Source organism: Acinonyx jubatus, chromosome B1, assembly GCF_027475565.1.
Source record: "Acinonyx jubatus isolate Ajub_Pintada_27869175 chromosome B1, VMU_Ajub_asm_v1.0, whole genome shotgun sequence".
Lineage (NCBI taxonomy): Eukaryota > Metazoa > Chordata > Mammalia > Carnivora > Felidae > Acinonyx > Acinonyx jubatus.
Window position 1 is genome coordinate 27,880,344 of NC_069382.1, and position 288,358 is coordinate 28,168,701.

General features: G+C 37.5%; 2 protein-coding genes and 4 pseudogenes across 8 annotated transcripts; 3 read left to right on the forward strand and 3 right to left on the reverse strand.

Annotated features, from left to right (window-relative positions):
- Positions 1 to 44,588: 44,588 nt before the first annotated feature.
- On the reverse strand, positions 44,589 to 80,922 carry PURG (purine rich element binding protein G). Of its 3 annotated transcripts, XM_027077329.2 has the most exons (4): positions 80,427 to 80,922; positions 79,253 to 80,122; positions 67,470 to 67,471; positions 44,589 to 45,490 (listed from the first exon to the last, which is right to left on the reverse strand). In XM_027077329.2, the coding sequence occupies exons 2-4, from the start codon at positions 80,114 to 80,116 to the stop codon at positions 45,388 to 45,390; spliced, it is 969 nt and encodes a 322-aa protein (XP_026933130.1). In that variant the 5' UTR covers positions 80,117 to 80,122; positions 80,427 to 80,922; the 3' UTR covers positions 44,589 to 45,387. The 3 variants fall into 3 exon arrangements, with proteins under 3 accessions (XP_026933130.1, XP_026933129.1, XP_026933128.1); XM_027077328.2 differs by lacking the exon at positions 67,470 to 67,471 and having other exon boundaries at positions 80,427 to 80,920; XM_027077327.2 differs by lacking the exons at positions 44,589 to 45,490; positions 67,470 to 67,471 and having other exon boundaries at positions 73,108 to 80,122; positions 80,427 to 80,920.
- Positions 80,923 to 81,035: 113 nt separating this feature from the next.
- Positions 81,036 to 227,176, forward strand: WRN (WRN RecQ like helicase). Of its 5 annotated transcripts, none has more exons than XM_015062676.3 (34): positions 81,036 to 81,271; positions 119,082 to 119,266; positions 120,116 to 120,228; positions 124,568 to 124,713; positions 125,924 to 126,072; positions 127,028 to 127,177; positions 129,168 to 129,237; positions 136,105 to 136,219; positions 140,078 to 140,501; positions 143,129 to 143,209; positions 146,066 to 146,201; positions 147,761 to 147,836; positions 149,293 to 149,360; positions 149,649 to 149,757; positions 150,309 to 150,377; positions 154,828 to 154,910; positions 158,524 to 158,630; positions 169,663 to 169,850; positions 175,403 to 175,577; positions 180,053 to 180,234; positions 185,986 to 186,087; positions 186,372 to 186,464; positions 191,567 to 191,708; positions 199,171 to 199,341; positions 199,419 to 199,516; positions 200,373 to 200,445; positions 201,625 to 201,701; positions 206,416 to 206,491; positions 206,729 to 206,841; positions 209,204 to 209,318; positions 212,816 to 212,947; positions 215,536 to 215,698; positions 223,735 to 223,931; positions 226,916 to 227,176. In XM_015062676.3, exons 2-34 carry the CDS (start codon positions 119,171 to 119,173, stop codon positions 227,033 to 227,035), a joined length of 4,209 nt encoding a protein of 1,402 aa, XP_014918162.3. In that variant the 5' UTR covers positions 81,036 to 81,271; positions 119,082 to 119,170; the 3' UTR covers positions 227,036 to 227,176. The 5 variants fall into 5 exon arrangements, with proteins under 5 accessions (XP_014918162.3, XP_026933127.2, XP_026933126.2 ...); XM_027077326.2 differs by having other exon boundaries at positions 201,628 to 201,701; XM_027077325.2 differs by having other exon boundaries at positions 119,130 to 119,266.
- Positions 85,293 to 86,715, reverse strand: LOC113604671 (nuclear receptor subfamily 5 group A member 2-like; annotated as a pseudogene).
- On the forward strand, positions 93,535 to 93,674 carry LOC113604724 (uncharacterized; annotated as a pseudogene).
- Positions 211,690 to 211,819, reverse strand: LOC113604725 (uncharacterized; annotated as a pseudogene).
- Positions 227,177 to 285,178: 58,002 nt separating the features above from the next.
- On the forward strand, positions 285,179 to 286,401 carry LOC106966578 (calcyclin-binding protein-like; annotated as a pseudogene).
- Positions 286,402 to 288,358: the final 1,957 nt, after the last annotated feature.

Here is a 288,358-nt window from a genome sequence, read left to right on the forward strand (position 1 = left end):
TGAACCCTGAGATCACAACCTGAGTGGAAGTGGACACTTAACCGACTGAGCCACCCAGGCACCCCTTAAGTGGGTTTTATGATTCTGTGAAGAGTTGGGAGGAAAAAGATTATATGTATATCCTTTACTTTAAGCAAAGGAATGGAAGAATCAACTATTAACTCCAGATAAGGCCAGAAATCGGGCACCTGGGTGGCTCAGTGGGTTAAGAATCTGACTCTTGATTTCCACTTGGGTTGTGATCTCATGGTCGTGGGATTGAGCACCATGTGGGGCTCTGTGCTGACAGTGTGGAGCCTGCTTGGAATTCTCTCTCTCCCTCTCTTTCTGTCCCTCCCCTGCTCATGGGCACTCTCTCTCCCTCTCTCAAAACAAATAAACTTAAAAAGAAAATAAAATGTAATCAAATTATACTTTGGGTTTAGTAGTGAACAATAATTATGTAGTCACAGTGAAGAAATCACAATATTTGTTTTTTAAGTTGTGATATATCTAAATTGCTGGTATTATCAGAGGAGAACTGTTAGGAATGATGGCTTATGAATGCTAAATCCTTATTTTCCATGAGGAAATTCCGTTGAGGAATACATTCCATGAGGAATTCACAGATAATATCTGAAATCAATAAATCAAGAACAGAACATTGTGATAATAATATCTGCAAATACCACAAAAAATAAAACACTCGAAAGAGCTATAGGTGGGGTAGGACTATGAGTCGAGTAACTTGGGAACTGTTGTTTAATGTTTTGAAAATGTATAGTGCTACTTGGCTTAAAATAAAACTGTTTTTACTGAGATATAATTGACATATGACATTGTATTTGTTTTAGGTGTACAACAATGATTTTATGTATGCATATATTGTGAAATAATTATATAAGTTCAGTTAACACCCATCATCATGTATAGTTACACTTTCTGTATGTGTGATGAGAACTTTTAAGATTTACTCTCTCAGCGACTTTCAAATGTACAATACAGTATTGTTAACTATGTCACCATGCTGTACCTTACATCCCCAGGACTTATTTGTCTTATAACTGGAATTTTGATCACCTTTTGATCACCTTCCCCCTTTTTGCCCACCCTCTGCACTTTAAAAAAAGACTATAGTGGTGCCTGGGTGGCTGAGTCAGTTGAGCGTCCTACTTTGGTTCAGGTCATGATCTCACAGTTTGTGGGTTTGAGCCCCCACGTCAGAGTCTGTGCTGACAGCTCAGAGCCTGGAGCCTACTTCCGATTCTGTGTCTCCCCCTGTCTCTGCCCCTCCCCTGCTCACACTCTGTCTCTCTGTCTCTCAAAAATAAATAAACATCAAAAAAAATTTAAGAAATAAAAAAAGACTATAAATCCTTGTTTTTATTAGGCAACAAAAACTAGATATTAAAATTTCAAAGTGACTGGAGCATTGAGAATAAGGATAAGAGACACTTGAGATAAAGCTGGAGCGTTGGGAGGAATTAGGGAAGAACATGTGTGACAGTGTAGAGATGAAACACACACCCACACAAGATATAGCTAGGTAACAATATTAGTACCTTTCATTTGTATAATATGTTGCGATGGTTAATTTTATCTGTCAACTTGACTTGGCTAAGAAATCCCCAAATACCTAATAAAATCTTATTCATGTGTCTGTGAGGGTGCCTTCCAAAAGAGATTGGCATTTGAGTTGGTAAACTGAGTAAAGAAGATGCCCCTCACCAATGTGGGTGGGTCTCACCCAACCTGTTGAGGGTTGAAATAGAACAAAAAGGCAGCAGAACAGCAAATTCCTGCTCTCTCTTCTTGAGCTGGGAGGTCCATCTTCTCGTCCTCGGACATTGGAGTTCCTGATTCTCACACCTTTGGACTGCAGGACTTACACCAGCGGTCTTCCCAGTTCTGAGGCCTGCAGTGTCGGAATGAATTCTACCACCAGCTTTCCTGGCTCTTCAGCTTGCAGACAGCAGATCGTTGGACTTGCATTTACACTTTTTGTACCTTTGAATTTTGTACCACGTGTATACATGTTGATAAAAAAAATGTAAGCTGAAAAGGAATTTATGCAAGATCACACAGGTAGTAAGGGCCCAAACAGGATTAAATCCAGGTGTTCTGAGCTGTAAGGTAGATAAGAGAAGGGTGTTCTTTTTGTGCAGGATAATAGTGACAGAGAGGGATGAAAGAGCCTTTTGGTCGAATTAGGAACGGACGAGGCAGAGTGCCAGACTGAGGAGTGTGGACGTCATCCTGCAGGTCATGGAAAGTTGCCCAAGTGTTATGCAGGAGGATAATATGATCAACGGAATACTAAAGACTTTACTCCTCTCCTCTTTGACCACTGCCCAGAATCTACTGAGTCAGGCTTCAAAGGTGAATTAGGAGAAAGAAGGATTCTGTAAGAATTCAAAAAGTAAGATATAGGATGATTTTCTTTTAATAGAAGCAGACAGTTCATTTAAATAAGCCACAAAGGGTTCCAGGAGTGATGGGAACACCTGGTCACACAGCAGGTGACAGAGGGATGATCCCTGCACGGTAGCTGAGGAGACAGTAGACACACAATCACTGAGCAATTAGCAGACAGGGAGAGGGTCTGGGAAAAAGTATGAGGAGCAACTCTATCATCCCTGGCTACCCTTCACACTGATTGCTTTTTCTCTTGGACAAAACAAAATTGAGAAAGCTGTGTTCAGAGGAGAATTATTTCTCAGTGTTATGAAAGAAGCTAGGATCTAAAACTTATTGCATTAGCACATGTAAGCCTAGCTGTAATGCAATAATTTGCATTTATATAGCAACATTCGTCTAAGGCAGAAACGTGCTTCCTGGCATTAACTCATTAATCCTCACAGTGTCCTTGTGAAGGAGCTGGTGAGCATGATTATCTCCATTCCACAAATAAGAAAAATGGAGCTGCTGAGAGGGTAAGTAATTTGGGTAAGAATAAGTTGGGTCTACGTAGGGAATTAATACTAGAATTAATACAAGTCTCTTGGAAATGGATTATAAATGATTGGTTCAACAGTTTGGTATTCAGACTTCTCAAAAATGTTTGATAAATGAATATTTTGCTTTGGCTTTATAACCAACAGAATCTGATTATTATTCAATCTTTATTCACTCTGATGAATAACAAAAGTTGTCTCATGGGATTCAAAGCCACATTTCTCCCTGACTAATAACTTTAGAGCCCAGAGGTCACAGACTCTGTAAAAGGAATTACAAGGTCAGGGGCATAATAAGAGAAAGTCCCTTGGCTTACTAGATTATTAGTAATTTGTTTTTTTAGTTTTTGAACCATCCAAAAGGCAATTTTAAGACAATGATTTGAGTGCAAGTAGTTTATTCAGAGGGTATCCCAGGAAGCATATTAAAAAGGTTGGAGAAGTAAGACAAAGAGAGGAAAGTCAATAAATGTTCCTCAGTGAGCAGGTTACATTGGTGGCAATGGTCTGCCCATGAGGGACCCACTGGGAGACCCTGCAGACCATACCCAGAGCAAGAGATTTTTTTTAATTCACCAACTACTGCCTCTCTTTAGTTGAGGATCATTCCTGTGGCACTTGTGGTCTACTCTGTGTCCAGGCTGAACAGCTCCTGCAGGCAAGAAATGCTGGGAAGCTGTGGTGGATGTGCCTGACATTAAGTTTTTAATTGCCAAGGTATCCATTTCAAAGACACTCATCCCCATAAACACACTGTCAGCTGTAGGATACAGCTACTAGCAAACCAACCAGTCAAGAATCCAGGCCACCCCCACCCATCAGGTTCCCCTTTTAGGAATGCCCTGGGTCACCTGGATAACTGACCACCTGGGTGGCCCCCGCTTCTCCCTCCCTGCATCCTGAGTCCCATTCTTACATTTTACATTTGCCAATAAAGAGAACCTGAGCAACCCTAGGTAGATCCTAACAAAGGCCGAGCCCAGCACCATCCTGCTGCTCTTTTTTGGTGCAGTCATAATGAGAACCACAAGGGCCAGTCCAGCCACAACGTTGACTCTGGTCAGAAATTCCCAGAGGGTGGGGGTTGGGGGGAAGCGCCTGGGTGGCTCAGTCAGTTAAGCTTCCCACTTCGGCCCAGGTCATGATCTCATGGTTTGTGAGTTTGAGCCCCGTGTCACGCTCTATGCTGACAGCTCAGAGCCTGGAGCCTGCCTGAGGTCCTGTGTCTCCCTCTCTCTCTGCCCTCCCCTGCTTGTGCTCTGTCTCTCTCTCTCTCTCTCATAAATAAAAATAAACATTAAAAAAATTCCCATGGGGACTGCCACAGGTAGGATGGGCCCAGGTGAGCACCTCGGGCATTTCTAGCCCAATGCATTACTACCGATAGACCAAGACCCACACAACAGAAGCCATGAGTAAGTACGAGATTTCATAACCAAGATTTCTGGTGACCTCAGGCTGGGCCAAGAGGACAAGATCAAGGCTGTGGCTGCATCTGCTACAACACTCAACTATTCAACATTTATTGAATACATACTATGTGCCTGCCATTTTCTAGGTGTAGGGCTGCAGGATAACGAAGATATGGTGATCTCTCTGAAACGTAAATTCTGATCATGACATTCTCTAGAACCAACATGCAGTAGTTCAGATCTGCTTCCAGCTGCTACAATACTACAAGAGACACAGAGGAATTTGTAAGTTTGAGATGGAAAAACAAAGAACAGTCTTAATGGATTCTATGCATTAGACTGAGGGAGTGATTCCCCAGTCTGCTTCTCTCTTCCCCTCCCGATGTCTAAGTGACAGGGCTTTGACTTCATGCTGGAGCATGGCAGAATCCTCTTGTTTTCTGAACCCCCTTTCACCATGTCTCAATTACTTCTTCCCCAATAGACATGATATCTATTTGGCTTCAAGTTTTTCTTTTTTAATTTTTTTTTAATGTTTATTTATTGTTGAGAGACAGAGAGAATCCAAGTGGGAGAGGAGAAGAGACAGAGGGAGACACAGGATCTGAAGCAAGATGGAAGCTCTGAGCTGTTAGCACAGGGCCCGACATGGGGCTTGAACCCATGAACCATGATACGATGACCTGGGCCAAAGTCAGAGGCCTAACCAACTGAGCTACCCAGGCATCCCTTGACTTTGGTTTTTTGTTTTTTGTTTTTTGTTTAATCTCTCCTGGATTGAATGACAAATATACCTGCTTGTCTACTATTAACTTCTTTGACTAATTTTTTTCTCTTTTCTATCTGATTCTCCCTTTTAAAATTCTTTCCAATGACTGTGAGTTCATTTGGGACATTTCCTCTTCCAAGGCCTGCATAATGACCTCACCTCCCTGGCAATTTCTGGTCTCCAAATTTACCGGTATTTTAATGGAATGCTGAAATTCTCTGCTCTTCTCTGGTTTCCAAGGTGAAGCTAAGTGAATTTTTCCTTTGGTTAGTAGGTTGTTAGTGAGAAAAGACCATCCCTCTCTGTTCTGCCTCACAAACATATCCCAGATAGCATTTACAGGTTTTAAATGCGGCTTTAAGTGTCAGCCTTCCTTTTCCTGACATTGTTTGGCTTAATGGAATGATGGTGACAAGATCCTCTATTGAATATGGGGGCAAAGGCAATATGTTATCTCGACAAAGTGATATTTCTGCTCAGTACTTAAATCACGTGGTTCTATTTCCAGTTAGTTTTGTGAAGAAGGAAAATAAAGGAATTTGGGGGTGGGGGGAAGGATTCAAGTTCTATTTCTGTTAATCACGTGACTGTGCTCAGTGACGATGATTGCCATTGTGAATCTATCTTCTTGGTCATCTGTGTGCTTTCTGGTCAAGGTGAGACATTAAGAAGTGTGTGTGCTTTCTACATTTTTTTTAATGTCTTTATTTATCTTTGAGACAGAGAGACAGAGCATGAGCAGGGGAGGGGCGGAGAGAGAGGGAGACACAGAATCTGAAGCAGGCTCCAGGCTCTGAGCTGTCACCACAGAGCCCAACGCGGGGCTTGAACTCATAGACTGTGAGATCATGACCTGAACTGAAGTCAGATGCTCAACCAACTGAGCCACCCAGGCTCCCCAAGAAGTGTGTGTGTGCTTTCAATGATAATGCAAGGGCAAAGTCAAATGAGCTTGGAGGGGGCTAGCCATTGTGCATTATTAGCACCACATGGAGGAACTCCGAGAGCTGAGAGTTTAATATTATCTCTATTTGATTTGGTAGCTCTCTTCTAAGGTGGCCATGAACACCAAGAAAAAACACAGAAGGTATATTTATGTAACTCCAGCCAGCAAAAGTCAGCTTGTTCTCCCATAGAAACAGTCTGAGGAGGTGATGTAGTATGAGGCCAAAGACACAGATTCAATCTACAACTCACACACTGAATGTTCTCATTTTGGTAGCATTTGGAGTCCATTATGTTAACTTTTGTGGGTGTGGAAAGGACAAGAGGAGTGGAGATGCAATTTATCATTTCAGAAAACATTCTTTTTAAAATTTTTATTTACTTTTGAAAAATTATTTTAGACAGAACTGTGGGGAACAGGGGCAGAGGGAGAGAAAGAGAGAGAGAGAGGGAGAGAGAGAGAGAGAGAGAGAGAGAGGGAATCTTAAGTAGGCTCCACACTTGGAGTGGAGCCCAAGATGGGTCTCCATCTCAGGAACTGTGAGGTCATGACCTGAGCCAAAACCAAGAGCTGGATGCTTAACTGACTGAGTTCCCCAGGCATCCCCAGAAAACAATTCTAAATGGGAATATCAAAGTCTTTCAAGAATCTTGGCCAAAACGGAGAGGGGAAACAGAGAGAGTGGTAGCTGTAGAGAGATGTAAGATCAAAAACTAGGAAGCAAACACCCATCCAACTGGGATATTATCAAATAAAGTTAGAAAATTTTGTCTCTGTCTTTAGTCTGTAAATGATTCTATTGATTTTATTTTTGGGGCAAACATGTCCCAGTGTCTATTTTGTACCCTTTCTGGACATCTGTGGTTTTTGCCTGCCCAATGTCTCTCCTCCCATTTGGTAACAGGACTTAATTTTCTTAGGGAGTTGCCTCTCCCCCACTCTCAGTTCAGTTGGTTTAGGTTGGGCTGATTTTATCTCCTTGCTCTAAAGGTGATAACCCATCCCAGGCTTAAGTAATTAGAGCATTGCATCCCCCTAGACAAGGTAACTGGCTCAGGAAATGGTTCTGATCCAAGCCAGGCCATTTTAGCTCCAGAATTTTTATTGGAACTTTTGGGAGAGATCACTCTCCTTTTCCGGTGTTTGCTAAGTGCTAGGATATAAGCCTGGAGCCTTGGGTAGTCACTTTCACCATTATCTAGGGAGAACCTGCATAAGAATGAACCTAGCATAGGGGAAAACACAGCCATTAGATGCAGACAGAAGTCAGGATGACAATGAATATTTCAATCTAGCAATGACTGAAATAAAAAAAAAATTATTCCAGGGGCACCTGGGTGGCTCAGTTGGTTGAGCATCTGACTTTGGCTCATGTTATGATCTCATGGTTCATGAGTTTGAGCCTGGCATCACGCTCTGTGTTGACAGCTCAGAGCTTGGAGCCTGCTTCAGGTTTTGTGTCTTCCTCTCTCTCTGCCCCTCTCCCACTTGCACTGTCTTTCAAAAATGAATAAACGTTGATAGAAAATTATTCCTTGGCTTTTCAGTTACATGAGCCAATGTTTTTTTGTTTGTTTGTTTGTTTGCATAAGCCAATTTGAGTTGCCTTTCTTGTGCTTGAGAACCAAAGAATTCTGGCTAATATAACTGTTTATTGATCAGTGGTTTTTCCTTTCCATTGCTCTCTCTGATTTGCCTATTTTTAATATAAGCTTAGCCTTTTTTCATTGTGGTAAAATACATATAATATAAAAATTTCCCATTTTAAAGTGTACAGTTCAGTGGTATTAAACACAGTCATAATATTGTACAACCATTACCATATCCATTTAAAGAAGATAATATTTCAGGTAAATTTTCTTTTTTTATAATCTGTTTCCTAAGAGATCAAGTCAATTACAGCAATGCTGAATTAAAACCATTACATGAAATTAACTTACACTGGAAATACTGTGGGGGCCAGGAAATAAGCCATGCACAAGTCACAAAGTGGCTGTTTCTCCCAATTTCATACTGAGTGGACATAATTTTGTTGCTCCCCGAGTACCTTTTACTCTAATTATCTTAGTTTGAGCTGCTATAACAAAATACCATAGACTAAGTGGCTGAAACAACAAACATTTATTTCTCACAGTTCTGGAGACTGGGAGGTCCAAGATCAAGGAGCCAGCTGATTCATTTTTCTGGTGAGATCCCTCTTCCTGGCTTACAGATGGCCAACTTCTCTCTGTATCCTCACATGGCAGAGAGAGAGAGACAGAGATTGTCCCTCTTGTGTCTCTTCTTATAAGGCACTAATCCCATTCATGAGGGTTCCACTCTTCTTACCTAATTACCTCCCAAAAGGCCTCATCTCCAAAGACCATCACATTGGAGAGTAGAGATTTAACCTATGAATTTTGTCAGGACACGTCTGTCCATAGGTTATAGTATTACAACATTATAATACTAATGTTAGTATTATAGAAAGGTCCAGTACAAGGAAAGTCTTATTAAGTAAGAAAGTAGACTAGGACTCAAAATCGGAGACACTGATGGACATATAAATACTATGGGATTCCCATTGGCAAGTCAAAAGCCTCCAAGTCCTTGATACTGTGATTTGCAGTATTGTCACTTTTCTGAGTGTTTTTTTAAAAAAGTTTATATATTTGTTTATTTTTTTATTAAAATTTTTTAATGTTTACTTATTTTTGAGAAAGAGGGAGACAGAGTGTGAGTAGGGGAGGGGCAGAGAGAGAGGGAGACACAGAATATGAAGCTGGCTCCAGGCTCTGAGCTCTCAGCACAGAGCTGGACGTGGGGTTTGGAACTCATGAACCGTGAGATCACGACCTGAGCCGAAGTCGGATGCTTAACTGACTGAGCCACCAAAGCACCCCTTATTTATTTTTGAGAGAGAGGGGGAGGGGGGTGAGAGATAGAGGGAATGAGAGGGAGGGGGGAAGGGGCAGAGAACGAAGGAGAGAGAGAATCTAAAGGAGGCTCTAAGGTCTGATGCAGGGCTTGAACCCACGATCTTGTGAGCCAAGAGCAAGAGTTGAATGCTTAACCAACTGAGCCATCCAGGCGCTTCTCTGAGTCTTTAAAAAATAATTTTGGAGGCATTTTAAAACTTGTAAAAAAAATTAGAACAAAGAGAGTACAAAGCACTGAAGCGAATTGGTGTTGGGAAATGCATATTAGAATATAGTAAGGTGGTGAGAGTGTGTGTGTGTGTGTGTGTGTGTGTGCCCACAGTGAGGTTGGAGGAGGGTGAAGAATATAGAGAAAGCTGAGAAAAACATCATCTCAGGCTCAACTGGGATGGCCTTCCAGTGGTGGCCTTCACTTAGAATCCTAAGGGGATGTTGTAGGTAATCTTTCACTTCCCATCCTTCAAAAATTCCTGTTTCCTTTGTTCTCTCTATTGTCCCTCTCCTCTTCTCTCCTGACAAACTTTCTCGGCCACATGTGCCCTTTGCCTTTTCTTCCTTTTCCTGTGCCGTGGTCCTGCACTCAATACCAGAAGTGACAGCAGATAATACTTAAGCAAGTCCCCAAAGCCCCATAGAAATTCAAAATGAGTCCATTGAGGGCAAGAATCTCCTTGATTTCCCAAAGGATTTGCTTTGTTCTCCTGGCTAGTTGCATGGGAGTTCAGAAATTCTATTCACAGGTACATGGGCATGAAATTTCCTTGTAGATTTTGGATTATTGTGATTTTAGGAGTTCTGATATTTCAAGCCCACGGGCACCTTTCAGTGAAAGATTCAGGAGAAGTGATAATGTTCCCTGTCAAGAATTCGTATTAAAAGTGAGAGTAAGGGGCTCCTGGGTGGCTCAGTCAGTTAAGTGTCCAACTTCGACTCAGGTCATGATCTTATGATTTGTGGGTTCAAGCCCCATGTCTCACTCTGTGCTGACTGCTTGCTCAGAGCCTGGAGGTTGCTTCAGATTCTGTTTCCTCTCTCTCTGCCCCTCCCCCTGCTCATGCTCTGTTTCTCAAAAATAAATTAATGTAAAAACATAATGTTTTTTAAAAAGTGAGAATAATATATTTTTCCCCAAGTCTTAAGTACAATATAGGAAACTAATGATAAAGGCAACTAAGAGTAATTCACAATGATCAAAATACATGCCTTGCCTGTTGCTCTACATATAATTCTTTTGTGATGTTGGGGTTATGGTATTGAATCCAGATTTGGTTAATGTGTTGCAGATGTTAGAGAATAACACACTCTTATGAAGAGAGTGAGGGTTTTATTTGAAGGAATCCATTTTTCCTGGTGTCATTTATCCAATTGACCTTAACTCAATGAACCAGAAGTTAGAATATGTAGCAGGGAAGATGTGTCCCATTTGAGGTCTTGTTCTTGTTAAAGATAGATTTTAAAGAAGGTTTTCAGGGAAGTGTCCAGGTGTGGGCTTCTGGATAAGAGATGAAAAGATGGTGTCTATAGTAAATTTTGCAACCATTGCTTTCCTATCCAGTATTGTGGATATTTTTGTTTGTTTGTTTTCTGTTTTATTTAGATATTATTCTGCCCATGGCCCCTGGAAAACACCATTATCACCTTCCCCTAGCACAGCTCATAGGACAAGTTGTAGACCCAATACTAGATGGGTCAATTAGGTTTTTGCTTTTGAGAAGCTGGCATTGTGACAATGAGAGTCTGAGTCAGTTAGAGGAGTATGGATACTTGAACTGCAAGGTCATATATAATCAGGGCTGGAGTTGACTTCATGAGAGCGCCATGTTCCAGCCAAAATTATAGGGAACCCAGAGAGCTGGTCTTCAGAGAAGCAGGAGACTGGTAGAACAATGCAGCCAAAAAGAAACTAGAGATCATACAGCATCCCTGATTAGTTAGGGTAAGTAATCCTAGCTGCTCTAATAGATAAAATCCAGTGGTTGAACAGATGCCTTTCAGTGGTTTAACACAATGACCATTTATTTCTAGTTACATAAGACCAATTGGGTGCTCTGGGTTGGTTGGTAGTCTTCTACTTAATCATTTAGAGACCTGTGGTCCTTCCTTCTTGAGGCTATGGTCTCCTTTAATGGCTCATAACTTATATTTTTTGGTGCCAATTACTATATCACAGTAAATAATGTTCTGTAATATAAATCCTCAAACCTCAGTAGCTGAACTAAATAGTAATTTCCTTCTTGTTCATATAAAGCTCTGTTAGGGATTTCTGAAAAGAAAAGCCAACCTTGGTCACGCTGGGACCCAGAATCCTATCTTGTGGCTCCATCCCCTTCATAAGTTCCCAGAGCGCTCTCCATTCAGTGATCAGATGAGCTAAGAGAAGAGGATTGTGTATAAGTGGTTTTATGTGTTAGGCCTTCAGAAGGTGAATATCATGTCTACTCATGTTCCATTGAGTGGAGCTGAGTCACCTGACAACAGCTAACTACAAAATGAGGTTGAGAAATGTAATTCACCTATGTTCCCAGGAGGAAGAGAAAAGCAGATTTGAGTGGCAGCTAACAAATCTTTATCACAAACAACCATTCTAACATTTTCTACTTCCATTTTCTTTCTTTTTTCTCCATAACATTTTAAGACCTTGTGATATGCTATATGTTTCACTTATTTTGTTTATTGTCTGTCTCCACTACTACAATGTAAACTTTATGATTAAGAAAGTTTGTTCAGGGAGATTTTTTTTTTTTTTTTTTTTACTGTTGTGTCTACATCACTTAAAACAGTGCCTGGCAGCTCATAATAGATGCTTGATAAATATTTGTTGAATGAATGAATAATATCCAGAACTTTCTTTTGCCAGTTCTTTCCTAAGTATTTTAAGAATTCTACTTTATTTCCTATGTGAGAATATCTTTTAGATTGCCCACGTGTCCTTTCCAAAAGATATCTTTTCACTTGAGCTAAATTTGACTGTAGTTCTTTTCTCCTCTGGCTCCTATAAAGAGCCTGGATTGAGATAATACCTACCTCATGAAATAGACTAGGAGGTGGGAAAAGACTTCAGCAAGCAAATTGCTGAATATCTTTTAGCGCACATTATTTTGTGGTATGCTGTGCACTATTTCCTCTTCCTCTACTATTCCCAAAAGTATAATCTTACTAACATTCCAGCTTTGTCTTAGGTGTGTCTAGGGAAATTAAGAATGATACATGTAGGGACACCTGGGTAGCTCAGTCAGTTGAGCATCTGACTCTTGACTTTGGCTCAGGTCATGATCTTCTGGTTTGTGGGCTCAAGCCCCGCATTGGGCTCTGCACTGGCAGTGCAGAGCCTGCTTGGGATTCTCTCTCTCTCTGCCCCTCCCCAACGTGCACACACTCTCTCTCTCTCTCAAAATAAATAAATAAATAAATAAATAAATAAATACTTTAGAAAAAGAATGATTTGTCTAGAGTAATATGGCAGAGATTGTTAACTGTCCAAGCAAAATCCATTCTCTGCTTCTTTCATAATAAAAGGCTAATGCTATACCATAGCTGCATATTTAGTGACTACATTTCCCACTTCCCTTGCAGCTAGGTATGCCCTTTGCTTAAAGTGTCCCAGTGGGATGAGCAGAAGTGGTCTATACAACTTCTCACTTGCTTATGAGAAAATCCCTAACTTTGAGTAACCATTTTTTTCTCTTTCCTGTTGCTTGGAAAGATGAAGACCAGCATGACCTTAGAAACCCCACATTGAGACGGCAAGCAGCTATCAGCCTGGATCCCTGAAGGATCATGCAGACAAATTTGCCTACCAATCTGAACCATCACTCGGACTGTTGTGAGAGATAGAAATGTCATATTATTTTTCAGTGTCTTGTAACAGCAGACTAATGAGAATTCCCCCCCAAAAAATGAGTTTTGAGGTCAAAGCTAAGGTTGTGGTGTCCAACAGGCTCTTCTCCAACATAGCATGATGATAAAATCATAGACTATGGGATCAAGTTGCCTGGGTTTCATACTGCCTTCTCCACTTACTAGGTCCACCTTACAAGTAAACTGAGAAGATTAGTCAACCTCTCTGGGCCTATGTTTTCTCTTATCTGAGGATAAAAGCAATGCTACCTCAGAGGGATTAAATGAGATAATGTATGTGAAGAGCATGGTAAGAGTTCCAGAAACAGTAGTGATTATGATTTTCATTCTAGGAATTCTTCCTCTGTTGCTAGCTTCAGGGTACAAAAGTTGGAGTTTATTAGAGACATGGTGCATTTCCTTATAGGGCACAGAATGAGCTTTGGTTCCTCTAAGTCAGTTATAGGTGGATACTGAAACCTATTACTCTTCCAAATCAGAGACATTCTTACTTTTCAAAACTGAGGTAAAATTTGCACCCAATAAAATGCACAAACCTTAAGCGTATAGATCAATGGGCTCTGAAAAACACATATATCAGTGTGAGTACCACCTGAATGAAAATATAGAACATTTCCATCATTCCAAAAAGATCCCTCTGGTCTTTTCCAGTCAGTTCCACTCCCAGTGACAACCTCTATCCCGATTTCTATCATCACAGCTCAGTTTTGCCTGCTCCAGAATTTTATATAAATAGAATCATACAGTGTCTGGCTTCTTTCACTCAATTTCATGTTTTTGAGATTCATCCATGTTCTTGTGTCTATCACGTCAAAGATAAAACCAAGTCTGAGACAGAATTAACAAAAACTGTTTATTCATTTACTCTTGGCAAGGGAACCCATCTGTCATCACTTTTGTTTCAGCAGGGGCTCAGATGCGTTGGAAGGGAAAATAAGTTTTATGGAGCAAAAAGAGGAAATACTGAGACAGCCCCTGATTGGCAAGTATTCTATTAATGTGGGATTTGGGGAAGCAGGGAGACTTTCTCATTGGTTTTTAGCTATTTGGCAGTCCTTGATTACTTGCAAGAGGGCAAGTGAGAAGTTTGGGGACATTTCAAAAGATGAAGGAGGGTTCAGTGTTAGGTGGAGGGTTTTCTGTGGTAAGCCATTTCCCAGAACAAGTTGGGATCTATGGGTGTTTGTGTGTGGGTTTTTTGTGGTCACACATTGGCGATGGGCACACAAAGATAATGGTCTTTTGAGGGACAGCTGCCATGGCAGGCAGTTTCTCAGTCAGTCGTTTGGTCCATTTCATTGCTGAATAGTATTTCATTCAGCATACTAGACCATTGCATAGTGAACCACAATTCACTTATCCATTGATGAATTCTCTAGTAATAAAATTCAGTATACATCCAAGTTGTTCAGTTAAGGAGATTCATATCACAAAAAGATTCTTTGATTAAAATTTTTTTCCCACAGGGACCCTTTAACTAGGAATGACCCTAGCAACATGGAAAGTAAATCTATTTACATAAAGTCAATTTACATATAATATAAAGATTTTATTTATATATTGGAGTTCTATTCCAGAAGATCTTCGGTAAAATTGCTTCTAATAGTCCTGAGCTTATTGATACTCATTATACATTCATTTCCCCTCCTCTTTTGAGAAAAAAAAAAATTGAAATACAAAACTATGATTGTTAGCTAGCTTTCTTAAGCAAGTCTCATCAAGATCTGTGTGTATTCTTTTTGGAAAAACAAGTTTGCGTTATCACCACAAATGGAATGTGTGACATTTGCAAAGCTCCTATGGGAAATTACTCATATTTGTACCAATATTAGTATAAATTGCACTATATTAATATTGTGCTAATATTTGAAATAATAGAAATACTAATATTTGTACTAAAGAATAGAGACAGACCCATCTACCAAACCCTTCTTAATAAGGTAATAGAACCACAATCAGATGTTATTGTGGCCCATTTTTTCTGCATCAGAAATTTTTTTTTAAGATTTTATTTTTAAGTAACCTCTACACCCTATGTGGGATTCAAACGCACCATCCCACAATCAAGAGTCACATGCTTCATCGGCTGAGCCAGCCTCGTGCTCCTGCATCAGAAGTTTTAAAAAGGGCCAGAGGCTTTCTTCCCTTGAAGCGGGGGTAAAAATAACTGCAGGTAAGAAATACTGTGTTTAGGGGCGCCTGGGTGGCTCAGTCGGTTAAGCGTCCGACTTCGGCTCAGGTCATGATCTCGCGGTCCGTGAGTTCGAGCCCCGTGTCGGGCTCTGGGCTGACAGCTCAGAGCCTGGAGCCTGTTTCCGATTCTGTGTCTCCCTCTCTCTCTGACCCTCCCCCGTTCATGTTCTGTCTCTCCCTGTCTCAAAAATAAATAAACATTAAAAAAAAAATTAAAAAAAAAAAAAGAAATACTGTGTTTAGGGCAATTGGGTGGCTCAGTTGGTTAAATGTCCAAGTCTTGGTTTTGGTTCAGGCCATGATTTCACAGTTTTGTGAATTCGAGCTACGCATCTAGCTCTGTGCTGGTAGCTTGGAGCTAGGAGCCTCCTTCAGATTCTGTGTCTCCCTGTCTCTGTGCCCCATCCTCCACTCACTCTCTCTCTCTCTCTCTGTCTCTCAAAAATAGATAAACATTAAATTTTTTTTAATTTAAAAGTTTCTTTTTACTGGTTTCTGAGTCTTTTTGGCATTTTAAAACTTTCTCCTATAATTTATTTAAAAGAACCAAATTTAGGCCCAGTCCAAAAAAGGGTATCTTCTCTGATCTTACCAAGTGCTTAGCATAGGTACTAATTGATTTTTTACACTTATTTTTAATAAATCACCACTTTTCCTGAGCAAGTAGAACAGTAATTTGCAAGATCGCATTGTCTACTTACAAGTCCTCAAGTGGGGTGATTTTTCTCAGAATTCTTTTTGATTAAATGCCTACATTGTATATATCTCTCTTTAAAAAAAAATAAGAAATCAAGATAAAATGCTTCTGCACAGTGAAGGAAATAATCAACAAAACTAAAATGCAACCTTTGGAATGGCAGAAGGTATTTGCAAGTGACATATCAGATAAAGGGTTAGTGTCTAAAATACGTAAAAAATTTATAAAACCCAACACTCAGGAGCACCTGGGTAGCTCAGCTGGTTAAGTGTCAGAGTCTTGATCTCAGCTCAGTTCTTGATGGCATGATCTTGAGTTCAAGCCCGGAGTTGGGCTCCACACTGGGTGTAGAGCCTACTGAAAGAAACAAGCACACCAAAAAACACTCCTCCAAAACCTCAACACCCGAAAAACAAATGATCTAGTTAAGAAATGAGCAGAAGACACGAATAGACATTTTTCCAGAGAAGATATGCTGGTGGCTAACAGACACATGAAAAGATGCTCAACATCACTGATCATCAGGGAAATACAAATTAAAACTACAATGGGATATCACCTCACACCCGTCAGAATGGCTAACATCAACAACATAGGAAACAACAGGTATTGTCAAGGATGTGGAGAAAGGGGAACCCTCTTACACTGTGGATAGGAATGCAAACTGTAGCAGCCACTGTGGAAAACAGGGTGGAGAGTCCTCAGAAAGTTAAAAATAGAACTACTCTACAACCCTGCAGTCCACTACTAGGTATTTATCCAAAGGATACACAAATACTGATACAAAGTGATACATGGACACCAATGTTTATAGCAGCAGTATCGACAAGAGCCAAATTATGGAAAGAGCCCAAATGTCCATGGACTGATGAATGGATAAAGAGGTGGCATATATATACAATGGACTATTACTCGGCAAACAAAAAGAATGAAATCTTGCCATTTGCAACTACATAAATGGAGCTAAAGAGTATTATGCTAAGCAAAATAAATCAGTCAAAGAAAGATAAATATTGTATTATTTCACTCATATGTGGAATTTAAGAAACAAAACAGATGAACACAGAAGGGAAAAAAAAGAGAGAGGCAAACATAACTCTTAACTGTAGAGAACAAATGAGGGTTGCTGAAAAGGGAGGGAGATGGAGGGATAGGTTAAACGGTTGATGGGTTAAGGAGGGCACTTGTGATGAGCCCTTGGTGTTGTATGTAAGTGATGCATCACTAAATTCTACATCGGAAACTAATATTACACTGTATATTAACTAACTGCAATTTAAATAAAAAGTTGGAAGAAAAAAACAGTAAAAGAAAAATAGAGCCAAGTATTTTTAAAAAGAAAAAGAAAAAGAAATCCGGTCCCCTGGGTGGCTCAGTCAGTTAAACCTCTGACTTCAGCTCAGGTCATGATCTCAGGGTTTTGAGTTCAAGCCCCGCGTTGGGCTCTGTGCTTGTTGGGCTCTGTGCTGATGGCTCAGAGCCTGGAGCCTGCTTTGGAATTCTGTCTCCCTCCCTCTTTGCCCCTCCCCCACTCGCACTCTGTCTTTCTCTCTCTCAAAAATAAAATAAACATTAAAAAAAAAAAAGAAATCATTCAGCATTATTATTTTATTGTAATGGATACTTATGTGCTAGATGCCAGGGATACAATAGTGAGAAGTCAACATTTAACCTGAACACAAGTTGAAAATACTGTGAATGAATAGTTTCCAAGTGAGAAGTTTATCAACCTGAGATTTTACTTCTGGGGAAAAGATACAGAGAAGTGAGGAATAAAGACCTAAGGTGATACTTCTTAAAGTATTTTAATGTTTTTTTGTCCAGAAGCTGATGTTTGGGATTAAAACCATCTTTATTCACAATGGTTTCTATTTCCTCTGCCCACCGTGGAACATTGTTTACAAGATGAATGGCATTCTTTAGACTTAAAAGAGCGTTGGAAGATATAGGTTGAATTTTGTGTAAGAAATCAATAGAACATACAGGGCAAAGGGCAAAACAAATTTGCTTTATTTATCTTTGTAGAGAAAGTGAATTTGGTTTGAAATCATCCTTTTAAGGTAAAAATGGGCAGAAATTCAAGCTTGATTTTTTTTTTTTTTGCAGTGAATGAATTTGCTTTGCTCCAACAACTTTCTGCAGTTTAGTGATGAGAGTGAGAGAGAAAGCCTCATATACAAACGTTAAGCACTAGCGCTGACCTGTCTCCAGTGCTACCTAATCAGCAGGCCGATACTGTCCAGAACAAGAAGGGATTGCCCTGAAAGAGAAGAGTCATCCCTTGCTGTTAAAGTGACTATTTCTGTTGGCGGCAACTTTCACAAAGAGAGAAAACACTTGCTAGGTGGAAAGAGAAGTTTCTTTCCATTGTCTGTTCGTTTGTAACGCCAAAAATAATCTGCTGAAAGGTACTGGGGGAAAAAATCTAATGGACAACTGGTGTTTTGTCTGTACTAGGGCCTGATATTTTTGATGAATTGACTGCAATGAGTGGTTGTTTTTGCATAGGGTGGAAACAATTTAAGATTTTAAAGATTTACCAACTAACAGACCCTGTATGTAGCCTGATGATGATGATGGCAGTGGTGATGGTAAAAAATACTATTTACTGAGGGTTTCCCACGTACCAAGCATTATTCTGCAGGTCATCTAATCCCCAGTAATCTAATGAAGGAGGCACATTTACTGTCTTCATTATACACCGAGGAAACGTCCAAGATCACACAGCTAATTTACAGCAGAGCCAGAACATGAACCCGGGCTGATGAGCTTGAAAGATGTGTAAAACATGCCAGAAAAGAGCTCAACCTTGTGAAAATTTCACTTGCAAATGCCTACAAAATTACGTGACTTGATACTAAAAGCCTAATAATAACAGGACAAAAATGCGTTAGATCTAAAGAACTCTTTTTTCCTGGATCATCATCTTTCAAAAACTTTTATGCCACAAAAACAGCTCATTTTGAAGAGACTACAAAAGGCACTTTTTACGTCTGAAAGTTCTTAAAAGTTGAAAGTGGTGTCCATCCATTCACGTAAGCTTTCCCTGCACGTGTAACATAATTTTGGATGATAAGATTGATGTGGTTGGGCAGGGGGATGAAAAGAAAATAAATGTTTGGAATGAGAGTAAGAAATAATGTGTCATATGAATGTGAGGTAGGCAACCCATTGCTTAGGGGTTTTACATACGTGTAGGCAGAGGTGTTTTATATGTGTATATGTAGACGTATGTATACATAATATAGTAGCAGAGGTTCTTGCGTTACCTAACATGGGTACATGAAGAAAAAGGATATGAAGCATATCAGTATCAGAAGCATTTACGATGCCAAATACACAGTTACTATGTGGCTGCATTTCACATATATGACACATAAAACTGCACTATATTTGTAAAGATATATTATCTCTTTTTTGGAAGGGATTCACCTTTAGACAACTGGGCACTCTTTTTTCTCTTGTATCTTGCATACATTATTCAAACCCTGTCGGCTCTATCTTTAAGACATACTTCTAGTCTTTCCACGGTTCATCGTCCCCACTGTTACCCTGGTTCAAGCCACTGTCATCTCTTGCCTGGGTTACTCCAAAAGCCTCTTAACAGTTTTCTTTGCTTCCACCTTGCCCTCTTGTGGCTTATTTGATTCTATTAAAATGTATGACACTCTAGTAAAATCATGACATTCACATGCTTAAAATAATGCTTTTCATCTCAGAGTGAAAGTCCTTATCGTGGCCTCCCCCACTGCTGCATGATCTTGTCCCTTTTACTCCCTCAATGCTCAGATCTCATCTACTTTCTTTCATTAACTCTGTTCCAGCTGCACTGACTTCCCTCTTGTTCCTTCAACATGCCAGGAACAATCCTGCTAGGAGGTCTTTGCTCTTGATCCCCCAGTAACGCTCTTCTCTCTGATATCCATAGGGCTCATTGCCTCACTTCCTTCAGGCTTTTCCATAAATTCAACAGATCAGAGAGACCTTCCCTAAGGGTTAGGACTTAGTCCTTCTCTCCACACTCCCTATTTCTTCCGTTCTTAGCACCTCTGATAACTGGACATATTCTTGTTTATTGTTTGTCTCTCTGCCCTATAATATAAGCTCCTGAGGCAAAACCTCTGTTCAATTCACTGCTATATCCCCAGAACATAATAAACACTCAGTAAATAATGTTTTTAAAAAATGAATGGGTGAGTTAGTCCTCATGGTAATTCAGGATTGAGAATAGGACAGGAAAGGATCTACCCTTTAGTTAAAAATTTTTTTTCTTATGTTTATTTATCTTTGAAGGAGAGAGAGACAGAGCGTGAGCAGGAGAGGGGCAGAGAGAGAGGGAGACACAGAATCTGAAGCAGGCCCCAGGCTCCAAACTGTCAACACAGAGCCCAACACAGGGCTCGAACTCACAAGCTATGTATGAGATCATGACCTAAGCCAAAGTCAGATGCTTAACCAACTGAGCCACCCAAGCACCTGGGATCTACCCTTTAAAAAACTGGCTTGAAACCAGACTTCCATAACACAAATTTTGTTTGCATATCACTTACAAAATTTAACATGATTTAAGAAAAGTGATTCGAAGTTTCCAACAGTTTTGTCTTTTTTTTTTTTTTTTAATGAGTTGGTGATAACCAAACTGATACCAGAACAGGAGAGAAACGCATTAAACAATTTGATTATGTAAGCTCCACAAAAGCAGAAACTTTACTGTTTTGTTCATTGACACTTCCCCAGCACTTTGAACAGTGCCTAATATATAGTAGGCACTCAATAAACGTTTGTTGAACAGTTGTACACATTTTGTATATGTTCCCACGAAAATTAGTCTTATGGAAGCACATTCCATGCTCATGGATTGGAAGAACAAATATTGTTAAAGTGTCTATACAATCCAAAGCAATCTATACATTATCAAAACACCAGGGGCGCCTGGGTGGCACAGTCGGTTAAGCATCCGACTTCAGCCAGGTCACGATCTCGCAGTCCGGGAGTTCAAGCCCCGCATCAGGCTCTGGGCTGATGGCTCAGAGCCTGGAGCCTGTTTCCGATTCTGTGTCTCCCTCTCTCTCTGCCCCTCCCCCCGTTCATGCTCTGTCTCTCTCTGTCCCAAAAATAAATAAACGTTGGAAAAAAAAAAAAAAACACCAAAAGAATTTTTCGCAGAACTAGAAAAAACAACGCTAAAATTTGTATGGAACCACAAAAGACCCTGAATAGCAGGGCACCTGGTGGGTTCAGTCAGTAGAACATGTGATTTTTGATCTCAAGGTCATGAGTTCAAGTACCACATCAGTCCTAGAGCTTACTTAAAAAAAAAAAAAAGAAGAAGAAGAAGAAGAAGACTCCAAATAGACAAAGTCATCTTGAAAAAGAAAAGCAAAGCTGGAGGCATTACAATTCCAGACTTCAAGTTATATTGCAAAGCTGTAGTAAATCAAAACAGTAGGGTACTGACATAAAAATAGACACATAGATTAATAGAATGTAATAGAAAACCCAGAAATGAACCCACATTTATATGGTCAATTAATCTTCAGCAAAGAATATCCAATGTGAAAAAGACAGTCTCTTCACCAAATGGTGCTGGGAAAACTGGACAGCACATGCAGAAGAATGAAACTGGGCCACTTTCTTACACCATATACAAAAATAAATTCAAAATGGGTTAAAGACCTACATGTGAGACCTGAAATCATAAAAGTCCTAGAAGAGTCTGGGGTCCTAGGTGGCTCAGTCGGTTAAGTGTCCAACTTTGGCTCAGGTCATGATCTCATAGCTCATGAGTTCGAGCTCCATGTCGGGCTCTGTACTGACAGCTCAGAGCCTGGAGACTACTTTGGATTCTGTGTCTCCATCTCTCTCTCTGCCCCTCCCCAGCTCATACTCTGTTTCTCTCTCTGAAAATAAATAAGCATTTAAAAAAATTTTTTTTTAATTTTTAAAAATCCTAGAAGAAAACATAGGAAGTAACCTCTTTGATATCAGATGAAGCAACTTCTTTCTAGATAGGTTTCCTGAGGCAAGGGAAACAAAAGCAAAGAAAAAGTATTGGGGCTACATCAATATAAAAACCTCTTTCACAGTAAAGGAAGCAGTCAACAAAACTAAAAGTCAACCTATGGAACAGGAGAAGATATTTGCGAATGACATATCTGAAAAAGAGTTAGTGTCCAAAATATATAAAGAACTTATAAAACTCAGCAACCCAAAAACAAACAATCCAATTAAAAAACGGGCAGAAGACATGAATAGACATTTTTTTCAAAGAAGACATACACATGACCAACAGACATATGAAAAGCTGCTCAACATTGCTTATTGGGGAAATGCAAATCAAAACTACAATGAGATACCACCTCACGTCTGTCAGAATGGCTAAAATCAACAACACAAGAACCAAGAGGTATTGGCAAGGATGTGGAGAAGGGGAAAACTTTTGCACTATTGGTGGGAATGCAAACTGATGCAGTTGCTCTGAAAAACAGTACAGAGGTTCCCCCCAAAATTAAAAATAGAACTAACCTACAATCCGGCAATTGCACCAGTAGATATTTACCCAAAGGATACAAAAAGGCTAATTCAAAGGGATACATGCACCCGGATGTTTATGGCAGCATTACCTACGATAGCCAAATTATGGAAACAGCCCAAACGTCCGTCAATAGATGAATGGATAAAGAAGTGGTATATATATGTTATATATGTCATGAAATATTACTCAGTCACAAATGAATGAAATCTTGCCATTTGCAATGATATGGATGGAGCTAGAGACTATTATGCGAGGCAAAATAAATCAGAGAAAGATATATATACTATATACCATATGATTTCACTCATATGTGGAATTTAAGAAACAAAACAAATGAGCAAAGAAGAAAGAGAGAGGGAGAGGGAGAGGGAGAAAGAGGGAAACCAAGAAATAGACTCTTAACTATTGAGAGCAAAATGATGGTTACCAGAGGGTGCGTGGAGGGATGGGTGAAAAAGGTGATGGGGATTAAGGAGGACACTTGTGATGAGCACTGGGTGATGTATGAAAGTGTTGAATCACTATATTGTACACCTGAAACTCACATCGTACCATATGTTAACTAACCTGAATTTAAGTAAAGACTTAGAAAAAGTATTCTTATGGAAGCAAATAGCAACCTAACTCTCTCCTACTACTAATGCCATTAGACAGTTTTCCTACATGGGTATTTGGATTGTTATGTAACAAGTCTAATTTATCAATTGAAATCTTCATGGCTGTGTCTTAAATATACGGAAGGACATATTGGCAACCAGTTGCTCCAGCTTTGTTTGTTATGTATTTTCTGATTTTGACTCCATTTTTTAGCTCACTTGATTTGCTCCCTGAAGTATTTGTTGAGTACTCACTTTGAGCAAGTTAAATGCAGTTACTGAGCATTTGCAGAGCCCCTGAGTGGCAATGGCCCAAACTAGATTACTGGCCATGAGACTATATGGAAGGAGCAGACATGAACTTAATTATGACAAGAGTGTGGCCAGGATTTGACAATTGATTGAATGTGAGGGCCAAGAAGAAGGAAGATTGACTTTCCTTGATCTTGTTGCCATAAGAAACAAGGAAGGTGTGAGGAAGCCGGCAAACAAGATTCAGATGGGGACTTGAGAAAACAGGGACAGAAAAGTTTCTGGTGCAATTCTCATGTTAGGATGTTTGTAATCTGTTTTAAAACAATTCTGTATAGGGGCACCTGGGTGGCTCAGTTGGTTAAGCGTCTGACTTCAGGCTCAGGTCATGATCTTGCAGTCCATAAGTTCAGGCCCTGTGTCAGGGTTCTGTGCTGATGGCTCAGAGCCTGGAGCCTGCTTCAGATTCTGTCTCCCTCTCTCTCTGCCCCTCCCCCACTTGCACTCTGTCTGTCTCTCTCTCTAGAATAAATAAAAACATTTAAAAAAATTCACCATAAAAAAATAAAACAATTCAGCATAGACTATCACTGTGCTTGTTACTTAGATTAAGCTACAACTAAGTGCAGCTGGCATTCTAACCAGGATTGCCAGAGATGGCTATCCTACATGGATGGTGTTTCTGTGATTGTCCATGGCTTGACCCACTCATAGTAACTCTACTTACCAGGGTAAATGTCAAAAATGGTCATTTAATGGTAAACTTAGTGACTTACAAACTAGCATGAAGAAAGTTACAAATGGGTAATTTCAGTGTCTTGATTGGTGAAATGTTTTAGAGACACCCTAGCACTTGCATGAACAGGATATAAAAAGTAACAGATTCCTGTAGTACGTATTTCTTACGTATGTAACTTAGGCTCAGAGGATTCTTGTGTTATGTTCTGGAATATCTGCCTAGAGTCATTAGGGCATCTGGATAAAAGAAAAAAAGAGAGAGGAAGGAAAGAAGAAAGAAAGGAAGAAAGGAAGGAAAGAAAAGAAAAGCAAGTGAGCAGGAATTTCTTTTGAGCTCAGAATAGGTTGTATAGGCTTTTGTGTTTGCCTGCTTCGTGAATCGTTAGATGGTGAATGTGTGTGTGTTGGCAGAATGTGGTCTGAGGGCTTCTTTCTTCACAGCCAGGCACCAAGGTTATGGGGGAGTGCTAATCTTTATTCCAAGCAAACTTCTTAGGTGGCTACTGTCATCTTTCTGAAAGAACTTAAGTGTTGTGCATACTAAAGTGGCTGAAATCAGTTTGCAACACCTCACCATTGTGTGGTACAAAATAAAAGCAATACTAATCTATAAAATAAGCATAAGTGCAACTATTTTAAAATGTACACCATGATAGCTATCAGATGATTTTTGAAAATATTTAACATATGATTATTTCATTTTTTCTTCTTGATTGGCATCCCTGATTTGTTGGAGCCTTAAGCAAGGCTTAGTTTGCCTAGTACACAGCCTAGGCAAGCCCACAATGTTGAGGCTGTCACTTCAGGTTTCTGGAGAAAAAAAGGTCACTTGGTCATTTTTGTGCCTGGTTACTTGTGTTATCTTTCTCCACGCAAGATGCATCTGATGATAGGGAAGCAGATCAAGAGTAGGGAAAGAAGGTAACTGAAAGTCAAAAGAAGGTTAGATCAAAGAACCGTGAAAAGATCTATGAAAAACTGAGAAGAGTTAGGGGTGAATTGCTGAAAGATATTATTGCTGCCTGGTGCCCTAAGGGCAGCTGACAATAGGCATGATATTTTTCATGTTCCCTTTACACAATGGAAAACCCATGACCTTGCTTTATTTATGAGGCAACTGAATATTCTTACTCTAAAATGAGTTTTCAGACCTCTGTTTGGTATTTGATTAAAGAAAAGCAATTTCTTCATCAGTTTTCAGGCACCCATTTTCTTCAGCACTCCAAATTTTTTTCTTTGTGAATGCATTAAACTATTATCTTTCCATAATATCTCTGAATTTTCAGGAATGGAGAAATATATCACCAAATTTAATGTACAAAACATGTCTTATTTTAGTCTTTCTCTTTAATTATCATTTTCTGAACTTACACAGCTGTCTATCAAAATGTGCAAATTAAAAATCCTGACCTTGACACAGTCAAAACAAGATATTTGGTACATAACTAAATTACGTGTTTATCTTCCATACACCTTATTCATTATCTCACAAAGAATTTATTTGATTTTTGGATATTAAAAAAGCCTTCTTTATAAATGAAGTACTGATTCATGCTACAACATGGATGAGCCTTGATTCCATTTATAGGAAATGTCCAGAATAGGGCAATCTGTAGAGACAGAAAGTAAGTTAGCAGTTACCTAGAGCCAGGAAGTGAAGAGGGTGGTGGAGGGGGGAGAATGGGGGTTGAGGGCGAATGGGTATGGGGTTTCTTTTTTTAAGGGAGGGGAAACGTCCTAAAATTAGATTGTAGGGATGTTTGTGAGCCACCCTCTTTTATTTCCTTTTTAAGCCTCGAAATTTGCATGAAGGCGTATATATCACTTTAAGTATTGACATAACAAAATCACATAGTTGCATTTAGAGTCACTTGGTGGTGAGACATACTTCTGTTTATAACGTATCTTTCATAAAGTTGGAAGATGGCCAGTGATTTCAAATCCATACACAGGGTGCAATGTTTTCTCATATAATTAACAAGTGAGAGTTAAATGACTGGTGCTGTGTATCTAGTTTTAGCTCAACCATCTTTAAAACCAGGAACTACAGCATAAAGAAATTATGTTTAAATAACAATGCCCCATCTGTAGAAAATCAAAGCCAATTACACTAACCTTTCATTTTCTTTATCCTCATGGTTGAGGACCCCTACAAGTCAAGAGGGATAAATCCCTGTTGGATTTTTTTCTCCTTCTACCAGTTGTGTAATGAATGAATAAATGCTCACACACAAAAAGAGTTACATTAAAGGAAGTCACTTATGTGAAAGAAAATAACATAGTGTCTAGCATATGGCGGGTATGTGATAAATAAATGATACAGTAGTTTCTGAATAAGTAGGAGAGGGTGTTTTCTGCTAAACAGAAAGCAGGCTTCATCCTGAAGCTCTTCACTAATACATAATTGCTGCTGCTATATTAGGGATTCAGAATATAATTAGTGATTTTCAGTATTTAGACTTTTGTTTATTGGGCAGGGGCGAAAGGCCAGAATAGAGAAAGCAGATGATCTATTTTTTTGTTAGTGCTTCCACTTTGTTAGCATGGAGGAAAGAATATCCAATCTGCTCGGTAGGTATTGGTGTTTTCAATCTTTGACTCTGGTCTCCTGTGATAACTGTGAGGAAATTTAAAAATGTTCACTCCTCTGCTTTGAGACCTACAAATCAAGAAGTTATAGAAGCAGTGTCCTGAGAGACAAGGACATTTTCCAATTTAGCAGTCCTAGCCTTCAAGCTGATTTGAGAGAGGCGTTGAGTGCACAGACACCAAGCTAAAATGCTTTTAACTGCAACAGTAATGGGAGACAGAGAGATTAGAGAATTCGGAGAAATCACGAAGCACAGCAGGCCATCTCTGCAATTTCATTAAATATCACCATGGTGTTGGTCTTTGTCTGTCCCATTCCCGGCTCCTAAGAGCTCCTAAAAACCCTTGAAATTTCCTAAGTGAAAAGAGGTAATATGAGTGGTAAAGGTGTCTTTGGTTATTCATAACAAGTTCCTTTTAACTACACCTAAGTTTATGTTAATGACCTGACTTTTGGAAAGCCCCTTTGGAAGGGGGCTGGTTGCCAGGGGAAACCAGCCTTGCCTGGAAGGGCTAGAAATGGAGTTCAATCAACAGCGGCTAACGCCTTAATCAATTGTGCCCATGTGATGAAGTTTCCATAAAAACCCAAAAGAATGGGGTTTGGAGGGCTTCTGGGTTGATGGACACGTGGAGGTTCTGCACGAGTGGGGCACCTAGAAATGGAGACGGACGGATAGAGAGGGCGTGAAAGGTCTCCGCCACCCTGCCCCGGCCCCCATCCCCGTGACTTGCCCTGTGTACCTCCTCCATCTAGTTTTTCCTAAGTTATATTCTTTTATAATAAATTGATGATCTGGTAAAACAAAAACAGAACAAACAAAAATATCCACATAGTGGGAAGCATCTAACAACATATTTCTCCAGCCAGGAGTGGGGTATCTCCAAATCATCTTTAGGGGACCTCTGCGGACAGACACTGGTGCTATATAGACTTCCTAGAATCTGGGAGTGGCAACATTTGTTTTAAGGTTGCATGGGAAAAAAACGAACTGACCTCCGAACATTGTTTATTCACTCATTGCATTCTTTCATTTAGCTCAATACATTATAAGCGTTAACCACGTGCTCGGCTCTGTCTTAGGTACTGCAGATACTCTATTAAATCAAGACATTAAAGCTGATAGTGACGCTAAGAAGGAGATGCAATAAAGAGGAAGTAAAATATATTAGATTATAGTTGTTTCTAATCTCTTCCCTCACCGCTCTGGAGGAAGAGGCTTAGGTTATTACCGGTCTAAGTTCATGGAGGTAAAGGTCAAAGTGAGAAAAACAAATAAAGAGACTGGAGAGCACTGGGAGATTAGTGAGATTTCATCAGGAGAAACAAGGCTTTACTAGAAGATGACAAAGAATAGATATGGAAAAGGGAAGTGGAGTTGTCTGAAACTAATTTTGAAGATCTTGAAGATGGATGGATAAGGGCTTTTGTCGCAATCTCAGTGACTATGGAATTACAGATGAGAAAAAAGGACAAAGAAATTTTGTCTGAATAAATGACTCACTCTTTTGGAATTTTCTTTATTGGTCAAATCTATTTCTTCTAACTTATTTTTTTAACTCATACTGCATGGTTTCAGAAAAGGTAAGAGTATGTATGGTAAAAATATCTCATTCTTAACCTATCACCTAGTTCTGTTTCCCTAAGGCACCAGTTATTCAGTGTTTCTGGTATACTTGCCAGGAATATTTTCTGTATATGAAAGCAAATATGAGTGTACATTTTCCCTCTTTTCATGCAAATGGTACAATACTATACACAGAGGAAAAATATGGACACTCTTCTGATACCAAAATTATAATTTTGGGAGAAAATGCACTTTTTGGTACTGAATATAACCAGGTAAAGAACCAAAGACTTTGCCATAGATAAGTTCCTTTGGGAAAAAGACTCTGAGATTTGTGTGTGGATTGTTCGAGCTACTTGGTTTCTTAGTGTCTCTCCCTTGATTAATATTCTCTGGTGGAAATTAGTAAACAACACAAAGATCTCCACACTTCTTGCCTCTTCCCATATGTCCATCCACAAGCTTCTTCCCCAGACCTCCCTATCCTCGCTGGTCCAATCCTTCTCATTTTTAAAAAAATTTATTTATTTATTTTTAAAGTTTATTTATTTATTTTCAGAGGTGGGGGCGGGGGAGAGCAGAGAGCCGGGGAAGGGGGGGGAGAGAGAGAGAGAGAGAGAGAGAGAGAGAGGGAATCCCAAGCAAGCCCTGCAGAGAACCTAACATGGGGCTCGAACACATGAACTGTGAGATCATGGCCTGAGCCAAAATCAAGACTCGGATGCTTAACTGACTGAGCCACATAGGCACCCCCCAATCCTTCTCATTTTAAGCTCTTGACCAAACAGTCAAACCACGTGCCAATGGCCATGAGTCTGTATAGTCTTTCCTTGGGCCACTTTCCCTTCACACAAAGTGAATGATGTGCACCAACAAAAGCTATGCCCATGGGGAAGACTTCCCTTCACCCTTGGTCTTCAGAGCCATCCCTGGGTGGATATGTAGTAGAGCAGCAGTCTGATTTTGACTTATACACACAAACTGAGCTGAATCATCAGTGAACTACGCCTTGTCTTTCTCCTTCTCTGTGAGCTGTCCACAGAGACCCCCTATGTAGCCATAGGTGTCAGCTGCAGGAGAGAGGGTGGGGCAATAGGAGTGAATTACATGGAGCCTGGGTCACCTGCTTGTGCTGCTTACTTTTGCCCTTTGTTCTTGCTTGTGCTCAATCCCAAATGCATCATTTCCATTTTAGAGTGGAATGCTGCTGAACATACTTGACCTTATAACTTTGTGGGTCTGACAGAGCCCATTTCATGATAGGCATTTCTGGATATAGAGTTACTTGATGTCCTATTGTCAAGCACTCTTGTCTTTTCCATGGAAGCTAACAACACACTAGGATCTGTTTTTCAAATGGTGCTCAAACTCCTGACCCAAAGATAAAGAGTCACATGCTCTACCAACTGAGTTAGCCAGGTGCCCCTCAAATGGGTTATAATGCCTGCTGCAGATGGTATGATCATACTCCAGAACCCCAGGGGTCTGCATTGTGATTCTTATTTTGGGACTCGTCATAAAGTCCATATGGCATACCATAGAGTGTGCTGGGTCAGATGGCAAAATGCCAGAGCTGCTTGCAGCCTGGACTTGCTTTGGTGTCCTTTCCTACTCTGATCCTTACTCAAACTGGGAAACTTCCTTGTTATTTGGTAAAATGAGCCAAACCATATTTCTAAGTGTAGAATATGGTGCTTCCAAGAACCGGAGATCCCTTCTGGATGTTATGGTTCCATGTTACTTGTGAGAAGTGCAAGGCACATTAAATTGCTTTTCACTTTGGAGGGGATATCCTAACATGCCTCAGACCACTGGTCCTGAATTCTTGCTGATATGGTGCGTCCTTGAATCTCTGCTGGGTTTATTTCCCACTACTTGGAATATGTGTCTTAATAAGGCCTCCAATATATTTGCCACTTCTTGTTCATATGATCATCATTGATGAAAAATCATCAATTAATGTGATGTCTTCCATATAATGGACCAAGGTAATATTTTGCAGAATGTCCAGGGAATTCAATTCCCTCTGGGCTGTATTTTGACAGAGTGAAATCACTAACAGTCCTGTGATAGGACAGTAAACGCATACTGTTGTCTGGCCTAAGTCAATGTGAACTTCCTGATAGTGATGACAAAGAATGCATTGAACAGCTCAGTGGTCACATGCCATGTACCAGAGGCAGTGTGAATATGCTCCAACAGAGATACCACATCTGACACTGTACGTGCAATTTGGCCTACTATTAGGTTGAGTTTGAGGTAGTTCACTGCCATCTTCCATGATTCAATTTCAGTAGAAGCCAGATCAGAGAATTAAATAGATGTATGATGTGGACCACTAATACTTGCATCATTTAGGTCTTTAAGGGTGGAATTAATCTCTGCCACTGCTGCCACATAATACATATGCATACACATACACAGAGACAGATGTTGGCAGGGTATAAAATATAGAAAGTCAGTTGTACACAAAATATGCAAATATCAGTTGTATTTTTATAGACTAGGGATGAACAATAAGCAACTTAAATTACAAAAATAGCATGATTTGAGATGCCTGGGAGGCTCAGTTGGTTAAGCATCCGACTTTGGCTCAGGTTATGATCTCACAGTTCGTGAGTTCAAGTCCCGCGTCAGGCTCTGTGCTGACAGCTCAGAGCCTGGAGCCTGCTCTGGATTCTGTGTTTCCCTCTCTCTCTGCCCCTCCCCCACTTGCACTCTGTCTTTCTCTCAGAAATAAATAAACATGAAAATATTTTTTAATAACATGATTTATAATAATATAAAATTGGGAAATACTTAAATTTGAAAAATATGTACAAGACTCGTACATTTAAAACTATAAGTCATGTCCTCTTGCACTGTTGGTGGGAATGCAAACTGGTGCAGCCACTCTGGAAAACTGTGGAGGTTCCTCAGAAAATTAAAAATAGACGTACCCTATGACCCAGCAATAGCACTGCTAGGAATTTACCCAAGGGATACAGGAGTACTGATGCATAGGGGCACTTGTACCCCAATGTTTATAGCAGCACTCTCAACAATAGCCAAATTATGGAAAGAGCCTAAATGTCCATCCACTGATGAATGGATAAAGAAATTGTGGTTTATATACACAATGGAGTACTACATGGCAATGAGAAAGAACGAAATATGGCCCTTTGTAGCAATGTGGATGGAACTGGAGAGTGTGATGCTAAGTGAAATAAGCCAAACAGAGAAAGACAGAAAGCATATGTTTTCACTCTTATGTGGATCCTGAGAAACTTAACAGAAACCCATGGGGGAGGGGTAGGAAAAAAAAAAAAAGAGGTTAGAGTGGGAGAGAGCCAAAGCATAAGAGACTCTTAAAAACTGAGAACAAACTGAGGGTTGATGGGGGGTGGGAGGAAGGGGAGGGTGGGTGATGGGTATTGAGGAAGGCACATTTTGGGATGAGCACTGGGTGTTGTATGGAAACCAATTTGACAATAAATTTCATATATTGAAAAAAAAATAAAACTGTAAGTCATGAGAGATATTAAAGAACAATTTGATAATGGGTGGAAGACTCAAGATTGTTAAGGCATCATTTCTCCCCAAACCGGTGTATTGACTGAATGCAATCCCATCAAAATCCCAGTAGGCTTTATTGCGGAAATTGAGAAGCTGAATCTCAAATTCATTGGGAAATGCAGAGAACCTAGAATAGCCAAAATCACTTTATAAAGAATATGAAAGTTGGGAAACTAACACTTCCTGATTTCAAGACGTATTAATTAAGATAGTGTGGTATTGGCACCAAGAGGGACACATATAACAATGGAAAAGGATAGAGTTCAGAAATAGACTGACACATAAATGGGCAACCGATTTTTCAACGATGACGTGATGGTAAATCAGTAGCAAAGAATAGTCTTTGGAAAAAATGGTGATAGAGCAACCGGATATTCCACTGCAACACAATGAAATTAGATCCCTTCTTATAGCATGTACTTTTGTACTCTAAATGGATTATAGACCTAAATATAATACATAAAATTATACAACTTATGAAAGAAAACATTGAAGAGAATCTTTGTGACCTTAAGTTAGGCATAGAATTTTTTGAAATGGTACCAAAAAAACAATTTATAAGAAAAAAAAAATGATACATTGAACTTCATCAAAATTAAAAGCTTCTGTTTGAAAGACACTGCTATGAAAATGAAAGGACTAGCCACAGAATGGGAGAAAATGTTTGCAAGTCATAAAGCTGATAATGGACTTGTATAAAGAACTCTTAAAGTTATAACGAAGCAGTAAAAAAAATTGGTAAATCAAAAATAGGCAAAGATTTGTAACTTCACCAAAGAAGATATAGAGATATTACATAAGCATATGAAAAAATACACAACATCACTAGGCATTAGGGAAGTGCAAATTAAAACCATATGAGACACCTTTACATACCTATTCAAATGACAAAAATTAGAAACACTGACCATACCAAGGATTGACAAGGATGTGGAGGAATGCGAAATGGAACAAGCCCTTTGGAGAACAGTTTGGCAGTTTCTTAAAAAGTTAAACTTATACTCACCATGTGATCTAGTCATTCCATTCCATTACTAAAGAGAAATGAAAGCAAACGTGTATAACAATACTTGAACACAACTTTTCATAGCGGCTTTATTTTTTAAAAAATTTTTAAGGTTTATTTTTTAGAGAGAGAGAGAGAGAGAGAGAGAGACAGAGTGTGAGTGGGCGAGGGGTAGAGAGAGAGGAAGACACAGAATCCTAGGCAGGCTCCAGACTCTGAGCTGTCAGCACAGGGAGATCGTGACCTGAGCCAAAGTTGGCTCCTACTGAGCCATCCAGGCTCCCTGCAGCTTTATTTTTAGTACCCAAATGCTAAGAACAACTCAAATGTCCATCAGGAGATTAATAAATTTAAAAATCTATTACATCCATACAATGGAACACTATTCAGCAATAAAAAGGAATTAACTATTGATGCACATAATTTGGATTACTTGCAAAATAATTATGCTGAGTCAGAGAACCAAAAAAAAAAAAAATGAGTACATACGTCATGACTCAATTATATAAAATTCTAGAAAATGCAAACTTACCTACATTGATGGAAAGTAGGTCAGTTGTTGCCTGCAGATGGGGTAAAGGTGAGGATGGGGGTGGGAGAGGGAAGGAAACTTTGCAGGTGATGGATATGTTTATTATTTTGATTGTAGTGAGGGTTTCATGGTTGCATACATAATCAGAACCTATTCAATTGTACACTTGGAATATGTACAGTGTATAGTAGGTCACTTATGCCTCTATCAAAGAATTAAAACAAGTATCTCTTTTGACCAAGTAACATTACTTGTTAAGATATGTGTAAACTATAATACAGGACCAATTGAAACCGTAAAAAACTGCGAACAATACAAAGTCTATTATCAGGAGATAAATAAGTTTTGATGGCCTCATGCAGTGAAATACTAGTTATCAAAATAACTATTAATCTCTATACACAGAAAGATGTCTAAGATATTTGAAGTATAAAAAGTAATTTGCTTGCTGGTGGGAAGGTAGAGCCATTATGGGCAACAGTCCTTAAAAAATTAAACACAGAATTACCATATGATCCAAATACTTTATTCCTAAGTGTATGTACCCAAAAGAATTGGGAACATATGTTCATTTAAAAACTTGTACACAAATGTTCATAGCAGCATTATACACAATAGCTAAAAAAGTGGATATAACTCAAATGTCCATCAGCTGATAAATGGATAAACAAAACATGGTACATCCATACAATGGACTAGTACTCAGGCATAAAAGGAATGAAGCCAAGGTACATGCTACAACATGAGTTAACCTGGAAAACATTATGCTAAGAAAAAGAAGCCAGACATACAAGGCCACATATCATATGATTCCATGTGTGTGAAATGTCTGGAATAGGCAAATCCATAGACACTGGAAGTAGATGAGTGGCCAACGGGGCCTGTAAGGAAAGGAAATTGGGATTAACTGCTATTAGGTCCAGGGTTTCTTTTAGAGGGGGTGAAAATATTCTGGAATTATATTGTGGTGATGGTTGTGCAACATAGTGAATGTCCTAAAAGAGCAGAAGTGTAAACTTTAAGACAGTGAAGTTCATGTTGTGTGACTAAAACCTCAATTTTAAAAAATCTTATTTTAAAAAACTCATAAAAGGGGTGCCTGGGTGACTCAGCCAGTTAAACGTCTGACTTTGGCTCAGGTCATGATTTCACAGTTCCTGAGTTTGAGCCCTGCATCAGGCTCTGTGCTGACAGCTCAGAGACTGGAGCCTGCTTCTGATTCTCTGTCTTCACAGCTCTCTGCCCCTCCCCCGTTCATGCTCTGTCTCTTTCTCTCTCTCAAAAATAAATAAACCTTAAAAATATTTTTTTTAAAACTTAAAAGAAATAAAAGATGCAATGTTAAAAAAAAGTAATTTGGATATTGAGTGAAATTGAGTATAGTGAAATATTATTTTTGTTTAAAGCATTATATGCATATGTTAAGATATGCATATAAATAAATTTGGGAGACTACTCACTGACCTGTTAATAGTTATCTCTGACGAGTGAAGTTATGGAGGGTGTTTACCTTCTAAATAATTTAGATTATTTAGTGATTTACTGATTAGTACCTAATCATTTAGGTACTATTTGATTAAAAATTATGTAATGTGTATATAACTTGTAATTGTGTAAAATCAAATACTTTTTTAAAAAGTTTATTTATTTTTGAGAGAGAGAAAGTATGAGGAGGGGAGGGGCAGAGAGAGAGGATTCCAAGCAGGTTTCGCACTGTCAGTGCAGAATGGTTGCGGGGCTCGAACTCACCAACCATGAGATCATGACCTGAGCCGAAATCAAGTGTCCGTTGCTTAACTGACTGTGCCTACCAGGTGTGCTCAAATCAGATCTTTTAAATGGTTAAAGAAATATGCTAGCAGAGTCTGCTAATAAATACATCAAATAGGAAATCTGTTTGGTTTTTTTTTTTAAGTAGGCTTTGTGCCCAGTTTGGAGCCCAACATGGGGCTCTAACTCACAACCTTGAGATCACAACCAGAGCCGAGATCAAGAGTCAGATGCTTAATTGACTGAGCCACCCAGATGCCCCAGGAAATCTTTTAAAAACAATATTTTGTTACACAAAAATCACTGTATTATTTACTTTTTGTATATTTAGCTTTTTTGTATTGAAAGATTTTTTTCTTTCCTTCCTTCCTCCCTCCCTCCCTCCCTCTCTTTCTTTCTTTCTTTCTTTCTTTCTTTCTTTCTTTCTTTCTTTCTTTCTTTCTTTCTTTCTTTCATGTTTATTTACTTTTGAGACTAGGAGAGAGAGAGAGAGAGAGAGACAGAGGTGTGAACATGGGAGGGGCCGAGAGAGGGAGACACAATCTGAAGCAGGATCCAGGCTCTGAGCTGTCAGCACAGAGCCCGACACAGAGCTCAAACTCATGGATGACAAGATCATGACCTGAGCTGAAGTCACACGCTCAACTGACTGAGCCACCTGGGCATCCCGAAAGATTTTTCTTTCAATATATAAGATGTGTATAAATATATATGAGATATTTGTATGTTGAAATATTTAAAAAACTTAAAAAATGTTTATTTGTTTTTGAGAGAGAGAGAGAGAGGAGCACAAGTGGGGGAGGAGCAGAGAGAGAAGGGGACAGAAGATCCCAAGGGGGCTCTGTGCCAATAGATAGGCCCCAACTTACAAAACACGAGACCATGACCCAAGCCAAAGTCAGACGCTCAACCATCTGAGCCACCCACACGCCCCTATTTTAAAAACTTTTCAAGTAATTTTTTTGGGATATAAATTTGACTATTGAGCTTGAGTATTCATAAATATTTTAATACTACTTTTAAATTTATTACTCATTGTCAGTTCAGACTCCAATTAGGTTAATCTTTTCTACAGTTTGCAGGATAAGGATCAAAATGATTCCTCTCTCAAACTGAGCCAGAAAAGCATCAGCATTTCAACAAGGGCCGAGATGGACTCTTTGTGATTGCAAATGCCTCCACCTCCATGCGGTGGCAGGGGTGGAAGGACGCGCGGAACATGACAGCCGTGAGAACATGCCCCCCAGATCCCCTATTGTGGGGAGGATACTTACCTGAAGGCATCAGCTACTGTGCTCTGACTTTTTATCATTGTGTCCATGCCAAGGCCGTATTCTCCTGAGATGTTCCTAATGACTGCTCATGGCAGGGTTCCAAAGGCAGGTCCATTTCTCAAAGACACAGGACTTTTCTGAAGGACACTGTTGGCTTGAGGATTCCTGTTGGCCTTGCCAAAACTTTCTTAGAGCAGTGTTGCAGTCTGAGATCTTTCTTTCCTGCATAGGGGCAGGACCAGCATTGGTCTGAAGGATCTCCCAACTTCCTCCAGCTCCCCATTTTCCCTCACCAGCTTTTGCCCCAATAAATCTCTTAAATTTATCTAATTCTATCTTAGCTTCTGCTTTTCAGATGAGCTGGACTAACACAATAAGTACCAAGAATGATCCAAGAAAAGACTGCAGTTTGGGACCAACCCACTAATCACCCAGTCGGCAAAGAGGATGTTAACCTGACTGATAGGTGGAGCAAGGACAGTCCTAGCATAAAGTGATGACTCAAATGCTAAGTACTTCATTGACAGTGACCTAGGGAAATGTCCTGGCTGAGAGGAATGCTGTGGCAGATGTGATGATTCAGGCATTTGAAAGCTATGGTAAGAACAATGTCCTCAAAGATAGCAGAGTTGGCTGATTACTGCTAAGTTGTATTGATGCCAGCCGAGGGTAATGAGAGGCTCAGAGCCATTAATAAATAGTTAATGGCTAAGTGTGAGAGCCAGAGGGTCTCTTTGGTAGATTACAAAGAGGCCCTTGCCTGCTCCAGTGTGGGAGACAGACACAGTTGAACAGACTGAAAATCAAAGAGAATTGCAAAGACCCCCAGATGTTTGAATGTTCAGCCAAGACAGATCTGTTATATGAAGGTCAAGGTGCTGGTTGGGGAAACATGGGACCCTGAAGGACATGTAGATGGATGCTCCTCAGTATATTGTCTCTGCAGGGTTCCCCTCCCCACCCCTACACCACTAAATCCTTTAGACTTGCAGAAGTGTCCCAGCTTTCCCTGTTAAGAGCCAGTACTTCAGACACACTAGAAGATGCTGCAGAGACATTTCCCTCACAAGGAACACAGGCTTCCCTCCGTAGCTGCCCTCACCTCTCCCTGTCTGATAACTGAAGATCGCTCCCAGCATAGTCTAGATAGGTACATGCTAGGAATGATGAAGGAGGAAAGAGACTCTACACTAGAAGAGCTGCAAGAATTATCTAGCACATACAAGCTGGAGCCAGAGGCATATACTTTGGACTGTGTTTTCAGAGTGCTTGATAAGGGGCCTGGAATTTAACTCCATCGGGATCTAAGGTTTTATACCTTGGCAAGAACCTTAGGGAATGGGGCAAAATCACTGCTGTGGTAGTTCTTAGAAGTCTTGAAAAAACAATGACAGCACTCAGCGCAGTGGAAATTTCTGAGTTGCCCTCAGGAAAGGATTCTGAAACAGGACCAGGCTGCAGTGCAAGTCACATTGCTCATTGGTCCCTATGATCAGCAGAAGGAATAAGGAGGCTGAGGAAAGTGGGAACTCTATTAGGTACCCTATGAATAATCAGGCTCCTGCCACTTCAGTGGTTTTTAGGGGGTCCAGTGGTTGAAAACATGCCAGGATATCTTTTCCAAAGTAAAAGACGTTGGTGCACCTTTTGTCCATAAAATATAGAGGAAGCTTAGCACCTGGTTAGCTTTTTTGAGCTTGGGAGACAACACATTCCACAGATAAGAATATTGTCCTTGCCCATATACTGTGTGACATGGAAAACTGTCAGCTTTGAGTAGGGCTCAGAGCAGGAAATGCTCTGTAAGAAGTATAGCAGCCCTGTTATTTGGTTCATACGAATGGGCAGATCCTATGGCTTTGGAAGTGTTAGTATTGAGAAGGGTGCAGTGGGAAAAAAGAGAGCTTTTGGCAAACCCCAGTGGGAGAGTCCCAGTGCAGAATCCTGGGATTCTGGAATAAGGCCAAGTCAACTAGTAGAAAATTTGACACTTTTTGAGAAACAGACATTGGAGGGCTAGGGTACTGGTGGAGATGATGGTTGTGGACTATGGGTACAGAACTGCCCTTCATTATTTGGGTTCTGTTGAACCCTCCAAATCATGAAGTTGGATGGGCCCAAAGGTAGTTCACCAAGACATGGAAATGATATAGGAATGATCAAGCTTGAACAGAACCAGAGATCATGAGAATATTGTATGAACAGGCAGCCCAAGGCCCTTATCTTTAACACCCTCAAACAGGAGCTAAAGCACCAGCATCCCTCTCCCATCTCACATGTATGCACATATGGGGGTTCTCATAAAACCAGCTGAAGGAGGACGAAAAAGCTTGAGCATAGCTTAGGATGAAATGGCTAGATATATGGGTACAAGCTGAAAATGGGTGGGGTGGCCTTGAAAGGACCAGTGGAGGGGGAAAATCTTGCCAGCAGGTGAAGTTGTAAGCAGTGCACCTTGTCATCCCCTTTGTATGGAAGAAGTGGCCTGAGGTGAAAATATTTACACTTCCTGGACAGTGGTCATCAGCTTGGCCCTCTGGTCAGAGGCCTAAAAGGAAAAGAACTGGAAGATTGGAGCACAAAAGTCTGGGGTAGATGCATGTGGATGGACACATGGGAGTGGACATGAATTGTGAAGAGATTCGTTTTACATGTCAATATCCATCAGAAGGCATCCTGAACAACCAAGAAGACAAAATGACTCAGTCAACTGACATGAGTCAGACTGCCACTGGCCGCTTGACAACGAGCACAATGAGCACATGAACAAAGTAGCCATGGGAGCAGAGACAGAAGCATCCAACCAGGGGACCCATTTCCCAGTGGAGGTGGACGGAGTGGGCCTATGATCCAACTATGACTAGCACACTATCCAGAGAGAGCCAGCTCCAAGGAATGCAGAAATAGCTTTCTAAAGGCACAGCAAAAGGGCCAATGTGAGGCAATACTCTGAAAGCATGGGATGCCATCCTTTAAGATGCAGTATGTGCATTAAACCAGGGACCTCTATATAGTGCTGTGCACTCAGTAGGAAGAATACATAAACCTGGGAATCAAGGGTGTGGAAGAAGCAGGTGTGGCTTTACTTACCATCACTACTAATGACCCACTGGGTGTTTGTGCCTCCTATCCCTGCAGCTCTGGGCTTTGCAGTTTGGAGGTTCTAGTCCCCAAATGGGGTGTATTCTTGGCAAAGGACACTGCTAGTATCCATTGAACTTCGAGTTATAGCTGCTGCCAGGACACTGTAGACTCCCTATGCCTAGAAATCAGCAGGTTAGGAGAGGAGTCACCAGCTGGACAGGGTTAATTAACCCTGATCATTAGGAGGAGATAACGATGCTTTACACAATGGAGGTAGGGAGGAAGGAATGTGTGCGTGATCCACTCAGGCAGCCTCCTGGTACTTCCTAGCCCACTGTAACTGCTGATGGATCTGTGCGGCAACCGTAGCCCAATCTGAATAAGCCGGATTCCTCAGGAATGAAGGTCTCAGTCATACCACCAGGCAAGTCATTGAGTCGTACCAAGGTAAGGGGTAATTTAGAAAGGATGGTGGAGGAGGAAGACAAGTTCCATTTGCGACCCTGAGATCCAATGCAACATCAGGGGTTGTACTTTATTCCCTAACTTCTCTTTCCTGAGTTTTTCCTTTAGGAAGAGAGAGGCCTGTGAGGACCACGGAGAGAGTGCTCCTCTAACTTAGGTGGACACGTAAGTCTGTGCAGTGCAGACAGGAGCCTGTGGGGGCCCTGAAAATGCATCTTTCAGATTTCCTACTTCAGGGAGCATAATTGGCCCACAGACCAGCTGCTATGCTCTGACGTCCATTACCATGTTTGTACTGAGGTTGTGCTTTGCCTAGGCGGCTCCCAGCTGATGACTGAGCATGGCAAGGATACTAAGCAGGCCCATACCTGTAAGACGCTGGCCTCCTCTGAAGGGTGACTTTGGCTCGAGGACTGCCCATTGTTTGGCTGAAATTTTCTTAAAACTGTGCTGAAGTCTAAGAAGTACCTTCTGTACTCCCTTCTTCCCTCCTCCTTAGTTTCTTCTGTCTTCTCCATCACTGGTACAGACCTGCATCACAGTCTGATGGCTCCACCAACTCCTTCTCCATTTTCCCCCAATGGCATTTCCTCTAATAAATCTATTGTTACAACCAGTCTCATCTTTAAAAAATGTTTTATTTATCTATGTGTTTATTTGTTGCTGGGGGGCCTGTGAGCATGAGTGGAGAGGGGCAGAGAGAGAGTCCCAAGCAGGCTCTGCTCCATCACTGTCAGCACAGAGCCCACCGTGGGGCTCAAACTCATGAACTGTGGGATCATGACCTGAGCCAAAATCAAGAGTCGGATGGATGCCCAACTGACTGAGTCACCCTTGTGCCCCACATGTAACCCTATCTTGAAATCTGCTTCTTGGAGGACCCAGACAAATACAGATGGCTTCTTTATGTCCGTGAGGCATCAGAGGCAGAGTGGCAAATATGCCAACCTTGTATACTAGGTCTAGTCAACTGGTAGTGGCTGCCGGGAGTGCTGAGTTGAAAAAGATTCCAGAGATGTATGTGGTCCACTGGAAAGAATGCCATGATCTATTGACATGTTCTGTCATGAGGGCAAGGGAAGAGGGTTTTGACCTTTCATTCATTGCTACTGATGATTTGGGATATTCCCAAAGTCTCTATCAAGAAAGGTCAAAGTCAGAGGGGTATCTGTTGTATAGGAAACTTTCATTAATGATGAATGACATTACGATAGTGAATGAATAATGCCAAATATAGCTAATTATTACTAATAATGATGACTACATTAGTAATAATGATATTCTTATTATATGAAATGATGATGTAGTACATAATGACTATACAAGATATGAATAACGATAATCCTTAATGATGAATGATAATGATAACATGATATTATATCATTAAGGAGCCTAAAGTGATGCAAATATACTATGTGGTTTGATTATATTGATAAGCAATAACATTTTCACACTGAAAGATGGTGTCATATGGAATTGAAAAAAAAAGATACAAAACATAAGGATGTGTTAGTAATCTCAGTCTCTGACTTGGGGTGACTGTTCTGATGAGCTAGTGTGACTATTTCTGTTTTTTTAATGGAGCCCCATCATAACATGATTAATATTCATTAATATTTCCTTTTACCTGATCTTATACTTGTGAAGTGATGTTCTGACATTAATTAGATTCTATAAGCAGATTTTCCTACTAGAAAGAGAATATGCAACCAGTTGATGTAGGTATTCTAATTTGTTGAGCATTTATTTCCTTCCTCTAAGAATAACTTTTAGTTTTATTTTATTATTATTATTATTATTATTATTATTATTATTATTATTTTGTCTGTTTTTAGAGAGAGAGTGAGCACACAAGCAGGGGAGAGGGACAGAGGGGGAGAGAGGAGAGAGAGAATCTTAAGCAGGCTCCACACTCAGCACAAGGCCTGATCCCACAACCTTGGGATCATGACCTGAACCAAAATCAAGAGTCGGATACACAACAGACTGAGCCACCCAGGTACCCCTTAAAAAAATCATTAAAATTTTTTTTTAACATTCATTTTTGAGAGGCAGAGAGAGACAGAGCATGAGTTAGGGAGGGCAAAGAGAGAGGAAGACACAGAATCTGAAGCGGATTCCAGGCTCTGAGCTGTCAGTACAAAGCCCGACGCAGGGATCCAACTCACGAACCATGAGATCATGACCTGAGTTGAAGTCAGACACCTAACCAACTGAGCCACCAGGCACCCCAAAAAATAATTTTTAAAAAGATAAAGTAATACATGCTTATCATTAAATAACATAAAGAATATAAGGTAAAAATAAACATTACTTCTTATACAGTTTCCTTTCAGTCCTACTCAATGGGAATAACACTTTATTTTTTGTTGTAAATTAATTTTCTTCACAGGATATCTCATGCTCAACATGTTTTCTTTATGACCTTGTTTAAAAGGGATCTCTTGTGTATTTACTCAAAATGAACTAACAAAACTGAGTTTCTTCATACCCCAAATGGAGGGCCAATCCTTTCATTCAGAGTCCTTTTTATTTTCAAGGTCTGGTATGCTCTGCAGAAAGTGTAAGCTTTAGCTACCATTCACAGTATTGAGACCAATTTGGGGAGAATATGTATAATGTTTGCTCACTGCATTATATGGTTAATTCAGTCTTATGAAGTACCACTCATTTGTTTTTATGTGAATTGTCTTACTTAGTTTTTAGTTATTTTCTAGGAGTCTTTTTACTGCCCCACGGATAAAGTGGAGAGTAAGAAAAGTGACGTTAGTCTTAATGAGAACTTAGTATGCACCTACTTCAATGGTTTTAAAAAAAATGAAGAAGACAAATCTGAAATGATATAGGTTATAGATTGGCTTAAAAATTTTTTTTACTGTTTATTTTTTGAGAGAGAGAGAGAGAGAGAGAGAGAGAGAGAGCAGGGGAGGGGCAGACAGAGAGGGAGATACAGAATCTAAGACAGGCTCCCGGCTCTGAGCTGTCAGCCCAGAGCCCAATGCAAGGCTTGAACCCACAAGCTGTGAGATCATGACCTGAGCCAAAGTCAGATACTTAACCAACTGAGCCACCTAGGTGCCCCTACTGGCTTTTAAAAAAATAAGGGCGAGATTATTATTATTGGTCATTTTCAAACTCAACACAATTTCTGATGAGAAAAATTAGTTCCCTAAGATGAGTAGGTTAGGTTTTTAATGTACATGAAATTTATTTCAAAAGATGTTTCTCAATGGAGAATATCTGGATCTTTATTGAAAGTGCTTTCATTCATGGATTTACAGATGACACCTTGAGGTTATGATTTCCAAGGGAAATTATTATTTTAGGAACAGAAAACACAACTTGCCAAAATAATGTTGATAAAACTAAAGACAAACATAATTTTGTAACTTTAAAAAAGCTTAAATAATAAAGAGGGAGAGACTACATTATTTTCATAAATGAACCAAACTTACAAAGTGTATTCATTTTATTTAAGGCTGAGTTTTAAAAATAATTTCATACAAAAAAAACCTGATAAATTTTGTGAGAATAATTTTTTAGGTGGGACAAACATGATGGTGAACAATAATACACAAATCTGGTGGCTGTAGGGAAAAAATGAGAGATTTTTCATGTAGATTAAAAAGCAGAGATTTTCCAAAAGCAATTTATCCTTTTATCCTTTCATAAAATTATAATTAAATTTTCTTTCAATTAACAGGCAAAATATTACCGCAGAAGTAAAGATACTCTAAAACATTCATAGATCTACCTACCCTCTCTCTCTTTTTTTGATTAAAGAAGACCTGGAATTATTGCCACACATTTATTATTTGCCAGTTTTCATAAAATGGCATGCTGTAAAGGTAGTTACAAAAATACACAGTAGAAATATCTTTGGAGAGGCTGTGATTTAGTAAATATTGCATTTGTTCAAGACAGTCATGGGGATGTAAGCCCAGTGCTCATACTGGCTCTATTTTTGTCAACTTTATTTTCTGATATTAGAAGTTAGACATGATTTAATAACTATTTGAGGCAGAATTACTGAATATATGCTCTTGATAAAATAAAGAACCCCAGCAACATGGGAATGTAACCTCAGTCATCAGGCCTACTAGGACAGATAGACAGGTTTGCTCATCTCTTATTTGACATCAATGGTTGTTGCTTGAGGAGTTTTAATAGATTTATTTTGATCTTTTCTTTTTAAATTTAAGGTTACCCATGGGTTAGGCAAAATACCGAGATTAGAATGCAAATTTGCACACTGCCTTAATACTGACTTTATCTCTAGCTTGGGAGAAACAGCCTTCTGCCCTCTCGAGGAGCAGCTTCACTCGTCCTAATGCTGTGATTCTTAGTGCAGATGCTAAAATTAAAAATCCAATAAGACTAGGCATGGGTTTATCTATTATGCCATTCTGGCATAGGTTATCAGTTTGTCCTGGAAAGTTCCGATTTTATTATATATTTTTTTGTCTGTATTTTCATATATGTAAAGTGGAGCTTTTACTTTGAATATCAGCATAGAGGGATGGCCTTTTCAATGTCATCTGAGCAATAATAAAGGTTCTGAAGGCATACTAGTTTCCATGCAAATGCTATCTCATGGTACATAGATAATAAAACTTTATTAATAAAGTACTAAAATACACAAAGGCACTCTCATGGTACATTTTTGGTTTTCTCAACTTACTAATTTCCAGGTCTGATAGGTCTAGTTTTTGTAGATCCGACATAAACTTGATTATAGAAGCCAGGCCACCTGGATTTAAATTCCCAAAGGTACCACAACTTTGGGGGCACAAAATGAAATAACACAATAAACACATAGTAAAATCAATTTCTGTTTGATAGAAGGAAGGGCCCAGTAGAGCTAATCTGCTTTCTGAAAAATAATTAAGAATCCAAACTAATCACACATATAAACCAGTTTATTAGATTGTCAGTGATACTTTGAGACAAATTCAAGTTATTTTATTTTACTTTATATAAACAGAGGAAGGGAGGAAAGTTTTAAACTTCAAGCTTTGTTCAGCATGTGTGCAGTTAGCATCCACAAAAGCACCATTGGATATGGAAGAATTAGCACCACAGAATTTTAGGACCTAACTGTTAACATGCATCACTGGAAAACTTGGAACATAAAAACTGAAGTGGTACGTGGTATGGTCTATTATAAACAATACAAGGCAATTTATGATTTGTTTCCATACAGTACAATACAATCACCAATCAATGAGAACTTTTTAAGTACAATACAGGACAAAAAACACTTTGTACCCTGTTAACACTAAAACAGTTACAGATTTAAAAACATGTTTCTTGTGAGAGGCAGTGGGTTGAACCTATCCCTCCTCCTCTTTTTAAATTGAGTTAAATAGTTACATGATCTCTTAAGAAAGTATTTTCAAATCTATGTCCCTCTACCTCAGTGCTGACAAATGGTTTTTTGAAAACTGAAAGGCTTGATGAATTAAAACAAAACAAAACAAAACAAAGCCAAAACCCGGTAAGAGTCAATAAGTACTCCAGTGTGGTGGAAGATATTCCACATAAGATGAGTTTGAAAATGATGCCAGTGGTGTTGACACTTGTCTTCCCTTCGGTGGAGGGATGTCAAGTACAGAAGCCTTGCATTCACGGTGAACTTCGGTTCATTTCTTTCACACAATGCCTTTATTCTGGAGTGTAACATAAGAGACTTATTCCTTATTCCTCAACTGTTTTTGTAGTGTCATAGGGCTGTTCCTTATGCTGGATTTGACAACAGTGAAAAGGGTTGGTATTCTCCCTGGATTTAGGGAAATTTGAGCTAAAGAAAAAATATTAATTTAAATTTAGCATATATGAAATTTTAAAGGGAGTTTCACTATTTTCACAGTACAAACCCATAATGAATATCATTGAAAACCTTTCTGTTAGAAAGCATGTAACAAACCCTCAATTTTAAGTTATGTCTAGGCCAATTTTGGCATATTAGAAGATACTGTATAAGAAATGTGCAATAAGAATGGATAGATACAGGTATATTCAGATCTCAATGCACTGATGCCAAGGAAAATATATTTTTACTCACCAAGAGAAGAATATACCTTGAAGCATCTATGCAGACACATGAATCAATCATGTATCTGCCCAACTTCTAATTCTGGAATAGTGATAACAGGGTCATTTAAGAAAAAGTATTCAATTACAGTATGGCAGCAATTTTATGTTGTATATATTTAACAGCAAAACATTTTTGAAAATAGAATCATTATTATACGGTAAGTTTACAATTCACCATTTCTATACTTGTAATACATGCGTTTATTTATTTTCCCAGTTTTAAAAAAATCCCACTAAGACCAACATCTTTCAGAACAACAATCTAACATTAAACAAAACCTCCTAAGGAAAATATTTAGCATCACAGAGATTTGAGAAAAGTCTGTTTACTCAGCATCACAAAATACTCAATAGATCTACATTTAAGATTGTTCATGCCATGACAATTAACACACCTTTGGGTTAATATACCTTATTTAAAAAAAAGATACCAAGATACAAACCAAAGAATTGACATGGAACTTATTTTTAGTTTCTCCTTGATAAGAGTAGACTGCTAATAAACTTGACTCCTGTCTGTACCATGTAATGAAAACTGCATCTATGAAGCAGCATTCACATTTAGCAAAACATTTAAAACTAGTGATAGAAAAATGGCCACCACAGAGAAAGAATTAAAGATAAGTACAATTATAGACAAATGTTTTCTTCTTAAGTGAACTGCCCCCAAATGAAAAGGAAAGCAAAGTTTGTTTGCTTGAAATATTCTTGTGTTAAAAAAATTTCTTGGATAAAAGAAAGCTAGCCTATGTTTTATAAATGTCAGAAAGATTCAGAGCTTCAGAAAAAATTTAACTTTTGAAAAAAATTATCCTAGGCTTTTTCTGCTGAATCACCTCCCTTGTATAAATCAACTATTAATTTTCTGAAGAGGGTACAGCTATACAGAGCAGCACACCCATAATACTGATTTAAATTTGATAATTTACCAGGCGGGGCTGACTTGAACATAGAAGAAACAAAACTAATTTTCAATGTTTTAGTTTAAAAAAACTCAACTAAACAAAACTGAGTTACGACAGGCTGGCATAATAATATTGATTGCCCTTATATTTGACCAACACTTAAACACAAGGTAGTGCCAGTTAAAAATAAGATTTAAAAAACAAAAAGCTGACTAAAGATTGTTCAAGGAAAAAGCCTTCAAATTTTACATTTTTACCCCAAATGACTGTAGACTAACTTAGACTAACAGTTTTGCTATTATCACACATACTTTTGTTACTCTAGAGTTTTATTTCTGAATTGTTCATTGGTTCTACCATGTAACACAATTTTCTGTTAAGGTAAAATACTTTGAATTATTATATTATAAGAAACTTTAGAAAAACACATAAGCAGGATAAATTTATAAAAGGATAAAGAATATTTTATGGGGTTTAGACAAATTCTATACAGACAAATAGCTAGTTTAAGGTAATAAAGTGCCTTCATTTCTAGGTAATTAATTTTTCATTAAAATATTTTAAGGCTTTATAAGAAACTTAACATTATTAGAAGTTTGATAATATACAGGGTTAGGCTATTAATTAGCATTCTTTCATAGGTCTTATTTCATTTAGTCTTTTAATCCATATTAGGTGCTTTTCAATAAACAGCAGCTTAAAATTATAAATTTGGATTATAAAGTCTGAATTCTTTTTGTGAGAAAAAAGAAAGATGTATAATTTCTAAATCCTCTGATTTGTACATAAGACTCACATGTGGCTTATAACAACCTAGCTTATGTTATAATATGCAACAGCCAATGCCCCTCAACAAGTTCAACAGAATATTTATCCTATGGCAAACAGGGCCATCATTTCACTCATTTATATATTCTGTCGTCTTTACATTTAAAACGATTGTACAGCTTTAAATGGAAAAGGCCAGAGGAAATCTCAGATAAATTCTTCAAATACAGGCACAATGAGTATTTTTTATTGCAGTAGCTTATGCATAATCTGTACAATGTTAAAGCATTTATATTTGTTTTTATTTTACTTGTACCCATGGGTGTATCACAGTAAAATACTGGGAACCTAACAGAAGTGTCTGCAATAGCCATAATCATACAGAATTCTATTTTTTCTTGTCATTTCTCTTTGGAATGAATATACGAGGGTATTTTAAGTGATGCTGTGTAGTTAGTTATGTTGGCAGCCCCAGATTTTAAGATAAATTATGACTCTATGGATGTCAAGTTACTCAATTGGTTATAGTCAATAAAAACTAATTAAAATGATTGAATATTGTTTTTCAGGAGTTTAGCTATTTTTATGAGATTACTAAAGTCAGGTGCCAGATCAAATGGCCATGATACCCAAAATGCTTATCTAACTACCACTGGATTAATTTTAAATTAAAGGTTTTTGAGGTTAGGATGGAGGAGGAAAGTTAAACCTCATTGCAAAGAATGGTTTAAATTAAATGTTCCACATAATTAGAGAAACGGGAAGTACCAGGAGGAAAAAGTGCCAGTATTAAAACTGAGTTTGGTTTTCAGTCTAAAGCCTAGTAAGAGTAACTCCTGGCAATTAAAAAAAATTAAAACAGCATAAATCTCTATAATTGCACATTCCTTTACCAAAGTGCCACAAGTTACCAAAAATTTTTTTAAATGCATCCGATGCTACTTTTCAAAATCAAAGTACATATAAACTTTTACCTTTTTCATAACAGCATAGTAGTTTTACAAATTTATCATAAATATAAGCAGGAAGTAATTATAACCTTCTAAAAACAGTATAGTGTGTTTTTAAAAAATAACTGTTAGAACCTTTGTCATTATGAAGATTCAAATCCAGGTATAGCCAAAGCATTCCCATAATATCCCAAAACATCATGAGAATTTATTTAGGCAAATTTTATTAGTACTCTGCCATGCAGTGCACAGACACCATATTTTTTTTTTTTTAATATTGGTTTAGTTATCTTGTTTGAATCTGACTACATATTATACTTACTCTCTTTAATCACTGAAGTGACAATATATGTGTAATAACTGAGTTCTGAAAACAGTATTAAACACTGAGGTTTCTAGCCTTAATTGCTCATTCCTATTAAACACGGCAAAAATGTCTGATGCATGGGTTATTAATCTGCATGCTTCTTTCTCTTCATCTAAATGGAAATGTATAGCGATAATCTAATAAGGACAACAGGACATTAGAGACCAAAACACCCAATATATGGAATGAATAAAATAAGCAACTGTATAGAAATTCTCCATATCATTAAATTTGTTAAATCAGGGAAAGACAATAAAAAATAAGATCTCTTTACCAAGTAATAATTATATTAATATATATTTTTAAAAATAAGTGGCATGCATATAATGAGGTTAAATTTTTAATGTTTTTATTGTTTGAATGTGATGAAGTTAAGCTACAGAGGTATGTCATTATAAACTGAGACCAAAAAAACAAACAAAACAAAACTATATTCTTCAGAAGAAAAAGAGTGTGTAAGATCACGATTCTCAATGACAGGACATCTGCCTTCTGTTATGCCACAGGCTAAACATAGCGCTGTAGTGCCTCATTTAATTAGGATGAAAATGCTGGTAAAATGTAAAAATGCTAATAATAAAGTAAGATTACTTTGTAGTCATGGAACATTAAATGACTATTGAAAAAGAACTCCTTCCTTTTCCTACAGTTTGATAATCTTAATCTTGGGTGTAAGAATGTCACCATATAAAAGGATATGAATGAAATGCCCAATTCTATAAATTCTTCACCTTCTGAGGATATAGAATAGGATGTAAATTGGTATCTTAGTCCTCTAGGAGAATTCACAAACTTTAAAAACATAAGTAAAAGCAGAAAGAATCAGGCATGATAAATCACTGATAACAACTCCCCCAAACCCAATATACTGATAGGTTAATCACAGAAAGGTAGACATTCATTCTACATAATTTAATGAACGTTCTTTTAGTTTCTCAATATGAAAATATAATTGCTTGTTGGTAGATAACAGTCTTGGATAGTGGCAGCATTTAAAAATTGTTAAAGAAACACTTCAAATAAACACTGAAATGCAGAAGATTCTTAATAGAAGGTGAAGAATGGGGAAACCCCATGCTATATTTAATTCTTGCATTACCCAAAGTAAGATTGCACAATCTCTCTTGTCAATACACACAGATATTTTCTTGGCTTTGTAAAATCTACCTAGGAAATTGTATTTACCTAATTTAGCTTTTCCCTGGTAGTAGTCCTTTAGCGCTGACATAAATATTGAAGATACCTATAAGAACCATTCCTACCATATAATTTAATCTTGTTTTCTATTACTCGGCTATTTTATAGCACTTGTCATTTCCAAAACGCTGCACAACTAATTATGATAGTTACTTCTCATTCTACAAGATGAGCCAAGTTAATAAATTGCTTGTGCTGTGGCAGAGATCCTATGTATCTTCTCTGTTAGATAGGCAGTTATCTGCATTGCCCTCTGCTATGTATCTTGAGGCTATGCTCCTTGAGGCCAAAGACTAGATCTCCTAGTCTGCTGTATACCCATACCTATCAGAATGTTTAGCTCGTGTTGTATGCAAAATAAATGTCTGTTGATTTAATGACTGAGAAACAGGACTGAGAAAATAAAACAAAGAACCTCAGCATACTGCCCCTCTCACCTTCAACCTCCAAGTGAAGAGCCATGTTTACCTCACTCTTGCTTCTCCACTACAATAGGCTAAGAGGTATTACTTGTCTTACACAATAGGGTTGTATTACTCACTTTTAAATCTCCCTGGAGAAGACCTTACAGTATGTGTCCTCCAGAGTAGCAATAACTCGACTCTTTCTACAACTACTCCTAAAACTAAATTATTCACCTTTTTTTTGGTCAACTATTTATTTAAAAAAATTTTTTTAATGTTTATTTATTTTTGAGAGAGAGAGCATGCAAGTAGGGGAGGGGCAGAGAGAGAGGGAGACACAGAATCTGAAGCAGGCTCTAGGCTCTGAGCTGTCAGCATAGAGCTAGACTCGGGGCTTGAACTCACAAACTGCAAGATCATGACCTGAGCTGAAGTTGGGCACTTAACCGACTGAGCCACCCAGGAGCCCCTTTGAACAACTATTTAAATTAAAAATTATGTTTCTGCACACAATAGACTATTCTTAAGCTAATTCAGGCATAAGGAATAGAGAAAATCCTCACTGTTGTAATCATTGGCATGAATATGGAGTCTATCAGAAGGTGCAAAAAGACAGACATACAGCAAAAGGGATTAGGGACTAGAGGTCCTTTAATTTTCTGGAAATTAGCGCAGAGAAGCTGAGATCCTTGAGAAAATAGTGATTTTAATGAACTAGGTTAATGTCACATTTAAACTAGATGATATTGAAAGTCTTTCCAGCTCTAAAATTCTACGTTGTGCTAACTGGTTCCTCTTCTGGTAAGATGAGAATCTACTCAGTATTCAGAGTATATTTTAAAGTAAAAATGATAAACTTGAAAAATTTGATGTTTTGGAATGATTGAACAACTGTGAATATTAAGTTTTTTTAAACCACCTTTACTCCTTTTCTTCCCCCAACAATACCATGTAAAGCCTTTTAAATCCTGAATAAATATAATTAAATTATATCAATATAGTCTGGATATTACTTTGCTGACAATACTTTATATTGTTAGCAAAATTAGTAGTGAGGAGTTTGCTCCTACTCCTACTACTTTACATGAACATGTCCCCTAAAGAATAAGTCTTAAGTACAATTCATGATCTCATTTCCAACTTCAAAGAGAGGAGGTGAAATTATTTCTTGTAAAAATTAGAATTATTGTTTTAAATCACAGTAGTGGAAAAAAACCAATGGCTATGACATTAAGTTTGAATTTCTAAATTACTGTATATGTTTATAAAAACAGCACTATTAATTAGAGCACTTTGAGAAGCAACAAAAACAGTACTAGTTTCCAAAACTAGGAAGCAAAACCTACTTTTCATTAGCCAGAACCTTAAAAATGTGGTAGGAGGAAAGATGATTCACTATCAGTGTTAATTTCTGTTAAGCTAGGACTTCTCAACACCCTCCAAGCAGAGTGTATGCCCTGGGAAATCAGGTTTATAATTCTTTATTTCACAACCTAAAACCTCTTTACCCTTCTAACATTAAATTGATATCATTACTCATACTCAAATGGGAAGAAGGGCCATATTCTCATTTTTCCACATGGCAACAAACAGCATTGGCAGTTAATTAAAATTAATTACTACAACTAAAATGATGATGAACTACTGAGAGGATTCATGCACACTGCTCAAAAGTAGTTAATCATCTTTACAGTTTAGAACATAGATCCTTGAGGTTTGGTATGACAGCATTGTAAGTCCTCCATACAGGTTAAATTATACTAATGAGATACGCTTTTTTTTTTTTTTAAGAATCTGTCTTTTTTTAAAAACATATTTATTTATTTTGAGAGAGAGAGAGAAAAACAGAGCATGTACATAGGTGGCAGAGGGGCACAGAGAGAGGGAGAGAGAAATCCCAAGCAGGCTCTACACTGTTAGCTCAGAGCCTGACACAGGGCTTGATTTCACAAACCGTGAGCTCATGACTTGAACCAAAATCAAGGAGTGGAGAATTAACCTGCTGAGCCACCCAGGTGCCCCACTAATGAGATACTCTTGATAATTTAAATGTAACTGCTTTTTTATGTAAAATAAGACGAATGAGAAGTAACACTTAAGCCAAATTGTATACTAAAGTAGGTTGTGTTAAAGGGAAGTGTCACTTCAACATTTTTGGAATTATTAGAATGAAATATGAATGTGGTAACAGAATTTAGGAACCATATGAGAAAAGTAAGTATGAGAGGAGAGAAGGAATGTGTATTTAGTGGAGGGCAGAAAGAAATGAGAAAATCAGTGGATGTGAGGGATTTGCAGAATGGACATAATCTGAAATTTTATTCTCTCAGTAATCTGGCACAACTTCTTATTCGTTTGAGTGCCTTTTTCCATAGAACCGACGCAAGCACTATAGTACTTTATCGTCATTTCTCCCCTTACTGAATAGTTGTATAAACACTGAAAATGACATGATAACATTCCATAAAGTTAAGAAGGTGCTTGTTGTGTGTGTTGTTGATGTGTGCATTAGTGTTCTGGGACCTCTTTGTGGTTCTTCTTATTTAAGAATCTTAAAAGTGGAGATGGTTTGGGATGGACTAGCCGAGGGCCAGCTCAATCCTTGCCATTATGTAGTTAGGTCAAAATTCAGACTTCTTTTTGGTCAGAATAAAATTCTCTTGAATCTCAACAGCAGATAGCGACAATTCATCCTTTAGGATCTGTTGGTATGCAATTTACTATGACTTCCTAGAATCACAGTATAATCTTCACTTAAACTTATTACTGCTCCCAAATTTTAAAGAATCTTTGCTTAAAATGGCAATTTTTTGGTAAATCCAGTTAGAACTTAAAAAAAATGCGAATGCAATCTGGATGTTGCTTTCATTGTATCTACTTTCCTTCCATTTGTATAAATTATGGAACATAGTGAGTTTGTAATAATAAAACTGAGCTCATAAGGTCTACGTTATTATACAATTTTAAGAGCACATAAAAGCTACCAAGGCATCACCATATTGATGAACAGTGAAAGCATTCCTTCCAGCATGTTTTGATCATGGACCTATCATCAGAAGCATCTTCTCACCTGGAATTATTTTTCACATTTGCTTTCTGAGGTCAAAGAAGAAATACAAAGGTAAAGAAACGACAGATCCGCGGCCATTGCAATTGTTGAAGTGCAGTTGCCCAGTGTCTTTGTTGTTAATAGAACAGTTTAGAATCTCCCAGAAGAGTACCTCTTGATGCACATAACAGTAATTAAGGTGGGAGAGCCATTTGAATGTTAGGAGTACTGTCACTTAATATTAATATTGGAGGGTATTTTGTCCTCTTCATTCTTACTGTGGTTTTGCTGCCCCGATTTCAAAGGTAGTCATGTATCAATTAAGATACTTGGTTAAAAAAAAAAAAAAGATACTTGGTGAAGATCTAATTTTTTTTGCCTGTTTTTTTTTACAAAAATATTATCCGTAATAAAAAGAAACTATTTAACTGGTAAACTCAACGACATGGATGATTTCAAAAATATTAGGCTAAGTCAAAGAAGCCAAGTACAAAAAACACATGTTCATTTATATACAATTCCAGAATAGACAAAACTAGCCTGTGGTGATACAAATCAGATCAGTGATTGATTTTGGAAGATGGGATTGGGGGAGGGTGGGGCTGTTGACTGGAAAGGGATACACAGAAATTTTCTGGTGTGAGAAAAATGTTTTATGTCTTGATATCCGTCAAAATGGATTAAATGATATATTAAGATTTGAGCATTTTACTCTATGTAAATTATAGCTTAATATAAAATGTGAAGGAGCATTGCCACTAAACACAATGTTCTTGCTGATGCATCAGAGATTAGGCGGCATTTTTCTTTTTTTCATTTTAAGACTTCTGCCTTGCAACTGTCCTATAAAGAGTAACATATCCTAGAATGGGATCCACGACTAATACTCTACAGAGAACATGGATTTTATATCAGGGCACTGAACTAAACCAGATTTTTTATTGCTGGAGAAAAAAGAAGACAAATTCTTACATGGACCATACTGAATGTATTGGCTCTAAGAAAAGGATATAAAACCTCTCATGCTTAAAACATAGCCTAGAACAGAAAAAAGTTTTTAAGTTAAATTTATCACCATGAAAATATTAATTTATAAAGCTATAAAAAATCAATAAAAAACATGGCTCAAATACTACTTAGAAGTGATCATGGCAGTATGGCCTTCAGTCTTATTTCCCCAAGGATGAGTGAACACAGTAGCTCAGTAGTATTCCACTGGTATACTGAGGGACTTAAAACATGGGAAGGAAACAAGATTTTACTTTTGCCACTTTGGTGCATAATCAAGTGTATTTATTGAGTATCACATTTTAAAACCATTTTGAATGCCAATGTTTGGGGCTTAATTTATGATCACCTTGCCACTTCAAATCTAAGGGGCCACGTGTTCATCAACTTTAAAGAGGTTACATTATCCAATGAATATTCCAATTCCCTAAAGAAATAACCTTATTACCCTATCTGACAATTCAAAATAAATAAGCAAAACAATTCTATTAGTTCTGAGAAGAAAGTAGTCATGCCTTGAAAAGAATTTACCTACATGTGATGCCAAGTATTCATGAGAAAATTTAAAACTAAGATCAGGGGCACCTGGGTGGCTCAGTTGGTTAAGCACCAGACTTTAGCTCAGGTCATGATCTCGCGGCTCATGGGTTCCAGACCCATATTGGGCTTTGTGCTGGCAGCTCAGAGCCTGGAGCCTACTTTGGATTATGTGTCTCCCTCTGTCTCTGTCCCTTCCCCACTCTTGCTCTGTTTCTCTCTCTCTCTCTCAAACATTAAAAAAAACAACCCTAAAATCAAAAGCCAGATAATAATTTCTCCATTTCATTTCTTTCTTTTCCAATTCAAACCCACCAAATGTTTATATTTTAAACCCACATGTCATACAGCAAATCTAAAATACATAATTTTACTACTCATCAATATCTCCACCTGAGATTAGACAGAAAAAAATGAAAAAAAAAAAAAAAAAAAGCAATTTCCCTAGCATAATGCCTGGCCTATGGGAGCAACTCAGTATTTGTTGAATAAATGAATGAATGCTTTTGTTTCCCTTGATTACCATTTCTTACCTCACACAGGGGCTTCTTACTGCACATTAAAAATTCAGTATGATTGAAAAGGAAAAGCATAGACATTTACTTAGTAAAAGACAGCAAGCAATGCTCTGAAACCCCTAAACCACATGTCATTATTGCTTCTACTGCTTTTGTTCACGTAAAAATCACATAAAGTCAACACAATTGTGAAATAATAACAAATTGATAGAATATAACCTAGATTTTTGGCTATAGAATTTTCCTTAAAAACTCAGTTAATGACGCTAAAGGACATGGTTTGCTTCTCTATACTGAACAATAAAAACTTTTGTAATTAATAGAATGGATAGTTGTGAGACATTTTACATAAACATATCTGAGATAGAGATTTAGAGTTTCATTAAGTACCAAAGACAAACAAAATACCAAGTGCTAGAAGATAGAAAGAATATAGCTCAAGATTATATGAAATGAGAAAAGCTCAGTATCAAGATGATGGTCTGTAGAAGCCTCTTTATGACAGTAACTGAGGCCAGTAACTATAATGGTTCCTTTACTATCCTGAAACCAAGGGTTAAACTATGTATTAACTATTGAAAAGCTATTTTTTTTTCAGTCAGAAATGACCCACAACCATAATCCTGCAGTGTTTTCAACTTTAAAGTAAACAAGTGTGAAAACACTTCCAGCTGACAGAAGAAAATAAATATTCTGAATAAAGTCCACATACTATCTCCTACTGATTTGCAAGCAAAATAATAGAGAAGTAGACTCTGAGTAGTGTAAGGACAACTTACTAAAACCTAGTTCTGGTTCTGAAATGACTGGTTAGATAATTACGAAAAAACCACACACTGTTAAAAATCAGGGTGTGGCATGATTCCAAAGACTCTTTCTGGTAGAAAAAAAAAAATTAAAGTTAAAGGCAGATTTAGACAAGAAAATCTTAAATTGTCAAGTCACTAAATAAACAGGTGAATATAATCCTTTCAGAAGTGGGGTCATTGATCCCCAAATCATGCAAACTAATGACCATCTTTTAAAAAAATATTTTATTTTTAAGCAATCTCTACACCCAACGTGGGGCTCAAACTTACAACCCTGAGATCAAGAGTTGTATGCTCTCCAACTGAGCCAGCCAGGCACCGCATGATCATCCTATTAAAAAATGAAACAAAGCTGTATTGATTCTCACCAGCAATACAATTATGCTTTGATATTTCCCAGCCAGTGGATAGTTTATTCAGTTTCTTAATGGTCTTTTGATAAACAGAAATTTTTAATTTTGGTGAAGCATTAATTCTTAATTTTTTTTTATAAAAGTCAGTGCCTTTTGTTTCCTGTCAAAGAAATTTCTGCCTACATAGTTGTGCACTTTTATATTTGACTGGCAATAGCTTCAAGAGATTATAACTAGCTTCAAGAGATTATGACTACTGCTATAACCGAGAGTTTTTGTGGTAAAAGGAGGCTCCCTTCTAATTTTTTTTAATGTTCACTCATTTTTGAGAGAGAGAGAGAGAGAGAGAGACAGAGTGCCAGCAGGGGAGGGACAGAGAGAGGGAGACACAATCTGAAGCAGGTTCCAGGCTCTGAGTTGTCCGCACAGAGCCTGATGGGGGGCTCGAACTCACGAACTGTGAGATCATGACCTGAGCCAAAGTCAGATGCTTAACCAAATGAGCCACCCAGGCGCCCCAAATTTTACATAATTTTGTTATACTTTCTGGGGAACTGTCCATGTTATGGGTTGGGAAGAATTAATAATGATGTTATTAGTATTTATTAAATGCTTATTATGTGATAGAAACTTTGCTAACCGCTTCAATTTTTTTAAAGAGAATTCTGGTTGGCTATAGTTTCTGTGAGGACAATAAATCTTACCTATTTTGTTATTGGTACATCCTCTGGACCAAGAAGATTTGCCCCAGAACAGTTTATAATAAGTATAAGCTGAATGCTGATTGAATGAATTTTCACAATAGCTCTACAAAGTTAATATAATTTTCCCCAAATTACACAACATTGACAGAATCTGGACTTGAACCCAGGACTGGCTGACGTCAAAGTCTGTACAGTCAAAGTCTGCACTGGGGCCACAAAGACTGCCCGATGACTCTGGGGGAATCCACAGCCTAGAGATACAGCTAAAATTACTGCCATTACTTATAGGGACAAAGGGAATGGTTTAAAGTTATTGTTGTTTTATTCCTCTCCTAACAAAAAGCAGAAGTGGAACTTCTATTAAGCTCCTTCTTGATAATCTTAAGCATATTGATCTTTTTATATGAAGAACTATGTGATAATTTGTGCAGATTGAGCTAATATGAAACTATTACAGGGACAGAAAAATACAATCTGCATGCAAAATTTAGAACTCAAGTCTCCTAACTCCTCAGTGATGCTGCAAAACCATGGTTAATTGAGAATGCCAGGAGCAAGGTCATTTATTTAATGGAATTTCCTAGTCAACAGACCTTTAACTACAATACTTTTTAATCCTATTGAAATTGAATCCTATTGAATACTGAATGAATACAATATAGTGAGCATAATTAAATTTTGTATGAATGAGGATACTTCAGTGCTCTAGAATCTATTGTTAACAACTATAATCACCGCAGGGACACCAAACAATAACAACAAAACAAAACTATAATCACCAGATAATGATGTAAATGAAGAATATGTAGGTTCCTGAGTTAATTTCATATAAACTTAGAATATCCTTTTCAAATTATTATGGGGTCATTTATCTTTGCTCCTAAGAGTTTATGAAAAAAATTCTCTAGTTGCTTTTTAATTGTTTACTGAACTGACTGTGAAAAAGAAGTATTTTTATTTCTTAAATTCTGTAAATTACACTTTTTGAAGGCGACACTGCAATCAATGCAGGTGCCATGACAAGATTTGTGATGACAAGACAGCTAGGGATCTGTATTCTAGTCATTAGGATCAAGTTCTGGAAGGTTCACTAAGGTGGGAGCTCAGGAAATAGATTAAAGAATAGTGATGGTCAAAAGAGGAAAAAAGGCTGAATCTAGGCAAATGACTTGTGTATACTGATTACCAAAATATGATTTGATATGCCTTCTGCCAGGGCCAAAACTCAGAATACTGAGTGCAGAATTGAGCCTAAAGATGTGATGAAAACAGAAAAATGTGTAGAATGCATCTCAAAAAACTATTTAAATTAGTTATAAAAGCATCTGCTTCTGTTGGTGGGAATGCAAACTGGTGCAGCCACTCTGGAAAACAGTATGGAGGTTCCTCAGGAAACTAAAAACAGAACTACCCTACGATCCAGCAATTGCACTACTGGGTATTTACCCAAAGGATACAAAAATACTGATTCGAAAGGACACATGCACCTCGATGTTTATAGCAGCATTATCAACAAGAGCCAAACTATGGAGAGAACCCAAATGTCCATCAACTGATGAATGGTAAAGAAGATGTGGTATATATATACAATAGAATATTACTCAGCCATCAAAAGAATGAGATCTTGCCATTTGCAATGATGTGGATGGAGCAAGAATGTATTATGATAAGTGAAATAAGTCAGTCAGAGAAAGACAAATACCATATGATTTCACTCACATGTGGAATTTAACAAACAAAACAGATGAACATATGGGAAGGGGGAAAAAGAGAAGAGAGGGAAACAAACCACAAGAGACTCTTAATGGTAGAGAATAAACTATGAGTTGACAGAGAGTAGGAGATGGGCTAGATGGGTGATGGGTACTAAGGAGGGCACTTGTTGTGATGAGCACTGGGTGTCATATGTAAGTGATGAATCACTGAATTCTACTCCTGAAACCAATATTTCAGGAGTATGTTAACTAACTAAAATTTAAATTTAAAAAAATGTGCCTAATTCACAGAACCAGAACAAATAATACTGAAATTTGCATGGAACCCCAAAAGACTCTGAATAGCCAAAGTAATCTTGAGAAACAAGAACAAAGCTGGAGGTATTACAATCCTAGATTTCAAGATATACTACAGAGCTATAGTAATCAAAACAGGATGTTACTGGCACAAAAACAGACAAACAAAACAGAGAACTCAGAAATAAACCTGTGGTCAATGGTCAATTATCTATGACAAAGGAAACAGAATATACAATGAGGGAAAGACAGTCTTTTCAATAAATAGTGTTGGGAAAACTGGACAGATACATACATAGGAATGAAACTGGACCACATTTTTACACCATATACAAAATAAACTCAAAATGAATTACAGATTTAAATACAAGACCTGAAATCGTAAAACTTCTAGAAGAAAACATGCAATGAGCTCTTTGACATTTGTCTAAGCAATATTTTTTTGGATATGTCTTCTTAGGCAAGAGCAACAAAAGCAAAGACAAATAATTTGAGCTACATCAAACTAAAAAAACTTTTGCACAGTGAAGGAAACCACCAACAAAATGAAAAGGCCTACTACTGAATGGGAGAAGATACTTGCAAATTATGTATCTGTTAAGGGGTTGACAACTAAAACATATAAAGAACTCATACAACTCAATAACAACAACACAAAAGAAACAATCTGATTAAAAGATGGGTGAGGACCTGAACAGACATTTTTCCAAACAAGACATGCAGATGACCAACATACACACGAAAAAATGCTCAACATCACTAATGATCAGGGAAATGCAAATCAAAATCACAATGAGATCTCACCTCACACCTGTCAGAATGGCCATTATCAAAAAGACAAGAAGTAACAAGTATTGGTGAGGACATGGAGAAAAGGCAACTCTTGTGCACAGTGGTGGGAATATAAATTGGTGCAACGCCTATGGAAAACTATATGGAGGTGCCTCAAAAAATTAAAAATAGAAATACCACATGATCCAGCAATTCTACATCAGGATATTTATCTGAAGAAAACAAAAATATTTAAAAAGATATGTTTCCCTTATATTCACTGCAGCATTATTTACAGTAGCCAAGGTATGGAAGCAACCTAAGTGTTCATCGATAGATAAATGGACAAAGAAGATGTGATATGTATATAATGGAATATTACTCAGCCATAAAATAGAATGAAATATTGCCATTTGTGATAACATGGATGGACCTGGAGGGTATTATGCTAAATGAAATATGTCACAGAAAGACAAATACCATATGATTTCACTTATATGTGGAATCTAAAAAACAAATGAACAAAACAGAAACAGACACATAGATACAGAGAATAAACTGGTGGTTGCCAAAGGGTAAGGGGGAAGGCAGATGGGTGAAACAGGTGAAGGGAATTAACTTCCAGTTATAAAATAAATACATTTTGGGGATGTGATGTACAGCAGAGGGGATATAGTCAGTAGTATTGTAATAACTTTGTATTGTGACAGATGGTAACTAGACCTACTGTAGTGATCATTTTGTAATGTATAAAAATACTGAATTACTCTCTTGTACCCTTGAAACCAATGTAATATTGTATGTCAATTATAATAAAAAAAACTATTTAAATTATCTGTAAAAACATGTGCTTAATTTTACCAAATTGTGATTTCAAGTTTACCATTTAAAATTTCTATAATGTTTCTTAAGAAGGCTGCAGTGAGAAGTGGGCTCTTTATAAACCTTGGAATTTTATTAGATTGCTAAGTGACATAGTAAATCATTTAAACCTGCCAGGTCCTGTTTTCTTCATCTGTTAACTGAGGTTAGAGATAATGAACAAAACAAATCTAAATCAGTATTCTCATCAGGATGAAATGAGATACAATATGTGAAGGATCTTTTAAAAATATGTGAAATTATATGCAAATTATTGTCATTGAAATTCCATATTCTTTTTACATTTAATTTAATTAGAAATTCCAGTTATGGAAAAACTTTGAGGACGAATGAATCTTTTGTATCAGTAGCTAATTGAATTTATCCATTAGTGACTCTTCTTTGCAATGTATCTACTGAAAATGATTATAGTTTCTGATTTACCAACACAGTAACAGTAGAATCAGGCTTATTTCACTTGGCTAAGATATTGGTGAGATTCGTAGCTGGGAACACTGATGGGTTTTTGTAAATCCAGACATATGGAGAGAAAAGGAGTTTGTGAAGATATTGTATGTGCAAAGAGAGTGAAATAAAATTAAAGTGAGGTTAAATACTAAAGCCTAGAGCAGGGAGGGCAAATATAGGATATGATGTTTACTACTTCTTGTCTTCCTCCACCTCTCCCCACCTCAGTCCCCCATGCACACACAGAAACCACAGCAGTCTTTTATGATGAACCTGCATGGGGCTTCACATTCATCTCCAACCTAGAATTTAGGAAATCATTACCTTGAATACAGTAGTCACATGAGATGAAACACAATCATTATTTTCATCCTTGGACATCAAAAGAGATTTGGAATGGATAAGACAAAATTATTATTTAAAACAGTGCTATTCTCTAAATCTGCATCAGTGAAATATATTTTGAGCATTATAACAGGATGTAGATAATTAAATCATATTTAAAGGATAAATTGTTAAAGGGAAAATAATATTTGGCATTTTATAATGCTTCAAACACACTTCTCATACATACCAACACACTGCTTAGCACATGGCAGATAATCAGATGAATATCCGTTGAATGAAAAATATGAAAGTTCAATTGGCTTCCAAAAGCTGCTCTGAATCAAACAATTTTGGACATGGCACACTTAAAGCTAATAGCAGTGGCTTATTTTTCTTTTGTAAATTCTTGGATCTTTAGCCCCTAGCATAGCGCCTGGAACAAGGTAGCCACTCAACATCCATGAGTGAAAAGAACAGGATCATTTATCTATTGAACAAGGGAAAGAATATTTCTGAAGTAAAATTTAGGAGGTGCAGGAAACAAAAGGTCCCATATTCTACTGTATCTTAACCTGTGAATCAGTCCTTGACATAGTATTTATCAGGTTTTAAAGTTATTGCTTTCATTCATACTTGTCGCCATTTTGATTTGTCTGTGAAGTACTGTGATCTTGAAGCAAGGAGATTTCAAAGGCAAAGCAGGAACAGGATCAGTGGTGATTAAGTGAAGAGAGATGATTTAAGCAATCAGCACAGTGCTAGGTATGGAGGGGAAAAGAAAAGAGGAAGAAACAGTCTCTGGTCTTAAACTTAATAAAAAAGGGGGATTGGGCAAATCAGACAGAGGAACAGTGCACTGAAATACTTCACTGAAGCAACCATATCTAAATGTGAAGGATGCCAAGGAGAAATGGATGTTCAATAAATGCCAGATGAAACAAAGACGATGCGGAGAAAAATACACCAAAGAAAGAAATTGAAGATAACTGTAATCGGAGTTTTTATGACTGCAGGGATATAGAAATTGAAAGGTTCTTAGGAATCACCTGTTATGAGCCAATCCCCACAAGTGAGGAGTAAACAAGCTGGGGCCCACAGAGGTTAAATGCCTCCCCCTGGGCCAGCTACAAGGCCCAGAGTCAGGGCTTCTAACACAGAGCCCTGACCTCTATACCACACTGCTGCACAACGGGAGGGAAAAGGTGAGACCTTAGGATTCTTAAAATTCCATGAATGCTTGAAATAATAGTCTGAGTAATACGAATAAATTGGGGGAGGGGGACTTTATTAATTATAGCACAGATGTAGTGAGTAATTTGGCAATGACATTCATTTTATAGTCATTTTGTGACAGAAGTTTTAAAACTAATCATTTAGAATTAAATTATTGAAAATCTAATGTAGGAATCAAATTCTGGGTTTAACTAAGATTGATTTTTTTCCATATAAACTATAAAAAATTTCCATCAAATAAAATGTAGATGTTATGTAGTATAATCTGAAGACAGAAGCAAATCACTTTAACAGAAGGTACTGCTTGAATCCCAGCTTGATATGTCATTAAATGTAATATTTGGGTCTTTTAAAAAAATAAGTCAAACAGTAAATGGTGATTAACAAACCAAATTGCACATAATAAGTTAATGACCTGAAGGATTCCTTAAATAGGAGTAGAGTTTAATAATGCTTGGAGAACAATAATGCAAATTAGCTTCAGTTATTATAAATCCAATAGGCATTCTTTATTCAAAGTAAATTTAATATTATAATTGATAAAGTATGTAAATAATTGTCAAAAAATGCTCAGAACTTGGGGAATTTTCAGGCTGAAGGTTTTACTATATTAGATACAGAGTCTTACTGACAAAATATTAGTGCCTAGCTTATGTTAGAGACGTTAGAGGAGAGGTTAAGTTCTAGGTTGTTGGCAGTGTGTGCCTTTGAGAATTGCGTGGCATGAAACGAATTTCTGTGATATTGGGGTGGTCATGGTGAGCAACGAAGAAAGATCTTAAATAGTGATGGGGCACTGGAAAGGAAAAAGAGTAATTGCTTACTATGTTACTGAACCAGATGCATTACAACTCTTTCACTAAATATTTTCAACTCAAAAATTTTTCCTCGTATTGAGAAAACATTTCTAAAAAAAAAAAAAAACAGAAACAAAAACAAAAGAAAACATTTCTAATTTTATAGTGGAGCTCAAGGAAATAATGAGATTCAATTTTAAAGAATTTTCTTTGAAGTAAATATCATCAGTATGTTGCAATAGATCATTAAAGAAATATCTGGGTGTACAAAAGTTATGAAATTATTTAAAATAGCTGTAAATAAATAGCATTTGTCTGAAAAAATCATATACACTCATATTATGAATTGTTAAATTCATAAAACGAAGAACGATTCGGTTATCATTATCCAAGAATCATTATCAACTGGTTTTTGTGTTAGTTCCAAGATAATTTAGGCCAAGAACAGGCACATTTTTTCCACGTTAAAATCCAGCATAATACGCATCATTATAGTATTTGTTTATTTAGATGGAGATTGCTTATAGGATTTAAAACTTTATTCATTTCTTTAGAAAATTTTAATAACAGAGGAAGAAGAATTTTAAAAAACTTAAAAAATAAGAATTTTAAGAATGTTTCTTGGGTTTGGGTTTTTCTTATTGCCAATGATTCCTGAACTAGCATTTGAAACATCCATTTGCAGAAATGCATTTTTATATATGCCTATTTCTCCCAGATTATATTTCTAATGAAGCTGCTTAGAGGTAAAGTTTCATATTGTACTCAGCAAAGATTTTGAAAGCATTTGGTGAACATTAATTCTGCCAAATTCCAGAAAAATTTCTAATCAACTTTGTAAGTAATGAGAAAATCCTAGAATGTACATAGGAAAAATCTACAGAAATTCCATGATTTAATTTCCTTGGTAATTCTAACCTCACACCTTCAACAAACAAACAAACAAACAAACAAATATACAAAAACTGTCCCTCTGGAATCCCCTAGGTCTCATGAGCAATAAAGATTACTCTTCCTTGTAACTCAGAGGAAAGTTTCCAGGACCAAATATACTTCATTTGCAGCCACCCAAAGATTCTAAGGATTGCTTAATAAATATAAGCACAATTGCTTTGCAATTGTAAACCTTTTTATATGTGAGAATTATAACAACACAGGATATATGTATCATACCTGGAGAGCTAAGTAGCAATAATCAATAGCCATAAACCAATCCACTATGGATGGGCAAAGGTTTAAGCAAATATCTTGCTTATTTTAAAAAAGAGAAAAAAGTACACTGGTGGTTGCCAGGGGATGGGGTGGAGGAATTAGACAGTTTTTCAATGGGCTTAGAGTTTCAGTTTTGCAAGACAAAAAAGTTCTGGACATTGGTGGTACAACAAGGTGAATGTACTTAACACTAATGAACTGCATATTAGAAATGGTTAAGATGGTAAATTTTATGTTATGTGCTTTTTAAGCCACAATAAAAAAAAATTGAACTAGACCAGAAAAGTGAGGTATTCAGACTGATTAAGGATATTTTTTTGTACTCCTAATAAATTGTAAGTTTATATTTAAAAAAGAAAATTGGGAAAGGTCATTTTTGAGACTTAGAGGGTCATCTTATGAAAAGGTGAAAGACAAATCACCTATGTACTTAACTCAGGCTGGAAAGACAGAATATTTTGGTTTTGACATCTGGGGAATATGTAACTAGTGGTTACATGTCAAGTAGTTTGAATTTGAACATTGGAGGTGGGGGAGAAACTAGCATTCCCAGCGATCATTGCCCAGAAAGCTAGACAATATGATAGTACAACATCTTAAATATTTGGGTTTATGTATTTAGCCTCTCTGTGTTTAAAGTGGGCCCTAGATATTAGTTGTTAATAGGATAACCAAAAAATCGTTTTGGCTGACAGTATTAAAACCTAAACAATTCCAGCTGGAAAGATGATGTGGAAGAAAGAATGCAAGTCTAAGGCCATGACAAAGAATGGCCCCCACACCATTCAGAAAGAGCAAGATTAAAAAGCCAATTTCTGAACCCCACTCTGGATCAACCAAATCATAATCTCTGGGGGCAGGGACCAGAACCTACATTTTAAATATGCTGTGTACACTGGGGCGCCTGGGTGGCTCAGTTGGTTGAGCTTCCGACTTTGGCTCAGGTCATGATCTCACAGTCGGTGAGTTTGAGCCCTGCATCAGGCTCTGTACTGACAGCTCAGAGCCTGGAGCCTGCTTCAGATTCTGGGTCTCCCTCTCTCTCTGACCCTCCCCTGTTCATGCTCTGTTTCTCTCTGTCTCAAAAATAAACAAACATTAAAAAAAATTTTAAATTATTTGTCCACTGAAATTTGGAAATGTTACAGTGTCATGAGAAAGCATAAGATGCCTGGAAGGAGTGACAAGAAAAAATGGACCCTGCAAGTGAGAATCGAGTTTCATATTGATTCATGCCAGATCCCTGAATTTAGATATTATTGCCACAGCTAACCTTTTGCCCTATGCAAAGCCTTGAAAATCTCCAGGAGAAAATCACATATATTATTTGCAGCAATAATGAACTTACTTAGAATCTTGTTCTTTAATACAGAAAACTTAAGAGGAAATAGAGAATTTTGTTGTTTCTTTTCATCTTAAATTAGAAATGCAAGAAAAAATAGAGAATGGAAATATTTTATTGCTTCAATCTTTAAAGAGAATTTAATCTAGACTTTTATGAAGAAAAACCTCATAATATGCAATAATTTGGTTATCCAATTTACTGTACCATCACTTATGTCTTCCCAAATAAACCTGTAACAGGTACTTTTGAAATAGCCACATAAGTACCAAGTACATTCCTTCATATGGCTGTTTCTGGGGAAAAAAAAAGACTAAAAGTAAAAAGTTTCTTATGAAAATCATAAAAGCTAGACTTAATTTTGAGGGGCAAATCTCATGAAACCTATCTTAACTAATTCATTTAATTAGTACAGCTCATGAAAATTTGAAAATGTCTTTTATGTTGTTTTGCAATAACAAGGGGTAGGAGGAAGTCATTTTTTTTCTTAACATGTTTTCAGAATAATACTAGAAAAATTGAAATCACGCTTCTTTATCCAATGTGATAAATTAATAAAAGACCTGAAAACAAAAGTTCCCAGTATTCCCAAGAAATTCTCTCAGAGTTGAAAAGAATCTTCAAGGTAATAACAATCCATTTTTTTCTTGATTTATTAATTCCCTTTATGCATCCTAAACTAAGTGCATGTCTATTCTCTGCCTTAAATAATTTCAGCAACAGGGAAGGAACACTACTTCTTAAAGGTGGCCCTCATGTCGAGCTGAAATTTCCTATAAATCTATTCTGTCTGAAGCTGACTCAAATAATAAGACATAAATTTTTTAACCTAAAATTTAAATTGTAGCTATAATACAACAGGACACAGAATTTTAAAAATACATTATACAGCCTATAATAATCCTTTTGACTTGGTGACTATCTCTGTTATGTTCATCTTTTTCACAATTAGGAATTCATTCATTGTTCTGGAGTACTAATCATCGAAGGGGTAGTAGTTGGAAACAGAAGTTAATGAACTTGCAGAACTGCCAAATGTCTATATATGAATGATTTGGTATTTCTGATAAAGCATGATCCATTAGAATGACAGCTAGTAAGGTTATATCATAGATATTAATTATATAGACTTATATAAAATATTGTTTTATTAATTTTGATCAATACATTAATTATAGAATGTCCACAGGTTAGCAAGCACAATATATATTATTTTTAAGTATGTTGGTTATGTTTTCAAATATGCTCAATGAGCATCCAGAAGTTTCTCTAAATTTAAATCAATGGGTACCACTAAAAGTACCATAAATACATTACAGTATATATCTATAGCTCCTCTATCCTACACACATAGATAAGACATAGGAAGATGATAAAAATATATGCATTTAAAAGAAATTAGTATATTTCTTATCGCTTATATATCTTAAGAGACAATTGGCATTTTAACCTTTAGCCTTTATTTTCTGTTTACTTACTTGGCTTATTTTACTAATTATGAACCATTTGAGCTACATGATACATGTCACAAAATGTAAAATTGAGGGACTAAACTAAGGTCCCTTCAAGTCCTAATGTTTAATATTTCCTAACAGTTGTATTAGTAACCGTTGAGTATAGAAATTATTTACTTTCCATTACTAAGATTTATATACCAGCTATTTGATAAATTAAAAAACATGTTTCAGTCTCCATAAATTTGAATGCTAGGCTTTTCATATAAGAATTCCTAATTATTAGTTCCTATCAGAGTTATCTCAAGATAGTTGTCAAAAAATCAGAAGAAAAGTTATTAAATGTCATGAAAGGATAAAGAGAGAAGAAAATGATTTTTACTCAAAGTCTAGTCAATTGATAAAAAATATTATTTTAGATTTGTAAATTTCTCAAGGCTGAATGAATAGCACTGAGACTTCTTTTTACCAAGATCTTACAGTTGTTATGACCACATTTCTCCTTCCCTGTCTTTTGTAGCTAAGGTAAGATCACATCAACCTGCAGCTATGGTTCTTAAAATGTGGTCCCCACGGCAGCAGCATCAGCTTACCTGGGAATGTGTCAGAAATGCAAATGTTTGGTCCCCTCCTCACCACACCAGGCCAACAGACTCAACCCAGGAAGCGGGGCCAGCAATCTGTTTTAACAAGCCCTCTGGTTGATTCTCAATCAAACCAAAATTTGAAAACCACTGGCCTGGAGCAACAGAGGAAAATATGTGTCTGTAAATAGGGTCAGTTCAGTTTACTCTGCTGGGGATATGGAAAAGAAGGGGAGACTTGGTAACGAAATACGAAAATCAGTGGAGTGATATAGGAAGAGTAAGTTGGTAAAAAGAGTTTCAAAAAACAATAAACTTTTCACTGATATTGACACGACTTGTTTCCAGATCAATTCAACATGACCAGTTGATTTTGGGTCATGAAAATGAAATAGTAGATCCACAGTAAATAGTAATTTGTCTTCTCTCTGCACTTAAGGGTTAAATTGGGATGATCCATCTATATTGTCATGTGATCTCTTTCCAAAATAGACATTTATTTAAAACGGTTGAGACTAGAGGTTCAATCCATAAAGATCATATAAGTTGTATTTAATAGCACTGAACTTTAACAAACTAGATGAACACTTATATAAGGAGTGTCTCTTGGTGGTACTAGCCCCATATATGGGGATTAGTTTGGGATAAAATAATTCCTCGTAATCTGAGGCAGATTTACCAGTAATACATGGGGGTAGACTGTGCTATATTAGTCAGGGGGTTAGATTTTGGAGTAAGTCTTAAAGATAGTTCGGCCTAATTCAATGAACACAGTCTTTGGCTTGGTGTCAATTTGGGTTCAAATACATTAGTTCTGAAATACTGAACCAGTTTTGAAAATCTCTGGAAAATCATATTAAAATGGTGATGATTAAAAAAAAATGGTGACAATAGGGTTGTTATAAGTAGAATAGTTACAGGGGTTCAGCAATGTTTAATATATGGTAGGTATTCAATAAGTAATGGTTGTTAATACTAATAAGATTGCCTCTTTCTTTTGTTACCACCTTCTCTTTAAAAATGGTCATGGTGCAATTTTCCTAGAGGCTACATTCGTTTCTGAAATTACTTGTCAATCGTGCTAGTCAAAGTATTTCCTGAAGATACAGTGTATACTGAAAAGTTGGAATAACTGACCTTTCAGTCCATATCTTCCCAAGTGAAATGTTTCTATTCATACTAAATTCCTGTACAGAAATACGGTAACAGTACTGATATTAGTTAAGTAGCAGTCCTTTCTGAGTCTATAGATCTAGTTCATAGGGCAATTTTTTCAGTCTTTATTGTGTTTCAGTTGTCATCTAAACAAATAAATAGGATGGAGAGGAGCTGTGGTGGTATTGGGAGAAATTAGTGTTCTTACTATGACAGGGGGGTAAAAGAAGGGAGGACATTTTAAAATTCTATTTTTTAAAATGATTATAGCATGGTTTAACCTTTAAGGAGAACAGCAATAGATAAAATTCCATAATAAATTCACCTGAACTTTCAAATTATTTTGTTCTATTAAAATTCTAGACTGTCAACCATTGGTATAAACCACATTGCTAGTCTGAAACACCTAGAAATAAAATACAGCAGTTTCTGAAGCAAATTAGCAAATGATAAGGAATTTTTTTATATCTAGGTGTCTTGTACATATCCTTATCCTTATTCCTAAATTATCTTAAAAAATTTTTTTAACGTTTATTTTTGAGAGAGCGAGAGAGAGCACAAGCAGGGGAGGCGCAGACGGGGGTGTGTGTGTGTGGGGGGGGGGACACATAGAATCTGAAACAGGCTCCAGGCTCTGAGCTGTCAGCACAGAGCCCGATGTGGGGCTCAAACTCACCAACTGTGAAATCATGACCTGAGCCAAAGTTGGACGCTTAACTGACTGAGTCACCCAGGCATCCCCTAAATTATTATCTTCATGGTTCTGTTGTTTTATTTTATGGGTAGTTTTGGCACTTATGTATGATCTTTTGGTATTGGTGCTCAGAATGTTTGAATGGGAAGATAGGGACAATTTCTATAAAACGGCAAGGGCAAATAACTGCCAACTAAACCGTTCTCTCATATCCCACTTAGCTTTCAAACAGCATTGAAGAAGAAACAGTGAAGAACCTAAAATGTACCTGCTATATTGAGAAGAGGGAGGAGAAAAAAAATTTCTAACAACAGGCAATCCACTCTCAACAGAATTTGTTGCGAACTGACCAACAAGATTGCTATTGCAAAGCACCACCAGGCTTAAAGGCTGCTTTATCATATGGACTATTTCTGCAATGGAATTTTATGTGCACAGAGATTTTTGAAATTAATGAAATACACATGTGTATACACACTTCAAAATACACTTTGGTAACTCTTAAGCACGGTCTCTGATAAACCAATGGGCACCAGAAGGAGAGGTCTAGGGAGAAAGGTGTCACTCTTTTCCATTTGATCTATTGACAGTGGTGGCACTGTATACTGGAGGATTCGGGCGCCTAAGTAAAGCATCTGGGACAAAAACCCTTATGTGTTCTTCTCTTCTCCTTCAATCACCAACCTTGGTGGTTTCTCAAGGCTAAAAACAAAACAAACAAACTCATTATGATGTTTTATCTTTGCACACTCTAGTAGTTACGGGTCCTCTAAAGTAGAACCATATCGTTCACAGTTCAGTGCCCTTCCTGATTTCCTTTGTTAAATATCATTATTTGTAACGTAATACGTTCAGTAGACCAAGGAAATAGAGGTCAAAGGTAGTATTTGATTCTCAGGGGCCCCTGAAATGATAGCAGTGGTGTATTACTTAGCAACGTAATTTAAGGTTCTTTCAGGTACAATGCCATTTCAGGGTGTGATGTTAATTTTTAAAATTCTTTTGTCATGCAGAATGTAAGAAATGATTACAGAATGTGTAGAAACAAGTAATGCTTCCAAAGAATAAGACCTCATACAGATAATAAAAGTATTTCCATAAAAAATTAAAGCATAGGATGATTGTACAGTTAGTGTAAACGTTTGATCTTAAGAAGGGCCAGGAACAAAATTTCATTTTGTGTGGCTGAAGAGATACATACATGTGATAAAACTGCCACTTCTTCCTGTTCTTTTGGGTATAAGCACAGATTGCTGCATTATTTTGTTTTTAATACAGATTGTCTTATACTTTCCAATTCTGGTATTCTGTTTTTTTCTTTCACACTTCATTGATACAGAATATTATTAGAAGTTTAGAGTAGGAGGGAACCTTAGCTTCTAGCACAATCTTGTTCATTTTTCATAAAAGGAGCCATCCTACTGAAGTTAAATGGTTTACTGAGAGTCAGGCCTTACACTGGAAGAATTAGGTCTTATTATTCTTTCTCAAATGATCTTTTAAAGGTTAAATAAATAGGGATTTGGTCTTGAGAAGTCTTATTTCTTCCATTTTGTTATATTGATTTCTTTTGCTATAGGCAAACAAAATAGTAAACCACTACCTTTCTCTTCTCTCTTCCTTGTGTATTTGTTAGCTCTAGGCAACAGCCTCATCAAATCCACAACAAATAATAAATAAAATCTTGAAGAGCATGTATTATACTACTCCAAGAAAAATAAGACACTAAGGATTTCTGAATATAGGTATCTCACAAGAAATTCTGTCTTTAATCAGATCAAATAAACAGATTTATATCACCATTTTGATAAAGACAAAAGCCCACAAAAGCATTTTTTCCCCTAATCTTACACTTGGGAGCAAGTCTAACTTTTAACTAATATGAACATTTTTCTTAGGGATTACTTTTCCTTTTATTTACGCCTATTATTTCCTGGAAACCAATCAACACTTTGAATAGAATAACACAGAAACTATATAAGGGGGGAAATGAGAGGGCAGACAACTCCTATACAATCTTAGAAAAAAGCCAACAACAGAAAGGAAGAAAATGTATATTTCATTAATAAGTATTTCCTTTACATTCACATCACAAATTCACTTCACTGTAGCAGCACTAATTTCATTATGAATAAGTTTTTATTTACTGGTAGATGTCACTGGCCTTAGTAAGACATTTCTCACAAAGAATATTTGAAAGAAGGTAAAGTTTGGAAAACACAATTTACCTGAAAGCACCAACATGAGAAACTCCTTGATTAAGGATGAGAAATTCCTAATTTTTTAAGCAAAACTCGTTCCTGCAGGAGAATTTACCTTCTTTTTGACCCCATTCCTTAAATAAGAAGCAATACCTATAAACCATTTTAAGCTTGAACAAGTAAATACTGGAGAGTTTTACCAATGTTATAGATTCTGTAAAGGATGATGGGTTATTCATCATTAAAATAAACACTTTTTTATGCTTTAAAAATATATATTTAAGAGGGTCCTGTCTTCTAACAACTCTCTCATTTACAGACAGGAAATTATGCCACCAATTATGGAGATATATTTTTAATGTTTAAACCAGTGCTTGAATTTTTAAAACTTTTTAATATTTTCATAAAATTTACAGGTATCAATTTATTAAAAAATTCCTCCTCAACCCTCATATTCTTTAAGGTACTTCTAATAGTACTAGATCTTTTCCTCTGGTTGATTTAATTTATAACTAGATAATATCCTTTAAGGTTCCAGCATGTGACTTTCAATTTTTCAGATAATTTTTTCTTGGTGGTTATTAGAAAAATGACTTTAAATATACATGTTTGATATGAATGAGAAGAGAATTTGATTTTGATTTTGGGGGGGGAGGGGTTTTAAAAACTATTAAAGCATTATGCTAACTTTATTTTCAAACAATTTACTGTTTAATACTCTTCCAGCAGAGAATGGAGATGGTTTAGTTGTACTTGTAACCTTATAGCCCCAAAGTTTTTACTCTCTCCGCAAATCATCATAGTACCCCTTCTGGTCCCAAAGACATCTGATGGACTCTGAGTCCTTCAGTGGGGAATCCATGCCTTAAACAATCAGGACTAGTGTTACCCCTTTGTTTAGTACTGGATTTGACTAGGTTGCTAAATGAATTATTCATTAATAACCTCATCATAATAAAGATAAAAGCTCATGTTAACAAATCAAAAGATTTCAACAGTCATAGCACAACCTTTCACTATAGTTCCATTACTTATTTGCTCTCATAATGGCAAGGTCTTTGGATAACAATAAGATAGTAAAAGAATTAGTAAAACTTAAGTAATAATTTATTAAAGCTTTAAATATCAGTGTTTTTCATTAGAGAACATAGTTAACCTAACACTTGGTAAAATAGTTTAATATCCTGCCAGTCCTCAACTGTATTACTTTAGGAAAAAGACCAATAGTCTTTTGAGAGAAGGAACAGGGAAAGACAGGAAGGGCAAGGTGGTTAGGGACAGAGAAGGGAAATTAAATATTTATACACTTTAAATTAATATATACACATATTTGCATCTTAAGTTAATATTAATGGGATTCATTCAAAATTTCCTTGAGGTTCCCTTGGTGTAATAATATAATTCAAATTAAGTGCTATGTTAACTAGTACAAGTATGGTATCTAAGTAAAAGGGGAAAAATTCATTTAAAATGACAGATCTAAAACTGATACTACCAGGACATATACACAGGACAGTGTATATATTTTCCTTTGTATGTTTATAAAGAATATATGTATAGACACATATGCTTGTATATTCAGAGTAACTCTAGAAGGATACGCAAGAAATCAGTAACACCGGTTACTTTTCACTGTCTACCTAACCGTAGCGTTTAAATTTTGTACCATACATGTTTTCCCTATTCAAAAATATTGATTAAAAACTACCAAAATAAATTTAATTTTAAAAAACAAGTCAAATTAAGAAAAAAACCTTTTTTTAACGTTATAGAAGAAAATATACTAATACATATATTGTTTTTCCAAGATCCACCTACATAAGTTTTGGTATCTTTACTTTGTGACAGTAAGCGTGAGTTAAAAACTCAACTTTCACATGACCTTAAATTGGGAAAAACACATTTTCCCTGTACCTCATCGCTACAGCACTGTGGACTATGGTCTGTCTCAACAGCATACTAATATCCTTATTTTCTTCCTGTGATGGGTTAGCCGTTAGCCATGTTACTTGTGAAATTCAAAAAATCTTTAAGGAAACTTCAGAAGGACTATAAGAATCTTACTTGGCAGTGGTAAGTATTACACCTCTGTTATTCTGTTGGCATAGGGTCAATTTTAACTTCTCTTTGTGGTTTACTTTAGATTTTTATCCTGCCAAAGATGTTTGGTGTTTTAGTAAACACAGACTTCAAACTATGTGGTGACTAAGCAAAGCCCTTACATAAAGCTTGGAATAGGATTTTATAAATAGTTCCAATGAAAGACATTTTGAAATAAGCAGGGAAAAAAATCTCACGGTTATAAAAATTATTTTCAGAACGCCACTTAAAAATTCAAATTAAGTCCTAATCACTTAGATATTAAAATAAACCATAAAACAAAATCTAAAGGAGTGATAGTACATACACCAGCTTTCAATGGTAGCTGCTTAGTAAAAATGAGTGTCTGAGGGTGTATTCCAATTTCATCCTCTTCAAATTGTGCAGCTCAGATAAATGTTTATTTTACTGAAAATATTTGCAAAATTACAATATAAATACATGAATATATTAAGATAGGATGATTATATATAATGTATTCTTATCCATATATATAAAATGAATGCAGTAAATATAGCATATTCTCGATGAATTGTTAGTACACAGTGTTTCTTAGTAAAGCACATACAACCTATTATTAAGCAACAATTATCTAGTTTTCAAATGTACATCTCAGGAAGTTTTTAGGATGAAAGGATACACTAAATCTCCCAATACCCTTTTTGGTTGGTGAAAGTTAGTTCTGCAAATTTTGAAATAATACTGTATTGATTTTAGCAATGGTTCTGAGGCTCTTCGCATTTTCTTAATTTGAAACTTTATTTCTTTAGTCTGGGTGTTTTCTTAATGACACTGTATCAGCCAACCATGCCTTTAATTCTTACACAGTATCATGTACTGTCTTTTCATTAGTTGTTTTAACACACATCAACAATGAAACAGAATTACTAAAAAATTTTTTTTCTGCACAAATTCCCAAAATTAACTTTCAGGGTATTATGGGGAGTCTCAACTAGATATAGTCTCAACTGTAATACTAATCTGGGCTAGAAGTAGTTTTTTATTGATTTTAGTTCTTAAGAATACAAATATGAACTCTACTTTAAGTGTTCATTAAATGTATTGGGAGTTGTTTCAAAAGCATCTTCTACCCTTCTCCGTTACACTGATTTAATGGAAACTTGTTATTATAGCAGTTCCAACACAAACATCTGCATGCAAGAGATCACCCTACAGATTCTAACTACATAGTTATCGAAACACATCCCACCTTTCAAGTGGCATAAATGTACATCTTCTATATACAAAAGGTAAAGTGCATTATTAAATTAGTGAACTGACAGATTGTCTGCCTGGACCATATAGCTTTCAAATAGACAAATGTGAAATTCTCCCATTAGAACCAATTATTTCAAGAGGTTCCAACTAGCTTTTCCACCCTGTCGTTTACTTTTTGGCCATGCTCTTTAGTGCAAATAAGCTTGTGTTTGACTCAAGTTTAAGGGACATGGCAGTTTGGGGTTTTAACAAGGAAAATTATAAAATGTGGCAGAACTTTTAATACTTTTATAATACATTGCATCTTTTGCATATTAAGCAACAGATTAGTGTTGCTTTCAATTGCTAGGAGCACACTGCCAACTATTATGAGGAACCCGTTTCCAAATTTCATACTATTAGCTTATATTATTACAGTTTTGAGTCTATACCACATTATGCTTGGGTTATGTGCAAACATCATCAGTGTTTTAGAATTATACAATGAACTAGTAATTTTGGTTACTAACTTGAATGTTCATTTTTTGACTTCTAACATCCAGTTGCCTTAAGAGTTTAATGTCTTCAAGGCAGGGATCCTATTATTTTGAAGAATACCATGTACACTTGCAGCTCCATTTATGTTACAAATGACAATAAATAAAATGTATATTGCACAGATAAAAATAGTAGCTTATTTTATAAGATACATGGCAATACATGTCCTAATACCAGAGTTTTGAACTGGATCTTATTTGATTATGGCTAATGAATAATTGGGAATTTTAAGTATCAAAAAATTGTAACATCATTTCATTTTTCAATGAATACATATAAAAAAGTGAAACAAAAGGACTGGCAGAAGGCTTAGTGATTCTAAAGTATATTCAATTGCCGGTATATATGCATCTACCAATCTATAGCTTTGAGATGGTAATAACTTTGGAGTATACATACAATGTAGAAGATTTGGCTACTTAACTAATTCTTTAGTTAAACAATTAATGCAAAATTAATATTTATATACAATGAATTAAAGATAGTTAAGTCTGACATGTATTGTGTATATGTATATATACACACGTATGTATGTATATAGACACACACTCTCAAATCTTATCAGACTAAAAACCAAGAAAGAAATCATTTAGACTTAATGGATATAAGTATTTTACGAGGGAAGGTTTTTAAGAGAGAGTATACAGTCATAGCAATAGTGATAGGAACACTCGAATACTGGAACATGCGCAGCTCCAGTTTGCCAAAATCTGACAGGTTGATAATTATTAATAGGCACTATGATGGGCAGGAATAACAATCAGTAGTACAGTAATTCAAGTGCACATCACTCCTTCATATACCAAAAGCTACTTTTTATCAAGTCTACAATAGTTATTTTACAGTTAGGACTGTTTAAAGATCCTTGCTACTTTTAGAGTCTCAACACCCACCATGTGCTATTAACTCTAGTATTTCCAACTATCTTCCAACCTTCGGTTGTTCCATAGTAATCCAGATGGTCCACATTTATGATGAACTAATGAGATTCCTTCATACTACTTGGGGAAACGTGAAATACAATCTGAAAACCAATACCAGCATATATGTCTGGGTTACTGATTGCTTGTTTTTAAATAAGAGAGGCCAGTAATATTATTTTCTTAACTCATAACGTTTTCTTAGTGACCTTACTTAAATGTACTTGGGGACAAACTTCTGAAGGAAAAAAATTATTAAAATTATTTTGAACTACTTATGGTATATAAAAGGAGAGCTACATTCTGATCTCAATCCATGCAGCCGGCTCTCATAAATGAGAGCTATATTTGGGGGTTGAAATCAGTGTCTGGCTCTTAAACATGATTATATGGACTTATTGTGTGGGAGGTGAATAAAGCCAAGAAAAAAGACAATAGTTTCAATCAGAATAAAATGCAGCTCAACAGATAAAATTCTAGTCAGTTAATACAGGGTGGGTTGGTACACATATACAATATATCCACTTGTTTAAAAATTGCTTAGGTGTTGAAAAATTGCTGTGGCACTTCCTGGAAAGCAATTTTTAATACAGGTAACTGGGTGAGTCTTGTGTAAAGTAAACCTTTTTAAGTATCATAAAGAGCACCTTGGAAAATGCTTGAATTTTCCTTTCAAATATGTTTATAACCAATCTAAAATATTTTCCCAGGCTGAAAATTTATATTCTAAATGCTTTTTAGAAAAAGAGTTGTTTGTTTGTTTGTTTGTTTGTTTTTCTGGAATTAAAATACCTGTAAAAGCCAGGTTTATATTGGAAGTGTTGACACGGTTTTAAGGGTAGCAATTGCAAAAGTGCTACTAAAATGTATTATTACAGATGTATTTTTGTATCAGTGAACTGGTGCACCAACCCCTCTGAAAGAGTGCTAAAGAAGAAGCATAAAATAGAACACCTTGAGTCCACGATATATTCTGGGGGAAAAAAAAAAAAAAACCTCTCACAACCTTCAAATTAGCATGAAAGGCTAAAACACCAAGATTTCCATAGCAAAGCCATAGGATGAAGCCTCCCACTCAACAGTGACATAATAGTAATTCCTAAAACTTCGGAAAGTCAATAAAAATATATGGTACAGTAAGTAGAGGTAAAGATAGGGTTATAACTAGTTTAGAACAACCAATTAAAACTCTCCCACGGCTTTGATATGGCAACTATAAACTCCAGGGTTACCACAAAATTTGAAATTATAGAATACTGTAGTAGCTGTAAGATTTGACTCTTTAATGGTATGGTTTAATACTGTTATCCAATGAACAACTGATATATTTCTACATGTACTTTTATAAATAAATATATTTGTATTATACTTGAGGTCAATTTCTGTTTCTGTGGTAACTGCCCTACAGGTAAGCTTAGCAGCTTTTAACGAAGTAGGGATGGAATATTTTGGGGAACTTGTTAAATAGAAATTCACACTTCCATATTAAGTATATGTATCTTTTTCAGGATTATGTCATAGTGCAATGTAAATCTTAGTTATGGTATTTAGAAGGTCAGAATGTCACATTTTGTGCTGATTTGCATACTTCAATGGTCTGGAGCAGGTGAAGCAGCTAAACTATTTAGCTCTGGGAAGATCAGAATTCCCATAAGAATTATAATGTTCTACGTATAACATGAGAATCAGACTCCTTGAAGTATAAACTACCAGAGGTATTACTAATAACAAAGGGCCAAAAAAGAGGAAAAACTTCTTCAAATGATTATGGATCAGTACTTTTAGCCAATTTTATGATTTAAAATTTTGCCTGATGGAGTTCAAATTCACTCTAGTCGAGGCATTCTTGTTCTTCACCACTGGCCCTTCTGCCATCCATTCTCTTTTCTTTATGGCTGTTGCAAATTTTCCTCATCTCTTCTTCATACTTGATAAAATTCTCCCCAAACCTTGTCCAAGCTTTGAATGGAACAGTAATAGTATTACGGTAAGGTGGCCTCACCTCACTTACCTTCAGGAAAATTCCATATTTATTAGAGCCCACATCAAAGTAGAACCTTTTATTGTCCACTCTGAAAGAAGTCCCCTCTGGGAGTTCAAGTGGGTCATCATCTCCACCTCTTCGTTCTTCTATGTCCCCTTCGCCATAGTCTTCAATTAGCTGAACCAAGGCATCACGAAACTCGATCATTCCTTGTGCTGGGAGCACAATAGTCTGTTCTTGGCCCAAACTGTGACCAAAATAACCTATCATGCCAGTCCCCCGCATCATGGTTTGTCTAATTCTTAGGAAGCGACCCCGCTGATTTTCCTTTAGGTCTAGATAGTATTTCCTATTGTCCCTCTCTATGTAGTCTGTTTTGAGGACACTATGAGGGTGCTCTTCGGACCCTACAGAGACTGGTGGGGAGGGTGCCGAGTGCTTCTGTCTCCTCCTGGACGCTTGCTCTTTGCCGTGGCCATGCTCCTGTCGGTGGCCTTTCAGGCCCAGGTGGGCGTAATGCTCGATGAAGTCCCCTAGACAGTCCTTCAGCTCCGCTGCCACAGACAGGGACAGAGTCAGTTTACTCTTTCTGATATTGTCCTGCCGGCCTCTCCCTATCCAGACTTCAGCTATCTTTAGGAACCGGCCCCGGGAGCTTTGCTTCACGTCTAGGTAAAACCTCTTTTTCTGGATGTCCACTCGTTTGGAGGCCAGCTCCTGGATTTCGGCTGCACCCCCAGCCTGATTAGGGGTGGCTGAGGCCGCGTAGTGGGGGTAGTGGGAGTGCTGGGCCTGGGGATAGAGTCTACTCTTGCTTAGGCCAGAGCCCCCTACATTCTTGCCGCCGCGGCCGCGGCCGCCGCCGCCTCCCCTTCGCCTGGCTCTTTCCATCTTCAGCTGCAAGTGACAAACAGACACACGGGGTGGGGTGGGGGAGGGGTGTTGAGAACAATCGCAGACGCCCCTCGGCCTGCGCTGCCCCCGCCTCCGCCCGGGACCCCCACACCGGGCCGCGGTGCACGGCGCCCGCCGCCGCAGCGCCCGGCTCCCGCCTCTGCCCGACCGTCGGCGGCGACAGGCGGCGTCTCCCGGCTCCGCACCGCGCACACAGCATCCCTCCGCCGCCCCGGCCTCCCGCTCGCCGCCGGGCCGCCGGCCTCAGGCTCGGCAGCCCCGGGGTCCCCAGCCAGTAAACACTCACATCGACACTGCCATCACCGCCGCTACCGATGCCCTTCACGACCGCCGCCGCCGCCAGCTCTCGGCCCCTCTGCTGCAGCCGCCGCAGCCGCTGCCCCCCGCCAACTCCCCCGCCGCCGCCGCCGCTCGCACCGTCCCCCGCCGGAGCAGCCGGGCAGGGGCATCGCCTGCGGCGCCCGCCGCCGCCGCCGCCCCTCCTGCGGCCGCTGCGGGGGCCGCCGCCTCTCTTCGGGCACCGGCCCGATACCCGCCGGGAGGGGAGGGGGGGGTGGCGGCGGGGGGCGGGCCGTGGACCCCGCCTCCTCCAGCACAGCCCGCTGAAGGGAAGAGAAGGTCTCGCGCTCTTCCTCGGGGCGCGCCCTGACCGAAGCCCGGCGCGCGGAGATGGACTATGAGTGCGAGGTGACTGGACAGGTGTGAAGATGGTAACGAGGACGGAGGTGGCGAGACTGTTGTGACTTCTCCACGTTCCTCCGGGATGCAGGACTCTGGCGGCCCAGCGGCATCCGCACAGGGACTACATTTCCCGGAATGCTCAGCGGTAGCGAGAGTCCTTGCGCATGCGCGCCGCCTGGCCCGCTGGGCTTGATGGGAGGGCTGCAGCGCACCACGAATGGAGGACGGGGGCGGGGCGGACCTCGGAGGGAGGGGTGGAGAAGATAGGTCTACCCCAGCTGATACTGTGCCGTGGGCGCCGTGACGCCAAGGCGTGCGCTCTGCAGCGCGGGAATAAGGTCTGTTGAGTTGGTGTCCGGCCTGGATGCCTGGCTTCCAGGCCCTGCTGTTGTGGCGCTTCACAATTCGTCCAGCTGAAGGAGGAGACCCGTTGAACTGGCTCTTCTCAGGGTAACGTGACTTCCCTACCCCTGTTTCAGCCAGCCCCAGACCCTGGGGTATCATTCTAGCCTTCCCAGACATTGGGGGTGCGTGCTCAGTCCCGAAGAGCAGGCCGCTGGGCAGTGTGTAGGAGGTGCGTTAAAACCCGCGACCTCCTGCCCCTTCCCACCTCTGGAGCATGCCGGAAAAGGGCCCCCACATGCCGCAGGCCTTCCCAGGGCTTCTGTCAGCCAAAAAGTGAGCTTTCCCATTCCCTCCCACCTTCAGCTTGTGCCACCGGTTGCCTGTCTTGGGCCCTTGGGATTGTACCCTTCGGATCCAGCCTTTACTGCTGCAGAAATGGAGCCACTCCATATTTTCATAACAAAGTCGAGGGGAATAACCTATTACGTGTAATTTAGCAAATTAAGTTGGATTTCTTGAGTTTAAATCCTTTAACAGTAAGTTTTGAATAAAGAGCTGAAGGAAAGCTAGTTCTGTGGCTGGGGTGGGGCGGGAAGTGCAAAGGCCCTGAGAAAGCCTGTTTGGCGTGTTCAAAGAGCAGTCTAGGAGGCCAGTAAGTTAAAGCACAATGAGATGGTAAGGGAGAAGTTGGAGGAGGTGAAGTCAGACGGGAAAGAGCTGAGGACAGATAGTGTAGGACCTCATAGGGTATTTTGAAAATTTGGGTTTTCATTCTGAGGGAAGTGGGAAGCTATTGGAGAGTTTTGTCAGGGAAACATCATCATCTGAATGATCTTTAAAAAAAAAAAAAACAAAAAAACTGGTAAGGGGCACCTGCCTGGCTCAGTCAGTTGAGCCTCCGACTTTGGCTCAGGTCATGATCTCACAGTTTATGGGTTCGAACCCCGACAGCCTGTCAGCGCAGAGCCTACTTTGGATCCTCTGTCCCCCCTCTCTCTCTGCCTCTCCCCTGCTTGTGCTCTCTATCAAAAAATAAATAAACATTAAAAAAAATAGAAAACACTGGTAAAATATATGTAACAAAATGTGCCACTGTAACAGTTTTTAAGTGGACAGCTCATTGACATTAATTACACTCATTATGTTGCACAGCCATCACCACTATTTAAAAAAAATTTTTTTTAATGTTTACTCATTTTTTTGAAAGGAGAGAGAGCACAAGTTGGGGAGGGGCTGAGGAAGAGGGAGACACTGAATCTGAAGCAAGCCTCCAGGCTCTGAGCAGAGCCTGGCACAGGGCTCGAATGCACAAACCCAGAGATCATGACCTGAGCTGAGGTCTGGTGCTTAACTAACTGAGCCACCCAGGTGCCCCCATCACCACTATTTTTAAAATTTTTTCACCCCAAGTTCTAACTGGTTAATTATTCAATAATTCCCCATTGCCCCTTCTGCCTAGCCCCTGGTAACCTCTAATATCTCTCCCTATGAATTTGCTCATTCTGGAATCATATAATATTTGAGTTCTTAAACACTTTTTAATTTTAATTTTTTAAAAAAATATTTGTGCTTTTGCATCTGGCTTATTTCATTCAGCATAATGTTTTCAGGGTTCATTCATGTTGTACCGTGTATCAGAACTTAATTTCTTTTGGCACACCTGGGTGGCTTAGTCAGTTAAGCGTCCAACTTCAGTTCAAGTCACTCTCCTATGGTTCGTGAGTTTGAGCCCCGTGTTGGGCTCTGTGCTGACAGCTCAGAGCCTGGAGCCTGCTTTGGATTCTGTCTCCCTCTCTCTACCCCTTCTCCGCTCACATTCTGTTTCTCTCAAAAATAAATGTTAGGGGCGCCTGGATGGCTCAGTTGGTTAAGCGTCCGACTTTGGCTCAGGTCATGATCTCACGGTTCATGGGTTCGAGCCCCGTGTTGGACTCTGTGCTGGCAGTTCAGAGCCTGGAGTCTGCTTTAGATTCTGCGCCTCCTTTTCTCTCTGCCCCTCCCCAACTCATGCTCTGTTTCTCTCTGTCTCAAAAATAAACAAACATAAAAAAAAAAAAAAAAGTTAAAAAAATAAAAAAGAACTTATGGCGGAGTAATATTTCATTGTGTGTTTATATTCCGTTTTATGTTCATCTGTTGATGGACACTTGGTTTTTTTTTTTTTACCACTTTTGGCTATTGTGAATAATGCTGCAGTGAACACTGGCTTACAAATATCTGCTCGAGTTCCTGTTTCCAATTCTTTTGGGTATATTTCTAGGAGTGGACTTGCTGGATCATGTGATAATTCTGTTTCAGTTGTTGAGGAGCTAACTGCCCAATCACATTGGCAGCACTGTTTTACATTTAACCAGCGATGTGGTAAGACTTCTAGTTTCTCCCTATCTTCTCCAAATAATTTTCTTCCTCTTTCATATAATTCTTATTCCTAGGTGATGAAGTGAAGTGATATCTTATTGTGGTTTTGATTTGCATTTCCTTAGTGACTAATGATGTTGAGCATTTTTTTCATGTGCTCATTGGCTATTTAGTATATCTTCTTTGGAGCAATGTCTGTTCAAGTTTTTGCCCATTTTTATTTTTTTTAAAGTTTATTTATTTACTGAAAAAATTTTTAATGTTTATTTATTTTTGAGAGAGAGACAGAGTGTAAGTTGGGGAGGGGCAGAGAGGGAGGGAGGGAGAGAGAGAGAATCCCAAGCAGGCTCCTCACTGTCAGCGTGGAGCCTGATATAGAGCTTGAACTCATGAACTGTGAGGTCATGATCTGAGCTGAAATCAAGAGGTAACTGACTGAGCCACCCAGGTGCCCCTATTTGTTTTTGTTTTTAGTGGAAAACACTTTATCACAAAGTGATTGCATACTCAGGAAATATCTGGCCTCACTGTGCTAAATCAATGCATTCGGCTTGTCCTCTGCAGCCTAGTATCTATTTCCACCTTCAGCCATCTTTAAATGGGACGATAAAGGACAAGAGAGTAAAGAGCTGGATATGTTAATAGTCTTAACAGCATGGTGGTTGTATTCTATCAACTTAGTTGGATCCGTTCAGGTAACTTTTTTGTTTCCCTGTACAAGTCACAGTGCTTAATGAAGACTGCTGTGAAAAGCACTATTTTCCATTTGCACACAGCTTCCATATTCCCTGATCCCTCTGCACGGTTTTTAACAGTCACCCTTTATATTCAAAGTCTGCTTTGTATTGTCTTTCTCTCAAAGAGTTTTAAATTTCCTCCAAAAGTCCTAGGTGATCAGAAGCTACAGTATTTTGTAGCCACATCTACCCCTATGACTGGAAAAGGGAGAAATTGATTTTGTAACAGATACACTGAGAAATCAAATCCAGGATTCACTTTGTTCTTAAAACAGAGAATGAAACCACTGACTACCAAATGTGCTTTGATAGCGACTTTCAGTTTCCAAACTTCTGTTTCACTTTCCCAGATTAATTCAGTATTAAGTTTCAGGAAATAAAATAATTATGTAGTTAAACAGAGATACTTATACAAACAAGAACTGTGTTTACAATGTACCAATCTATTAAAATCAACAATAGACATAGATATTTAGAACTAAACCCCCAGCCAAGTAGACTAGCACTCACCATTTGTCTAAGCCCCATCCAATGACCGTAAACATCCTGTTGGAATCTGCTCCAAAAACAAAAGCTTTACCAACCAAATGTCAAAGTAAACAGGTAGTAAAGACCTATTTGATACTAGTAACCAGTGGTATCATTTTCACTCTTCAGGGTTTAAATACAAGTAAATGTTGGTATTTTTTCTTTTAAGTTGGCACTATTATAACTTTTTATTTGGTAGTTTTTAAGAAGTTCCCTAGGTTGCTGGTTCTCATAGACTTAAATTTTCTAGCCATAAGCCATCTGAATTAAAGGAAATAAGTAAAGACATTCTACTATTCAGAAAAAAAAAAAACAGCCAAATTTACTATAGTTTACCTGAAATGCTATTCCCCTCTCCTCCAAACTATGAATCCATATAATAAAAGCTGTGATAGTCCTGATGTCAAGGTTATAAGATTTTTCTAACTCTGTAAATCATGTAAAGAAGAAAAGTTAAGGAAAGTGTATTTTCAGCACTAAGAATGTTTTAATTAGGAACAGAGTTAGGTCTCTCTTGAAAGGGAGAGTTGTAAAAGCTGGTCACATATCTTAAGTTCGCTGAAGAAGTTACTACTTCTGGCCCACTCAACAGTGGAGAAGAGGGTTTGATCAGCTATTTTGCACATAAACCCAAACGTGCTCAGCTTTTTGTGCTTGCTTTAGTTAGCTTGCTCTTGCTGCAAATAGGCCATGACTTTGGCCTGGACTTGAGGCTCATCTGGTTCACACTTCACGAGTTGCAGTATCAGATGTGGGATGCTTGCTGGGGAGCTTGTCTGGTAACTGTCCATGGAGGAATATAACCCGTTATTGACTCCCGTGAGCTGGTGTCAGGGTCTGGGTACTCAGACTTGATGGCCTGGCTAGGGGACTGAAGTATGTTTGGTAACCTTGCGGGCTGCAATGAGGTAGCGTTGTCATGCTAATGGAGGATGTTACAAAGGGACTTCTGTCATAGTCTGTAGGAGGCAAGGCCTTTGGAGGCCTTTGGAGGTAAAATGCACGTTCTGGATTGCAGAAGAGATTCTGAGCTCAGAGGGCATTGCTTGGATCACGGGAGACATGGCTTCTAGCTTAAGTCCACTGGCTCCGATGAAGGCTTTTTTCTGTTTTAGAGACCCATCTGTCTTGTACATTGGCCCAGATTTATTCCTTCCCTTGTGCATTTGGTTGGCCCTTTACTGCTTCTAGCTTCATTCCAACACAGAGACGTTTTTTAAATTGACAGTAAGAACAACGCTTTCTCTTTCTCTGTTTTATCAATTTGGCAGTTCTGGTGTTCTATACATGTGTACCTTTTATTATTTTGGACTGTGCTTGAAAAACCCTTTGCAGCTTTCACAGGTGAGGAGTCCATAACGGTTCCCAAACACTTTATTGCCACACACTGGACAGAGCTCTTCTTGATCTTCATCATAGGAGTAATTCAGCATTTTAAACTGAGACACTTGCATGTTTTCCGGCATCTGCCCCTGTTCCCCATGCGACTGAGCCAGTCTCAGGGCTTCAGTCCCCACTTCGGGCAGCATGATAAGGTGGCTCTGGGTGGAGATAGGGAGTCCTTGTCTGTCCAGAAGCCCAGCACCTCCCTCTCCTGCCTCATTTACACCTCTCGTGTGTCCAAGAGCAGTCCTTCCAGCCCCAAGGGTGAGGGTGCTGGGAAGAAAGGGGAAAGATGAGGAGAAAAGGGGAGGTGAGTAGGACAGAGGAAGGCTGGGATGAGGGGTGATGACAGTCCCTTTGCCCATTTTTAAATTGAGTTGTTTATCTTTTTGTTATTGCATTGTATGAAATCTTCATAGTATATTCTCTTTATTAAACACTTACCAGAAATATGATTTGCAGATATTTTCTCCCATTCTGTGGATTGTCTTTACATTTTTGGATAATGTTCTTTTATTCATAAAAGTTTTAAATTTTGATAAAGTTCAGTATATCTATTTTTTCTTTTGTTGCTTGTGCTCTTGTTGTCATGTTTAAGAATTTGTTCCCAAGTTCAAAGTCATGAAGATTCACTTCTATGTTTTCTTCTAAGAGTTTTTTATAGTCTTAGTAGCTCTTATATTTGAATCAATATATTTTGAGTTAATTTTTGTATATGGTGTGAGATAGAGGTCCAAGTTCATTGTTTTTGCAGGTGGAAATCCAACTGTCTCAATATCATCTGTTGAAGAACTTCTTTTTTCACTGAATGGACTTGGCATCCTTGTCAAAAATCAGTTGGCCATAAATGTAAGAATTAATTTCTGGAAGCTCAATTCTGTTCCACTGATCTATATGTTTATTCTTATGCCAGTACAACACTGTTTTGGTCACTGTAGTTTTGTAGTATGTTTTGAAACTGGAAAGTGTGAGTCTCCAACTTTATTCTTTTTGAAGACTGTTATGGCTATTCAAGGCCCTTGGAATTCCATAAGAATTTGAGGATTGGCTTTTTCATTTCTGGAAAAAAGGCTGTAGGAGTCTTGATAGATATTACATTGAAGCTGTAGTTAGCTTTGGGTAGCATTGGCACCTTATCAATCAATGTTAAGCATTTCTGTCCATGAACATGGATGTCTTTCCATTAATTGGTATCTTTAAAATCTTTTTCAGCAGTGTTTTGGAAGTATTCAAGTTTTTCACCTTCTTGGATAAATTTACTATTAGGTATTTTATTTTATTCTTTTAGATGCTATTATAAATGAAATTACTTTCATAATTTTTTTTCAGATTGTTCATTGCTAGTGTGTAAAACACAGCCGACTTTTTGTGTATTGATCTTGTATCCTACAACTTTGCTGACTTTTCTTATTAGATCTAGTGGATTTCTTGTAGATTCTTTGGGATTTTTGTATGTAGGATCATGTCATCTGTGAATAGAGATAGTTTTAATTTTTCATTTCCAATTTGAATGTTTATCATTATTATTTCTTTATGTGTAATTTCTCTGGCCAGAATTTCCCAAACAGTGTTGAATAGTAGTGGTGAAAGTGAATATCCCTGCCTTGTCCTTTTTTTTTTTTTAAATTTTTTAAAGTTTATTTATTTTGAGAGAGATTGAGTGGGGGAGGGGCAGAGAGAGAGGGAAAGAGAGAATTCCAGGTAAGCTCCACACTGTCAATCTTTTCACCACTGAATATATTAGCTATGAATTTTTTTAAGTGTATTTATTTATTTCGGGGGGTGGAGCAGAGGGAGAGGGAGAGAAAGAATACCAAGCAGGCTCAAACTCACGAACCCTGAGATCATGCCCTTAGCCAAAACCAAGAGTTGGACACTTAACTGACTGAGCCACCCAGGTGCCCTGCTTTGGATTTTTGATAAATGCCTTTTAACATATTGAGGAAGTTCCTTTCATTATTAGTTTTTTGAGTCTTTTTCTATCATGAAAGAGTGGTGGATTTTTCAGATGTTACGTGTGTGTGTGTGTGTGTGTGTGTGTGTCAACTGAGATGATTATGTGGTATTTTTCTTTCATTCTATTGAAGTGATACATTTGCACTGATTCATTTTCTTATGTTGAACCACCCTTGCATTCCTGTGATAAATCTCACTTGGTTATGGTGTATTATTCTTTAAATTGAATTATCTTTTAACAGAATCACTTTGGCCACTGTTTTGGGAATAGATTGTAGAGACAAGGAGATAAGAGGTAATGTGGCTTGAACCAGGATTTTAGCTATGAAGGTGGTGAGAGAAGGTGGATTTCAGCTTTATTTTGAAGGTAAAATTTTTGCTGCTAGATTGGATGTGAAGTGTGAAAGGAGAAGAGTCAAGGATAACTAAGGTTTTTGGCCTGAGCAATCAGAAGAAGGATGGAGGTGCATTTACTGAGAACTGTAATTTACAGAAGGAGTAGTTTGGGGAGACTTTTATACATACCCACTGTGATTTGCCCATTAGACACTCAAGTGTTTAGTAAATAATTGGACATACAAGATTGAAGTTCATAGGAGTGGTCTAGGTGGTTTATATAAGTTTGGAAGTTGTTAGTGTGCTATAGATAATTTTAAAGCCATCAGACTGTTATCTTCAAGGGAGTGAATGTAGAGAAGAGAATGAAAAGGTCTGTGACCTGAATCTAGAATGCTATGAGGTTTAGAGATTGGGGCGTTAAGGAAGGACTAGCAAAGGTACTGAGAAGGATTCTTACTGATACAGGTGGAGAATAATTGTCACAGATGCTTAATAAAGTGTTTGAAGAAGGATGATGTGGGGGGTGCCTGGGAGGCTCAGTAGGTTAAGTGTCCAACTGTTGATTTCTGCTCAGGTCATTATCTCATGGTTTATGAGCTCGAGCCCCGCATTGGGCTCTGTGCTAATGCTGTGGAGCCTGCTTGGATTTCTCTCTTTCTCCCTCTCTCTCTCTGCCCTTACCCTGCTTGTACTCCATCTCACTCTCAAAATACACAAGCAAGCAAGCAAACAAACTTCTCAAAAAAAAAAAAAAAAAAAAAAGAAGGTGGATATGACTAATTGTGTTATATGTGGCTGGTGTATTGAGCCAGATGAGGACTGAGAATTGACTGTAGGATTTGGCAACATGAAAGTCTTTGGTAAACTTAATATGAGCCCTTTTGGTGGGGTGGAGTGATACAGTGAGTTTAAGAGACAATGGAAGGAATAGAAATTGAGACACTAGTGTAGATGACTCTTTTGAGTAGTTTTTCTATAAAGGGGAGAAAAAGAATGGAGCAGTTAGCCCAGAGTCAAGTTTGTGTTTTTAAGATGGAAGAAATTGCAGTTATGTGTATATACTGATAGGACTTTGGGACTTTTCTGGTAGACTAGTAGAGAGAGCAAAATTGGTAATTTGAGAGAGAGGTGAAAAGTGCCCGTGAGTAGATGAGAGAGTATGGAATCTAGTACACATATGGAGGGGCTGGATTTAGGCACACAGATAGCTCACAGGAGATATATAAATGTATATGTATCTATCTATACATATATATATATTCTGTTTCTATATACATATATATGTATGTATGTGCATATATGTGTGTCTATCCTGGTACCTATGTCAATATTGATGTCAATGTGTATATGTAGATTTCTCTGCCTCCTTAGTAGCATGGGCAAGTTCCCAATTCCTTATCGTGAGAGATGTATACTATAATATATATACATATATATATGATTGCATACATTATATGTTATTATAGATTTTATTATATGCATATATATACAGATACTATATATATACACCACCTATATACATGTATGCATCTACATCTATATGTAATCTGCAGTTGGCAAGCTGGAGACATAGGAGAGCTGAAGGTACAGTTCTAGTCCAAGTCTGAAGGTCTGAGAACCAGGAGAGCTGATGGTATATGTTTCATTCCAAGTCTGAGTTTAAAGGCAGGAGAAGACTAATGACCTAGCTTGACTGCAGTCAAGCAGAGAGAGTGAATTTTTTCATACTCAACCTTTTTGTTCCATTTAGGCCTTCAGCAGATTTGAAGCTCACCCACATCAGGGAGAGCAATCTGTTGTATTCCATCTACTGATTGAAATGTTGGGGCGCCTGGGTGGCTCAATCAGTTAGCATCAGACTTCAGCTCAGGTCATGATCTCACGGTCAGTGGGCTCGAGCCTCATGTGGGGCTCTGTGCTGACGGCTCAGAGCCTGGAGCCTGCTTTGTATTGTGTGTGTCTCTCTCTCTCTCTCTGCCCCTCCCCCACTGGTGCTTTGTCTCTGTCTCTCAAAAATGAATAAACATTAAAAAAAAAAAAAAGCAAATGTTAACTTCATCTAGAAACACCCTGACAGACATGCCTAGAATAATTTTAACTAAATATCTTGGCTCAGTGTGGCCCATTCAAGTTGACACAATAAAACTAGCCATCATGGTAGAGTATATGGGCATAGATACAATTATGTGAATACATTTCAGGGTAAGGCCATATGGAAGTTCTTTTTTAATTGCTTTTAATTTCAGTGAAATCTGAAGTAAGGTGGTCAGCTGAAAGTGAGGATGGGGGAGGAGATATGATAGGTTTAAGCAGAGAGGAAATGATATGAAATAGTTATTTAAAAAATTTTTTTTGAATATTTATTTATTTTTGAGAGAGAGAGAAAGAGAGACAGCGTGAGGTGAGAAGGGGCAGAGAGAGACGGAGGCAGAATCTGAAGCAGGCTCCAGGCTCCAAGCTGTCAGCACAGAGCCTGACACAGGGCTTGAACCCTTGAACCATGAGATCATGACCTGAGCCAATGTTAGACACTCAACCAGCTGAGCCACCCAGGTGCCCCTGAAATAGTTATCTTACAAGGAGAGGATAGGAAATAGATAGTGAAAAGTTGTAGAATTGCTAGGAAGACATTTGGTGGTCATAAATTTAAGGTGAGACCAGTCAGCATGGTTGGGTTTTTCACCTGCTGCATTCAGTTAGCTGCATAGGTACAGGCATAGAGTAGGCAGAGAATTTGTTTTCTTCAGGCAGGGTGAGAGTTTTAACAGGAGAGAATAATGAAGCCAAAGATGCACAATGAAATTAAGGGAGTATGAAAGTAAGTGGTTATAATTTTGCAATTTAAACTGCTCAAGGAGGAAGTAAGGACTACCTGGTGGTGAGGAGAGTGGAAAAGTAGGACCATTGGATTATAGGTCCTACTTGGATCAAAGGATTTTTTGAATTGAATTTCTAAAGGGAATGAACTTGGAAAATAGGAGATGTTGATTAGAGAATGAGATGCTTAGAATTGAGATTATGGAAGGATTTAGTCATTGGTAATGACATGGCATCCCTATGGGAACAAATGAACAGAGCAGGGTGTAGACAAGACAATTGGAGACCTACTCAGAAAACTGAGAGGCACTGTCTTTGGAAATTTTGCATCAAACGTTGTAAGCCCTTGGACAAGTAGAGAGGAAAAGAGGTAGGATGTAGATATAAATGATTATAATACTGATGGTGATGGGTGATGGTCCATTAACATGCAACTCAAATATCACCAACTTGTTCTATACCCAACACTGAAAAGTTAGATATTGAGTTACATATGGATATATTGCAACTCATAGTCAACCCACAACGCCTTCATGGACTTCTGTTCTTTGACCAAAGTGTTCTTATAAGAGTGGCAGGTGATGGATGGCATCTTTTCTTAGTTGTTAATTTGAAGTCTTTCACCAAAGGCTTCTGTAGGAATTTTTCCTGGCTTTCTGTGTAGTCTTCTTTGCCTTGTCTTCTCTCTCAGGGTTGTGAATAATTTATTGGTGGAAAGCAGGCAGAGAGGTAGGAGTATTCCATGACTTAGCAATTTCATGTCTAGGAATCCATCCTATAGAAGTAATAATATGAATGCCTAAAGATACACATAAGGGTGTTCACTGACCATTATTTTGTGATAAAACTTGTAAGTAAACTGTCATCAATAGGGAATAGTTAAACAAATTATGATAAAGAAAATGGAATTCTGTATAGTCTTTAAAAAATCAGTTCAAGAAGTAGTATTAGATTTTATTTATTCCATCCCATCAACAGGGATGTTATCATTGCAACTAATGAAAAACCCAAGTCAAACTAGCTGGAGCAAAAGCATCCCATCTTATACATTGTAAAGAGAATCCTGAGGACCATTTTGCATTTGACAGTTATGGACAAAGGATGGAGACCAGAGAACTGAGACCTAGGCTTTAGTTCCTGCCCCTGAATTGGTTATATGGTAGGGGGAATAGAATTTCCCCACCGATCTTAAAACAATTGGGTTTCATTCCTGGTACTGGTGATGAGGTTATTCTCATTGAAAAAACTTTGCTGTTAACGTTGGAGGGGGGGGAGGGGAGGGCGAAATGGGTTTGTTACTTCCTTCTTTCTAGTGTTAAGGTAATCAGCCTGTTTTTGCTCCTCTCATTCATGATTCTATTAAAACCATGAGAATTTGTTTATCCTCAGCATCCCAAGTTGGAAAAATAGAAGTCACTATTGATTTCATTATTTACAGAGGCTCTTATTACTCTCAGATTGAAAGAAGGAGGTAGATAAGAGGGAGGGTGGGAGAGAGAAATATGGTTGCTGAGAAACAAATTATAGAATCTTAAAAATCTCCCTTCACATACCTGACCTCAATTCCATTTTTTTCCCTATAGGGATCCCTATTAACTGATACATATCCTTCTGGATTGTTCTTTGCATTTACATTTTGTATTTTAAATTTTAAATAGAATTTCATTTTTATTTTTATAAGTTTTTTTAATGTTTGTTTATTTTTGAGAGGGGAGGTGGGGAAGGGGTAGAGAGAGTGAGGGAGACACAGAATCCAAAGCAGGTTCCAGTCTCTGAGCTGTCAGCACAGAACCTGATGCAGGGCTCAAACTCATGAACTGTGAGATCATGTCCTGAGCCAAAGTCTGACACCTAACCGACTGAGCCACCCAGGCACCCCTCATTTTGTATTTTAAAATTTAAATGGTAACTACTACTTATACTTAGTTTTTCCTGTTTGACTTTACGTATGTTAATAGAATTTGTCAGTAGTTCTATTGTATTTTTTTATGAACTTCTTATTCTGTATTATGGATGTGTCATTGTTTATTTACTTTTTAAAATTTAGATTCAAGTTAGTATACGTTAACATATAACGTATTGGTTTCAGGAGTAGAATCCAGTGATTCATCACTTACATTTAACACCCAGTGCTCATCTCAACAAAGTTCCCTCCTTAATGCCCATCACCCATTTAGCCCATCCCCCCAACCAACCACCCCTCCAGCAACCCTTAGTTTGTTCTCTGTATTTAAGAATCTCTTATGGTTTATTGCTTCTCGGCCTTTTGGCTGAGATCAAGTGAAGAATCTCATGGTTTGCCTCCCTCTATGTTTTTATCTTATTTTCCCTTCCCTTCCCCTGTGTTCATCTGTTGTGTTTCTTTAATTCCACATATGGGTGAAATCATATATTTGTCTTTCTCTGATTGACTTATTTCGTTTAGCATAATACATTCTAGTTCCATCCACATTGTTGCAAGTGGCAAGATTTCATTCTTTTTGATTGCTGAGTAATATTCCATTTGTGTGTGTGTGTGTGTGTGTGTGTGTGTGTGTGTGTGTGTGTGTACACCACATCTTCTTTATCCATTCATCAGTCAGTGGACATTTGGGCTCTTTCCATAATTTCGCTATTGTTGATAGTGCTGCTATAAACATTGGGGTGCATATGCCCCTTCGAATTAGCATTTCTATATCCTTTGGATAAATTCCTAGTAGTGCAATTGCTGGGGCATAGGGTAGGTCTATTTTTTGTTGTTGTTGTTGTTAATTATTTTTTTTTCAATATATGAAATTTATTGTCAGATTGGTTTCCATACAACACCCAGTGCTCATCCCAAAAGGTGCCCTCCTCAATACCCTCACCCACCCTCCCCGCCCTCCCACCCCCCATCAACCCTCAGTTTGTTCTCAGTTTTTTTTTTTTTAATTTTTTTTGTAACGTTTATTTATTTTTGAGACAGAGAGAGACAGAGCATGAACAGGGGAGGGGCAGAGAGAGAGGGAGACACAGAATCTGAAACGGGCTCCAGGCTCTGAGCTGTCAGCACAGAGCCCGACGCGGGGCTCAAACTCACGGGCTGTGAGATCATGACCTGAGCCGAAGTCGGCCGCTTAACCGACTGAGCCACCCAGGCGCCCCTGTTCTCAGTTTTTAAGAGTCTCTTATTCTTTGGCTCTCTCCCACTGTAACCTCTTTTTTTTTTTTTTCCTTCCCCTCCCCCATGGGTTTCTGTTAAATTTCTCAGGATCCACATAAGAGTGAAAACATATGGTATCTGTCTTTCTCTGTATGGCTTATTTCACTTAGCATCACACTCTCCAGTTCCATCCATGTTGCTACAAAGGGCCGTGTTTCATTCTTTCTCATTGCCACGTAGTACTCCATTGTGTATATAAACCACAATTTCTTTATCCATTCATCAGTTGATGGACATTTAGGCTCTTTCCATAATTTGGCTATTGTTGAGAGTGCTGCTATAAACATTGGGGTACAAGTGCCCCTATGCATCAGTACTCCTGTATCCCTTGGGTAAATTCCTAGCAGTGCTACTGGTGGGTCATAGGGTAGGTCTATTTTTAATTTTTGGAGGAACCTCCACATTTTTTTCCACAGTGGCTGCACCAGTTTGCATTCCTACCAGCAGTGCATTTTCCGCATCCTTGGCAACATCTGTTGTTTCCTGAGTTGTTAATTTTAGCCAATCTGATGGGTGTGAGGTGGTACCTCAGTGTGGTTTTGATTTGTATTTGCCTGATGATGAGTGATGTTGATGATGTTTCATCATTTTGCCTGATGAAAAGTGATGTGAAAACACATGATCTTTTCATGTGTCTGTTAGCCATCTGGATGTCTCCTTTGGAAAAGTGTCTAGTCATGTCCTCTGCCCATTTCTTCACTGGATTTTTTTGTTTTTGGGTGTGGAGTTTGAGTTCTTTTTTGGATATGTCATTTATTTAAGTGTTAATTTACCCTACTAATTACTTCTAGTATTTTTGTTATTACAGACTGATATAATGTATACATCTTTGTGCATATATGCATGTATTTCCATAGGATAGATATCATTGCAGGCTTAAAGGGTTTGCAGTTTAAATTTTTTTTTTTTCCAACGTTTATTTATTTTTGGGACAGAGAGAGACAGAGCATGAACGGGGGAGGGGCAGAGAGAGAGGGAGACACAGAATCGAAAACAGGCTCCGGGCTCTGAGCCATCAGCCCAGAGCCCGACGCGGGGCTCGAACTCACGGACCGCGAGATCGTGACCTGGCTGAAGTCGGACGCTTAACCGACTGTGCCACCCAGGCGCCCCAAAGGGTATGCAGTTTAAAATGTTGATAATGTCTACAAAATGTCTTTGAAAATGATAAGGCTGGTTCCTGTTCTCTTGCAAATATATTGTATATGATTAACCTTTAAAATTTTTGCTGACAGTGGTATATCAGAATTACAGACAGTTTTGTTGGCCTCATTCATTGAGTACTTTGTTCTTTCTTGAAGATGAGAAATCTCCTTTGTGGTATGTCAGATTTCTATATTTGCATGGATCTGTTTCAGAACTGGTATATTTTATTCTGTTGATTTGTATCTTTTTTTATACCAATTCCACATAATTTGAATTACTGTTGTTTTGTACCATTTCATATTCAGATTGAGCTTCCCCTTATTGGTCTTATTTTTCAAAAAAATATTTACTACTTTTGAGCATTTTCTTTTCCTAGAGAACTTTAATATAAACTTGTGTGATTTGATGAAAACTCCTGCTGACATTTTTTCTCGGTATTACTTCTTGAGTGTACTGATTTGATTAATGTGGTTACAATTTTGAGACTAACCATCCAGAAACTAAGTGTGTCAAATAGCCCTTTTTGGACGTCCTAGTAAACTTTTCTAGTTGTCTTTAAAATGGGTCTCTATGTTTTATGTTAGGTTTATTTCTTGGTAGGTTGTCGTTTTGCTTTTATTGATTTCAGATATAAATTATATTTTCAAATTGATTCTTGCTCATATATAGAGAAGTACTTACTTTGGGTAGGCTTATCATGAATCTGGTCATTCAGAATATTTGTTCCTTTTAATCAAATAAGATACCCTCATGATACTATGGAAAAATTACTTATTTTAGGAGACTTTAGCTTTTTGATAAGAGTTAAGCTTGTCTCTTGTAAAAGCTGGTTAGTAGTAGCAGTCAACCTCTTTTAAAGTTGATCTTTTTTTTTGATAAAATGCTTAAAAATGGGAGAATTAAGAAAGAGGATGGTTGTTGAATAATTTCTTCATGGGAAAATAAGTAATTAGTATAATTTCACATTTTCCCAAAAATATGTGAAACCAGTGACCTTCTCTCCTAAGCCTGCTTTAAATTTTTGTTACTTTCTGACTTCCATTTTCTTATCTCTACATTTTTATGATCTTTTCTTCCATCTTTAGTCTGATATGCTAGGGGAGGGCAGAGATTCACCCCCTTTCTAGGCTCGTTGAAGCCCAGAGGATAGAGGGATGGGAGATATTCGTAGTCTGTGGTAGCATTGATAGACGCCATTGGAAAAAATACCAAAGCTTTGTTTCTTCTAGAAATTTTGACATGCAGCATGAGGCATTGCCTACTGGCACCTGATCTGCTTTTGCTGTTCATTCATAAAATGAAGGCACTGAAGTACAATAGAAAGACAATTGGACTAGACAATAACTTTTGCCTTCTAGGAGGTGTATAATCACAAAATTGCTGATTTTTCCTTTTATTCATTTAAAAGTTTTTTTAAGTTTATTTATTTATTTTGAGAGGGACAGAGACAGCATGAGTGGGGAGAGGGACAGAGAGAGAGAGGGAGAGAGAGAATCCCAAGCAGGCTTTGTGCTGCCTGTGCAGAGCCAGAAGTGGGGCTCAAACTCATGAAACCACGAGATCATAACCTGAGCCGAAACCAAGAATCGGATGCTTAACTGACTGAGCCACCCAGGTGCCCCTCTTTTATTCATTTTATATAAATTCATCCTGTTTTAAGAGGTTCTTATGAAAGATTTGCATTGGATAAACTTATGGTTGCTTTCAGAATTATGTATTAGTTTCCCAACGTCTTTTTTACCCAGTCTACATTTTTATTTTTCACCCTTCCTCCCACACTTACTGGTCTTGTGGTAAAATTTATGCATTTTTCTTTCTTTCTTTTTTTTTTTTTTTAAAGTCTTTAATGTTTATTTAGAGAGAGAGAGAACGACCAGTGGGGCAAGAAAGAGGGAGGTGGGGCGAGAGAGAGGGAGACAGAGGATCCGATGTGGGCCCCTCGCTGAGAGTGGAGAGCCCGATGTGGAGCTCAAACCCACGAACCGCGAGATCATGACCTGAGCCAAAGTTGGACGCTTAACCCACAGCCACCCAGGTGCCCCAATGCATTTTTCTTTCTGCTGTGTGGCATTGCTGAATTTCAACACAGTGGATTGCAGAGCTTTGCATCCTGAAGTTAAATATTACTCCCACTTAGTTGCTATAAGTTTCTGTTAAATTGCTATTTACTGTTATTTTGATTCTTATTGTTATTTTAAAAGTTTTCGAAACTCTACATATGAAGTTATGAAACTTTTGTTGTATACTTTGGCTATTTTATCTTTATAATTCATTTTTATTTAAGATAAGGAATTAAAGAAAAGGATTAACCACACAATTTTATTTTCAGTTATATTTGTGTGTTACTAGAATGTAGGCACAGGAAACTTCTTTCAACAGGCTAAAAAAATAAGGAAATATATTATTAAAATGTAACGTGAAGGCTAAGGCAGGGCTGATTAGTTAATCTGCCTTTGTCCATTGACTGTGACCCCACTCTCGTCTTTGCTTTTTTCTGTGTTTTGGATTTCTATTTAAGATGGCTTTCTCCTCCAGCTGACTTCCATTGTAGTAGCAGAATGGCTGTAGATGGCCCAGACTTCACATTCTCAAATAGAGGGCATCTCTTCAAATCACTTTCTTACCAGTGCAAGACAGTATTATCTTCAGGAACCTTCTTCTTGTGTCTCATTGGCCTAAATTAGGTTGTATATTTTATTCTTAAGCCAAATTTGGGGGAATGCCTTGAGTTTAACACGAGTTTCTGAATCATCATTGTCCCAAAGGGCATGAGGTTACCTTTAGATCACTTGGGTTTCTCATGGGAGCTGGGAGTGAGGGCAGTTTTCCTGAAGCATACTGGCTTTGTGGGTAAATAACTAGTCTTTTCTAAATTAAATTTATGGTACTGTAAAAAGGGTGCAGGATGGAATGGATGGTGGGCAGGCAACCATCAATGTACACTTGATAATGAGTCCGATGAAATTTCATCTCAGGCCATGTGAAGTAACAGGAATAAATGTAAAAGGAAAAATGGGCAGCCTAAGCAAGTTTTAAATTGACTTACTTGAAAACTTTCTCTGCAGTTTCTCCCATTTTATAATGGTTGATTTCAGCTGACTGGCTGTAGCTACTTACAGAACAGAGGAAATTCATTAAAAATAATGAATTATTCAGTTGGATAGTGAAATTCAGTTATAAAGCACTTCATGAGCTATGGACTCAGTTCAGGTCAAGTCGTGTTCCTGGTTTATGGGCAGTGCGGCTTCTCACAGTGACACAGCATAGAGTGAGGCTTTATCCTTTCCCCTGTTGCTAGCGTTTTAATGGCATTTTATTATATTTGATTGGTTTCATTTACATTTTATTTCAGTTGACTTTATTAATACAAATTTTTATTTATACCTTATTAATATGAATCATATTATATAATATTTGATAATTATGAAAATTTGGTAGGTATCTATAATAAAGGAATGAGTCTGTCAAAAAAACATTCTATTACTTTTTAAAATTTCAGTAACTTACTATAGCCAAACCAAATGCTAATAGGTGGTTTTATTTAGCTTTTCTAGTTTGTTTGCCTGGGTTATTTGGGAGGAAATGACGATTAGCAGAAGTCTAGCAATGGATTAATGAAAGTCTTGAAAGCCTCTTTAATTAGGGATTTAATGAGGGCTTTGTCATGGATTGTTTGGTTTCTCTTGTTTTCCTCTACCCCCTCCTATTCCTAGTAGTACATTGAAAAGTAGAAAGAATTCTCGAAAACAGTACAGAAGAATACCTTATAAATTATATCTTCTAAAATGAATTCTGTAAGTACCACATGCTAACCGATTGTACCACTGGAACTCCTAAAGTGAATTATAGATTGGGTATATGTGCGTGTGTGTGTGTGTGTGTGTGTGTATGCACACATAAACTAGTTGCTAGTATATTACTAAGTATAGATACACTCAAAGGGCGAGGTTACAATTTTTAGAAAATATGTAACATAATAAATAAAAAGAAATCAAGCCCAGAATCTTTTAATGTTTGTTTGTTTATTTTTGAGAGAGAGAGTGCACAGGTGCTTTTGCTTGCAAGTGCGAGCTGTGCGAGGGGCAGACAGAGAGGGAGAATCCCAAGCAGGCTCTGTCCTGTCAGTGTAGAGCCCCGGGGTGGGGGTAGGGAGCTTGATCTCATGACCCGTGAGATCATGACGTAAACCAAAATCAAGAGTCAGATGCTTAACCGACTGAGCCACCCAGGCACCCCTAAATCTAGATTTTTTTTAATTGAAGTACGGTTGACATATAATATTATTAGTTTCAGGTGTATGACATAGTGATTCAACATTTACCATTGGCCCTTGAGCAATATGGTTTTGAATGGAGTGCGTCCACTTGTACATGAATACTTTTAATAAATATAGCACAATACCATAAATGTATTTCCCTTATGATTTGTGTCTTTTTTCTTTCCTTTTTTTTTTGAGAGAGACAGAGAGTGGACAAGAGCAAGTTGGGAGGGGTAGAGGGAGAGGGAGAGAGAGAATCTCAAGCAGGGAGCCCAAAGCAGGGCTTGATCTCATAACTGTGAGAACTCATAACTGTGAGAACTGTGACCGAAATCAAGAGTTGGATGCTCAACCAAATGTGCCACCTGGGGGCTCCACCTTACGATTTTCTTAATTTCTTTTCTAGCTTACTTTATACTTATGCAAAATATTTGTTAATTGTTTATAGTATTGGTAAGGCTTCCTGTCAACAGTAGGCTATTAGTAGTTAAGTTTTGGGGGAGTAAAAAATTATATGTGGATTTTTGACTGTGTGGTGGGTTGGTGCCCATAACCCTCATATTGTTCAAGGGTCAGCTGTACACACATTACAAAATGTTCACCAGAGCAGGTGTAGTTACCATCTGTCACCATACAAAGTCATTCTAATATTATTAACTATATTCCTTATGTTGTACTTTTCATGCTCGTGACTTATTTATTTTATAATTGGAAGTTTGTACCTCTTAATCCCCTTTATCCATTTTGTCTGTTCCTCAGCACCCCTCCCCTCTGGCAACCACCACTTTGCTTTTTGTATTTATGAGTCTTGTTTCTGGTGTTTTGGTATGGGATTTGTCTTTCTTTGAATTATTTCATTTAGCAAAATACCCTCCAGGGCCATCCATGGTGTCTCAAATGGCAAGATTTCATTCCTTTTTATGGCTGAGTAGTATTCCATTGCACACCTTTTTCATTCTTTTTTCATTCATCCTTAGATGGACACTTAGGTTTCTTCCCTATCTTGGATATTGTATATAATGCTGTGATAAAAATCGGGATGTATCCTTTTGAATTAGTGTTTTTTATCTTCTTTGGATAAATACCCAGTCGTGAAATTCCTGGATTGTAGGGTATTGCTATTTTTAATTTTTTGAGGTACCTCTATACTGTTTTCTGTAGTGGCTAAATGTACAATTTACATTCCCACCAACAGTGCACAAGGGTTCCCTTTTCTCCACATTCTTACCAACACGTGTTATTTCTTGTCTTTTTGATACTAGCCATTCTGACATATGTGAGGTGATATCTCATTGTGGTTTTGATTTGCATTTCCCTGATGATTAGCGATGTTGAGAATCTTTCATGTGTCTGTTGGCCATCTGGATGTCTTCTTTGGAAAGATGTCTGTTTAGATCCTCTGCCCCCTTTTTTTTTTTTTAAATCACATTTTTTTTTTTTTTTGGTGTTGAGTTGTATGATTTCTTTGTATATTGTGGATATAAACCTTTTATTGGATATATCATTTGTTCTATTCAATGGATTGCTTTTTTGTTTTGTTGGTGGTTTCTTTTACTGTGCAAAAGCTTTTTAATTTGATGTAGTCCCAATTGTTTTTTGGTTTTGTTTTTTGCTTTTGTTGCCCTTGCTTGAGAAGTCAGATCCCCAAAATATTGCTTAGATTGATGTCCAAGAGTTAACCACCTGTTTTCTTTTAGGATTTTTATGTAAACCCAGAATGTTTAAAGTTCATTGCATTGTTGATTAAATTTGAAAGACGTTTTGACTAGAAGCTGCCTCTCAGTAAAAAGAATATAACTATATAGATGAAACCCAGAGAGTCTAACCAAAATTAAGGCATTGATAACCAAATTGAATTGCTGAAGCATTTAAGCTGCTTTGGTTTTATAAGCTCTCTGTGTTAAATTATTTTGTAAATACTTATTAGTCCCATTTTATAACTTATAAGTAATTGAGACTTTTTTAATTCATTCTTATTTTGTACATTCACAAAAAGGTGAGTATGTGACTATTACTGTTGTAATTTAGATTATATTTGGAAACCTCCTAAATATACTTTTACAGTATCAAAACTATACTTTGGGTCAGGTCTAATGGGTAAGAATGAAGTCTTTTTGGAAAATGAATTCATTTTCTCTCCCCTATTTGAATTTATCATTTTTTTTTAATGTTTATTTATTTTTGAGACAGAGAGAGACAGAGCACGAACGGGGGAGGGTCAGAGAGAGAGGGAGACATAGAATCGGAAACAGGCTCCAGGCTCTGAGCTGTCAGCAGAGAGCCTGACACGGGGCTCGAACTCACGGACCGTGAGATCATGACCTGAGCCAAAGTCGGACGCTTAACCGACTGAGCCATCCAGGCGCCCCTGAATTTATCATTTAAAAGAACGTTCTGTTGATGAAGCACTTCTCTGCTTAATTAATTTTTAATAACTTTATATGCCTTGTCTAGTTGGCATGGATTTGGTATCTTCACTTGATTCCTGTCAGTACACTGAAGGGAATGAGGTATAGTAACAGTAGAAGATCTATCACAATTTCTCTTGTAACTGAACTCAAGGGATTTGCCTCTTGGGGTGCATTAAATTGAACACAACCCAAGGAAGTGTTGAAGGCAAAGAACTTTTTATTACCTGTTATAAGTAAGGAGTCAGGGAGCTAGCTCTCAAAAGCACTGTCTCCCTGTGGGGTTGTACAGGAAGCTTTTATTCTGTGTATTTGGGGGTAGAGGCAGGGAGCTTGCATATACTTTAAGGAACTTATACATATTCTGTTACTTAGGCACTTTAGTTCAGTTGTGCATACCTAGCATGTCAATGTGCTAGTGCATACATACATCGTCTGTTCAAAAAATGGCAGAAAACCCCTCCCATAGGAGGAAATCTTTGTATTACAGTGAGCTAACCCAGGACAACCCGGGGCTTCAGGACAACCCGGGGCTTCTGCACAGGTCCTCAACTCGTCCACAAGGGCTCAAACTGGTTCACATAAGAGGCTATCAGATGAAACACCCCACAAGGGACCACCAGGTGAAACAACCTGGCTGGGTGTCTCCTTGGCCACACTGCTGGTTCTGTAAAGTTGAATACATTCCTTCCCTGCTTTTGTCCCTTCCCTTTCTCCCTTCTGCTTGATTGCTATCAGAACTGTGATTTGAGTAACTTTCTGTTGCATCCTAACACTATCGATATACCAACTTATGTATAACTGTAGATTAAAAGATGTAACGTCCTGTTTATCACTGCTTATCTTTATATTGATGCCATGGTTGGTAAGGCAAGTAATATAATATATAATAATAATGTAATAAGGCAAGTAATATATTAGGAGTTTAATCCCATGTTACAGATGAGGAAACGAAAACAGAAAGTAAAGTGACTTGTCCAAAGTCACATGGATACTAAGTGGCCAAGTGTCAAAGTGTAATTTTCCAAAATATTAAAGACCGATTCTCATACAAGTACAGAATCAACAGATGTCACATTCAGTTCACTAATGAGGGAACCAGCAGGAGATAAAGTTTGTTCAAAGAGGAACAGAGATTATATAGTATATTAGGGTTCTCCAGAAAAACAGAACCAGTAGGATATATATAGATATACAGAAAAAGATTTTTTTAAGTTTATTTATTTATTTTGAAAGAAAGAGAAGGAGTATGCGCAGGAGCATGAGTGATGGGGAAGGGGCAGAGAGAGAGGAAGAGAGAATCTGTCAGTGTGGAGCCCAACACAAGGCTGGAACTCACAAACTGTGAGATCATGATGTGAGCCAAAATCAAGACTCGGACGCTTAACCGACTGAGCCAGCCAGGCACCTCTAGGAAGAGATTTATTATGAAGGATTGGTTCATGCAATTATGGAGGCCTAGAAATGCTGCAGTTTGCTGTCAGCAAGCTGGAGGTCTAGGAAAACCAGTGGTGTAGTTCCAGTCTAAATCTGAAGGCCTAAGAACCAGAGGAGCCGGTGGTCTAAGTGCCCCTCCTGGGGGGGGTCTGAGAACTGAGGAGTGTGGTATGGGAGGGCAAGAGAAGAAGAACATCTCAGCTCAAGTGGAGAGCAGATCTGCCCTCTCTCTGCCTTTTTGTTTTATGGAGGTTCTCAATGGATCGGATTATACCTACTCTTGTTGGTGAGGGCAGTCTTTACAAAGTTCTGTTCAAATGCTAGTTTCCTCTGGAAACACCCTCCCAGACACACCTAGAATTGATGTTCAGCCAGCTCTGGGCCAGGTAACCCCTTAGCCTAGTTAAGTTGACCTGTAAAATTGACCATTACATGTAGACATTGGAGAAATAACTTTGGAATAAGATTGCTGGGTCAACTACAAAGCTATCCCTACAGACATTTTCTTTGCTACATGACAGAATTCAATTGCTTCTTAACCAGACAAAAACTTAAAGTTAACAAGTAACTTCACAGAGTCTCAGTTTTTAATCAGTAGTAAATAGCAAGTCATATAAGGGTATATTCTCTAATGAAAGTTATCTTTGGACGAGATTCTGTTCCTATATGACATTGAAAGGATGTACTGCCTTCTCTTTTAACTTAACTTTTGGATAATTTAACTTTTGGATAATTTTTCTTGACACAAAGCAACGTGGGAGCCTAGGTTTTCTGACTCCAAGCCCAGATTTCTTTCCATTCTAGTCTTCTGCCTCTTCATAATATAATTTTTTTTAAGTTTGTGTGTTTATTTCAAGAGAGAGAGCACACACAAACAGAGAAGGGCCAAGAGACAGAAGGAAAGAGAGAATCCCAGGCAGGCTCTGCATTGATGCGGGGCTTGAACTTACAAACGAACCGTGAGATCATGATCTGAACTGGAAATCAAGAATCAGACGCATAACTGACTGAGCCATCCAGGTGCCCCTTAATAGTATAATGTTTAATATGAGAGCAGTCTGCTAACTTTTGCAAAATCAGTTAGTATTTGTTATTAGTTTTCCTTTGTGATAGAAATTCCTTTGTTATACGGTGATGGTCATAGAGTTTTCTTCCTCAGAGAAATATTGTGAAACTTAATGGATATTTGTAAAATTTGCATAAATGCCCAAAGTGAAAAATTGAAATTACAGCTTATATACCATGACTACTTAAAAAAAAAATTTTTTTTTTTTTTAGTATTTATTTTTGAGAGAGAGAGACAGAGCACAAGCAGGGGAGGGACAGAGAGAGAGGCAGACACAGAATCTGATGCAGGCTCCAGGCTCTGAGCTGTCAGCACAGAGCCCGATACGGGGCTTGAACTCATGAACCATGAGATCATGACCTGAGCTGAAGCTGGATGCTTAACCGACTGAACTACCCAGGCACCCCATACCATGACCACTCTTTTATGACATTTGGTTAGCAGATTTCAGAGTCATTGTAAACATTCTTGATTTTTGACTAAATCAAAATTTATAAAAACATTTTATCAGATTAGCCTTTACATATTTTGAACAAATAGAAGTGAACTATTTTAGATAGTAGGTAGAAATTTGTTCATGTTAAACAGTATAATTGCCTGTCAGTTAAACACTGAACTACTTACTAAAAATTTTTTCCTGGAAGTGGTTATCTGTAGGTATCATGTAACTTAACAGTGTTTTGTTGTTGTTGTTGTTTTTTTAAACACTTTTCAGAAAGGTTGGGATTCAGTTTAGCCCTCAAGCAGTTGGGCAAGTCAGTTACCATGGTAACAGTAGGTATTAATTTCCTTGGCTTAGTTAAAGGTTTTAGGAACAAAGACATCTCTGAGCTGCTCCACTGAAACCCAGCTTTCTAAGAAACAGGAGTTTCTCCATTTTCTAGAAGATGATAGCATTCTAAGTGGGAAAGTGTTGTCCTCTTTTTTTTTTTTAAGTCTATTTATTTATTTTGAGAGCAGGAGGCAGAGAGAAGAGAGAGAATCCTGAGCAGGCTCTGCACCATCAACTCAGAGCCCCATGGGAGTCTCCAACTCACAAACTGTGAGATCATGACCTGAGCCAATGTCAAGAGTTGGACACTTAACCGACTGAGGCTGACCCAAGCACCCAAAATGTTGTACTCTTGAGACGAATTTCTGCTCTGACAGAGTGAAGTAGAATGTGACTTAAAAGCTCTATAGATGATTAAAAAGCTATCCCTTCTTAGTTAATATGATGCAGTTGGTCTTAATTTTCCTGTATTTGGTCTGATTTAAATCTTGAATCTTATAGGTGTATTTCTATTGCCATGAACTAAAAGGCACTTGAACTGCCCTCAGTAGACAGCTTGTCCTACTGTCTAATTGATGTCAAATAAAATCATTTAAGATGAATGTTTTCAAAACATCATTTATAATTTGGGGAGATAATCTCTTAACATTTAATTGGCTAATATTACTAACCCTCTATAGTAAACCCACTCATTCTGCTATCATTAATTTCATTTTGCAAGTGATATATCAAAAAGGTTTTACTAAGAAGTTGTATTCTTATTATTTTACCAGTGTTAAATAGCTGTAGTTGTTAATACCAGTAGCACTGGACATTATCCAGTCTTCCACCATTTTGTTTGTGTTCTGTCTTAGGAGTTGGCTAACTTGTGGAGCACATTTGATTTGCTGCTTGCTTTTGGTTTGAGCTAAATGGTTTTCACTGACTATGAGCTAAATGGTTTTCACATTTTTCAGTGACTGAACAAAACTCAAAAGAAGAATAACATTTTGGTAAATTTTATAAATCTAGATTTCATTGTCTTTAAAGTTTTATTAGGGCATAGCTGTGTTTTCTTAAGTATTACTTATGGCATTTGTGCCACAATGTCTGAATAGAATATTTACTATCTGACTCTGTAGAGAAAAAGTTAGCTCCTACTCTATAGTACAAAAAAATGTAGCCTTAGTTGTTCATTTAAAAAAACAAAAACTTTTCCCTCTTTTATTGGTTTAGTTTTCCCTCCTGATTGCTGAAAGTAATACATGTTCTTATTGAAAATTTGGAACGTTTAGAATAGTATAAAGAAGAAAATTGAAAACTATCTTCAGTGGTGGGATAACAACTAATATTTTGGTATACATTGCTCCAGACCTTTAAAAATTTATAATATGTAAATATATGTATATGTATGAATGTTTGTATATATGTATATGTATATGTACATGTCTGTATAGAATATGTATATATACACAGAAAACTACACATTTATTGTGTAAATTTAGAGTCTGACTTGCTTTTTCACTTGATAAATTATAAGAATATGTTTACAAAACTTTTTTTATATTTATTTATTTTTGGGAGAGTGCAGGCAAGGGAGGGGCAGAGAGAAGGGGACAGAGGATCTGAACTGGGCTCTGCACTGGCAGGCTGAAAGCAGTGAGCCCGATGTGGGGCTTGAACTCATGAATTCGAGCTCATGACCTGAGTCAAAGTTGGACACTCAACCAACTGAGCCACCCAAGTGCCCCAAGAATATGTTTTTAATGGCTGCATAGTGCTCTGTTTTATGGATGTACCATAATTCATTATTTAACTATTTTTACCGTTGTTGGACATGTCTATTTTCAACTCTTTATCATTATATATATTGTATATTACGTTATATAATATATACCTTAAATACTGTTGTCTATGACAAGTATGACTATCCTTGTATATAAATCTTTCTGAGGAGTGCTGGTTTTTTTGGTAAGATTAATTCTTAAAAATGAAATTATGTGTAAAATGGTATGAGAACTAGACAGATATTTTAAGGGAAATGTTGATAGTGTGGTAAAATACTTCCTTGGTCTGCCTTCATGAAGAAGATGGCTTATCTTCCATGTAGCTTCAGCTCTGGTTCAACATAGTAATTTTCACACCAGACCATCAAACCAGTCCTTTTAATAATTTGACTGATAAAACATATGGTTGATACTGATAGTAGGTGGATAGGAGGAACTGGGTCAGTGCCTCACTCTGGGCTCATAGTTTTCACTCAGTTCTACGGCTTGGGAAAGTAAATTTCTTGTGAGCGTGCTGCTAGCATTATTATGGAAGCCATAGAGAAAAGTGGAGTGATGCTCCAGGTTGGTGTGAGTTGACACAGTAGACTCAGAAATGGAGGTACAAAGGAGATGTGCTCCATTCTTAGGATAATTCACTTGCTACTGCCCTGACGAAGTAGGTGGTCCAGCCAGCCTCTCTGTGGTCTTTGTATCCTTCTTTAAAGGAAACTCCAGGGGGGCCTGGGTGGCTCCGTTAGGCGTTTAGGCATCTGACTTCGACTTCAGCTCAGGTCATGATCTCATGGTTCGTGGGTTTGAGCCCCACATCGGGCTCTGTGCTGACATCTCAGAGCCTAGAGACTGCCTTGGATTCTGTGTCTCCTTCTCTCTCTCTCTCTCTCTCTCTCTCTCTCTCTCTCTCTCTCTCTGCCCCTCCCCCGCTGACACTCTGTCTCTCTTTCTCAAAAATAAATAAACATTAAAAAACAATTTATAAAGGAAATTCCATTTGTTAGCATATTCCTAGGTTTTGCTACCACTCTTTCTGTAGTGTACCTGCAAAAATATACCCAAGTATTTCACTCAAATAATGATTTGTAACTGGATATTGACTTAAAAAAATTTGTAAGGATACCCACACCAGCTGCTAGTACTGATCTGTCTATAGCAGAGGTTGTAAATTGGGAGGTCTGCAGGCCAAAATTTGGCCTGTAGAGTAGTCTTGGGTATTGCTATCAAATGGAGGATTGCACAGGAACGTGCATTATTCATGTTCTTTGGAAAAATTGGAAGGCCTGGCAACACTGTGTCCATGTTGACTATTGGCAAGAGTTAGCTGGAGCAGTTAGTTGCTTCTAATTTGTGCTGTAGCATAATGAATGGGCATGCAAGATTTTGATGGTTGCATACTTTTTATAGTGTTCAAACATATGAAAGCATTTTGTGAAACATTCAAAGATTCATAATAGGTGAGATTATATTTGAAGGTTATTCTAGATGGCGATCCTTTTGTAAACTACTTGAGTTAAGTAACATGCATGGCTATGCATAGTAAACATGGTCAGACAGAGTTGTGTGCTGTGGCTGTGTTATGTAGTAACTTCCTCCTGACTTTTCCTTTTAAATAATTTCCATTCTAATTATTATTTTATTTTATTTTGTTATTTATTTTTATTTATTTTTATTCCTTTTGGGAGAGAGTGTGAGCGGGATGGGCAGAGAGAGAGGGAGAGAGAAAATTTGACAGCACAGAGCCTGATGGGGGGCTTGACCTCATGAACCATGAGATCATGACCTGACCCAAACTCAGACACTTAACTGACTGAGTCACCCAGGTGCCCCTCTAGTTATTATTTTAATTGTATATGTGTATGTTATTTAATAATTGGGAAAGCTATATGTGTTTGTGTACATGAAATTCTTTCATTTTTGTCTCAATTTTCATAATTATCTTACTGCTAACAGAAAAGATCATGATTGTTAGCTAATTCTTATTGTATTATATTTAGTATTTTCTAACAGAAAACAATGAATTTTGTTAATTTTCTTGCTTGTTATTTAATTTTTATTTATTTATGATGGCCTTTTTGATGTGATAGTTTGTGAAACCCTGATTATGATAGAGTTTCATAATATGTTTATTTAATTTAAACTATTGCTTATATCTAAAAATAATCAATAATTGAACATAATGCAATTCCATTGATTCAGTAAGGGAAAGATAGGCCTTTGAGAAGCTCACTTAAAGATATCTTTTTAAGTTTTTTAAATGTTTATTAAAAAAATTTTTTTTAATGTTTATTTATTTTTGAGAGAGAGATAGAACATAAGCAGATAGGGGCAGAGAGAGAAGGAGACACAGGATCCGAAGCAGGCTCCAGGCTCTGAGCTGTCAGCACAGAGCCCGACAGGGCTCAAACCCACAAACTGTGAGATCATGACCTGAGCCGAAGTTAGATGCTTAACCTACTGAGCCACCCAGGCGCCCCAGTGTTTATTTTAGAGCGAGAGAGAGACAGAGCACAAGCAGGGTAGGGGCAGAGAGAGAGGGAGACACAGAATCTGAAGCAGCCTCCAGGCTCTGAGCTGTCAGCACAGAGCCCAATGTGGGGCTTGAACTCAGGAAGTGTGAGATAATGACCTGAGTTGAAGTTGGATGCTTAACCGACTGGGCCACCCAGGTGCCCCTCACTTAAACATATTTTTGATTACAGTGTATTTTACTTGTTTTAAAAATTTAAATTATTGGGCCACCTGGGTGGCTTAGTCAGTTGAACATCTGACTCTTGACTTCAGCTCAGGTCATGATCCCAGGGTTGTGGGATTGAGCCCAGTGTTGGGCTCCCCACTGAGTGTGGAGCCTGCTTAAAATTCTCTGTCTCTCTTCTTCTGCCCCTTTCCCTGTTCACGTGCTCTGTCTCTAAAAAAAAAAAAAAAAAAAAAAAAAATTATTAAACCAAATGAAAATAAATATTGCAGTATGTTGTTTTTGTTTACTCTTTTTAACTAAAGAAGTACCTTGGGATAAGATTTGTTTAAAAATTTGAGAATTCAGATAAACTCAATAATTGACAAAAAACTTTTCCTAAGGAATTAAAGACAGTATTTTAAGTACTTTATTTTTGAGTGCTTTATATTCAAATAAATTTTATTTCTGCAGATATTTACTTTCCTACTGTAATGTCTAATTGATTAAAGCTGGAAAGTTACCTGATTCATGAGTTAAATGTAATAGTAAATATTTCTTCAATAATTAGGCTATAAAGTAAAGAAATATCTCAGAATTATATGGTGTTTCTCCAATTCTTTACTTTTCAGACTAAATCAAAACAAATAGGGGTGTCAAACAAAATACTGTGGTATCTTTTCATAAATCTAAAAATAGTTTGAACCTTTGAAATCATCTTTGAGCACAAAATAAGAACAAAATACTTTTTAGATTGTGATAATCAGATTGAGCTCGAGAGGCTGGTAAAGCCCAGCCAAATTTGTTCTTATTTCCTGCCTGTGTAGAACACTGTGTTTGGGATCAATAAGGCCAAGGAAATGTAAAAGTTGCCATTTTAAATTATTCTATTATAAGATATGTTTAAGGGACGCCTGGATGGCTCAGTCGCTAAAGCATTCAACTCGGCTCAGGTCATAATCTCTCACAGTTCTTGAGTTTGAGCCCCACATCAGGCTCTCTGCTGTCAGCACAGAGCCTACTTTGGATCCTCTGTTGCTCCCCTGTGTGCACATTCTCTGAAAAGTAAAATAAACATTTACCAAAAAAAGGAAGATATGTTTAAGATTTGTCAAAGACATAGAAGACAGTACTCATTCAAAAGATTATTTAATGAAAAACTTGTTAATTGCAGATGTGAATTCATAAATGTTGGTAATGGGCCTTGCTTAGAAAGCTGTATAGAATCCTTGAAGAAAAATGCCTGAAAGGACATTATTTGCTTGGCAAAGAAGTTTCAAAACTAAAATATTCAAGGGAATATTTGGAAACATACAAGATATTATGGAAACAGTGGCAGTTTGGGACTGGTAATAACAGTAAGGTTTAGGCTTTACCTTAAGTTCAATACTCTTCTAAGTATTAAGTGGTCTTATTCACAGAGAAGCTCCTATATATTAAAATTGGCCTGTAGTTCTGAGTTCCACATTGAATGAAGTCATAAAAATGATGAACCTAATGAAATCTAAGCTGCTGTAGTACCTTCTCTTCAGCCTTAGGTGAAGAAATGTTAGCTATTTCAGTTATGAAGTATCTGTCCAAAGGAAGATTTATAAGCTCAAAGAAAATTTCAGATTATGAAATGGTGAATGGTTCTTACTTTGCAGATTTGTGGAAGTATAGTTATGTCTTCAATGAATGGTGTCCTTAACTGACCAAATTTTGAGCACCTGAATTAACTTAAAAGTACAACAATCGCGCGGAAAATATATTAACATGTACTGACAAAGTTTATGGCTTCAGAGTAAAAAATCAGCTTTGGGAGAGTGAAGTTAAAATAGTTTTAGAAGTGACATTTAATTGGTATCATCTGAATCCTAAAGATGAATTAATAATACGTATAGAGCAAACTCCGCGTATACCTGTGACAGAGCTTTAACACAAGTCTATTGAAATACTTGACATAAAAAGATCATTTGTATTCCAGACTTATTTATATTATCAGAAGGAGTTAACATATTTCTCAGGAGAAGAAAAGGAGAAGCTGTTAGATTTAAGAATTTTAGCATTCTTGAAGTACAATTTAAAGAGGTTGGATTGTTGGAATGCTGGTTAATAGTGAAAAAGAAGTTTTCAGCCTTTTGGAACAAAGCATCCTCTTTTGCCATTTGCTACTACTTAGGTTAATAAAGCTTCTCCGTGATGGTTGCTATATAGGATATTAAGAAAATGTTGTTAAAAGGTTTTAATCAGGAGTTGTATATAGTCATTTTAAGCAGAAAACCTGATATACAAAAGGTGTGTTCATCTAAACAATTTAGTTTCTTGTTTAAAAAGTTTAATTTTACAATGAAGATATAATGAAGATATAAAATTTTTACAAAATTTCACAGGTACACTCCCAGATCCCCTTCCCAGTATGCTATAAAAATATTTTCATTTTCTTGGGGCGCCTGGGTGGCGCAGTCGGTTAAGCGTCCGACTTCAGCCAGGTCACGATCTCGCGGTCCGTGAGTTCGAGCCCCGCGTCAGGCTCTGGGCTGATGGCTCAGAGCCTGGAGCCTGTTTCCGATTCTGTGTCTCCCTCTCTCTCTGCCCCTCCCTCATTCATGCTCTGTCTCTGTCCCCAAAAAAATAAATAAACGTTGAAAAAAAAAATTAAAAAAAAAAATTTTCATTTTCTGAATGTGCTATGAAGTTGAAAATGTTGTGGACTCTTGGGGTAGACCTACATTTCTGAATGAAGTGAGCATCAAGAATCATCATGTATTTGAGCAGAGTTGACAGCCATCAAATCCCTTAGCTGAGTTTTAACCCTTGATAAAAAATAATTTCTAAACAAAAAAAAGAACTAAAAGTCTTTATAAGTATTATTGCTAGATTTAACAGGAAGTTGCAGGGTGCCTGGGTGGCTCAGTCAGTTAAGCATCTGACTTTGGCTCAGGTCATGATCTTGCGGTTTGTGGGTACGAGCCCGGTGTTGGGCTCTATGTTGACAGTGCAGAGTCTGGAGCCTTCTTCCGATTCTGTGTTTCCCTCTCTCTGCCCCTCCCCCGCTCACACTCTGTCTGTGTCTCTCAAAAATGAATAAACGTTAAAAAGAACCAAAAAACAGACTCAACAGGAAGTTACATTAATGAAGGAACTGAAGATGGTTGAAAAGGAAAGTTGCAGGGTAAGAAAGGAATTGAAACATAATTCCTTAAATAAAATACTCGGTGGAATTACTGTGGTAGAACAAACGTGGCTGAAAACAAAATAGTATTTGTTGAGTGAACTGAACAACTGGTCGGAGGATGCCTACTTGATTTTCCTGTCTTAGAGGCCTTCAGAGGAGTTGTAAGATCAGTGTGCTGGTGGGCTAGGTCTTGAGATTACAACTTGGGAGACCTGTGGATAGAGAAATTGCCTCTTAAGGCTTCAGTGGAAGACTTACAGTCTTTGTCCCATTCACAACTTAACCTGAGGGACCCTAAGAGCAGATGACTGCTGACGGTAAATAGAGTTTTACAAGCAAAGAAAAATAATAGTCCGACTAAGGAAGCCCCTATCAGTGGACAGAAGGCCAAAGAACAACAGAATGGGACTTTCCTATTGGAACAGATATTTGAACTAAATTATAACTTTTACAAAAGAAAGAAATAATAAGCACATTTAGGGAGACTCAACTAGAGCACAAAGAAACTTTCTGAAACTAACAATCAAGTTCTTAACATTGTAAAAATCCAATAGACAAAGTGAAAGAGGACTATCACCATTGAGAGTGAAATTAGCATCTTGGAAGTCACGTGGAAGAAGTATCTTAAAATTAAAGAGTTGGTAGTCAGGAGGGAAAAAATAGAGTCTAGGAGATGAAATCCAGGTAAGAAATTCACCAGCATGTGAATAAATGTTGTAGCAGGAAAAAAAGGAATAGATAATGGCAATCAATAACTAGGAATAGGATTATATTGGTTTACTGAAGGTGTCATAGTTAAGTATTACAAACTATGATTTAATTTATAGTAAATTTATGTGATTTAGTTCATAATGAATAGAAAGAAATTTGTCCTCGTAGTTTTGGTGACTAGAGGTCTGAAGTCAAGTTTTTGGCGGAGCTGTTTCCTTCTCAGGGCTGTGGAGGAAGGATCTGTTTCAGATCTGTTCATTACTAGATGATGTCTCTAGATGACTCTTTCTCCCTGTGTTGCTTCACATCATCTTCCCTCTATGCATGCCTGTCTCTGTCCACATTTCCCCGTTTTATAAGAACACCACTTAGTTTGGATTATAGATCACTGTAATAACCTTGTTAAAATTTGATTTACTGATGTAAAGACTCTGTTTCCAAATAAAGAGCCACATGCTGAAGTACTTACTGGAAGTTAGGACTCCAACATATCTTTTTTGGGGGGAGGGATACAATTCAACTTACAATGAGGGAGAATTTTTCTGATTTGAAGAAAAAGATGTGAAAAGGAGTCCTGATCCCAGGGAGAATAAAGTTTACACTTGGGCCTCTTAAAATATAAACATCCATGAAAGTCTTTCAAGCTCCCAGATGGGAAATAGAGATTACTTATAAGAGAAAAGCCATCATGGAACCACTGGATTTCTTATTTGCAGCATCAAAAGGTAGAAGACAATAAGAGAGTATTTATAGACTACTGAGGGACGGTTGTACTCAGCCAATACATCATTCTCCTATCTGTTTGAAAAATACATTTTCACATATGCAGGGGATCAGAGTTTATTACCTACATATTCTACCTGAAGAAAATAATTTGAAGAGTTCTCTGTATTATGTTGAATGAAATAAGTCAGAAAGATATCATGATTTCATTCATATGTGGAATTTAAGATAGAAAACAGATGAACATAGGAGAAAGGAAGGAAAAATAAGATACAAACAGGGAGACAAAAATGATAAGACTCTTAACTGAGAACAAACTGAGAGTTGATGGGGGTGGGAAGTTGAGGGGGGATGGGGAATATTAAAATGGTTGATAAAATTTGTAACACAAATGTTTAGAAAATAGTAAGGATTCTTGAAATAGAAGAGCAATACTAAGTAAACTAACAGGCTGTAACTAAAACCATATCATATCAAAAAACAGTATGTAGAAGGGTGGGGAAGTAAAAACACTCTGACTTTTGCCTTGCTAGGGAGAAGGACTGTGCAAATGTAGTGTCTTGGTGGGGAAGGGATATTGTCATGTTAGTTTGCTGAGATAGTAGGATGGAAAAAAAATGAAATTTTGTCATTGGTTATGGGAAAAAAGTATGAATGGTAATTTTGGCCAATTAGAAAAAATGAAATAAGAGTAAAAAGAAACTGAAGAAAGTCCAAAGCAAACCAAATCAAAGTACGTTACAGATCTTCCTTGAGTGAGGACTTCCCTGATAGACCAAAAGTCTGTCTGTCTTTCTCTTTTCTTTTCCTTTCCTTTCCTTTCCTTTCCTTTCCTTTCCTTTCCTTTCCTTTCCTTTCCATTCTTTTCTTTCTTTCTTTCTTTCTTTCTTTCTTTCTGTCTGTCTGTCTGTCTGTCTGTCTGTCTTTCTTAAGTTTTGAGAAAGAGATAGAGAGCAAGTGCAGAAGGGACGGAGGGAGAGGGAGACAGAATCCGAAGCAGGCTGTCTGCTGAAAGCTCAAACTCATGAACTGTGAGATCGTGACCTGAGCAGAAACCAAGAGTCAGACACTTAATCAACTGAGCCACCCAGGTGCCCAGACCAAAGTGTTTCTTATATCTAACCTCCTGAACATCATAGCTTAGCCTAGCTTAACATAAATGTGCTCAGAACACTTACATTAGCCTACAGTTGGGCAAAAATTATCTAACAGGCTGTTTTATAATAAAGTGTTGAGTATCTCATGTAATTTATTGAATGTTGTACTGAAAGTGAAAGCCAGAATGGTTGCGTGGTTACAGAATGGTTGTCAGTGTGTTGGTTGTTTATCCTTGTGATGGTGTTGGCTAACCGGGAGCTGTGGCTCCCCGCTGCTGCCCAGCATCACCCCAAAGGATCATACCACATATCACTAGCATGCGAAAAGATCCAACTTCAAATCTGAAGTGTGGTTTCTATTGAATATGTATTGCTTTTGCACTGTTGTCAAGTTGAAAAATCCTAAGTCAAACCATTGTTCATCAGGGACCATCTGTATTTATTTCAAAGAGGAATTTAAAGTCCTTTAATGGTACAATATGAAGTGTTATGAAATGAGAAAAGACTTCATTTTAGAGAAAGACCGGTCAAAGTGGTTTGTACTCAACAACATAACATCTAAATATATAAGTTAAAAATTCTGTTAATCGATGACTTGGATCCCTCATGAGAATAGCCTTTATGTGATCAGCGATTAAAATTCTCATGTGTCTTGGGGCACCATGGTGGCTCAGTCAGTTAAGTGTCTGACTTTTTTTTTTTTTAATGTTTATTCTTTGAGAGAGAGAGAGAGAGAGAGAGAGAGAGAGACAGAGTGTGAGCGAGGGAGGGGCAGAGAGAGAGGGAGACACAGAATCTGAAGCGGACTCCAGGCTCTGAGCTGTCAGCACAGAGCCCGATGCAGGGCTCAAACTTGTGAACTGTGAGATCATGTCCTGAGCCAAAGTCGGTTATTCAACCAACTGAGCCACTCAGGCGCCCCACGTATCTGACTCTTCATTTCAGCTCAGGTCATGATCTCACAGTTCCTAAGATTGAGCCCCGTGTTGGACTCTGTGGTGACAGCATGGAGCCTGCTTGGGATTCTCTCTCTCCCACTCTCCCTCTGCCCCTCCCCTGCTCTCGCTCTCAAAATAAATCATTAAACTTAAAAAAAAAATCCTTATGTATCTTGAAGAATTTCCCTGTTGCAAATTATTCTACAACCTTAATTTTCTGTATGCTTTTTATCTGCTGAGAGCTGAGTAAATTTGAGAAAGATACTAGGTTTGTAAACAGGTTTACTTTCAAATTCTTTGCCTGGAAGCATGTAGACAGAATTTTGTGTGCAAAAGAGAGTATTTTACATCTGAAAACTAAGCATTTCAAGTTAAAACAATTTTAGTGTTATAGGTGGCAGTAGGGAAGAGTTACTGGAGTTTTATTTCCATTTTGGTAGTATGAATGAATGAATTACAAAATTACAAGATTTTGTAGTTGGATTTATAGAGTTGTGTATTATTTGTAGGAACCTCAATTTTCTGGCAGTTTTGCAAATTATCTACTCTGTGTATAGCAAAAACTTGTTTTTCAGCTTTATAAAAATAATATTTTAAGATTAAGAACAGACCATATATAAAAGTAGACTTTGGGACTAACTTTTAACTCTCTTGTTAAGAGTTTTGAGTTTGTGACACATATACACATATTAATAACTACTAATGTTTGTAAAATGTTTTATAGTGACTAATACATATATTTTATATGTTTTATCTTAGTGCATATAATACAAGTGGTAACACCCATACTTGAGTTGTCCATTCTGATCCAGTGATTCATAGATCTTACCCAATGTCAAAATTTTGCTAATGATTCAAAGAATACAGGCAAGCACGAAGTGCAGATGGCATATTCTTTTTTTGGAGGAGCCCGAGACTGTCAGACACAGATTCCAAAAATGTCCTTTTCTTTTGCAATAGGACATGTTATAGTTTTGGATTAACAGAACAGTTTTGAGCATTGTGTGCAAAAAAAACCCCCTTTTTTTGCACAAAAGAAATTGTTTTGGTTTTGGAACTCCTCTGTTTTATATTTTCTTTATTACACAGCTTACTTGACTACTTCCCATTTTATAGCCATAAATTAATAAATCCATAATGTCAGGCGTATTTATGGTAAGCAGTCAAGATAGTTGAGCTATATCTTGTGAACAGCACTTTCTAGGTAGGTATTCTTTGGTATTTTTCTGCTAGTAAATGCCATTGATAGGTTTATAGGGCTACCCTCTGGTTTTAGGTCATTAGTGTTTTATTTATTGGGATCCATTGTTGAGATGGATCATTTAGATCATTAGTGTTTTATTTATTGGGATCCATTGTCTTTCATTTACCCTTCCCCAGTTGGGAGAGTGTATTACTAGCTTCCTGTTAACCCTTTCCTTCCTAATGCATAAGAGTGGTGGAGTTGGTTCTATATAGAAAATTTTGCTAGAGTAATCTCTAAACATTTTCCTTTATAAATTATCAGTATTCTCAGTTTTGGGGGTTCATGCTTTAGAAAATGAGCAATTAAAATGGATACCTGCTAATACTGTTTAATTTCTTCAGAGTTTATATTGCTAAGTATTAAGAGGGATAACAGGCTGTCCCTAAATCATAAATAGTTGCTTTGATTATTTCATATTAACATCATGTTTCTTCATAAGAATCTTTAGGTATATATTCAAAACTGCTGTCCCTTTACTGGAAATTTGAGTTAATAGAAACTAAGGTTGGAGTTGGAAAGATTTTATTAAGAACTTAAAGCTACTTCAGTTTAGTATGTTAAGTCACCTGAGGGTATGGATCCATTTGCCATTAACAAGAAGAGTATATCATGGTTCTATTCATTGTGTTTTCCGTAACTATTCTTGAAGTGTGGTTTACATTGGGAAGAGCCCTCAAAGCTAGTAATAGATTTTTAAAAATATCCCCTGTAAAACTCTTATTCTTAGGGAAAGTTGTTCAGTTACTAGGCCAAGAGCTTAATTAAAAAAAAAACAACAAAAAACAACAACAAAAAAACCCTTACTATCGAAAAGCTGTTCTCAGTCTAAAAATTCATTTTTCAAGTAGACTTGTGAATAAGTCCAACAGTTTGCTGAGTTTACTTAGATCTTAGGAGAGGTGATAAGAAAATTAAACATGTCAAAAATTTGTAAGAATTTATACACCCAATGATTGTCTTTGGTAGTGAGATAAAGATTATCTTTGATCCTTTGAAAGGATCAAAGTCATAGAATAATAGGATTTTGAAATTGCTAGGACCTTCGAGCTCAATTAAACTGGCTCACTTATTTTAGAAAGAAGAAATAGTAAATGTATAGTTATTAGATCTAGCATATTATATCTGTTTCCTTTTGTTTTTCAATTCCATCTCTTAAAACCTATATGTGGGCCAAATGCCATAACTTTAAATATGCATCTTTGTTTCTTCATTCATATCCACAGGCCTCTCTCTGAGTTTTCTTTCAAAGATTGCACTGTATTTATTCACAGAGTAATTGTGTTTTGGATTTTGCTACTTGACCTTATTAAAGATGAATGAAAAAAAATTGGAAACAACTCCACAGCAGCGGAAACTTCCAGAATGGATGTCTATGCAGAATGAGAGATGTCATGTAGAAGAAAGAAAGGTATGCAGTTCACTAGTTCTTCTTTTTTTTTTTTTTTGTTTTTTTTTTAGTTTATTTTTGAGAGAGAGAACGAGAGAGAGAGAAAGTGCATGAGCAAGTGGGGGAGGGGTAGAGAGAGAGAGAATCCCAAGCAGGCTCCTAGAGAACTCAGGAATGGTGAGATCATGACCTGAGCTGAAATCAAGAGTCAAGCACTTAACCTACAGAGCCACCCAGGTGCCCCACCAATTCTTATTTCAGATGGGAAATTTAGTGAAATTTCACTGTAAATTGAGTCAGTCTTCACTTGTAAGTTTCAGGTCATTATTTTAATTACAATTGCTGTTGTGTGATTTAACCACAACTAGTTATTGAATGGTGGAATGGGATTAAATTTTAATTGGGCTTACAAAATGGGAATTCTTGCTGTGTACTTCACCTTTTTATCACATTTGTATGGTTGACCTTACTAGTATGTTCTAATTTAGATAATTTAGACAGTATTTACTATGGGAATTTTTGTGGGTATTAAGTTTAAGCTTTCATAGATTCAAGATCCACCAGCCAGTCTTTAGCATTTTAAGTCAACATTATTACATCTAGAATACAAATATAATTATAGAAAAACATTAATAAGTGCTCTTATGAAAATATATAGAATTATAAGTTTACAAATAAGCTCTTTAGAAAAATAATTTTATTATGGATGGCTTCATTTTTGCTACATTGTCCTTCTGACTTCATTAAGTCTCTAGAACATTAGTGATAGAACTATAATTTGAATGCTACACTGAACTTCATGATTTCCGTGAACATTTCTTATTTAATGTGAACTTTATTTGTGCCTTTTGGAATTTTATTTAATTCAAGGCATCTGTTCAGAGGAGTATTTTTGAAGATGTTCTCCCCTTCTTAGAGTTCACTGGATCCATTGTTTATAGTTATGAAGCTAGTGATTGTTCTTTTCTGTCAGAAGATATTAGGTAAGAGATTTGAATTTCCTAGTTTCATTTGAAGATAACTGTTATGACAGTATTTGTCAGTATACTGAATTTTACAGTTAAGATATGTTCTATAGACAATTATTTCTACATGTGGAATATCACTTGACGAGTTCTAATTTTACATTAAAAAACCCTTAAAATCATTGGATTAAATGTGTAATGCGTACCTGTTTGTTTATTCATAAGCCTATTACTTTCGCTAAATTTTTGTTGCTTTTGCTACTTCAGATATATAGAACTATTTTTTTCAAAGTTTGTTTTATTTATGTTGAGAGAGAGCATGTGTATGTGAGTGGGGACAAGGGAGAGAGATGGAGAGAGAGCAGGCTCTATGCTATCAGCACAGAGCCCAACATGGGGCTCGATCCCATGACTGGGAGGTCATAACCTGAGCTGAAACCAAGAGTCAGATGCTCAATCAACTGAGCCACCCAGGTGCCCCCAGATATGTAGAACTATTGAAGACATTGTTAATTAATGTAAGACAAAAAAATACAAGAATTATTCAACCTCCAAATGCTCCATTATATTTCATTAAAAATACCAACCTAGTAATATAGAATAGTGGTTGGATCACCTCTCTTGCATTTAGTGAGCAAAAATTATAGTGAATGATTCTTAAAAAGAACATTAGAAATGACTGTTAGTATTTTTTTTAAGTTTATTTATTTTGACAGAGAGAAAGAGAGCACATGGGGTAGGGACAGAGAGAGGGAGAGAGCCTTTCAAGCACAGTGCAGAGCCCGATGTAGGGCTTGAACTCACAAATCATGAGATCATGACCTGAGCCTAAATCAAGTTGGATGCTTAATGATTGAGCACCCCAGGTGCCCTAACTGTTAGTATTTTTTTTTTTTTTCAGTTTATTTACTTTTGAGAGAGAGACAGAGAGAACGAGTGGGGAGGGACACAGAGAGAGGGAGAGCAAGAATCCCAAGCAGGCTTTGTCAGTGTGGAGTCCAGTGTGGGCCTTGATCTCACAAACGGTGAGATAATGGATGACCTGAGCCAAAACCAAGAGTCAGACACTTAGCTGACTGAGCACCCAGGTGACCCTGGACTGTTAGTATTTTTAAAAATTGACTTGTTAAATTAGGACTCTGCATTAATACAATGTAAGGCACTTGAAGCATTTTATAAGGGGAAGTAGTAGAGAATTCATTCAGATCTTCTTTGAACTTGTTACACTTTTTTTTTTTTAAAACTGTTATACATTGCAGTGGTTAAAAGAAGCAGAGTTAAGTTTAGCTATTTATTATTATCTCCTGGTGGTAGATGAATTCTAGAAATAGTATTCAGGTGTCCTCACTCCTGCATACAGTTAATTGGCCACTTTTGGGTCTCATTATATAGAACAAAATTTGTCTCACAGAGAAAGTAAAATTTGTCATTTACGATTGTATATTAACTCCACCATGTTAACAGTGCTATAGCATGTCGTATCTGAAGGCAGTAAGCATAAGTGATTTGAGGAATGTAGTTCTGATAAATTCTGTGTGTGTTAGGAAAGACAGGCAGGTTTGTTTTTAGCCTCTACTGGCCACCTTAAAGATTTTTGCTATCACAGTTTTCAACCATTAGATTATGATGTGCCAGGGGCGCCTAGGTGGCTCAGTCAGTTGAGTGTCCGACTTCGGCTCAGGTCATGATCTCACTGTCTGTGAGTTTGAGCCCTGCGTCAGGCTCTGTGCTGACAGCTTGGAGCGTGGGGTCTGCTTCGGATTCTGTGTCTCCCTCTCTCTCTGCTCCTCCCCAGCTCATGCCCTGTCTCTCTCTCTCTCCCTCAAAAATAAATAAACATTAAAAAAATTAGATTATGATATGCCTTTCTGTAGTGCAGTTTGTCTTAATCCTGCTTGGGGTTTCATTGAGCTTTTTGGATGTGTGGCTTTATCGTTGCATCAAATTTAAAACATTACTTTAGATTTTTGTTGTTGTTGTTCCCATCCTGTACTCTCTTCTCCTTCTGGCAGCCTCTATACACATAGGTTGGATTGCTTAATCCTGTGTCATTGGTCATGTAGCTCTCTTCCCTTTCAGTCTTTTATTGTTTCCTTAATTCTTTTTATCTCTGTGGTTCAGTTTGAATAGTTCCTTCTGCTATGTCTGCAATTTCGCTTTTTTTCCTTTTGTAGTGTCTATCATCCCATCCTGTAAATTTTTCATTTTATTGTATTTTCATCTCTAGAAGTTAGTTTTGTTTCTTTTTAAAAATATCTTCCATTTTGGCTCTCATCATATTCATGTTTTCTTTTAAATATTTGAACATATTCAGCATATTTATAATGCTTGTTTTAGTGTGCTTACGTGTTAATTCAATTTTTTCAGTTATTTTATTTTTTTATGAAATGATTTTTATCCTGGTTAGGGGTCACATCTTCCTGTTTTATCCTAATGGCTGACAATTTTGATTGGACATTGTGATTTTACCTTGTTGAATGTTGGATTTGCTTTTTTTCAAAGAAAGGAGCTTTGCTCTGTTAAACAGTTAAGTTACCTGAAGACCAGCTTTTACCTTTTGAGCCTTATTTATTTCGTTATTTATATTTTATTTTTTTTAATTTCTTTTTGGGAGAGCACAAGTGGGGGAGGGACAGAGACAGGAGGACAAAGGATCTAAAGCAGGTTCTGCACTGACATGCTGACAGCAATGAGCCCGATGTGGGGCTCGAACTCAGGAACTAAGATCATGACCTGAGCCAGAGTCGGATGTTCAGCCGACTGAGCCACCTGGCTGGATTCCCTGAGCCTTTAGTTTTAAGCTTTGTTAGGGCAGGTCTTTAGAAGTCTTTACTCTGGGAATAATTTAGCACTATAATAAGGTGTGACCAGTCTGGCCTTTTTGCTGACTGCCCCAGGTGATCAACAGGAATCTCTGCTGTGACTTTTCAGAACTTTAGTGCCTCTTCCCAGTATGGTAAGCACTAGGAATTGTTCATCTAATGATTCCCTGGTTGTTCTTTGTTCAGTTTCTTTCTTACCTAGCTCCCTTTTCTCCAGAAACCACCCACAGCTTCCAGGTCCTCTGCGTCTTTGGCTCTGAACTCTGTCTTCCTGACTCAGTGCTCTGCTTTGGATTCTCCTCCCTGTTCTGTTGTCTGGAAAGTGTTCCACATAGAAAACAAGGGCAACAGTGGGGCTCCCCCCCATTGTTTCCCTTCCCTCAGAGAGCAGAGTCCTTTACTGCCCATTGTTCAGTGTCTGAAAGCTATTGTTTACCTATTTTGTTCAATTTTCTGTTTGTTCATAGAGGAAACATATGTCTGATCCCTGGTACTCCATCTTGTCCCAAAGCAAAGTTTGAGATTTTTTTTGTTATGTACATTTTTAATTTTTAAAAATTGTAAAAAGGGCAAATATAAACAGTAATGGAAAATAATATAACAAACCCCATATTCCTCCCACATAGCTTTAGCAAATCTTAAAATCTGTTTTTTTTCAAATCTCTACTAAGAAATGTTACAATAAAATACAGCTGAAGCCCCAGGTATGTCCTTTGTGATTCTCTCCTCCACAGCCCCCTGAGATAACTTCTATCATGAGTTTAGTGTTTAGCATTCTGTCATATGTTACATGTTTTCTGTTATATCTATACATTGTTTTTTAGAGAGAGAGAGAGTGTGCACGTGAGTGTGCGTAAGGGGGGGTGTGGCAGAGGGAGAGAGAGAGAATCTTAAGCAGGCTCCATATCCAGTGAAGATGTTGCACTGCACTTGTGGGCACTTGATGTCCTGACTGTGGTGTCTTGACCTGAGCCAAAGTCAGACGCTTAACCATCTGAGCCACCCAGGCGCACCCGCAATGAACATTCTTAAACATCTGTCTGGTTGTGTACATATGAGAGCTTGATACATTTATGAGAAAAACTTGCAGGTAACAGTGTTTGTACATCTTCAGCTAAGAGGATTTTACTAATTTAACGTTCACCAGTATATGAACGGTCCCACTGGTAGATATCTTTCTTTATTTGATATTGTGAGGCTTGAATTATTGCCAGTCATATATTTATGAAATTGTATTGATAAATTTGCATCTGATTTTGAGTGAGATTTTTTGTCTTCACATTATTTACTTGGATTTATTGGCCATTTGGATTTTCTTTTGGGAATTGCCTGTTCATATATTTCATTTTCTTTATTTTACTGTATTATCTTTTTCTTAGGGACTTTTCGAGGAATTTTGAAGATTTTCTGGCTATTCCTTATCAGTTATTTGTATCATAGATATCTTCTACCATATGTGGTTTGTGTTTTAATTTTTTTGAATGCAGAAGTTAAAATTTTAATGTATTTAATTTATACTATTTTTCCCCCTTTAGCATGAGTCTGTCTTTTGGAGATGTGGTAGGATTTGACATGGAATGGCCACCAGTATACACTCCAGGGAAGCAGGGCAGAGTGGCACTGATTCAGTTATGTGTGTCAGAGAGCAAATGTTACTTGTTTCATATTTCTTCTATGGCAGGTTGGTATCTCTTTTCTTTGTTTCATTTTTTAACTTTTTAAACTTTATATTTTTTAACATAAACTTTGTATTTTTTAAACTTTACATGGTTGATAGTTGTATTATGTCAACTTTATCCCTATAAAATTAAGCTTTTGAATTAGCTGCTGCTTCTTTCATTGCTTCATATTCATTCATTCATTTACTCCTTTATTTCTTTAAATATTTATTTTTATTTTGTTTTTTTTTAATTTATTTTTGAGACAGACAGAGTGACAGAGGAGGGGCAGAGAGAGAGAGGGAGACACAGAATCTGAAGCAGGCTGTCAGCTGTCAGCACAGAGCCCAATGCAGGGCTCAAACTCATGAACTGTGAGATCATGACCTGAGCCGAAGGTGGACGCCTAACTGACTGAGCCACCCAGGCACTCCTATTTTATTTTCTTAACTAGTTTCCACTCCCAGCATGGAGCTCCAATGTGGAGCCTGATGCAGGGCTTGAACTCATGACCATGAGATCATGACCTGAGCTGAAATCAAAAGTTGGAAGCTTAACTGACTGAACCACCCAGGCAGTCACCCCTTTTAATTAATTAATTATTATTATTATTTTCTTATTTCTTTTTATTTTATCATTTACTTTTATTTTTATTTTTTAACTTGAAATTTATTGAAGTATTCATTTTTCACCTGTCTCATTCATATCCCTATATATTTTTTTTTTAAAGATTTATTTTGAGAGAGAGCACAAGCAGGGGAGGGGCAGAGAGAGAGAGAGAGAGAGAGGGAAAGAGAGAATCCCAAACAGGCTCTGTGCTATCAGTACATGAGAAACATGAGATCATGATCTGAGCCCAGATCAAGAGTCAGATGCTTAGCCGACTGAGCAACCCAGACACCCCTCATATCCCTCTTTTATTTAATGTTTACAACATTACCGTCAGGCATTGATATTATTCCTGTTTTAAATAATAGAGAACTGAAATTTAGAGAGGCTAAATGATCTGGAATACACTGTTAGTGTTAGCAGAGGAAACATTCAAACTAGTTGTTTTTGTTATTTGTCAGGACTTTGCTTTAGGTAAGAAAGGAAATACTAAAGATGAATGTGCTTCTGAATTTAAGCTTAACATAAATATAAATTTAAATATAAACATAGAGTGTGTAAGAAGTAGGAAAGAAATCAATAATACTTGAAAGGACCTATGGAAATAATAATAAAATGTTACAGTTTTTCCTCAGGGATTAAAAATGTTGCTTGAAAATGAAGCAATTAAAAAAGCAGGTGTAGGAATCCAAGGAGATCAGTGGAAACTTCTAAAGGACTTTGACATCAAATTGAAGAATTTTGTGGAGCTGACAGATGTTGCTAATGACAAGGTAGGCATAAGGCATGCACTTTTGATGAGCCTGGGTGTTAAGTGTTGATTCACCATATTACACACCTGAAACTAATATTACACTGTATGTTAACTAACTGAAATTTAAATAAAAAATGGGTAGATGTAATACATATATTATTTTCATAAAGAAGATAAATTTGTGTTTCACAGAATGTCCTGTCTATCTGAATGTTAGATATTTTGAAAAAAATAATTTAAGCCGTATGTTAGTGTAACAGTAGTCATAAATGAGTATTCCATAATGAAAACCTTTAGTTCTAATCCGTTACCTTAGCAAAGTTGCTTTAAGCTGGTTCCACCCCCGCTCCCCCCCCCCCCGCATTTAGTACTCTTTGACTTTGTTTCATATATTTGCAAATTTAAGTATTGTATTTTAAGTTTTTCTCATTGATCCGTTTATACCAATAATTTTTTTTAAGGGAAAGCATAATGTAGCTCTTGTGGAACGATGCTTAGTGGAAGTTTGGCCATCAATTCCATCACTCTTATTTCACTTATTTTATTAATGTAGTCATTAGGTTGAATTCTCATGTTTGGCCAAGTATTCATTGGACTAGGTAGAAAGCCTACCAACCTATCTAACTTTTTTCCATTATAGTCCAAGAATTTTAATACCTACATTAGGGAAACTCCAGAATTAAATTCATATAATATGGACTGCAAATGAGGTTTTTAATGATGGTAAGTTTATCAAGGACTATCTCTGCTAAATATACTATATATATATATATATATATATATATAAAATATATATACACTATATATAAATATACTATATATTTATATAATATATATATACACTATATATAAATATACTATATATTTTAGTATAACATTTCCAATTTTATTTGTGACTTCGTCAGTTGGTGGTATCTAGGAGTACCTGAAAATGGAAATAATTTTTTGCAGTGTTGATCTTTCATTACTTCTAGCTGAAATGTAAAGAGACCTGGAGCCTCAATGGTTTGGTTAAACACCTCTTCGGCAAACAGCTTCTGAAAGACAGGTCTATCTGCTGTAGCAACTGGACTGATTTTCCTCTTACTGAAGATCAGAAACTGTATGCAGCCACTGATGCGTATGTATGTACCAAAGTTCTTTAGACTATGATGTATTTTTTAAACTTTATAACAAATCACTGTAGAAAAATTTTGTTGTAACAGTTGCACAAACTCAAATATTTTATTTTATTTTTTAATTTTTTTTAACATTTATTTATTTTTGAGAGAGTGAGACAGAGCACGAGCAGGGAAGGGGCAGAGAGAGAGGGGGGACATAGATTCTGAAGTGGGCTCCCGGCTCTGAGCTGTCAGCACAGAGCCTGATGCGGGGCTCAAACTCACAGACCACGAGGGGCGCCTGGGTGGCTCAGTCGGTTGAGCGGCCGACTTCGGCTCAGGTCATGATCTCGCGGTCCGTGAGTTCGAGCCCCACGTCAGGCTCTGTGCTGACAGCTCAGAGCCTGGAGCCTGTTTCAGATTCTGTGACTCCCTCTGTCTCTGACCCTCCCCTGTTCATGCTCTCTCTCTCTGTCTCAAAAATAAATAAATGTTGAAAAAAAAAATTTTTTTTTTTAAATAAAAAAAAAACCTCACGGACCGCGAGATCATGACCTGAGCTGAAGTCGGACGCTTCAACGACTGAGCCGCCCAGGTGGCCGCAACTCAAATATTTTAAATCAGGTTGGCATTGTCATGAAGCCAAAATAATGTCCAGTTTGTATGTAAAAAATGTAATCTCTCTGAAAACATGGAATAGTAATAAGCCCAGGCTGAGTAAACAACAAATGGTATTGATGATGTATTTGATTTATAAGCAGCTTCAGAATAAAAATAGTTTCTATACTGAAACTGGCCTTATTTCTTATATTTATATTTAAAACATGCTAAAAATTTAAGAAAATTGCCTCCAAATTTAGCTTTCCACTGCTGTCAGATGTATTTTCATATTTACATATTTGTACATCATGAAATTTGGACTTATCTTTATAGCATTATTTGTTTTTTGTCTTTGTTTTTTCAAGAAATATATCTTATGTCACAGTGGATTTCTTATTCCCTAATTTATACGTTTATTTTTAGATGAATATATTGTTGTTTTCCTTTTTGCATCCGTTTTTAGGCATGGAGCCACCATTTTTTTATAAACAAAAAATTCAGTTTTTTTCAGGAGATAGGGTATAATTTTCCTTTATGCTCTGTTAATAAAGTGGGTTTTTTTGTTCTTTTTTTTTGTTTTTTGAGAGAGAGTGACTTGAGCCGAAGTCAGATGCTCAACTGGCTGAGCCACCCAGGCATTCCCCTTTATGTTCTGTTAAAAAAAAAAAAAAAATTGTAAAACTTGAGAAATCGTGCAAGTTCTGTAGCATTTTTATTCATGATAATTCAGTGTGAGTTTGTTGTTCCTCTTAACAGTGCCTTGAGGGAGGGCTGTTCATATGTTGACATTCCCAGCTGATTTAGTGAGATATAGGGAAGTGGATATGTGTTGTCAAAGTAGATTTTTCTTACTTGTTTGTATTTTGTTGGAGTCTACTTATAAGTTATTTGATTTGGATAACTCCTTGTAATATTGAATGCTAAAAAGTAAAAACTTTGAACGTTTATTTTAAGGCACAAGTCACTTGCTTTCTCTGTTCTCATAATCAGTAAGGTGATTTAATGAAGGCATAGATCTTTGTGTAACATAATAAGTTGAATGCAGCCTTTTGGGTGCTTTGTGAGTCACTACTTTGGATTTTTCTAAAGATGGGACATATAGCTTCATTTTTAAAAAAAAAATTTTTAACGTTTATTCATTTTTTGAGAGACAGAGAAAGACAGAGCACAAGTGGGGATGTGGCAGAGAGAGAGGGAGACAAAGAATCTGAAACAGGCTCCGGGCTCTGAGCAGTCAGCATAGAACCTGACACGGGGCTCAAACTCACAAATCATGAGATCATGACCTGAGCTGAACTCAGACACTTAACTGACTGAGCCGCCCAGGCACCTCATTCATTTTGGTTAGTTTTAGCAAAAATAACTTCTCTGTTTTGTTTTGTTTTTGTTCTTTTTTTTTTTTTTTTTTTTGTAGGCTGGTCTCATCATTTATCGAAAATTAGAGAATTTAAGTGATGCTGTGCAAATGTTTGCTATAAAAAAAGGTATGTGATCTAAAAATAAAAGAAAATTTGAATGTGCTCTTTTGTGAGGTTTATCTCCAAAAAGTCAATATTCACACGTGTGCAATCTATTTAGTATTGTTACAGCCTCTTGAGTGTCTGAGCCATGCTGATATTAGGGTGTGAGATCTGTCTGGCCAGAGATTAGAGTTTCAGGCATTTACTACTTTGTCACATTGCACTTCATTAGGCTTCTTCAGCTGGGGCTTTGTGGCTTTGATAATATCAGTGATACAGCCAGTTATCTCCCAGGCTGGAGATGATGTACATCCTTGCTATAAATATTTGAAGTGTACCAGTTACTTCATAGTGTCCTGGTTTAAATTTCTAAATTTTCTCTAGGGTAGGATAACCACTGTTTTTCTCCAGAAAGAATGACTACTTTGTTCAACTTCAGTGCTTTTCTTAGCTGTCTTGATAGGTCAGTGATAATAGACTTACATGGGTAGTGGAAGAATGTGGGCTTCCATGTCACAAAAGCCAAAGGGGAATCTGTGCCATGTGACTTGAGATGTATGTGGTTCCCCATGTTTGAAATGTAGATGATAGCTAAGTATCTATCACAAGCATAGAATACTTGTGAGCACCAAGAGGGACAGAATATTCCATGCACCTATATTGATTTGTATAGTTGTTATTCCTATTCTTGTAGCTTCTTTGGAGATAGAAAACAGTTGTGTTTAAGATGTTAATTAAAGTAGTGATTTTGTTAAATAAGCTTAAAGATATGGCATGATCTCACTTAAAATTATATTGTACCCTTTAAAATTATATTGTGCCATTGAGAAGGGATCCATATCCTCTGTGGTAGACCCTCCTTCTTTACCTATTAAGGTAGAAGTCTCTTATGCTTTCTTTCTTTCCCTGGAAAGCCACTTCTAATGAATGCTTGCTGACTCTCTATAGCCAAAGGTACTGTGGCTAGAAATTATCTTGATTAACTGAGCACATGATACGTTTTTGAAGCTGATCTGGAGAATAATATAGAATTTATTTAAATCATAACAGAATTAAATGCAACAGAGGGGATTCATGGTTTTTTGAGTTTGTGGTTTGTAGAATTACTTCTAGGTTATGCTTGTAATTTTGTCCCCAATTAAAATGTTTCCAAGAGATGTGTAAGATATTTCTTATTAAGTAACATATAAATTGCCACTAGAAGTCCTGGTATCTGTGTACCTGTCATTGCAATACTGCATTCTTTGACTCTCACTTTTATTCTTTATTGTATTATACGTGTGTGTGTATTGTGATATCTAAGGTGAAATACTTTGACTAGGATCCTAGTGAATTGTAATGAAGATTACTACTCTTTATTTTTTTCTCCCTCACTGGCTTCCTATTATGAAGCCAGAGTTATGCCAGCCTCATTGTCCTTTAATTTCCTTGGTGTATTTATAGATGATATTTTCAAATGGCCACTTTTGGTTGTAAGATGGTATTTTTTCTTCTTTTTTAAAGAATTACAGTGGATTATAACATCAGAAAACAAAAGGATATTTGCACATTGTTTCTCACTGTTAAAATAGTCATTTATCCCAGGATGGTAGCTAATAAACACTAAATGATATAGCAGGTAAAAATGCACTTATTCGTTCATTAAAAATTGTTGACCACTTTATGATGTGGAGTTACAGTAGTGAATAAGACAGTTATGATCTGCTTCCTGACAGGGAGACCTACATTTCTTAGGGGCTATAGAGATGAACAAAAAAAAGGCAGTTGCAGTATAGGGAGAGGAGTCTTAGGATGTGGGAAAACAAGGCACTTTGGTTAGCACCTAGGAGAGTCGTCCAATGCATATGTGGAAGTATTGCAGGGTTTCCTGCAGAGAGTGATGTTTCATGTACACCCTGAAATAGGAACAGGAGTTAGGTAGCTGAAGAGTAGAGGAAAAGTGTCACAGGCACAGGGAATAGCAGGTACAGAAAGAGATCATAGTATCTATAGGCAACTGAAACTAGTTCACTATGGTGGACTGTTGAGTATGACGAGTGAGGGATGAAGAGGAAGCAGACCAAGGGAAGCAGATAGGCCATGTTTACATTAGGAGTTTACATTTCCTCCTAAGAATTAGAGTTTTAAACAGAGGAGTGACATGAATAACATTAAAAAAAAAAAAAGAATAACTTGGGCTGTAGAGTCGAAAATGAATTGTGGGAGGGCAAGGGTCATAGTGGGAAAACTTGTTAGGAGGCTGCCAGAGCAATCCAAGGGAGAGGGGGTGGTGGCCTGGCTTGGATGGTTGTATTGAGGATGGAGAGAAGGAGATAGATTCAATCTATACATTGAATAGAGCAGTAGAATCAACAGAATTTGGTGTGATGATGAGAGCCATGTATCAAGGATCATTCCTATGTTGTTGGCATGAGCAACAGGGATGAAACCCATTGAAGAGAAGGAGCAAGATTTGGAGCTGAGGAGTCAAACAGCTGATTTTAGATGTCTTAAAGGGAGGATGGCTGTGAGATAGCAGGTGTGGGTGGCCAGGTGGCACTTAGATATCCAGGCTGTATCTCAGAGGATGGTTTTAGTTAGAGATAAAGAATTGAGGTTAAAGGGGCCCCTGGGGGTGGCTCAGACGGTTGAGCGTCCGACTTTGGCCCAGGTCATGATCTCACGGTTCATGAGTTCGAGCCCCACGTCGGGCTCTGTGCTGACAGCTCAGAGCCTGGAACCTGCTCCAGATTCTGTGTCCCCCTCTCTCTCCACCCCACCCCTGCTTGTGCTCTGTCTCTCTCTTTCAAAAATGAAGAAACATAAAAAAAATAAAAGAATTGAGAGAGATAAAGGACTGGGACTAAGAATTTTGAGGAACTCTTAGTATTTAATGTTTGCGTGATGGGGGGTGGACAGCAAAGGAGTTGCCATAGGCAGAGAAGAAAATTAGGAGGTTTGATGTGTAGAAAGCCAAGTGAAGAGCATGTTTTAAGTAGGAGGAGCTATCTCTTAGTACGTTCTGCTGAGAGTTTGAGAAACTGAGGACTTAGAATTAATCACTAGTTTTGGCAACGTATTAGTTGTTTGTAACCTTTTTACTCCCACAGCTTTGGTGTAATGAGTGACAAAAGAGTATTCCAGGGAGAGAGTGGTTATTTGTGCATTGTGCTACTAAAACAGAAAAGGGTCCCCAGGCTTTGGTAACAAGGAAGTGCTAAACCATAGCATGAGCAGAATGATGTGAATGGAAATCATATGAACATGATAGAGGACTTATTAGAGCTAAGAAACATGAGAAAGCATGTGTAAACTTTTTTTTAGATTGGTTTGGAAAGGGGATATTCATTCATATCACATATTTGATGGGTGTTTATCATGGGTCAGGTATAGTTTCGGTTGGTGGGAAAATGCATTGAACACAGGAGACAAGTGCTTCACTTCATTTCACAGAAATGAGGGAATGAGCCATGTGAATATCTGAGGGAAGAATGTAGCAGTCTTCGGAGGAAGAGCTGAGTGTCTGAGGGTGATTGCTTGCCTTATTTATTTATTTATTTTTAATTTTTTTTCCCAACGTTTTTATTTATTTTTGGGACAGAGAGAGACAGAGCATGAACGGGAGAGGGGCAGAGAGAGAGGGAGACACAGAATCGGAAACAGGCTCCAGGCTCCGAGCCATCCGCCCAGAGCCTGACGCGGGGCTCGAACTCACGGACCGCGAGATCGTGACCTGGCTGAAGTCGGACGCTTAACTGACTGTGCCACCCAGGCGCCCCGCTTGCCTTATTTAAGGGGCAACAAGTATATGTTGTCGTTAAGCATCTGAGTTTGGCTCAGGTCCTGATCTCACAGTTTGTGAGTTCAAGTTCCACATCCCGTGAGCTCGAGCCCTGCTTTGGGTGAGCTTGTGCCCCGCTTCAGGTGAATGTGAGCCCTGCTTTGGGTAAAACACTAGCCCTGGGTGAGGCCCGCTTCTCTCTCTCTCTCTCTCTCTGCCCCTCATGAGATTCTCCCCCTCTCTCTCTTTTTGTCTCTCTGCTCTTCACTTACTTGCACCCTCTCTCTCTCTCTCTCTCTTTCTCTCTGTCTCAAAAAAAAAAAAAAAAGGACCAATGAGGATAACTGTAGCAAAATGCGTAAGGGTGAGAGTGGTAGAAAGTGAGGCTAGAAAAGTAGCTTGGGCCAGATCATTTAGGTCCTTATAGGTGATGAATGCATATTTTATTAAGATAAATACAAAGTAGAATGATGGGAAACCCAAGAGGATTTGGGACAGGTGAATGATACGCTTAAATTTTAATTTAAAAGGATTTTTTTTTCTTTCTTTCTTTCTTTCTTTTTTTTTTCTTTTTTTTTTTTTTTTTGGCTGCTGTAAGAGGGCAAGTGATTAGGTAGGGAAGTCTATTAGGCTACTATAATAGTCCCAGCAAGAGATGACAATTAATTGTTTGGGTTAGGCTGGTAGCAGTAGAGATGGTGGGAAGTGGAAGGTTGTGTATATGTTTTGAAGGTATGTATTGTGAAGGATTTGCCGATGAATTCTCTGTAAGGGGTGAATTGTAGAGACTGAGAGGACAATTAAGATATTTTGGTTGGATCAGCTGAGTGAATGGAAGGATCAGTTATGATAGGAAGGTCATAGGAAGAATGACCTTGGGTGAGAAAAATCCAGGTTACAGTTTTGGATATGCTACATTTTAGATGCTTATTGATACCCAAGAACATTGTACTTGGAAGTGTGACTCGAGTTCAGGGGGAAGGGTGAGGTTGGAGGTGTGACTTTGGGAATCATCAAGGTACAGGTGGTTAAAGCAGTTAAAGCAGTGCAACGAGGAGCGCCTGGGTGGCTCAGTCAGTTAAGCCTTTGACTTCAGCTCAGGTCATGATCTCACAGTCTGTGAGTTCGAGCCCCGTGTCAGGCTCTGTGCTGACAACTTGGAGCCTGCTTCGGATTCTGTGTCTCCCCCTCTCTCTGCCCCTCCCCTGCTCATGCTCTGTCTGTCTCAAAAATAAATAAAAACATTAAAAAATAAATAAAGCAGTGAAACAAGATGAGATGAAAAGAGAGTGAATAGAGAGAAATCCCAAGTATTGATGTCAGGGGCACACGCACATTTAGAGATCAGGAAGAGGAGGAGAGTGCAGCCAAGAGGACCTGAGAAGGGGCAGCAGTGAGGGACAGAGGGAAACAGGTGTAGTGTTTGGAAGGCAAGTGAGGAATATGTTTATAAGGAAGAAGAAGTTATCAGCTGTTTTAAATACCTCTGAGTATTTGGGGGAGATGTGGAACTAGACCCAACAATTAGATTTGACAGTGTGGAGACCGTGGGTAACCTTTCCCAAAGCAGCTGTGCTGCATGGGTGGGGGTGAAGGCTTGGTTGGAGACAGATTAAGAGAAAATGGGAGTAGAAGGTTTGAGACAGTGCGTATGGACAACACTTTCATGGAATTTTGCTGTAAATGAGAGAAGTTCTATGAATGCAGACTCATTAGCAGATTGGGGTGGGCAGATGAGATAGTTTTCTTTTTGTATTTTCTTAGTGTAGTGAGAGGTGAAGTTGTTCCCCGAATGAAAGGAGGGGCAAGCAGGTGTTGGAGGCTTGGAGAGAAAGAAAGAGGTATGAAATGGTCATCTTGATAGTGGGAGAGTGGGAAATGTAGAATAATTAACAGTCATTACTTCAGTGGAGATCTGTGTTAAGAATTTAAAGCAAGCTGAGTCATCATGGCTGGGTTTTATTTTCATTTATATTAAACTCTTTGAGTATAGGCATCCAGTAGGTAAAAAAAGCTGGTTTTAATTAGGGTACGAGCTTTCCTACATAAGTACCATGGAGGGAGGAAGGAGCAAAAGAGGGGAGAGTCCAAACAGGGGAGTGATTACTAGAAAATGGGTAAGAAAGGAAAAAAAGACATGGTGGGGAGTGGATGTGGGAAGGATAGGTGTGTAAGGAAATTTTCATTCTGAAAGTGTGAAAGAACAGTTATATTGAGGAAGGCATTTTAGAAAGAAAGCCAGCATGCTGGTGTTTGGAGGGTGGAATGCTTACAATTAAAGTTTGGAAGTAGTGACTTTATTGGCAATTATAAGGTCAAATGACTATAGGAATAGGTGGCTGAGGTCAGCTGAGGAAAAGATTGTTGGAAACGGAAGGATCAAAGCACTGAGAAGGCCACCCTTTTAGGCGGAGCATCTGTGAGTGGTAAAATCACTAGGAATGACCACAGGAGTAGTAGTAAAGGGAAAGACAGTGAGCCAGGCAGTAAAACCTTCAGTGAATGAAAGGTTGTGATTTTGAGGTTACAAGGTGCAGCAAGCAGGACTAGCAGATGGTGTAACCCCATGTCACATGCATCAGAGGAGCTGGACTTTTGAAGGACAAGAGAAGATGGTGAGGAAGTGTAAGAAATTCTAAGCAGGGGAAGGGCTTGGAAAGGAGGGCAGGTGTGGTGTGGATGGGGAACGATGCACCAGACAGAATGAAACTGAGGGTTTGGAAGATGATTGCTGATAGGAAAGGCTTGTATTTTATTTTGGTCCTAATAACTAGGGAAGTGAGGAATGGCTGTTGGCTAAGGTTATGTTTACCAAACTATTTTTTGTAAGTAACAGCCCAAGTGATGTTATGCTGATTTCCGATCTTGAAATAATGTAGATGGGTTCAGATGCTCATTTCCACCGTCTTCTGATTAGGTTGATAACCACTGGTTGTAATATGTATGAATACAGATCATTTGAAATTTATTTAAAATTTAAGTAGTAAAAGTTTGAAAGGGACGTAAAGTGACTAAGGTGATGTGGAGATAGGATAAAGAAGTTCTTTTGTTGGAACTCACTTACAGAAAGAAAAGGAAAATGTGAGCCCTGCTTTGTGGTTTGAAAAGTGATATTGATTGTTTTTTTCCAGAGGAAGAAATGCTATCTAGTGATGTGAAGAAACAACTGATTTCAGTATCTGAGGATATGATGGATCTGGCTAAGCGTCTTCCTGACACTTTGAAAAAATTGGAAGATCCACAGAGGTTAAATATTACCTGTTTTTACCAATTGTGTTTGTTCTTACTGTACATTCCTATTTATAAAGAATTACTTTTCATTATGGTAGATTCATAGCAATTTGCTTGATTCATAGAAATATACATGGACTGATGTGTAAATTTGAGAAATACCTTTCCAGTTGTTACATTGCAGATCAAAAGCTTAAGGCTTTTCTGTCTGCTCTGTAGGATGTTTTATGAAACAAAGTAAAATAAAATTCAGAAGTTCACAGAAAGGAAAATATTTTAGATTCAATGTTGTCTTTTTCTTTTGTTTATGGGCATCTCTCATTTAATTATATTTACAGTTTGGTCACCTAAAATGTATAAATAAAAACACTTTATATTTAGTAGCTTCATTTTTCTGGTTTTTTTAATCTGATTATTAAATAGGAATTCTACCTAATCAGGACACTGTTAGAACAAGAGGCATTACATTTTAAATGTAATTTTATAGCTAAAGCCCTAGATAATTTGAGATATTTGGATTAATAGAGGTTGGATTACTGGTGCCTTGTAGCTGACTCTTTCAGGGACTAGGCCTTGCTGGAGCCTTAATTGCTGAATGACTTCCTCTAAAATCAGGAATACTCTTGAATATGGAATGATTACAATGTAGTAATATAATATTGAGGCAAAAATACTTTGTAGGAATGTCAGCAGTTTGTTGAAATAGAATTCTGATTTTGACAAAATGCAATGTTCATGTATTTTTGGGGGATGAGATTTGTGATATATGTTGACTGTGATATTTCAAAATATGATACAGAAAATCAGATCTTTTTCAAAGTCCTTTTTCCCCCTAGTTTGTTTTAGTGGTTTTTATGTAACAGAGTTTCTCTGAAAGACTGACTGTCAAATGGGGACAGGTACCAGTAGAGCCATTTCATATTCAATTTTATATTTTTCCCTCCATGAAAGAAAAATAATCACTGTTTACATGGTATTTACTGTATTCCAGATTTTTGTTCCAGCAGTTAGACTGTCTATTAAATGTAGATTATGTCTCATTAATGCTTTGCTTTGTAATAACAAAGCTATATAAGTGTTGTTAGAACTTGAGAATAGGAAATACTGGATTCATCTTTAGTAAAGAAAGATCTTGTCAAGTTTCAGTGTCAAACAAGGACTAGTTAAATTTCTTATTTCAGATTCTTTGTGAGAAGTCTGCATAATACCTAACTTACCAAATTACACATTAGAACCAAGGGGGAGCAAAAAAGTCCTCTGAATGCCAAAATACATGCCCTAAGCATGAATTCAAACTCACTGAAGTACATAGTGGATGAAACCCATTCAGAACCTATTTGCTTTTTGTTTATAGATACAGTTTGATAAGCTTGGATATCCAGTTAAAGTGAAAACCAGGCATGGATAAGGAAGGGTGTGCACATGACCACACCTGGAAGTTAAAGGTGGCAATCTGTGAAAGAGTGGAAAAAACTATAAAAATTAGAAGTGAGAACTTTAAAGGTAGAGTCAATTGAGGTCTGTTAGAGGAGGGGACAGTTTTATGCTTCAGTGAACCTGGAAGGTATTGGATTGTACAATACTTCTTAGCTGTTGATTTAAATTCATTATACATCTCTTGTATTGTTGTCCTGTCCTTGGCATTCTTTTGGGTGCTGATGCTTTCTGTAGGCTACTAATATGCATAATAACAATTCCAAGAGAGAAGGAAAAGTATATTATGCCTTACTGAAGAAGATAGCCTTTGATATTTGTTAGAGTAAATAGTTACCTCACGTGAGGCATGTCATCCTCTGATGTTAGCACAGAATAAATAAGCTCTTACAGTCTTGTCAATCTGTATGTCACTGTTGCTGTATTTATATGTTACAACATTACCATGCATTTAACAATTTAATGATGTCACATATCTGTTTCTCCTAAACTATTTATGTGTGGTTCTTATATTTGAATACCTAAGTATAATGCTAACTGTTCTCCATAAGATTTGAACAATTTTAGAATGTTAGAATTAGTGAGTTTTTAGGTTTTGAATTTAATTTTGATTTTGTTTGTATTAATGTAGATTTGTCAACTTAAGCTTGAGCCCAACTTTGGTGCTATTTTTAGCATGGGAAAAAATCATGAAACAACTCAGCAGTTTTGATAGTTTATTCCCATAAATGATCAAATTTTTATTCGAATCATCAATATAAAACTTTAAAAGTCATGTCAGATTTTATTATTAATTTCAATACAGAAGAATTAGAAGAGCTAAACAAAATTGTTAACTAAATAGTAAAAATGTCTCTTTGCTTATCATATTCTCTTTTCTCCCCCTAACTTCCACTTTTATGAAGTAACTAAAAATTGTTTTAATAAACCCTATTACCAACAGACAAGATAGTGTGTCTCATTTTACACGCTAGGGGATCCTGGGTGACTTGGTTGGTTAAGCGTCCAACTTTGGCTCAGGTCATAATCTCACGGTTCGTGAGTTTGAGCCCTGTGTCGGGCTCTATGCTGACAGTTCAGAGCCTGGAGCCTACTTCGGATTTTGTGTTTCCCTCTCCTTCTCTCTGCCCCTCCTCTGCTCACACTTGCTTTCCCTCTCTCTCTCTCTCTCTCTCTCTTAAAAATAAACATTAAAAAAAAATTTACACTCTAGCTGTGGTTTCCCTTTGCAGGTTTGGTTATAAATAGATGTTTAAAGTCACTTAGTTAAAATGCTATTATTAGCAACTATAATTAACGAGTTAAGAAATTCTTATCATGGGGCACCTGGATGGTTCAGTTGGTTAAGTGTCCAACTCTTGGTTTCAGCTCAGGTCATGATCTCCTGGTTCATGAGTTCAAGCCCCCATCAGGTCCATGCTGGTGGTGTGGAGTCTGCTTGGGATTCTCTCTCTCTCCTGCTCTCTGTCTCTTCCCTGCTCATGCTCTCTTTCAAAATAAATAAACTTAAAAAAAATTCGTATCATATTTATTCACATATAGCCTCTCCATATTTTCTTACTTGTCCACTGATGGGAAGTTTTTTTTCTTATTCCAAAGAATATATTCTAGTTTTGTGATTATTGACTATGCTAAACAACATCATTTTTGAATTATAACATAAACACTCTTATGTGTTACAGTTGGGACTAGTAATTGATCAGCAAATTGAAAAAGTTAGTTAAAATATAGGATCATAAAAATTTTCTTTTAATTTAACATATTAGTATATATTTGTTTCTCAGTCTTTTTATATTTATCATGGCTTTTTCATTAAATATAGGACTGCTCTTTGGAGTTTCTTTTTTAACTCATGCCCATTGTGTATCATTTGCAATTTCTAGTTTTAGTTTCTTTAAAATTAGGAGTGAAAACTTAAGACACTTGAAACAATCTGAATGCAGAGTCCTAGGAGTTTTTAAGATTTTTCCTCCAAACTTTTTTGGTTGTTTTGACTATAGTTAATCAGAACTTTTTTTATAAAAAAGGAAATTTGCTGAGTCTTTCAGCATGTTCAACTTAAAACAAATTTTTTTTTGGTGGTCATGTATCATCGATTTGACTTACATTTAAATTAATTGTCACAAAAAGTGTAACTGGCATAAATAATTAGTTTGGGACTAAACGCTACTGACACTAGTAAGCCTACAAGTCAACAAGCATATTAGCATATATGCTTAGTATGTGTACAAGTTAAATACAGAAGTGTCTTACAGTACTAGAGAGTAACCCACAGCCATAAGCATATAGTGGTTATTAGGGAATGAAGAATAATTTTAATCCAATTTGTCTTTTAAGTGAAGGTCAGGCTAGAAAGCTTGTACTTACTAAAAAGCATTATGACTTGTGTTCATAGTTATTGCAGTTAAAGTTGAATTACCCTTTCTTAATTTTTTTTAGGATTTCTACACTATTAAATGATATTTCAGAAAATCTGTATTCATGGAGGAAGACAATATTTGGTTCAACTGAGACTGAACTGAGGCCCAGTGCTAATTTTCACTTATCACCATTGGAAAATCCAACTGCTGATGGAGTACAACAGAAACAAATTAGAGAACATGAAAGTTTTACTAAAGTTAAAGATGAGACGTGGGACACAACACTTGATATAATTAAACATGATGAGGAAAATGTACTTGGAAATGAAGTAAAACAAAGAGAAGATGGGCTTGAAGATGTATTAGAAGAAGACAATAAGTTGAGAGAGAACACAGAAAGAATTTGTTTGCACTCATTAGATATTACAGAATATGAACTACAGATTTTGGAGCAGCAGGCTCAGGAAAAAGTTCTTAGTGATGTTACTTGCAAATCTCCTGAGGTACTAAAAAAAAAGAGAAAACAATTTTCATTCACTACTAGGGGTTTGCTGATGTTTTTCTGTAAAAGGGCAGATAGTGAACATTTTAGGCTTTGCAGACCACACAGTTCCTGTTATAACTGTTCAGTTCTGCCAATTTAATGTGAGAGCAACTATAGACAAATGTAAACAAATGAGCTTATTTGCATTCAAGTAAAACTTTACTAACAAAAACAAAAAGTGGGCTGAATTTGACACGTGAGCTCTAGTTTGCTGCTTTGACTGAGTCTAATAAGCAGCAACTTACGGTCTTACAATGAAAAGATTTTAAAGTGTCAGTACACATTCATTGTACTTTGCTATTTTAACATTTCTCCTGATTTTTATATAATAGATAACTCTGGGTTTTTTTCTTTTTTCTTTTTTTTTTTTGTGGATTTCCTATATACCTACTAGTGTTTACTCTTCCAAATTTGCTTTGGAAGTAGTTTTATTTCCTCATACAGATTTTCTTTACTTGCTGTTGTAAGAGGGTTTCTAACAAACTGATATTTTTGCCTGACACTACCCTTTCCTGCCATCCAGAGAGTCTTGACCTGTTTTTTTCTTAATTGTTGTTAAACTTCTATATTCTTTGTCAATTTCATGTTTAGATTTCTTATTATGTTCTGATTTTATTAGTTTAATTTGTGAGGTAATGTTTTTCTCCTGGCTAAGTTAAGGATATTTTTTGAAATAATGAGGTTGTATTAGAAAAATCTTTGTGTTTCTTTTATTGTAAAGACAAACCATAAAAAGAGACATCATATAGCCTATACTTTTGTCTCATTTGTTTTTCCTTAGTTTAGAAAATTACCTATGATGTCCATATTTGGTAGAATTTTATGCATTTTATTTTGCAATAATGAAGTTTTACGTTTTTAAAATTAAATTTGAAAGTCATATAATAAGGTTATTTCCCTTTTCAGTTTTCTAGTGGCAATCAAAATCTTAGTATTTGAGAAATTCTCTGTTTGGTAACTATATTAGTAATCACTTCTACCTACATATTAATGCGTTTTATTTTGGGTGGCTCAGTCGGTTAAACGTCCGACTTCAGCTCAGGTCACGATCTCGCAGTCCGTGAGTTTGAGCCCCACGTCAGGCTCTGGGCTGATGGCTCAGAGCCTGGAGCCTGCTTCTGATTCTGGGTCTCCTTCTCTCTCTCTGCCCCTCCCCCGTTCATGCTCTGTCTCTCTCTGTCCCAAAAATAAAAAATAAACGTTAAAAAAATTTTTTTTAAAATGATTTTCAAGGGGCATCTGGGCGGCTCAGTTGGTTAAGTGTCCAACTCTTGATTTCAGCACAGGTTGTGATCTCATGGTTGTGAGATCAAACCTGACGTGAGACTCTGCACTGGGCATGGAGTCTGCTTAAGATTCTCTGTCTTCCTCTCCCTCTGTCCCTGCCCTTTTCATGTGCATGCATGTGCTTGCTGTCTCTCTCAAAAAATAAAAATAAAAATAAAAAATTTAAAAAGTAAAAAAAAGATTTTCAAGCTGTTTTCACCCCAACCACTTGTAAAACATATTCCCCTTTTAGGAAATATCTTTTGCTAATGGCTACATCAACCTTTAACCTTTTGGAAATTTCATATTAGGTATACATTTTAAGATGATAGGTTTCATAAAATGATATAGAATGATCAAAATTTAATGATCTCACTGCCATCTTTTACCCCAATTATTGCCATTCTTATTGTGTAATAACCATTAGCAATTTTTTTCTTTATTCATTAAAGACCCTATTTAAAAGGGTAAAATAATAGTAAAAGAATTTTTTTCTCTTTCTATAAAACTTACTTTAAAATCCTTTTTGAAGGCTTAATTTTTGCAGGTTAATTATGGCTAGACTACCTTTTCCTACTTTCAGTTTAAAGATTGGACTTTTTTCGGGTCCTTCTGCATTTTTTTTGTGTAGGTTCCCATGCTGTTGGACGCTTGCTTCCTGGGAATTGCCAAATTGCAAAGTTTCCTCATATCCGAACCTTTGCAATATCTGAATAAATAACATATCTGATACAGTTTTTCAAATATATGTAGGTACTGTTTGTAAAAGTGATTAATCTAAAGGTATTATTAACAGTCATAGCAGCTTTTTTGTGAGCTCCTAAAATCAGTAGATATAAAAGAACACCTGTTGTTCCTGGAATGGAATGGGAATGGGAATGGAATGGAATGGAATGGAATGGAATTTTTCAACATTGTAAGGAGGTTCTTGTACTCAAGTCGGGAAACACAGTTTGATATTGTTTAACCATTGTCGAACTTGTCACTTTGTACTCACTTTTAGCTTGTGGGGGGTTTTATTTCAAGTCAGTCTGTCTTGTCTATCTTTCCAGTTACATTTCCTTCATTCTCCTTTTCTTTGGTTCTTTGTTTCTTTGCATCTATTTATTCCTCCCTCTTTCTCTTCTTCCTTACCACCCTCTCTCCCTTTCTATCTGTGTGTCATATAAACATATAAATATGTATTATAAATTTATCTACTGGAGAAGAAGAGAAAGTTGTCTAAAGATATCTCATGCATAGTAACTTTATTTTGTAGAAAACAGGGTATTGAGTCAATTACATTGGAAAATTAATGTTTGAAATACTATTTTTTTAAAGGATTTATTTTCCAAGGATAATGAAGAGGATGTATCTTATGTAATTGAAAGTGATGAAGATTTAGAACTAGAGATGATTAAGGTATGTTTGAAATTATGGAAATTTGCTTCCAGTTCCTTAAAAATGGAATTTAATTAAGTAAAATATTACCTAATTCTAAATGTCCTCCCACAGTGTGATTACTGTCAATTACATAATCATTAGATTTTGTTTCTGTTTTTTTTTTAAATTTTTTTTTTTAACATTTATTTATTTATTATTGAGAGACAGAGAGACAGCGTGAGCGGGGAAGGGGCAGAGAGAGAGAGGGAGACACAGAATCGGAGGCAGGTTCCAGGATCTGAGCTGTCAGCACAGAGCCTGATGCAGGGCTCGAACTCACGGATCACAAGATCATGACCTGAGCTGAAGTCAGACACTTAACCGACTGAGCCACCCAGGCGCCCCTAGATTTTGTTTTCCATTTCATATTTCTTTACATCTTTATAGTGTTTTAGTAGTACGCTAATTTTTACATATTAGAAAACATATTTCTCCCAGGTCACTTCTTTTAAATCTTTTCCTGGAAAATGGGTAGCAATTTTGCCCTCTGCTATTGAAATAGGTTTCTTTTTCTTCCCATCTATGTGTATCCCCTTTGATTTGGAAGCTCTGTTGTTATACATTCAGTACTGTTCTTCACTTGCTTTGAAAAGGTCTTATTTACTATGGATATAGTTATTACATATAATTTTGTAATGTTTTAAGTTGTTTCATCTACCCCTATCTTATTATCACAGTTGAACATACTATTTTATAAGTCTATTTTCCATCATTTCACCCAACCTCCAGTTTCTTTGTCAGGTATGAACTAGGGATGGACAATAAGAAAGCAAAGCTTAAATTTATCCAAATTAATTGAAAATGAAGAAACACACAGAAGTTCATCATAATGTGTACCTTTAATTCCTCATCTTTAGGTTGATGTGATTTTTTTTCTTTCTAATGAAATGAGTTTAGGGTCCTGATTCTTTAGTTTTGAGCCAGAGTAGTGGGTAGTGACTGGGAATGTGGATTCTGAATTAATTAATTAATTAATTAATTATTTTTGGATTCTGAATTTAGATGTGGGTTCGAATCCCAGCTTCTCCATTTATTTGCTGTGTGACTTTGGGCAAGTTTCTCAGTCTTTTTGGTACTCAGTTAACAGCTGTAACTATTATTTAAGGTGTCATTTGTGAAGAGCTTAGTACAGAGCCTGACATTTCTTAAGTGTTTAATAAATATTAGCTAATAGCAATAATAGAATGTAAATACTAAATCGTACTCCTTTATTGATTAACCATTTCTCTGCGGAATGCTGTTCAAGTAGTGCATTTGGAGGACACTTGCAGACTTCCACAATCTTACATTGTATATTGAACCTCTTAGAAGGCAATCTGGATGCACATATGAGAGAACTTTATTTTCAGAATGCTTTTCTAAGCATATTTGTTGACTTGAATGAAGAATCGGGAACAGAATCACTCTTTCGTTTCCAGGCCTGAAATGAATACACTTTTAAAAAAGCTATTAAACGGGGTGCCTGGGTGGCTCAGTCGGTTAAGCGGCCGACTTCGGCTCAGGTCATGATCTCGCGGTCTGTGAGTTCGAGCCCCATGTCAGGCTCTGTGCTGACAGCTCAGAGCCTGGAGCATGTTTCAGATTATTTGTCTCCCTCTCTCTGACCCTCCCCTGTTCATGCTCTGTCTCTCTCTGTCTCAAAAATAAATAAACGTTAAAAAAAAAAATTTAAAAAAAAGCTATTAAAGTCAAATATATTAAGTGGACGGTTTAATAAAAAGAGAAAATGAGAACTGTGGTTTAATAATTCTTCCTGTCACTTCTCAGTAAAAAACAAACAAACAAACAAACAAAAAAACAACAAAAAAAACCCATATAGATGAAACAATTTTGAAATATCCTAACATTCTTTAAATAGATAATCTTCATTTAGGGGAGAAAATCCAATATTGTCAAGCCAAAATAAAGAGTAGCTTTATTTCACATTTGTAATATTCCTTTCCTAAAATTATTACAATATTTTATTGTTGTTTTCACAATTCACATAAACACGTTCACATAATTCACAAAAAATACATTTATTATTTGTTTATTGTTTAAATGTTATGCTGACACATGATATGGAGAAACTCATAAAATAATAGTCAAACCTGCATTTACCTCTTGGCAATTGAAAACATTGAAGTATGATAAAGGAAAAAAAAGTTTAAAGTATTTTTTAAACTTCGTTTATTTATTTAGAGAGAGAGGGAGAGAGAATCCCCAGTATGAAGCCTGGGATCCCACAAACCATGAGATCATGACCAGGGCCGAAATCAAGAGTTGTTTGCTTAACCAACTGAGCCACCCAGGCGCCCCAAGAAGAAAAGTTTAAAAAAAAAAAAATTTTTTTAATGTTTATTTATTTTTGAGACAGAGACAGAGCATGAATGGGGGAGGGTCAGAGAGAGGGAGCCACAGGATCTGAAGTGGGCTCCAGGCTCTGAGCTGTCAGCACAGAGTCCGGCGTGGGGCTCAAACTCCCGGACCATGAGATCATGACCTGAGCCGAAGTTGGACGCTTAATGGACTGAGCCACCAGGCGCCCCCAAGAAGAAAAGTTTTAAATTCAAATTTTATTCAAATTTTGTTAACTTTCCCCATAGGCAGTTCATTATATGCTATTAATGAACCCTGTTTATGCTGGAAGTATTCCATCTTTGGCCTTGTGCCTTACAAACCACTCTTGAGTACATATTTAAACCAGAGCACACATGTTCTTTTGTGAGAGTGGTTGCACATCTGTTAGCTTTGAACAAAATTGTAGGTTCTGTTAATAATACTCCTTTTGTGTTTGGTGAAAAAGATACGACACTGTCAATGGTTTTGCTTCTAAGGTTTCTTTTAAACTTCCAGTCTTTAGAAAATCTAAATAGTGGCACGGCAGATTCAATTCATTCAAAAGGCATAAAAATGGACAGAAATCTGGATGTTCCTTTTGAAGATGATGAAGATGAGTTTGAAACTATTAAAGAAGAAGGAGATGATGAAGGTATGCGCTGTAATATGTTTGCAGTGACTCATCTCTGGTACCTACCGCTGACTCTAATTTAGGGTCCAGTTTTTAAACACTTTGGAGGCAAGGATTTTGTGGCATATAATTAATAAGGTCCTAAAAACTTGTTATTAAGTCCCTTAGTGCTTTGGTCTTTATAAAGCATAATTCTTACTTTTAACAAAAGTGTCATAATAGAAATGTTGTGTTATTTGGCGCATATGGTGATGTGATGTGATGTGATGTGTATGTTATTTGGCGCATATGGTAATATATATATATATTATATATTATTCAAGAAATATATTTTATATTCAAAAAATTAATAGGAAATCATTAATAAGAATCCTTAATTACTTATATTAAACATTATCGTTAAAGACATAGATATAGTTTCTGTTCTTCAGGAATTTATTACTTAAAGCAAGTGGCACAATGTCAGACTGCAAAACAGACTAATTTTCATACTGTGTATGCCAACTATCATAAGGAATCCATGAAATGACCTCCTGTTATTCAAGCGTTAAGTAGCAGAATTCATTATGGCAAACCATGGGGTCTTCTCGTGAAGTAGAACACTCTCTAGAGTTAGATTCATCAGTGTTATAATGTAGGAAAATTAACATAAATATTGTAGGTGGAAAGTATATGAAGATGGTAAAGAAAGTGTTATTCTGTTTGTTTTCTTGTATTAAATCAAGACATAGTATCTTCAAATCAATTTAGTTCTCTATTTGGAATTGTTAAAGCTGAGAAGTATAATACGTTTTCATTTGTTTATAGGTAAATGGTCTTGATACTTTGCTCTTCTTGGCCACTCATGAACTGTTCAACCTGAGTAAAAAATAAAAATCAGTTGAGTAAAAGTTAACGTAACTCCATTGTGCTAGGCAGTTAAAATTTTGGCCAAAGATTTGGTGGAGTGGTAACTAAAATAAGATTTAATTTTATCTCTGGATTTTATTTGTGACCATTTAATTTCTGATTACTATTAATTGAAAGTTGGTTGTATTATGACATTTGCATTGGTATATTGCTTGCCATGGCTGGGTCTACATGTTACGTTTTAGAACTGTAGCAAATTCCAAAACATTGTTTTCTTATAGTGTTGGCAAAATATGAACCACTTTGTAGTAGAACAACACAGTTCTAATCCTTGGTATTAGGTAATAAAGTGTGTAACTGGAGTCATGACTAGTATCCAGAGGGCCAAATTAGTTGGATTTAAAAGACAGGAAACCGTAATCTTTGTTATTTATCACTGTATTCTTTAAAAAAAACATTTTTTGAGAGAGAGAGAGAGAGAGTGCACAGGGGAGGGGTAGACAGTGAGGGAGAAACACAGAATCCAAAGCAGGCTCCAGGCTGTGTCAGCACAGAGCCTGATGCATGGCTCAAACTCAACTGTGAGATCATGACCTGAGCCAAAGTCAGACGCCTAACTGAGCCACCCACGCGCCCCTCACCAAATTCTTTAAAAGAAGCCAATGAAATAAAAATTTTTATTCCCTATCACTTATATTTTAACGTAAATGCCATTTTACTTTTATTTTAAGACCATTCATTACCAGGACCTAATGAAATGCAAATTAATTTCCTCAAGAAGTACTTTGGCCATTCAAGTTTTAAACCGTGAGTATAATCTCTCCTAATTAAATTGCATATTCATAATTTTTTACACAAAGGAAAAATGGCAAATAGTCCATCCGTATAATAGTAATAGCACAACTTCACTGTAGTTTATATATTCCATACTGTATTTCCTGTGACTACAAAGTTATTTTAAAATAATATTTATATAAAATTCATATCTGCAAATTGTTTTTGTAAGAGAGGAAAATGGTTTTCTTTACCACAGAGAGTTCTGTGTAGAAACTAGTTTAAATACATCAATAAATTAATCTAACTTAACACTGACTTGTTTTTCATTAAATAAATATCTGTGTGTCTGTTTTGTACATCTTACTGTCCAAAGCATGCTGATATAATGGAAATTCATAAGACAACAGTTGGAAGAACAGTGATAATCTTACCAGTTTTAATGTATTCAAATGTATTTATGTCTAAGGGGCACATTTATAAGTATTAAAAGGAGATGAATAAAAATGAGATGAAGAACAAGTAAATTAATAAGAATGTAAAAATCTAGACTGGATTTTTCCTATTCTGGGAATTTAAAATTTAACCCATGGAGACATTTCTTTCCCTTTTTCTTTGATCTTAAATGGTTTTTTTATTAAACTATGTTCTACATACAGAAGAGTGCACATGAATGTACAGATGAATGAATTTTCACAAACTAGGCACCCTGTGTAACCAGCACTCACATAAGAAAAAATAGGTCATTATCAGCACATCAGAAGATCACCTTGCCTATTGATTTTTCCCTCAGTATTTTATTTAAAAATTTTCAAAGATACTGTAAAGTTGAAAGAATTTTTTTTACTATGAATACCTGTATATTCAACATTTTACTATCCTTGCTTTATCATGTATTCATCTGTCACCTCTCTATCCATTCCTTAATCTATCCAATTTTAAAAATGCATTTCAAGGTAAATTGTGGACACCATTACACATCTCCTTAAGTACTTCAGCGTATAAATCATTAACTATAGCTATATGTTTGTGATTTATTTCTTTGATGTAAAATTTACATACGAGGAGATGGTCAAACCAGCCTAAGCCTTTGGTCAAATATGGAACATTAAAGTCATTCCAGAAAGTTCCCTCATTTCCCTTCTCAGGCAGTCCTTTCCCTGGAGCATTTCTTTTATTTATTTTAAATCAATGATGATTCTATTGGATTTCTGGTACGAAACTTCGAATTTATTTTATACTTTTGATATATGTAATCAAATTTAATGCATATACCAATTGAAACTCGTAATTGTGAAATCAGCTTGAATGGGAGCTTGATCACATGGGACTCTGTTTTAAAGTTCCAGGGTTTATACATTTTTTGTATTGAAGCTCAAAAATGTAGAACAAATTCTGTTGGAGGTAGCGAAAAAACTAAACAGGTTTCAACTTGTCCTTGGGTTTTTTGTTAGTAAAACAAAATAGCCTTTTGCTTTTTACCCTGCAGGGTTCAGTGGAAGGTGATTCATTCTGTACTGGAAGAAAGAAGAGATAATGTTGTTGTGATGGCAACTGGTAAGCTATACTCAAGCAATAATGTAGTCCTCTAAAATATAAAACTTAAAGGTTTTCAAGGGTGTAATCTTTCACTGTACTCTCAAAATATAAATACAAATGCAAATGATTTAAAATTCAGAAGAGAGGGATCTGAGATTAGATGCTCAAATTTATGCACGAATTAGCTGTTAGGAGGATAAGAGGATAAAATGTTAGTGGTTCATCTCAGCCAACTATGTTGTAAGAAGAAATCAAAGTACCAAGTCTTTATTTTTATTTCTATCAGTGTATTATTTTTATTTCCAGGATATGGAAAGAGTTTGTGCTTCCAGTTCCCACCTGTGTATGTAGGCAAGATTGGCCTTGTCATCTCTCCTCTTATTTCTTTGATGGAAGACCAAGTACTCCAGCTTCAGTCAGTAATGTTTTCTTTTTCTTCCATGAAGGAAACATGTAATCTATCCTGTATGTTAAAATCTAGTTCCCCGTAACACATTTCTGTGAGTGTTGCTCTGTCTTTATTAGTGATACATGACCCTTTGGTGGAAGGACTTACCTTCTTTCTTGAGTTCTCTATAATCCAAGACTACCAGATGGCCCCAGTAAAAATTTGTGTAACGGCAAACTCTAAGCCAGTTTACATCCATATCTCAAAAGTCTTTTCTCTTTTGGTTACCCTTACTCTTTAGCTTGATATGAAGTGTATACATGGAAGTATAATTTTAAGTTACAGAAACATTTTAAACCTCTTTAATTTGAGCTTACAATCTTTTTGAAAAACCTGCCTTAACAACTTGCTTTCTCATATGGCCTTCGAAGGAATTTGTTTATTAAATCAGTGAGTTATAAAAAGAATGAAGATTGCAAAGAAGAGGATTGTTCATCATTGTTTCTTTATTCCTTAAGAATTAAGTTGATATTTGTAGTGTGTACATGACTCCAGAATATTTGTTTTTCTTCTTATAGAATGTCCAACATTCCAGCTTGTTTTCTGGGATCAGCACAGTCAAAAAATGTTCTAGAGGATATTAAATTGTGAGTAACTTATATGATTTCTGATTAGGTGGTTGTGTGTATGATATGTGAGAGAATTTTGTACACAAAAGATTTTTATTTAATTCATGGACAAAATGTTCCTGATTAAAAAATGTACTTTGTTTTTTATAGCACATTTACAGAACTGATAATTAAAAAAATTTTTAAGACTTAAAAGAAATCTATTATTTTTAGTTCTTGGACTCTGAATTTAGCATTGTCGTCTTAGAATTGTAAAATTTTGGTTTTGAAAGTAGAAGTAGGAGAGTATGTATCCAGTTTTGTCTCATTTTTACAGACGAAGTTGAGGCCCAGAGCGAGTAATTTGCCTGAAGTCACTCAACGAATTCATGGCTGAGCATGGACTGGATTCTAAATCTCTTGCCCCACCAGTCCTATCATAGCATAATTTCTAACAAGGAAAAATCTCACATACACACAAAAATATGTGTGTGTATGTATATTAACAATGTATATATTATTAATATACACACGTATACACATGTATTTACTGAGTTTTGATAAATGCATACAAATGTATAACCCAAACCCCTATCAAGATATAGAATGTTACTGTCACTCCAGAAAGTTCCTTCACGTCTCTTCCTATTTCATCTGTCGTTCTATCTCCATTCTAAAACGAACCACTAATTTTTTTCTACCATACTTTTGTCTGTTCTAGAACTTCATATAAATGGATTCATACAATAAAAACTTTTGTGTAAGACTTCTTTCATTCAGCAAAATGTTTTGAGAATCCTTCCTGTTGTTGCACGTATCCATAATTTTTTTGATGTATCAGAATGAAACGTCATCGTATGAAAAGACCACAGTTTGTTTTTTCATTTCCTCAGCAGTAGATGCCTAAGCTGTTTGTAGTTCAGGGCTACTACTAATAAAGCTTCTGTGAACATTCCTATAAAATCTTTTTTAGAACATATGTTTTCTTTCTTTTAAACATTTTAAATTACCTTTATTGAGGTATAATTGCAATACAATAATTTTTACATACTTAAAATGTGTAATTTGGTGAGTTTGACGTATAAATACCGACAAAACCATCACTGCAATCCAGATGCTGACCCTTTATCCATCATCCTCAGTGTTTACTTACACCCTTTGTAATGCATTCCTTTCACTTATTCCTACCTTGTCTACCCCACTCACCAGGTAACTACTGATCTACTTTCTGCCACTCTAGATTAGTTTATGTCTTCTAAAATTGCACATGAACAGAACCAGTCATACAGTATGTGCTCTTGTTTTGTCTGGTTTAAATCACACAGCATAATTACTTTGAGATTCATCCATGCTGTTACATGTATCAATAGTTCGTTCCTGTTTTATTGCTAACTAGATTACGTCATAAGGGTATTGTCATAATTTGTTTCATCTGTTCAACTGTTGATAGACATGGCATAGTTTCCAGTTTGGGGCTGTTACAAATAAAGCTGCTCTGAACATTTGTATGCAAGTCTTTGTATGGACATATGTTTTCATTTATGTGTTTATTGGTATGTGTTCATATGTGTTGATTGGTATAAACCAAGGAGTGGAATCACTGGATCATGTCGTGAGTATATATTTAACTTTTTTTTCTGATTGAGATAAGTTTACATAATAGTCAGCATTTTAACCATTTTATACAGTTCAGTGGCTTTTAGTACATCACAATGTTTTACAACCATCTAACCGTCTAATTCCAGAACATTTTCATCACTCCAAAAAAACCTCAGTATCCATTACTCAGTCACTCCCCAGTGTCCCCATCTCCCTCCCCCTTCAACCCCAACACCCTTTCAAACCACTAATCTACTTTCTGTTTCTATGATTTGCCTACTCTGGACATTTCATATAAATGGACTCCTACAGTATGTGGCCTTTTGTGTCTGGCTTCTTTCACTTAGCATTAGTTGTCAGTATTTTATTTCTTTTTATGGATGAATAATATTCCATTGTACAGACATAACATGCTTTGTTTAACCATTCATTCATGGTGGACATTTAGGTTGTTTCCACTTCTGGCTGTTATGAATAATTGTACTACAAACATTAGTGTGTAAGTTTTTATATGAAGATTGTTTTCATGCTTTTGTGTATATGCCTATTAGTGGAATTGCTGGGTCATAGGTAATTCTATGTTGACTTTTTAAGAAACTGCCAGACTTTGTTGAGAGTGATTTGTACCATTTTATATTCCCATTAGCAAGGTCTGAGAGTTCTAATCCCTCCTCCTCTCTGCCATTGCTTGGTATGGCCAGTCTTGATTTTAACCATTCTAATAAGATCTCAATGTGTTTTTAATTTGCATTTCTTTAATGACTACTGAATTTGAACATCTTTTCATGTCCTTTTTGGCCATCTGTAGATCTTCTTTTAGAACGCATCTGTTCACATCTTTTGCCCATTCTTTATCGTTGTCTTTTCCCTTACTGAGTTTTGGTAATCACTTATTTATTCTGAATACAAATTCTTTATTTGGTATATGCTTTGCCAACATTTCTAGTTTGTGACTTCTCTTGTCATTCTCTGAACTGTTCTTTTGAAGAGCAGCAGTTTTTCATTTTGAAGTCCAGCCTGTCAATTTGTTCTTTTATGGATTTTGCTTTTGGTGTGGAATCTAAGAAGCCTTTGCCTAACTCAGGATCACAGAGACTTTCTTTTATATTTTCTCCTAAAAGTGTTACAGTTTTAAGTTTTACATTTAGGTCTATAACCCATTTAATGTAAATTTTGTGTATTGTACCAGTTACTGATTACAACTTATTTTCTCTTAAGGATATCCAATTGGTTCCAGCTCTCTTTGTGGAAGATACTATCCTTTCTCTATTGAATTGCCTTTGTACCTTTGTCAAAAACAAAATGACTACATACATGTGGGTCTTTGGCTACAGTCTTTGTTCCATCAATCTGTTTGCCTATCTGGATTGGTGTCTTCATTACTGTAGCTTTGTAATAAGCCTTGAAATCAGGTAGTATAAGTCTTCTGATTTTGTTCTTTTATTTCAAAGTTTTTTGTCTTTTCTAGGTCCTTTGTATTTCCTTAAGTATTTCAGTATATGTGCTGCCAAAGTGAACATTCCATAAGTATTTCAAAATTACCTTTTCAACTCAAATGCCAGTGGAATTTGATTGGATTTTACCTTCAGTGTAGATTTGTGTTGAATTAGTTGTCTTTATAATTATTATTACTACATTACATTTAAGAAACTGAGGCACACTGAAGTTAAAATCACTTAGCTTGTAAGAAGTAGAATTGAGATTCAAACCTTGGGCAGGCTGACATCAGAACTTGTTATTTATACTGTTTTCCTATGTTAATTAGAATATTGAATTAATTTCATGAGATTAAAAGCATATCTATTTTGTTCCTAATTGTTTTGTTCCTAATTCCTAATAAAAGCACTATGCCTAGCACACAGTAGATGAAATGTTTTAAAGTCTTTTTATATAGGAAATTAAGTTTTCATTCTATTTAACTTTATGTCTTCACTTAGTAGAATGAAAAGGAGACTCTATATATTTTAAATGCCCTAGACCTAAACTTTATTACAAACATTGTTTACTTAGGATTCTGTCTGCCCAGAATAGAAAAAAGTCAAGCTAGCTTAAGCAAATAATGAATTTTATATTAAGGATATAGGAATGTCTCATGGGTCACACTGAACACGAATTAGCCAGCTGTTAGGAAGAGACTTTGAATTGGGTATCAAAAATACAATAAGGCTTTTTTTTATCCATGGACTCTCTGTGTCTCCTCAATTCTTCTCTCGGAGGAGATAAGCATTTTCTGCTTTTCTAGTCATAAGGTAGAGAAGACTGCCCTGCAGCTCCTTTTTTTCACAAATTATAGGTCTTGTCATTTGCAGAGACTGACTGGTTGTTCTTGGTTGGAACTCCAAATTCTAGGACAGAGACCAGTTGATGTGACATTGATACAGTGCTGAACTCTGAACTCTGGCCCAAGAAGATATATTTAGGCAAGAGAGCAAAATACGTAGGAGAAACATGGGCACTATGGATTTAATCATGGGGAGGGAGTCGGTGGTAGGATAATGGGTTGTAATTCTCCAAGAAGGAGGATGGTATGTGGGTGGATTGCCAACACGTAGAAGGTTTACCACAGGCTTAAGTGTTTAACTCAAACACTATAGTTTTGGGGCTAAACTGCTGGAAATCAGGACCTGGCTTCTAATGTCACCTTAATGCTGAGGACTTCCTGAGTACTCTTTGCCACTGTTTATTTTGATGTGTTGAAGTAGAATCAGAGAACTAATACATGTGGATATATACACATACTTGTAATGTTCATTTAGTTTTGAGTGGTATAATGTATTATTTAAAAATGTATCAGGTATTATGGTTTTAAGTTGCAATTCATTGGATGATTGTTTTCTTTATTGTAGTATATTTCCTTTTCTATTTCTTTTTTTGTTTGTTTATTTTTCAGAGGCAAATATCAAATTGTGTATGTAACTCCAGAATTCTGTTCGGGTAACTTGAGCCTACTCCAGCAACTTGAGGCTAATATTGGTAAGTGGTATGATAGGATCTTTTTATAAGTGCTTATTTAATTGAGTTATCCTTTAAAGTTAAATATATGAATGGATATTGGATTTCACTTCTGTTAAAGTTTATTTCAAACATTATTTCCTCCAGGAAATCTCTGACTTTGCAACTTGGTGTCTTCCTTGTCTTATTCTAAGTACCTAAAATTCCTTCTGCCATAGAAATTAGGCTCCTGTATTATAATTGCCTGTTTATAGATCTCTTTTCTTCTGCTAGACTATAAACATTTTGGGGGCAAAAATGCCCTAGCGCAGTGCCTGGCACACAGTAGGAATTTAAATGTATTGTTAAATAAATGTTGATTTTTAGATTCTGTGAAATTATAATTTCCTTTTTTTCATATTCTGCATCTGAATTAAATCAACATAGTTGTTCTCCACTCTTGTTCATGAGAATCACTTTTCAAACTTGAGAACAATGTAGTATCCTCCAAACCTGAAAATTCTGATTCAACATGCCTGTGGTGGGACCCTGGCCCCTGTGGTTTTTCATGAGTGATTCTGATTTGTAGTCAAGGTTGAAAACCACAGTAACTTTGATTATTTGCCACCAGCAAGTGTGATTTTAAAAAGTTAGATAGTAAGTCAGAGCTTATTTCCTAGAAAATGTAAATACAGAATTAGTCAACAGCTGGTGCCCTATTTTTTTTTTTTTGTACTTTAAAAATTTTTGTCTGCTTTTTTTTCCTTCTTGCTGGCTAGAATAAGCTATCCAAGAATTGCAATCATCGTGCAAACATTCAGCTCAACTAACCAGTCTTAGTTTTCTAATATTATTTGGTCTCACTGAATAATTATATATTAAAATAATTCTGGGTAGGTAAATTTTCAACATTGCAACATCTCATTTAATGGTTAGTAGCATATACTTCTAGGAATGCATTTAATAATTTTTGTAACAACTTAATGAAAACAAATTTGTGTCTTTTTAGAATGTATTAAATACCAACAAAAGAATGAGGGCAGAAGTTAACATTTGATTAAATACGTTATCAAAGATATTATCAGTATCGTATCCCTTACTGGCATGTTTTTGCCTTTCATGGAAGACAAATTGGGTGTGTCCTCTATTCAGTTGTGTGGAACTCTTAAGGATATTTCACTTCAGATTAAGCCTAAATACCCTAGGTGTAGGAATTTTATCGTTTTCTACCAAAAGCTGGATCTGTGTTCATGGGGAGCTGCTGCATATGTTGTTCCATTTCAATATTTGCTTTGTTTCTGTGATGGAGTTAATTAGTTATTAGCTTAAAAATTTGCTTAGATCCTTTGACAACTAGTTCTGATTCTCTATTTTTATTTTTTTGTAATGGATTAAATTATGAACACTGCAGTCATTAGAGCAGAATACTCTGCATAGGATGGATGAAAATGCTCGTTTTGGTTGACTCTCAATGTTGAACAAAAGGTCATAAATTCTTTTTGAAAGATTTTTCTTTGGCTTTTGTTTGCAGGAAATTGTAAAATGCTTGCAAAAGTGAATCTGCTCAGAATTCTGTTTGTACAGTAGTCTGACATTTAGCTAATCAGATTTATGCTTTTTATGTTACATTATTTAAGTAGTATGCATGTGTAACAGAAGCAGCAAACATAATGTTATATGGAGACTCCTTAAAACCAAACACACTTGTAATTGTCTTTTGACTTTAGAAATAAGGCTTGAGTGACAGATAAGCAAAATGAAATATGTATAGGACTTGGGCAGACACTTGGACTTGCAAATTTAAAGTAAAAATCGTTGGGGCGCCTGGATGGCTCAGTCAGTCAAGTGTCTGACTCTTGGTTTTGGCTCAGGTCATGATCTCATGGGCTGTGAGTTTGAGCCCCACATCGTGCTCAGCACTGCTGGTGTGGAGCCTGTTTGGGATTCTGTCTCCCTCTCTGTGACACTCTCTCTCTCTCTCTCTCTCTCTCTCTCTCTCAAAAATAAATAAACAAACATTAAAAAATATAAAGTTAAAGTTAGCAAAAGCTTGGTAAAACTGATGGTAAGGGACAAAGTTCAGCTCCATGAACAGGTATTTAGTCAAACTTACCATTTTTTTTTTCAAACCTATAATTTTAAGGAAGGTTTTAAAAGAGGAGCCATCATGTTTATTTTAACCTATTTCATTTAAAATCTGGGTCATTTAGTTTCTAAAGCCCAAATTAGTGGTAACATTGAATTTTTCCCAGTTACACAGTAGCAGCCAGAGAATTTTGATACTAATCAACCTGTATTCATATTTAGTAGGTTTACTGTTTTGCTTTCTCTTTCATCTCTGTTGTTATTTGGTAATCTCACTGAATTATAATTGTTTATTTGCTGGTCTGTCTCCTCGGGTGGAATCGTGAGCTTCTCCAGGTTACAGAGTACATTTTATTGATCTTTTCCTAGAAGAGTGTTTGGATCAGAGTGGGCATTTAATAACTGTAATAGTTTAGTGTTCTGTTTTTTTTTTTTTAATTCGGCTTTTATGCCAGGCCCTGTCTTAGCATTTTAAGTGAATGATCTAATTTAATCTTCAGAGTAAGTAAAAAATGTTAAGTACTATTATTTTCTACCTTTTATTTGTGGGAAATTGACCATCGGAAACTTAAGTAGCTTGTTTAAGTTAATACAAATGTTAGTGCTGGAGCCAGGTTCTGCATCCAGGTAGTCTGACTCTAGAGCACATATTTGTAATTGCCCTCCTAATGGCAGAAAATGATTAATACTCAAATAAGTATCAAGTGGTGATCATCTCCTTTGAAGGACAAAATTACTTTTGTCTTAAGTATTAATTTGGTAATGGAAGGCGAAAGCACTACTGTCATTACTTTGAAATATCTAAAGACATTTTAATGGATGGTTACACAATAAAGCCTGTTCTGAAATGTATTAGTACACACTATTGATTCTGTTTCAATGTGGGTGTGTGGTGGGGGGCAGAGTGGAGGGGTTGCTAGGGAAGGAAAGAACAAATTACGTTCCTTTTTACCTGCATGGTACATACTGAGATTTAGTTCTTACCATCTTACAATAGAAAATGTGGATGTCATCCTGTCTTCCAATATTGGCATTTCAGAGGAACTCTCTGCAGTATGATATGTGATCAGTCATGGACAATGATGTGCTTCATCTCAGTAGGAATGTGCTCTTTCTGTCTCTTTTGATAGCTAATCGATAAGATAAAATTGAAAGTATTACCAGAGAGAGAGAAAGAAAAGCAGCTCTTCTTTTTTAAGACAGTATCATTGCAAGTGGTTCATGAGTGATAGTTTTGAGGACAAAGTAATAGTAAGTAATTCATTTCTTTGAGGAATAATGATGAAAGCTGAAATCTAATAAATAATGTTGTTTGAATCAAATGTTTCCTTCTTTTATCCATGTGCCTTTATCCATGTTTCTCCCATCCTCTGTTTCATAATGATTTTTGGTGTTACCTGATGTTGTTTATGCTTATATTTTTATATGAACCAAATACTTTGATTTGAGTTATTTATTTTCCTTTCTGTGATATTTATATATTTGAAGTAAAGGTGATAATTGATTTAGATGAATTTATTGCTTCTTTTTAAACTTTATTTTCCCCATTTTTATATTTTTCACTTTCTAGGTATTACACTTATTGCTGTGGATGAGGCTCACTGTATTTCTGAATGGGGACATGATTTCAGGAATTCATTCAGGACTTTGGGCTCCCTAAAGAAAGTACTCCCCACGGTAAACTTGCCTAAAGTGCGGTGTCTTGAAATGACGTTCTTAACAAAGGAGAGTCCAGGATTGGGGAATTGTTATTAGGCTGAGGGCTTCTCTATGAAGGGCAAATGGATGGTGTAAGCAGAGGAAAGATTTTAAAAACATTCTGACTTTGACTTTCTTCTAAGGTTGGCATATAATTTATTGAGGTATACCACAAAGCAGAGATTGGTATACTTTTACTGAAAGAACCAGATAATAAATATTTTAGGCTTTATGGGCCATGTATGGTCTTTGTCCATATTTTTCTTTGTTTTTTTTCACAACCGTTTAAAAATGTAAAAACTGGGTCACCTGAGTGTCTCAGTAGGTTAAGTGTTTGACTTTTGCTCAGGTCATGATCTCTCAGTTCGTGAGTTCGAGCCCTGCACTGTCATTGCAGAGCTTGCTTGGAATTCTCTCTCTCTCTCTCTCTCTCTCTCTCTCTCTCTCTCTCTCTGTCCCTCCTACCCCCTCTCTCAAAACAAATAAATAAAGTTTAAACAGATGTAAAAATTATTTTCTTGTGGGCCATAACAAGGCTATGGGCCATATTTGACCTGTAGAACATAGACACTACTTAAAAAAAATTTTTTTTTAACATGTATTCATTTTTAAGAGATAGAGAGCATGAGTGGGGGAGGGCAGAGAGTGAGGGAGCCACAGAACCTGAAGCAGGTTCCAGGCTCTGAGCTGTCAGCACAGAGCCCAATCCTGGGCTTGAACCCACGAACTGTGAGATTGTGAGCTGAGCTGAAGTCAGACGCTTAACCAACTGAGTCACCCAGGTGCCCCGACAGACACTACTTGAGAACATGTTTAGGTCTCCCATGCTGTCTCAATGAGGTGTTATGTAATGTCCTTTTCCTCTAGGATGCTGTGAAAGCATGGTTATCTTTTCTTGCATCATATTGAAAACCTGAAAAATGAACTAAAGAGGTTTTAATAAAGTTTTTAGTATTAGAACTCCACTTCTTCCCTAATTATAAAGAAGAGCAAATTTCTAAATAAGTACATGAATGGCATGTTTTATATGAATGCCTTGAAAACTGAAAGTAATGGCAACAGTTTATTTTTTATATTAAAGAATTATGGATTCACAGGCAGTGGTAAAAAAGAAAAAATGTACAATGGGGGTCTGTGTACCTTTCACACAATGTCCCCAATGGTAACATCTTGCATAGCTGTAGTCCAATGTCAAAACTAGTTAGTCTCCACAGTTTATACTTACTTCACTGGTTTTATAAGTACGTGTGTGTGTGTGTGTGTGTGTGTGTGTGTGTGTGTGTGTGTGTGTGTGTTGTTCTGTACAATGTTATCCCATATGGAGATTTGTAAACTATGCCGGCAATCAAGATACAGAACTGCTCCATTAACACAAGCCTCCTGAAGCTGTTCTTTTCCAGCCATCCCCCCCATCCCCCCCCAACCCTAACTTCTGGTGACCACTCATCTGGTCTCCATCTTTATAAGTTTATTTTGAGAATGTTCTGTAAATGGAATCGTACAGTCTGTCACCTATTTTTATTGTCTTTTTCCACTCAGCATAATTCCCTTGAGATCCACCCAAGTTGGTGTGTAAATCAACAGTTCCGTTTTATTGCTGCATAGTATTCTATTGTGTGGCTGTACCACAGTTAGTTTAACCATTTGCCTGTTGAAGAACGTTTGTGTTGTTTCCAGTTTTTGCCTTTTACGAATAGTGCTGCTGTGACATTTGTGTACAACCCAGAAGTCCTTCATTTGGCAAGTGTGTAAACAAACTGTGACCATAAGTTTTTATTTCTTTAGGGCAGATGCCCAGGAATGCAGTTGCTGGTCCTATAGTAAGTGCATGTGTAGGTTTTTTTTTTTTTTTTTTTTTTTAATGTTTATTTATTTTTGAGAGAGAGAGCACGAGCAGAGGAGGTGCAGGGAGAGAGGGAGACACAGAATCCAAAGCAGGCTCCAGGCTCTGAGCTGTCAGCACAGAGCTGAACACACGGCTCAAACTCATGGACCGCAAGATCATGACCTGAGCGGAAGTTGGGCACTCAACCAACTGAGCCACCCAGGTGCCCCATATGTAGTTTTTTAAGGAACTGCCAAACTGTTTTCCAGAGTGGCTTTACCATTTTACATTCCTGCCAGCAGTGTTTGAGTGACTCAGTTTTTCTCCATCCTTGCCAGCATTTGGTGTTAGCCATTTTTTTTTAATGTTCATTTATTTTTGAGGGAGAGAGAGAGGGACAGAGAGAGGGATGGAGTGTTGGAGTGAAATGGAGGAGAGCAGAGAGAGAGGGAGACACAGAATCTGAAGCAGCCTCCAGGCTCCAGGCTCCAAGCTGTCAGCCCAGAGCCCAATGCAGGGCTCAAACTCATGAACCACGAGATCATGACCTGAGCCGAAGTTGGATGCTTAACTGACTGAGCCACCCAGTTGCCTCTGTGTTAGCCATTAAATACAGTTTTTTAAAAAAATCTTATTTTAGAGAGAGAGAGCATGAGCAGGAAGAGAGGCTGAGGGGGAGAGAGAGAGAGAATCTTAAGCAGGCTTCATAACCAGTACAGAGTCCCACCTGGATCTTGATCCCATGACCCTGGGATCAGGACCTCAGCTGAAAGCAAGAGTCAGACACTCAACTGGCTGAGCCACCCAGGCACCCCATATATGGTTAGCCATTTTGATAAGTGTGGAGGATTAGCCTGTTGTGTTTTTAATTTGCATTTCTTTAATGGCTGATGATGACATCTTATATACTAATTGCCTCTTTTGTGAAATGCCTGATTTAATTGGATTTGTTTATTTATTTATGTATTTATTTTTACTATTGAAAGTGTTTTATTGTAGATAGGTACGAATCCTTGGTCAGATACATGGTTTGTAAATATTTTCTTCCAGTTTGTAGCTGTTTTTTCATTTTCTTCAAAGTGTTTTTCACATGGCAAACATTTTTAGTGGTGATAAAGTCCAGTTCATCAGTTTTTTCTTTCATTGTGCTCTCCACCTAACCCTAGATCCTGAAGATTTCAAGTCCATGATGCATTTTGAGTTATATTTCGTGTAATGTGTGAGGTTTAGATTGAGGTTCATTTTTTTGCCTGTAGATGTCTATCTAGTTGCTTGAAACCAGTTGTTGAAATGTCTGTCTGTCCCTCTTCTATTGAACAGCTTCTGACACTTTGTTAAAAATCATTTGGGTATATTTGGATGAATCTATTTCTGGGTTCTCTAGTCTACTGTATTAATTTTGAATGAATAAAAAAGGTCGACTTATGTTTAGGTTTGCCACATAGTAGTGAAGCTATCACGTATGTCGTCAGAGTCCAAGATTTAACAGTTGTGTGACTAAACTTAGAAAAACAGAGATTGTAAAAAAAAGAAAGAAAGAAAGAAAGAAAAGAAAGAAAGAAAGAAAGACTGAGATTGTTATTCTTTTGGTAGAGTGTAGTTCATTTCCATTGCATATTAATTATGCTTCTAGGTAGCAAAATTTTTTTTTACGTTTATTTTTGAGAGACAGAGAATGAGCAGGGGAGGAGCAGAGAGAGAGGGAGACAAGAATCTGAAGCAGGCTCCAGGGACTGAGCTGTTAGCACAGAGCCCAACATGGGGCTCAAATTCATGAACTGTGAGATCATGACCTGAGCTGAAGTTGTACACTTAATCAACTGAAGCACTCAGGCTCCCCTCGGTAGCAAAATTGAGAGCTTCTTTTTGTTAGCTCTTCTCATAAAAATTTGGTTAGAACAGACATTAAAATAAAATAAAATAAAGTAAAGTAAAAACAAGAAAAAAACTTGAATGTACCAGTTACAAGTATATACTGAGAGAGAATCAAACTAGACTGAATTGAGCTCCAACTATGGGACTGGCCCTGGGGTCGATGCTTTCGTCTTGGTTAAGCCTCACAACAAGCCAGCAAGATTATTATCTTGATTACCTTCTTGAAACAGTTTTTCACCTGTCACCAAGTTAGCAGATTCTCCTGGTTCTCTTCCTTCCTTCCTGTCTCTTCATACTCTGCTTGTTTCATCTAAGCTCCCTGCACTTTTAACATTGGCCTGCCTGAAACCTTAGTCCTTGGACTTAATTCTCCTCCTTATTTGCACTTGCCCACCTAGGTCATTTGATCTAACATACGGCTTTAAATACCATCTATATGTTGACAGCTCCCAAATTTATATCCCCCGACTCAGTTAATACCAGCAAGGTGTGAGTGATCCAGTTTCTTTGCCTCCTTGCTAGCATTTGGTATTATCACTATTTTTTATTTTAACCATTTTATAAAATACACACACACACACACACACACACACTTATTTAAATGTAACTGCCTACTCAACATCTCTCTACTTAGATACTTAATAGACATTTCAAACTTCCTCTTGAGAGAGAGAGGTAGAGAGCAAGCATGGGCAGAGAAAGAGAGGGAGACAGAATCCCAAGCAGGCTTCACACTGTCAGCACAGAGCCTGTTGTGGGACTCGAACTCACCAACTGTGAGACTGTGACCTAAGCTGAAACCAAGAGTCAGATACATGACCGACTGACCCACCCATGCACCCCTCCCCCATGTCATTTAATAGCAGCCTATCCTTCTGGTGCTCAGGCCAAAAATTTTCAACTCTTCAAGGTTCCTGGGTGGCTCAATCAGTTAAGCGTCCAACTCTTGATTTCCGTTCAGGTCATGATCCATGGTTCGTTCCTGAGATAGAGCCCTGAATTGGGCTTCTCACTGGCAGTGCAGAGCCTGCTTGGAATTCTCTTCCTCTTTTCCCTCTCTCTCTCTCTCTCTCTCTCTCTCTTTCTCTGCCCTTCCCTCACTCTCTCTCAAAATAAATAAACTTAAAAAAAATTTTCAACTCTTCCTTTTTTCTCATACTCTACCTCCCCCATGTTTATGTATTTATTTATTTTAAACATTTTTATTTATTTATTTTTGAGAGGCGGTGGCCAGAGGGGGGCGGGTGCAGAAAGAGAGAGGGAGAGAGAGGATCCCAAGAGAGAGGATTTGTTAGGACAGAGCTCAACTCAGAACTTGAACTCATGACCTGAGCTGAAATCAAAAGTCAGGTGCTTAACCCACTGAGCCACTTGGACGCCCCTCCACCCATTTAAACAGTGAGGAAATCTCATGAGATCTTCAGGATATGTACAGAATCTAATAATTTCTGTCTTGATCTCTGTCACCGCCCTGGTACCAGCCACCATCTCCATCTCCCTGCAGCAGTAGCCTCCTCGTTGGTCTTCCTCCTTCCACTCTTTCCCTCTTTCAGTCTATTAACCCAGCATCTAGAGTGATCCTTTTAGAATAAGTCAGATAGGTTATGTCTTCTGCTGAAAATCCTCTAGCAGTGGACCTTTTCTCTCTAAATAATGACAGAACTCACTACCATGTCTTATGTGGTCTGGTCTTTCATCTTGTCTTTGACTTGATTCTCTACTTGTCTCCTCATTTGCTGCATCCTGACCACATTCTCTTTGATATTCTTCAACGGAGCATGCTCTCGCGATAGGGCTTTGTTCCTGCTCTTCCCTCTCCCTGAATACTCTTCACCCAGATAATTCACATGCGGTGATCCCTTACTTCTCTCAGGTCTTTGCTGAAATACTACTTTTTCGTTTAGACCTCCTGGGCCACCATATTAAATTTTTAAATCAATTCCTCCCTCCAACATTTCAATATTCCCCTATTCCTTTGCTATTTTTTAAAAGCACTTACCACTGTTTAAGTTACTGTGTTACATTTTGTCTATTGTCTGTGAGTCCCCACTAGGATATTCTCTGTGGGGACAGGCTGTTGATAATCTTGCTCGTATCATCAAGAATAGGACTGGGCACATAGTGGATGCTCCATAAAATACTTGGTTAAATGAATAAATGAATTCTGATGAGAAAGCCAAGAATCAGAGAAGTCCCCTTCCCACGTGGATAGTGGTGGAGTTGGGCCGTAGTTTCACAGTGGGACACTGCTAGTTTCTCAAACAAGTGATTTGAAAGAAGTAAAAAAACCATAGGTATAGTTTCTGCTCTGAAGTAGCTCATAGTCCAATAAAGGAGTTTAGATCTGTACCTATAAAAGTAGAAACAATAGTACCAAACAGTAAATGGTGTGTGGAACAGTACAAATATTAATAGAATAAATATAGAATTAGTTTAGATTAATAATAGACTAATAATAGATTAATATAGAATTAATATAGAATTCTATAGAATTAATATAATAGAAATATTAGCAGTGTTAATAGTAGTAGTATAATAGAGGAAAAAGATATATGTGTGGTAAAAGTCAGTGGGTTCAGTGTGCCTCAAGGTCTGCTTTCCATTAATTTAGAATGGTTTAAAGTAAGCTTTTGGAAAATAGGAAGATTGCTTTCTGTAATCCTTTCCCAGGCCTTTGATTCCAAAAGGATTGTGTTAGAGGAGTTTTAAGTATTTTATGCAGTTCTTAAACACTTTTCAGTGGTGAGTTAAATCTTTTATTATATCTGGCTGTGGACTCCATTGGATCATTTTCATTTCTTGTGATGGTTCAGTATAGCACAGAGTGTTTGTCAAGCAATGGCTGAGAAAACCTTTCCCCCTAGTGTTTTCACAAATCCTGCTGATTAGCTAGGTGGCGAGAAATGCCACCTGGTGGTTGTAGGACTCTCATTTTCCTCACGGTTGTCTGTGCTTTTCTCCTCTTTCTAGTTACAGTCACACTGGGACAGCTGATGCAGCTTCACACCATATGATTTCAATGAGTTTAAAAATAGCAAAGAAATCACTAAACCACTTGGCATAAAGATTCCCATGTGGAGAGAATGAGACAAAGTGAGTCTCAGAAAGAGCAACCAGGCAGAAAGCTATACACCAGTCTTAACATTCTCTAAGATTCAAGGAGAAGGAACCGTGAGATCCGTGAGACATGTTGATTCTTTCCATTCCTCCCTCCCCCAGCCTTTCCCAAAGACGGCATGCAGGCACTCAGTAATTACTTGGACTGAGTGAATGGCTGCATGAATGAAGCATGATATTATGCAGTACCAAGTGAGAATTAGCAACACGACCCAAATTTAGAAGCAGATGGAATAGTCATACTTCTCTGGATCTGTAGGTGCTATACCATTGAAGTCTAGGACTGAATCATTCCTAAATATATAGTCATAAGATTAACTTACATTTTTTGCCTGTTTTAACAAAACCTGGTACTTATTTCCAAAGAAGCCAAATTTTCCAACTTAAAGAGTAAGAGTTTTCATGAATTAAGAACTTGATATGACTAGGTGACACCATAATTTATTGCCTAAATCAGTTTGCTTTGGAATGTTAGAGATTACAAGCTATTAATATTTATGCTGTGAAGACAGCGTAAACCAGAGTGTCCCTGGAAACCAGGATGTGTGATCACCTGTCTCATAACCAGCCTGTGTGCTATTTCCAGGCTTCACTCTCATTTATAAATTTTAAACATCATAAGGTACCACAGACTTCTAAGAGAACAGATTCTATTCATTTCTGAAGTGGAAGGAAATAACTATTTTCTTTTAATTTAATGTATTCCAGGGACACCTGGGTTGCTCAGTTGGTTGAGCGTCCGACTTTGGCTCGGATCATGATCTCACAGCCTAGGGGTTGGAGCCCCACATTGGGCTCTGTGCTGACAGCTCAGAGCCTGGAGCCTGCTTCGGATTCTGTGTCTCCTTCTCCGCTTCTCCCCTGCTCGTGCACTAGCTCTCTCTCTCTCTCTCTCAAAAATAAATATTAAAAAATTTTTAAAAATTAATATATTCCATTACTTCTATTTTCTAGTTGTGGAAGCAGCATTCTTAACTGTGACTGGCTTTCTAGAGTGCTTGAGGCAAAAGAGTGCATTTACGGTGATTTTTTATCATTAGCGGGTCGCTGGCATAGGGCATTTCTAGTGGCAACATGGGAATTTTGAGTTAGAAGAGAGTCTAACATTGTGGAGCCCAGTACATATCATATTTTAGAGAAAAAAACCGAGGCCAAGAGAAGCCCTCGCCAAAGTCAGTGGCAAATCTTGGATTAGCGCCTAGGGCTCTGGAGTTCTTGTATAGAATTCTTTCCCATTATGCGATGACAACATCAGTAATGGCTGAAACTTTTCGGGTGCTTACTGTGTACCATGCATTATGTGCAGCACATTACATGTCCTGTTGTCCTCTGGTCTTCACAGTGACTTTATGAGATTGCTGTTATTGTTGCCATTTTGTAGATGAGGAAACCAAAGTTTAGAGAGTGAAATAAACAGCTCAAAATCTCACACCTCGTTAGTGACAAAAAAGACAGGATTTGAACTCGGGCAACTGACTACACCAGATATTTTTCACTACCATGCTGCTCTTTTGCCTGATTTTTCTATTAACTTCTTCAAGAGGTGTCCTGTTCCATTGCTTAATTTCTTATTTTCAGAAATGCATTGCCTATTCACTCATACATTATACTGTTTAGAAAAACAGACCATACCCTCTTATTCTTTGTATCCTGAAAACATCTGTCTTTCTCTGCATATGTAGTTAAGCAACAAGTATTTTCTTAGTGCATTTATGAATTGTTTGAATAAAGCACTTAAATTGATGAAAATGCTTTGTTGTTGTAAGGGTGAGAAGACATTCCTCAGGGCACCTGGGTGGCTCAGTTGATTAAGCATCAGACTTCAGCTCAGTTTGTGAGTTCAAGCCCCGTATTGGGCTCTGTGCTGATAGCCCTCACTCACTCACACTCTGTCTCTTTCTCTCAAAAAAAAATAAATAAACATTAAAAAAAAAAAAGTGAGAATGTACATGTCCTAGGAGCTTCTAATGTTTGAACTTCCCATATATATGTATATATATTCTCTAAGCTTGGTTAGAAAAACTAAATTCTTTATAAATTGGCCTATTCATTTATAAGTTGTTATAGATGGCACTCTCTAACTTCAGAGAACAGTCTGATTATAAGCCAAAACTCAAGGAAGTTAATTTGGGGGTTAATTTTTAAATAATTTAATTAAAAATTTTAAATTTAATTAAAACATTTAACGATATTTAACACATTTAGGGGCACCTGAGTGCTCAGTTGGTTAAACATCCAACTCTTGGTATCAGCTCGGCCCCATAATCTTGCGGTTTGTGGGTTCGAGCCCCATGTTGGACTCTGTGCTGGCAGCATGGAGCCTGCTTGGGATTCTCTCCCCCCACCCCCCACCCCGCTCTGCTCGAGAGAGAGGTTGCTCTCAATCTCTCTTTCTCTCTCTCAAAATAAATAAATAAACATTAAAAAATACTTAACACATTTAAATAATTTCATAGAATTTAAGTATAGAGAATGCAAAAATGCAAATAACTGGGTCACACTGGTTGTGGTCTCTTTTTTTTTTTTTTCCATTAAAAAAAACTACTTCCAGACTTCATTTTTTTATATGAGCTTTGAGATAATTAAAAAAAATTTTTTTATAATGCTTATTTATTTTTGAGAGAGAGAGTGCAAGCTGGGGAGAGGCAGAAAGAGGGAGACACAGAAACAGAATCAGGCTCCAGGCTCGGAACTGTCAGTAGAGAGCCCAACGCAGGGCTTGAACCCACAAACCGCAAGATCATGACCTGAGCCCTAGTCGAATGCTTTAACCACCTGAGCCACTCAGGTGCCCCGAAATAATTTTTAATTCAGTAAAACTATATTGATTGTAAAAGTACTTTGTAGTGTTTAGTAAATTGTATCTTGTTTTCCAAATTCTATAATTGCTTTTTTACAAATTGCCCATAAACTTTCACTTACATGAGAATGCTTGCTTAAACTGATTTGTGAGTTACATGCAGGGCATCTAAAGAGCTATTTTCTGAGGATATCATTTATTTTGTTTGTAAGAGACCACAAAAAAGTATTTTTAGAAAGTTGTATTCTTGGATATAGAACAGCTTAATGATTTAGGAAGAACTTGAAGACTTACTCCATTTTTTTCTGAATATAAAATAATAGTATAATTAATTATAGCTCCCTGTGATAATAGGGACAAAAATATTGAATATAGTTTCATGGGAGGTATATTGTTATCCTACTTTAGAATTTCTGAAAGATTACATGTTCATGTTTTTCTTAGTACCTTGCATGTCTCCTGTTTTGGCTGCTGACCTTATAAGTTAGGTCTTTTCTAGACTAAAAATAGAACATGAGTTGGTTGCTCAAGGAACCAATTAATAATAGATGTTTCATTTTATGTACTCCTCTTATGTATTGTATGCAATCATTAACTTGGTGAACTGGAGAGAGGTTATCCAGGTCATTAAGAGCTGTGTTTCTAGATCTGAGAAGCCGTAAACCGATATATACAATATAGGAGACAAAAAAAAAAAAAACTTACTGCTTTGTATAGTTAGATTTTCAGTGAATGAAAGGGTTTATGATTTGTGAATCACAGATTAATAAAAAATAAGGTATGACGTATGACTTGTACCAGCACTATTATAAATATAATAAATGTTTACAAAATAATAAATGAAGAGTTAGATAGCTAATAAGTAGGTAGATTGTATTGAAAAATCGTATGGATTTAGTGTTTTATTTAAGTGATTTATGATTTTTTTAAGATTTTTTTAATGTTTATTTTGAGAGAGTGAGTTCGTGTATGCACACAAGTGAGGGAGGTGTGTGTGAGAGAGAGAGAAATGGTGGTGGGAGAGGGAGAGAGAGAAAGAGAGAGAGAATCCCAAGCAGGCTCCTCACTGTCAATGCAGAGCCTGATGCAGGGCTTGATCTCACAAATGGTGAGATCATGACCTGAGCCAATGTCAAGAGACAGATACTTAACCAACTGAGCCACCTAGGTGCCCCAAATGATTTCTGATTTTTAAAAAGTAAATGTATGATGAAGGCTGAGAAACAAGTAAGTAGGAAGTTTTCTTTTTCTTCTTTGAAAAAGTAATTTTAAAGTTATATTTTTAACATTGTTCCTCATATAATTGTTGTACAGTCTCTATGTAAGAAGGTGGTAGAAATGTTAGGAAGTAATGAGTGCTCTCCTTTCTGACAAATCAGTTTTATTCCATTTAGGTTCCAATTGTTGCAGTCACTGCTACTGCAAGTTCTTCAATCCGGGAAGACATTATACATTGCTTAAAACTGAAGAATCCTCAGATTACCTGTACTGGTTTTGATCGACCAAACTTGTATTTGGAAGTTGGACGAAAATCAGGAAACATCCTTCAGGATCTAAAGCAATTTCTTGTCCAAAAGACAAGGTGAAGAATTCATGGTTGATAAATTTTGGTGAACTATTTCCTTCTTAAATTTTTGTTTTATTTATTTATTTTTTACTATTTTCTTCTAATTCATATTTAACATATTTCAAATTCTACTTAGCTTTGATTCAAGTCAAGTGTGATGTCATATTAACAAGACAGTGACTGAGTAAATAGCCTATTTCTGAAGTCAGAAACTAATTCATCTGGTATTTTTCTACTTAATTTTACTTGAACAGGATATATGCTCTTTTTTTTTTTTTTTTTTAACTAAACTTTACACCCAATGTGGGGCTTGAACCAATGATCCTGAGATCATGAGTCACATGTTCTACTGACTGAACCAGCCAGACACACCGATACTCTTAATAATTGATACGTAAACAACAAAAAAAAACTGAGTCTTTTATCTGAATTCTATCTAGTTTGCTAATTATGTGACTAATTGAGTATTAGGGAATTTTATTTATTTATTAAACAAAATTTTTTTAATGTTTATTAATTTTTGAGAGAGAGAGTGTGCAGGGGAGGGGCAGACACACACACACACACACACACAGAATCTGAACTGTCAGCACAGAGCCTGATTTGGGCCTTGAACCCACAAACCGTGAGATCATGACCTGAGCAGAAGTCAGACACTCAACCTACGGAGCCACCCAGGCACCATGAGTATTAGGGAATTTTAAAAGCCATCTTATTGATAAGTACTTTTGAGCCCTTACTATGTGCCAAGGACTCTCGTAGGTGCTTTAGGTAAATGATGTAGTAATCCTTGTAACTGCTCAATAAGCTACATATTATTTTCATTTTACTGATGAAGAAACTGTCACTAGTACTTTGTCCTGTTTTGTTTGGAGGCATTTTATATATATGCTAAGAAGCTTTCCTTTGCCTTATTTCCCTGATCTGTCTCGTTGGTGAAAATCTTATAACTGTCATGTTATGAAATGTGTTAAGTCAGAATTCATGAAAATAATGTTTGTCCTACCAACACAAAGATAAAACAAATCTAGGCAAATAGAGTTTAAAGAACATCATTAGTTTCTTCCTTAAGGACTACTGGGGTCCTTTAGGATGAGTTTTAATGTAGGATTTGTTATTGGCTGGATTGTACTACATTTAGATTAAAACAAGAAAGTAATGGGGACGCCTGTCTGGCTCTGTCAGTAGAGCATGCAGTTCTTGATCTCAGGGTTGTGAGTTCGAGCCCCACATTAGGTGTAGAGATTTCTTAAAAATAAAATATTTTTAAAAATAAATAAAAGATAAAACAAGAGGGGTGCCTGGGTGGCTCAGTTGGTTAAGCATCCGACTCTTGATTTCAGCTCAGGTCAGGTCATGATCTCACAGGTTCATGAGATAGAGCCCCACGTTGGGCTCTGCACTGACAATGTGGAGCCTGCTTGGGATTTCCTCTCTCTCTCTACCTCTCCCTGGCTCTGTCTCTCAAAATAAATAAACATTAAAAAAAAATAAAACAAGAAAGTAATGAATATATTCTGAGTATTCTGGATGTGCTAGAGATCTCTCTGAAATGAGTACTCATTGCACTTAACTTCTTTTGTACCCTAGAGGGAAAACATTCTCTTGAAGAAGGCTGCTTATTCTAGGCTAGAGTCTTTTAACAGTGGGATCATTATCTATTCTCCTAATCTTTGATCTCCTCTCCCATCCATATTTTTCTCAATCTCAGTGGCCTTCCCCTAATAACCTTCTTCTTTTGAAACTGTTTGCCTTTGTGTGTGTGTGTGTGTGTGTGTGTGTGTGTGTGTGTGTGTGTGTCACACTGTGACATTTTATCTTTTGGACTGTATTGTCCTTTTATGATATCTTATGTAAATGTTCTCTTACCATCTTCCATGTTAATTCTGCCAGTGAAGGTCCCTTAGCCCAGACTGTTATCGAACTCCGCCCCCACCCTCAGGGTTCCTCCTTGCTTCTTCTATACACAATTTTCAGATTCGCCATCTGAAAGTACATCCCTGAGTCTTGGCATTTCTCTCTGGTGCCACCCTCTTTCCTGAGACTAAAGGCCAGAATCCTTAGCCTGCCATCCAAGACCATCCAAGATTTTTGTATTTAATATGACGTGGTTTTTCTGAGAGCAAAGCAAAAAAGATTTTTGCATCCCATTTTCAATCCTTCAAGAACAGTATGGTAGCAGCCAACCACTGAGAGTCAGAATGCTTTCTGTAGATCATAGGCAAAGAGAAATTTTTCCCTTAATGAGCAATAATTAGATGGAGGGTAATTAAGACTTCAGAGTGTTGCCTTTTATTTCCATTTTATTCCCTTTATTTAATTCTACCATTTTTTTTCTAGTCATTGAGCTAACATGTTTGTTAAATCCTGACTTTATTTGTTTTCTATAATCGTGATACATTGAAATTGGGTAGACAAGCCTCTCATCTATCTAATTTAGTGATTAGATGAAGATAGATTTTTTTCCCCTCCCAGAAATTGTTGTGAGGAAATAACGATGTTTAGTAAACCACTTGGTGAAGTAATAAACCCCCCCTTTTTTTTGAAAGAGAGAGAGATGAGGGGGAGAGAGAAAAAGAGCGCAGGTGGGGGAGGGTCAGTGGGAGAGGGAGAGAGAGAATCTTAAGCAGGCTGCCTGCCCACTCCCAAAGCGGGACTCTAGATCTCACAACTGTGAGAACGTGACCCGAGCCAAAATAAAGAGTCAGAGGCATTGCTAACTGAGCCACTCAGGCACCCCAGTAATGAATCCTTTTGTAATAGAGATTTTTACACCTTTGATTCTTCTGCTCTGTAAGTTCAAATTTTTGTGTATTTTTTACCTTTTTTTTAGTGTAGAAAGTGATACACAGTCTTATTGATGTGAACACTACAGATGTGCATAAATTCCAGAGTACTTAGATCTTCCCATCTGATTCCTCACGTATCATCACTGTTGACGTCTGGGCACTTTATATATATACCCTTTATATATACCCTTCTGTTCTCTGACTGTGCCGTGCAGATGTGCACTGCCAGCTTTTGTTGTTAGCTCTGTGCAGAAATAGGTACACAGTATATCCATTTTTTAGGCAATGTTCTCCTTTGATTTAAAGTGTCTTTCCTAAGATACATGTTAAAATCTGCAATTATTACAGATATATCTCTTTCTCCCTTTATTTAGTTCTGTCGATTTTTGTTTCATGTGTGTTAAAGCACTATTAATCGGTACATACACATTTAGGATTTTCATATCTTCAGTAAATTGAAATGTTAAAGCTTTTTTTTCTTTCTTTTTTTTTTTTTTTTTTTGCGTTTATTTTCGAGAGAGAGAGAGACAGAGCGCAGGTGGGGAAGGGGCAGAGAGACCCAGAATCTGAAGCAAGCTCCAGGCTCCGAGCTGTCAGCACAGAGCCTGACGCGGGACTTGAACCCATGAACTGTGAGATCATGACCGAAGCCATGATCATGACTGAGCCACCCAGGCTCCTCAATAAGTTGAAACTTCTATCATTCTTAGTAAAAAAGTGTCTTTGCTATCTTTCTGCATAATGTGAGGGCACATTAAACAAGGAGGGCACTTGTTGGGATGAGCGCTGGGTGTGACATGTAGGTGAAGAATCACTGGATTCTACTCTTGAAGTCATTATGGTACTATATGTTAATTAACTTAGATGTAAATTTTTAAAAAACTAATAAATTTTAAAAGAGGAAAAAAAATTGGGGCCCTAATGTGTAGGATATTTCAATATTCATATTTTGTTGAAGAAATTTTTCTTCTTTGAGAAATGTGTGGGTTTTTAAAAAGTGTTTGCTTGTTTATTTTTGAGAGAGAAAGCATGTGTGAATGAGCAGGGGAGGGGCAGAGAGAAAGAAGAATCCCAAGCAGAGAGAGTGGGAGAGAGAATGCCAAGCAGACTCTGTACTGTCCGTGCAGAACCTGATGTGGGGCTCGAACCCATGAGCCCTGAGATCATTACCTGGGTCAAAATCAAGAGTCACACACTTAAGTGACTGAGCCACCAGGTGTCCCATACTTAAGTTATTTGCTGTGAAGTTTTGTTACAGAAGCCCATTTGGTCGCTATCAAAAATTGCTTTGAGTAGATTATTCAGTAAAACTCTTGGAGTCAAATTACTACCTATTTTTTCTTCTCTGTTTAAGTATGCAGTGACTTTTGCCATAGTCCTTCTTAAAGGATTTATTTAGATCCACACGATCTTTTATTGTTTGCTTAGTTAATTTCATAGTACGAATGTACATAATGATGAACATTAGGTGATTTTTTCACAATTGTAGTTCTGCTGTGAATATTTGTGTCTATGTGTCTTTTGGTAAATGTGTAAATGTATTTGTAAAATAGATTCCTGAAGTTGAAATTGTATCAAAATGTGTATGCATTAAAAAATAAATAAAACAGGCACTTGGGTGGTGCAGTTGGTTAAACATCTCTTGGTTTCAGTTCAGGTAGTGATCTCACAGTTTTGTGAGTTCAAGCACCACATCTAGTTCTGTGCTGGCAGTGCAGAACCTGCTTGGGATTCTCTCTCCCTCTATCTCTGCCCCTCCCCTGCTGGTGCTGTCTCTGTCTCTCTCAAAATAAATAAATAAACCAGTTTTTCCTAAATACAGAATAGCACATTCTTTTTCTTAAGTCAGCATAAATGAATGTATTTATGTAAATGACTGTATTGAGAAATCAAACCTTTTCATTTTTAATAAATAAGCACAGGTTTCAGGGCACTCAGGTAGCTCAGTTGGTTAAGCGTCCGACTCTTGATTTCGGTTCAGATCATGATCTCACTGTTCATGGGTTCAAGCCGGCATGGGGCTCTATGCTGACGGTGCAGAGGCTGCTTGAGATTCTCTGTCTCCCCTCTCTCTATGCCTCCCCCTGCAAAAAAGAAATAAATAAAAAAAACCTTTAAGAAAAAAAGCAGCACAGGTTTCTAAAACAGACTTTTGAACAGATGTTTTCTATAATAGTTACAGTCTCAAGATTACTAGTAAATACTTCTTTGAACTATAAAAATGATCTTTAATGTTATAAGAAGTTACTGCTTTTTTAGTAAACATACATAGAAACTCATTTTTTTGATCATGAGAGAATAGGAATAATGTAATATAAATTGTATCCATTCTCCTATGTAAATATTCACTTATCTTTCTCCTATAAATGAAGACTAATTTTTCACCTAGTGCTTTTGCATTTCTAAAAGTATGAAAATTGCGTTTCAGTAGTTTGTAAGCTTTTATCAAGGCTTTTACTTAAATAAGTAAACTTGTCTCTTGTTTAAACAAAAAAATGAGTCAAAAGTGTTTGGGATTTAGTATAATTTATTTCCACATTTGACTTTCCACATTTTTATGGAGTTAAATATATCCTTTTTTCTATATGATTTCTCTTTTTTAGTGTTTTACTAAAAAAATTAAAAATTTAAAAATTAAATTAAAATTGAATTAAATTAAAATTTTAAAAAGAAAGGGGAAATTCAATAAGGCAAAACTCAAACTGGTTTTGGAAACTCAAACTGAAGCCTATATATTTATGTTTGTTCTCTTGGTTTTGTTTTTTTGTTTTGTTTTAGTTCCACCTGGGAATTTGAAGGTTCAACTATCATCTATTGTCCTTCCAGAAAAATGACAGAAGAAGTTACAGCTGAACTTAGGAAGGTGAAGTTAGCCTGTGGAACATACCATGCAGGCATGTGTGTTACTGCAAGGAGAGAGGTTCATCACAGGTTCATGAGAGATGAAATTCAGGTGTGAAGATCCATCATCATTACTCTCTATTCTTCCATGGATACAGATACTTGTCTAATATTTGCCATATCTTTATGGAATACTTTGTGTTGAGTTTAAAGAAGTCTCTCTCATAAAGGGAATTAATATATAATGTGTAAGATAGATATATGAACAAACTACTGCAGACTAGTCTTAATAGGAGCCTGCATATAGAGATTAGGTGCACAGAGGAGGGAACGCTAGCTGTTAAGGTAGCTTGTACTGTGGGGATGGTCCATCCAGGAAGAAGCTATTTGAGTGGAGAGTGAATAGAAGTTTGTTATATGCCAGGCCAGTAGGTGATGAGGGAAAGGGCATTGGTTATGGAATTCCAGGAAAAGGGACTAGCATGTGCAAAGGCACTGTGGTATGAGAGGGCCTGCTGGGTTCAGGAAATTGGGAGTATGAAATGGTTAGAGAGAAAGGGAGTGTGGAGTAGGAATGGTACAAGGTATAGGTGAAAAGGCAGGGAGGAACTGTTAGAAGGTCACAGGAAAACAGCTTAAGGGGTGGTTGGCCAGGTGATGGGTGGCCTTAAAACCTGCAGAGAGGCAGGCTGGGATTGATGTGGTGTGCCTGTAGTTTTTCTAGACTACTTTAGCCTTAGAGTTTTTTATTTAACTTTTCATTTAAATTTTAATTCATTTTTTAATAGTTAAATTAAAGTAGAATAATTCTTGTTGAAGTTGATGTGAGGGAGAAAGTGTTCCAAGAGTCTTCCAGTCTCCCAGGACAGTCCATGCGGCAGAGCTCCTCAAAATAGAGTTTGAAAGCCATCATGAAGACGACTCTGTGTTTTTGAGCAAGATAATACTATTCTAGAAACATTGGATTAGCAACCCTAAGCAGGATTGATTTGAAGGAGAAAAACAAAGTTAAATGGGTATCAGTGACCTTACTGTGAAGTGCTCCAACTGAGCTTCCTGTAGCGATTGGAATCCTAGTTTAATGGGTGTTTTGCAGAATATTTAGGAAGATTTAGATACAAACCACGTTGGTGGGTTTAAATCAACAGCTTCACGCCATCAACATCATACCCAAGGTCTGTCACTGTAAGCCTGTGGACTAGCTCTCCTCTCAAGAGAGGAACTTAACTTCTTTGCATTTTCGGCTCAGTTGGTCTTCCATTTCCCCTCTGCCTGGCTCTGTAGGTGTTGTTCAGACAACCTACCTCAAGTATGGTTCATATGTACTGTCTGTGAAGCTCACTGTGCGTTGTCATGCTGTAACACATTCCTGCCCTAAAAGCACCTATTCTCTTTCTTCCTCTTCTTTCCAAAGGTAGTAACAGCTATCACAACTGCTTAGAGTTCCCTAAATTCTTACATGTGTATACTTTTATTCTATTATCTCAGGAATTTGAAAGTTACCAGATAAAATTTATTGGCTGCTGCTTACTGAATCTTAACAATTGATATTTGAGCCATTAACTAATCAATGATTTCTTTCATCTTGTTTTATTATTAGTCATTTAGGTAGAAACATCTTCTACAGATATGAGAGATTGCAAACTTTACCTGTTAGGTTGTGATGGGAAACTTTATTGGATACATCTGGTTTCCAGTGAAACCTGTGTTCACTGAAACATTAATACTTTGAAATATGGCTTTAAAAACCTCACAGTGATCACTAATTATACTTAATATCTAGAAAGGTCTATGTATGTATGTGCCACTATATATTCCCTCTCTATGGCAGGATGTCAAAAAGTTTTATCCACATTATGAAAATTAATAAATTAATATTGATGGTGTCACCCTAGGCTGACATCAGGAGTTCTGCTGTATATGACAACTATTTAATAAATAATTCAGAAGCTTCACATTTGCATTGAGAGTTCTCAAACACCTTCTCAAGATGATGAAAATACATTTCCTCATCTATAGAGAATAGTCTGATGCTCTTAGAATTGATTACTTTCCATTGAATATTCATTGAGTGCCTACTGAATGCATACATGTACAGAATTCTGGATGTTCCTTCTCCTCTCTTTCTGAAGTTGATTTATACTTTGGTGTGGACCTAAAAGTACAGCTGACCACCCAGCTGACTACCTTAGCTCTTAATGGCTTAGATTGATTGATGCTTAGAATCTTAGTATTTTCTATTTTATAATTTTAGAGAAATGTTTTTCTTTCCCATTATTCTTAACCATATCTAACCTTATTCAGATGTAAATTTGCATTTTTAGTTTGTGACCATTCGTTCTTACTCTTAGTCCTAATTTTTAGTTTCAGGTCCTTTCATATTTTATTTGCCTTTTCAAGGTGACTTGAATTCCTTTTCTTTCTGGGATGAGGCTGTGAATAAATTATTTGGTAAAATATCTGTATTTTCACCTGAGCGTTTATGATATTTTGAAAATCATGCCTATAGAATAGGGTGATCTCATCTGAAAAGAGTATCATAAAGGGGCACCTGGCTGGCTCAGTAGGTAGAGTATGTGGTTCTTTTTTTTTTTTTAAGTTTTAGTTATTTATTTTGAGAAAAAGAGAGAGAGCATGAGCAGGGGGAGGGCAGAGAGGGAGAGAGAGAGAACCTCAAGCAACCTCTGCATTGTTGGTTTGGAGCCTGACAGAGGGCTAGAACCCACAAACCGTGAGATCATGACCTGAGCCGAAATCAAGAGTTGGACACTTAACCGATTGAACCACCCAGGTACGTGGAACATGTGGTTCTTGATCTCAGGGTTGTGGACTTGAGCTCTAAGTTGGGTATAGAAATTAGTTAAAGATAAAATCTTAATAACAAAACAGTATCATATGATGAAAATTAGATCTTCAGAGTTCTCACCGCACACACATACACACACAAACACACACACACACGCAAATAGTAACTATGCGAGGTAATGGATGTTGTAAGTAATTTTATTGTGATGATCATTTTACAGTGTATGTGTATATAAAATTATCACATTATGCATCTTACATAATGGTATATATCAATTATATCCCAATAAAGCTGAAAAAATTTGACCCAGAAATAGTTTAAAAAACCCTTAAAATTATGTTGCTTATTTACTCTCAAGTATAACAAAATAGCCCAGTCTTTTCACTCAAAGCTTTTTCTTTCTTTCTTTCTTTTTTTAAGATTTTATTTTTATTATCTCTATACCCAACATGGGGGCTTGAACTCACAACCTTGAGATAGAGTCTCATGCTCCACTGACTGAGCCCGCCAGGCACCCCTCAAAGCTTTTTCTTAATAAATTTCTATTCCTATCTTTTTCTTTAATCTTTCTTATACTTCCTTTTATCTGTTTCTTTCTCCTTTCCTTGCCTCCTTCCTCCCTCCCTCCCTCCTTCCTTCCTTCCTTCCTTTCTTCCTTCCTTTCTTCCTTCCTTTCTTTCCTTCCTTCTTTCCTTCCTTCCACTCTTGGTCCATCTTAAAACATTTTTTTTTAAAATAGCACTTTAATTTATGTTGGTTACACACACAGTTTAAAGAACCAGCTGGTTCTATAGTGCTAACAATGAGAACAGTAGCCTCTCACTCTCCTTCCTTCCCCACTTCTGTTTCCTATTCTTGTCTCTTTTAGTTTAATCTTTTGGTGTTTACCCCTAGATCTTGCAATGATTGCTTTTACTGTTACTACTTAGTTTCTTATTTATTAGATTTAGGCATTGCCACTGACTTCCTATTATGAGGAATGAAAGTTTAGCTTCCTTTCACACCCCTTCCTGCCCTTCTCCTCACTCCATTTATGTATTTCTAACCCACTTTCCTTCCAACATTAACAATTTGGTTAGATCAGTATATATATGTACTGATATATATACTGTAATATATAAATATTATATATTTACATAATTATTTCTCTGCAAATGCTTTTATTTCTAAGCCATGTAGTATATAGTTACTTTTCTTATACATCTTCTTTTGCTGCTAATACTTTAAAATTTTTTGGTTATTTTTGTGTTCTCACTAATTCTTCCCTAGAATTTCCCCCAATCATGTAAATCTTATTTCAGTATGCTCATACATATTAGATATCTACTAATTTTATCTTTTTAAAGATGCAAAAATAAATTCGTGTTTCATTTTACCATCTTTAATGAGAAGTTTTCCTTCCATCTTATAATAATGCTTTTAAAAATATTAAGATAATGTGCAATCAGGTAAGGACTCTTGAAACGTCGTAATAACAAAGACTTAATATAATAAGTACTTTAAGAGTCTGTTGTGTGTCTTGTACTCATAGGTGTTCAGAGAGACCACTTTATTTGCTACTTAAGTGAGGAATTAGAAATCCTGTTTTATGGTTGCCAGTCCCTGATTTGTAAATTGTGCAGATGATCTTTTAACCTGTGATTGTTTGAAATTATATGAAGTTCAGTTCCATGCCAGGGACTTTAGTTAATGAACTAATTAATTACTTTTACCACAAGGTAAAGATGTAAGGCTTTGGTTCTGCTACATATTTGTCAAACTACATTGTTGTTTATTCCTAGTGTGTCGTGGCTACCATAGCTTTTGGCATGGGCATTAATAAAGCTGACATTCGCAAGGTCATTCATTATGGCGCTCCTAAGGAAATGGAATCCTATTACCAGGAGATTGGGAGAGCCGGCCGTGATGGACTTCAGAGTTCTTGTCATGTACTTTGGGCTCCAGTAGACATTCAGTCAAATAGGTAAAAACATTTCTTGCTTTCACCCTTGCGGATTTCTTTCTTACCACATAAGCTTTGAAAGTATTTGTAGCAGCATCCAGACTTTCAAGTGATGTGTTAGGTGCATTTGAAACCAAACCCAAACAAGACATCTCAAGAACATTCGTGGTAAGTGTTGCCACCCAGAGGAGATGACCTGATGTCAGCTCTACCTCATTTAGTGTGAGGAATTAACTAAATGGGGACTATACTGGGAATGGAACATAGATCGTATGGGTGCTTTCCTAATCGTGCATGGACAAACTATTTTCTGTCTTCCCAGGTCCTCTCAAGTTTGATATGTGTTCAGCCATAGTTTCTTCAGATACCGTTTATTTTGTTATTGGTTCTTTCTTCCCATGCTACAGTGGTACTTATTCCAAGAGACTTTTTACCAATTCCTGTTTGTCTCTCCTTACCATCTGTTTCTTTTGTTCTATGAAAGCATGCCAGCTCTCATTGACCGTGTGTGAATAATCATGTTGCACTGTACCCATTCACTGTACTGATTGACTACCATGAAAAAAATGAAAGAGTTCAGTGTTTAAATGTAAGAAAACTTAAAGCAAATCTTCGTTGGCATGCAAATTCTATGAGATTTATAGAGGAAAGGAAAACTTCATCTTGCAAAAATTTTAGGGGCAGCTGTTAGCAACTGATTTCCTCTTCCAGAGGGGCGATAAAACCTCAGGAAAAAAACTTATATATGGTAACTGATGGGGCTGTTAAGATGAGGTATTTTCAAAATGCACCTCCATGTAGCTGAATAAATTGAGCTCTTGAATGGACATATTAGCTCATGTTATTAAAATGATAAGAGTGCCTATCCAATCCTGTTTTTATTTCATTCATCATTCAGCAGTGCTCTGTTTTGAGTGCCCACTATGTTCTAAGCATTATGCTCTGTGCTGGGGATACAGTGATAAATAAATGAAAACAGATATGGTTCCTGTTTTCATGGGGCTTGGAGTATAATGGAAATGGAAGATCTTAATCGCAGAATCACACAAGTATGAATACATAGGGTTCATTTTCTGTTCTGCATTTGTGTTTGAAAATTCCAATAGTGGAAAGATTATTTATTTATTTATTTATTTATTTATTTATTTATTTTTTATTTAAAAAAATTATTTAATGTTTATTTTTGAGAGAGAGACAGAGAGACAGAACTGAGCAGGGAGGGGGCAGAGAGAGGGACACACAGAATCTGAAGCAGGTTCCAGGCTCTAAGCTGTCAGCACAGAGCCTGACGTGGGGCTCAAAATCACGATCTGTGAGATCATGACCTGAGTGAAGTCAGTCGCCCCACCGACTGAGCCACCCAGGCTCCCTGAAAGATCTTTTAAAAGAGATCATGCAAATCCGTGTAAGATTGCAGCTGTGTTAAGTACAGGGAAGGAAAGTTACATTGAGTAGTGTATAATAGGGTGTGTATTTACCAAAAAGGTCAGGTAAGACTTCTTTCAAGAGGTGGTAGGGTAAGTTGATCTGAAAGAAGAATAGAGATTCATTAGGTAAACATGTTTGATACAAATTTTAAGCTTATCATTTTAAGAGTAGTGGTAGCTTTTGTTTCTTAACATAGTCAATAAAACCATCCCCATAAACAGAACATTACTGTTTTTCTCTTGACTTTTGTCTATGTAAACCTTTTTATAAACTAAAATAATCGGTATAGAGTATAGCTCTGCATGATACTATTAAATTTGGGATCGTATCAAGCGTATGCTGATTCCTGCCAATTCTGATTTATTTGTACATTGTGATAAAAGGTGCTGAATACTTAACAGCCCGAGTTTTATATTATGACTTTACAGGGTCATTAGTAGATATAGTTCCTGTTTATCTGAGTCTCAAAAGATATATTAAATGGTTATCTCATTAAGATTTCACAGGAAGTAACAGTGATTACTAACCAAATAACGGTGCCAGAAAACCCATGCTTGAATCTTGAGTGTAGACAGGTTGTTCTTTGCAGCCATCCTATGGGAAATAAAACTATAGGATTTAGGACAGATCTGTGTCATCCTTGTGACAAACCTCTTCTTTAGAAAACACAAAGTTTGAGAATAAATAGAGTTGCTGGTTCTCACTGAAAAGGTTACTGTAATTTATAAAGTTTAATCTCAATTTAATAGATCTTCCAACTGGTTCCATCTGATTTCTATTTACGGTATTGCTTTTAGAATCTTTCTCTTTTTTCAACTTATTTTTATTATGTGGAATATTGTGCTTTATTTTAAAAGTCTTATAAGAAGAATAACTATTAACTGAATTTGCTTTTAGATGGTTATAATTTCATGTTTGTAGATTTGTTACTGACACTGATGACAAAAAGTAGGTAAATGTAGGTCATTTAAACCAAATATAAGGGAGTCTATAGTACTTAAAAGTGTAGGCATTGTTTTCTTTGTTCTTTCTGAGGAGAAGGAAGTGAGAAACAAAGCAAAAAAGGAGCTACAGTTGATCCTTGAACAACTTGAGGGTTAGGGCTGCCCGTTCCCCAGGCAGTTGAAAATCTGCATATAACTTTGACTCTCCCAGTAGCCTACTTGTTACCTGGAAGTGTTAGGGATAACATAAACAGTTGATTAGCACTTATTTTGTGTGTTAAATCTATTATATACTATACTCTTACCATAAATAATATAAAGAAAATAAAATGTATTTTAAAAAATCATAAGAGAAAATACATTTACAGTACCATACTGTATTTATAAAAAAAACTTCACATGTAAGTGGACCCATGCAGTTTAAACTGGGGTTGTTCAATGGTCACCTGTAATTTTTAGCCCATGAGCTAGGAAGAATGAGATTAGTAAGAACTAGAGTTAATAGAAGAGACTTTTAGGTAAATTATGTGGGAAGTCATGGTGGTTGGTGGTGTTAAATTATAAAAATGTTTTTGAATAAGAAATCATTTGGGTGTTCAAACTTTCCAGAACTCACTTAACTGGATTCCCTGTTGGTATAATCTTTGAGAATTGTGCAGAGGTGTTTTTATCTGTCAGAAGGTTGAATAGTCATAATATTAGTGAGGTCCGTTTTGATGAGGATCAGGAATATGAATTAGATCTTATATGTAAATATTTTCTTTTGAAATATCTGAAATGTATTCAATTCAGACTTCTGTTTATTATTATTATTATGATACTTATGTTTATTCTTGAAAGAATTCTTGGAAAGACATGCCAAGGGAGATTGTCATCTTCTGATATCTGATATTCATGGGGTTTCTTCAAAGAAGACTAGAATTAACAGAGTCAGGATAAGTCACAGCAGCATTAACTTTTTAAAAACAAAGATGTCTTGGGGCCCTTGAGTGGCTCAGTAGGTTGAAGTCCAACTTCAGCTTAGGTCATGATCTCACAGTTTGTGAGTTTGAGCCCTGCATCGGGCTCTCAGTGGAGCCCGCTTGTCCCCCCCTCTCTCTCTGCACCTTCCCCACTCACTCTCTATCTCTCTCAAAAATAAATAAACATTAAAAAAAAAATACGTCTTTAGCATTTCTTTTTTTTTTTTCTAACTTGTTTTATTTTTTATTTTTTTAAATTTACATCCAAATTAGTTAGCATATAGTGCAACAAATGATTTCAGGAGTAGATTCCTTAGTGCCCCTTACCCATTTAGCCCATTCCCCCTCCCATAACCCCTCCCGTAACCCTCAGTTTGTTCTCCATATTTATGAGTCTCTTCTGTTTTGTCCCCCCTCCCTGTTTTTATATTATTGTTTCCCTTCCCTTATGTTCATCTGTTTTGTCTCTTAAAGTCCGCATATGAGTGAAGTCATATGATTTTTGTCTTTCTCTAATTTCACTTAGCATAATACCTTCCAGTTCCATCCACATAGTTGCAAATGGCAAGATTTCATTCTGTTTGATTGCTGAGTAATACTCCATTGTATATATACACTACATCTTGTTTATCCATTCATCCATCAATGGACATTTGGGTTCTTTCCATACTTTGGCTGTTGGTGATAGTGCTGCTATAAACATGGGGGTGCATGTGTCCCTTCGAAACAGCACACCTGTATCCCTTGGATAAATGCCTAGTAGTGCAATTGCTAGGTCGTAGGGTAGTTCTATTTTTAGTGTTTTGAGGAACCTCCATACTGTTTTCCAGATTGGCTGCACCAGCCTGCATTCCCACCAGCAGTGCAAAAGAGATCCTCTTTTTCCACATCCTCGCCAACATCTGTTGTTGCTGAGTTGCTAATGTAACCCATTTGACAGGTGTAAGGTGGTATCTCATTGTGGTTTTGATTTGTATTTCCCTGATGATGAGTGATATTGAGCATTTTTTCATGTGTCGGTTGGCCATCTGGATGTCTTCTTTGGAGAAGTGTCTATTCATGTCTTTTGCCCATTTCTTCACTGGATTATTTGTTTTTTGGGTGTTGAGTTTGATAAGTTCTTTATAGATTTTGTATACTAACCCTTTATCTGATATGTCATTTGCAAATATCTTCTCCCATTCTGTCAGTTGCCTTTTAGTTTTGCTGATTGTTTCCTTCACTGTGCAGAAGCTTTTTATTTGGATGAGGTCCCAGTAGTTCATTTTTGCTTTTGTTTCCCTTGCTTCCGGAGACGTGTTGAGTAAGAAGTTGCTGTGGCCCATAAGAGACTCTTAAAAACTGAGAACAAACTGAGGGTTGATGGGGGGGTGGGAGGGAGGGGAGGGTGGGTGATGGGTATTGAGGAGGGCACCTTTTGAGGGCACCTTTTCCATACAACAGCACTGGGTGTTGTATGGAAACCAATTTGACAATAAATTTCATATATTGAAAAAAAAAAAAAAGTTGCTGTGGCCAAGATCAAAGAGGTTTTTGCCTGCTTTCTCCTCGAGGATTTTGATGGCTTCCTGTCTTTCATTGAGGTCTTTCATCCATTTTGAGTTTATTTTTGTGTATGGTGTCAGAAAGTGGCCCAGGTTCATTCTTCTGCATGTTGCTGTCCAGTTTTCCCAGCACCACTTGCTGAAGAGATGTCTTTATTCCATTGGATATTCTTTCCTGCTTTGTCAGAGATTAATTGGCCATATGTTTGTGGGTCCATTTCTGGGTTCTCTATTCTGTTCCATTGATCTGAGTGTCTTTTCTTGTGCCATGTCTTTACCATTTCTAACAATTTTAAATAAGTTCAGTATTATGGAAAAGATCAGTTGTAATTGTTTGAAAGAGGAACTTAATTCTGATGTTTTATTGGTGTCCCATAATAGCCTATAGTACAGAGATAGTTTTAGGAGGATGGGAAGTCCTCTGAAGAGTAAATAGGGATGAAGGCTCATATTTGGATCATGAGCCTCTTTCAGTATTGCTTACATAGGTGTTTTTAGTTTTCATATAAAATAAATAAAAATAATAACTTTTTACTGGGAAAATGTAAAATTCATGTATAGTGGAAAAATTACCAAAAATCATGTAGCATATAAATCAAAATGAAAAACTTTAGGGTTTATAGTAATTTTTCAAAGGCAGCTAAAAAATTGAATCTTAGGCATAGGCATAGAATTCTTTGAAAAGTAATTTTCATAAAAGTCAGAAAAATGCTTGCTTCTCGTGTGGGTATTGACTGGCAAGGGACACAATAACTTTCCAGGATGATACAAATTTTTTTTTTATCTTGATGGAGGTGTGGGTTCTATAGTTTATGAAAAATAACAACAAATTTAAAAGTAAGAAAATCACTGATGCAATTTTATTTATTAACTTGTAATATTTGTAATTGACAGGAACCTCCTTAGTCAGATACCCAGTGAAAAGTTTCGATTATATAAACTAAATATGGTGGCAAAGATGGAAAACTATCTTCTTTCCAGAAGATGTAGGCGACAGTATGTATTATTTTTCTTATACTAATTAGTAACAGATTTATGAATGGTGCTCCTTTAAGAAAAAGTTTTGCAAAGTAATTAGAAATATTTAGAAATAGTATTTTGTTGGTGTTACGTATGTGCTGATTTTTAAGGCAACTTTCTTTGTGCTTCAGTAAACTGAAGCCAGATAATGAGATCTCAGGTGAATCAATTAGTAATGATTTCACCTCATTATTTTCAGCAATAGTGTTAATATATATGGTTTTGTTCTTTTATTTAATTTTAAATTTTCTCTTGGGTAGAATCATCTTGTCTCATTTTGAAGACAAACAACTGCGAAAGGCCTCTGTGGGTATTATGGAAACTGAAAAATGCTGTGATAATTGCAGGTCCAGGTAAAGATTTTTTCTTCTACATAGACTTTCTAAAAGTCTTTTTCTTCCTTTTCAAATAATTTTTAATTGAGTTTTCATTGAATGATATGCATTGTAGTTTTTAAAAAACAAAATCTTTATTTAAATAGAAGACAAAGCAAACAACATTATTTTACTTTATAAATAGGTAAACCAATAAAATGGTGGATCTAAATCTGTCAGTAATTATATTAAATGTTAATGGTCCAAAGGTACCATTTAAAGGTAGACATTGTTAGAATTGACTTAAAAATATGACCCAACTAGGGGCTCTGGGCTGGTTCAGTTGGAAGAGCATGTGACTCTTGATCTTGGGGTCATGAGTTTGAGCCCACATTGGGTGTAGAGGTTACTTAAAAATATATGGGGCCCCTGGGTGGCTCAGTTGGTTAAGCATCCAACTCTTGACTTTAGCTGAAAAGTTCCTGGGATTGAGCCCCACGTTGGGCTCTGTGCTGAGAATGTGGAGCCTGCTTGGGATTCTCTCCCTTCCTCACTCTCTGCCCCTCCCCCACTTGGATGCACTCTCAAAATAAATAAACTTTTCAAATAGATAAATAAGCTTTAAAAAAGAACAAAAATATGATCCAACTATATCCTGTCCATAAGAAATTCACCACAAGTATAATTATATAGGTAGGTTAAAAATAAAAGGCTAACAATTGTATATCATGGTAACACTGATCAGAAGAAAGCTGGGGTTGTTATTTTAACATTAGACAGTGGAGCCTTTGGAAAAAGAATATTGCAAGGGATAAAGAAGGACATTACATGATGATAAAAGTATTATTTACCGATGAATCATAGTTCTCCACAGAAAGACAGATACATGTGTATATGTATACACACACACACACACGCACTCACAGTGGTTTTAAGGAATTGGCTGACGCAGTTGTGGAGATTGGCAGGTCTGAAATATGTAGGGCAAGCTGGCAGGCTGCAAAGTCAGGCAGGATTTCTGTGTGAACAGTTTTGAGTCACAATTCCTTGTTTTCCAGCAAACCTCAGTCTTTGTTCTTTAAGGCCTGCTTTTGATTGGATGAGACTCAGATTATGCATGGTAGTCTCCTTTTTCTTAAAGCCAACTGATTGTAAGTGTTAATCCTTATCTGCAACGTACCTTTGTAACGATATCTAGGTTAGTGTTTAAGCAAATAATTGGACCAGGTTGACACATAAAGGCAACCATCATATCCAAGAATACAGAATCCTAAATGTGTATGTAGTTAACAAAAGAAGTGACAATTAAAAGGAGAAATACAGAAATCCATAATTACAGTTGTCAACTTCAGCATCTTCTCTCAGTAATTAAATGAACTAGTAGACAGAAAATCACTGAGACAGAAAAAATGAACAGGACTATTAACAAACTGGATCTAAGAACACTCTGCCCAACAACAGTGGAATAAACATTCTTCCCAGGTACAGACGGAATGTTCACAAACATAGATTATATTCCAGGTCATAAAACAAACCTTAATAAATTTAAAAGAATTCTGTTCATATGGAGTGTGTTTTCCTACTATAATGGAATAAAACTAGAAATCAGTAACAGAAAAATACCAGGAAAGTCTCCAAACACTTAAAGATTAATAGCACACTGCTAAATAACCCATGAGTGAAAGAGGAGGTCTCAAGGTAAACTGAAAATATCTTGAACTGAATGAAATGAAAATGCAAAATGTATGTGATGCAGCTAAAGCAATAATGAGAGGGAGATTTAGAGCATTAAATACTCATAATAGAGGAAACGTTTCAAATCTGTAATTAAACTTCCACCTTAGGAAGCAAATAAGAGCAAAGTAAACTAAAAGGAAGCAGAAGGAAGTAGATAATAAAGAGCATAAATGAAATAGAAAACAAAATCAAAGACCTCCAAATCACATTCTTTGAAAGAGTCAATAAAATTGATAGTTTCTAACGAAAAAAAAAGAGGAGACACAGGTTCTTAATATTAGGAATGAAAGAAGAATTTCACTATAGGCCCAACAGACATTAAAAGGATAGTAAGGAAACAATATGAATAACTCAGTGTGCATATATTCAGAGGAAATGGACCCAATTCCTTGATAGTCTCACTAACAAAATTCACCCACAATGAAATAGATAATCTTTAATAGTAACCATTAAATGATAAGTTATGGTTATTATTAACAGTATTTATTATTGTCATTAATAAATTGTTATTGTTTTTATTTCTTAGTAACAAATATTAATAAACAGTATTTTTATTATTGTTATTATTAATAAATAGTAGTTACTGTTAAAGAAATCAGGTCGTTGTTAAAAACCTCTGGAAATAAAATTCCCTCACCAAAATGGTTTAAATGGGAAATTCTACCAAACATTTAAAAGAAGAAATCATGCCAGTTTTACAGTATGAGCCCATTTATATGATTTTCTCTCAAAAGTAAGACTATAGTATAGGAATGAAGAAAATCTCAGTGGCTGCCAGCGGTTAGAGGGAGGTGGAGGGTAGGATTACAAAGGGCTGTTAGTACAAGGGACTCTCTGAAGTGATGGAGTTGTTATGGGTCCTGATGGTGCTGGTGGCTGATTGTGGTAGTTAGGTGAATCTATGCATAGGAATCAATAGATGTGGTTAAATTTGTAGAAGTTTACACATGTTCAGGCATACAGTCAATTCAATTGTATATTAATTGAAAAAATAAAATAAAAACAAATGGTATACCTAGTTGGGTCAGCTGTATACGTAGGTGTGGTAGCTGTGTTACTATTAGACAAAAAAGTAACTATTAGGGATGGAGATGATCTCTGTGCAGTGACAAAAAGTTGCTCCACCAAGAGGACAGAATTGTTCTATGCACCTCAAAAAAAAGAAACCCCAAACCCTACAAATATACAAAGTATAAATTGACAGAACAGCTGGAAAAATCAACAAATCCACCATTAAAGCAGAGGAGTTTGATATAATTTTTAGTTATTGACAGGTTAAGCAATCCAACAATGTTGAGCTGTAGAAAATGTGGTCAACATAGTAACAAGTGATTTATTACACACTTGGTATTTAGAGCCTCGTACTAAGCAGTTAGAACAATGTATCTCAAACATTTTCACTTCACGATCCACAAATCTAATGATAATACCTGTAGGCACAGTAGGCTGTGCACTACTTGAGGGCAGGTTCTATTCAGAACCGAGGTTAACTATACAGCACACTGGCTTGGAAGCATGGAATTAGAGACTGCACTTCTCAAACATACATGGAAGATGGATAAAAAATTTGACTCTGTGTTAGAGCAGAGCATGGTAAACAAATCCACTTTGCTGTCTGTGTGGATGACCCAAACATCTGGGAATGCAGCATACCCTTTGGTTTATATGTTGTCTATGGCTGTTTTTGCAGAGTTGAATGCCTAGTAGTTGTGACACAGAGACCATATAGCCCACAAAGCCTAAACTACTATCTTGGCCCTTCATAAAAGTTTTCTAGCCCCTATGACTAGACTGTAGTGTTGTCTCAGAAGTTTTCTGTGTAATGGTATTGAACACACCACTTTTTCTTTTATTAAAAAAAAATTTTTTTTAATGTTTATTTATTTCTGAGAGAGACAGAGAGACAGAGCGCAAACAGGGGAAGGGCAGAGAGAGAGAGGGAGACACAGAATCTGAAGCAGGCTCCAGGCTCCGAGCTGTCAGCACAGAGCCCGACGTGGGGCCCAAACCCATGAACTGTGAGATCATGACCTGAGCTAGAGTTGGACCCTCAGCCGACTGGGCCACCCAGGCGTCCTGAACACACCACTTTTTTCTGATCACAATGTATTTGAATTAAAGGAAATAAGAGGACGGGGTGCCTGGGTGGCTCAGTCGGTCAAGTGTTCGACTTTGGCTCAGGTCATGATCTCACGGTTCATGAGTTCAAGTCCCACGTCGGGCTCTGTGCTGACAGCTCAGAGCCTGGAACCTGCTTCAGATTCTGTGTCTCCCCCTATCTCTGCCCCTCCTCTGCTCATGCTCTGTCTCTCTCTGTCTCTAAATAATAAATAAATGTTAAGAAAATAAAAATTGAAAAAATTTGAAAAAAAAGGAAGAGGATAGAAAAATTCTCATTCCTTTGGAAATTAAAAATAACACTTTTAAATTACTCATAAATCAAAGAAAGAGAATGGAAATTAAAACATTTTTAGAACTTTAGTGATATTTACAATAATACTTTTATTAAATTAAAACTTTAAGATCTTTACATTAAAACTTCTAAGATCCAGTATAGGTGGTACTTTGTGAGAATCAGATAGCTTTAACTATTCATATTAGAAAAGAGAATTAATGACCTAATTATCCTACTAAAGAAAATTAGAATAGGAGGATAAACCTAAGCATAGTCTCTACCCCCCCCCCCAACATATTATTATATCTGGAATATTGAATATATTCTTATTGCTATTTCAAAGCTATTTGTTATAAAGAAAGCAATTGAATTAGATAGTTGAACTGTATTAGTTAATTTTCTCTAAGGAGTCCTTTTGTTCTCAATCTGCTTTAAAGAATTCTCATTTGTATTAATGATAATTCCAAATCTACCTAAAGGAAGGCTTAGGAATGTAACTTCTAAATGGATTCAAATGAGGTGCAGTTTATCTTTCTGTCATATTGTACAGGCATCAGAGTTTAATAATTTATTGCATAGGAGATTTGGTTTTTAAGTTACTTTTTTTTTTTTTTTGCAACAAACTTTTTCTTCGATCACAACCTAACCCAAAAGTCCAATATTTATATAATCAGTCAAGTGGAGCTTTTCAAGCTATAATTCTGCATTCTGCTTGCTTGAACTCCTTCCTATTCTTCCGTTTATGGTCTGAGTTACCAACTGTGAAGCTTGTATTCTAGGGCACTAGGGTTGAGAACTCTCAACATAACGTGCAGAGCTATATTGTGGTTTATATTCCATGTTTTACACAATTCACGTGGTCTTGGCTGTAATGAACTTTATTTGTAGCTTATGAAGCAGTTGGTGTATTTGAGATTTTTTTTTTTTAACTTGGCTAATAATTTCAGTAAATCTTTTTATTTCTAAAGGTACTTGCCTTAGCTAAACTTTCTATCCTATTATTACTTAGATTGGATCATTGCTTTTCCATTGATGACTCAGATGATACCCCACAGGACTTCGGTCCACAGGCATTCCAGCTATTATCTGCTGTGAACATCTTAGGAGAAAAGTTTGGAATTGGGCTTCCGATTTTATTTCTCCGAGGATCTGTAAGTGTCTGTGAATCACCTTCATTGTTCTTCTTGCACTCCTGTTATACTTTTCTTCAGAGGTTTGCTGTATTAGAATTGTAGCTTTGGCCTTAGATGAGTTGTTAGAAACTCAGAGAGCCATATTAAGTTCCAATTAAGCACTGCATTCATTACTTTTTTTTTTTTTTATTTTTTTTTCAACGTTTTTTATTTATTTTGGGGACAGAGAGAGACAGAGCATTAACGGGGGAGGGGCAGAGAGAGAGGGAGACACAGAATCGAAACAGGCTCCAGGCTCTGAGCCATCAGCCCAGAGCCCGACGCGGGGCTCGAACCCACGGACCGCGAGATCGTGACCTGGCCGAAGTCGGACGCTTAACCGACTGCGCCACGCCACTCAGGCACCCCTGCGTTCATTACTTTTGACAAAACCTGTGTGTTATCATACCTACTCCTGTTTTCATATTTCAGGTTGATGTGCAGCTCTGTACCTCCTTCTAGAAGCATTGTATTAGCTTATTGCAGTTGGTTGGATGAATCCCTAACCTGCTGTTTCTTAGGATGCTTAAGAAAAGTTAACTTTCATTGTATCAGGAGACAAATAGAACAAAATTGTCTCTTTTGTGCCCAGGAAAGTAGTAAATGCTTTGAACAAAACTTTAACTTTAGCGATTATTTGTAAATGTCTCAGTTCAATAACAATATTTGGCAGTATATTTTTTCTTTACTTCTATTCTGCTTATCACAGATATTTAAAATTCCAAAGTTTTTGTTTGACCTTACCAGTGAATAAATAGTGATAGTCAATTCAGCCACTTTTATTATTTTTCCACAATTAGTGTGCCAGAATTATTCTAACAGTTGCAAGTACAATATGAGTAAGTCATGACCCTTAAATTCTGTAGTCCTTTGGTTCATATGATTTTATTCCTGATTTAGAAGACTGCAAAGTAAAGCTGAGTTATTAGGTATTAATATTAGTTAAATAAACCAAAAGTGGGAGGTAGAATCCTTCACAAATTTGTATATTTATTAAAAATATACTTAAAATATGGGGCACCTGGGTGGCTCAGTTGTTTGGCTGACCGACTTCAGCTCAGGTCATGATCTCGCGGTCTGTGGGTTCAAGCCCTGCGTTGGGCTCTGTGCTGACAGCTCAGAGCTTAGAGCCTGCTTCAGATTCTGTGACTACCTCTGTCTCTTCTCTTCCCTTCCTTGTGTTCTATCAAAAAATTAAAAAAAAAAAAAATACTTAAAAGTAGAGATGAGTATTCTCACTTTGTATGTAGAATTTAAAAAATAATTTAAGTGAGCATTTATTTGTTAAATACTTGAATGCTTCATATAAATATTTATATCGAGTTTTTTTCTTGTTTAGAAATAGACAAGTTAGTTGTGAAATATTTTTAGTGGAATATTGAAAATATGTTCACTTTTCAGGTAGCAATGTTTTTAGATTTTGAATCGAATTTAAAATTTGTTCCCCCGTCCCATTCTAATTTTGTTATCAAATCACCAGTTTGATTAGAAATTTAATAGTGTTACCACAGTTAATGAATTAATTAGTGTTCCAAGTTAAGAAACTTGGATTTAGCTGCTATGAGTGCTAATATTTTTTTCTATCTTTTTTATTAAAGACTTGAAATTGCAAGGGATAGATTAAGTTTAATTGAGATCTGTGAAAGTTTCTTCTGTCTCTGTCATCTTCAAAACCTGTATATCCCAGTTGAATGTGTAATTTATAAAAATTATCCTTGTTTAATTTGGTATGATCCAGCAGTATCCAGTATCAACAAAGAAGTGTAAGTGGGCTCCTACACAAACTTGAACTGGTCACAGGAGGGATCGAATTTCACCTATTATTTGAAAACCAAGTCAGACCTCTTATACTGACGGTCTCTTCTGGGAGTCTTCAAATTAAGAAGTTTATTCTTTGTGAAATTTTATACTACCCTTGCTAGGTAAAAGTGCAAAACTTTTCAAAAAGTACCACTTAACAAAAATTTGTAGACATTAACTACAAGGAAAATGAGGCAATTTTTTTTCCTTCCATTTCAGTGATCTTGGTACCTACTGGGATATTATTTAAAAAATTATAATTATAATTCCTTTAGGAATTTGACAAATTGTCCACCTTAACTAATTTAGAAAAAATTGATATCTTTGTAGTTAATTTTGATCTGTAATATGATAAATATCTTAAACTGAAAACTCTTGGCATTTTAAAAAGATGTTTATATATATATATATGTATATATAACAAAAATGATTTAAGCAGCATATGTTTCTCCTTTCTTACACAAGATATTTCTAAATGTTATGTATAAACAGTTATGCAGCCATTCAGGCATTTGTGAATGGAGTTTAAAATTTGCTTTTTTGTTTAAAAAAAACCACATTTTTTTGATGTTTATTTTTTAGAGAGAGATTGAGAGAGAGCGCGCGAGCGTGAGGATGGGGGAGGGGCAGAGAGAGAGGGAGACACAGAATCCGAAGCAGGCTCCAGGCTCTGAGCTGTCAGCATGGAGCCCGACTTGGGGCTTGAACCCAGGAACCGTGAGATCATGACCTGAGCCGAAATCGGATGCCTAACCAACTGAGCCACCCAGGCGCCCCTAAAATTTTGTTTTTAAAACAAAGTTTTAATTAGAGATTAAATAGTAGAAATGTTGCCTAAGGAACTTTGTTTTAGCTGTCTAAACATCTCACCACATAAATATTTTTAAACACCCTGTGTGAATGAGTGGTAAGATATGCAGTTATCATGATTTTATAGAAAACAGAAACACAGTCCTTAATTTTAATAACCAAGACATTAAGTGAAACCGCATTTGTAATCACATTATCAAAGTGCTAAACCTTGTCATGGCTCCAGAGTTAGGTAACACTTTTGATAAAAGATGCTTTGACTAGGCAGCCACTAGCAAACTATTGGTAGTTTTAATCACCCTGTATAGTTTTAAATCTATCATACAGAAGAGGGTTATCCATTTAATTTTCTGGGTAAGCTATTTTGTCTGATTGAAATATAATCCTAGAGATAGATATTTTTTAATCTTTTGATTTTATTTTGCACTTAGAATAACAGCCCTGGGAGTGACTTTGTTAAGCCCTGGAGTGGCAGCTCTGAACTTCTTTGGCTTGTGGGAATTGGGAAAAAGTCAAAAGGAACAAAGTGAAAATGTAAATAGAAACTAGGCTGGTTTTGTTTGCACTTAAATAACATGGAGATTTAAAACTTGTTGAGTTAGAGCTTATACCTATTTTTTCCCACTAATTATTAAACATCTTTGTGTGTGTGTGTGTAAGACACTGTGTTTTGTGGGGAATCCCAAACCTGAATTACATGAAACTCATCATCTAATAGGAAAGGTGTTAATGATAGATAGATAGATAGATAGATAGAAAGTATAGTGTAGCATTGAAAGAGATAAAGGACATCTGAGTAGATCTGAGTCCTCGAGAGAGTGCTTGTTAATAGCTGAGAAATTAGAGAAGTCTTTGTGATTCTGCCACTATCACTGGAACTTCTTGTTTTGTGGGAGATACAGTAGATTTTGGCATTTAGAGATGGAATGAGGGAAGAAAGGTGGAGGAGAATGTGACATCCCTACCACAAAAAATGACCACACAAAATAGTTGTGATTTTTAAAGAAGTTACTTCAGATAAGTGGCAAGTGCGTTTGTTTTCTCTGCTAGGTAGAGGTTCAGAGATTTTGCTTTTATCAGAAAGTGATTCTTTGGGTCGTGTGTCCCAGCCAGTCTTCTCACTTCATTCTAACTCTTATCTGCTAATTAGTAGGTTTCCACATTCCTTTATATGCCAGTTTGGTGTTCTTTATTATCCCAACCTAATTTTTAAAATAAAAGAGTGAGATAATTTCCCTTTTTGAGTGTGTCTTAAAGAACTGTAGACTCCTAAAGCAAAAAGACTGTTTAACCCTGTGTATCGCCTTATTTTACAGTGATCAATGCTGAATCCCTAAGAGTTAGAGGACCTGCCCTGATCATACTATTACCTTGTTGCAGAATCAGGATGAGCAAGCAGCCCTCCCGACTACCGTTTAGTGCCTTTTCTATTTATCATGCTGTTCACAGGCGATTTTACACTTTTGTTTTTGGGTTCAATGATCTGGAGAATGAATGCGACTGGTATGGGATGGGTGTGTAAAATGTGTGTAAAATCAGTGCCCAAATCCAGTAGTCTCTATAGCAGCTTTCTGGACATGAGGATTGCCATGGACACAAGACAACGTAAATTTATTCAATGGTACATAGCATTCATGATGATTATTGATCGTGAGGGGAAGGACAATTACTCCTTGCTGATTAGAAAAAAATCTCACTGTTTCCTGCTATTAAATGTGTCCATTGCCTTCAGGCTTGCTTGCTTGCTTGCTTGCTTGCTTGCTTTCTTTCTTTCCTTTCCTTCTTTTCTTTCCTTCTTTCTTTCTTTCTTATGAAAGGAAAGGCTAGAGGAATAATTTTAGTGTTGAGATTGCTAATAAGTACTGGTTAGGCAATTTAGTATCTTTGCAAGCAATAGAATCTCCTACTATTAGTATAAGCTTCTAGCAGAGATAGAGTGCCATTACAGGTGTTACAGGGAAAACCGACTAGGTACTAAGTCATGGATTTTCTTTTAGATTAAGAAATTCAGGTTGAGTTAAAGCATCAGCTGTTAACTAATAAGAAGAAAGTTAATGTTACTGAGCCAGGCTCTGTCTTGGGTACTCAGTCTTCATCACATCCCCAGGAGATAGATGCTATTGTTAATACTTCTATAGCAGCTGAGGAAATAGAAACCCAGATAAGTTAAGTAACTTGCCCAAAGTCAAGAATCTAGTAAGTGCCAGAGCTGTGATGTGAACCCAGGTAGTCTTGCTGGAGTGACTATGATCAATGTGTATGTGCATATATATGTGTATGTATATGTTTATGTATATGCATATATGCTATATGCATATATAGTATCTATGTTGTGTATGTGTGTGTTGTATAGGTATATTTGTGTGTGTGTGTACACATAATATAGTAATAAAAGATTAGAACTAGTAGTCTTGAGGTCTGTGTTCTAGTTCTAGGACCTTAGGCTTCCACTAAACATCTTTGAGCCTCTGATTATTTGTTAGCAACATGAGTAAAAAGTGACCAAGTAGATCAAAGAGCTCCAGTGTTCCTTCTAGCTCTGAAAATCTCTGATGTTTGATTTTAAACATTCTGTTTAAGTCAACTCAAAGTCAGTTGGCGTAGGTAGGGATTTTTAGTTTGTTTCTTTTAACATTTATTTATTTTGAGAGACAGAGAGAGGCAGAGCATGAGCAGGGGAGGAGGAGAGAGAGACACACACAGAATCCGAAGCAGGCTATAGGGATTGTTACTAAGGAAAAAGGTACCATGTTGTACCCGGGTGTTTCTGTTTCTCTAAATCTTGTTCCAGTAAAGTTTTGGTAAATATAATTATCATGATATTAAAGCTCATTACTTAGCCATTTTAATAAAAAGACTTCTATTTCTATTTTTATTTTTAAGATAAATAGAATGCATGTTACAGACTCTGTTAACTAAACCTATCAGAAGCCTATGTGTTAAGCTCAGTATCTAGGCACCAATGTGTCTCTGATCAGAATTCATTCCAGTTTAATCTGATTGCAGCCTAGATTTCCTTTGTATGAGGAATCGGTTTTAATTAGGCTCTTTCACTTGTATTCACATGTTTAACGTTCCAGAATGATAAACGGGTAGCTGTAACATTCTCGTCAGGTGAATAAAACCAATACGTTCATAATAGAGAGCCTTTATAGTGCTTGAGTCATGTCTGCTGGAACTCATCCTATAAATTGTTTTGATTTTGATCCCTGGATTTTTAAATGCACTGGTTGTTAAACCTTCATGGAGTATAGGTGAAATGTAAAAATGTTGAATGGCAGGCTTTGCCTGTTTCTAAAATTTTAAACTGCGTTTTATATTAAAAATTTTAGAATATAGTAACCTCTTGACATATTCAAAGGATGAATGTTTTTGAAACATAATCTAAAATACAGAATTTATATTATCTCAGGATCACTAAGTAATTTAAACAGAAAAGTATGTATTACTGTGCATTAAATAGCTTATGGTATTGTTGATAACATTGTACTGGATAGTTGATCCTAAGAGCTGCTGCCTCTTCTGTGACAAGAAGCTATCTGTCAGCTTGGCAAGCCACTGCTACAGCACCAGACCCCAAAGTGCACCAAAGAGGGAGCTCTAACAATCAGGGAGGTTCCCCTTGTGCTTGCTCTGGTAATCACCCTGCAGTCGCTATAATCTGTATCCAAAAAAATGGATGCCTCTTGATACTCAGGAAGCCAGTAGTTGTATGCTGGGTTCTGTGCTAACACTTCCTCATAAAAAGCAAACACCTCCATGATCCTGCATACCTGCAAAAAATAGTGGAAGAGTATCCTTAGCTCAGCTTCCTGCCTATAGATGTCATGAAAAAATGCATCTGAATAGTGGAACTTAAATCATACCCAGAACTCTAGCTGCAAGGGATTTTCAGAAGCAGTATTTGTAACTTTCCAGATTCTGCAAGAAAAGAAGTCACAGTGGATGAAGGTTAGAATGACTCTTGAATTACCATCTGCCCTATTCACCACAAATACATTAGAGAGGAGCAACTTTCCATAAAGCACTTTGTCCGTGTAATACTATAGACATTTAAAGGTGGTACTTAAATGTGTAGGGTATGGGAAGGAGGTAGTGAGAGGGCAGAGCGAATGAATGGAAAAGTACTTTGTGGGGGGCAATGTGGGAAGAGTCATTTCCATTAGAGGACAAGAGAATTGCACGTGACAGACTAGCTTCCCCAACATTGTTAAAACTTGATAGCTTGCAAAGAGTCTTCAGTTTGGAATCCTCTCTTCACTTAGGAAAAAAAAAATCTCAAAAACAGCAACTGTGTAGCATGCACTTGCTTTTCTGGGGTATCTCAGTCAAGCAGCTAAATCAGAAGTGATGAAGTAAACTTTGCAGTACCTCTTGAACAAAAGCACCACAAATGCAGCCATGCAGTGGGAAGTGAGTTGTCATGTACTCACTGATTACTAGCTGCTGGATCACACTGCCTCTTAACACCCAAGCTCCTAGTCTCATGCTGCAGATGATGATTTCTGTTTTCAGACAATGTATGTTAATAAAAGGTCTAAATAGCCTAGGTTAAATATTACAAACATATCCCAGCCTATGCATTATAAAATGCGTGTGAATTATATGCAGAATTACCTGCCATTATTTTAGACAGAAAAGCAACTCTACTTTGATTATATATTTATTTATGGCTTAAGTATTCAGAACAAGCAGGATGGGCATAAAATTTCATACATTTTTAAAGCTGAGATTTAGTGTTAAACCCCAAAAATGAATAGACAGTTCTGTTTCACTTATCCTGTTTAACTCAATAAGCATTTTTAGATATTGATTTTATTCCTAATTTCAGAATTCCCAGCGTCTTGCAGATCAATATCGCAGACATGATTTATTTGGCAATGGCAAGGATCACACAGAGAATTGGTGGAAGGCTTTGTCCCATCAGCTCATGACTGAGGGATTCTTGACGGAAATTCCTGGGTCTTCCAAATTTATAAGGATTTGCACTCTTACGAAAAAGGTAAACAATGTAGAAGTCTACCTGTTTGATTTAATTTTACTCACTCTTCATTAAGAGATTCTTCTTGTATTCAACAGGGTAGAGACTGGCTTGATAAAGCCAAAACAGAATTTCCTAAGAAACTTATCCTTCAAGCTAATGAAGAATTGTGTCTAACAGAGTTTCCTCAACCAAGGTTCGTTTTTCAGGTGTTTTTTTTTTTAACTTCTGGATTTTTTGTAGTTGAAATGTCAAATTATACCAATTTACAGACACCACAAAGATAAAATGAGTAAAGATTGTTTTAGCATACCTCTTTTAGCTAGTTTGAGGGTGGGAGTCAGTGGGTGAAAGAGAAATCATAGAACATTTTCTTGGTTGATAAAAAGTAGGTGAGGTGTTTAGAAAGCTGCTTTCCCATTGGTTAATGAAGCAGTGCTGAGGTCAGTGTTGAAGAGTCAATACATTATATTTCCTTCTTATGTGTAGACGGTGGGAAGGGAATATACTTGTTGCCTTCTTTTTAATATCTTTACATGTTGATCATTTGGTTTTTTTCCTTTTTTTAAAAAATTGAGATATAATTGACATACAACATCGTGTAAGTTTGAAGTGTATAACATATTGGTTTGATAGATTTATACACTACAGTATGATTACTACAATACTTTAGCTAAAACTTCTAGCATGCCAAATAATTATTTCTTTCTGTGTTGAGAACAACCTAGTGTCATTGCAACTTTGAAGTTTATAATAGTGTTGTTCACTGTGATTGTTTATAATTGTGCATTAGATTGTCAATTTTTCTTTTAAACTTCAAACACCTTAAAGAGCTTTAAACTTAAACTTTAAGGAGCTTTAAACTTAAACTTTGAAGAGCTTAAAAAGCACATTCCAGAGCTTGTTCTAAAAAAAATTATTTTAAAAAATCCTCAATTCTGAAACAGTAATGAAATCTCATCTGCCTTTCTAAGAGTGGAGGTGTGACGATATTAGATAACTAGATAGTTACACTTTGACATTTGAGATAACTTAATTTTGTTATTTTTCAGTTCTAAAACCGTATCACTTGGCATGCAACAGTGTTCCTATACTCAAGAACCAACTGAATTAACTGCAGAGAAGGTTTGTTTGTTAAAGAGGTGGTTCTTATTTATTTCCTTATTAAGTGAAATGCTTTATATAACAAAACATAAACTTTGGAAAGAGTAGCGAAATGAACAATAAAATGTGCAGTATATAATTTCTGGGATCAATAGCAGAAATATTTGAGAAGTAACTTATTTTGATTTTTTTAATGTTTATTTATTTTTGAGAGTGAGAGAAAAAGCACGAGCAGGGGAGGAACAGGGAGAGAGGGAGACACAGAATCCAAAGCAGGCTCCAGGCTCTGAGTGGTCATCACAGATCCCGACATGGGGCTCAAAGCCACGAACTGTGAGATCATGACCTGAGCTAAAGTCGTATGCTTAACTCATTGAGCCACTCAGGCACACCTATTTTGATTTTTTAGCTTTTTAAAAATTTAATTAATTAATTTTAATGTTTATTTATTTTTGAGAGAGACAGAGACAGAATGTGAGTGGGTTAGGGGCAGAGAGAGAGGGAGACACAGAATCTGAAGCAGCCTCCAGGCTCTGAGCTGTCAGCAGAGAGCCTGATGCAGGGCTCAAACTCACGATCATGGACTGAGCCGAAGTCGAACGCTCACCCGACTAAACCACCCAGGCGCGCCCAGTATTTTGATTTTTTTTAAAGCCTATTTTATAACTCATTTGGCCTGGAGTTTTTTTCTTTTTTACACATTATGATACATATAATTGATAGAAAACAAATAAGTCCGATTCCTAAAAGTTCTCAGTAAAACTATATACACACATACACACATGCATACATATGTTCTTCTTTTATGTTTTGGGTCTTAGATAACTATTATAGATTAAATACCCACAGGTAAACTTCACGTAATTGGAACACTGGAGTAATAGGAAAATGTGGTGAATTAAATTTTTTGGTAAAGTTTTTGTTTTATTAAAGTATGCAGAATGTAACTGAATCATTTTGTAACTTTGGCCTCTGCTGCGTGTCAAATAATTGTTTTGATCATATATTCTCTACATTTGGGAGGAATAGGACTAACTGCCAGCATCCTAGAAGTTGATAATCTAAGAGCTTATTTTCAGGTGATTTATTTGATGCCTTAGAGGAGAAATTGTAATCGTGAGATTTTATATCATATTCTTTTCATATTTAAAAGTTTTTGAAACTTTGGATTTTTTTAATGGACCTTTCTATGTTTAAAAGCAGTCTAACTTGGAGAAGATGTATTCTTACAAAGCATCTGATAAAATTTCTTCTGGCAGTAACATTCCCAAAAGAAGGTACAGAGTTGAAAATTTTTATTTTCTATACTTACTATATCAATACCTTTCTTCTTCCTTTCCTAAAGGTAAATATCTGTCAGATGTTGGGCTATTTCAATTGGCAGAAGGAAGTTAAAAGTTAAAGCATAAGCCTCCAGTGTTAGAATTATTGAAGAAGACCTATAAAATGATAGTATTAACATTAATTTAATAACTAACACTTCTTGGGTATTATTGTTTGCCAAACTCTGTACTAAATGCTAAGTATATTATTTGTATTATCTTATTTAATTCTTACAACAGCCCATGAGTTAACCACTACTATTTATTCCCATTTTAAAGTTGAAGATACCAAGGGTGAAGAAGTTAACTAACTTGTTCAGTTGCACATAGCTCATACTAGAGCTGACTTTCAAATCTATATTTGTCAACCTCTAGCATCTAAGCACTCATTATATTTGTATAAAATATATATTTCCAGCCCACTTAAAATACATTATATGGCAATATAAAATGGTGAATATGAGAGTTGGTACAAATAATGAATGTACCTATTGTACTTTGGAGCTTGCTGTCTGACTTGCTGACTTAATGGAAGTATGGAGAATGTACAGAATTGCAGAAGGTCTGAAGATGGAGAATTTGAAAAACTTGTCAGGACCTTTATACACAGATTATTGAATGGACTATGTTTATTTATGTATCAGGTGAAAATAAATTAATGTGCTCTGATGCTGTTACTTTCTTTTTAAAAAATTTTTTTGAGTTTATTTGTTTTGAGAGAGTGAGCCTGGGAGCACGAATGAGGGAGGGGCAGAGAGAGAGGGTGAGAGAATCCCAAGCAGGCTCTGCACTGTCAGCACTGAGCTTGATGCGGGGCTCGAACTCACAAATTGTGAGATCGTGACCTGAGCTGAAACCAAGAGTTGGACACTTGACCAACTGAGCCAACCAGGCGCCCTGATACTGTTACTTTCTAATGGATTTCTCACTTAGAGAATACTACTTTGGATCTGACAAACATTTACTATAATACGTCTTCCCCTCAAAACAATTTCTTTTTGTTTAGATATGGAGTAATTACTACATTTTATGTAAACAAAAAGGTTAAGTAGTGTATAAAACAATATATCCATTCAGTATGTGGAAGCATTTCTTCATTTAAACATTTACTGTGGTTTTGCTAGGCATCTTCTTGTGCCAGGTATTATTCTAGACAGTGGGATTGAGTGGGGAAAAACAGAGACATAGCCCCCACCCCCGGGCCCTCCCAGGGTTTATACTCTGGTGAGATATACAGGGAAGGGAACATAAAATTACAATTCAGGGTTGTAACACTTTGGAAAAGCAGTTTGGAAGTCACACTTGATCAAGGCTTAAGTAGAAGTGAAGTGAAATGAGGGGAAGTTTTCTGAGCAGAGGAATGGCCCATATATTAAAACCTGAAAGCAAAAGAAGGTATGATACAACGAGGAACTCAACAAGTATGCTAGCAATTATCTGGTAGAGGGAAGTGAGGGAGTGGTAAATATTTAAGACTGGAGAATTAAATAGGGTCCAGAATATCCAGTTTCCTTTCAGGCACTCAACTTGATCAGTTGAGATGAGATCTAAGAGGATTTTCAGTAGGATAGTGACATCAAATTTATGATTGAGAACAGAGGTTGGCATTTCCATAGAGGATCAGATAGTAAATAATTTAGGCTTTGTGGGTCATGTGGTCTCTGTCTAACTACTCCACTTGGCTGTTGTAGCCTTAAAGCAGCCATAAATGATATGTAAAGAAATGAGTGTGGCTGTGTTCCAATAAAACTTTATTTATGGACACTGAAATTTGAATTTCATATAATTTTCACATGTCACAAAATGTTCTTCTGATTTTTTTAAATTGTTTAAAAATGTAAGAAACCATTCTTAGCTTACAAACCTTATCAGAACACATGGATTTGTCCCATGCACCCTAGTGTGCTGACTCTTGATCAGTCACTCTTGCTGTGGAGCGATTAGAAGACTAGAGGATCAGAGTGTAGAGACACAAATAAGCCTATTGCAGTAGAATTTTCAGGAGAAGATGGGAACATAGATGAGGGAAGTGGCAGTGGGCATGGACAGAAATAGAGCTGTAAGATATCTAGGAGATAGAATTGTTAGGACTTGGTGATTGGAAAGTCAGGTGGGCTGAGGAAAATGGAGAAGTTGAACATGACACTTAGGTTTCTGTCTTTGATTACGGGTAAGAGTGTTGTCCTTCCCTTCACTGGCAACATAAGAGGAACACCGATTTGAGAGATTGTTGGATATTAAGGGGATGAGGAGTTTATTGATAGATGGACTGAGTTTGAGACACCTGTGGAGTAGTTCAGATACTAATTTTAATGTATGGGCTCTATAGTGTAGAGAAGTGAGAGTTATGCTTACACATCAATAACTATTATTTTAAAGTTCATTTGAATTTTTATGAAAATCATACATATGGGGGCGCCTGAATGACTCAGTTGGTTAAGCATGGGACTCTGGATTTTGGCTCTGGTCCATGATTTCATGGGTTGTGAGATTGAGCTCCTCCTGGGGCTCCACGATGACAGTGTGGAGCCTGCTTGGGTTTCTTCTCTCTCTCCCTTTCTCTCTGTCCCTCCCCAGCTTGCACACACTCTCTCTCTCTCAAAATAAATAAACATTAAAAAAATAATACATGTACATGGTTTTAAAATTGGTACTTAATGGCATGTCACAAAGCACACCAGTTCACACCCTTCCTAAACCTACTTTGTTCTGTTCTGTAGAAGCAGTCATCCTCAAATCTTCCAGCTGGGCTCTCTGATATTTGACACCATATTTCTTTTTTTTTAAATTTTTTTTAACATTTATTTATTTTTGAGACAGAGAGAGACAGAACATGAACGGGGGAGGGTCAGAGAGAGAGGGAGACACAGAATCCGAAACAGGCTCCAGGCTCTGAGCTGTCAGCACAGAGCCCGATGCGGGGCTTGAACTCACAGACCGCGAGATCATGACCTGAGCTGAAGTCGGACACTTAACCGACTGAGCCACCCAGGCGCCCCTGCCACCATATTTCTAAATGGCATACTTAGATTACTGGTTTTGGACCAACTAGTTTTGGAAATTTTTTTGTTGACATTCTATAATGGTGGATTAGGGCTTATCCTCCATATGCCTTCCCCTCATTTCCCTTCCTTCATTCCCCTCTTGACCAAAGCAATTACATTTCAAGTTTTGGTCAGATTAACAATTTGTTTTTATGTTATTAAACCTACTCAAACATTATATACTACTAAGCCAAACTTTGTTACTATGGCCACCACTACCTTATTTTCCTTGATGTTAGTAATTGTCTTTTTTGTTTTCTTTGCTTGGTTTTTAGTGTTCTTGTTCCTTATTTTTCTTTTCCCTTGTTTTTAATCTGTTTTTGTTTATTCTCTTGGAGAGTTCCTTGACTTTATATTCCCTTCCATCTAGTAAGATTTTAATTTTATTTTTCAAAAATTTGATTCTAAGAACTATTTATTGTTCTCTTTCTTCTTTCTTTAACATAACAACGTTTTCTTGTTTCGTGGATACAACATCTCTACTTTTTGGTGATTTTCATAGTAGTAATTTTGAACTTTTCTTCTGTGCACTTGTAATAACATTCATAGGCAAAGTATCTTTTATTAAATGTTCTCCATGTATATTTCTGCTTTAGGGCTATGTTACCCAAAATTTGTTAGTATAGATGATAAAACTTATTTGTGAAATCATTTAAAATACCATTTTGCAAACAGTACATTAGTATAAATATATTTATAAATATTAAGATAAAGGTCAATGTAATCATATTATTTAAAACATTTATAATTATCTTGAGTAAACTGATATTACTAATTCCTTGAACTGACGTATCTTTTCTCAGGCTTACATCTACTTATTTTAGTGATAAGATTTGGTAATTGTGAAAATCTTACTTTACACTGTAGATTTTGAATTCTTGCAACAGAGAAATTTATAAACATTTCTCAGGTATCAAACATGTTCCCCTCTTTCCTTACCAAAGGAGGACTTTATTTAAATGTGGCATCTTTTATATGGGCTATTCCATATAATTTCATTTGTATAACTTTTTCTCCTTATAATTACTTTATCAGTGAGAAATGCTTGTTAAAGAAAATGGTTTTCTATTTTGCTGCCTCTCACCTTCCGTGTTGTTTGCTAACTGGGTGTTTTTTATCCTTTTGAGGAGCCAAAAGCGGTAGTATTTTCTTTGGCTTATTTTTATTTGATTCTGAAGAAAAGTATGAACAATTTGATTAATTCCATGCTAATGTGCCTCACCAGCCAAAAATTAGTGATATCACAGTAAAGAATCATAGATTCTTTAGCATCTATCACAGTGAAGAATCAATAGATTCTCTCTTGGTCAAAAAAGAGTTATTTTCATTATAGATAGGGAGTATTAAAGCATTTAGTTGAGGATGAGGGTAGGGAAAGTGCTGTTTTTAAGCATACTCATTTTTGATGAATTCCAATTGCAGTTTTAACTTTACCATTATAATGAATGCATTTGATTGAAATTATTGAAAATCTAGGCTGTTGTAGATCACAATTATGTTACTGGTATTATGAAGAATAAATGTTACTATTGACTTGGAACAATATTCTCATTTTGGGGGTTAAATAAAAAGTGATCTTGGAGAAAGAAAAGCTTTTATCATTTACATTCTTTTAACTATTTTAGCATCATGGTATATTCACCAGGAAAATCTTACAAGTCCTCAGAACCTGTTATTTCAGCTGAAGAGCAGAAGACTCAGGTATGGCTTTTGTGAAAAGGCAGTATTTGAAAGGATAGTTGTGAACATATGCATGCTTAAATTTTTTTTGCCAGTATTTTAAAAATTGTTCTTTAGCAAGGAGTCTGAGATACAGTTTAGTTTTCACCCTAAGGGAAAATGTAATATCTGAAGCTCTAAAAATAGAAGGCTGGATTTTTCCAAGTACATTTGGAAAAAACAAAAAATGTTGAGTTGTTTTCTTTGTTCTTTGTTCAGACTATGCTGTATAGCAAACTGGTGGAAGCAAGGCAGGAACATGCCAATCAAAAGGGTGTTCCTCCCGCTATTCTGGCAACAAATAAGATACTGCTGGATATGGCCAAAATAAGGTAAGCTGTCTGTTTGCATATGTTCTAACTTATTTTCTTCTAACGTAATGTATTTGTAACATGGATTGTTAAGTGATAGTATGACTATGGGTCCAGCTGTCGTGTCTGTGCGTTGACTTCCCAGTCTCCCATGCTGCTGCCCACAATGTCACCGCTGAGCTACAGACCCATGTTTCTACGTCAATGAAAATCAACTGTTTTCAGCAATCAGATTCATTCTATATAAAATCTAACTCTTTATCCACAAAGCCTCCATACATGCATTTCAGGCAACTACCAAAACTCTTTCTGAATATCTTTTTTAAATTCATACCATCATGTTCTCCGTGATGGACGTTTAAAACCCCGGGTATTATTTTCACTCTTCTAACATGGATCCTCGTCTTTGTCTTATTTAAATAGTTTTGAGACTTTTTCATGTAAATATTCCTTATGTGTCTGTCTATTCTCTCCTCTCTCTTTTTAGTGACACCCCGTTAGTTTGGACCAGTGCTCCTGGACTATTGCAAAAGCCAGTTACTTTTTCCTTCATCTCTCCCTCTGTGTTTCACCTGATAATACGACACTAAATCAGTCTTTATCATGTTGTACTTCTGCTTAACTAGTTCCCCACTGTCTTAACTTCTGTAGCTTATAATTCAGGCCCCTCCATTTATGGACTGAAACCTCCTTTTCCAGCCAAGTCATACGATTTTGAATGGTTTATCTTACCTAGGCTCTTTACCATTTGTTAAAGACCCACTTTCAACTTCCATATATTTATTTACAGTGTTGCTTCTGCCTTGTGGTTTCTTTGATTCCCCAAAACTCCTTTTAGGGAATCCTTTAAGATCTGGCTTTATTAATTATTTTTTCCATGAAGTCTTATATGCTCTTTAACTGCAAAGTAATTCCTCTCACTAGAATTCATAAAGGACTTTAAAATTAAATTTAGAAGAAGCTTCTATGGCACTTCTTACACAATGCTTTACTTACTTTTTTTGTTATTATTATTATTGGTATACATGTGTTCTATCTTGCAGATTTTAAACTCTGTGAATAAAGACACTATGTTCCTCATCATTTTCTGTCTTCGGAAGTACCTAACACAATGCCTAATAAACACAAGTTGGTCAATAAATATTTAGAAGAAATATTAACAAAGAATAGTTGTTTGGAAATTGTATTCATCATTTATACTTTCTTTTAAAAAATTGTTCTTGTCACTAAATTTTATCCAAAAGGTGTTACTTTAGTATGTTCTTTAGTACTTTACTATGTACTTTAGTACTTTACTATGTACATAGTACTTTACTATGTTCTATTATTATTTTAATAATAGAACATAGCACTTATATTTTATAATAATTATTTCATTAAAAGTAAATATTCAGGGGTGCCTGGGTGGCTCTGTCAGTTAAGCTTCTGACTCTTGATTCTGGCTCAGGTCATGATCTCCAGGTCATGGGATCGAACCCCATGTCAGGCTCTGCACTGACAGTGCAGAACCGGCTTGGGATTCTCTCTCTCCCTCTCTCTGCCCCATGTCTCAAAAATAATAATAACAAATAAATAAATATTCCAAGACCACACTTTAATATTTAGTGAAGATGTTTGTAGGAAAAATAATAATCATGAGATTGGCAGATTTTTAGAAAGTAGACAACATACAGTCTCTTGGATATTGGATACAGTAAGAAATAGTGAGTTAAAAGCCTAAAGTAGTTAGCAGGTTTGTTGTTACCAATAAATACTTCGTAAATAATGAATGGGATTTTCTTTTTTGTTTCTTAGCCTGTTGGTTGTCCACAGTTAAAGCCTCATAGTTATTTATTTTGAGAGAGAGAGAGCGAGAGAGAGAGCACAGGTGCCTGAGCTGGGGAGAGACACAGAGAGGGGAGAGAGGCAATCCTAAGCAGGCTCCATGCTGTCAGCGCAGAGCCCAATGCAGGACTCAATCTCATGAACTGTGAAATCATGACCTGAGCTGAAATCAAGAGTTGGACACTTAACTGACTGAGCCTCCCAGGTGCCCCGGGCCTCATAGTAGCCTTTTTTTTGTTATTTACAAAAATAATAATAAGATCAGTCATAGAGTAGAACATTAGTTTCTTCATGATAATACCCTATTTATCAGTTAGTACCGTGTTTCTGTGGTGACAATGGTGGCGGTATTTTTATTCATAAATTGCTAAAATGGCAAATCTTTAAATGGTGGAAAGCAAAGAAAGACATCATAAAATATGAGTGCCTGTATTACACATTGTTTCTGATTGTTGGAAAAATATATGTTTACTGTTAGTATGACACTAAATATCAGCTATGTTACTGGAGTGATAATGTTTTAGTGGTTTGTTGACCTTTTAATTTTTTTGAATGACAGACCTACTACAGTTGAAAATGTGAAAAGGATCGATGGTGTTTCTGAAGGCAAAGCTCTTATGTTGGCCCCTCTGTTGGAAGTTATCAAACATTTCTGTCAAAAAAATAGCATTCAGGTAAAATACTGTGATTTTTCAGGAACTGTGAGAATAAACATTTTTTAATAATTTTAGAAACACCTTTCAACAGCAGTATTTTCTCCATTTACAGTTGGTCCTTGAACAATGTGGAGCATTAGGGGCGCTGAGCCCCACACGATTAAAAATCTACAGATAACTTTTGAATCTCCTGAAACTTACCTACTAATAGCCTACTGTTGACTGGAAGCCTTACTGAGAACACAGACAGTCGATTAACACATATTTTTTATGTTATATGTTTTATATTCTTACAATAAAGTAAGCTAGAGAAAAGAAAATGTTATTAGAAAAATCAAAGAAGAGAAAATATATTTATGGAGCTGTACCGTGTTTGTTGAAAAGAAAATCTGCATATAAGTGGACCTGTCCCATTCACACTGTATTGTTCAAGGGTTAACTGTATTTTCATTTCCACACTGGACACTTAAAAAAGCGATTCAGATTGTTTCTATAGTAAATCACTTATAAAAACATGTTAGTTACCTATATTTATTTATTTAATTTTTTTTTTTTTTTTTTGAGAGACAGAAAGAGAGCACGAGTAGGAGAGGGGCAGCGAGAGGGGGAGAGAGATCCCCAAGCAGGCTCTGCACTGTTAGCACAGAGTCTGACATGGGGCTTGATCCCATGAACTGTGAGATCATGACCTGAGCCAAAATCAAGAATTGGATGCTCAACTGACTGAGCCACCCATGCGCCCCCTCTCTTCAGTCTTCATAGTGTTTTCTTCCTATCCTTTTACTTCTTGCTTCACTGTAAATGACCTTTTCCACAGGGACCTTTGGGTTTCTTTCTTTAAACTCCACATGTAGACTCTATTAGTCTGTGTACTCCAACATAGAAGGTGAGGCATTGTGAGGTGGTAGAAAGTCTATTAAACTCAGAATCAGGGAATCAAGAATTTAATTCCACCACTGTCTACCTGGGGAAGCCAAACGTGTTCTTTAAACTTCTTTGGGTTTCCATTTCCTCACGTACAGGATGGAAAGCATACTTTCCTTCCCCATATTAAAGAAACAATGGATGAATTAGAAAAATAAAAGATAACAGGGTGGGAATAAAAAGTTGGAAGAGTTAAAAATATGGAAGGAAGTATTTAAAACATTTTTTTTAAGTTCATTTATTTATTTTGAGAGAGGGGTGGGGGAGGGGCAGAGAGAGATGGGGAGAGAGAATCCCAAGCAGGCTCTGCACTGTCAGCACAGAGCCCAACATGGGGCTCGATCTCACAAACCATGAGATCATCACCTGAGCCAAGATCAAGAGTCAGACACTTAACGGACTGAGCCACCTAGGCACCCATGGAAGACAATATTAAAGGGCTATTTTTACTTGTAAGAATCTCCTGTAAGCTTTGGACAGGCACATTTGGATCCCACTTTAGAAATCATCCTTGTAATCTTAAAACTCTGATATGTCTTATCACAGAATAGTTGTGTTTGGGGGAGTATTATCCTTCTCTGTGAGCTTGGTTTTATGTATACTAGTGTGCATATGCAAATGTAAATGGTTATATTGGAATGCAGATTCATTAATTTATAGTGAGAAATGCAACTGGAAAGTTTCACTTGACCCAGCCAGTGTGTTTTCCTCTCCTATTGAGAAAAAGGGATATGGGAGGCCGGCTTATCTGACAGTTGCTTAGCATGCCTGGAATATAACAAGGGGCATTCTGATGGTGTCTGAAGTTGTCTCTAAGCATCAAGGCAGGTTGAGGCATTCTCATACATGACTTGCCCGAGAAGCTCTCCTATTCAAATCTAGTTAGCCAAGGCATCTTCTCCTCTAGACAGTGCTTGGATAGGCATTGCCTACTTCTGTTGTTCTGCCTTTCCTATTTATATGTTTCCACAATTGACCACTGTCTATCCACATAGCCTTTTATCTACATAGAATATGATTTGATGAGACTTTTGCTCATTAGAATCACATTCTAGCCCTATCTTCTTGAGATTACTGCTCTCATATTACTTTGCTTCGTGTTTTGGATGTTTCTAAACCCTTTGGTCACAAGTTTACAGATGATACCATGATTTTGTCCCCTAAATAATAAAATCTGTATGGATTATCAGCATAACTTACAGTGGTCACATTTCCAAAACTTTGGTATAGGAGTGTCGCATTGTTGCCTCCAGCTTTAGACCGTTATACAGACATACCTAGAAATCTGGCTAATGAAGTTTGATGTTAGTTAGGCATTCCTAGGAATTTAGGGCCAAATTTGACAGCGTTCAGGTCTCAGATGGAAACACTTCATTTAATAAAAACTACTCTTCCTTGAAAATTTAGGGGTGCCTAGAAACAACGACTTTAGATCATTGGATTGTCTGGTCCTCTCTGTTCACCAAACTGCAGTTGTGCTAGGTATCTGTGAACTAATCTACAGACTCATTTTTTATTTAGGAAAAGTTTTCAATTAGCAATAATCGCGCCTCGGATAAACCTCATTGGCTACGATACTGCCACTGCGCAAAGCTATCATTTTTTATTTAGGATAGAAATGAACTTCTGTGGGTTAACAGTAAGCCAAGTTCTATTGGATTTAATTCTTTTAATTTAGTATTTGTGCTTATGTTTTGAAAGGTAAAGTTAGGAGAAACTTCATGTATCTATGTGAATCATATATCATGTAATTCTACCACTAATTCTCATTTGGTCTTTATTTCAAGATATTTTCTTCATTAATCTCATATTTTCAATCCTGTCCCCACTTTTTTTTTCTTTTAAACATGTCCTAAAGAACTATGTTGAAGAATTTAGATAATGCTTCAAGTTTAGAGCCACAGTTTGTACATATCTTTTTAAACTATATGTATATAGTGATGATATATTTACTTATGATATATTAGAATTTGTGGGTGTGGTATCTGAGTTTGAATTTTAATTTGGTTTATTCATTCATTCAACATTCACTTCCAGGGATTAAGAAATTTAGGGTCAGAGTGGTCCACATTATAGTTCATTTGTTATTCTCTCTTATTGGCTAACGGAGAGGCTAGACATTTCTGGTCCTATAATCATGTTTGTCATTACAAATATTTTATCAAAAAACTTATTCCCTCTAGCCTTATTTTATCTTTTTAGATAAATAGATAAAAACAAAAACAAAAACAGGGGCACTTGAGTGGCTCAGTTGGTTGAGCGTAGGACTCGATTTCGGTTTGGGTCATGATCCCGAGGTTGTGGGATCTACACTGCCAGCACAGAGCCTGCTTGGGATTCTCTGTCTCCCTTCTCTCTCTGTCCTTCCTCCGCCCTCTCTCGTGAGCATGCACTCTTCTCTCTCTCTCTCTTTCTCAAAAATAAACATTAAAAAACAAAAAACGAAAAAACCTTTTTTGAGCTCTTTGTAAAAAGTGAATTTTTTACTGTTCTTTAGAGACTTTTCCCCCCAATGCCTAATGACCATATTAATACTCTATCATTATATTGATATTATTATTGATCATTTTGTTACACTTTAAATTTTGTAGACAGACCTCTTTCCAAATACAAAACTTCAGGAAAAACAAGGGAACAGTCTGGTGCCGAAAAATGGAGCATGCTCCCTTTCGCAGTCTGTGGCCATCACGTATTCTTTATTCCAAGAAAAGAAGATGTCTTTGGTAAGTGTTTTACTTTCAAGTTAGAGGGGATTGTCAAATTTATGTAAACATGTGTTTTATCAGTTTTTCAAATATTAAAGTTGTGACTTGGGATAAAATTCTTACAATCAATCCTACAATATTTTCTATTGTTTCATTTTATATTTAATCAAAAAAATTTGTTTTTAATGTTTTTATTTATTTTCTGAGACAGAGAGACAGAGCATGAGTCAGGGAGGGGCAGAGAGAGAGGGAGACACAGAATCTGAAGCAGGCTCCAAGCTCTGAGCTGTTAGCACAGAGCCCGACTCAAGGGCTCGAACTCAAGGATCGTGAGACCATGACCTGAGCTGAAGTCGGATACTTAACTGACCGAGCCACCCAGGTGCCCCATATGTAATTTTAGACTAGAATGTCATTTTCTTTTTCTGCTAAGGCTACTTTTGTCAGTTAAGTAAAAACAGCAAGTATACTTTGACCATGATTATTTTATAGAGGTTGTATAGAGGTACTGTTAAACACACTTACAGCTTAGGGATATTAGAGCAGCCATATTTTAAGACTCTATTTTTTTTTAAAGCTGGGACTAATAGTTTAATAACTATTAGCTTATGTATTGATAAAGAATTATCTCCAAGATACATTAAAGGGGAGATGCAGAGCTGTTTGAAAAACATAAATTTGTGTGTATATATATGCATTTTTATTTATTGACATATCCTTGTGTATTACACAGAAATGCATAGAATATCATTGGAAGGATGTCCAAGAAGCTAGAAATAAGTTTAAAAAAAAAAACACTAACAACAAACTTGTTTTCCACTCTGTATCCTCTAATACTATTCTGTTTTTTAAACCATGCCTGATGGTCTTTGAAAAAAATCTTCATTACTGTGAAAAATGGCCATATTAATGTTTTTTCATATTCAGTGTTCTGGCCTAAATTCTTAAGGCTGTTGAGGTTTCTTAAAATATACAAAATGAAGAGTATATCTTAGTGAAATAGAGACAGAATTAGGTTTCCATCTAGGTTTAATTAATTTGAATTCCTGTCCTGTCATTAAATTGATTTGGAAAAGGCTATATGGTCCAATACCTACTTTTCCTATTCTCTGTGTCTATTTCTTAGCCTACATTACACTTATTCTGGTTAAAGTCCAGTGTAAATATGAAAAACAGTCCATAGTTTGTCTTTATCACTTAATAGATATTCTAATTAAACAGTCAAATTTCTAAAATTAAAAGTACCAAAGCCATTACAGGAGAAACCAAATAATTCCATTGAACTATTTTTGAAGAAATTTCTTATTTAAATAGTAATTTACACATGTGTGTTAAATATGCTTATATATACATAAATTGAACATCAATATCTATGGCATAACTGAATATGGTACTAAGAAAATTTGGCATAGCTTCTATAAAGTACATTCTAATACTATGCCATGATATGTGGTTTCATGTAGTTTCAGTATTATATTACATATTCATGGTTAAAAATGTGAAGAATGGTGTATTTTCATTAATGTCTTACGCTATTATTTTGTTGTTTGTTATTGTGTAATATCATGGTACAATTATCTGTTCTTCCCACGGGTCTGAGAGGGTCTGTGCCAGCTAACCACAAAATTAACCATACCTAAGGACTAATTAATCTGGAGCAATAATACAATTAGTTCTAGGTAATTTGATGCCTGGGATCAAATAACCCTGATATTATGCACACATGGTGCATACTGTGTAGTAGAAAAAGGTAGACATTTAATTAAGGTAATTTAAAATCTACCTTTGAAGGATGTAAATAGTGCTTCAAATGTTCTATTCCGTGAAAGTATCGACATTCACATAAATACAATCCAAATTCATACTTCAAAGATATATTAAGAGAGTATCATGAAATAATTTAGAGCTGACTAAACTTTCTGAGTATTTAAAGCAATGTTTTATCTAATGTACATCATAAATGGATTTGGAACTACCTTTGTTTAAAAAGCTACATGAATCTGTAATGCTGTCCTAAATTTAAAACAATTCATCTTAAGTTTAATGCTAGGCAAGAGATGACAGAATAAATTGTGGTTATTATTTTACGAATAGAGTCAATATAAAAACCTTATTAAAGTCTTCTCAAGAACCTTTTATAAAATGCACCTGGAGCCTTACATTATCACTAAGCGTTTTAGGACTTGTCTTCTTGGAAATTCATATAACTGAAATACCATGTAGTAGTTCAATTATAGAATATTGGATTACAGTTTCCTCTATTTTCCAAAGGCTGTGGCAGTCAGTAGACTTCCACAGAATGATTACTCTCTACTACTGATAGGTTTTTAAAGTGAATAATTATAGAGGGATTGAGGAATGAGTTCTTAGCTAAAGCTGGATGATTTTGTTTTATTCAATACAGTAAGTATAAAAAGTAGAACTGGAGATGTATAATGTGGGCAGTTTTAAAGAAATAGTAAACTTGAAAATCTGGAATGAAAGTTCAGTGCATTGTTTATTTCTCAGTGAAGATTTACTACCTGAAGGTTTTGGACCTTTTATTTGCGTACAGTACCGTGCAAACATTTGAAACCTCACTGGTTCTTTTGTTCCTGTTTCTCTAGATGAGGATAGCTGAGAATAGGATTCTGCCTCTCACAGCAGTTGGCATGCACTTATCCCAGGCGGTGAGAGCTGGCTGCCCACTTGATACGGAGCGAGCAGGCCTGACTCCAGAGGTTCAGAAGATTATTGCTGATGTTATCCGAAACCCTCCCATCAACTCAGGTGATCACTGTGACCCTCGTCTACAGCCTTAATGACTTGAGTCACTGAACCCAGATGAAGTAAACAAGCAATCCACTAATATTTTTCACTTCACCAGCATTAACCCTTTATGCTACTATGAAAATTTACTTTGGTAATGCTTGTTAATTGTTTTTCAAAACCAGTCTTTCTTCTCATTACCACTCAGAGGAGACTGCATCTGAGAAATTCTTGGTTTCCTTTTCGGCTTTAGAATACAACTTCCACTACCCCCAGGACAATGAACTTTCATCCTTTTCTAACTTCTGCTTCACCCCTTGAAAACAACACGTTTTTTTCCCATGTTCATTTCCCATATTGACTTCTCACTTCCCCTTGAATGTTACAGATTCCTTGTCATTTGTTTCACTGAAGTAGCCTTATTCTACAATTCTTATTCAGTACAATCAGTGGTCTCAGTCAGTGTGATGTTGAAGGGCTGGTCCCAGGTCTCTAGGCCCCCACGTAGAATGGTGTCCTCGTGTCACTTTGCTGCAGAACCTCAGCCGTGCTGAGACCAAGTTTCTTGCCCTGCAGAAACTTAAAAATTATGATCTGTTTTTTACAGAATTAAAGATGAGCTACCTCAGAAGATTTTTCTCCCTACATGTGCAACCTGGGCATGTTAGAATTCAATAAATCCGATAAATATTTCCACATTCTTAGGGCAGAGCAGTAGACATACAAAAAGCCTTATCTCCAAAACCGCAATGCAAATACTTAAGTTTTTATTAACTCAGATTCGTTACCACTTGGGAACAACTAGGCAGTTCCCCCCCAAAATTTGGAAATAAGGGAAATAAGATCACCTTCTGAAAGCACAGTCAATACTATATTAAATTGGTTAGAACAAAGATATTAAAGTCACCTTAAAAGGCAGCAATAATTCTAGGTTTGAGGAAAGCTTGACTGAAGGCCTAAAGAAAGGACACCTTCATCGCTTCCATTGATCAACTATGGAGGCAGAGGGGGAAGACGAAGACAAAGAGACAAGTGTGGGTAATAGTCATCTAAATTATTCCCAGAGAACTAAAATTTTTCTTTCTTTTTACCTTAAAAGATTGATTATTTATTTATTTATTTATTTACATTTCTTTCTTTCCTTTGGATAATATCTGTGCCCAGTGTGGGGCTCAAACTCACGACCCTGAGATAAAGAATCACATGCTCTCTCAACTGAGTCAGGCACCCCTAAAATATTTGTTTTAATTATACCATATGAAAGTTGTACTGCCAACTATTTCAAAAAAACAAACATTCAAGTTCTGATCCTGGCCAATGAGACTTCAAGTATATTAAGGGCCTATTGATTAGTTATCCCAAGATCTTATTTGAGTATTTGAGGAAGACATTTCAGCAACTAATTCTGCTTCTATATCACTTCCTTGCCTTCTGGTTATAATTTGAGTTCTCAAGTAGATCTGTCTGTAGGGAAAGTATGCACTAGTCTTGCTAATCTGGATACTTATCTGTGTGATAATTGTGAATTCATAATTGTAAATCAGGGAATTGACAGCTCGTGAGCATGGCTAATGTGGATCTGTTAAGGTTAAAGTAGGTCTCTAAATCTGAAAACCTGAGTGCTGTATCACGGACTGTGATAAAACATCCAAGCTTACTTAGCCGTGAATCATCTTATGAGAAAGCTAGGCAGCTGTCCTGGTCACATTCCCATTGTTCCAACTCCAGCAGCCACCTACCTTGAAATTAAGGTAGAGGAAGGAAAACCGTAATTACTTTGTAGGGTTAGAACTATGATTATATCAAACCTCTCTTTCTCCAATGCAAAGTAAAATAGTATTGTAAAGGAAGTCAAAGACTCCGATGCCTTCTTGATTTTAATACTTGTGGAATTATTTTTTTCCTTTGTGTATGTATAATCTCTCAGGACTTAAATGTTTGTCTTTTGATGAGGCTGTTGGGTAGTAGGTGGTATTCTCTGAAAGAGTTTGTGCAGTTTTTTTCCTTTTTCCTTTTTGTTTTTTTGCTTCCTGTTGACCATCGTGTTTGGTATCATTGGCTACCTTCCTTAAATCCTGAAGACTGGCGAATGTGTCAGCCTGGTCAGTGAGAGCAAAGTCTCTGATGACTGCTGACCTGTTTCAGTGTAGGCTTACCATTTCACAGCTATGTGACCTTGGGCAAATTACCCAATCTCCCCAAGCCCCAGTTTTCCTCATCTTAAAATTTTTTTTTAATTTTTTTTTTAATTTTGTGTGTGTGTGTGTGTGTGTGTGTGTGAGAGAGAGAGAGAGAGAGAGAGAGAGAGCGAGCAAGCAGGGGAGGGAGAGAGGGAGACACAGAATCCGAAGCATGCTCCAGGCTCAGAGCTGTCAGCACAGAGCCCAATGGGGGGCTCAAACTCATGAACCGCAAGATCATGACCGAAGCGGTAGCCAGATGCACTGGCAGCGCTGTGCAGAGGTGCTCAAACCCATAAACTGAGAGATAATGACCTGAGCCGAGACCAAGAGTGGAATGCTTAACCGACTGAGCCACCCAGGTGTCCCTTGGGCAGATATTCTTGAATGACATAAAATAGATGTTCTAATTTCGATTCATTATTGGCAGAGGGAAATGGTAGGGAAGGATTTAACATTCTAGTATTTAGCCAATTATTGACAACATCTATTTTATTTGGCTATGGTAAAGAATCCAGGTGTTCCTAATTTGCTTTACAAATCATATAGTTGTAAAATTACAGGATTTTAGACCTGGAAAGGAAATTGGAAATCATTAAATTTTCACTGTGCTAATCCAGCCCTGTTTCAGAGAGAGGAATTTGAGGCCTAGAGAGTTGCAGATTGTTTTCATATCATGTCAAGATTAATGACTGAGCAAGTTTTTTTTTTTACTATACGATGTTTAAGCGTACTGCCAACTATTTAAAGAAAGAAATATGCAGTTTCTAATCCTGGTGTAAGATTTGGGTTTATAAACCTCTCATTGATGGGTAAAATAAATATACTTACATATAATCAGGTTAACATATTTATATGTCTAGTATCTTTAAATATTCTCTAGTCTCCTCTACATTCTGAGTTTAGCAATTTTCATTTCTGATGTCAGACAACTTTTTAAATTAAGAAATATTAAGGGGCGCCTGGGTGGCTCAGTTGGTTAAGCGTCCAACTTCAGCTCAGGTCATGATCTCACAGTCCGTGAATTCGAGCCCCACACCAGGCTCTGTGCTGACAGCTCAGAGCCTGGAGCCTACTTCAGATTTTGTGTGTCCCTCTCTCTCTGCCTCTACCCCACTCATGCTCTGTCTGTCTGTCTCTCTCTCTCTCTCTGTCTCTCTCTCTCAAAAATAAAAAAATGTTTTAAAAATTAAAAAACAAAACAAAACAAAAACATTTGTCTTGGGGCTCCTGGCTGGCTCAGCAGTTGAGTGTCCAGCTCTTGATTTCAGCTCAAGTTATCATCTTGCGGTTTGTGGGATCCAGCCCAGTGTCCAGCTCTATGCTGACAGAGTGGAACCTGCTTGGCATTCTTTCTCTCCCTCTCTCTCGCTCTCTCTCCCCCTCCCCTGCTTGTATATGCACATGATCTTTCTCTCTCTCTCAAAATAGATAACAACAACAACAACAAATTTGTCTTTACCACTATATACTGAATATAGCAAATAAATTTTCATTTAGGGATTCATACTAAATTGAAATTCTACATAAAGAAAACTTTGAAATCTACTTATTAAACATTTAATTCATCTTTCTGCCTATACACTCTATGTAGGTTCTACATATAATGTGAAAAAATATATTATTGTAGTTTACTTCCAAAGCCAAAATTGAGAAAGTTAGATTTTGAGAACTATGAGCTCTAAATTTTATTTCTTTGATTTTATATTTATAGTGTGTAAGATAACACTTACTGAAATGTGAAATTTTACTTTTGAATTTTTGTTTTTCCTTGATACTTGATAAGAGAAATACTATTCTCTAGTCAGAGAAGACATTTTTGAATTATAAATTGTAATAAGAAATGAAGATGTACGTACTACATTAATGACTCAGATGCGTTATTTTCATGTTTTATTTAACTGTAGCCATATTATATAATTTGGTGTTTTAGTGAACAGGTTTGATTGGCATTTAAATTCTACAAAATACTGAATTGAGAATTTTCTATTATTTTATTATGGCCTAATCTTATACCTGAAAACAGAGTATTTGTGAATTGAGAAATCACATGTATTATTTTCATGCTGTCTTATTTGCTAAGTAGGTTTTGTCCTTGTTATTTAATATTTGCAGAAGTTTTAAAACTATTTAGTTTATCCATGTTTATGTAATTTTAATTTATCCATGTTTATGTAATTTTAAGATTTTTTATGGAGTTGAAATTGTAACTATGCTTAATAAATTAGGCAAGACATTTAATGAGGTGTCTGGATAATATTTGAATAATCCCATTCTTCCATTGTTTATGTGCATGTAACTGGAAAATTAAGGGTGGCTTCCAAGGGACCTGCCACAAAACTAGGAGTAATATGATCTCTTTTAAAGCTTTGCAGCCAGTGTTCATTATTCTTCAGTAGAAATTTTCAGCACTTACTTGCCTGTAAAGCTAGGGCAGGAGATGTATCTTTAATGCTAGATGCCCCTTATTTGCATGTATATGTTGTAGGATGACTTTAAGATAAAAATATTGGGGCGCCTGGGTGGCTCGGTCCGTTAAGCGTCCAACTTCGGCTCAGGTCATGATCTCACGGTCCGTGAGTTCGAGCCCCGCGTCAGGCTCTGTGCTGACAGCTCAGAGCCTGGAGCCTGCTTCAGATTCTGTGTCTCCCTCTCTCTCTGCCCCTCCCCTGTTCATGCTCTGTCTCTCTCTGTCTCAAAAATAAATCAACGTTAAGGTAAAAATATTAAGGGTACTTACAGAAATGTGTAATGTGAATATAAGGATTTTCTAATTATATCTAGAAATTATATTCAAATTATAGTACAATAACTTTATACATTTATTAATCATTAACAGTGGTTTAAAACTATAAGCAAATGTTTACACATCATACTTTTATGAAAAGAAGACATTCTAATTTCAGAAACACATTATTTCAAATGGAATAAAATATCTCATTTTTCCTTTCAAAATAATTCATTGAATCTATGATGCCATGATAATTCAAAGTTATTGAACTATGTTTCCAAAGAATTCGCTTGTATAATGTACATTTACAGTATGATGAAATTAAGGATGTATAGTTTATTTACCCAGGACTTAAATACCCATAGAAGAAAATAAATGTAATATAATATAGTCGTGTTAGTTGGCTGGAGTACAGGAAATTTTGTATGGTTTTTCTAGGGCAGCACTATCCAAAATGAAATATGATATGAACCATACATGCAATTTTATTTTTTTAATTAAAAAAATTTTTTAATTGAAGTATAGTTGACACACAGTGTTACATTAGTTTCTGATGTGCAGCATAGAGATTCAACAAGTCTATATATTATTATTCACATATGCAATTTTAAGTTTTCTAGTGGCCACATTAAAAAAGCAAAAGAGAAAATAGAAAAGTAAAAATAAACAGATGTATGAATTCTAATTATATAATTTAATTAACTCAATGTATTAAAAATGTTACCAATTTTAGCATAAAATCAATATAAAATTATTGAGATATTTTGTTTATTTTTTGTACTATGCCTTTGAAATTGTGTATGCATTTTATATTTACAGCATATGTCAATTTTGATAGTAAATTGTAATCGAAAATACTTGATCTGTATTTAGCTTTCATAAATTGACAGCTGAATAAAGTAGATGAAGATACTCAATGTGTTCCAAATGTATGTAAAATTTTTCTGATAAGTGAATCAAGTATCAGTTTTCAAATTAAAAAAAAATTTTTTTTTCAACGTTTATTTATTTTTGGGACAGAGAGAGACAGAGCATGAACGGGGGAGGGGCAGAGAGAGAGGGAGACACAGAATCGGAAGCAGGCCCCAGGCTCTGAGCCATCAGCCCAGAGCCCGACGCGGGGCTCGAACTCCCGGACCGCGAGATCGTCACCTGGCTGAAGTCGGACGCTTAACCGACTGCGCCACCCAGGCGCCCCTCAGTTTTCAAATTTAATTTTAAATTAAGTTTGCTTAAAATTAAGTATTGAGTTCCTTAGCCACACTAGCCACATTTCAGGTAGCTACATGTGGGTAGTGCTTATAGTATGAGATAGCACAGTTATAGAGGTAGTTTGCCAATATGTATGAAAACATAAATGTGTTTACCCTTTGAACTAGCAATCCCACTTCTAAGAATCTAGAAATCTGGAAAAATAAACATAATGTAATGTTCATTGGAAAAAAAAAATTTTTTTTTTAAAGAAAACCTGAAGACCTGAAAGGGAGCTCAGACACAGACTTCTCAGCCATTAAGAAATTAATGAAGTAGTAAAATGGGCCAAATTTCTGTGGTGTTTGGATGGTATAATGGCCAAAGGGCAAGTAGAATTTTAGTTGGTTGATAGATTTGGCAGTCACATTGCTAATTTTATTACATTTAGAGTTAATCTTATGTTTCCAAGTTTAAAAAAAGAATTTTTTTTAATGTGTATTTATTTTTGAGAAAGAGAAAGAGCGAGAGAGGGTGTGAGTAGGAGAGGGACAGAGAGAGAGAGAGGAGACACAGAATCCGAAGCAGGCTCCAGGCTCTGAGCTGTCAGCACAGAGCTTGACGTGGGGCTCCAACTCACAAACCAGGAGATCATGACCAAGGAGCCAAAGTTGGACGTTCAACCGACTGAGACATCCAGGCACCCCTTATCTTTCCAAGTTTTTGATTAGAATCAGTTTCACATTTTAAAACTTTAAAGTTAGAAAGAGTAGAGGCGAAATCATTGATACCCTATGGTCTTAGTTTCCATTAGCTGTGTAACCTTTTCTCTTCCTGTTGCGTTATTTTGTTAACTGCAGTGTTTTTTTTTTGTTTTGTTTGTTTAAGTCCAAGAGTAGCAAGGTAAGATCTTTGAGAGGAGAATATAAACCTTGAAAAGTGGAATAATTGAAAGACCACCTTTTCAGGGTGGCATTGTGAATTTGAATTGGGTGTCAGAAATGTTTTATACTAGCTTTATAATTACATGAAGATGAGTGAATAGATTCTAAGCTGCTTAGTTTTAAGCTACTCCTAGAACATTTCACATGAATGTGATGTCGGAAGTGTTTGAAACATAAGTAGTGGTCTGTGGGAGATCGCTAAATAATTTGTAAAAGGTGTGAAGACACAACACACAGTTGAATCAGTTCTGTTGAGTTACAAATTAAAAATTCCTTGTTATTTCTTTCTCAGAAAACTCAGTTACTATGCATTTTAAATAGTGTGTTCTGTTATGCTACACTATCTATTGAAAGGATCTTTTTTTTATTAGCATTTTATTTACAAGTGTGATTACCTTCTATCTTAAGAATAAGTCATTTTCATGGGGCACCTGGGTGGCTCAGTTGGTTAAGTGTCCGACTTTGGCTTAAGTCATGATCTCATGGTCCGTGGGTTCAAGCCTTGTGTTGGGCTTTGTGCTGACAGCTCGAAGCCTGGAGCCTGCTTCAGATTCTGTGTCTCCCTCTCTCTCTGCTCCTCCCCCACTCGCACTCTTTCTCTCTCTCAAAAAATAAACATTAAAAAAATTTTAAGAATAAGTCATTTTCAAAAATGATTGTAATTGATATTTGGAATTTGAAGCATAATTCCTTTAGAAACAGTTCTGTAGATAGTGGTTTCTCAGGGCACCTCACAAAAAGCAGTTTGAAACATAATTTATATGAATTCGCTGGCATTGACCTGACTTTGAGTCTTGGAGGCAAGGGCTAATTGCAGGTGGTGCACGGGTGAGGGGAGGACACATTTTACTTAATTTCTGTTTGTAGGGCTGTAGGCATTTGAAAGAGGAACATTTTCTTTGGACACCCTCCTCCCTGCTTTCTACAAAATATTTCACTATTTTCAGCTCAAAGCTTTCTAAAATGTTCTGTGTAATTTATTTTTAAATCTTATTTTTTCATCCTTTACAGATATAAATAAAATCAAACTTATTAGAGCATTGGTTCCTAAAAACATTGACACATACCTTATCCATATGGCAATTGAGATCCTGGAAAAAGATGGTGACAACAGACGGTTAGACCAGCTTTCCTGTGATTCCACCAGAAAGAGATGTTTCCCCAACTCTGAAGAGAGCTGTTCAAGTTCTAAGAGAAGCAAGGAAGAAGTAGGTGCTAATACCAAGGTGTTAATTATATGTAGAATTTTCATACAGTGTCAGTTGGTTCAATTTGCATATTCTAATACTAGAATGCTGTATTTTTTAAATGTATAAATTCTGATATAAGGTTACTTTTTAATCTGTGCTTTATTTCTTTTGTTTTTCATAAATCTTATTTGAGGAAAGTGATTTTTTAAATGACAGAAAAAGGGACATGTAGCCCATCTATTTAGCTTTTTGTGTGGATTATCAGCTTAAATTTTACGTCTACCTCATCCTGGCTATATGTAGCCTGACAATTCTCTTTCTTTCATAGACATAGTTAATATTGGCTTTGAGCATTTGGCAGTTTATGTAGTTAATGAAAAGGAAAACAAATTTTATTACAAATACCCCCCAAAGTCAGTGTGTCTGTCATTCTGTCATTCATCATGCTTTGTTCCTATTATACTGAATCTTTCAGGCACAGGAGTAATTGTTGTACATGGTCCTGAGTATATCCCAGCATACTTTTTGCATGATCAGAGAAAGATCATGAGTTTAGTATTATTTTAGATGGTATATTTATTAAAATTAAATGCTTTGGAAATTATTGCTCTGCATGTTGGATGAGATGACTGTTCTTTGGTAATGATTCTATTAAATGATTGAATAATTTGAAAATTTAACCTTCAGTATCTTGTAGCTGAAATTATATGACTACATGATAAAAGTTGTGAAAACTAATAATTAACTAGAAAGCATAGTAGTAGGTGGTTGCTAATATTTATGGTAGGGCATTAGGGATTCCATTTCAGTTCTAAGGTAGTCCTTGTGGGATTTCCAGCAGTTAAACTGCTTTCCTCAATAGTTTAAAAATGAGAGGAACTGGTGTTTTTAAATTCTGTACTTCAGTTAGGTTTGCATTTAGACATGTCCTAGATAACCTAATGAAATTGGATTAAATTGGACTTCTTTTCATTATTTACACAATTGAGCTAGCTATAAGAAGGGCATAAAAGAGAATATATGTTGGGATGGTGGTAGTGAAATTTGGCTTCTGTTTCCCAGCCTTTTATTTCTGAAATCTATACCAAGTGCCTAAAACCTTAATTTTTATATTTTATTTTATTAAAAAAAATTTTTTTAACATTTATTCCTTTTTGAGAGACAGAGCATGAGCAGGAGAAGTGCAGAGAGAGGGGGGGAGACACAGAATCTGAAGCAGGCTCCAGGCTCTGAGCTGTCAGCACAGAGCCTGATGCAGGGCTCAAGCCCACTGAGCTCAAGCTCACTGTCAAGATCATCACCTGAGCCAAGACGCTTAACCAACTGAGCCACCCAGGCACCCCTAAACCCTTAAATTTTTACCAGCTTCTACCTATCAGTAAAGGAAAAGGTCTAACTTGTTATTTTTTCCTGATTATCGGTACACATTTATGGGAAATACTGTATTTAATAACATATTAGCATTTGGCTTTTCCCTTATCGAAATAGCATCAGATGCCGACAACAGAGTGGGGAGATTTGGGGGGACTGGGTGAATGGGTGGAAGTCATGCTGAGCCTACTGGATGTAGTCCTCTCCCCCCACCCCCATTTAGAGGAACAAGGTTATTGGGGCTAGGAGGTGGATTAAGAGAGGAGTGAGCCAGCCAAAGTATTTTTCTTTCAACCTCCTCCCAAGTACAGAAAGTATTCTACCCTGAATACTGTAGAGCTGGTTTCACGTATTTCCTATGTGAACACTCATCTTTTCTGCTAACCTGGATTGTATCTCTTAGTCTATTTCATCATAAGATTATGAGTCTTCTAATACATAATAATGTGAAAACAAATTCACACACAAATCTGTTTTTAGACACAAATCTGAAGCAGGCTCCAGGCCTGATGTGGGGCTCGAACTCACAAGCTGTGAGATGACCTGAGCTGAAGTCAGACACTTAACTGACTGAGCCACCCAGGCATCCCTTTGAAACCAAATATATAGGTAGAGTTTTCATTCTTGAAATTAAATAAATTATGCATTTTACCTTAAGGTAACAGACACATTATACCTTAGATGAGCTCACCTTATCATAAATCTTTCACATAGTTCAATAACTAAACCAACTCTGCTAGACTCCAAGGTATACTCCTGTCAGACTGATTATTTTTGTCACGTTAGTGTGAGGCTCTGTGGTCAAACTGAGATAACACTAATTAATACCATTTTAGGCTTATGGGACATAACTTAAAATTGTTTTATCTTTTTCAAGTGCAGATCATAAGGACACAGCCACTGCCTTTGGGTTCTTAAAATTTTTTTTTCAGGGACTTTTTGACTTAGGGTTCTGAGGCTCCATTTGGTGTACAAATAAATCCCCTAAAATTGTTAGAAGTGGATCTCCAGTTTTTAGCAGATTCTCCAAAGAGTCTTTGAGCCAAAAAACAAAAATTGTTTTCATTTATTCACTGGCTGTTTTTTGAGTATCTATTACGTTTTGGCAAGTCTGAAAGGTGTCAGTGGTTGCTGAAACCACTCTGTAGTCAGTCTGCCATTGGAGACACAGAAATATATTTTTTCAAATGCTTAATGTGATTCTGTGTGTGTGTGTGTGTGTGTGTGTGTGTGTGCGCACGCGCACACATGTGCACACACGCCCAAGCAGATGCCTTCCTCTGAACATTAAATTAACCATGTTGGTCAACCTAGAGCAAATATACATGAGACATAAATCTGAAATAATACCCAGTTCTTTCCTTCTCAAATATGTGTGTATGCTTAAGTGCCTAAGAATAAAAAAACAAGATGGCAGGCATTTGCCTAAAGAGATGATACAGTGATTTTGTCTCTGTTTTCTTTATTTACTTTTCATCCAGAAATAAATCCTGTAGCTCTCACTATTTTGTTTTACTCAGCAAGGGAAGGGTGGTGGGTGTATATTCATTCAGTAACCTATGTTACTTTTTACAACTGACATACATTTTCAATATTATAAATATATGTCTTTTTCTCTTTCTTTCCTATAGATTTCACTTGTAACCTCAATGAGAAAATTACCTGAGTGGTTTGCCAAAGAAAATGAGACTTCAGCTGAGACCAGCAAGCAATCAATGGCCAAAACAAAAAAGAGAGGTCTTTTTAGTTAAATTGGTGATTGCCAGAGGAATTATGTGTGTCTTGCTGTATTATAAGAGGGGATCTTGTTTCATTTCTGAAAATAGCGGGGGCCAACGTTTCAGTTTAAAAATTATTCTAATCTCTAAAGTAAAACTCACCTATTTGTTGAACAGCTGGCATCTCCTTGTACAGTTGAGTCTTCCGAGAGCCTGAGTGAGTACATCATAGAATAGAGTAATAGTTTCCTTTAAGATTGCTTTAAGAAACTCTGTTACGCTCAGTTTTCTAATCTCTTTATTTCAACAGTATATTTGGAAATTTTAAGGAGTGGTGATTTGATATAAATAACAGATTGGTAGTTGTGTGGTGATTGTCTGTGTGATATAAATTCTTCATATATTACCAAAATTCATTCTTGTGAATTAAGGAAGCATAGTTATTTTGCAATTGTCCTTGCTATCTTTAGAAGAAACTCTTACATACATTGATAAATGGTATTAGTAAACCAGACCAGTGAAAATTAAGCATTTTGGATTCCATGTAAGTAGGGAAAAATAATATTACAAAGGAGACCAATTGCATTGGGCATCTGTGCCCTTTGATTTTATATACTACTTTTTTTATTTTTCAAATAATAAATTCCTTCATACTGAATGTTACAAAGATATATATATGTATATATATATATTTTTTTTTAACTTTTATTTGCTTAATTACTTTGAGCACCTTTAGTTTTTGAGGATGTTGGATTCGATTCTAATACCTCTTTATGTAGTATGTGCAACTTTAGTATCAAAACCCATACTCTGGCACTGGGTTTTATAAACCATAGTTAATATAACTTTAACCAGTTCACCATATGGCCTTTAACTGACTTTTCTGTGACTAAAGATAATTGTTGTTAATAAAGAAGAAATATTGCAGAAGAAGTAGAAAATCCAGAGAAATGAAAAAAAAAAAAAATCGCTGGTGGTTTTACCATTAGGTAATCAGTTGACCCCTTTTGTGTATCCTGCTAAACCTCTTTATATTCACTTTATTTCTTTGTTATATGAATAATACATGAATGTATTTACTTTGTAAACACAAGTGAAAACACAAAGTCCTCTGTAATCCCATTTCTCACCATGTCAGTACCAGCCCCTTTCCAGAAGGTAGACCCTATTAAATGTGACCTATAGCTCTCTAATCATTCTTCATTCATTTACATGCTTTACATATACATCTACACCCACATTCTTGCTTTTCAACATGAATCAGAGTCCCCTACGTGCAATTTCCTGCAATAAACTCTTTTCACTTAATATGTTATGAAGAACTTTCCATTTGAGTATATATATTGGTCTGTCTCATTTTTTTATAGCTACATACCATTATATCTGATGAATATACTATAAAGTTATGTAATCACTTCTCTCGGTGATTTTTGTCATTTTTCTAAATTTCAGATTATGTCTAGAAGTAGAATTAGTCAAATTTATATTTCACTTGAAATGCTCTGAACATTTTTTTTTCTCATGTCATTAAGTTGTTTTCCACAGATCCTTTTTTTGTGGCTTTCTATAGTACAGGGATTCTGAAAGTGTGTGGTCTGCAGACTTTTAGGAATCTTTGAGCCCCTTTCAGGGGACCTGCAAAGACAAAACTATCTTCATCATCTCAAGACATTATCTGCCTTTTGTCCTCTGTTGCGATATGTGCTGAGTCGTGAGTAAAACCACTGGTGCTTCAGTGCAGATCACGGCAGTGACACCAAATTATTGATTTTACTAATTCTCGGTCCTTAACACACTTTGCTCTGTACCAGTGTGTGATGGTGCCCTCCAGAAAAAGCACTTGTTTAATTGTTTGAATTGTGAATTGAATTAGTTCTTTTTTTCCATGGAATACCATTTTTACTGAAAAGAATGACAAAACTGTGATTGGTTATTCAGACTTGGGTGTTTGGTGAACATTTTCTCAAAACTGAATGAAGCCACCCTATCACTTCCACTTCAAGGAAAACTGATGGTTATTTGTTGCCAGTGATAAAATTTGAGATTACTGGTGGAATTCATAGTTTTGGAAAACTTATGTCTGCTACCAGGAGTTTGAAAGCTTCCCATAATATAAAGACTTTTCTAATGAGATGTTAATCCTGTGATTAATACATTTTTTGTTATCATACAATGGTTTTGTCAACATTTAGAAGATCTGCATAACTCAGTGAATTAATATTTTCTGGATGACTAATATATGATCTTATAAAATCATGCATGGGGGGTAAATGATTCATTCAAACCACACAATGGCCCAGTGGATTTTAATGTAGCAGAGTAGGAAAACGTTCATTTATACTTTCAGATATAAATGTTTCAGATTACGCACTGCACCCAATCTTTAAGAAACTATAGGTGTCCGGGACACCTGAGTGGCTCAGTCAGTTAAGCGACTGACTTTGGCTCAGGTCATGATCTCAACGGTTCATGAGTTCGAGCCCTGCGTCAGGCTCTGTGCTGACAGCTCAGAGTCTGGAGCCCACTTCATCCTGTGTTTCCCTCTGTCTGCCCCTCCCCCTCTTACACTCTGTCTCTCACTCTGTCTCAAAAATAAATAAACATTAAAAAAAAATTTTTTTTAATAAAAAAAAAACTACAGGTGTCCAGCTTTGGTATAGTTCCAAAGAAGCGTGTCTATAATTATCTCAAAAAGCTATTAAAATACTCCTCCCCTTTTGCAACTACTTGCCTGTTTAATGTCATACTTTTCTTCAGAAACATCAACCAAAAGAATGCATATTGAAACAGACTGAATATAGAAGCAAATCTGAGAATCCAGACACCTCTGTTAAGCCAGACAATGCAATTCTTCTCACTATTTTGTGGGGGATATTTTTTAAAGATGTATTTATGTTACCATGTGATGGATTTACTGCTGCTTTTTTAAAATTAATAAACATTTCTTTAAAATTTCTCAGTTTTAATTTCTAAAATGGTAAATAGTGATAGATATAACCAACATTAAGAAAAACTCTTTTGGGTCCTCAGTAATTTTTAAGAATATAAAGGAGGTCTGAGACATATACTGACATAGTATTTTCTTATATACACATACTATGAATTATTTAGCTGATTTCCTATTGTTGCACATTAAATCACACCCAATTTCTCTCCTATTTTAATGCACTGCTTTGAACATTCTTGAAATGAAATATGGTAAGAACTGATTAAGAACTGATGAACTGGACTTTAGTCTCCCAGTTGTATCATCATTCTTCAGCAATTCTTGGGCCACAAGCTGGCCTCAGGTTCATTCTTAAAAACAAAGGGTTTCTGGGGGCACGTGGGTAGCTCAGTCAGTTAAGCATTCCACTCTTGATTTCAGCTCAGGTCATGATCTCACGATTTGTGGGATTGAACTCTGCATCAGGCTCTGCACTGACAGTGTGGAGCCTGCTTGGGATTCTCTCTCTCTCTCTCTCTCTCTCTCTCTCTCTCTCTCTCTCTCTCTCTCAAAATAAATAAATAAATAAAAGCTTAAAAAAACAAGGGGTTTCTTTTAGGGTATTTGTCTTATGCTATCTCCTCTACAAAGTATTCATTAGGATCTCTTTGTGTTGTTTGTCATTTGGAATTTTGATTATGGAGTCAGACAACACCCTGACATTTATTTAGAATTTATTAAAAAAAAAAAAAAAAACCTGTGTTAGAATAAGAAAAGAATATAGAATAGTTAGAATAAAAAAGAATATAGGATTCTTCCTGTCCAAAGAGGTTGTAATAGAAGTAACTAAGAACATGAAAGATCCAGTGGCATGGCTATAAAGTCATTTTTTTTTTAATGTTTATTTATTTTTGAGAGAGGCAGGGAACTGAGGAGGGGCAGAGAGAGAGGGAGACAGAAGACCCAAAGTGGACTGTGCACTGACAGCAGAGAGCCCAATGAGGGGCTCAGTTCATGACCTGAACTGAAGTCAGACGGTTAACCGACTGATCCACCCAGGTGCCCTCTAAAGTCTTTTTAGAGATGACTAGACATTTATCTGTCTTACGGGAAGCAAAGAAATGCAAAATCAACAAAAACACTGAAGAGAGTTCACTGCAGTCTTAATGGAAGCTGAAAACTTAGGAGTCTTGGCCACCTGAGAAAGTGCCACATAATGAATTTTTCTTAGGAAGGCAATCCAAAGATCATTTGGGATAAAGTACATACATCCTTACTAGGTAAATGTATTTAAACTTTGGAAAAGATTAAAAATAAGTAGAACATAAATTAAACCTTTGGTAATAATATTTTAGGATTAAGGAATAATAGGTATATATTTGATATTGTGAGCATTTGAAATGCTGGAGATAATTTAGCTTTTAGAGGAACAGCTTATTCCTGTGACTTCAATTTAAAATGTATCATTGAAAAATTAGCATATGCTTGTTCTTTTAAAGTTGAAATTATACCAAGTTTGACACATTATTGGAATATTTAATAAGAATTAAAAAATTTGTTACCGCATGAAATTCTATCACCAACAAATTACACTTGTAGGAGGAAGAAAAAAGATCTAATATTATGCTTACTGTTAATACTAGGGTTAATATTAATATTAGTATCCATTCATTAAACCCAGAGCTTTCATTATTTTTCAGAAAATTAATGAAACTTCAGCCTTACATCCAGCTTCATCTTCTAACTCAATTTAAAAGGATTAATGAGAAGCGTGTACTCAGTTATTCAATACTTCTGCATTCAATAAACGTTGGCATTCATAGGATGCTAGATAATAGACTGGCTTCACAAGGAAGGAACAAATAGAAGAAGAAAACACAACATGGATCCCGTGCTTAAGAGACGACAAGATATGCTCTGTGAAGAATTAACAAAAAAGCATCTCACAAAAGTATTTTCTTACAGGAAGCAAGATATTTTGAAGAAGATATTTACATCATGAAGTCTATAAGATACAAGAAAACAATGACCAATGTGAAAGAAAAAAAAAAGGAGACCATATAAAGGAATCATGAAGCTGATCATTCATTAAGCATTTGCCGTGGCCACACCCTGGGCAGTTAGCCTTCAGTACAACCTGAAGTTAGAATCATGTATTTGCTTATATTTGTGTAAACAGAATGTGAGAGTGGGGAAAAGAAAGATCACAATATATGTATGAATATGTAATCAGGTGGGGTTAGGGGCCATGTGGGACTTTCCTTATTATTTTTAAATTTTGACTGAACTTAAAGTTGATAAAAATTTTAAATTCAGGCTGTTTCTAGCAGGTGTATGATGGCACCTTTTTAGCAAAGTGGCATTCCTGCTTCTTCCCCATCATCCCCTCTGTGGGAGAGGAGTATTGGGTGAGAGAGAGAACTTTTACAAGGGAATGCAGTTTGTGGAGGGCAACAAACTTTTCATCTTCTCTTTACACCAGAAAGGAGGCTTTTCACTTGAGCCTTCCATCCTTATTCCTAGAAGACTGAAGGTGTTGGAACAGTGCACTAGATTAAGGAGTGTGATCTCTCTAAAAGCCTCTGAGCTGCTTCAGCAGAACACCCGTTGCTCCTGGCACTTGATAGAGCAGGATTATGATTGCAGATGCCAAGGGGCCAGCTTGCTCATCACCATGTGGCACAGCACGGATGTGCTAATTTTCTGTGGGTTGAGTGAGTGGACTTCCTGGAAGGAGCCAAGTTTAAAGGCCATTCTGAGAGTACCCTCAGAAGAGGGTCTCCTATGGGGTATGGGAATCCCAGCAGCAAGAACACACTTGGCAGGAGGTTGGAGAAAGGTAATCCTTCCCCCCAACCAGACCTGCAGAAGGACCAACTAATGCACCCCTAGAGAGCTGGCATTTGGATATCTGCCAACAGATTGAGCATCTGCCAGTCAATTAGCCACAGAAGCAACCAAAAGGGAATAAGCAATTCTGCTAGTCAGTCATCAGATTTTCTTCCTCCTCCTCTTCCCAACCCTAAGTTCAAAGGGTTAGTGCATGGAAGGGGGAGGTGACATAGAGGAGATAGCTACAGCCATCAGTCTAGCATGAACTGGGGTTGGGGTGGAGGTAAGAGGAATTTGAATCAGATGTGCGATTGAAGATGGAAAACTGAATTGAGACTGTTCCAATATCCCAAAGAGATGGAAATTAAGCTGAGATATAAAAGGAGCAACTACCCAGTGGGACTAAGGGGTGTTTGACACTTGGTAGGAGTTGCGAAAAGTAGAGGTTTATGTTTATACATATATCTGCCCGTAATATGGCTGTAGGAGGGCAAAGAAGTGGACTCAAACACTCCTAATGGTTAATGACATTTCTTATATTGGGGGAGTAGAAGGAGAAGGTGGAAGGGCCAGATATTTACATTGTTATAATCTCTTAGATCTATATTGGGGTGCCTGGGTGGCTCAGTTGATTGTGTCTGACTCTTGATCTCGGCTCAGGTCATGATGTCACAGTCTGTGAGTTCAAGCCCTACGCTGGGCTCTGCACTGACCGTGCGGAGCCTACTTGGGATTCTGTCTCTCCTCTCTACCCCTCCACCACTTGCTCTGTCTCTGTCTCTGTCTCTCAAAATAAATCTAAAAAAGAAATTTAAAAAATAAACCTATATTGCTTTTTAAATTAAAGCTAAGGTAGGAGGGCATCCCAGGATGATGGCACAACAATAGGTTTGCTTCCACCTGGTCCCTGTTTTAACTTCCACCTGCCTCTCTTGCTGGCTAGGACTGGCAGGTGAGCAGGGTCTCAGAGTGCTGACTCTTGCTGGTGAGACCAACACCTGGAAGTGGGGAAAGCTAGGTCAAAGGTAGGAATGTGAAGGATACCAAAGAGATGCCTGGACATGCAGGGGAAGGTTGGTCTAGGTTTTCTGGGATGCGTCAGACCTTTTGGATTCCAAAAGAACAGATCAAATTCTTTTCATTCTCCAGGTAGAAGAACTCCATGAGATTGAGAGGGTCAGGGGCCTATCCTATTGCTTTGACAGGTATCTGATGACCTACCTCCTTTGAGACTTCTAGGCAGCAGAGCCTTAGTGAGAGAACATCCCCTGCCTTTTCCAAGAGGTGAGGAATCCTTAGGGTCAGGGGTCATCCTCCCTTGAAGAAGCCCATACCTGCCCCCCTTGCTAGACCATGTTCCCAGTACATAGGACCCAAGAGTGCCTGGCCTAAACATTTCTGAGTCCCTAGGAGCCTCTGACCTTGGTTTAACTCTTTGGTGTGCTCATTTCTCATCATGAAGGGTGGTTAGAAATGGCTATTTGCAGGGGTTATGGACAAGGCTTGGATGTCTAGGCTGAGTGTTCACATGTATGCACAGGAGTTCTTTGTGGTGAAGAAAAGAGCCAAGGGCAGGAAGAGTGAGCTCTGTCCATGAGTGGATTCTGTGTACACAAATAGCACAGTTTCCCTTTATAACTTCCTCTGGACTTTAGTAGGTCAGCATATGTTCAATGAAGTCTGTTTTTACTAGCCGTTTTACTAGCTATGTGACTTTGGACAAATAGACATTCTGAGACTCAGACAATTTGTAACACGAAGAGAGGTTGCTGGGATTAAACTCAATTCATGCAGACCATTTGACAATGGTTGGCATACATCGTTGGTATTCACCCAGTTGGAGCTGTAGAAATTTCTAAGGGAAAAGGCAGACTTTGTCCTGGGTATCCTGAGGAGGCAATCTATCTCCCTAGACGTTACTTGGGCACTACTTGGTGAAATCACTGTGGTCCAGTGTGTGCCCCTTATTGTTCTTGCTCAGAAATTTGGGGTGTCCACACCCAAAAATGGATCCTTCTTTCAAGAGTAGATTCAGGCTCTCGTTCAAGTTGACAGAGATGGAACTAAATATTCAACAAATTATGTGGAGTACCGGCTGTGTGCCTGGCACTGTCCTAGGTGCTAGGGATACAACAATGGCAAAACAAAACATGTTACGTGGTAAACATTACATGGTGATAAGCCATAGGAGGACAAAGCAGGGAAGACAGTAGGGAGTGTTTCAGTCTGGGTCAGAGAAGACCTTGCTGAGATGTGAACTCTGGAATTAGCATGGATTTGGCAACTTTTGCTGTGACCTTGAGCAAATCAATCATCTGTAAGCCTCATTTATTAATAGCATTTTAAAGAAGAGGAAGCAGTCTTAGTTGGAGAATTACAAAAAGTACAGCATTTAGCATAGTTCTTAGCACTGTGGGAATAATGAACGTTAGCTATCTCATCCTTTGCCTATAGGAAAGCTATGGGAAAGCCACATTATAATCAGAAGATTGCCTAGTGGTTCAGTCAAAGAGAAGGGAGTTGGGTAATTTTGGTATTTAAAGAAAGGCGCCAGGTAGATTTCCTGATGTACTAAAGTAATTGTTACTTTTCATTTAACAAAGGATACAAAGGGATGGGCATTCCAGAAGCTTTTAAGAAAATAACTGGAATAATAAAATATTTGGAAGTTGATGAGATATTCTGGTTCATGAATTGGTTTTCTGTGAAGACATAGCCTTAACATTTTTGAAAAGAAATTATTTTTAATTTCCTCTGGGTTCATTGTAGCTGATTAAGGGTAGGGATATTTAAGCTTGGGAGTGCTGACAGTGCAAGACAGAAAGAGGGAGAAAAAGGCATCTGCTGGAACTCTGTAAGCCTTAGAGAAGATATGGGACTTGATAAGCCGCCCAGACCCTCTTTGACTTAGCCTAATGGGGCAGTTTAGTACTTTTATTGACTCACTTGAATTTCATACAGTTTTAAGCATCCACCAAGAATCAATCATCAGTTTATTTCTTTCTTTTTCTCCTGTGGCTCATTTTCACACTGGGAGTGACGGAAGGAATATTTACCTAGCTGGTGAAAGAGCACCACCTACTGGTAAATTTAGGTAATTTCAGGTTTATGGTACACGGCGAGGGGGGGCGGGAATCGTTTGTTATTGATTTTGGCCGAAGGTTCATGGCTACTGTGTCAAGACGGAAAGGAAGAGGTGTTTACTCTGGGCCAGTTTCTATGAGTCACAGAGAAGCTGGAGTCTGTTCATTCATTTACAGAGCAGCAGGCATTTGAATTAAGCCCGTTCATCAGTTCCTATGCCCAGGACATAATAGGCTTTACTGTTCTCAACTGGAAATTTTCCACTGATATGTATTTAGAAATTTTTGTGGCTCCTCACAGTCCAGAAAAGGGCTTCTTAAACTTTCTTCTCATCTACCACACCATCCCAATGTAGAGAATCCCACAGCCTTATAGAATGAGAACGATGCTTAGTCCTCATTTGACAAATGTGATGATTATGTCTAGTCTCCAAACCTAGATTCTAAGTGTCTTGAAGATAGAATAATAGCACTCCTGTAGAGAGCATCTCGGAAGCCTAGGGTAAGTACTGTACTGTTCATCATCCTGGATGAGACCTGCCATCAGGCCACCCATCCCCAGCTGTGATAACTGCAGTCTCAGGATTATCATATTATGGAATGAGTTGTGTTCCCCCCAAATTTGTATGTTGAATCCCTCAGACTGTGACTATATTTGGAGGTCGAGTCTTTCAAGGGGTAATTAAACTGAGGACATTTGGAGATGGAGAGGGAACATGCTAATCCAATATGACTAGTGTCCTTCTGAGAAGAGATTTGGGCAAGGACACCCCCAGAGAGGGAAGACCATGTGAGGACACAGGGAGAAGACAGCCTACAAGCCAAGGGGAGAGGCTGCAGAAGATATCAACCCTGCTTGCTGACCCCTGGATCAGCCTCCAGAACTGTGAGAAAATAAATTTCTGTTGTTGAAGCCACCCAGTCTGTGGTATTTTGTCATGGCTGTCCTATCAATTGAGTTCCTCAATTGTTCAAATTCATCCTGAAAACCTGACTATCACACAGTCTTTCTCTGAGCAATGTTTTCCCTTCACACACTCATTCTGTGGAGTCCCCAGTGTGGGAATTCTAGCCTCAACCTATGTCTTCCCTTTTCAGACTTCCGTTGGGAGATGCTGAGCTCATCCAGAGCAACGGAAAGGGGAATGGAAGAGAATCAGCCAGGAGTAAGCTCCGTGACACTTGAAGATGCCCTGTCTGCATTTTTAGGGCTCTCAGAACCTCTCAGCCTAAAATCAAGGCCTTTTGCAACTTGGCACTAACATTTTGTTAAAAACAAAGTTGCAAATAGAGTATATGTTCATCAGAAAAAATAGACACACAATTAGAAAAATAAATTCTTATGATCTGCCCACCCAGAGTTCACCGTAGTTGCAATCAGGGGTTTGCTTTTTGGCTCAGTTTGAAATAGGTTTTGACATTTCGATATGTTGACATCATTTATTTTATTTTATTTATTTATTTTTCCATTTTTTATTTTTATTTTATTTTATTTTTTTTATTTTTCAATATATGAAGTTTATTGTCAAATTGGTTTCCATTCAACACCTAGTGCTCATCCCAAAAGGTGCCCGCCTCAATAGCCATCACCCACCCTCTCCTCCCTCCCACCCCCCATCAACCCTCAGTTGGTTCTCATTTTTTAAGAGTCTCTTATGCTTTGGCTCTCTTCCACTCTAACCTCTTTTTTTTTTTTTTCCTTCCCCTCCCCCATGGGTTTCTGTTAAGTTTCTCAGGATCCACCTAAAAGTGAAACCATATGGTATCTGTCTTTCTCTGTATGGCTTATTTCACTTAGCATAACACTCTCCACTTCCATCCACGTTGCTACAAAGAGCCATATTTCATTCTTTCTCATTGCCATGTAGTACTCCATTGTGTATATAAACCACAATTTCTTTATCCATTCATCAGTGGATGGACATTTAGGCTCTTTCCATAATTTGGCTATTGTTGAGAGTGCTGCTTATAAACATTGGGGTACAAGTGCCCCTATGCATCAGCACTCCTGTATCCCTTGGGTAAATTCCTAGCAGGTGGGTCATAGGGTAGGTCTATTTTTAATTTTTTGAGGAACCTCCACACTGTTTTCCAGAGTGGCTGCACCAGTTTGCATTCCCACCAACAGTGCAAGAGGGTTCCCATTTCTCCACATCCTCTCCAGCATCTATAGTCTCCTGATGTGTTCATTTTGGCCACTCTGACTGGCGTGAGATGATACCTGAGTGTGGTTTTGATTTGTATTTCCCTGATGAGGAGCGACGTTGAGCATCTTTTCATGTGCCTGTTGGCCATCTGGATGTCTTCTTTAGAGAAGTGTCTATTCATGTTTTCTGCCCATTTCTTCACTGGGTTATTTGTTTTTTGGGTGTGGAGTTTGGTGAGCTCTTTATAGATTTTGGATCTTAATTTTTTTTTTAATGTTTATTTTTGAGAGAGAGACAGAGCTTGAGTGGGGGTGGGGCAGAGAGAGAGAGGGAGACACAGAGTCTGAAACAGGCTCCAAGCTCTGACTGTCAGCACAGAGCCCAACACGGCTCGAACAGTGGAACAGCGGGATAGATCATGATCTAGGCCAAAGTCAAATGCTTAACTGACTGAGCCACCCAGGCCCCACTAGAGACTCTTAAATACAGAGAATAAACACAGGGTTCCAGGAGGTGAGGTGGGTTGGGGGATGGGCTAGATGGGTGATGGGCATTAAGGAGGGCGCTTGTTGAGATGAACGCTGGGTGTTATATGTAAGTGATAAATCACTAAATTCTACTCCTGAAACCAATACTACACTATATGTTAACTTGAATCTAAATAAATAGAAAAGATATTGCTGTTTGCCTCTGCACAAGTTTTCAGGCAGGAGAATGCAAACGAGCTGGGGTCCAGGGAAGGTGGAAAGGGAAACAATGGTTCGATTCTACTGTAATTTTCCTATCAATGGAACTGCTAGGCAATCAACTAATCAACTGTCTAGAAGGCTTTTAAAAAAATACACAACACAGTTTAATCCTATATAAATAAAAGAATATGGGTGAGATGGGTGAAAGTGGCCAAAAGGTACAAACTTCCAATTATGCAATAAAGAGGTCTTGAGGATGTAATGTACAACATGAGGACAAGAAAAAAAAGAAAGAAAAAGAAAGAAAAGGAAAGAATATTTTTCTTATTATCAGGACCTGGCTCTGCTATCAGGAAGGCTAGTTCCCGCTATTGAGCTGAAGTATATTGATCTAATCTTGTTTTTCATGAGTGCTGAGGCATTCAGGTGGCCCTCACCACATTTCAAGGTCTACTTTATCAGCTAATGGTATTACATGATTAAATTCTTTTGTTTATAGTCTCCTGAAGATGGAAAGGCTTTTTTGCATTTCTTTTTCAAATTCCTTCCACCATACACTGTATCTTAGATGTCAGTTGTTCACCCTCCTCCCAACAACTCTCCTCTAAATTAACTTTAAGTGGCAAGATTATGGTGGTTGTGATAACAATGGTGGAGAAGGTTTGGAGAAGTAAAGCCAACAGTAGAGCAAGATCGGCAAAATGGAGTTCCAAGGGGATAAACAAGCAGCTGATGGCTGGTTAATGGGTTAGGCATAATGAGAATAAACAAAATCTGAAGTTCTTAGTTTTCTCAGATGACCATCAATTCCCAGAAATGCCCTGAGTTTCCACTGTAATTTTCTAATTAATGAGATGAACTCTGCCCTTCAAAAATGTCATGATCAGATTATCGTAGCCTTACTAATTAATCCCACTCTTACTGTGACAGGTCTCCTCTCCAGCTCATAAGCCAGGATCCCAGACTGCTGATCCGTCAATCAGTCTGCTGAGAATTCTGTCAAGTGAGCCAAGATATTGATTTATAAATAAAATAATGTGCTACCTGGCTTTGATAATATAAAAAAGGTAACTAATTTCTCAAGAGTGTACTAATTCAATATAATATAATAAAGAAAATTGTCTTGCAATTTTAAAGCTATGTGATTTCAGAACCTACCAATTAGCTTGCTTCCAAAAGTTCAATTCCTCTAATTGGGGAGAACTTGTTTAATTCCGATAGCTCTAAGCTTGACTTTTTGTGACAAAATGCCCTAGATATGTTAAGGAGCCACTAGCTTAATAAGCATTTTCTTAAGCCAGATAAATATCTGGGATGAGAAATAGAAGTTGAGTCATCTTTATCTTTTTTTTTTCTGTGATCCGGTGCTACTACATGGATGTGGATGTGCATGTTGATGTGGATGTGTGTTCACTTACAAGACTATAAAATTTCCTTTACATCAAACTCCTGAGACAAAATGAACCAATCATGAATGCCAAACTTGAACCAGCCAGGTTAATTCCTTTTTTTTTTTTAATGTTTATTTATTTTTGAGAGAGAGAGAGAGAGCATTGGTGGGGAGGGGCAGATAGAGAGGGACACAGAATCTGAAGCAGGCTCCAGGCTCTGAGATGTCAGCACAGAGCCTGACATGGGGCTCGAACCCACAAACCATGAGATCATGACCTGAGCTGAAGTCAGTTGCCCAACTGACTGAGCCACCCAGGAGGCCCCAGGTCAATTTCTTGAATAATGAATTGAATTGCACCTTCCTAAGAATTTCTTAAACCCTGAGCCAAATCAACTTTAAACAAAAATTTCTGGGTTTGATTTTACATGTATTTCTTCCTTTTTTGTTTTCATTTCCCTTCTCTTTTCCTTTTACCTTTCCTTTCTCTCCTTTGCCCTTTTCACCTTTTCCTTGATTCCCAACTGAAGTTATCCATTTTTATCTCTGTTATGTTTGTTCATCACTCATTCAATCATGTATTTGTTCAGTAGGTATTTATTGAATATATTGTTGGAGTGCAGCAGGTACTGGGAATTTAGTGATATTCAAAATTCAGCTCCCAAAAAACAAATATATACATAATTTTGATAGGTACAATAAAGTAAACAAATAGGTTGCACATCTTCTTTGGTGAGTTTTCTTGCAGACCTTTGCCCTCTTTTCTTTTTGTTTGTTTTTAAGTTTTTTTTTTATTTTTTATTATGTGAAATTTATTGTCAAACTAGTTTCCATACAACACCCAGTGCTCATCCCAAAAGATGCCCTCTGACCTCTTTTTTAAATTGGATTGTTCACGATCATAGTATTGGGTTTTAAGAGTTCTGTGTATATTTTGGATAATAGTCCCTTATCAGATATCTTTACCAAATATTTCTCTAAGTGTGGGGTGTATCTTCTCATTCTCTAGACTATGTCTTTCACAGAGCAGTAATTTTTTGGGGGGGGATTGCAGCTTTGGTGTTATATCTAAAATGTCATCATCAAACCCAAAGTTACCTTGATTTTCTTCCATGTTACCTTCTAGGAGTTTTATAGTTTTGTGTTTTACATTTAGGCTTATAATCCATTTGGGGTTAATTTTGTGAAGGGTGTAAAGTCTGTTTCTTGATTCATTTATTTTCATGTAGGTGTCCAGTTGTTCCAGCGCTATTGGTTGAAAAAATGATCTTTTCTCCATTGTATTGCCTCTGCTCCTTTGTCAAAGATAAGTTGACTATATTTATTTGGGTCTATTTTTGGGCTCTGTGTTCTGCTGCACTGATATATTTGCCTATTATTTCACCAGTACTATACTGTCAATTGATTGATTGATTGATACTATACTGTCTTGATTGATTTGTCTTGATATGGTTGAGTTGTCCTGAAGCTTTATAGTAAGTCTTGGAAGTCAGGTAGCATAGGTACTCCAACTTTGTTCTTCTCTTTCAATATTGTATTGGCTAATCTGTGTCTTTTGCCTCTCCATACAAAATTTAGAATCAGTGTGTCAATATTAACACAGTAACTTTCCGGGATATTGTATGGGATTGCATTGAATCCATAGATCAAGTTGGGAAGAATTGACATTTTGATAATATTGAGTCTCTCTATCCACGAACATGGAGCATCTCTCTATTTACTTTTTTTTAATTGAAGTATAGTTGACACACAGTATTATATTGTTTTCAGGTATACAACATAGTGATTCAACAATGATATATACGATGGAATGCTCACCATGATAAGTGTAGTTACCATGTGTCACCATAAAAAAGTATTACAGTATTATTGACTATATTCCCTAAGCTGTACTTTTCATCCTCATCCTTATTTTTTTTTTAATTTTAAAAAAATGTTTAGTTTTGAGAGAGAGCAAGCATGAGCCGGGGAGGGTCAGAGAGAGGGGGTGACAAAGGATCTGAAGCAGGCTTTGCGCTGACAGCAGAGAGCCCAATGTGGAACTTGAACTCACGAGCTGTGAGATCATGACCTGAGCTGAAGTCAGCCACTTAACCTACTGAGCCACCCAGGCGCCCCATGACTTACTTATTTTATAACTGGAAGTTTGTACTTCTTAATGCTCTGCACTTACTTTGCCCATCCTCTCCCCACCTCTGTCAACCACCAGTTTGTTTTTGTATTTATGAGTCTATTCTATTTTTCTTGTTTGTTAGTTGGTTTGTTTTTTAGATTCTACATTTAAGTGAAATCATATGGTATTTGTCATTCTCTGACTTATTTTGCTTAACATACTATCATGTAGGTACATTCATGTTGTTGGATGGCAAGATCACATTCTCTTTTTCTGGCTGAATAATATTCCTCTGTGTGTGTGTGCGCGCGCGTGTGTGTGTGTAAAACATTTTTTTATCCATTCATCTATCAGAGGACACTTAGGTTGCTTCCATAACTTGGCTATTGTAAATAATACTATAATAAACATAGTGATTGAATATATCTATACAAAATACTGTTTTCATTTTTTGTAGTTAAATACCCAGAAGTGGGATTACTGGATCATATTTATATTTTTAATTTTTTAAGAAACTTCCATACTATTTTCCATAGTGGCTGCATCAATTTACATTCCCACCAACAGTACACAGGGGTTCCCTTTTCTCCACATCCTCACCAATATTTAACATTTCTTATCTTTTAGATAATAGCCATTCTGATTGGTGTGAGGTGATATCTCATTGATTTTCATTTGTTATTAGTAATATTGAACATCTTTTCACATGTCTTTTGGCCATCTGTATGTCCTCTTTGGAAAAATGGCTATTCATTTCTCTTCATTTTTTAATCAGACTTTGTTTTTGTTTTTGTTTTTTTTTTTGATGTTGAGTTCCATGAGTTCTTTATATATTTTGGATATTAACTACTTACCGGGCAAATAATTTGCACCTATCTTCTCCCATTCAGTAGGTTGCCTGTTCATTTTGTTGGTGGTTTCCTTTGCCGTGCAACACCTTTTTAGTTTGATGCAATCCCAATTGTTTTTGCTTTTATTTCTCTTGCCTGAGGAGACAGATCCAGAAAAATATGCTAAGGCCCATGTCCTAGAGTTTTGTGCCTAAGTTTTCTTTTAGGAGTTTTATGGTTTCAGGTCTTATATTTAGGTCTTTAATCCATTTTGAATTTATTTTTGTATATGATGTAAGAAAGTATACCAGTTTCATTCTTTTACATGCAACTGTCCAATTTCCCCAGCATTATTTATTAGAGACTGTCTTTTCCTCATTGTGTATTATGTCTCCTTTGTTGTGGATTAATTGATCATATAAGCATAGGTTTCTTTCTGGACACTCTTCTGTTCTGTTGATCTCTGTGCCTGTATTGTGCGAGTACCATACTGAGTTGATTACTATAGCTTTGAAATATAATTTGAAATCAGGGAGCATAATACTACCAGCTTTGTTCTTCTTTCTCAAGATTGCTTTGGCTATTCAGGGTCTTTGGTAGCTCTATTTAAATTTTAGGATTATTTGTTCTAGCTCTGTGAAAAACACTGTTGGTATTTTGATAGGGATTGCATTGAATCTGTAGGTTGCTTTGGGTAGTTTGGACATGCTTATAATTCTTTGATTTCTTTCATCATAGTTTGTAATTTTCCTTACGTAGATCTTGTACATATTTGCTAGATTTATATCTACATATTTCATTTTTTTGGATGCTAATGTAAATTATTTCAAATTCCACTTGTTCATTGATGGTCTATAGGAAAGTGATAGGTTTTTATATTTTAATCTTATATCTTACAATCTTGCTATAATCTCTGATTAGTTCCAGGAAAGTTGGGTTTTTTTTTTTTTTTGCCTATTCTTTAATTATTTTTTGTAGACAATTATTTCATTTACAAACCAAGACAGTTTTATTTTTTCCTCTCCAATCTGTATACTTTCTTTTCTTGTTTTATTGCATTAGCTAGAACTTTCAATGTGACATTGGAAAAGAGTGGGGAGTAGACATTCTTGACTTGTTCCTGATCTTAGTAGAAGAGCTTCTAGTTTCTCACAATTAAGTGTAATGTTAATTATAAGTATTTGTGTAAATGTTATTTATCATGTTGAGGAATTTCCCCTCTATTCCTAGTTTGCTGAAAGTTATATGAGTGTTGGATTTTGTCAAATGCTTTTTCTGTATCTATTGATATGATCATGTGATTTTTCTCCTCTATAGCCTTTTGACGTGATAGATTACATTAATTGGTTTTCAACTGTTTTCACTTGGTAATCGTGTATAATTCTTTTTATATATTGTTGGATTTGATTTGCTAATATGTTATCGAGGATTTTTGCAAGAATGTTCACAAGAGATATTGGTCTGTAGTTTTCTTATAATGTCTTTGTCTGGTTTGGGTATACTAGGGTAATACTAAATACATAAAATGAGTTAGGAAGTATCCCATATTTTCCTATTTTCTGGAAGTGATTGTAGAGAACTGGTAAAGTTTCGGAGAACTGGCATAATTTCTTCTTTTGAATGTTTGGTAGAATTCATGAGTAAATGCATCTGACCCTTAACTACCTTTGAAAATTCATGTTGTAGTTTACCTGGTTCTTGGTATGACAAGTGACTTTTAACATTGTCTCCTGAAAAAAAGAAACCCTTGTGCACTTTTGGGAGTGCAAACTGATGCAGCCACTATAGAAAACAGTATGGAGGTTCCTAAAAAATTAAAATTAGAATTACCTTATGATCCAGTAATTCTACTACTTGATATTTACCTAAAGAATATGAAAAAACTATTTCAAAAAGGTATGTGTACCCCAATGTTAATTGAAGCATTATTTACAATAATCAAAATGTGGAAGTAACCCATCTATAGATGAATGGATAAAGAAGATGTGGTATAAATATATACACTGGAATATTATTCAACCATAAAAAAATAATGAAATCTTGCCACCTGCAACAACATGGATGGATCTAGAGGGTATAATGCTAAGCAAAATCAGTCAGTCAGAGAAAGACAACTGCCATATGATCCCACTCATATGTGGACTTTAAGAAACAAAACAAATGGACCAAGAAAAAAAGAGACAAACAAAAACCAGACTCTTAAATACAGAGAACAAAGTGGTGGTTATCGGAGAGGAGGTGGGTGGGGCATAGATGAAATAGGTGAAGAGGATTAAGAGTACACTTATCATGATGAGCGCTGAATAATGTATGCAGTTGTTGAATCACTATATTGTGCACCTGAAACTAATATAACATTGTCAATGATACTGGAATTTAAAAAATTGTCTTCTGGACATTTTGGATATTTTATTATGAGACTTGGAATGTTCTTTAATCTTCTTCTCATCAGGCAATCCCCCTATTGAAGTGTAGCTGGAAGGCCAGGTGGTGTGTTAAGCTTTCGACACAGGCCCCATTGATACCCCTGTAGAAAGAGTGAAGCACTGACTCACATTGCTTCCTTCTAAACAGGTAGGGTGGAAGTTAAGCTTTTCTCCTTGGCCCTCACTGATATTTTCCTGGTCAAAGACAGACACTGGCTTATTCCATCCCATAGTTTCCAATTGGAAGTGTAAAATCAGCTCCCCACTGGGCCCTGCTGCCACCAGGGAGAGGAGGAAGGTGAGTGGAATGTTGACCAATCCACCTGACATTACTTAATTTTCCCTAGTTTACTGAAGAAGTGGGGGTGGGAGGGCAGGAACTTTGCATGGCATCATTCAGTCTTGTTAACTGTCAGGTGGGGTTGAAGGCTCAACTCCCCTGGACTTGACTGGCACTCTCCTGGTGGGGGAATCAGGACATCATGTACTTCTTTCAAGGGGCGATGAAAGATCAGCTCCCACTTGGTCCAACTGACATCAACACCACTTCATGCCTGCTTTTGAGAGATGGGGTGATGGTGGGTGGCAGATTGACTCCCTGTCAGCCCCTTTGAGACCACAGGGAGATGGGGATGGTGGTAGCTTTTCCTTTTGGTGTTTGGCTGGAGTCAGGCAGAAATTATGAAAAAGACTTTCTATTGTTAGGTCACGCTTTTCTCAGTCCTTTGTCTAGGAGAAACAGACTTTTCTTGAGTTTTATTCATCTGTGCCTGCTGGTGATTCCCGGTTGGAAGCTTCTGCAGCACTGTGTCCATGATTTAAGGGTGACAACAAGGAAACCCAGTGTGATGGTCAATTTTATGTGTTAACTTGACTGGATCAAGGGATAGCAGGTAGCTGATAAAACAATTTTTCTGAGTGTGTCTATTAGAGTTTTTCTGGGAGAGATTAGCATTTGAATAGGTAGACTGAGTAAAGTAGATTGCTCTCACCAGTATGGGTGGGCCATTACCCAATCCATCGAAGGTCTAAATAGAACAAAAAGGAGGAAAGGTGAATTTGGTCTCTACTTGGCTTGGAACACCAATCTCCTTCTGCCCTTGCACTTTGGTGCTTTTGGTTCTCAGGCCTTCAGAGTAGGACATATACCTTGGCTCCCTGGTTCTCAGGCCTTTTGGTTTGGACTGGAACTATGCCACTGGACTTTCTGGGCCACTGGCTTGCAGATAGCAGGTGGTGGAACTTCTCAGCCTAAATAATCACGTGAGCCAGTACCTCATAATAAGTCTCTTTCTTTGTGTATATCTGTATACATACGATTGGTTCTGTTGCTCTGTAGAGCTTTGACTAATGTGCCCAGGGAGTTCACCACTATCTTTTCTCAAGTCTTGAAGTCCCTGGGCATTCCACTTTCTTCTTTCCACTTTTCAGGGTCCTCCAATGCTTTTTGTGTTGTATCCAGAGCTTTTTATAATTTATTTATTTTTTATAATTTACATGCAAGTTAATTAGCATATAGTACAACGATGATTTCAGACAAATGCCCCTCTTGGAAGAGGAACAAGAAGGGCTTCTTTTCTAACCCTTGACTTGCAAGGGCTTCTGTGGGGCCATTGGTCAGCTTTGAAATGTGTTCTCCACAGCTGGGAGACACAGAGGACTGGGGTCTGAAAACTGTACAGGAATTCCAAAGTGAGAGAGAAAAGGCTAATAGCTGCTCTGGTGGCAGAGCCAAATGAGGCATGTGGTGTGCTGGGAGCAGCCTGCTCTCCTAGAGTTTGTCAGGGTAGCAAAAGCATGTGATTGTATCCTGTGGACACATGTGGACCAACAGGGAGGGAGACCTGATGTGGGTTCTTTTGAGAGACTGTCACATAGTGTTGGCTGGCAGCATGAGGAAAACTCGGCATATGGAGGCTGGCACTATACTTCTGGGTGCCCAGGAGTTGTTAAGAGTTCCTTGGGTCATGGAAACTTCAGGGAACTTCTAAGAGCCCATGGAAAGCACCACTGCAATCCATGTGTAATTAACAGCCAGACCCATCTGGGAATACCAGTCAAGCAAGAGTCCCTTATTTTCTCACTTGCTGCCTCCTGTTTTGACACAGGAAGTTTCTTGAACTATGGCTTCCCCCTGGGGAAGGAGGCAAGCTAGGAGAAAGCAGAGAGCAGAAAAACCACACACCCCCTCCCCCACTTCTGCTTGGAAGCCAGAGAATTTATTGGTTGGAGGAAATGGAACACTAAATTAAGTTTTGGAACTTTCACTGTTGTGTGGGACTTGTTGTCTTAATTTTTGATTTGAGCTATTTTATGACTAAAAGTGAATGAAGGATATTTTGTTATCTTCCAGAAGTCCAGCAAAGTCATGTGCACCTACACTTAACCACCTTTGCCATGGGTTCCCAGCACTTTCATGCTGTTTCGTCATCTTAGAATGCTCTCCATCGAGCGAAACTCTGCTGTCCCTTTAAGGCCTAGTTCCAATGTCACTTCCACCATGAAGCCTTCACTGATCTACTCAAATAGAAACTTTTACTGGCTCCTCTGTACACTCTTAGCCCTTTAGTTATGTTATTGGTTTAGCACAACGTAAACCCTGTGTAGAATTTCACCACAGTCTATGCTGAGTAAAACTGGTGTAATTTGCTAACACCAGAACAAACCAGTTCACTCTTTTGTATCTATGTTAGTTTCTCTGTGCTCATGGGAAAAATAGAGAAATATCACTTCAAAACCTGATGGAGGGCGCCTGGGTGGCTCAGTCGGTTGAGCATCCGACTTCAGCTCAGGTCATGATCTCACGGTTCGTGAGTTCGAGCCCCGTGTAGGGCTCTGTGCTGACAGCTCGGAGCCTGGAGCCTGCTTCGGATTCTGTGTCTCCCTCTCTCTCTGCCCCTTTCCTGCTCATGCTCTGTCTCTCTCTGTCTCTCAAAAATGAAAAAACGTTTAAAAAAATTAAAAAATAAAAAACCTGATGGAAAAGGAAATTAAATTCTTAGCCCTGAGGCCAGTGAAATTGTATACTGTCATCTTCACCATCCCAGCAAGACCCAAACGCTTTAGGAAACAGGATCACAGCTGAAGTGATGATTTTTTATTTACCTTCCTTCTTGTGACAGACTGCAATGCATCAATTTATTCCTGCACTTTCTGTGGATCTTTGCCTTTTGTGATACAGTGCTTTGCTCCATTCTGAGAGCCCCTTCCACAAGTAATGTCTGCCAGGGGATACATAATACTGTACAAAATGGAACAAGTTATAGACACAGGTCATATAAAATTTCAGAACCTTGTTGAGGTGGAGAAGTCACTAAATTGGAGACACCATGACTCTGAAATCCAAGGGTTCCAGAGTGTTGATGAAACTGGGGTTATGCTTTGTATAGTATATGATGGTGGCTGAGGATTGGCTGCTAAGTGAACCTATTCTTTATGTTTAAGGTAATAGCCACAGTACTATCACCTAACACTAAATAAAAAGAAGTAGGATATGCTGGCACACTTGGGTGGCTCAGTCAGTTGAGTGGCTGACTTCAACTCAGGTCATGATCTCACAGTCTGTGAGTTGGAGCCCCGTGTTGGGCTCTGCGCTGACAGTGGGGAGCCTGCTTGGGATTCTCTCTCTCTCCCTTTCTCTCTGCCCCTCCCCCACTCACGCTTTCTCTCTCAAAGTAAATAAAGGTTTTTTTGTCTTTTTTTTTAAAAAGAAGTAACATGTGCCACATTTAGAGATGACGGTGTCATCCCTGGTTGTGGCTAACTCAGTGATAGTGTTAGAAACAGAGTTTGGTAAGAAGGAAAGGGAATTACGGAATAATGGAGTGTTTTCCCCCAGCTACTCCCCAGTGAAAGCTTAGAGCATATTCTTGGCTAAATGGTTCAACCTTATGAATTTCTTCAAAGAAATTTACAGTTTAAGTACATGAAAAAAATTCCAATGACTTAATTAAAAAAATGAGAGTCCTTCCACCCCACAAAGGAAGGAAGATCTTCTAATACCAAAATAAAAAACAGAAACAAAAATAAGCCCTCTCTAGAAATGACCTCAGTGGACAGCTTGGCATAAATAATAGTGAAGTGGTTGCCAAACACCTATGACATGTCTTAGTAACTTTTAATTATTATAAGGATCTTCCATATATTCTAGGCTTTATGAGCTGAACTCCAAACAATATAAACTAAGAGGAAAAAATAATCCTGTTGCATAACACAAGGGTTATACTTTCTAACATCTTCCAATGTCAGTGTGGTTCAGGTTACTTGAGTTTTAGCTAAATCTGTATAAGAATGACTTTCTAAAAAATTAATGTGGAAATTAGCTATATTTTAAGTCAAAAAAGCAAGTTTCCAAAACCTGCCTTAACCTATGAAGATTTGAGCTGTCTGAGATAGCAGGAGATGAGGAGAGGCTGAATGGTTTGCTCTGAGACCTGTGAAAAAGAGGAAAGATCCAAATCTTAAAGCAGTACACTTTTGGGCATTAAATTTTTTTTTAAAGTTTATTTATTTTTTTTGAGAGAGAGAGAGAGAGAGAGAGGGATTGAAAGTACATGTGTTGAGTGTGGGTGCAGGGGAGGGGCAGGGAGAGGGGGAGAGAGAATTCAAAGCAGGCTCTGTGCTGTCAGTGCAAAGCCTGATATGGGGCTTCAACCCACAAACTGTGAGATCATGACCTGACCCAAAATCAGGAGTCAGAGACTAAACTGGCTGAACCAATGAGGCACCCCCACTTTTGCACATTCTGATAGGATCTTTCAGTGCAGTACAAAGAAGGATTTTCTATTAGGATATTTAGAAAATCTAAGAGATGGATCTATTCAGCTCTTCAACATTTGAAAAACCCCGTTTTCTCCCACAAATGATGTAGTCTTCTATAGGCAAAACATTTTGAGAAAATGTTTCTGTGTATGAACTTTCAAAGCTATTTTCTGAGCTGTTAAGCATTTTTGTTTTGTATTGAGCACTTTGTTATAAAGAGTAAATCGCTTGGAAAATAGATGATTCCTTTTCATCGTCTTACTTTTAGTGTGAATGGAAAAGATGGCTTTCAGCTTTCACTAGTTAGGCATTAATAGTGTCACTCTTCCTGGCTTTCTCTCTCACCCATTTTCTTTATTTATCTATGGGGAGGGTTTGTTTCATTGCATGATTTATGTCTTTCTGTAGAAACCATTTCTGTTGAAACTGACAGGAATGAAACCTTCTAAAGCTTTACTGTGTTCTCATGTAGGAACTGCTGGTGGGTAAAATAACATTTTATTCTCCAAATATAAAACCAGCTTTGGTAGGTGGGGATAGGGTCATACCGTCTCTGGCAGGAAATCACTTGCAAAGCCAACTTAATCTTAGAACCATGAGGGTGAAAGAATCTTGAAGTGTCTCCTCATCTGTCTCCTATGTTCTGGTAGGACACTGTGTAAGCAGCCTCCCCCACCCCCAACCCATTTAGTCTTATTTTACTTCTTCTTGTCTCCTTTTCTCCTTTCTTCTCCTTATCGGGGTCTTCCTATTCTCTTCTTCCATTTGTTGCCCCTTCCCATCTCCCCATGGAACTTTTCAGGCTCTTTCCAGATAACCCCCAAGTTAGTTCAAGGGAGAGGCCCCCAGCTCAGAGGTCACAAGATTTATACCTGGAGCAGGTAGGAATAAGTCCAAAGGAGTCTATGGGTTGACCCATACTCTGGTCAATTCCAATTCAAGAACCAAATCTCATGCACTTATACAGGTGTCTTAAGGAAATCACAGTTTGTGGTATGAATGAGGATCAGGCTGGGGCCCAAGTCATCTTTGGAAGAAACTCACCTGGCCACCCTGACCACCCCTGACATTTCTGGGTCCGTATTTCTATTAGTTCACTTACTCAGAAGGTGGTCACGTGAGCCCTCAGGGGTTTGTTCTTTCTTTATTGACTCAGCTGTTTCTATCTTAGTGCTGCCAAATACAGCACCACTAGAAATTAGCACTTTATTTATTTATTTATTTTTTGAAATTTATTGTCAAATTGGTTTCCATACAACACCAAGTGCTCATCCCAATGGAATTAGCACTTTAAAAACCTTTTTTTTTTAATTGTTAGTGGTTACTGAGGAGTAATTTCTTAGAGATTTTCTCTCTTAGAATAATATTTCTGGTACACAAACACACTACAGTGATTCCTCTTTATGGGGGATGGACTCATTCTCCTAGATTCTGGGAGTGTTGCCAGAAGACAGCCTTCAGACTTCAGCATCCTGTGGAAATGACCCATGGATGTTCTTGGGGGAAGGCTGTTCTTGAGGGTAGGATGTTATTGGGGGTAGGCTGTTCTTGGGGAAAGATGTTCTTGGGTGGAGGCTGTTCTTGGGGGTAGGCTATTCTTGTGGGGAGGCTGTTCTTGGGGGGAGGCTATTCTTGGGGGTAGGCTGTTCTTGGGGGTAGCCTGTTCTATTGACCAGTTTCTAAGGAAATGGAAGGCTGGGCATCCTTGTTGCAATGAAAGCCAGTCCTGAAAGGTCATCCCAGCTCCATTGTATCCCTAGGGTGTGGCTGAGGCCTTTGTTGAGACTGCATCATAGCTCAGTTACTCTCTGCTCAGTTCTACTTCCTTCCCCTCCCTTCCTCAGGGGTTGAATCCAAGAGCTTTCACTAATAAACTTAATGTATAATAATCTCTGTTTCAGAGCCTGCTTCCAGGGGAGCCAATTGTAAAAATTCTCCTTTTCTAGTGTTACTGGGAAGACAATTACAAACAAAAACTAAAAAACTAAAAAAATTCTCATAAGTTGCTAATATAACAATACTTTACACATCTTCTTTGGTTGGGCCACAAAAATGAATAGGTAGGAGGATCCCAAACAACTGGGTAGAGGAAGAGATTTAAACTTTCTCACCAAAGGGGTGCCTGTGTGGCTCAGTTTTTACAGCTCAGAGCCTATAGCCTGTTTTGGATTCTCTGTCTCCCTCTCTATTCGCCCCTACCCCCTCACGCTCTGTCTGTCTCTCTCTCAAAAATAAATAAAATATTAAAAAATTTTAACTTTATCACCAAAAAGAGGTTTATGGAATGGATCCAACACCAAGATAGCAACATTGGAGGCAGCTACCTGCAGGACTGAGGGCACAGCCTAGAAAGATTGCCTCAGTTTGAATTCTTGCTCTGCCATTTACTAACTGTGTCTATGTGTCACATTCCCCTCATTGTAACATGAGGATAATAGTACTTACCCTATGTTGTTGGAGACTGAATATACAAATTGGCCAATATACAGTGGCCAAATCATATATAAAAATAGAACTCTGACCCACTATCCATAGCAACCAGCCCAGGAAACCAACCCATTATCTACTGGAAACAGCCCAGGAAGCCAGCCTACTATCTATAGGTCAGACTTATGGGAAATCAGACCACTCTTTCTAGAAAATAATGCTGTAGGCCAAACAACAAGCCCTGTAACAATTGGCTCAAAACAGCCAGGACTTGATTAATAACTGATAGCTTCCCTAGTTTTTGTCTGTTTCCAGCTTAGGACCACCCAGAGAAAGCCAAACATACTTCCTAGCCAATCCCATAGGATGCCCTGAGTCCAGTTAGTTTTCATACAGCCTCCTCATGCCAACAGCCTCCAGTAATGGCACATTTGAGGCTGTCCTCTTTCCCACACCTCTGCCTTTGAGTCTCCACCAAATGCAAGTGATGGTGGCTGATCTCTTGCCACATATAGCAAGCTCTGAAAAAATAACTTCTGCTTGTTCTCATTTTGGTGGTCTTTCTTTACGTCACAGGTTTGACACCGGCTTTGTACTGCAGTGCCCACAGTGGCCCTTTGTGTCCTGCTGTTGGAGGCTTGTTGAGTCCTTGAGGACGCAGTGTCAGTCCTGAGTCTGAACTCTGTTGTGTTGAGTTCCTTGACTATTTTTTCTCAGTTTGGAACTGGGTTTTGTTCTAGGTTCCCATTTTTGGGGGCATCATTGGTGGAGACAGGCCTTTCCTTTTCTTTTTTTCATGTTATTTATTTATTTATTTATTTTTCGAGAGAGAGAGAGCACATGAGTTGGGGGGGGGAGGGGCAGAGAGAGGAGAGAGAGAATCCTAAGCAGTCCCTGTGCTGTCAGTGCAGAGCCTGACACGGGGCTTGATTTCACAAACTGTGAGATCCTGACCTGAGCTGAAATAAAGAGTCAAAGGCTTAACCAACTGGGCCACCCAGGCGCTGCCCACCCCCCGCCATTAGTTTGCATCACTTTTTGCTGTCTTTTGCACTGCTGTTTTGTGTGTACTATCTCAAAGTCATAAAAAAAAAAAAAGACTCATGGAATACAGACATAGAATACAGACATAGGCCCCATAAGCTTGTTTGAATCTTTGAATCTACCTCAAAGACTTTGCAGGTCTAACTGTACTAGCATCTCTTTGGGCAAACTTTGCTGTGAGTCACCAATAAAACTGGATGAGGTTTTCCTTACATGTTAGTTTTCTGTCCAGAGAGCTTGGCTTTCATGAAGAGAGAGCATTGTCTGGTTTTCCACCAGGGGTGGAAGGGGGTAGGAATGGGGGTGCTGATGGTCAGGTCTGCTTTCAGAGGCAGCCAACCTAAGGTTGGGAAACTGAGGCACACAGTGCACAAGCATTAGATTCCTGCTGACCATTGTCACATTTCTTGAGGTTGTCTAAGTCTAAATTCTCTCCTCTACCAGGAAAAATGCCTACATTTTATATGTACTCTTATTACAATCCTAATTCTCGTGCCTGTCTTTCAAAATGGCATAACTTCACCAAGGCTGATTTGGACCTTCAGTGGCCACTCAGGGTAACATTTGATTTGAACAAAATTGTTCATTTGAAAGATATCTTAGAAAAGAAAGAGAAAAAGATTTCATAGGCCAAATGGGCAGGGTTTTCTGACTGGTAGGCAGTTGCCTACAAACAAAATTCTGAGTCAAAAATTGCTTGATTAAAAGATTCTTTGACCAATGCTAACAAGCAGTTGGGCAAATGTTAACAAGAACAAGCTAGACTAATTCCTCTGGCAAACTCTCTCCCTCCTGTTCTTCCATTGCCTCCATCTATCCAGCTCTCCATCTTCCCCCTTATTCTTCTGATGAGAAATCTCCCTTTCTAAGTCTTTTGTTGATGCTTTTGCAAAGCAAATTCTAGGCTCCTTGTGTGACTTTGTGGTTCCTCATGCAGTGTAAATATTACTCCTGACTGAGAACACAAAAGAATTTTCAGTCAGCCAATTAACCTCTTATAAGATACTTACTCCTTACAATTCTACCACTCAATTTCTGCCACTCTCCTGCACCTACCAGAAGAAGGGGAGCCTCATGATTGTCTTGCCTCAGTTAGGGAACTCAATGTACCTCCCTCAGATTTTCTAGAAACTCTTTTTGAAAATACTAACCTAATATCATTTGCTGATGAATCATACCTCAAAATGAAACCAAGCAGGATGTACAGTCACTAATCGAAGACTTCGGTCCTTGATCTGCAGTAAAATTGGTCCAGATGAAATAACTTATTGCACTCACTAGAGCTTGTTAACTAGCCAAAGACCAGAGAGTCAACATATGTACTGATAGCAAGTGTGCTGTTGAAGTAGTAAATGACTTTGAGATGCTTTGGAAACAAAGAGCATTTCTCATCTCTGCTGGAACCCCCAATAAAAATAGATAGTAAGGTGAAGAACTTTTAGATGCACTCCTATTTCCTAGAGAGTTGGCTATTATAAAGGTTGAGACCTATGTAAAAAGATAATATGGAAGCTAATGGAAATGTTCTAGAAGATCACTATACCAAACAAGCTGCTGTAACCAAAGTTATGATCCTGTCTAAACCTTCAAAGGATAAATCTCTTGAGGGATTCAAAGTAGTCATTATAGATATTAACATTTAGTCCCTGATTTTGAAAGAAAAAGATTAGAAAAAATCTGGTTGTACCCTTTACTCAGATAATCTCTGGTGTTCTCAAGATGGCTGCTTAGTAGCACCAAATGGCTTTAAATGGATATTAGCTAAGTTTCTCCACTAAACAACTCATCACAGAATAGACAAATTGGTTAGTATCTTCAATAAACATTGATAGGGAAACTCTAAAAAAGATGCCATAGAGTATTTTTGGGTCATGTGTCACCTGTCGACAGCATAATCCTGGAAAAACCGCAAACATAGGACATAGTTAGGAACCAAAACCTCAAGGTGCCTTGAACACTTTCAGATGGATTTTATCCAGCTTATACTCACCATGGGATTCAAATATGTTTTAGTTATTATATGTCTATTTTCAGAAAGGGTTGAATCATAATCTTGACAAAAAGTTATAGCCCTTACAATCGTTAAAAAACTGCTGGGTTTTAAGTTTCCAAGCTAAGACATTCCTACTTTCATATCAAGTGATTGAGGCACACACTTTATGGGAACCATCATAAAAGAACTCTGTAAGGCATTAACCCTTGCTCAAAAACTACACTGTCCTGTGGCACCTGGGTGGCTCAGTCCATTGAGCGTCTGACTCTTGATTTCAGCTCAGGTCATGATCTCATGGTTAGTGAGTTTGAGCCCCGCATTGGGCTCTGCACTGACAGTGCAGAGCCTGCTTGGGATTCTCTCTCTTCCTCTCTCTCTCTGCCCCTCCCCTGCTTGTGTGTTTGCTCTCTCTCTCAAAATAAATAAACACACTTATAAAAAAAACCTACACCTACCACTTACGGTCTCAATCTGGAAAGACTGAAAGGACCAATGGTGTCCTTAAAATCAGTGAATTTTCAGAAACTCTTTAGCTCCTTGGCCAAAAGTATTCCCACCAGTCCTTATGGCCATGCAGTCCACTCTCTCAGGGACACATTTGTTATCCACCTATGAATTAGTAACTGGAAAGTCTGTGCATTTAGGATTTCATCTCCATCACTAGGCTCTGCCCTGCTGCATGCAGATATGGCAAAATATTACAAAGGATTCATGTACGATACCAGGTTCTATCACCAACAGGTTAAAGCTGCCTTTCCCACAACACTTTCCTAAATAATCTCTTCATGATTTTTAACCAAGATATTTCAACTATTGGAAGAGACCTCAGAGAAAAACTGCTTTTGAAACTTGCTGGAAGGGACCCTATCAACATTAACAATGAAGACAGCAATGAAACTCCAGGGAGTTAATCCTTGGGTCCATGTTTCACAACTAAAACAGAAATTCAGAATTCCACACAATTGGAAGGTTACTCCAATAGGGTAAGTCAAACTGAGGATTGTAGAAACAGTTGATCTTCAGAGGTAGACAGCTGACCCAAGACCTTCAGAACAAGCAGATGACAATTTATATTGGGAAGATTCTGCCCAAGATGTTGGACCAAGACCTCTATCTAATTCCTGTTTTATCTGCTTACTTATAATAATTCTCATTTTATATAGATCCTTGTTCTTTTCCACTCATAATGACCCTTTTTTTTTCTTTTCTTCCCTCTTTATTATAATTGTTAGGTCAGGACATATTCATATCAACACCATTCTTAGATTATCCAAACAATAACCACTGCCCTCAATCTTATTGACTCCTGGACATACTATCCATCATCAGACACTGTGATAAAAACCTCTGGACAATTCTGGTTTCATCAAATGAGACCATAGTGATTTTTAGCTGATCGCATTTCCACTTGTATCTTCATGGACAACTGACCTTAAATTAACAGTGACTTTGATATACTCATATATGTCAGATAAAGAAACCATAATTACAATCTATTGGTCAGACCCTAGGTAATTCTAACTTTGAATACAATAAACTTCACAGGGCAATGGGCCAAATACCACCTAGAAGAGACTAATAGAGATCCAAGTATGTAATCCAACTAATGGAAGGTCTTGGTTCCAAGCTCATGTCATGAATGACTCATTTTTTCCCCTGTATATCCATGTACTCCTACTCTATACTACTTCCTTATGGCCAGGACATCTGGTCTTGTTTGCCTTTAGACTAGCACCTCATACACTTTAGGAATAGTATTCTGAGACTTGTTAGAGATCTAAATTCTAGAAGTTACCAAGTTTGGATTCTGACCTGAGCTTCAAAATGAGGTCACTCTTGATTATTCAGGCATACTACGTTGGGGAATTACTGACTCCTTGTTTATGTAAATAATCAGAGCAGTGTTCCCATCGGTGGGAATCACACAAAGACTGTGGGAAACCTGTTGCTAACTCTGGCAGAAGTTATTAAGGACACTGTCTCTGCCCTAGATAGAATACAGATCAGTCTCAACACAATGGCATATGTCATGATGAGTGATTGCATTGCTCTAGATTTCTTGTTGACTAGTCATGGTGGTGTCTGTGACATTGCTAATACTTCTTGTACTTGGGAAACAGGCAAGGTAGAACAGGATGTACATAGTAATATACATTGAGGAGAAAGTTATTTGACTTTCTATTTCCTATGGGAATTGTTTTCTTGGCCTGGATTGAGCAATTGGGATTCCTGGTTTTGAAGCAGCTTATATGGATTATTAATTGTTCTTGCTTTTGTCATAGTGGTCATGATGCTGTTTCACTGCATCCTATCCAGATTCTTAAATGTTTTTATGCAGCTTCTCTCTCACAGATGATCACCATGATATAACAACAAAAAGGTCAAGAAGATCTTGCAATACAGTTGACTGTGAAGGCAAATAGATAGTTTGAGTAATAAAGAGATTGGTGGTGACAGAGGGGTTACCAGGAGTAGGTATGATTCCAGTTTAGTTTCACTAAGTGGCCCTGAAATTTCTTTTCACTTTCTGTCATATTGCTGTGCTATGATATTAGTAGAAGTGGGTTTCTGATTTTGTTACCTATGATCTGTGTAGCTTAATCTAAGCCAGAAAATCTGGCTTAATTAGAAATGTGGGGCTGTGCATAGCCACTACTGGAAATGGGAGAGGATGACTATGGTGGCTGACTTGGGGTTCTGGTAGACTGGCCTTGGTTTTACATTATCATGGATCCTAGAAAAATAGACAGTGGCATCAGAGTGTCCCAGGATAGGCCTCTATTGTCTTCTTAATTTCCCTAGATCCTGAGGTCCTTAGTTCTGATAACTGGGACCCCGCATCACCAAGGAGGATAAAATTTAGTGACATCTTGGAGTTCAGGATCCTGTTCTGGGCTTCAGAGTATGTCTGGTGACTTGGAGCTATACTTGGACTTATTTTCCAGAAACTACTCATCAGAAAACAGGAGCCTTCTTACCATGAGCCTGGCCTATTGCCAATAATCTTGTTCAATGTTACTTGTTCCTAGGTAAGTACCCCTTGGATTTGGCATCTCTATTTTGGTAAAAAAGGAAGAGGACCTAGTGAACCTAGTTGCACTCTGGTTGGAGAATATAACATCTTACACAACCAACCCAATAGCAGGCCAGCTAGCATCGAGGTTAGACTCTGAAATGAAGGCATTAGGACTTGGCCTTCAGTCTGTGTAGTCAACAAGGTAGCTCTTGGGGAAAGGGAGACCAATCCTTCACTGAAACGAGATTAACTGGTGCTGAAAAAAACAACTCTAAGACTATGTAAACACTTACTAGTTGAAGAAAGAGATTGTAGGAACACATTTCTAATGAACAGGGATTGGAAGGAGATACTTAGAAGTAGCTTCAAAGGGTGACATTTTGGCTTGAAAATTGAGGAATCAGGGTGGGGTTTGACAGTGAAGAGGCTAGGTTCTAAGATGTAGCCAAATGTCTTTAAGAACCACCATCCATTGGGAATGAGCCTTTCCTCAGAGAGGCCTGCAGGAGTGTCCAGTGATGTAGAATCAGCTTGTAGTGATTCCATAAAAGAAAGTTTTGTGGTGGGGAGCCGGGGTGGCTCAGTCAGTTAAGTGACCAAATTCGGCTCAGGTCATGATCTCCGGGCTCATGAGTTTGAGCCCTGCATTGGGCTCTCTGCTGTCAGTGCAAAGCCTGCTTCAGATCCTCTGTCTCCCTCTCTCTTTGCCCCTCCCCCACTGTCCGTTTGTCTCTCACTCTCTCTCTCTCTCTCTCTCAAAAAAAAAACATTTAAAAAGAAAAGAAAGCTTTGTAGCAAATTAGAAGAGACATTTTAAGAGAAAAGAAACTGCTAGTGACAGCCAATAGCAAAGTTGGAGACAGAAGGACTATTTAATATAACAAGTGACTCTAAGTCATCAAGAATGCCTAAGAGTAGCATGCAGAACATTGGGAAAGTATATAAACTCTATACTACATTTGTTTATATTTATTTAGAAAGATATTTTGGAATCAGGTGTATATACATCAGGGTTGTCCACAGAAACAGAACCAGTAGAAACAGAACCACACACAGTGCGCACGTGCACATGCACACACACACACACACACACACACACACACCATTCATTCATTCATTCATTCATTCATTCATTCATTTATTCTAGGAATTGGTTTACATGGTTATGGAGACCAAGAAGTCCCACAATCTGCCATCTGCAACTGGAGAACAAGGAAAGTTGGTGTGTAATTCAGTCTGAGTCCAAAGGCTTGAGGACTGGAGGTGCTGATGGTGTTGAAGTCCTGGAATCTGAAGGCCTGAGAACCAGGAGCTCTGATGTCAGGGGGCAGAAGAAATTGAGGTCCCAGTTCAAGAAGAGAAGAAGGAATTCTCCCTTTCTTCATCTTTTTGTTCCATTTATGTCTCCAATGATTGGATGATGCCTACCCATATTGGTGAGGACAGATCTCTGTACTCAATCTACTGATTGAAATGCTAGGCTCTTCCATAAACACCCTCACAGGAATGCCCAGTATTTTATCAGCTACCTGGGCACTTAGGCCAGTCAACATGACCCATAAGATTCACCATCACAAAGTGGTTTATAACAAATATGTGCTGAACAAGATGTGTTAAATGGGGTATTACAAAGATTCAGTAGAGCTGCTTATTATATCTTTCAAAGCAAGCTAGCTGTCACATTGTCACAAGCAATTCAGTGTAAGCCATCCTATGAGGACTCAAAATGATGTGGTCCTGGTGTTTAGTTCTTTGATTGTCAGGAAGGAATAGTCAGGGGCACCTGGGTGGCTCAGTCGATTAAGTGTCCAACTCTCAGTTTCGGCTCAGGTCATGATTTCATAGTTTTGTAAGTTTGAGCCCCATGTCCGGCTCTGAGCTGACAGCACAGAGCCTGCTTAGGATTCTTTCTCTTCTCTCTCTGTGCTTTTTGATCACCATTGGATGGCAGAATTGTGAGATTATACTCTTTCAGAAATCCTAGATGGATGATACTCTGTGTCATAAACAGTTGAGTTGGATGTAGCCAAATGTCATGGTTCAAAAACTCCAAGTTTTTTTTTTCTTTTCATGAATGAGCACAGATTTTATTTTACTTATTCTATTTTATTTTTATAAAATAAAGAAGTAGGAGATTTTCCAAACCAAAACAAATGGGATAATGAATTCTAAGGTTTTATAGAAGATAGCATGGTCATGATATAATTAGGCTTTCCAATTTAAACAGAAGAAAAAAAGGCATCTAAATTTAGGTAATACTAGTTTTTGGTGAATCCTTCAGTTTAGAGTGGTTGTATCATATACCCCTCAGCAACCAAAGAGACTCATAATGTGGGATATTTAGGCAAAGGATTAGATGACATCTACAAAAACCTCAGATTTTGATTTTGAATAGTTGATCTTGAATAATAACCTTCAGAGAGCAATTAGTTAGCAGGATCAGGTGTATATTATAGCCACCCCTGGTGGCATTAAAGTGCCACAATTCACCAGAAAAGTATTTATTTTCCTTTCCATTTTTAAAAAACACAGGCATTTGTACTGATGCTTTAACATCTGAAACAAAATAAAAATCATAAAAGCTAAACTGATTGCCTACTTAAGGGAATCTTCATGAATCAAAGGGTTACTCTTTAAAAAAGGTCATAGACTATACTCTTCATGTTGAAACTGTTAGACTAATTTTAAGGATTGGGTTCTACCATTAAAAATGGTTATTTAATAATTTTTAAGGAAGGTACTCTTTCTTTGGTGTTCTATTATAATGATTATTAAATTAAAGAATAATAAAACCGTATATAAGCTAGAATATTTGACAAGCTCCAATTGCTTCTCACCCTAACTTCTATTTTTGACTTTTACTATTCCTTTTGTTATTTACCATCATATTTCCAAATAGCATATTTATATCACTATTTGTTGACCTCCCCCTCCCTAATTTCTACTTGTTAGATAAGTACTTAGTACTGTTATACTCCCCTACACATATAATACCCCATGCTACTAATATTATCACATATGATAAATATTTAAGTTTATTTTATTATGACTTTGTACATGTCCATAGATGAGCATGTAGTGTACTACAATTTCATTTACTTTAAAAACATGTTTATTTATTTTTAGAGAGAGAATATGTGTACATGCAGGCCAGGGAGGGTCAGAGAGACAAGAAGAGAGAGAATCCCAAGCAGCCTCTGTGCTGTGCAGAGCCTGACTTGGGGCTCAATCCCACGAACCATGAGATCATGACCTGAGGTGAAATCAAGAGTCTGATGCTGAACTGACTGAGCCACCCAGGTGCCCCATTCAATGTATGAATGTTGATGGTTCACAAACATTCAGTCCACAGCAAACTATATATATGTTTTTTGTACATTAGAAATACTTTTTCCTAAAAATTTTGAGGGCACTTTTCCACTATCTTCTAGCTTCCAGTGTTGTTGAGAAATCTGAAATCATTTTCATTACTGAACTCTTTTGTCTTTCTGGAAACTTTTAAGATCTTCTCTTTACCCCTAGGCTTCTGAAATTGTACGATGATGTGTTTTGTGTGTTTTCTCATTCATTGTGTTGGGCACTTAGTAGATATTTTCAATTGAGAAGTTCATACTCTTAAGTTCTGGAATATTAAAACACTTTTTCTTAGATAATTTCTTCTCTATTTGTTTCTAAAATGAGATTCTATTTCTCTGATTTAGATCTGATCTGTTCATTTTCTTACTAAATTTTATTTCCCATATCATTTTCTTTTTATTCCCAATCTGTCTATTGAGTTTTTGTATCTGTGTATATAGCCCTGAGGCAAGGCAGTGTAGGTATATTGATTTTCCTACTATAGAAAGGCAAGTACTTCTGATTATATTTAATAAGAATGAGAAAAAAATTACTAAGTGCATGCTACTTGTCACTGGCTATGTTAATTTGCTTCAGTGATGATACTGATTTGCAGTAGTGATTGGCTTTTACTATTTGGTACTATTTGTGATAATCTGTAGCCATCTTTGTGCTCTATCTGGCTGTTGCATTGGGCAAACACATGTGTTAAATGGTGTGTTAAGAATATCATCCCTGGTAGCTGAAGTAGTCAAATTCATAGAAACAGAAAGTAAGATGGTGGTTGCCAGGAGCTGGGGGTAAGGAGAAATGGGGAATTGTTTAATGGGTATAGAGTTTAAGTTTTGCAAGATGAAAAGTTTCTGGGGATCTTTTACACAAGAATGTGAATACCCTTAACACTACTGAACTGTATACTTAAAGATGAGTAAATTTTATGTTATTTTTTTTTACCACATTTTTTAAAAAGTAAAAAAAAAAAGGTGGGGTGGAGGGAGGAGCCTGGGTGCTCAGTGGTTGAGCCTTCAACTTTGTCTCAGGTCATGATCTTGTGTTCATGGGTTTGAGCCCTGAGTCAGACTCTGTGCTGACAGCTCAGAGCCTGGAGCCTGCTTCAGATTCTATGTGTGTGTGTCTCTCTCTCTCTCTGCCTGTCCCCTGCTCACACTCTGTCTCTCTCTCAAAAATAAATAAACATTAAAAAAAAGTATAAAAACAAAAAAAAGTAAAAAAAAACACCATGAATTATCATCTCTGCATTTCTCAATTATTTGATGGTGTCACTGATTGCTGCAGTTACCTCAGGGATGTTGTATTGTGCATGGTTTACTATCTTGGAAAGGGCTGAGGCAGTTCCAAAGGCTTCCATTCTGCCCTGCCCACACAAATAGCCCATACTTCAAAGGCCAGGGAACTAAGGTGGAGATTCTAACAGTTATTAAATATATCTATTCCCACTCTACATTCTGCAATTACGGGATAACCATAGATAGAGTGGGTCTCTCTGTTCCCATTTGGACCCACGGGGTGATCCACATGGGCCAAGACTCCATTTATCTCTTGACCTTGTTAAGATTCCACTCTGCTGGTGAATCACAGTGGTATATTGGATCTCTGGAGAATAGGGTCACTTCAGAGCCAGTATCTACTAACTCCAGAAGATCTGGTGTTTCACCTTCCCCAGTGTCCAGCTTAACTGGCTGTCGGCATCTCTGGGAAAACCTTGAAGGATGATTTATGAATAGATATCTGTGACTGTATTGCAGGATCCTCTCCCAAAGTTCTTGCTTAATCAAAGAGTTCTGGATCTGTGAACTTATTTAGGTGTGGGAACTACTAACTGTGAACTACTAACTGTGAGACTGTGAACCCCTTACTGCAGCAATTTGAGTTAGGTGTCTGCCTAGCAGACCTGGAATTTTTCCACATGTAAATGCCAAGTGGCATCCTTTGTAGACTTTATTTCTGGAGATTTCGTGATCAATCAGATGATCTTACAGAGTCCTGTGAGTCTAAACCTTCTGATAACAACTTGGTCCTTATGGCTGATTGCAATTGTGCCCACCTTGTTCTTGCTGGTGAGGACTACCACCTGTGCTCTCTGTTCACCGATCTCATCATTTCCACTGAAACCAGGGGGTGTAGTTCCCTTGCTGCATCTCCCCTGTTGTTGGTAGAGGACAGCCATCACAGAGCTTTTCCAAGATGTTGGTTACCACTCTTCCTCACAAATAAATATCTTCCCTTCTCATTTATAAATATCTTAATTTCTTAATGTCTTAGTAGAGGGAGCATCCTCAGTTCCTTCTAGAGGGTAAGATTAAGTTAGGGGTGGCTGAGTAGGTGGGTTAAAATAGATCTGGTCCAACATTTCCATCTCATTGAAATTTTGGATTCCTTCTTCTATAGCAAGCCAGAGAATTTGGGGGATTTTAACCTTATCGACTGCTTGTTACTGTTGAGTCTAGGCTTCAATTAACCGGTCCAGTAGGGTGTTAACACCACTCCTGGGTGCTGAAGCCAATTCATTTAATTCTAATTCCTGCACAAGTGTACCCATGTCAATAAATCGGTCCAATCAAGCTTTATGTTTCAGTTTCTCTGCTATCACACTCTTCAAATCGCTTGCATGTGTGCTTTTCAGAATCCTGAGATAGACATTTCACTCCTTTGGCTTGGCTCTATTAGTATTGAACTCCCATCATGAACTTGGAGGCAAGAAAATGTTAATGGGCTGGATCCCATTAACCTTGGAGAATAAGCATCCATTAAAAAAATTTTTTTTTAAATATTTTATTTATTTTTGAGAGAGAGAGGGAGAGAGAGAATGAGTGGGGGAGGGGTAGAAAGAGAGGGAGACACAGAATCCGAGGCAGGCCTCAGGCTCTGTGCTGTCAGCCAGAGCTCGACATGGGGCTCCAACTCATGAACCATGAGATCATGACCTGGGCCAAAGTCATACGCTCAACTGACTGAGCCACCCAGGTGTCCCTATAAGCACCCATTTTTTAAGCACGTGTTACAGATACAGTCACTGAAAACTTTTTCTCTCTTAGAAGGTTGCATCCCGCAAATGGAAAGTTGGGGAGGGGTTGGCTTTACTGTTAAGGAAGGTTCAGAAAGATCTGGGGTTCAAAGCTTTCAGCCTCATTTCTGACTACTCAAACCACCCCTTCCCATATCTCAGGTTCTCACTTCTTTACCACCAGCCAATACCCCTGTGTTGGTGAAGAGATATGGTGGAGCTGACCATTTAGTAAGTTTTATAACTTACACCTCCTAAAATTAGGCCTGCTCTTGGTCCTCAGCCACATCTTCTATATGATTGTAAGACAAAGGACTCCTCAAATTCTGCCGTAGAATCTTCCCAATTTTCCACTGGTGTTTTGAGTTGGACAGTCACAAACTCCAATTTCTTGTTCTCTGTATATATGTTCTCCAGGGCCACCAGGATCCAGCTGGCCCTCCAGTCTTTATAACCCCCCTCCTCCAAATTTGATAAGCACTTATTATTGTCATAGCAGTGATATGTCCTAGAATTAGTTTTTTCTCAGTAACTTGCCTGTAGTACCTCCCATGCCTTGTGATAATTTGAGTAATTGTGTTGTCAACCATGCCAGGGATTACTTGAATCCCATTTTGTCTTAACAGAAAAGTTATCTGTGAACTTTTCAGATCACAGAATTCCATTCTAAAGTCTTTTTCCTAGGTCCACTCCAGGCACCAATTACTACATCAATCGGGGTCCTGTCAGAAAACAAATGGTATGCTCAAAGTAGTTATTTTAAAGAGGATTTGATAAGGGACTGTTTATACAAGTGTAGGTGAGGTTTAAGGAAACCATAGAGGATAAAGTGGTACTGTGGATTAGTAATTGTGGGGAGCCAATACCACTCTGGTCTGAGGAGGCAAGGGGCAGAAGTGGTTACTGGGACTGGAGAAAGAAGCTCTATGGAGAAAGCTTCCAGATAGAGGCTTTGACGTTTGGGAGGAGGAGGCAGGCAAGTCAAAGCAAACTGGAAGGGAGGGAAATGAGGGGGAAGGGAGAGAATAAATCCCTCAAGTTCTTTCCTTCTCACCTCAGATCTCTTCTCGGTGTCTTCCATTGGCCAGATGCAACTGGAAGCCAGCGAGCAAAGGACCCCATTGATGTAGCGTCTTCAGTAAACCTCCTTCTGGTAAACAATGCTGGGAGAAAGGTTGACAGTACATATAAGAAGGCAAATAGCAGGCATTCAGCATAGGCATTAACTGTAACATAGTCTAAATACTGGCCTGCCTAGCAGGAATCAGCCTAGTTTCTCTCAGATCTGTGATACGTACATGCTATTCTGTATTATCTGGTTTAATGAATGTGTATAAACTTTACGAAGAGTTTTCTATTTAAGTTGATGTATGTCTATTGAAGAAAGTCCTATTAGAAAGTAGGGGTCCCATTTCTTAAGAGTTCCATAAAGCCTCATTTATTCCTCTTAATATAGAAATAATTTCCAATGTAAAAATAATCTTTTACTCTTTGAAATATTAAAAAAATCACAATGAAAAGGAATTTTACTTCAATTTTATAACCCAGGGGCTTCTTAGCATTCAATAACAAAAATTCAACTGAACAAATTTTAAAGATCTAACTGGATTTCTTAATTGATTCATGAATTGGGCAGTATTCCATCTGGCAAGTAGAAGAGAGCTCCAAAGGGCTACAGAGAAGGAAAGATTTTTAAAGGTAGAGAGGAAGTAATCAGTAATCAGGCGATGGGGATAGAGAGAAGAGACAAGTTTTAAAGATATTAAAACGCTTTGATCGTTAGGCCTTTAGGACTGGACTGAGGGAAGCGAGCTGGAATGGTGCCCAGCTTCTCCCTTGGGAGAGCAGTTGTATGGTGGTAGTTTAAACAAGAGAGGGATTGCTGCAGGTGTTGGAGGACTGGGTTGAGAGATACTCAGTTCTGTGTAAACTGAGTTTAGAGGTACTTCTGAGACACTCAGGTAGTGATGTAGAGACAGGCTTTGGAACATGGTGGGGAGGACTTTGGGAATTCAGGAGTAAGTTCCAACCTGAAGATGCAGATTTGGGTTTTGGGTTGTTCCCATGACGTGGATAGAGGTGGTGATAATTCTAATTTTCTTTAGAAACGTTCTAGCAATAAGACAAACCAGAAAAATCACGCATCTCAGGAGAGGGGAGATAATGTTCTACTTCTGCTGAGGAGACAAAAGGGGTTGGAAGAGTAGACTTTGGTAGGTTGCGAGGGGCATGGTCAACTGGCTCCCAGTTTTTGTCTTGGGCTGGCTCAGATGGTGGTTCCTGAATAAATGAAGTCTCAGGGGGCACTGAGCTGCCCCCCACCGGGTTCAGTGTGACTCATTCTCTGTGACAGCTGGGTATTGAGGAAGTGCTGGCCACCTGCCTCCCTCAAGGGCTGTAATTAGCTCAGGCTTTTCTGCCTTTTGTCATGTTAAATGGTGCCTGCCTCTGCTTAACTTTCAGGAGGTTTGCACTTAATCCGTGAGAGAAAAGAGTGACTCACTCCCCCTTTCCAGGCTGCTCTTAGAGAACTCAAGCGTTCTTTAGTAGACCCCAAGGGAACCTCTCCAGGATCAGTTGGAAATTTATCTTTATTCCTTTCAAACTAGTTCCCATTTCCTGGTGAGAAGCAGCCCTCTGCCTGCTTAATGTTTGATTTGGAGGGGTCCTGTATGGATTTCTCCTGTTAGCTAGGGCTCTTCCTTCCCCGTGTAGTATACAGGTCTCTCAGAGCTTGGTAAGTAGCTGAGCTTCACATCTTTCAAACTCACGGATTGTTTGATAGCCTGTTTATAGCCATCCACCCTCCAAATGCTCCCACGGTAATGGCCATGGAGGAATGGAATGAGAAGAGAATCTGTCTGTAGAACAAACGTCCATTTCCGTGACCACTCAAGGTCACCAGAAGGTTCACTTCCCAAGGGCTTTGGGACTTCTCTTTCCATGGATGTACACTTTGGTCTCTGAGTTGATTTACTAGAAGAGGCTTCACCAGATGTGATGCTGAAAGGCCATCTGCTCTAAGGTTTAACGTGCTCTATGCCTTCCGGGAACAGAATTTGTGATCTGTAACAATACTCTGTTTGAGGTCACCTTCAGCTACCCTGGTTGTCCTTACAGAGCAGCAGAACAGTGAAAACAATAACTTTGTCCCTTAGGAGGTGATCTAAAATAGTTTTAAAGGACATTTACAGTTAAAAAGTTTTAACCTGGACAGCTTTCCTAAGGAGCTTTTTAAGACGCCATGGAAAGAAATGAGTGGGGAATCCAGAACTTTCCTTTTTTTAGCTTCTTGGAGCAAGAAGATGGGGATCTACCCTTTAGGCCTTTCATTGTTTCCCTGTAGCTCAGAAGGGCTGGCATTTCCGCTAGTGGAGTGTTGCTATGATAGAACTTTCCAGAGGAAGCTCCTGTTGTATCTTTACATGCAAGAAGTAGAATTTCCTATGTTTTCTTATACCCAAAATTCCTCAATATTTTCTCTGAAATGACTGCCAGCACCAGCAGATGTGATAGAAGTGGATTTTCCTTTGTGGTCAGAAGCTCTGGTTCATGATTCATCCCTATGTTTTTGGATATTAAAAGCAGACTTGAGTTTAATAAAATATCTTAAATAACCATGGAAATTTACCAAAGATGTAAATTAGGGGTGTGATTATATCTTAAATTATAGGTCTCTGTTTAAAAAAAAAAAAAAGTTTCTCTTGTGAGACTGTTGCAGGATTTTTTATCTCAATACCCGGGATTCGCTGTCTCGCTGCTTCGAAGAATGAAGAGGTGGACACGGAATGCGCAGCAGGCAAAAGTTTATTAGAGTACCAGATCAGAAAGTAAGAACAGTATGAAAACTCTCTTTACAGAAAAGGGACATTCGAAAGTGAATGTCCGTGGACTATAGGCAAGGGTCCTTGTTTTATAAGGTTCTGGTCAGCACCCTCTTCTGTTCCCCCTTGTTGCCTCTCAGGTTCTCCCCTTATTGGCCGGATAATTCTAGGTGCTGGGTTGTCCATTCCTGATTGGTTCGACTCCCCTGTTTGAGGAGTCAGACTGGTCATACTATCTTATATATAATGTAAGTTTTAGGGTTTACTTGTTTTAGTTAGGTATTTTGATTTTCAAATTCCTGAGGGGAATGTGAGGGCAAGTAGGCGGTGTCTGTTACATTCTTAAGAGGGACCTTACCCCTGAGGGTCAAATGCTCCTCCCAGCATTGTTTCAAAATATGTGTTTTTTTTCCACCCAGGACCTCAGATCCTAACCTTTCCCTCTCTGCCTATTTTATCCTATCTTTCCCTATTATAAGACCTCCTAATAGCGCTTAATTATTTGAAATTTGATTTGCACACATTCAGATATATCTAACATATAAAGAGTTACTTCAGTTTTGATACATATCTTGTTAAAAGATCAAGTATGTACTTTTAAGCCAAAAAAAACAAAAACAAAAAAAAAAGAAAGAAAAAGAGAAAGAAAGAAAGAAAGAAAGAAAGAAAGAAAGAAAGAAAGAAAGAAAGAAAGAAAAAGAAAAGTGGTCCATCTATTTGTTGATTCTTAGGGCATCGATTATCCAAATATTAACTTCATTGTTTTATGCCCAATCCTTTGATATCTAAGACACATTTTATGCCAACCAACTTGTTAGCTAACAAGTTGTAAATTAAATTACTTTTCCAATAAAAGTTAAAACTATGGTGTTTTTTTTGTAAGCAGTCTTAAAGATCCAACTTACCGTGTCGGGTTGACTTAACAGGAGGCAGCTGAAGCAAAGCACTAGGTGTATTCCCCGTGCTCTGCACTGGGTGAGGGCGAATGCCTGGCAGGGTCCCACCCATATCTGTGTGTCAGTCACACACATGGAAAGAACTGAGTTACAGGAAGGCACCCGGCAGAACAAAGAGCGTGGTTGCCTTTCCCATCTCATGACAGTCACTTCTCTGCAACTAAATGGGGAATAAGGAAAGTGTTGAGTTTGTGGCTTGATCTGCTGTTTGGTAAGAGTTGGTGGAAGATTGCTCAGTGTGTTTTGGCTCTCTCCACATGGTTGTGTGACTTGATATGCAGGTTTGTTGCTCTCAGGAGCTATCAGAGTATGTTCCACATTTTTCCTTTTCCTGCCTCACAGGGCAAGCTTCCATGTGAAGACTCCCTTCTAGCAGGTGTCCTTTAGATATGACTTCATCTCCCCATGGAGGGAGACTTTATATTTGTCTTGGAGTTCCCATTCGAGTCCTAGAAAAACTCTGAAAGGAGTCTAAAGCTAATGGAAATCTCTTCTCTTGAGAAGTTTTGGTTATAAGAAGTCATCTAGGACAATAAGTGGAAGAGACATTGATTACATCGAAAAAATATAGTCTGATTAAAAAAAATTTTTTTTGACATTTTATTTATTTTTGAGACAGAGAGACAGAGTATGAGTGGGGGAGGGGCAGAGAGAGAGAGGGAGACACAGAATACAAAGCAGGCTCCAGGCTCTGAGCTGTCAGTACAGAACCCCCCCCCCCCCCCGCCCCCGTGCAGGTTTTGAACTCGTGAACCCTGAGATCATGACCTGGGCCAAAGTCAGACGCTTAACAGACTGAGCCACTCAGACACCCCTACAGTCTGATTTATTGATGAAGAAGAGAGAACTTTGACTTGAGTATTCGGCGAGGTTAAAAAAAAAAGTACTCAGTGTAGCCAGTATTGTAAAAAGAAATAGAATAAATAATATTTGATAAATTGGGCAATAAATTGGGCGTGTTTATGAGGAGCTAAAATGTTGATTGGCACTGTGTAACTATATAGATGAAATTGTTGGTGGCATTTAAATATTTTGCAGCTGTGTGTATGTGTGACTGAGTGTGCAGGCACACGTGTCTGTGTGTGCATGGTGAATATGGTGGGTAGAATTGAGCATATAGGTTAAAAAAAAAGCCATTGGGTTTTCTCCCTTAGAAACTGTGGATGTGATGAAGAACTGATTTATTTTTCACTTTTCAGTGGTGGTGCACAAATTTTCTTCAAACATGATCCAGTTTCTACTTGCTATTCTTATAGAGAATTAAGGTTTAATTCCTAATCTTAGGTGGTGGGTAAGTGGGTCATTAACCCTGCTGTTTAAAGGAGTCAGACTCACCAGCAGCCCCTTGACAGGTTTTCTCCCTTACAGCCCCTTTGATGTCCTGAACTGACAGTGTGCTGTGTGTGTTCAGGACTCACATTTTGCAATGTAGTGACACCTGATCATTTATTGAAGGTGAGAGTATTCTCATGAAGGTAGTGGTGTTTGAAAGTCTAAGGAAGCCGAGATCAGTCCTAGGAGCCCTCTGGAATTAGTGCCGCTCATTTATGGTGTGAATAGAATCCAGCTGCACGAAGGCACTGACTGTGGGCTGCAAAGTGAAGGGTGGTCATGGGACCAAGACAACAGTCAGACCCAGCAATGCGCAGGAACCTAAGAGAGAAAAGCAGAGTTTTGAAAGAAATTGTTGACCTACTGAAAGCAAAAAGGAAAAGCCTCCACAAATGGTAGCTTCCTGGGACATGTGGGAGGTGAAACAATGAGCACAGCTCCCTGCTTTCTGCAGGGTCAGGGCTGTCCCTTGGCAGACTGGTGGTGGGGATGACGATGAACCAGGTCTGGGGCCACCTGCCTGTATGAGCCTCCTGCCTCTTTGGAGAACTTTGAATCCTTGGGGGTCTCAGGCTGCTTGTGGGGTGCCCAGGGTTCTGTTGATATGTACCAATATTGGGACAAGATTCATGCTCCAACATTTCCTCCTTCAAACGCAAAATTTACTACTAAAGACATCTCTGTTTTGAAAGTCTGCAAACTGCTCTAGGATGGGGCAACCAGTAAGTTAATTCTTCTAATATGTTAATTACCTCACCATTTACATTCTTTCCACAAACACACTATCTCAGCATAGTCAAAAGGCATGCTTCATTTTATAAAGACTTGAGAATAACTTTTCCAGCAACATGGAGCTGGAGGAGATGTTGGAGATAGGTCAAATCCAATCCTCCCATTTTATAATCAAGGCAAGAGAGACTCTTGAATTGAAACCACCCTATAGAGTCATACAACCATTTACTGTCTGGGCAGAAACCAAATCCTGGCCTCTTGACTCTGCATCATATGTGGTGAGAATCAGAGCCACAACAGCATACAAGCAAGGGATTTTCGTGGTTTTTGTTAGCGTATGGGTACTTTCCAAATCACCGAGCCCCTGCTACGTGTAGGACGCTGTGCTTGGAGCTGGTAATAAAAGAGGGGTAAGATTTTGATCCCAATTTAGAGGAGAGACAGTAGAATATACTTAAGAAATCATTCACAATCCTAGGGAATAGATCTATTTTGATGTGTGGAGTAAAGAATTACCTCCTGAAAAACTGGGTCTCATACAACTCATATTTCCCTTAATTTTCGTTACCTCTGCATTTTACAAGTCAAATGTTATAAATTCAAGGGTCCACAAAGTGTGCTTGTTGCCTCTTTTTTTTTCTCCCTGAGGGTGATAATAAACTAATTTAAATAATTCTAAACCCTGACACTCAGAAGAAAATTGAAGGGCCTGTACCTGGAATACAGGTATCTCTAAGATTCAGGTTGTCCCAAAACTTAAGGAGGAATAGAATTGGTAAAATCGGGTTTTAGGCTTGACTGCAGAATAGGAACACTTGAGAAGTAAAAGGAAAATGAAGAAAATGCCAATTGAGCTGGAGGAAGAAAAGAATTTCCTTGGGAGAAAGACTGAAATCTTAGAGATCAGGCAAGACAGATCTGAAATATGTGGGCTCTGTGTTACTTTTGGGACTGGACTTGGGAAGGGGGGATCTTATGATGATTAATAGATTGTTGAGTTGTTTGAGGAGCATGCCAGCTAAGTATGAAGATGATGGGAACACAAGGCTCAAATGGAAAGTGGACATTAAAAATCTTTAAAATATGTGGAATGGACGCCGAGGGTGGGGGAAGAGAATTTCAGGTCATATCCGGATGCATGCAGGGACCACCTTGCAAATTTCCCTGTTTTGCTACATTGGAGGAGGTCCTTCGGAGGATGTGACCTTTGCTTCACCCGTGGGCTGGACCCATGCAGCCAGAGGCTCCTCCCACCTCCTGGGCCCTGGTAAAGTACATTCTGCCCCCCGCCCCCACCCACAGCTGTTTGCAAACAGCCCTCAGAGAGTAATGTGTTATTGAAATCACCTGGGCGCTACACGTGACTGAACCCAGTTAAGGCCTCTATATAAACTCCTAAGAAGGCAGCAGGGGGTTGGGTGGAGGTTTAGTCAGCTTGTGACTGCCCAAGTGATCCTCACAGGTAAGTTCTCCCGTTTGTCACCTGCCACTTACCAATCTGGCATGTTCGGGCTTTTTCCTCAGTTTCTCCCTGCCTTCTGACGGAGGTGGGGGCGGGGGCAGTTTCACGTTTCGCCAGGGAAGCTCCTCAAGTTTTGAATCCACGTGTTTGAAGACAGGAGTGTCTCCCATGTCCTTGCGGGGGGGTTACGGTGTGCACAGGTGAATTAGATTTCCGAGAAAGAGGACGCAGAATATCACGATTACTTTTGTGATGGCATAGTTCTCCTAATGTGATTCTGGGTTGTTGTAAATACTGGGTTTTGAGAAGATGGTTCAGTTAGGAGTAACTATGGTAGGGGCTGGTCATCTGTGTTTTCTACATTTTTTTTTGGTGCCTGGGGCTCTAAGGCTTGGCGTCATTATTTTTTCCTGTTTACCCTGCCTTTTTGGGCGAGTAGTTGAAGGGAGAGATGTGGGTTTTGTGAATTCAGCTTGGGAGGTGAGGAGGGAGCCCATTCTGTGAAAGTTAGGCTGTGGCTATGAAAGCAGGAGCCTGACTCTACCCCGGCCTTGCGGTGAGATTCTCTAAGACTAAGCGGAACCAGTTTGGCGATTAATTTTTTTCAGCTGCACTCTACAGGAGGATTTTATTTCCAGAGTCCACTTTCTCTCTGGATATTTACTATTTGAAGGAGTTCTTATTGTCTAAATTTGGTGCCTGTTTATATTGCTGCTGAAGGATTTGGGGATTTAAGCATGTCCTCTGTGCCCCTTGACCACTGTCTTGGGAAGCTGTGTTAGTGCGGCGGGGCATAATTTGAGATGAGAAATAGGGAATGAATTTTGGTTCAGGGTGCAGTTTGGCCTTGAAGTTAATGTAATATATGTTCAGTGTTGGCCATCTCAGAGCCTTTAGGTACGAAAATCTTGTCCGCATGAGCCCAAAGAAGATACATAAGGACCAGTAATAGGTGTAGGCAGAGAGGTCTCATGAAAGTGGAAGCAAAACTGTCCTGGGGCACCTGGGTGGCTCAGTTAAGCGTCAAACTTCGGCTCAGGTCCTGATTTCGCGGTTTGTGGGTTCAAGCCCTGTGTCAGAGCCTGGAGCCTGCCTCAGATTCTGTGTCTCCCTCTCCGCGCCCCCCCCCCCCCCATTCTCTTTCTCTCTCTCTCTCTCTCTCTCTGTCAAAAAAACCCCATAAAACTGCCCTGATATCCTGTGGGTTTTCTTCCTTGAGAGAGCCAGGTATCTAATTCATGTGGACCTGGCTGTTCAGTGATGAGATTTTTGCGGGGATTGTGGGGTTCGTGGCATCCAGAGCCCACAGCAGAGAAAGAATTCTTGAAGACGTCTTCGGTGCAAAATGGCGATTTTATTAAAGCATGGGGACAGGACTCTCGGGCAGAAAGACCTGCCCCGGGACTATGGGGAGAGACTGGTTATATACTATGGATTTGGGGGAGGTAAGGTCCAAGGGAAGTTTCCAGAGGGATTTCCATATGCTAAAGAAGACTCCCAGGATACTGGAGGCCTAGCTGTTGTCAAGCTAAGGTTGTTTTTCCCCCTAACAGAGCATTAGCATTAACACAGCAGCAGCAGCGAGTTCCTGGGGAAACTTTTGCTCTGCCAGCCTCAAGTAGCTGTCAATGGGCTGCAGGTTATTAGGAAATTCAATTTTATCTGCCATTTCCTTCTGCCTTTTTTTCCCCACATCACCAGCTCTGAGGGAAAAGGTTAAAGGGTGTGTGTGTGTGTGTGTGTGTGTGTGTGTGTGTGTGAGAGAGAGACCGAGTGAGAGACCGAATATGGTGCTAAGGAGGTGTTGGTGGTGAAGGGAAGGCTTCTTTGTTATTATTTTTGGATGTTGTGAAGGGAATTTCTCCCCCATGATTTCTGCTTTCAGGGAGGGGCTAATCTGTCTGCTTCTCTGTCAGGAGAGGGTTAAGTGTGTCAGAGGTCACTGCTCCTGCATGGCATGGTTTTTTGTCCCTTCTTAGAACACCTTCCCTTCAGGCACTGTGTTTCTCAGCTTCACAATTTGGTTTCTCTGCTCTGGGTTTCACCTGATTCTTTTTAACTTCTTGTTAAGTCAGTAGGTAATCTAGTCAGGTCAGGCCTCCTCTAGGGCCATCACGGATTGTTCAGAGGTGATTATTAAAACTGGTAATTTGCGGGGCACCTGGGTGGGTCAGTTGGTTAAGCGTCTGACTTTGGCTCAGGTCACGATATCACAGTTTATGAGTTTGAGCCCTGCGTCGGGCTCTGTGCTCACAGCACAGCTTGGAGCCTGGAGCCTGCTTCAGATTCTGTGTCTCCCTCTTTCTTCCCTTCCCCTGTTTGTGCATGCTCTCTCTCTCTAACAAACATTAACAAAATATGCCAAAAGAAAGGGCATATTCTCTGATCTTTGCCCAAGAAAGCCCCCACTGTTATGTTTTTAATTAAAATTTAAAATTTTTCTGTAGTAAAATTAATCTTTTCCTTAGGCCTTCTAGATTTTGTATTCTGTTAAGTGTTTTCCACCTTGACATATCTACAAGTGTTGGTGTGTGCATATGTATTGTATGTATATATACCTATATAGATATCCTACATATATTCTCTACATTCATTTCATTCTTTGGTCTACCTTATATTGTCAGGAATATTGTTTGCTTCCTCAAATTTGCCTAGCTACATTTCTCATGCACCAAAAAACTACAAAAAATAAGAATTTTTGTAGAGTTGATTGGGCAGCAGTATGGAGAATGGATTGGAGGGATGCAGAAGGGACATGAATGGGGACTGAAAAATCAGGGCTGTAGTGATGTAGCAGCAACAGAAGAAAGGGGAGCTTGGAGGTATGGTCACGCGGTAACCTGGCCTGACTTCGTGGCCGTTGGGTGTGAGCATGTGGGACAAGCAGCAGCAATGGTGGGTGGAGGTTGGCAAAACTGGAAGGCTTTGGATGGGCACCTATATGCTGAGACTTTGGGGGGTGGGACACTGGGAGCGAGGGAGGACACTGACCTTTGTACAAATCTACCCACAAGCTCCACTATCCATCTGTTTCTATCCCCGTCTCAACAAGAAAGTCCAAGGAAAACCCACTTTAGTTTCAAGTAATTATTGTCTTGGAGGTAGAAGTTGTAATTAGCAGTGATTGAAGCTGGAGAAAAGCAAGTGATCTAGTCTCTAATCACCCAAAGTACAGCATGCGGTGTGTCTCTGCAATTTCTGTGTTAGCCACTGGGTGGCGAGCTCGGTTCACAGAAACCCACATCAGCGCAACAGAAGTTTCTTGTAATTTACCGTTGTTAACAAAAGACTCTGTTGTAGCAGCCAGCATTGGCTGCTATAGAAATGAGAGGATAGAAACTTACAAAAAATTCTTTTTATTGAATAATCAATTTGAACATTTACTGCTTTATGTGTGCCTTACAAAAGCTTATTGCTTTTTTTTTTTAAATTTTCTGTTCCTCCAGGACACTTGATTTGAGAAAGCAATCAATAAAGATTAGTTTAGACAACCAGCTGCCACAATGACATAGTGATAAAATTCTGTTCCTTAATGAGACAAGATGCTTTTTATTCCAAGACCATACATATCTAATGTACCCCTTGGTCCTTGCTATGGAACGAATTGTGTTTCTCCCCTATCCCTGTCAATGTAACTATATTTGGCGGTAGAGCTTTTAGGAAGTAATTAAGGTCATAAGGGTAGGGTCCCAATCCTATACTACTCTTGGTCTTAAGATAATTGAATGTTTCAGGATTTTTATAATCAGTAATATTAGGGACTTGAAGTTTTAAGATAGAAGAATAGTATATTTTTCTCATTTTTTTCCCCCAACAGTCTTAAACAAAACAACCCCCCCCAAAACTTTTATATATATATTTTACATATGTTTGTTAAATTTTCATTTAAGAAATGATTGGGTTCTCACTTGCATTAGAGAAAATTTGACAATCTATGGCAAAATTGGAGCCTTTCCCAATTTTCTCCTATGTTTGCTAAAATCACTTAACTGGGGAGAAGACCATTGAATCTGCAGTTTAGAATGAGACCCAAGAGTACATATTTCTGGAAAGTTAAAGTATTGCCTTAAATCCATCCCAAGGTGTCAAAGATGGTTTCTTTTATATGCAGATCTTTCAGGAAAGCAGAGTCTAAGTGGTAGTAATAAAGAAAAGGGAAAAGGTGAGGAAAAGTGTAGAGGACGAAGGGGAGAAAATAAGACAAACTTTGCTCTTTGGAACTAACAAGGTTCAGACCTGATCGGTAGACTCCGGATTTTGTGTTTGCTCACTTACAAAAGGCATACCCTCAAACCTGGACCATCCATGTTTTAACTTTAGATCAGAATTTGAGGTCAAGTTCTACACTTAAGCTTTTGGACAAGGTGCTTGCTGATCCTTCTTCCTGATCTGTAAGACTAGCTAATGTCTACTCATGGAGTTGCCCGGAACCCTAAGTGCAAGGATGCCTACAAAGCCTCTAGGCTTGTGTGGTTGAGTTTGTGCTTGGGATTAGTTGGTGGGGGTTTGACATCATAGGAGTATAGCCTTTGGGAGGCAGACAGTCTGGCCTAAATCCAGCTTGGCTGCTGACGAGCTAGTCTGTTTGAACGATCCGCGTTATAAATTTCTTCATTTGCAAGCTGAACATCATAATACTTGCTGTTGTGAGGATAAGACCTGTTCTTTGTGGTGAGGGCTGCTTAGTAGGGGTGCAAGCAGCAGCAGCTGAGAACTGTCCCCCATTATGCTTGGACCCTGTACTTGGTACTTGGGGGAAGAAACCCTGGATAGATGGTGCAGGCAGAAGCTCTCTTCTGCTCAGGCCTCTGCACTTGCTTTCATACTGTCCTCCTCTGACTTAGACCTGATCACACATTCTTGTGTTCTTCTGTCTATATCTAATGCAACATCTCTCAGTTTTTCATGACCCAGGAGTCCTTTTGATAATTTTTTTTTTTTAAAGGCAACCTTCTTATTTTCAGACTTTGATTTACTTCCCCTCTGTCCAATCCCTACTCCCATCTAGGCATTACCTTTCAGGGGAAAATTTCCCATCTGGGAGGCTTAGCATTGCCCAATGCAGAACTTCCTAGTCCTGGGCCAGGGCACTTGGGGCCTCTGGTGGCCTGTAGGGCTGGCAAGAAAAGGATTCCCCCTACCCCCCCCCCCCAAAAGCCCCCACCCCCCGGAGCTGGGTAGGGAACAATCCACCCCCCTTATTTCCAGGTGAAGTCTCCTATTAATCCTACCAGTTCCCTTTCAAACATCCATTCTCTAGGGGCCCTTTGCTAACCATTGCCCTTGAGGTTGGCAGAATTCCAAGGTGACCTCCAGTGACCTGTACTCTTGTATAATCTACTCCTCGAGTGTGGGCAAACCTGTGACTATGATAAGGTATTGCTCCTGCGACCGCATTACATGGTACTTTTATACGGCAACGGGGTAGGGATTTTGCAAATGTAATTAAAGTCCCTAATTAGTTGATTTTTGAGTTAATCAAAAGGGAGATTATCTTGGGTGGGCCTGGCCTGATAAGGTAGCCTTTAAAAGTGACCAGTAGCAGGCATTCTCCTGCCAGCTTTGGAGAAGCCAACAACTGTGCTGTGAGCTGCTGAAGCAGTGAAGAAATAGCCAGGATGGTGCAAGAAAATCTGGAGAGAGGAATGTGCAGCATTTTCAGGAGGAAGCAGCCAACTACTTCAGAGAAGTGAGTTGAGACCGGGGCTGAGAAACCCACATTTTATTACCTGGCGAGCAGGTGGTCGGGGTGTATTTGGTGGAACGACGTGGATAAAATCAGGTTGTGGGGATGTGAATAGTGAATGCAAGACCATGAGTAGATAGAACAAGTGCAGGTGCATCTTCCAAGTAGCTCTGCTAGGAAAGGAGAGGAAGGGGGGCAGTAGTAGTGGGGGCCCTAGGATGACCACAACATGGTTTTCATAATGGGACATGCTGAGAAATGTCGATGCTACTGGGAAGGACAAAACCGTGAGAAAGAGGAGAGAAGGGCACTTCATGGCATGATGTTCCCAAGGAGGTAATCCCGAACAAAGACGGAGACCTTTTCTGTGGGTAGGAGTGGGCTAGCTCTTCCCCTGTGCTTGGAAGGAAAGCTGTATTAGGTTTAGGGGCAGATGAGTTTGAAAGGGGGAGTGATGGGTTGGGTAGGATAGGAAGAAGCATTTTTACTGATGATCTCTACTTTCTCTGTGAAGTAGGAAGCAAAGTCATCCACTCATGAGATGGTGACTGTTTGGTTTGTGGAGAGCAGGGAATTAAAAATAAAAATCTTTAAAATTTCATGATCGGGGCGCCTGGGTGGCTCAGTCGGTTAAGCATACGATTTTGGCTCAGGTCATGATCTCATAGTCTGTAGGTTCGATCCCTGCCTTGGGCTCTGTGCTGATAGCTCAGAGCCTAGAGCCTGCTTCAGATTTCCCTTGCTCTCTGCCCATCTCTCCCCCCTCACCCCCACTTAAAAACATAAAAATTTTTTTTTTAAATTTCATTGTAACACATACAGAAAAGTGCATAAGTCATAACTATACTGACCAATAACTTATTAGAGTGTGAATTCAACGATGTAACCACCACCCATTTAAAGACCTAGAGTATTACAGCAGCCCAGAAGCCCCTACTAAGCAACAAATGCTTCCTAAAGGAACTACCAATTGACATCTAACACCATAGATGAATTTTGCCTTTTTTTTTTTTTTGGCACTTTATCTGACTGGAATTATATGGTATCTGTTGTTTGACACCTGATTTCTTGTACTCAACATTGTGTTTGTAAGATACATCCATGTTGTTGGATACTGAAGTAATTAATTTGCATTGCCATCTAGTATTCCGTTTACAAATATATCACAATTTGTCTTTTCTAATGTTGATAGACATTTGGATTATTTTCACTACCACAAATACAGACTACATACCTTTTGGTGTACATTTAATGCTTTTGTGTTTTAATAGAAATACAGGAGTGGAATTATTGTATATTATACATGTGTTCAGCTTTCAAAAATACTGCCTGGGGGGAGGTGCATGAGTGGTTCAGTCTGTTGAGCATCTGACTCTTGGTTTTGGCTCAAGTTATGATCTCACTAATTGTGAGTTTGAGCCCCACATTGGGCTCTGCACTGACAGTGTGGAGCCTGCTTGGGATTCCCTTTTTCCCCACTCTCTCTGTCCCTACCCTGCTTGTTTGCTTTCTCTCCCTCAAAATAAATAAAATTAAAAAAAAACAAACCTGCCTGGTAAGGAAAGATCTAGCAGCATTCCTGCAATCATTTTTCTCCCTTTAGTGGGGATGCCTGGGAAAGAAAGAAAAGAAAAAAAAAGACCCAGGTAAATGCTCTTGTAAACATGCTAATGAAAGACTTGCAAATACACTGATGGTATTTAGTTTTGTGAGAATTCTTACCTAGGGAATGCTTTTTAGCAGTATGTCATTGAATAGTTTAGATTGCTTTTTGCAAATAAGCCTGGTATATGTGTCCTTAATGGGATAGGATTTCCAAGAAAATAGTATCTAAGCTATTGAATCATCAGAATATAAAATACTGATGTTTCACAACTGAAATAGCTCCTGTTTGTGATGGCCTTCTGCGCTGCTCTCAGCCTCCTAACATGACAAGGAAGAATGTGGACAGTGGTGTTGGTGATCACCAATCTGTTCTTGCTTTGCTTGTGTCTCACAATTACCCTTCTCCTTGGCAATTATCTGTTACAGAGGAAGCTCTCTGATTCTTCTAAATATGTTTGGACTGTCAGATTCTTTGTGTTTTCTCACTACCAAACAATATTCTACGTGATTGCTCCAATTTATCCTTCCAGTAGCATGCAGGACCGTTCTAATTGCTTCCATTCTTGGTAACATTTGGCAATGCCAGTCTTTTTATTTTAGACAATCTGGAGTGTGTGTAGGTCCTTTGACTTTGTTTATTCCTTCGCAAAGTTGCCTCAACTAATTCTTTGATTTCCATCTAAATTATAAAAGCAGCTTATCAATTTCCCTGACAAATGTGCCTAAATTTTGATTGAGATAGTATTAAATCTATACACAAATGTGGAAGAAAGGCCCCTGTTTCCACTACTTAGTGTTGTAAGTTGAATTGTGTTCCTCCAAAAGTTAGGTTGAAGTCCTAACCCCAATACTTATGAATATGATCTTATTTAGAAATGAATCTTTGCAGATGTAATCAACTTACAATGAGGTCAGATTTGATCAGGGTGGGCCCTAAATTCATTGACTGATATCCTTTTAAGGATCCCATAATCTTCAGATTTCTTTCTTATCAGATATATATTCAATAACGACTATAAATTCCTTTCTAAGTACAGATTTAGCCATGTTCCATATTTTTTCAATATGTTTACACCTTCATTTTCATTTGCTGATTTCCTATGTCTTTGACTCATGGGTGATTTTGAAATACATTGTTTAATTTTAAAAATAAGGATAGTTTCTAGTTGTATTTCTGTAGTTGAGTCCTCATTGAATTTCATTGTGATCAGAGAACATATTCTAAGTGGTTCTTTGGAATTTATTGAGACTTGCTCTGTGGTCCAACATGTGGTTTATTTTGGTAAATATTCTATATATACTTGGAATGAATGTGTCTTTGTGGTTCCTAGGGTTGGTGTTCTATATAAGTAGATCACTTTGTTTTTCAAGTTTTTTTTTTTTTTTTCTGTTTAATGGTTTTTTTTTTTTTTTTGGTCTGCTTATTCTATCAACTATTCAGAAAGGTATGTTAAACTCTTCCAGTATCACTGTGAGTTTGTGTATTTTTCCTCTTTATTTTATTTTATAGAGTGTGTATGAGCACGGGAGAGGGGCAGAAGGGGGGAGAGAGAGAGAGAGGGAAGGAACTTTAAGCAGGCTCTTCACTCAGCATGGGGCCCTATGTGGGGCCTGATCCTATAACCCTGGTATCATGACCTGAGCTGAAATCAAGAGTCAGAGGCTGAACCAACACCAAGGCATCCCTATCTGTCCTTCTGATTTTGTCAACACTTATTTCATTTTTAGGTTATATTGGTAGATGTATACACGTTTAAAATTGTTCTAACTTTGTGCCAAAATGGTATTTCTATCATTATGAAATGTCCCTCCTCATCTTACAATAATGCTTCTTGCCAAAAAGTTTACTTTGTGTGATGTTAGTATAGGTACACAAACTCTTTTGGTTAGTGTTTTGTATAGTATCTTTTTTCAGTTTTTTACTTTAGGCCCTTTGTATTTAAGGCATGTCTTCTGTAAAAAAAAAAAAAATACAGAATTGGGGCGCCTCGGTGGCTCAGTCGGTTGAGCATCTGACTTCGGCTCAGGTCATGATCTCACAACTTGTGAGTTTGCCCTGCGTCGGGCTCTGTGCTGACAGCTCAGAGCCTGGAGCCTGCTTTCGGATTCTGTGTCTCCCTCTCTCTCTGCCCCTAACCCACTCGCATTCTGTCTCCGTCTCTCTCAAAAATAAATAAACATTAATAAAATTTAAAACAAATACAGAATTGAGTTTAAGTTTTTGTTTTTCAAATCTATCAATGTTTGCCTCTTAATTGGACTATTTAGTCAGGCTAATTTATTGTAATTACTTAAATATTTGTCTTTAAATCTATTATAGTCTTTTATATTTTTCCAATCCCTTTTAAGTTCTTTTCTCTTTCAATTGCTCTTCCTCTTTTGTAGATCTGGTGCTAAGTTCTCTGTTTTTGATGATGGATTTATTGAATTTTCACCTTTGAAAGGTATTTTTATTGTATATAGAATTTTAAAGTACTTTGAGGATATTATTCCATTATCTGCTGGCTTTCATTATTTCTTTTGAAAAGTTTTTCAAGTCTTTGTTTGTATTTTGAAAGTGATCTTTAATGTTTTTATATTGGCTGCTTTAAAAATGTTTTTTTTTTTTAAACCTTTGATTTTTAGCAGTTTTAGTTCTGTAAATAAACTAGGTACATCTTACTCTGATGTACCCCAATAAGATCTTCCTGGTATTTATCCTACTTGGTATTTGTAATATCTTTTGAATCTGTGGTTTGATGTCTTTTATTTTTAGAAAATTTGTAGCAGTATCACTCTAAATATTGCTTTATTCCCGTTCTCTCCCCCCCCCCCCCCCCCAGGAGCCTAATTACATGTGTTATGTATTTTTTGTACTCCTTTGGTCTTAAACTGTTGAGATTTTTTCTTTTTTTTTCTATTTCAGATATTTCTTTTTTAAAACGTGTGTGTGTGTGTGTGTGTGTGTGTGTGTGTGACAGTTTTAAGTTCATAGCAAAATTGAGTGGAAGGCAGATTTCCCATGTATCCCTTTGCCCCTACGAATGCATGGCCTCCTCCATTATCAACAACCTGAACTAGACTGGTACATTTGTTACACTGATGTATCTACAGTGACACATCATTATGTGACACACTTAAAGTCTATAGTTTACCTTAGGGTTCACTCTTGGTGTTGTATGGGTTTAGACAAAAGTATGATATCTGTGCATCTTCTAGTATCATGCAAAGTATTTTCACTGCCCTAAAAATCCTGTGTTTTACCTATTTACCCTCTAACCCCATCCCATTCCCTAGCAACCACTCATCTTTTTACTTTCTCCATAGTTTTGCCTCTTCTGGAATGTCATATAGTTGGTATAATATGTATGGAGACTTCTCAGATTGTTTTTCATTTTGGCAACATGTATTTAAGTTACCTGCATGTTATTTTTTCATGGCTTGATAGCTAATTTCTTCCTAGCACTGAATATTCCATTGTCTGGGTGTGCCACATTTTATCTGTTTACCTACTGGAAAACATTTTGTTGCTTCTAAGTTTTGGCACCTATGAAGAAAGCTGCTGTAAACGTACATGTGCATGTTTTTATGTGCATATAAGTCTTCATTTCCTTTGAGTAAATATCAAGGAGCACAATTACTGGGTTGTATGGTAAGAGTATGTTTGATTTTGTAAGAAACCACCAAACTGTCTTCTAAAGTGGCTGTACAATTTTGCATTCCCACCTGTTGCTCCACGCCCTTGCCAGCACTTGATGTCATTGTTCCAGATTTTGGCCACTGTAATGAGCGTGTAGTCCTACCTCATTGTTTTTTAATTTGCATTTCTCTGATGATCTATGTAGAGTATCTTTTCATATGCTTATTTGCCATCCGTCTATATATATACATATGTATATTATATATATATATATTTTTTGCTGAGGTGCTGTTAAGCTCTTTGGCCCATTTTTAATTGAAGTTGTTTTTATTGCGTTTTAAAAATTCTTCATATATTTTAATGTTCATTTTTGAGAGAGACCGAGTGTGAGCAGGGGAGGGGCAGAGAGGAAGACACAATCCGAAGCAGGCTCCGGGATCCCACCCGTCAGCACAGAGCCCGACGCAGGGCTTGAACCCACGAACCATAAGATCATGACCTGAGCTGAAGTTGGATGCTTAACTTACTGAGCCCTCATGTGCCCCTATCAGAAGTGTCTTTTATAAATATTTTCTTCCGGTCTATGGTCTGTCTTCTCATTTCCTTGCTGGTGTCTTGCATGGAGCATAAGTTTTTAATTTTAATGAAGTCCAGCTCATCAGTTATTTTTCATGGATCATGGCTTTGGTGTTGTATCTAAGTCCTTATTCCCATATCTGAGATCATCTAGGTTTTCTCCTATTTTGTCTTCTAGGAGTTTTATAGTTTTGCATTTAACATGTAGACATAGGATCCATTTTGAGTGAATTTTTGTGAAAAGTATATAAAGTCTATGCATAGATTTATTTATTTGTATGTGGATATTTAGTTGTTCCAGCACCATTTGTTGAAAAGACTTTCTTGGGGCTGAATGATGAGCAGGGTCAAGTATGCACGTACGGGCTGTGGATACTGAGACTGGCATGGGTGGGACCTGCATCCCAGTGAGTGGGTTGGGTGGTGTTTCCTGTTCTCTTCCCTGTGCAGCTGTAGCTGGGGCCTTGACTGACCCAGCCCGACTGTGGCTTCAGCTTTGGAAGAGTTACAGGAAGGTCTAGAAGAGGTGAAAGTGCTGCTGGAAAAGGCCCCTAGAAAAAGAGTACGTGATGCCCTTATGGCTGAAAAATCCAAGATTGAGACAAAAATCAAGAACAAGATCCAGCAGAAATGAGAGAAAAGCAGAACTTCTTGACTATGAAAAGCCAGATGCTGTGATTGCCCCTATTACAATGGGCTACACAGTGAAAATCAGTAATTACCGATGGGATCAGTCAGATAAGGTAATGTAGATTTTCACAAACTTAACTGGAGTTCATCAAATCCCCACTGAGAATGTGTAGGTGCATTTCACAGAGAGGTCATCTGATCTCTTGGTAAAGAAACTAAGTGGGAAGAGCTTTACTCCATGATTGTGAACAATCTCTTAAAACCCATCTCTGGAAGGCAGTTCAAAAAAAAGTTAAGAAAGAAAGCTGAAAACATGTGGTGGGACTACCTGACTCAGGTTGAAAAAGAATGTAAAGAAAAAGAAAAGCCCTCCTATGACACTGAAAACAGATCCTAGTGAGGGATTGATGAATGTTCTAAAGAAACTTACGAAGATGGAGATGATATGAAGTGAACCATTACTAAAGACTGGGTGGAATCAAGAGAGAAACAAGCCAAAGGAGACACAGAATTCTGAGACTTGAAAGTCATTTTGGGGACTGTGATGTGGAAATACTGACCCTTCCAGTGAGGAACTGTTAGTGAGCTGCAGAGATAAATTTGACAGATAACTACTTACATAGCCTTCTTCTAAGTAAAGGCAATGAATTCTTCCATTTCCTACTGGAGGATTTATTTAAATATGCTTATTAAACACTTCCCCCAAAGGTGATTTCCTTAGTAACCTGGGCATTTCGTTCAAAAAAGGATACTGTGTTCTTGTGTGAAATGTAAAAAAGCAAGTCTTGCCTAATGATAATGCCACACTGTGTGTATTTTTGTTCAACTAAGAGGTAGAAAACAAAAGTTCTTGTTTGCCTGTAAGTTCCTGACATCACCACCCACCAATGTAAGAATAAGTAAAAATAAAGCCTGGATTTTTGCATTAAAAAAACACAACTTTTTTTTTCCCCCACTGTATTGCCTTTGCTACTTGTAAAAATATCAGTTAAATATATTTCTGTGGGCCTATATCAGGGCTCTCTATTCTGTTACTTATTTTTTAAAGTTATTTTGTTAATACCACACTTACTTGGTTACTGTAGCTTTATAGTAAATTTTGACATTGGGTAATGTCAGTCTTTCAGCTTTGTTCTTTTTCATTATTGTTTTCACTCTTCTGGATCTTTTATCTCTCCATAAACTTTAAAATCAGCCTGTCCACAAAATGCTGAAATTTTGTTTGGGATGATGTTGCATCTATAGACAAAGTTGGGAAGAAGTGATGATACTGAGTCTTCATATCCACTGGATATTTTCTTTTGAATTATCTTCTTGACCTTAATTCTATTTTAAGTTGACTAATTCTGTGTTTTTCAGTTTCTAAATTTCTATTTGATTTTTTAAAAAAATCCTCTTCAGCTGTGAAATTTTCCATTTTGCTTTTTTATATTGAATGCATCAGCCAGGGCTATTTTAAATTTTATGTCTGATAAGTTCAGTGTCTGGATTTCCTATTAGTCTGTTTTGTTGTCTTAATTTTCACCTAAATTTCACCACCCTTAATTTTCAGGTAATTCTTATCTTTTTGATGCCTTTTAATTTTAGATTAAATGTTATATATAGTATATAAAAAATTATAATGAGCAGTTGAGGCTCTGGACTGTGTTCTCTTTCTCCAGTGATGATTTACTTTTGCTCCCAGAGGACAGTGAGATCAGGGACTGATTACCTCAACTTAGATACTGAGATATGTCAAAGCTAAGCATCGGTCTTTGTGAGGACAGGCTTCTATTGACTCTCTCAGAAGAGGGAGGTATCTTCACTTACCCTCAAGAGTAAATGGCCTGAATGTGCTCATTTCTGAATCATTTACCTTTGACTTAATACTATTCATGGGGCACTTGGGTGGCTCAGTTGGGTAAGCGCCCAACTCTTAGTTTCAGCTTGGGTCATGATCTCATGGTTGGTGGGTTCAAGCCCTGCATTGGGCTTCATGCTGATGTTGTAGAGTCTGCTTGGGATTCTCTCTCTCCCTCTCTGCCCCTCCCTTACTCTATCTCCATCTCAAAAATGAATAAATATACTACTCAAAAAGTGGTTTAGGTCTAGTTGACTTTAACCAATTAACTGTGGCAAAGGTAAGGGGACCACTGTCCCCAATTGTAAAATCACAGTTGGATTTCATCCCTGGAAGTGGGCTGACTCCACTTTTCCAACTATTGCATGGTAGAAAGGGTCAGGGAGAGAACTACAGTTTGTTACACATGCTGAACCGTAAAGACCATTAAACCAAGAGGTGGGAAATCTGAGTTCTTAGGCTTGACTTTACTAGTGATTTTAATACATAGGCTTAGGTGAGGTATATGGTCTTTAAACTTGAAAGTTTCAGTAAAGTGAAGGAGTAGGATTCTGTTCCATACAGATATGCCTCTATTTTTAGTGTGGGCCAAATGGGATCTCCTTTCACTTCAGAGGAATAGCCTACTTGTTGTTTGAACTTCTGTATAAGATTTCGCGTGATTAAAGAGCTTCTCAGCTAAAGAAATGTTGAAAAACTATCTTTAGTTTTATTCTTTTATAGATGAAAGTTAATAGTCCAAGTGTATTTTTTACCTGTTCTTAAGTTTTTAAAACAAACTTTAATTACAGTCTATTTAATCTCCTTATAAAAAAGACAATGACCACAAATTACATTTTAAGGGGAAACATATAAAACCAGAAACTTTATGATGATACAATGTAATACGTCCAGGTTTTCCAGGAACATGACATTATAAATGTGTACTCTCATGAAATATAATGAGTGATTAAAATCTTTACATCCTACAATTATAAAACATTAGCACTTAGTTGATTTGAAGGGGTGTGGTAGGTAGAATTCTAATATGGCTCCCAAGATTCCTGGACGCTGTTG

What these genes read in the sequence shown, in the direction of transcription:
- PURG (XM_027077327.2), bottom strand. Translation starts at nt 80,116, where the DNA reads ATGGAAAGAGCCAGGCGAAGGGGAGGCGGCGGCGGCCGCGGCCGCGGC.
- WRN (XM_015062676.3), top strand. Translation starts at nt 119,171, where the DNA reads ATGAATGAAAAAAAATTGGAAACAACTCCACAGCAGCGGAAACTTCCA. An exon ending in TGTGATAATTGCAGGTCCAG is followed by an intron (nt 186,465 to 191,566) that starts GTAAAGATTTTT and finishes ATTATTACTTAG; the next exon opens with ATTGGATCATTGCTTTTCCA. An exon ending in GTCAAAAAAATAGCATTCAG is followed by an intron (nt 209,319 to 212,815) that starts GTAAAATACTGT and finishes TAAATTTTGTAG; the next exon opens with ACAGACCTCTTTCCAAATAC.